The sequence below is a fragment of the Phasianus colchicus genome, chromosome 3, assembly GCF_987193195.1.
Source record: "Phasianus colchicus chromosome 3, bPhaCol1.hap1.1, whole genome shotgun sequence".
Taxonomy (NCBI): domain Eukaryota; kingdom Metazoa; phylum Chordata; class Aves; order Galliformes; family Phasianidae; genus Phasianus; species Phasianus colchicus.
The window spans coordinates 59,165,989-59,421,155 of NC_143438.1; the positions used below are offsets into that span (position 1 = coordinate 59,165,989).

The 255,167-nt window shown below is 38.1% G+C and overlaps 2 protein-coding genes and 1 long non-coding RNA gene across 9 annotated transcripts; 1 reads left to right on the forward strand and 2 right to left on the reverse strand.

Moving 5' to 3' along the window:
• The first annotated feature begins 38,569 nt into the window (after positions 1–38,569).
• Positions 38,570–131,152, forward strand: CLVS1 (clavesin 1). Its single transcript, XM_031612861.2, has 6 exons — positions 38,570–38,760; positions 48,042–48,663; positions 72,855–73,029; positions 117,077–117,187; positions 118,219–118,454; positions 130,029–131,152. The coding sequence occupies exons 2-6, from the start codon at positions 48,275–48,277 to the stop codon at positions 130,114–130,116; spliced, it is 999 nt and encodes a 332-aa protein (XP_031468721.1). The 5' UTR covers positions 38,570–38,760; positions 48,042–48,274; the 3' UTR covers positions 130,117–131,152.
• Positions 92,494–104,110, reverse strand: LOC116242208 (uncharacterized). The gene is made up of 3 exons (XR_004169688.2): positions 103,992–104,110; positions 93,485–93,518; positions 92,494–93,388 (listed from the first exon to the last, which is right to left on the reverse strand). It is a non-coding gene; the product is annotated as an uncharacterized LOC116242208 (long non-coding RNA).
• A 136-nt stretch (positions 131,153–131,288) lies between the features above and the next one.
• On the reverse strand, positions 131,289–234,790 carry ASPH (aspartate beta-hydroxylase). 7 transcript variants are annotated; one of them, XM_090137642.1, is made up of 29 exons: positions 234,609–234,790; positions 218,363–218,512; positions 217,477–217,521; positions 215,868–215,936; positions 203,401–203,445; positions 196,389–196,478; positions 195,091–195,165; positions 194,484–194,645; positions 193,291–193,350; positions 191,621–191,677; positions 189,393–189,437; positions 188,685–188,717; positions 187,660–187,698; positions 186,917–186,961; positions 186,733–186,780; positions 186,172–186,222; positions 185,216–185,260; positions 177,953–177,994; positions 166,000–166,088; positions 163,931–164,017; positions 161,129–161,279; positions 159,060–159,196; positions 153,178–153,276; positions 152,447–152,536; positions 151,627–151,764; positions 144,931–145,066; positions 143,960–144,051; positions 140,047–140,180; positions 131,289–134,958 (listed from the first exon to the last, which is right to left on the reverse strand). In XM_090137642.1, the coding sequence occupies exons 1-29, from the start codon at positions 234,667–234,669 to the stop codon at positions 134,808–134,810; spliced, it is 2,466 nt and encodes an 821-aa protein (XP_089993768.1). In that variant the 5' UTR covers positions 234,670–234,790; the 3' UTR covers positions 131,289–134,807. The 7 variants fall into 7 exon arrangements, with proteins under 7 accessions (XP_089993768.1, XP_089993766.1, XP_031468812.2 ...); XM_090137640.1 differs by lacking the exon at positions 203,401–203,445 and adding an exon at positions 229,391–229,454; XM_031612952.2 differs by lacking the exon at positions 203,401–203,445.
• Between the last annotated feature and the right edge of the window lie 20,377 nt (positions 234,791–255,167).

The following is a 255,167-nucleotide window of genomic DNA, read 5'->3' on the forward strand; positions in this document are numbered from 1 at the left end:
CAAATCAATACAAGCATTAACTGAAGACACACTTCAGCTCCTGAAGGGCAACTCAAATACTAGAATGACACTGGAGTGATGTCTTGCTGAATATTGAAATATTTACAAAAATCCAGGCTTGAGAGAATATTTGAGTTTTCAGTAGCGGTTGGTAGCAGCTGTTTGTTTTCATAAGGAACACAGCAGCAGAGATTAAAGATTTGACTGCGTCTTTTGGCTAGCTAGGCTGAACTATTTCAGGACATTGTATTCCAGAGAAGAACAAAAATGAATTTGGAATAAAGGTCTTCTAAATGAAAGAGTTTAATTTTGAACAATTTTAACTGTAGGAATGGATTAAGGTCATGTCTGAAGGATTAGATTTTACTGCCTCAGTTTTGGCTTTGTTTCAAATGACAAATCCAAGTGCAGATAACTTTTGGCTCTGTGGTCTTGTAGGAAAAACAAGTGTGAGTTCAGGGAGACTGATCATGGCACCTGCTGTAAACAGGTCTGGTTGGCGTATTTCTCGACCCAGAGAATAGTCCCTGAAGCCAATCAGTCCCTAATATAGGGATGAGACTAGGATTTTATTTTTTATTTTTATTTTTTTAAATCAGGATGTTTATAAAATATTAAAAACTCTCTAGGCACAACAAACACTGTCAAGTAAAGCACAAGATGAAATCAAGTTAAACAAGCCAAACCCACACATGCTTTGTTTATTTAAGAGAAAGCAGAGAACAGCCCATGTTCTTCTTCCCCCAGCTGAGTATTTCTCAAAGAGATGTCTGAAGGAAATTCACATTTACATACTAGCCTATGGGTCCAGGAGGTGAAGCATCAAACATTTTCTTTTCATCTTCTTCCATGAATTTACTGGTATTTGCTGATGTCAGGAATAACACATCAACATTTATGCTACAGCTAGTGCCACAAACTCATTCTTCATGGATTATTTTTTTATAATTGAAGAAGCTGATTTTTAGTCTGTGTCCTGGCCATTTTTAGCTCCTACTTCACCACTTTAGTGCCTAATTTACTGCTTTGGATTTGCCCTTCTGTGAAGAACTAACTTGGCTTATGAAATTTCTGGCTGTTACTCATGTGAAGCAACTGGTTTTAGGTATGAGTGGCTGTTGTGGTTCAAAATGTTTTGCCACACCATGGCACACCTTGCCTGGGTTAATTGATTTTGTCCTGAAATATGATAACCCTTGCAGATAAACAGTTTTATGTGAACCATTTTAAAAAAAAAAAGGGGGGGGGGGGGGAGCATGGGTCATTTTCAGCTACTTTGTTTATGTGAACTGATGATTTTGATACCAGGAGTGGATTTTAGATGTTGAGAATTTACATAGTGTACTGATTCAAAAAGAAGCCACATAAAGTATTGTTCTGGGGAGCGCAGATGTAGCCATTTCTTAAAGTCTCCTGGAAAGACTGTGGAAGAAAGAACCTATCTGAAAGAGACAGCAAAGTTCCTTTCAAGGCCTTATAAAGTTTTAAAGCAATTTAAGAAAAACGATGTAATCCTAAACACATACAAAGAAGCTCCAAATGCCAATTGAGAGTGTGTTCATGGGTTAGATGTGTTTCTCCCCTTACCTTTGTTGTCACTGCAGAATAGGGTAAGAAAGGAGCGTTGTTGTTTGGGAGGAGGAGGAAATGAGGAAACAGTTTTCTTCTCAAGGAAGAAGTAAAAAAAGGATGTCTTGAAAGTCTCGTTGCCAGGACAATATGAGCTGAGTGTGGGATCACATCATCATTTCTCTTTCTGGACTGTTCAGCTGAAATCCTCTGTGTTTGTACTGACCTAAATATAAGAGAGCCTTGAGTCTAAGGCAACCATTTATTTTCAAGAAACAGGAGAGAAACAGAGAAAAAATTGTGTGGAAGAAAAGCAAATTCCCAGCCACTCTAAACTGCTGCTTTGACCTCTGGCACTCTTTTGCAGTCCATCCAATCTCAGTTCTTCTTGTGCTTTGTTGACCCACAAAGTACCTTGGTGTCCTTCCAACAGTATTCTCCTTTATGCTTCATTTGCTGAAGATGCTGATGCAATGCTGCAGACATCAGCATGGGTATTGCTGTGCCCACCTCAGGATTTAAGAGGCAATAATAAGGATATACAGGTCCCCTAGAATCCTTGATCAAGCAAAGATTTAACTGAAAGGTAAGCCAATTGTAGTGCTGTCTATTCACACGGGAGGCAATACCCGTGCAGCCAAGTGACCTCTGCAGCGCAGGCAGACTCCTGAGCATCATGCTGAGCTAGCTGCCTCTTACCTGGCCTTGTCAGAGAAGGGCAGAGCAAACTTTGTTATATAATCATTGAATTGCTCACAATTTGGATTTCTGCTGCAGGCCATGGAGCTCCTGTTCCAGCACATGTTGTTTTTGTGGGACCAGTCATTCTGTTTGTGGAATTCTGTAATTCATGAATATATGGTGTATTTTCTAATATCATAACTTCTCAAAAACAAATACCATATGCTGTATTCAAATCAAATGCTACTTCTGATAGACATGGCTAGTCCCATGGGCTCCTTCTTTTTGTGGTTGATAATGTGCAACTTCTATCAGCTTTAGAAACTAGGATGATATTCCTAGTGCAGCATCTCTCAGGACATATGAGTGAATGTAATATCATTGAGCAAATTCAATAAAATTCAAGTGATGAAATAATATTGAAAGAAATATTGAATCTAGTTCCTAAGTACTCTATGGGGTTATGTCTTACAAGAATCAATATCAAAACAGATACACTGGACTTCAGTGATGTGAATTGATTTCTTTCTTATAAATAACGAGTACATTTACTTGCATCTTTACATAGTTGGAAAATCAAACAATATTTAATGGCTGATACTATACATACACACGATTTTTTTTGCATCTGAGTGTGTTAGAGTAAATGTTATACCAGAGTAAATACATATATTTATGTTTGGTGTTAGGCAGTGTCTCCACATAAGAAACTCTGAGGTGTTACAAATGTAAGAATGACTGAAACATTAACTGTGTGTAATCATTCATGTTCACCCAGTGGGCTAAATGCTGTCAATTACTGCTAACTGTAGGACATAGCTAAAACCACATATATGAAGGCCAGGCATAACTATCAGAGTGTCTGCACTGTTTTTATAGAAGGAAGAGAATGCAAACCATAAAGTGACTTTCTATGATCCTTCATGACCTGTATCCTCAAGCAGTTTGGGAAACAAAGCAAGGTGAATTTTTTCCCTACAAAATAAAAAACATTAAAAAAAAAAAAAAAAAAAAAAAAGCAAGATGTACGTACACTAACAGGCTGAGTTTTAAGGAAAATTCCAACAAATGCACAAACTATCCCTACTAAAAGAATGCAAGCAGTAGCTTAAACCCAGCAACTTTGCTCAATCTAGGCTGAAGAAGCTGAAGCCAGACTGACAGTGCAGGCTGTTTCCCTTTTTCTCCAGTCTAGGAGAAGAGTGATATCATCAACAGCAGGTCCAAAACTTTGTGTTCCTGACAGCCATAATATATTTTTTTTCCATATCTTTATGATTCTCTGAAATATTTAAATTAACACCACAAATGATGATGGCCCAAAGCTTCTTTAAGCAAATGAAAAAAAAAACACAAACTTTTGATTCTACGGATCAGGATAAGGATGTAACACATCCAGGATCCTTGCAGATTCTTCTGAGGATGTAGTCCTCATAGATATTTCCTTGGTAGCATCCAGGCTTTCCCTGATGGATACATGATACCATGCTAGATGGACCATGCACCTTGTCCACTTCAACACAGCACTTCCTATATTGTTGTCTCCAGGGATGCACTTGTACACTGTGTCAAGAATCTGGGGCCACATGTGATATTCAACAAATCCTAAAAAAAACCCTGTTCTGCATAGATACACTTCACTACAGAACTTGCCTCTGTCCAGCAACACCAAACATTTTTATTAACACACACACACACACACACAAACACACAAAGAAAAAAAAGAATATCTAAATGCTGGAAGTGTATCAGAGCAAAAGCTGAAAAAGCTTGCAGAGGAAACATCCTGAATAGAAGCGGCATGTGTGACAACAAAAGCGAATTAGAAAAGGAGAATAAGTCTAAAAATCTGAGTTAGTAAAGGCAGAAGTTAAAATCTCTATTAAAAAAAAAAGTTGTTAGAATGTCTGAGTGCTTCATGCATTTCAGATCTCTTTGATCTGTTTTCCTTAGTTGGGTTTGCATATATTTTAGGTAAGTTATGCTGGTAACAGAAGTTTCCAACCATGTTCCTCTGTTGGTCAGTAGATGGTGAAGTCCTATGTACAAATAGAAATTTAAATGATTTCTCAACCAATAGCTGGCTTCAAAAATAGATCTTGCTTTCACTTTGTGTGAATAGAAATCAATGGTGTTTAATAGAATCATAAAATTATTAAAGGTTTGGAAAAGACCTCTAAGATCATCTAGTCCATCAACCCATCACCACCATTCCAACTGAACCATGTGCCAGATCTGTACGTTTCTTGAACATCTCCAGAGATAGTGACTTCAGCTATTCCCTGAGCCTACATGACAATCATGCAAAATATTTTTTATTTTTATTTTTATTTTATTTTACTGAGTAACAAAGGAGTACCACAGCAAACGCACACCTCAGTTATAGCTGTTGGCAGTGAATCCAGTTGCAGAAATACATAATAATGAATACACAATATCCTGAAGTTGATTAGAGGAATGTGTTGTCTGTCCCCCTTCCCCCAGCCCCCCTTTTTTTTGTTTGTTTTTCAACAGTTATTTTACTATTTCTATGATCTGTTGGTAACCCATCTCAGTCATCTGGGATTCTCTCCTCATGTGTGATGAGGTGGCACCATGCCCAGAAAGGCAATAGACCTTCCTTAGTGTTCTTTTCTTGCATGTTTGGAATCAAACCATTAAAAAACTTGCTAATTTGCATTTTCATATCTTCTCCTTCCCTCATCCTTTTTCTTCCCCTCTACTCCCCTTCTACTTTTCTTCCTCAGTCCGAGAATTTCAAGATAGTTTTTCAGGGGGGATTGTTTTCCATGCTTTCATCTCTACCTCCCTCAGCTACACTATTGTAAGTGGCTTTGTTTTTCTTTAATGGATTTTCTTGTAGTGGTGAATAATTGCTTGGTTCACTGCTTTGTTTTTCATGCTTCATTTGCCTCATGTTCAAACTTTTGCTCTCCCTTGAGCAATTCACTTTTGTTGCTTCAGCTTTGCTCTGCAGCCTGTGGCTGAGGCCTCAGCTTGGAGTTCAGTCTGGGGTTTATCAAGGCAGCAGCTGTGCCTTGCTTTACTTCTGGTTTGCTGGTTTCTCTAGCATGAAATCATCATTTTCCCAGCGGTACTTTGTACAGCTAGCTGGTGAGAAGGAATATGAAGCAGGTGGATTAGCCTCTACTAGCTCCAGGGATTGGTGGCTGATGGTAGTAGTAGAGGCAGAAATTTTGTTTTCTGAGATGGTTTATGGTAAAAGCCAGAGCATGGAACCAGAAGATAGGTAAGACCTGTCTTCTGACAGGATCTCTCTTAAACTTGACTCAAGAACCTTCTTTTTTTTTTTTTTTTGGTATGCTACTGAATACTTGCAAGTTCTTTTTCACGTAAATGACTTTCACGTAAACACGAAGGTACATATAACAATATATATAACCTTTTCTACTTTAATATATGCTGGAACAGAAAAGAATCTAGAATCATGCAGTGACAGGGGGATTCTAACTGGATGAACTGACTCAATAAAGGTTGCATCTAGTCTTGCAGATGGGTATCCGTGATGAGTCTGGCCTCTTTAAACTGAACAGACCAAGGTCCTGGATGGAGCTTGCACCTCTATTCTTTTACAAACTGTGATTTCATTTTGCATGAAAAACAGTATGGGATAGTGGAAGGGTCTGCCACGTAACTGAGGTGGGGCTAGACCTTTGCAATTAGAGTAATCTGGACCTGGGAATGTGGAATATTTTTCTCCCCCAAAATCAGTGTAGTCAAATAATTCATGCTGATTGATTTGACAGTTTTGGAAAATAAGTTCTTGTTTTAGACATGATTAAATCCAGACCGATTGTCCTGATTTTGCTTTGGATGGAGTTTATTTTCTTCACAGAAGCTTGTATGATGCCATGCTTTGGACCATTGTGGAAAATAGTAGCAATAATACACAGATATTTTAGTGGTTGCAGAGCAGTGCTTCCACTAAGTCAAGGCTTGTTCTGCTCCTCATGTTGACTGTTAGTGAGCAGGTTGGTTGTGCACAAGTAGCTGGGAGGGGAAAAGCCTGGACATACTGACTTAGGTAACTAAAGGAATATCCTATACGATCATCATGTGGCACAAGCAAAGCTGAGAGGACAGATGGAGTGATATAATTTATCTTCCCAATAAACCATTACCTGTGATGGACCCTGCTTTCCTGGAAATGGTTGAACATCTCCCTGTCAATAGGAAGCAGCAAAGAAATTCCCTGTTTTGTTTCGCTTGTGCAAATGGCTTTTGCTTTACCTAGTAAACTGCCTTTATCTTAATCCATGAATTCTCATACTTTTACCTTTCTAATTTTTTTTCTGCCACACCGTAGCAGAGAGAGAGCAAGTGGCTGAGCTGCTTCCTGAGAGCTGCTGACAAATTGGGAGGCTGTGCTGCCATTCAGCAAGACCTGGACAGACTGGAGAGCTGGGCAGCAATAAGACAGATGAGGTTTAACAAAAGAAAGTGTAGAGTCTTGCACCTGGGAAGGAATAATAACAAATATCAGTACAGACTGGGACACGACCTGCTGGAGAGGAAATCTGTGGAGAAGGACCTGGGAGTCCTGTGGACAGCAGGTTGGCCATGAGCCAGCAGTGTGCCCTGGTGGCCAAGATGGCCAATGGGAGCCTGGGGTGCATTAAAAGGAGTGTGGCCAGCAGGCCAAGGGAGGTGATCCTCCCCCTCTACTCTGCCCTGGTCAGGCCTCACCTGGAGTACTCCATCCAGTTCTGAGCTCCCCAGTAGAAAAAAAACAGGAATCTCTTGGAGAGATGCCAGTGGTGGGCCACAAAGATGATAAAGGTCCTGGAGCATCTCTCCTGTGAGGAAAGGCTGAATGAACAGGGTCTGTACAGGCTTAAGAAAAGAAGACTCAGAGGGGGTCTTATTAATGTTTATAAATATCTTAAGTGTGGGAGTCAAAGAGACATGGTCAACCTCTTCTCAGCAGTCTGTGGGGGCAGGACAAGGGAAAATGGCCATAAACTGTGGCATGGGAAGTTCTGCACCAACATGCAAAGGAACTTCTTCATAGTAAGGGTGACTGAGCACTGGAACAGGCTGCCCAGGGAGGTTGTGGATTCTCCTCTGGAGATATTCAAGACCCTCCTGGATGCCTCCTTATGCAGCCTGCTGTAGGCAGTATGCTTTGTAGGGGGGTCAGACTTGATGATCTCTAGAGGTCCCTTCCAACCTCTACAATTCTGTAATTCTGTGATTCATTTCACTAAGGGTAATCAGAGTTGACTAAGGTAGTAAGTAATACCTTCTCCAAAGTACACTCTTTTTTCCATGAAGTCTTTCTACCAAGAGAATTTTGTCTGGTTCTACAAAAATAGTAACAAAATAATGACATCTGACCACATCCATTTGCCCTTTTCTTCAACAGTACTTCTTAAAGCAGGTGCTATTTCCAAGTGGACAACATGGATGTCAAAACTGCAAAAAAGTTGTATGTCCATTTCTTTCTTGGGTACCATAGTCCAAATCAGGCACTTTTTCATTCTGACTGAAAATGAAATAAGGGCAATAAGATTTCAGATTTATTTAGGCAAAAAGAACCACTTACCTGATTATAACAAAGTATATAATGGGCTTTATTTCCCCCTGCATTAGTAGCATAATGGTGACAACGTTGGTTATTATATTCTTGTATCATTTCACTGTGCAGCGCAGAGATCCATATTTTCATTTTCTGATAAATAGTTTTATATGAGTATTTGAATCCAGGAATAGTATGCATATAAATGAAACAAACAATATAGTGATGTTTGGAAAAAGAAAAAAAAACTCTTATCAATCAAACAATTATTTTGATTTAGACTTGCTTGTGATAATTTCTACATTGTAAAGTGATGCTGTGATTGTGCATACTTTTTCAGATAAAATATCAAAACTCTCTCTCTGATAATGCAGTCCCCAGCAAAATATAATGCTTTTAATCTTTCTGGAAAAAAAAGAAAAAGAAAAAGAAAAAAACGATGATGGCCAGGAGCTGGTAGGAACAGCAGCTGGGCTCCACTGATCTGGTAAAGACAGCACAATAAATGCAGATGGTGGTAATATCTCTGTGTATGCTAACGGACTGTAAGCCGAATGTGACTTCAAGGTGCTAGAAAGTGGTTGGAAAGAAGAAAGGCTAAATAATTCTGTAGCCTTGTGAATTACACAGTTGACCAAAGAACAGTCTGTTCAGTGTATTCATTCTTGTCCCCAGATAAAGTCTGTATTAAACTGAATATGACCAAAAGTCATTTTCTGAGCCTCAAAACAAGTAATCACCCTTGAATCTAAGAGCAAAGTCAAGACTATGTAGCTTGCCTTCCTTCTTCCACTCCAAAACCAAAACAAGGTAAGTGCAGGGAATCTTCATCCCTAGGTAAATATGGGATACCCCATCATCTGTGTCACCCTGAAAAGCATTTGAGTGCTGTATGGAGACTGCAGCTCTCATGGGCTAGAAACATACGAGTCAGGGGGTTGATATGAAATAGTACAGGTTTTCATGGCCATAAGTTGAGCCTGTGCCTTGGCTCTTCTTGATTTCACAGTGTGCACAAACCTATGTTCACTTGGTCAGTTTAAGATGGTACTTCCAGTCAGGACTGAGACAATTCTACAAGCACCAGACCTGCCAGTACATTGTGCCTAGTAGGAGCTGGGTGAGGGATGTGACCTTCAGGACAGCTGAGAGTGAGACAAAGGCTCTTTAGGATGCTTTGCATGGAGATGAAGGGAATCTGATTGAAGAAAGGATGTCTTTGTTTCGAGGCCACTATTTAGGCCATTATATGATTCAAAAACTATGAAGAGTGAAGAAATGAGATAGTTAAACATAATGACTACATTCTTCAAAATGCTCAGAATGCTTCATTTTTCATATAATATTGGTTATTTATTTCTAATTAAGGGCATCTGAGGAAAAGGGATACAGATTTGTGGAGTATTTCATATTATGGGAAGTTATCAGTTTACAGAGGAGCCAGCCAAAACATTATTATCCTTCTGGTAATAATAGTTTTGTCTGGTTTATTAGAATTTTTTCATTAAGAACTCAGTCAAGACATTAACAATAGGTAACCTTTTATCACAGAAAAATAGGACTACTGATAGAAAAGCTTATTTTCTTCCATAAAAAATTAGAGAGAAGGAGGCTGAGGGAAAAGATAAGGAATAAGCAAATCTGTATGGAAAAACAACTGCAACAAAAAAGCAGGTAAATACATTATATGTCCATTGTTCTGGAGAACTCCTAGGTAATACTGAAAATATCATGTTAAGCTAGAAAATAAGGAAATGCAGTATTCCTTATAGTGTCACACTAGCGGAGTGTTCCTGTGTTTGCAAGGGAAGTACAGACATATTGTCATAGATTTTATCTCTTTCAGCAAACTGACTGATTTAATTTCAGGCAAGACCGCACATCAATTCATTTAAACCAGAGCTAAGATTTGTATAAGCACCCTTTGTTCTGCTTATCACGAGGTTTTGTAGACATAGCCTAAATTGATACACCAACCTTTTGTACTAAAATAAAAAAAATAATAATAAAATAAAAAAAAGAAAAAGAAAAAAGAAAGGGAAAGCTGATGTTGAAACAAATACCCAGGCAAGATTTAAATATTGCATAAAAATAGGATTTAGACATATGACTGACAATGGTATAGTAACTTACTGTCTGTCACGTCTGAGCCACAAGAACAGTCTCCAGGTGGGTCTTAGCCATTTGCTACAGCAGCCCACCTCAACAGCCGCTATGGCTGTGCTGGTGCAAGTCCCTTCTGTAACTCAGTAAGAGGATGAACTCTGAAACTGAGCTAGCAGAAACAAGCACTCACAGTATAAGACCACGTACCTTCAGAGTTGCAGCTATTTTGCCTGAGCTTTATTTCCCCCAGGGGCATAATGTATTGTAGTTAAATCTATTGAAAGAGTTCCTTTCCAAATTTCCTCTCCTGCCTTTTTTTTCTTTTTTTTTTTTTTTCTTGTCTTACTGTTGAAAATGGAAAATGAAGGGAAAAAGGAGGACAGAAGCAGGAATAGGGAACGAAACCACGCTAGTATTTTGCAGAGCTAAGCAGCTGCAAGTGTTCTTGACCTTCATGTACAAATGAAAGACAAAATTACCCCCTCTATGCCCTTGCCATATTGTCAAGATGGCAGTCCAATTAGTGTTGTATGCTGGGCATTCAGAATGGCAGGGTTTTATTTAGTCACACACATCTTCATCTCTGCTGAATGAAAAGCAACTAATTCAGACTTCCTCAGACCGCGCAACCAGCCTCTATTAACAGTAATTAGAGTGAAGTATGTGCATTGAAGGATAGCAGCTGTAAATGATGAAGAAATTGCAAGTCTGCTTTCAATTCCTCTTAAATACTAATCCTCACCTTGTAGATTTAAGTATCTACCCTCAAAATGTCTTTAAGATAGTTTGGAACTTACCTTTGAGAAAGAAAGATATGGAAGAATTGATTCATATGCTGTTGTCCTTTGTTACACAGGACTTTTGGCCAGACCAGCTATACTAGATCTTATAGAATCTTCAGAATATTTCATCATGAACAACCAACAACAAAAAGTAAAAAACTGCTAAGCAGCAGAAATCCAATTTGGGAAACCTGCAAGTAGAATCAAAAAGTTGATTTAAGTACTGAGACTGACTGAAATGGCAGTCAGGAACAGAATGGTGACTTAACAATGCAAAACACTTTTAGAAATGACACTAAATAGATGTATCTCAGCTGCCTGGTCACCTCTGTAAATGCAGTGCAAACACTCAGAGGTTACATATTTTTCTGAAGATCAGTAAAGATTTGTTTCCTTGGAAATATCTGAAATGTGGGGCACATCTGAAATTTTTCTTAGGAAATTTGATTCTGACTTGATAATTGCTCAGTGATGTTTATTGATTGTAAATTCAAAATTACGTCCTCTAGAGGGAATACTTTTCTCATTTCTCGATTGGGATAAGCCCAAGCTCACACAATTTGACAAGGAAATATGAGAAAAATAACAAAATACATTTCATTTTTTGGCCATTGTAATTTCAGAGTAAGTTCTCAATGAGTAATTATTTTTAGGACAATTCCTGTAAAACCTTATCAACATTTTTATTGTTGTCATTAGAACTAAACTGTGTCAGATATAATGAAAAGGCTTAGTTGCCTTTACTAACTTTTTATAAGAATTTTGACCCATGGTATGACAGACAAAATAATATTTTCCTTTTTATATTTTCAGTGCACAAGAAACATGGCTTATTCCATTACTCCAAATCTAAGCAAAAATTTCTACTCAAGGGCAATGTGTAGTGTGGAAAAAATGGCTTGAAACAGGGAAGATGCTGTTGGCGCCATAGAAGTCTTTTCATGATGTCTTCTTGTGCTTTTCAAAGTCTCATCCTCTTCTCAGACCTCAGCTCTTCTCAACTTATAATAAAATAATTAGAAAAGAGAGGATCTACATGATTGAGAATACTTAGTGTGCTGATAACAAAATTCTTTTGCAGTGTAACTTCATATGCTGTTGACTCTATGACAGATGTCTTATGTCTTAAAGTATGGGAAAAATATTCTTTTTCAGTAAATCCATAATACCTGCAGCCCCACCTACTAAAATACAAATTTTAAAGATATTATCAAATATTTTCATTGGGTTTGTTTTTCCTAATTAGTGCTTCTGTTAACAAACTGTTTCTTTTTGAAAATAGTAGCATAAGAAAAACAACTTTCTACAGCAGAAATAATTTATTTCACAATGTCTCTCTAAAAAGCTAAAGTTAATTCAGAAGTCAGTTTAATGTTAATCATCTAAAAAAAAAAATCACAGGTTTTATTCCAACTTAAGTTATGATAAGGATGGGCTAAGGATAAGGATGAAAGGATAAGGATAAGGGTAAAGATAGGGATAAGGATAATTCGGTATCTAAAATAAGGAAGTAAGAATGAATCACTCTTTGGACACGTTAGTTCAGAATTCATTCTTACGGTTTAGATGGTACCATTCTTCAAATGAATCTCAGCCAGAATCCTTGGATGTCTGTATCAAATGCTGCACAGACCTTTGATTTTACCCTTGAAGTACATTTCACTTTCATCTTGGTTAGCCTTTTCATGCAGTCTTTGAAGAAAGATCCTCCATGTGCTCCCTCACCTTGGATTCCACGAAGTTTGGAGTCTATCTGACTTAAACTGTAGCTGCATTATTACCAGTGAGATCCTAGTCCTGTGGAAGTAAATGGTGATGTCCAGTACCATGAACAAGGACTAGATCTGTGCAGTACTGTGCAGCACATTTTCAGGGTTAGCTCCTGCTTGAAACAAAGAGAAGTCACCTGGTTCAGAGCCCATTTCTTCTGTACCCCGAATAGAAGAGAACAACCGTGCATAGCAACTGCAGCAAAAAGCATGTGAACAGGTTTGAAAGGCACCTTGTTGCCTTGAGTAATCATGTAAAGTGCTAGGATGCCCTGTAATAAGCTAACAATAAAGCCTTTTATTGACATCCATTTTTACACCAGTAATGGAGGAGGTAATTTATTGACAAAATTCACATTCACCTTACACCTGAGGCATAGCATAATGTTATATAACAGAATGAGACTTGGGCCTGTTTTTTTGAAAAAAAAAACCACAAAACACTGGGCTTGTTCTTTGCTATTGCTTTCCTCTCCTGAGTACTGTAGTTGAACAATCTTTATTTGCACAAAAGTGCTGTTTCATACAAGCTCTTAGTACTCCAGGATCAATGAGAGATGCTGGAAGTTGAAATTTAGACTGACAGTGGAAAAGGCTTTTGCAGCACATTCCATTATTTTTAAATAAATGACCTTAATGCATGCGTTAAGTAGGAGCTGGCCTTGAAGAATGGCAGTGGTAAAAGCACTGCCAGCTGGACTGGAACATAGGTCCTTTGTTCCAAATATTACGTATTTATTCTGGATCTAAATGAATATAGGATTTTTTCCACGCTTCTAATAATGAAGTGAATGCTTGCCCTCCCCCAGGGAACTGACACTGACCAAGAGGCAAGCGGTTGTCAGACACTGCCTGCAGCAAAGCTTACAGCTGCTCCAGATCAAGCCACACTGAAGAAAAGACTATTAGGTCTCTAGGGACGCAGATAATAGACAAAAATGATAATGTATGTGGACAAAAGTAGAGGACAGTAGTGCTTTCTGGGATTAAGAAGCAGGCAAAAAAATGGTTTTGTTGTACCCCGCAAAATGATTGCTGACTCTCATTTTAGGATGACCCCTGACCTGAAGGAAAATAATGGATGGCCCATCTGCTTGGTACACAGGAATCCTGAGGCACCATTTTGTCCTATTATGTCAAGACTGGTGCTAGAATTATGAATGTGTTACCATTTGTTTTTCCTTTGTTATATGAAACAAAGGTACCAGATACTTAACAAAACTCCCCCTCTCCCTGTAGTATCATCCCCCCTGCATAGGAGTGAAATGGAAACAAGTCTTCCTCATGCTGCCTTCCTTCTCACTCTGTTCTCATTACAGAAGAAGCCATCCATCTCAGCTCAGAAAGACATTTCTTCAGTGAACTATGGCTGGCCTGAGATTGTCTAATGGGATATGGAGACTTTCATTACTGTGTTGGTCATCTGAACCCGGGCCAGCTGAGAAGAGGCTGAAGTGCATTAGTGTTTGCCAGCTGTATGAAATAGATGAGGGAATCTATTCTGTCCTCCCCTTCATAACACCAACAGTACTTCCAGCTCTCTCATCATCTGAGCAAACACTTTATGAGAATCTGAGGTATTTTGCCCCCATAGCAGCGCTGTTCAGGCTGAGGCTGAAGCATGTTAAATAGGGAGGTTGTGTTGGGATTCCTTTGTTATGACACTGTTGTACAGGGCACAATATATGTGACTTCATGGCCATCAAACATGGAGCTTGTAGGTGAGGCTGGAGCCAGAATTTCATAACTGATGCTTACGTCACAAGATAAGACATCTACAATTCACACTAACTGCACCAATAGTTATGATGATTCTTTAATTTATTTTTATAGAAATGAAAACAGGAACCTAGAAAACAGAAAACAGTATTTCGAGATCATAATGTTCACCACAAGCAGGAGGCATGTCTTGTATTGAGGTTGTTTTCGGCACATTTTGTTATTTCTTTAATCTACTGTGGAAGAGATGGGTCTGGTCCAAGGCACAAGGGGGTGGCATTGCTCAAAGAGAAAAGCACAGTGCTCTGCAGTTGCAGGCATAACGTCACAGCACACACTGCCTGAAGTGTCCCTGTGTTTGTGCTTTATACACAATCTGTTCCCAGTGGTACTGTTGCTGGGAGCATTTATTCCAATTATCTCTTGAACAGAACCTTCATCCAAGCTTTTCCCCTGGAGCAAGCCTAGGTGGACAGAAGTAAGTTGGCTCCCAGACACAATGCCATGTCTTTGAACCTCCTCTTGTTTGTCCAAATGCCCCCCCCAGCAAAATCCAGAGCCTGCCAAATGGCAGAGTTCTCTTCAAGGAGAAAAAAGAAACATTATGGACTCTGAAGGCACAGCAACAAGGTATAACCAGATCTGCCGAGGAACATGGAGAGTTATTATTTTAATTCCCTTTTCTATAAGTGAGAATAGACAAGTTGCAAAACACATTAACTTGATGTGTGCTGCTAAAATCTTCAGTGTAACACCTCTCACTATGAAGGAGCTGTGTTTGCAGTTGGTAGGACGGGGAAGACAGGGCGAAATGCAGCTCCTGAGCTGAGCTCAGCCAACATCCATGGTGCTACCTTGAGCAGTGTGAGAATAACACCTCACAACTGGCTCAGTGATTCTTAAGAACTGCTGGTAGATGATCTGAGAGACAGAGAATAAGAGAGAGCAAAAGCAAAGTGTGCACAAAACTCAAACAGGCCTGGAATTTCAAGGAGCAGTCCACCATAATTCCAGCTATAAAGCTGGCTAAATGTGCCAGAATATCTGGGGATCCAGGCAACAACTCTCTAAAGGAATTTCATTCAGATAAGTGTTCCTAGCTATGATGTTATGATATAATAGCATTTATTTGATGCAAGGTGACGGCTAGAGAAATCTGACTTGTTCGTAGGAGCTTTGGAACAAAGCTCAGTAATAGCACTCTGCATTTAGATAACATTCTTTCATGTCTGGAACACAGAATACACTTAATGATTTAATGTCACAGCATCTTCATTAGACAGATCCATTCTGCAGGTGTGGAGAAGTTCAGATGCATAGAAATTACATCACTTCTCTGAGTTCAAACAGGAGTTCTGATTCAGAGCAGAGAATGTAATTCAGGCTACCCAAGGCCTCATCTTCTTTTTAACCACCACTCTACATTGCTTTAAAATATTTCTTGCATCTAGATTAAAAGATACAAACTCAGTGTAACTTATGATACGCAACTAACTTTTTTTTTAATGCAAAATCTTCAATTGTTCTACTGCCTGAGATAAATAAAAAGCTAAAAACATTCCTATCTTTCTGGTGATTTATAGGAATATGAATCACACAAGTGCTAAACAGGCATAACATGCATACGGACGTTTTAGGACAATGTCTCCCAGAAAAAAATTAAATCACATCCTCTAGATCTGTAAAACCCAAGACAAAAACCATTATGTTATTACAAAGCAGCAGTTCTCTTGGTGCAGCATTGGCCTTTCGACCATAGCTTTCCCCTAGTGCTCTGCATTTTGCTACAAAAGGAGAACTTATCCCTGAGACCCAGCTGGTCCTGGCTTATACCCTGAAGCCCAAGGATTGATAGTCCTTATCAAGTTGTCATCTTAGGCTGCTCCCTATCCTGGAATTTACTGGGCTGCTTCCTTCAGCAGTAGCCTGTGGCAAAGAATGTCGCAGGTTAATTGTAGATGGTATAAAACAGAGCATTTATGCATTATATGTCTGCTGCCTTTCACTGTGGATAAGTTACTTCTTGTCTTTGTGGTAATCTAAATGACAGACTGATATAAAAATTCTGTCTTTCATTCTATATTTTGTTATTTTACATACTTACCATATTACCTCTTCTAGTTGTTGCTTTTCCTTTTGAAACGTGTTTAGCTTTCCTCAAGGCTTATCCTACCATGGATCCTTTCAGCATTTTCTAAGTTCTTTCTGAGGCAAAATTGATCAATAGAGATTATTATATTTACTACAGAGCTCTGTTTATGAAATAAGGTTTTAAAATTCACATTGACTTCAACAGGCCTTTGACATAGTGTTGTGGGACAGCTCAGCTCCACACAGCAGAATGGGGGAAGAGAACAAGAAAGGTAAAACTGAGAAAATTTGTGAGTTGAGATAAAGGCAGTGTAATAAGTAGAGCAAAAGTTGTGCATGCAAACAAAGCAAAGCAGCTATTGTACAATCCTCTGTACTGTCTTTTCTAATTTAAATAATGGCTGATACTTGTTAAATTTCTCTTTCTGCATTCATTGATCCCCACTCTTCAGATGTTTAGTAATGCACTCTCAGAACAAATCTACAAAGCATTACAGATAATCTCTGGATCAAAACTTGTTATTGATTCTTACTCAAATGCTTTACATCCTTTAAGCAAATATGTATCAGTTTTTCCAAAATGGTGCAAATCTTTGTACTTGACACATAGGTGCCTTAAATGTCATTGGTATGCAGCCTGCTCTATCCAGCAGTACATAAACGCAAAATCAACAAGAATTGCTAGTGTCATTATGTGAGATCATGCATCTATTCTTCAGTGTGTTCAGGATGCAAGACTTACTTAAACCAAAAGTGGAAACTGTTCTCATGTCTTTTAAAATTTGATGATTATATTAGCAGTCTCAGCACTGGGTACTTCCTGGGGATTAGTGACTGTCTGGGATAAGTGACCTTTGCCTCAAGTATCAGTTCTTCCCACTTATGCAGTAATTCACTGAACTTGTATTGCACCTCTTCTGCTATTGCTAAGTACTAAAGATTATTTTAAAGGTTAATATATATAACAAGTCATTCTCAGTATACTAAATTTATGCCATGAAGCATGCTCCAATTACTCCTTCTGATAACCTCCCCATAAAAGTGATATTTCCATAATAATTAATGACTGAATAATTTCTCTAATGAGAGATAAATGATGATGTGGTAACATAAAGTAATATGACTCTCTTTCTCCTGTAACATATAGACACTGCAAATAACCAGTATGAAAATATGTATCTCATCTATGTGTTACAAATCAGTCCAAATTTGTGACCAAATCAATCAACCCTAAATGTCAAACAGGAATAGTATAAAAACAATTAAAAAATTCAAGACTCTCTTCTTTTTTTCTCCCCCACATTATTCTAATCAGCATGCATAATGAAATTAAACTGATTTAGTGCTATCAAGATATCAAAGTGTAATAAGCCGTTTAAACTAAGAAGAAAACAAACTCATCTCAATGTAAGCAGTTTAATATGTTAATGAATACAAATAAATACTGTCTTGTAAACCTCACTTGTCCATATGGTCCTTCTTTACCTTTGATACAAGGTGCTGTGACCTAAGAGCTTGTGCCCTGTGAAGGTCTTACTGTTTACAGCAGCCACTCTGAGACCCAGGGAGCAGCATTTTCATCACCTCTACAAGCAGTCAGGCAGTTCTTTGGAGCAGCCTATGATGAATCATTTCCTTTCCCACCTGCCCCTGGCTGTGAAGCTACCAGTAATAACACACTCTGTTGAAAACACAAGGATATTTTAGCATAACATGTCAGAATGTCCCTTACTGCAGATGTTGAAAGAATGATAGTAACTTTTCTTCATTTTTCATTCATGGTGACTGAGGACACGATAAGCAACATTCAGAGCATCGCAATTTATCTCAGCTTAAGTGTGTATGTAATTTTAAGTGTCTCAACTGACACATGGGTTTTCACGCAGTGCTATGCACATCTGTGTTCTGTGTTTTTCTGGGCATCGTGCAGATTTACACCGTAGTGAATGAGCTGCACTATTGTGTAATACATAGCATACTGTCTGGTTTTTTCTGGCTACAGTGAAATAGTTACAGGTATATAGTGATATAGTTACGACAACTTCTTACAGTCACTTTGGTGTTAACCTGATGTAGCAGCAAGCTGCTCACACTGGGATTTACTGACAGTGTTTAATGTAGAAGAAAACTGATAATAGTAGGCCTGAAGCTGTTAGCAGCTTGTATGTTTAGTGTAAGATAGAGATTTCTAGTCTGCTTCCAAAAAGCTGTCTACTTCTAAAAGCTGTCACTGATTAAGTTAGGTTTTGCTGTATTCATGTATTCAAGAGGTAGAGACACACAGACTTTCATAAATGCGTTTCGTCCTTGCCCAAAGAAGCTGTGGATGCCCCATTCTTGGAGGCATCAAGGCAAAGCTGGATGTGGCTTTGGGTAGCCTGGTCTAGTGGTAGCCTGGTAGCCGGTGACAGGGGGGTTGAACTAGATGATCTTTGAGGTCCCTTTTAACCCAGGCCATTCTATGATTCTATGATTCTATGATCTAAACATTTAATCCAATTACTTCTTTATCTAATGTATATTCCTTAACTTCACAGCTTTTGCTACAGTGTGTATGCTTGAATGTTTTGAATTACACATCAGTTATTACCTTTTGCTGACTGGTCAATCCAGTATTTCCAAACACGTCCATGTGAAATCTGTTTAACAAAGATACACTGCAGATACAGGCAGGTACAGCTGCCCTTTCGCTGCAGTGAATGAGACTATTGGACAGACATTGGATTGAGAATGGCACACTAACACATGATGTGTTCTGTCTTTAACAACATAAAGCCTTTTGTGGCAGACAGGAAAAGCAAAATACTTCTTTGTCCAATCCATTTACATGTTCTGCATGACAGTGTCAGGAAAGTAGTGCGATATAACATATTTTTGTAACAGAGAGAAGTAGTCCTGAACTGGTTGGTTATCTGATCCAATTTTTTGCAGTGTTCATTTCATGCAGTTCATTTGATCAGGTGACATTGCACTAACTGGTGCTGAAGAGTTTTTTAATGGTATCTCACAGGAAATTTTTGGTTTTCTGAGTTGAAACCTAGTTTAAGCTAAGAACCTGCTGTTTCCCTTTTGTGAATACACTGTCAATTTCTACTCACATATTTTTCCATGTTCTTAAGAAAAATGTATATGGAGTTTTGTTCTTCCAAGAATAGATCTAGAGGTTGTATCAACACATCTCTGTTATATCAACACTGGATTTTAACAGAATGTATAAAGGGTAAGTCTTAGTCAAATAGTTCCCCAGACATTTGAGAAATGTGGATATTAGGCACTATTTTAAAGTGAGTTGTGTTTTTGAATTTTGGGGTTTGCTGCTTAAAGCACATTGTTGAAGCAGCCTTTGTTTGAGGTTGAACTCTAACTGTACTTCCATTCGGAATTTAAAACTATGGCAGTGTCTCCAGAGTGGCCTCTCACCTTCCAAAAATATCACAGGCTCTTAGGGACCTCAGAAATCTATAGCTGACTTCTGGTCTACACTTAGAAAGTTTTCTGCCTGAGTAAGCTGCACTGTTTGCACGACTTTGTCATTTATAAGAATCTTGCATTTCTGCCATGTCTAAATGTGCTGTCAACCTTGAACCACTGCCTACCATATATCTATTTTGAAGATTTCTCTGTTCCACTGAAAATTGTCCTGGAGTTCAGCAGCTGGTCTGTTAAGAAAAACAGTTCAAACAAGAGGATCTGAATCTGATCTAAGAGTTATGCACTTGTAGAAACTGCCACAAGTAAAAGTAAAATAAAATAATCCTGAAGTAAGATTCCAGCTCTAATGACACTTGGACAAGAGCCTTGTTTGATAAATCAAGGTAGGCGATTCAAATAAATAGACATGCAAGCAAAGAGACACTGCTGAGCTGAGCCACAGCCTTTTCTAATCACCTGCATAGCTCTTCTCTATTTTTTCATCTCCTTTCCCATATAGACATTTGTTATTATTAGTAGTATTTTTATTGTTCACTATGCTCACCCCAAGACCAGACAGAAAGTTCAGGTCTATTCAAAGAGATGTCTCCCTGAGACATGGACAGGTAATAAAGCATTGCATCATAACATTGCTCTGTAACTGGGGGGGCCTCATGTGCAAAGTTTTTGTCAAGATGTGGCATGGCATTATTTTGTGATACTCAGCATGAGGCCTTCATCAACAAATCAACCTCTTAATTTTTGACAAAGAGAAAAAAAGGAAAAAAAAGAGAAATGTCTCATCTTGTTGTTTTTGTTTTAATGTGGTCTGTTTAAATACTTGGTTTTCTTCAACAAGTTTTTCTTTAAAACTTACTGATATGTCATGTGTATTGGTTTGAATGAACTTCATTGCTTTGCATGGTGGTAATACTCTAACCAGACTGCAGATCATAGAGTCACCGAATCATTGAATGGCCTGGTAGGAAGGGACAAGAATCAAGTTCCAACCCCCTGCCACAGGCAGGGTTGCCAACTACTAGATTGAGTGCTAGATCAGATTGCCCAGATGCTGAAGTCTTCAGTCCCCTTTGAAATATGAAGATTGGACCAATAATTCTTCAATCTTTGTTAATGCTGCATTCTTCCAATTGTATACCCGTTACTATGCTGAGGATGTTCCTTACCTACTCCCTCTTCAATTTACATTATCTGAATTTCTTTAGCAGATTTCTTATTTCTATATGTCACAGACATGTCCTTTTCCCAGCTTGTCTTGTGGGATGGAAAAATGCTTCTGCTTAATTCCAAATGCAGAAGAGAAACAACTATTATGCATTTCTCATCTCTCTGAATCAGTACATATGGTTCACTGAATGCAAAAAATAAGATAGAAACTGAATGTGCTTGACTGAAAAGAACACAACCTAAGTTTGGGAAATCCAGTGATAGTATTAATTGTATAAGTCTATTATACAATATTTTTAGCAATTTCTCACTCCTAGAAGTAGACTCACTGTCATAGTCTGAAGCATCCAATAAGAAAGCGTGCTTTTGCAGTAACACTTTTTCTTCTCTTCTGCTTCCACAGCTGCATCACTTATTGTTTGGTATTTGGTGTTGGTTTGATATTTAGTGTTACCAGAACCCAGAATTTGAAGATTATCACGAGCCTCTCAGAGTGACTTCTCCAAAGCAATGCTATTTCTTCCTGAAAGATCAATTACAGACTTGACTGCTGACTTGAAATCAAGAGCCAGGAGGAGCCAGGTTCACCAGCTATGTTGATGAGGTCCTATAGCTTCAGTAAAAGCCATCTTTGCATTAATAAAAACTGTCACAACGTTTTCAGAAGGAAAATGGCATGGAGAGCTCTACTCAAGAGTTTTCTCATGAGAAACACCGTCCAGGAACGCTTCCACTTTTTTCCTTTTACAATTTTCCTTTACAATTAGTAAGTCCAAAGCTCAGCAATACCGGCATGCAATGAGTCCTCATCAAGAGTAAACTCTGCAGTTCTCTGACTCCATTTGACCCCAGAAGAATTAACAGTGCTATGTTATTACTTATTTCCATCACTTAATGGAGGCCTGGAGCAAAATACGGCAAAGTATGCCTTCAGTGTCCAATGACAGAAATACAAATGACACTTGGCCAATGCACTCTTTTCTCTTTACTCACTAAGAGATGTCAATCAAGAGGTCTTGCTCCCCAATAGACCGACCATCCACTGGAAATACTTAAGAAGCTTTGAATCACTCTTTTCTCTGTATTAACAGCATCAACAATGAGCTCTTTATCTAAGGGTCAGCAGGTCACTAGCCCGTCAGCTTGGATTACTCATTGTTTCAGTCCAGGATCCCATTTCCCTGACCGACAGCACAGCATGCAAGCTAGATTTTTCCTGGGATGTGTTCTGGAGAGAAACAGGGCATCTCTCAGGCAAAACCCATGATTTTTTGATGCTTAGATTTATCAAAGACTGCTCCAGTATGGACTGGACTGTGATTCAGCTCAGTCCTTCAGCATGTACCTAGTATGATGAGCCTTTTCATGTGTTGTAGAATTTAACCCACTTTATGCAACAAATGCTCTCAGCAGTCTACTGGAGTATAAATGTGCTGCAGGCATATCATTTTCCAAGCGTGTTGAAAAAGAAATGACAAATCTTAAACTTAAAAAAAAAAAACACCCAAAAAAGTAACAGTAAAGAGTCTCAGGACAAATCTGAAGCAGAACTCAGAGTTTCATAACACAGTCCCAGAAGTAAGAGACAGGAAGAATTTCCCAGTTTACCATGGAGAACAACAGTGTGGGTTCATATTAAAGTGTTTAAGTTTCAAACCAGGCTCTGTAGATCAAAATTTGAAAGACTAAAAGTTGCTCATGGTGAAAACAAATTCAAAGCAGATTAGCAGTCTGCATTTTAGAGAAGTTGTGGCTGATCAGTCTCAAATGAGTGAGCATAAATACATACCTGTGAGACAGTAACAAGTCAGGGCACTGTGGAGAAGAGGGCAAACATATAAGTGAGCAACTCTATGACAGATCACTAGGAGAATAAAATAACTCTCTGGAATTTATCATTTGGCTGGCATAGTATATACCCTTGCTATGTAGATGAGTGAAGACCAAAGAATGTGACATATTCTGAATTCTTTAAGGCTTTTGGGACCACATCCACCATTGTACTTCGAAAGTTGAATCAGTATGGACTGGAAAAAAGGGATTGTTAGTTGTACTGTTAGATGGATTAAAATTGGATGAATCACCAGGTTCAAAGGCTAATCAAAAGCTCAGTTTCAAGCTGAAGATCTGAAAATTAGCACAGTATCCCAGGAGGTGATCCTGAGGCCCATATGATGGTCTGCATCAAAGACTTAGATGATATGAAATGTACTCTCAGCCAATCTGTGGATGCCAGTGGCTGAAATGACAGATGACACTTTAGTCCAGAAAGACCTGAGAAGTTTGAGTATTGCATCAATAACAACAGTAAATGATCAGAAGTTATAGCTTGAGAGATTACAGTTAGAGGAGAAAGCCGCTAGAAAAGTAAACACACAGTTGAAAAGGGTTGTATAGAAACTCCTAATTCTTTAAGGTTTTCAAAACAGAGATTGACAAAATCCGAGAGGACCTGATCTGATCTTAGAAATAGTTCCACTTTGAACAAGAGTCTGGACTAGATATCTCTAGAAGTCCTTCCCAAAAACATTCTGTGAGTTTGTGATATTCTTCAGCATTATTGTTCTCATGAATCAGCCAAAATATTAGTGATATATATATATTAATGATAAGAGATAGTGATATCTAGGATACTTCGGGATTGGCTTATACCCAAGATGAATCTTTTAGCCACCTATTCACTGCAAAAATGAATGTGAGTTTGCATTTTCCAGATGTCAGGGAGCAATGAGGGCAAGCTGCTTCACAAGAGAAGGGGAACTGGGAGTAGAGGTTTACAATAAAATAGGCAGGCTCTGTGACCTCTGCCTCAAGAAGTCAGGAAATTTAGACAGCCTGGGTCAAGATCAGGTCCAGGTACAGTGGTCAGGGTCAGCTTTAGTGTAGTGAACACTCTACAAATCCATTCTTATTAGATTGGTCCAGGGTCAAGCCAGGAATTCAAGTCAGTTGGTCAGAATCAGGATCAGGATCATGAATGTATTGGACTTAGCTGATGATTACAGGTCTGTAGTGAAGCTGTGCAGTGAGAAAATCAGAAAAGCCAAAGCCCAGCTAGAACTGAACTTGACTAAGGTAAAGGAAAGCAATAATATTTCTATATATACATCAATAGCAAGAGGAGGGCTAGGGATAATCTTCATCCCTTGTTGGATGCCAAGGGCAACTTGGTGATCAAGGATCAGGATAAGGATGAGGCTGAGGTACTTAATGCCTTCTTTGACTCAGTCTTTAATAATAAGACTTGTTATTCCCTGGGAACACAGCCCCTTGCACTGGTAGATAGGGATGGGGAACAGAATAAGCCCTGCATAATCCACAATGAGATGGTTTTGGACCTGCTCCGAAAGCTGGATGCTCACAAGTTCTGATGGACTTGTGGCCAGATGGATTGCACCCTAAAGCACTGAGGAACTTGGTGGATGTGGTTGCCAAGCCACTCTCCACCATTCTTTGGCAGTCCTGGCTAACTAGGGATGTCCTAGCAGACTGGAAATTGGCAAATGTGACGCCCTTCTTCAAAAAGGGCCAGAAAGATGATCCTGGTAGCCACAGACCTATCAGTCTCACCTCGGTGCCAGGGAAGATTATGGAACAGACAATCCTGGGAGCCATCAGGGGCCAGTTAAAGGTCAACTAGGGGATCAGGCCCAGTTAGCACAGGTTCATGAATGGTAGATCCTGTTTGACAAACCTTATTTCGTTCTATGACAAGGTGACCCTCTTAGTGGATGAAAGTAAGGCTGTTGATCTGGTCTACCTGGACTTCAGTAGAGCCTTTGACACTGTCCCCCACAACATCCTCATGGAGAAGCTGGCTGCCCACAATTTGCATGGGCGTATGCTCTGCTGGGTGAAACATTGGCTGGATGGCCAGGCCCAAAGAGTTGTGGTCAATGGAGTTAAATCCAGTTGGTGGCCGGTCACAAGCTGTGTCCCCCAGGGCTTGGTACTAGGGCCGCTTCTATTTAGCATCTTTATCAATGATCTGGACAAGGGGATTGAGTGCACCCTCATTAAGTGTGCAGACGACACCAAGTTGGGAGGGAGTGTTTGTTGATCTACCAGAGTGTAGAAAGGCACTGCAGAGGGACCTGGATAGACTGGGTGGATGTGCCAATGTAAACTGATTGAGTTTCAATAGGGCAAGTGTTGGGTCCTGCATTTTGGTTGCAACAGCCCCAGGCAACCCTATAGGTTTGGGGAGGAGTGGCTGGAAAGCTGCCTGATGGAAAGGGACCTTGGTGTACTGATGGACAGTCAGCTGAATATGAGCCAGCAGTGTGCCCAGGTGGCCAAGAAGGTCAATGGCATCCTGGCTTGTATCAGGAATGGTGTGGCGAGCAGGACTAGGGAAGTCATCCTGCCCCTGTACTCGGCACTGGTGAGCCCTCATCTCGAGTACTGTGTTCAGTTTTGGGCACCTCAGTACAGAAAGGACATGGAGGTGCTGGAGCAGGTCCAAAGAAGGGCAACAAGGCTGGTGAAGGGCTTGGAGAATATGGCCTACAAGGAGAGACTGAAGGAACTGGGGCAGTTTAATATGGGGAAAAGCAGGCTGAGGGGAGACCTTATTGCTCTCTTCCAATACCTGAAAGGTGCTTACAGAGGGAGCAGGGTTGGTCTCTTCTCACTGGTGACAGGTGACAGGACAAGGGGAAATGGCCTTGAGTTGAGCCAGGGTAAGTTTAGGTTGGATATCAGGAAAAACTGCCTGACAGAAAGGGCTGTTAAGCACTGGAATAGGCTCCCTGGGGAGGTGATTGAGTCACCATTCCTGGATGTGTTTAAAAACCATTTGGATGTGGTGCTCAGAGACATGCTTTAGCAGAGGGTTGTTAGAGGGTAGTATGGGTAGGTTGTGGTTGGATTCAGTGATCTTTAAGGTATTTTCCAACAAGAGTGATTCTATAATTCTATGAGTCTGTAACTGGTTAAAAAGCAGTAATGTAGCACAGGCAAAGCCAGAACAAAGAGCCTCAGCTTGAAAGCACCTTGGAGGGTGGGACCTCGCTTCTAGCTTTTGTTATAACAGTACTTATTAGGAATGGAGCCAGCTTTGGTTTCAACCAATTAGATTCTTTAATTCAGACACATAGTCTTCTATAAGAGGGAGAATGTACTCAGGACACCTGGGGGCTCTTGTCCAAAGTTTGACAACCCAGAGTCTAAATCTGAAAAGGACACCCCTGGCCTGTATGTCCCTAATCTCATCTTGCTTATAAGTCAAATACTGATTCAAGTTAACTGGCATATGCCTTTTCAACAGATGTTTTAGCAAATTTTAGTAGCTAAAATCTGTTAGGCATATCGCACACTAGAAAAGTGGAAGATTCAGCCCACGCAGACAGACTCTGTCATCTGTGGCTGTTTCATTTTTCTGACAAATCTGCTAGATTGACTTCCTTCTTATTCCATAATAAATGTAACAGTATTTGAGGCTTAGCAAAAGGGTAGCTATTTCTAATATTTGAAGCATTTCCTGAATTTAAGCTTTCTTTTTTTTTCTCACTTTTGCAGGAAGAAGTTTTTCATTGTGTCTAGCTAACTTCCTTTAGCTCACACAGGAAGCTTTCTACTAGTTTTGCAATGACTCATGAGTTATTATTGAAAATGTTTTGTAACTTAATACATACTTATCTTCCTATAGATACTTAAGATAAATAACAGTGATAAATTGGGTGTCAGCCTGCTTTAACACAACACACACACCCTCCTGTTTTATTTTTTTAAGGCGTCCTGTGTCCTGTCCTGCCAGTGTTACCATTCATCAGGCATTTTATAGGAGTGCAATCCCAGATCTCCAGGTAGGTGAAGTCAGAAAGGAAGGAGATGAAACACAATGACAAATAGCCAGTGGAGGCATATGAGAGCTGTTGTGTCCTGTAGCACATGAAGTGTGAGCAATACCTAAAACTGGAAGTAGGGAACAAAATCCTGTATCCTATATGCATCCACAACAAAAAGACAACCGCAACAAAGATGCAATCTATAATCCAACCCAGCGACTATCTAAGGAGCCAGTGCAGTTGGTTGTTTTAGAACATTCTGACTTCCAATTAACACATGTTCAGTCAGGCAATGATTTCTGCATTTACACTCATGGATAATTGCACCATGTTTTGAACTAAATATTCACATGGAGTACAATAGTATTGATCTACAACTCACTTCTAAACATCACGAAAATATCTTCCAAGGGGTATCAATGAGCAGCCTTTCTCTGAAGGAAATTGGACTTGATTTGGCATCATTGGAAGAGTTTAAAAATCACTTACTGAGCTATTACAGTGTCCGCTGTGCTTGTCTTGTTGAGACAAAGCTTCTTCATCAAAGGAATGATACTCTGAGCCTGCATACATGTCTGAAGATCAGATACTAGAATAGTTAATGGGGCATAAGGATATATCTGTCAAAGGATTATTGGTTTTGTGCATAATTATTATTTTCTCAGGACCCTATTCCTCCTACAAGAGTTATGACACTATCTATTGGTGCCAGTAATTCAAGGAGACAAGCTACTTATGGGTATGTAGGCGTGTGCAAAAGAGCTGATTTAGGAAAGATCACCTAGAAACAACTTCATTTTGACTACATAAAGAATAAACTACATAAAGAATTAGACAATACGTAATGGAGTCTTTCATTTCAGTTTATAATTCCTACTGCTTCTTATTTCTGTGCTTTATCCAGTGCTCACCAAACACTAGCTCAATAGACTCAAGCTAGTGTTCATCACTGTCCTCTTAGTGTAGCTTCAGTTTGACAGCCCTGATGTGAGATACCTTGTCTGTTCTGCCAGGTGAGCTGGGATGATACGAAGCAGCAGAGAGTTGTCGGATCTCATAGCCAAGTACAACTCAGATTTCAAAGCTGGAAATAATAAACTCTTGAATGGCCGTCTTGCTTCAAGGCTGAGCAATTCTTATTCCAGTTTCAAGTATTAGAAAAGATCTTGGCTGTATCTCAAATCCTTTTTTCATGGTGTCACTTAAGACACAACATGTGATTTAGACAAATGATTCTCCAGCAATTAAAACACTGGCTTTCAAAAAGGTTTTGTGTAATTGAGTTCTCAAAGAATTGTAACCAATTTGTCCTAGCAATATTCTCCTCTTCTTTTACAACTTCTTTTGATGATTCCGAAGTCATATTGCCCGTATTAGTGAATTAGGACCTATAAGATTTCTGTGCTCTATTCTAATATTACTGTCCTCAGGCTGAGAAGCAAGAAATTTAAGGCAATAAAAGCAGTGATTTTTTTCACTAAGCACGTATGTGAGATAAATGGGAATAAGCTAGAGACATTCTCTGTGCCAGGACTATGGTGTAAGTGTTGAAGGATTCTCCAGCTATTATCAGCAGTAGTAACAATAGGCATTACTACGTAAGATAACAACATTAATAGTTACTATACCAAGGACTCATGCACTGCATCAGGCTGTAGCAGGTAACAGGATATGGGAATAGCCAGCCATTTTTGTTTTCCCAGAGCCTTTCATCTGTGGCACTGCTCCTTCATTGAGCTTTAAAGTCAGAGGGAGCAAGCTAAATTAGTAGCAAGGATGTTCATGTCCTGTATGTTAGGATTTCTCTGCTGAGAGGTGGCAACTTCATATGTTCATAGCATATGTTCAGTCATCCCTCTGGGCCTTGAATATAAACTGGGGATTTAATTTTATTGCTTCAAATGTATCACACCACTGGGTTCCCCCTGCATTTTCTAGATGCAAATGTTGCAATATTTGTAGAAGAGATGTTCTCATGCACTGCAGTGATAGTCCTGCTGACACATTCTAACACCAAAACCAGCAAAGTGAAAAATGTTGGCTCTGGGGTAGATGTTACAAACCTCAGATGTAGCAGTGCACATTACAAAAGGTTGTTGAATGATGTTGCTGAGCACTTTGGTGGCATCCCATCCTGATCCAGAAATGCTTGCTTGCTCTGCCCCCCTCCAGAGACCGTGGGCTGACACATGAAGAACTGGGGAATCTGTCCTAACCTGCTCTCTGCTGTGACAATGGTCCTACAGTTGTTTCTGAGAAAAGGCAGGTTATAATATGCGTTTGTAGTTCATACTGCATGAAAAAGTCAGTACAAACCATTGATCCCACTGACAATTGTTAAAAAAAAACACATGCTGGAGAAAGTGCACAAGAAGTAACAGTGGATGGAAGCGTTGTGTACCATCTGGAGCTGGCAAAATACTGTAAACCATGGTTTTTATAAAATATATCGCACAGGGTGTATGAGTTGACAAAAGGAAATCAAAATTAAACCTTGCAAAGAAAATTAAAACAAATGGTGGAAATTTCTTGTCATACAAATAAGTAGGGAAATGAGTCCACTGTACTGTGTACTGAGATGGGCTAAATGTGAAATATTAGAATGGTATGGCTCCAAATTCAAACTAATATTTTGTCTTATTTTTCAGCAAGAAAGATGATGTTGATGGGATGGAAGTAGTCTCAATGGCTAATGGAAGTGGATGAATGCCTAGAGACAGAAATAACCACATCTAGGGTGTAAGAATACTTAGTGTGCTCTTTCAGAAACAAGGTAATTTACAAACTGTGATATGAAAAACGTTCTGAATTTTAATGAAATGTGAAGAGGTACCATCTGACTAGAGAACAGCAAATGCAATAGCCATGTATATATTAGAAAGGGGGGGGGGGAGGGGGAATAAAACAAAATCAAGATTTTAATCTGGATAAAAAGTAAGTTGAACACAGATTTTGAAGAAGGGAATATTTTAATGTAGAAAATAAAGTAGAAACCAGTATAAAACCCAGTATGCATTTAGAAATGGTAGATTTGTCAGATGACTTTGATATCAAATACAGATACGCAAACACTGCCAAGCACAAAACCAAATCTTATCTATCTGTATTGTAGCTAACTACTGACTGTTCAGGAAATTATTGTTTTTGGAGACCATATTAAGATAATTACAAGATATATGAGTTCAGAATCAGCAAAAGAAAAGAAACGATAATTGATCTAGAAATAACTATCAGTGGAAATCCTTAAACTTTTGGGATTAATTTTATAACATCTTCATTAATGACTCTGGGATAAAAAGTTTGAATGTACTAATGAAGTTTGGTGATGACACAAAGCTCAACAGAGAGGCAGACTATAATACTGTACAGGAAAACCTAAATGACCTTGAGAGTAGAGTATTAGGAATGGGATAAAATTTAATTGCATAATGTGCAAAGTCATGCACTTAACGAGCTTGTAACACGAACTTCTGCAAATTGGGAGTTCCACTTGAAAATGACAGAGATAGAAGAAGACCTCAGGGCACTTGCTGATTACAGGAGGATTGTGAGCCACCAATGAAGAGCGGCCATGAAAACAGCAAATGCAACAACTGGAAAATATCTTTCCTAGTCTATACAGTAGAGCCAGGGTTGCATTTGTGCCCCTGTGTAAGACACTCATCAGAAATCCTGTGAACTATCATTCATCTCTTATTTCTGAAAAAGACAGTTTTGGATGGGAACAGATGTCAAATCAGCTACTGGGATTTTCATGAAGCTGGAGACTTGAATTTTCTTCTGTGTGAATGCAAAGGCCATGCAACTTTGTTACCCTGCCCATGGGCCTAGACTGGCTCCTAACACAGTGCTAGGCCATGCCTTGTGTATTAATTGGCATGCAGACATGAATCCCCAGGGTCTTTTGGCATAAAAATAATAAAATTATCTAGAAATTTGATCACTGTTTATAAATAAACAGTGCGTTTTGTAGGACCATAGAATGGCAAAGTTAAGATTAAAAAAAAGAAAAAGAAAAAAAAAGATTTTTTTTTTTTTTCTGGAGATTAAAAAAAGCTTTATCTGAAAAGATTTAGTTGCAAAATTCTAGAGGAAAACAGTCTTGCTGTAAGATGGAGCTCAAATTCTTTAGAATCCTGTATGTACATTCTTTCACAAATGGACTCACAGAAAGTCCTCAGCCCCTGATTTGTTCTGTAACAGCCAGACAAAGAGTTCTTGGTGTAAATCAATTGCTCACTAGGGAACGTGCTATTTTTAACAAGTTTCAATTCTATATAGAAAAATACCTATTCAGTTCAAGTTATGGGTGTCAGTGGCTTCTTTTTTTAAAGAAAATCTGGCACAGAACTGTGCAACTGTAGAAAATAAAATGAAATACTGAAGGATGCTTCTTTTTTCTTTTGTAGTTTCTGCATCCTTTACAGTAGTCTGCCATTGTATTTTGAGATTTGTCTGATCTCAGACCTGGGTATGCCAGGAAAATAGTCATCAAAATGAGCAGGTCATTCACAAATACTTTCTCCAAATATGGACAAATCTTTTCACACCAAAGACGGTGCAAAAGAAGCAAAATAATTTTTCCACTAAATGCTGTCTACTATTCATGCTTTCATCACTTGGATACCAATTACGCTGACAATTGTTCTTCTTGAGGACTCCTCTACACACATATATCTTACCTGTTGTCTCCCTCTCTGTGCTTTAGAGTGGAGCCCTTTTTTGGAGCTAAAGTATTTGTCTGCCTTTTGAGTCTGCTAGAGACAAATTAGAGTCTGCTAGAGACAAATTATCAGCTGGCAATTTGTAACTCTTTGCTAGCTAGCTTTATCTGAACTCCCTGAGTAGTTCTTTTTGAAGATAAAGAATTTCTTTTTAAATTTTTAATGTTTTCCAGCTCTCAGAGCCATACATAATTATGGAAATTAGTTTGGATTTCAAGGAGAGATTTGTTTTTAAATATATTTTGAGTCCTACATGCCCAGCTATTGCTCCTCATGTTCTGTATTTGTTTGTAGCTTTTCAGAGATGCTGAGAAACACACTGTTTCCACTAAAATCTAGGACATGTAAATACTTGCCATCTCTTCATATTATACTGCAGTTCCATAGGAAAAAAAAATCCAGGAAGAGCAAGAGAGACAGCAACTCTGTGCCACAGAAGTGCCTATGTAGAGCTACTCCGTCATCTGGTTATTCACCCGTGCAGAGCTTTTGACATTTCCTGAAGGGTGATGCAGGTTGGTGGCTCATAGCGTTCAGTGGCAGGACTCAGCAAGACTACTCTGCTATGAGATATCAATGGATGGAGAGGGCCAATTCAATTTAATGGCTATTTCTAAAATCTCAAATTATAATCTTTCTCTAAGGAGGAAGCAAGGCAGGGTCTACCCAGTTAGCTAAGCAATAACTGAATTTGGACACCTAGTTAGAGTTTCTCAGACTTAGTGCCTCTCCAGAGGTGATGTGGCAGCTGTGGCAGAGACGCCAACAATATCTGACAGAAAGGCTTGCTGCCAGAATCCATCCTCCTTTTTAACACTTATGCAAACAATTACTGAAGCCACCTTTTATGTGTACACATATGGAAACGTAGATATTTGCAATAGTATATGTGAGACATGGAAGAGTGACATTTTCACACACACACACACACGCACACACATCCCAAAGCCATTAAAATCTCAGCCAAAGGGGAAGGATTTCTCAAGACGTGTGAAGCGACAGCTCTTGGCACTTCTCCAGCCAGCCCTCCTGCAGGTTCATGCTGCATGAGAACAAGCTGATTAACTGTTTTCCCTGCCCTGAAGCTAGGGGCACTTAAGGGAAGGGGTTGTTCCTTTTATCCTACAGCAGAGAGGCTATAGGCTCAGAGGAGGTAATGAGAATTTCCCACTGGTTTCACCTTCTCCTTCCCAACTGTTTTTCTCCCTTTCCCTTGCCCATCCTCCATCCAGCTTCAATGTATTTGCTCATTAATGATTACAAAAAAAAAAAAAAAAAAAAAAAAAAAAGCTAGCTGGTACACACAGAAGTGCAAAGCTGCTGCTGAACAGACTCCATTTGCCTTAGGATCAGTTCCTGCATCTGCTTGTGAGGCTGCCAGTCAGGGCTACAGATGATTTAAGAGGCTTTTTTATTGGCAATTTAGTTAAACCTGCTGTGCACAGCTAGGTCTTGGGAGAAGGAAGATGAATGCACATTTTAATGACTGAATCAGCATATATTGGGAATCAGGATGGCAGCAGCCTCACCTCCCTAGTGGCTCACCGGCTATGACAACCGAAAAGCCTCCCACCAGTTAAAAAGTACATGATTGCTGTATTCCCCTCAGCTTGATATATATTCCAGGTGGATTGTGCTGGGGCTCCCCGATGACATTAAAGCAAACCCTGTGTTTGCAAGATGATGTTGATGTTGTTTAGACCCTGATTCCAGTGCTGCATCCCAGGAGGGATAAAACTGAACTGTGGAGCAGTTTTAGCAGATTGTTACATCCCTTACTTTCTCGTATGAATTGGTAATGTACAATGTCTGACAGCTGACAGGTGTAATAGCTGTTTTACATACACACACTTACCCCGTACTGGCTGGTGTAACTAGTACACCTTCCCCAAAGTCATTGGAGTTGCTGATTTATAGTTGTGGAAGATTATAGCCTTGGTGCATGTCTCTATTTTTGTATATATATGCATATACATTCACATATTTCAGTTTTCAACAGATAGACCTCAGCTACCCAGAACAAGATCATGTCCTCCATCTGTTTTTATTTCCAACCATCTCTGCAGTCATACAGAGTCACAAATGTGAAATTCTTCCATATCCTCAGTGACATTCAGATAATTGAATTTATATTGCACATATGCTTGTTTACACATACAACAGCTCACAGTCATTATTACTGTTTCTGATTTATGTTATTCCCATCCAAAGCTGCTTGTGTTTATGTACATCATTCATTCCAGAAATAAATCATCACATAACAAACTAAGTAATCAGATGATAGTTTGTATTAAACACACCCCTCATCTCTATGTATGCCAGTCAAACTCCCATCCTTTAAATCCTTTTTTTTTTTTTTTAAATCACTTCAGAGCAGATATTGTCTTGCACTTTGAGCTCAACAGTTAAAGTCATTTTGGACGAATGCATAGAAACGTTGCAGTTTGAGGAAAACACACAACAGAACTTGTGAAGTTACAGAACCCTGCATTTAGCATGGGGGAGAATTAACAATAAACAGCATAGATAAATCAAGGATTTAGAAAATCATATGTGAGACCAGTCTGTTAGGATTGAAACTGAAGTGTTTATCTGCAAAATGATCACAGCATAGAAAAGCACCAGGAAGCAGCCAGGCACTTCACACGATTTTTTTCTGGATTAATTCCATATCAGACCACCAAAAATGTTCTTGCTGAGCTCATCTTCTTCATGGATCTTTTGCTTCCCTATGAGCTTTTTTATCACATGTGACAACCCCTAAGTCATCTTACTCCTGGACCAGGAATAAATCAGCTCTGATCTTCAGTTTCTTATTCAGTAAGACTGTTCTGCTGTACTATTCCTTAAAGGTTGTATTATATTATATAGGTACAATCTATGAAAAATATGACTTCTCATAATTTATTTCCTTCTGCAAAATGATATGTAATGGTTTCGACACACAATGCCATTATTGTTTAGATAGAGTAGTACTGACTTTGTGAGTAACTAAAGTCAATTAGAAGTAGGTCCCCAGGTGATTTAAGTTATAGGAATTCCACTAAAGTCAGCAGTCAGTGCTGCCAAGTTAAGCCAACTATAGACATGAGGCCAAATCTGTACCTGACTTAAATAGCAAATCTGGGCCTGAAGTCATCATGCCCAACACTCAAGGGCCTTCAGAGAGACACTTGTAATTTTATGAATGCTGTTTGATCTTTACTACCAAGCTGTTCAGCCTGGACCTACACCACGAACTTTACAACCCAAAAATAAGCCTGCTATGGGATTTAGACCATAGGTGATAGCTGGTGGGTGTAAATTCAGGGTTGCAGTTTTGAGATCTTGGCTCTACTTGACTTCTGCTGGCCTCCATGTGCTGGATCTATTGGTCAGCTCCCAGAATTCCGTGAAGTTGGGAACATTTCTGCTTCCCCCCTCCATACACTGAAGGCCATGTTCCTACGCTATCTAGGTAGGGCAATTGAATGTGAACTGCAAAAGAGTGAATTTTCTCCATCAAATGTAAAAAAGGCAAAACCTGGACCCTTCTTATTAAATAAATCATAGTAACAATCCATTTGCATATGTTCTGCATTTCCGGGTATGCATTTTTAAATATTTTAAAGGTTCAGGAAATCTGGGAGGACTTATGAATCCTTCTGAACTGTGATATAAGAATTACTTCTCCCCTAAGAATAATGATTTATTGGGTCTAAGCAGTTTTAGCATTATTATTTTTTAACCTACTGGGGCCTTCAGTGCAGTTACTTTCAAAGGAAATAAAACCAGATGGTAATTGTAGATTAGGGAAAAAGAATGAGCTCCTAATTAATTATTAAAATTGACTTAATTTTAGAAACTTGCAGCAAATTCTTTATAGAAGAAAATTTAAAGATACAGGGACATTGTTTATTGCATTACTTCTTAAACTCCTCATTCATGTGATTGGAGGAATATTTTAAATACTGGAGAAATAATATTGGAAGTATAAATTATACTAGATATATTAGATATACTAGATACTGAATTATACTTAATTATATAGAAGATTACTTCCCCTTCCCCACTATTCACAAGCACTAACCCTATAAAATTCTGAATATCTTAATTTTTTAATTTAATATAGAAATACAAAACATTTTGCTGTAAGCAGAGTAGATCCAGTAGAAACTATCTAACTCACCTAGAGCATGGAGCAACTCTAACTCTACCATGGTTTCCCTTTCAGTTAATGTTCACAGATACTTTTCAGTAGTGCTGAAAACATACATTTCCTTTCAAAGTTTGTTATTCCACTGCTCTTCATTAAAACAGAGAATCGATATCTGTGATGACAGGAAAGACCAGGCTAGAATAAATTTAATATCAAAGTACTGTTTCACTCTCTGAAGAGGCTGCATAAAATATCCTCCCCTGTGTAAATTGATCTATTTCCTCTGGGTATTCAGTCACTTCTAATGCCTTCAGTGCCAAACTATGATTATTGGTGCATTTTTCTTTCCTTTACTCTGCATATTCAACTCTGAAAATGAGGGAAGATGCAGGTCCAATCTATGCATTTCAGAAATGGAGATCCTTATGTCTAAGAAAACTTCATGAAACTGAATACTTTCTACCTTCAACACACTTGTTCAAGAGGATGTAATTTCAGTTGAAGTTCAATGATGGAGATGGTGCAAAGAACTGAGATCTTAAGCATTCTCTCAAGTACAGAGTAGCCTTTGCAGAATGAAGGTAACGAGAAAGCGATGAAGCAGTGATGAAAAAGGAATCTGAGAATATTTGCTGTGGGATTGATACGAGGCCCTGCAGTAATACGTTTAGAGACTTGCTTCTACCATAGCTTTCTGCTACATGTCAGTCATCCAGTGGATCGGCAGAATCTGGCCACTTAACATCAATACTAAGAGAGAAAAAATAAACCTTCAACTAACAAACCAAATGAAAACATTAAATCCCCAAATATTATACAGACATCAAATTTGACACTTAAGAGCCAACACATTTGACTGCCTAAGTCAGCTGGTTTATAGAGTCATGCTCATTCCACTTAATATTATTAACAATTCCCAGGGAAGTACTCCATAGTTACAGTAGCTAGTACACTAATCTTTATTGTATGTTCAAAGGTGGAATCTTGCAACAGGACTATGGAAACTAAGCAAATTCTTTTGTTTCCAAACTGATATCTATGCAGAAAATAATGATCTAATGAGACTATTTACTAACTGACTACTAACTTCCCTGGGGTTAGAAATGGTCTCTCCTCAAGTGCCGGGACAAATGCTATTGTGAGAGTTTTGAGCTCTCTGCCTTTGAGTTGCTGCTTCACCTCTTGCAGTCAATGTGATTGAGTCACAGGATGCAAATGCTTCGTACGCCAGTTTTAAACATGCTCAGGATTAAATCAATGATTGGGCACACAGTTCATTTTAAAGGCAAGAGAGATATTCCCAACAAATTATTTTTGCCTTTGGTCATTAATATTGTGGATTTTCCCTGAAAAAAGCAAGTAATTTTGACTGGAAGCACACTCTTTCAAATAGAACAAAACCACAGGCTTTTCTTCTTTCAAGGCAACACAAAGCTGACAATGCTCCTGCCACTTTCACAGTCTCAAAGCCTCCTTTGTCCATCAGAATCCAAGACAAGCCGCTACAGGGGCAGATCAAAGGTCCATCTAGACTAGTGCCAGCAGTGATCAGCAGGGGAAGACTAAGTCAAGGAATAAGAGCAGAGCAAGGATATAAGCATTTTTTCTGAATGCTAGTCCAGCTTCCAAATATTTGTGTAGCAGGGACTTACTGAGATAGAAGTTCATGTTAAACAACCTGTAATGGATTTTTCTTCCAAGGATATGTTCAGCACTTTTTTGAAGCCTGAATTTCTGTGGAAATGAGTTCTACAAATTCACTAAATATTTTGTGAAAATCATGTCCTTCAGTTGGATTCAAAGCTAGATATAGTTTCCTTTTTCCTATTCTTTGAATAGGAAAATTTATCTTCCTCATGCTGTTCACCCTTATTAAATAATGAAAACAACATTATTACAACATTACTCGTTGTCTCTTTTTTCCATACTGAAGAATTCTACTCAGTCATTTCTTATGAAGAGGTTTGATCCATGTATTTTTTCACTGCTCTTTATCACCCAGTTTTTCACAAGGTGGGATCCTTCAGTAACTCACACAGGAGATTTGTCCAAAGCAAAGAGACCAAGAGTGAGCTGTCTTAAGTCACTGCTTTCCATGAATTGTATACAGAAGAAGCAGAGGAAGAAATGCATTTCATAGTTACCTTTGATTGGTCTAACTGTGTAGCAGTTAGCAGTGGAATGTGAATTTCATTTACTAAGGGCATTAAAGTCTTTCGAGTACAAATTCCTAGCATAGCTCTTAAGAGGCTGATACAGAAATAAATTTTCAGAACCAACTGAAAGAAGTTATCCTTTGTAATTACTCTAGGACTAGCCAAAGCTTACAGATCCCTGTAACAAAAAGGCTGACTGCTTTAACAGTAAACAGAAGACCTGTCTAGCTCCTTGTCAATAGATATATTGGAAAAGTGGTTTAGAAATGTGTAGCTGTTTTAGGAGAAACTGAGAGAGCTCAAAGATAAGAAAATTGTCCTAAAAACACAGACACAGAATTGAGGGGGGAAGTCCTTGAGCTTAAAAGTGTTTGGGAGAGAGGTTGGGAGAGCTCTTATCCTGTTTTTATATTCTTCACTAGACATTCTCTGTGGCCACTATTATTGCCCTGTGCTAGGTGTACCTGTAGTCTGAACCAGACGAACTTCTCTTACAAATCCAGGCTGCCATGTTCGTTAAGACAGCCCATCTATAATGCATGAAGGTTACCCTTTCTGTGGCTGCTGTAAATGCCGCAGGAGGTTGTGCTATCCCAGAGTTTCTCTCGAAAGAGGCGATGCACGAAATAACGTCAGTGAACACCATGCCACCAGGTGAAAGCCTGCACTAAGCTTTCGGTGACGGGCTGTACTGTTGTTTCTCCGACTGCCAGCAGCCCGTGGCTCCTTTGTCACCACTCCCCCGGCGGTTGCGGTGCGCCGAGCCCGCAGCCTGGGAACGCCAGGAGCGCCGGGAGGCAGCCGGGCGGGCGGCAGGAGGGCTTAGGACCCAGGGGGACGGCAGCCTCCGAGTGGAAGGACCCAGGCTTTGGTGCACACGCCTCCAAAAAAAAAAAAAAAAAAAAAAAAGCATAGCCCCGTGGAGCTGGCGCTCTCTCATTCACAGTTTTCTAGAGAGATCTGAGCCTGAACCTGGGAGCCGGGAGATCTTTCTCACCCACCCAGCTCAACGGCAAGGACACCTACAGGGGGAAAAAAAAAACAAACATCCCACGCAGCCCCCCGCCGCCCCGAGGCAGGCTGCCTGGCTCTGTGCAGGTATTTGGATTTGTCTTTTCTCGGGTTGCGGCAGGGCGGCTCTCCGCGCTCCCGTCCCTCCCCCGCGCCGCCGGGCCCGGGCTGCGGCTTTTCAGCACCGCTGGGCGGACAGCTCCGGCCGTAGCCCCGCCGTGCTGCGGGCAGGAGCCTCTTCTGCCTGCTCCCTGCCCGGCCCTGCCCCGCTCCTGCCTGCTGCCTACCTGCCCTGCTTCCTGCCTGCCCTCCTCCCTATCTGCCCTTCTCTTTGCCTGCCCTGCCTCCTGCTTCCTGCCTCTCCTCCCTTTCCTGCCCGTTTTTCCTCTGCCTGCCAGCCTCATTCCACTGCTCACTATCGTCTCCTCGTCTCTTGCCTCCACTGCTTGTCTCTCTTGCTTGCCTTGACTCCCTGTTCCCTGCCTCCTCCATCTCCCTCAGCTGTCTGTCCTGCCTCTCTTCCTCCCTCTCTTGCTCCCTATCTACCCTGCATCTCCTCCCCTCCTGATGCCTGCCTGCCCTGCCTGCCCTACTTCCCTTACCTCCCTTTCCTCTCCTGACTCTCATCCCTTCCCTGCTTCCTGACTCCCATCTACATTGTCTCTTTTGCCTCCTGTCCTTCTTGCCCTGCCTCTCTGCTTTCTGCTTTCTTGCTTTTTGCCTCTCCGATCTACTCTCCTTCCTGCTCTGCTTCCTTGCCTCCTTTCCTCCCTGCCCATATTTATCTTTCCTTTCTTTCGTACTTCCCCTCTTGCCCTGCTTCTTCATCAGCAACCCTGGAGGAGGGTATGAGAGCTAGAAAAAAAATGAACTTAACTCCGCAGGAACTGATCAAGCAGGGGAAAGAGTATAAGTTGGAAGGGAAAGACTAGATCCAATTTCAGAGCAGACGAGAGGTGAGAGGAATGGAGAGGGAAGGGTTAAAACTGAATTAAGTGGCTGAGACCCTAACTAAGTACAGAGGGATAGAGGCACAAGCAGAGACTATTGCTTCTCAACAAATTGATGCCTGTTTTGACCAAGTATATTCAAACCAAAGGGGGATGAGAGATTAAAGAAAGGGAAGAATGTTCAGGGTCAGTCAAATGTTCAGCTTTTCCAAAGGCAAACAGTGATAAATAATGATGTGTGCAGTGAAAAAGTAGGGTGAATCATGCTTACTCCATGGACCTTTTGCTGGAGGAAGTCAAGAATTAAGTTTTGGTTTTGCAAGCAGCAAGTGTTTTCAGGGAGGGTTTAATGCAGAAAATAAACACAAAGCAAGTAACTGCTGGAGAATCCCCATGCATGCTACTGATTTGATTTTAATTCTGTCTGCAATGGTTTAATCCTGGTGAGGGTGAAGGGGGGTTGAAGAAGGTCATAGGATGAAGGGAGTTTTCAGTTTAAAAATGCTGATTCCTAAATCTAAAAAAGCTCCAGGAATAATGAAGTTAAGGGGCAGATGGCTAGTTTTTGTCCATCACTAAACAGTGACTGGATTGCATTTGGAAAGAAAAATTAAATTACAGAAAGGCTGCTTTCATGTGCTTTCTGAGTAATCAGATGGTAACGCGGATTTTCCCCAGTAAGAAAAGTTAATTCAATGCCAACATTTAAGTGACAGATTACGTAACAGTATTATGTCAAGTATTGCATAGCAGAGGTAAGGATTTTCTTTTTTTATGTAGTAATAAATTAAGTAACCACACAGCTCTTTCCCTGCTCTGCAGTCTGTACCATTGAAGTTTGCGTGGACACCTCATGTTGTCAGCATAATCAGCTCTGTTAAGTATCTGCTATAGGATGTCGCTGATTATCTTAAGAATTTTGTTGACTCATCCAGCTTTGAAAGCTGTAGAGTATTTTCTAAAGGTTAGACTCCTGTAAGATATATGCAAAGCTATAACTTGTTCTAAAAACCTTACCATGCTTACCTTACTGCTTCATCATTTCTGACTGAATCTGGTGCAGAGACCAGATTCTTTTATACTGAGTAGCACAGAGAGCTACAGAGTAGGAGTAAGCAGTGCAGTTGGCAATAGGACTGCAGAATCAGCCCCATCACAATGAGCCATAATTCCATAAACTCTGTGCTTTGAACACGGAAAGTGTCGCAACAAAATACGTAACACCCTCCTTGTCTTTCTAAAGAGGGCCCTGTCAGTGAGAATACAAATTATCAGCCTCATAAAAAGATGGAGAGTATTTTTTTTCAAACTAAGGAGCATAAGCACAGTTTTTAATTTAAGTGAGGAGTTACTGAAATACTTCTGCTATTGTTTGGCAAATTTGTATTATTTTCCCTCCTAGCCCACAGATATGGTGTACGGCACATACACAAACAATATGGGACAACCAGATTCCACTAATAAGAAAAAAAAAAATAGGAATATCAGTCTTTTATGGAAGAGAAAGTTCAATGAGCAGTATTTCACATAATTTTAGGCAGATATGTATAAATCCTTTGCATGTTGATATTATTACAACTCTTAGGATTTTGTCTAAGAATTTCTGAAAGCTCTTTATTATTATCATTATTATTAATAGGTTTTGTAGAAATAAACTTCTTACGTTTAGTATGCTTGAATGCACAAGGTAATGTCAAATTACATTAAAATTCATTTTGACAGTGTTAGAAGAAATGTGCAGATCCATTTGTTTTTACTCCTTGAGTAGGTGTGGAAGAAAGAAGCACAGTAAAACTGTATGAATTCTTGGTGCAGAAGTCATCCTTTGTCTCCTCCCTCCCTGCCCCCTCAGTTCACTTTCCTTCCCTCCATTCTTTTGTTCTTACTATGCTTTCTTCCTTCCTTCTATTCATCTTCCCACATTCTTTTCTTTTCTTTCCTCCTCTCTTCCTTTCCTCCTTCTGCCACCTTACAGAATGGCAGATGCCTTTCTCATTCATAGTGTGTAAAGAACTAAGTTTGCTACTGACAGGGCAATACACAACTGAGGCATTTCACATTTTTAAAGGAACATAACTTTTATGATGTATAGCAAAACTCTCATGCCATTTGATAAACTTCACATTATTACAATTGTAGAACTAAATGTCCTGGCTACTTATTTCATTCCTTCTTCTGTATATCTTTATACAGATATCATAATACTATTTCTACAGTGCATTAAGGAGTTTTCAAGCACCAGGATTATCATTCCATGCTATCATTTCTCCTCATATCCTAATTATCATGCTTGGGGATTAGATTTCATGTTTTACACACTGCTGATAATTTCTGCTGAAAGAAGATTCTATACAATTGGACAAAGTGATTTCTTTATTCAGTAGTGGCCTGATGATGCTTTTTTTCATGGTGACACTTCCAGTTCATGACTAACATGGAATTCCCATGCAGCCTGATGCTTTCTGACATGCCATAGGTCAGATGTCACATTCCCATAGGGATTAGCAGTTTATCTGTACTGGGTGAAAATATAAAACTTTAAAATTATGTTCTGGAAATAGATTAAAACAATCTTATTTAGTTCACCACTAATTTGTTTATCTTTTTTTTTTTATTTATCATTTACAAGTTCTCTGAGTTTCCCTCCTCAGCACGTTGACAACAAATTTTCAAATTTTGTGTCAGAAAATAGTGAGGCAATCTATTTCACATCTATCAGACAACCTTGTCTGTCCCTCCTGATGCCCAACAGATGTAGCAACAGCAGGACAGCTGCAGTGTTGCAGGCATGCCTGCCCTATAGGCAAACAGAGCTACAAGGATCAGCTGAGTTCATGCCACGTTTTGTGCTGAGCCATGGCTAAATTGCCACTCTTGGTCAGATAGATGTGGCCCAAGAGTAACCTGTAACTGACTCAAGCTGACAAGGAGTCTGTAATCTGCAATATGAGGGAAATAGGGATGTATGATATATTGTTTTTACTGAACTAAAGGAAATGTTGGGTTTTGCAAGGAGATCGTAACCCAGGAAAGAGTGAGCACCATCAAATTCCCCACAGCTATTAGAGACACAAACATTTCCTATTTTCATATTGAAGAGAAGCAACAGTTCCCTAGCCAAAGGATACAGGAGAAGCAGGCCTTCAAGGAGGAAGGTCTGCAACATTTAATCCATTCATATTCACTGGGAGAATCCCATAGGGAAGCAAGAGGTGTAAATAATTTGATCAGCAGTCAGGCTATGAGTTTGGGAAGCAGTTGCTGCTCTTGGAAAAACCAAAAGAGATGATATTCATTTTGAGTTCAAATTGTGCTACTAAAGTTTTGCCTTACACTAGGGAAACAGGGAGCATTGCAGTCTACCTCCTCATTTCCTAGTGTGCAAAAGGGTTTCACATTTTAGTTATGGTGCAGAGCATTATTCATAGAGTGGAAAGATTACCCAGATGTTAACATGTATGCTTGCAGCTCAAGAGACATATGCACTATTCCCAGCTCTGTGAAGTGTGTCCGTTGTGACTTCAGGCAAATCACTCAGGGCATTACTTTTCCCCACTAGCTGTGGCAGATGCCAAGATCCTGCAGCCAAGGACAAGAGGGAGTCATATTTTTTCATTCCTTTTTTGAAATTAATTCTTGGAGCCAGGGTACAGCCCTTTTTACATCTGAGCACTCAATCTGCAGTTTGGATTCCTACTAAGATACCCAAGACCTTAAAGTGCCAAAGAACCTGCTTCTGTGAGCTCAGTTATGGGTCCATCCTGCCCTGTGGAGTAATACCTGCTGAGCAGAACATAGCCCAAAGGTGTTTTCCATAGCTTAACATCAAAATATTTTTTTTTAAAGCAATTCAATGAGATGACACCCACACACTGAAATGAAATCATTCTATCTTAGCATTTTCCAGCCCTCTCAGCCCACACTCTTCTGGCATGATTTTAGCATCTAATATGTGTATGAATGTTAGGAATTAGGAATTGCATAAGGATACAAATCATAACTGTGGTGACTATTAACACCGGGTGAAGATCAAAGGTCAGTACCTTCCCCATTTGAAAGCAATGGAAATGAAATTTCACCTGGTGCATATCTTTGGATGGAATGAAATTTCTTATTAGACAGAGGTTTCTAAAAGTGGATGATTGAAGTGGATGAAGAAGGGCCAAATGTGTATAAGGACAATATTTCAAGAGGCAAATGGTTTGTAAAGACAGCAAAGTGGGCAAGAACAAATGTTTCAGACAAGTATCACCACCACTGAGTACGGTTTTGGTCAATTATCCAAGTGATACGGGGCAAATTAGGGTTGAATACTGATCCAGAAGAGAGTACTGGAGCATGTTAAGATCTTTGAATGGATAGTGCTATGTAGATACATCCTTAATATATCACCTTAATTTTAGTTAATAATTATTATTTTTTTTAATTAAGTAAGACTTATTTCCAAGAGTCAGGCAAAAAATATAAACTGTTTATGTTAAAACCATAACAAATTTATAATATTTTTTCAACCTAAGGCCTCTTTTTGTCCCTTGTCATTCTCTTGAAGCGAAAACAAATACACTGAAATGGTATGTGACACCACAATTTTGGTGAAATTTTCCCTTGTTTTTACTGTATTAATAATCTGTGTTTCAAATTCTGTTAAATATCTTTCCTTGTTTAAAGCTGAGTTTTGTTCCATTGGAGGAATGATTTATTGTAAGTGGCTGCTAAAAGGCATTCGGAGAGCAAATAGTACTTTGGGAACTAAGAGTAACAACACAGAAAAACAGCTGTTGAGACTATAACAAAGAAACTGAGATTCCAACACATGGCAATAGTATTCAAGATAGGAAAAAAAAGGCCAGCATCATGGAGCTGTTGTATTGTGTCTGGAGAAGGGCCACTAAGATGATCAAAGGACTGGAACACCTCTCCTATGAAAAAGGTTGAGGGAACTGGGCTTGTTTAGCTTGCAGAAGAGAAGGCTCCAGGGAGACTTCATTGTGACCTTCCAGTACTTGAGAAGAGCTTATACTTGGGATGGGAACTGACTTTATCAGTGTCTGATAGTGAAACAACAAGGGAAATGGCTTTAAACTAAAAGAGGGGAGATTTAGATTAGATGTTATGTGGAAAGTCTTTACTCAGAGGGTGGTGAGACACAGCTTACCCATGAAAGCTCTGGGTACCCTATCCCTGGAGGTGTTCAAGGACAGGTTAGATAGAGCCCTGGGAAGCCTGATCTAGCCTGATCTAGTATTTGGCAACCCTGATCACAGCAGGGGCTTAGAAATGGATGATTTTTAATGTCCCTTCCAATCCAAACCATTCTATGATTCTACGATTCGTTTGGGGAAAAAATAAAGTATCATAAATCATAAATAAATAAATAAACAAAAGTAGAACAAAGATGCAAACACCTGAAAAACTGGCAGATGAATAGGAGTATACAGAACACCAGAAGAGAAGAAGATCTGCCGTGTGTGTGGCAGGGGATGAAAATGGAGAAGACACCTCTGCTATACCTTTGGGAATCAGGATAAATCAGTACCATTTGAGAGTAACAATTAAACTGGGTAGCTACAGAACATTAAATTTATTGTCAAGGTAAGCAGAGGGAGAACCAAGTCACTCACTGATATAAATCAAGAACCTTGAAGTCAGTGGTGCTAGACAGAACTACTAACCCATGAGTTGTGCTGCCATTCAGACAGAAATAACGATGTTCAAATACATTTTGAATTATTTTGAAATACATAACATTATCCCAGTAAAGCATTTTAGTGCAAAGGTTGTTCCAGCTGTTAATGAGGATATTCTGTAGATGCTGTAGCTCAACTCACTACCTGAAATCCCTGAAATGCATTTAAAAATATTTGTTTAGTTGGACTGAAGGCTTGTAAATTTTTTTTTTTTTTGGCAACAAAGATTGACAGGAAAGGACCATAACTCTTTCACCCAGGGTTCATCTTGAGGATGAAGGATGATGATCCATTTAAGTGAAGTAAAAACAGTAGAAAATTTGTTGAAGATAACATCATTTTTGACACCAACTGCCCAGAAACCCTATGAGAAAATCTGAAGGGCTGAACTTTCCCTCCTTGGTCTATCTCCATTTTTCCTTCTGCAGCAGACTGCAGTTAACCTTTCAGGAATTTTCCTCATTTCCAAAGAAGAGTCTTGGTGGAGGTGAGAGTCTGAAAAGGAGCTCAGCAAGGCATGATTTTCCTCCCATATACTCTCACAAAAACTGTGAAACCACTGAGGTCACATTTATCTGCCACAAGTCACAGTGGTTCCAAATTCACATTCAAATTCATACTGACTGAGCCTGAGATGACACAGCCCTGACATCATCTCCCTGCTTCCACCTCTCCTCTGCCAAGCACCCTCGAGCACAGTCAGGTGCCTTTGGGCACTGCACTACCCCAGTGACAGCGTCTCACTTAAGTACACCTAACTAGCTCCGTGGAGATGATTCTAACTCAAAGCATGATTTATGCAGTAAAATGCTAATGCCACCATTAATTTGAGATCTAGAGCACAGAAAATTGGCCCGATCTTCTCATGCTCTACATCAATTCTACATCAGCAGAGTTCTGTTAATACCAGCAGAGTTATCCTAATTTGTGCTCATAAAGGCAAAAGGAAAGCATCCTTTTTCGTGTGTGTATGCAACCCAGCAATCCATGTTTTTTAACCGTTAAGTAACCTGCACGCATAGATTAGCCTCTCAGGACTTCAGGGCATGTTTCTCCGGAGTCTTTCACACTTTGCAAAGGCTTGTAAAAGGCAGGCAGCCTTCTTTTCTCCTATCTCTGCTTCTCCTACTTTTTCCCAGGCTGATAATGAATCACTGGACGCCCTATTCTGCAAGTAGCTCTGTGCATCTTCAGCTCCATAGCAGATACAGAAAGGAGATGCTTAACTAACTCCCTTTTGTATCACACATTGATAAGTTGCATGTCTGTTGCTGTAGAATGAAAATATTTGGGGGGATTTTTCTTATCCTTCGCCACACATGGCATGTAAGTAAATATGCAGAAACACTCTCTATTCAAATTTAAGGATTCTGGGGCTGCAGCTATGGTATCTAAAATGCAGTTTGTTTCCATGACAGGCAAGCTCAAAAAACAGGGGACTTGGGTTTCCCCTGTGCTGATTAACTTCAAGGACCTGCAATGTAACCTTGAGCACCTCTGACTAAGAAGTGCCCTGGCTGCTGCTGTCCCCTTGGTTTGATATGAGAGTGCTGAACCCAGGAGAGCAGTGGAATGGAACAGTGTTTGCATTATAAATAATTCATGATTTTCCAAACAGCTTTCTTCAGATATAATAAAGCATATCTTTCACTCAAGAGTTCCCTTTTAATTTTTAAATCAATTTTTTTTTCGTCAGAAATTAGCCAGAGAGATAAATCAGTTAGGCAGTGGCATTTTTTTTGTTTGTTTGTTTGCTTGTCTGTTTTTGTGATGTCTAAAGTATTGGATGGATCTTGATCTTCCTTCATGCACATTTCACAGAGGAACAGACCTTGATCTTATTTCACACAAGTGTAACTACACAGACTTTGATGACAGCCTCTTGCTAATTATGTCACTGAAATGTAAGGGACTCGCTGCATCGTTTTGCTCATACATAACAGCTTAAGCAGCTCTTCTTCTAACACTCGTAATAACAAATTCAAGGTAAAGTACAAGAATAAAAATGAAATTCAGAACTAGGTGTTTGAGAAAGCTACAAGGTTCTGAAGACAAGAGTTTGGCATCAAATGCAACTAGAACACCAACCCTGTCAGATTAGATTCATCAAACACTTTATTCATGGGAAGTTTCCCATGAAGATATTCTAAGTCTCAGTGGGAAATATTTTGGTGTTTTTACCAAGCAGAAAACACCCCTGATTCTGGTGGAGTTCTGTTTTATTTTTTAGCAGTTTTATGAGTAACTCAGGGGCTAGTTCAAGGAAAGCTACAGGCTGACAGTACAGGTGATAAAAACAAGCAAAGCAATTTTTCATATTTTGCAGGTATGCAAATGTGCAAATTTACAAGCCGAAATGTTGCTTCTCTTAATGGTTGAAAGAAATTATTATTAATTTTACTGTGGTCATTCTAGGCTTGAAGTTATGGAAAGCTGGAACTCCTACACTTTTATATGACAATTTTGCAAATAGTATTTTAATGCTAAAACGATATGGCATATAATTGTCAATCAATAAGAGTGCCTTACTGAAAGATTAAATATATACATTCAAGATATCAGTGACTGTCTTATAATAACTCTACTCATTCTGAAATTATTTTGTTGCTATCCTCTTACATATGAAGTCTACAAAACAATTTCATTGCTATATAAATTTCAAAAATGTGTTTATGTAAGCTGTATATACACATTTAATCTTTTTTAAAAATCTATTTGCTTTTTCTTTTAGAAAGTGATGGAATAAACAACAGATTCCTTTGGATGAATTATACAACACATGAACTGCCAATTATTCTTTGTGCAGGATTAAGAAAAACCCTTCACTTTCATTTATTAGGTATCAGCTTGATAACAAAAAACTTTTGAATGGCTCATGGTCACAGCAGACCATTAATTGAATGGGATCAGCACTTCTACTAAATTATCTGAAGTCAAGGATTTGGAAAAGAGATTTTTGCAGCGATGACCCATTTACAAGCTGGACTTAGTCCAGAGACTATAGAGAAAGCCCGCCTGGAACTGAATGAAAACCCAGACATTTTGCACCAGGATATCCAGCAAGTCAGGGACATGATCATCACAAGGCCTGACATTGGGTTTTTACGTACAGATGATGCCTTCATCTTGAGATTTCTCCGAGCCAGGAAGTTTCACCAAATGGAGGCCTTCAGACTGTTGGCTCAGTACTTCCAGTACCGCCAATTAAATTTGGATATGTTCAAAAATTTCAAGGCTGATGATCCAGGAATCAAACGGGCTCTGACTGATGGGTTCCCAGGAGTACTGGAAAATCGTGACCATTGTGGCAGGAAGATTCTTCTGCTTTTTGCAGCCAACTGGGATCAGAGTAGGTAAATGTAGATAGTGTCCTTATCTTTTTGCATACATTTACACTCAACTCATAAATGAATATTTGTGATCATATTTAAAGAAAGGTCATTTTTTTGTAAAATATTTTGTAACCATGAGTCCATTCCACTACAACTTGTGTCCAATCTGATCACCTCTCATTCTTCAGATTTAACACCATTAAGAACAAGGGTATCAGATAAATAGCTTGTGGAGTTTGTTGTTGTTGTTGTTGTTCTGTTTGTTTTTTCCACAAATATTTCCAGGTTTTAATCAGATAGTGTTGGCTTGCTATAAATACATTAATGCCTATTATATAATTGCTTCAGTAATATCATAGATGAGCTTAACAAATTGTCAGAAAGCAAGACATACTCATAGCTGTTCTGACCATATTTATCCTATCTCCAGACTTATTCACAGATGATTTTTTGGTTTTAATCATGTCAGGAATTACAGCCTCTTTTATATCTCCAAACTGCATCATCATATCTACACACTCCAGCTAGTTTATACTTGTTAATCTGATAAATAGAAGATTCATTCAAAGCGTATTTTCTGTTCAGGTCATTTCTTTACAGAGTACAAGCAAAGGTATCTACCAGCCATTATTATAAAATGATGTTCTTAAATGTTGACATGATTAGTCATTTTTCATCACCTATTTGGAGTATATAAAGAAAAGGTGATATTCTCCAAATATCATATTTGCATTGTCCTCTTTGTCAGAAGTTATTTCATTCATTTTTCCATGCCATCAGGGTGAAATGGAGAAGTTTAATCAGCCAATATGATTTCTACATTTAGTGCTACATCTACTGATTTTTGTTAAAAATCACACCAAGTAACTAAATTCAATTAAAGATTTGAGCATCAAAAATTCTGAAGAATTCCAGGCAAGAGTTTGTCTTGGCAGAGTCCTAAGCTGTCGACAAAAGTGTCTTTCAACCTTAGAAGTCAATAGATTAAAGCTTTGCATTTATGTTACAGAAACTATTAGAGATCAGTACGTGTCTGCATTCCTTGTTTTCTGAGAAAATCTTTCATCTCCTTGCGAAGTGTTCAGAAGTGCTGCTAATTTTCTTTTCATGTACAGATACAGTAAATAGATGTACAGAAATGCAGTCTTGCATGGAGAAAAATATTTGGTGAAATCCAGATTTGAAGCTGGGAATAGATAAGAGTCTTACTAAGTACAATGGGGCCAGAGCTTATCTCCTGACTTTCTGAACCGTGAACTTCCTTCCAACCATAGGACCCTTCCTTTAGCAATTGGACTAGAAAGCAATATGAATAAGTAGGTATCTTGAAGTAATAGAAGGCAACATTTTTACTGGACAGTATTCGTGGCTCAGCTGGTTGCATTAAGGGATTTAGGTATAGGGCTGGGTTCAGATTTGTGATCCCTCAACAGAATGAATCCATATGATTACTCTCATCCACCAGAACCTGTCCTGGGAAAGTTGAGAATGCTGTTGTCAAAAGCTTCAGCACAGGGATGTTTTTCCAACTTCAGCTTCCAGCTACTGTACTGTTTTTAAAAGACCACCATGTTTTCAAGTTAATGTCCTAAATATGTCATCTCTTAAGCTACTTTTGAATTCACTGAGAATACTGCTGCATTTTTGGGAAGTTGCTCTCAGGCAACAAGATAGTACTTAGTTGCTCTACAGTAATGGTCCTTGTGTGCACTTCTGATCATGGTGTAAGTATAACAGCTAAGCTCTTTTTCCTTGAGGGCGACCTTTGTACTGTTCACAGGATAAGAAAATACTTGTGGGAAGTCAACACAACAAAGATAATGTTCTGTAAAGTACCACACTAGTTTAACGATTTGCAGTACATTCGTGCTGCCAAAGGTTAAACAGATAGAATTTATGTTCTCACAGAATTAGAAATATTTTCCAGGTTGTTTATATTCTGCATCATTCTTCTGTACACATCCTCTCATCTTAGCACTGTTGCTTATGTGCAGATGGACGAAGTGATTACAACCTTTTGTTAAGAATACATCATGTGGTAACACAGTGTCACATTTCTCTTTGGTAGTTCTCTCCTTTTAGATACAAAATCACCAGTTTTCTTAGCTACTCAGTCACATCATGAGCTCATGTTCAGCTCAAATTTGCTCCCGAGTCACTGTTTCCCAAAATAAAATAGAAAAGACTGGTAAATGTGTCATACATTCTCATCTACAATGGGGGCACAGTCTAGCATGTGATTCACACTCTTCTGCAGAGCTAAACTTGTTCTCCTCCTTGATTATTGTTGCATGTTTTTTGTGACATCCACAAAGTTCACTAGCAAGAATTTTATTTTCGCTTCTACATCATTGAAAAAGAATAGTGATTATTGTTCTGTCTATAACCTCCTCTATGGCTAGGAAAAAAAACACTAGGATTGATAATTCTTATCCACAGATCACAACCTGCAACCTACCATTATGCCAGGCTTTCTTTCCTTTAGCATGTGCTGCACTGATTTGGTTTTGCTCCTTTTTTTTTTTTTTTTTTTTAAAGAAAGATTTCTCAAAGTCAATGTCTTTACTTTCTTTCTAAAAGACCCACGTAGTAACTTCTGCATCTGTTCTTTAATGTTAAAATATGATACAGAATGAATGACTTCAGTGATATTGAATAAACGAAAATGATCAGATGGAAAGAAATGAAAGATCAGATTAATTTCATTTTGAGGGAGAGGAAAAATGTTGAGATGTGTTACTGTATGTGAATCAATCCTTGCAGGGGAGGACCGTCATTCACTTTGTTCAGAGGTGCAAAATAATCTAACTTCAAGGTGTGAACTCACCCAGAACTCATTTACACTTCACATATACCAGGTCTTACAGAGAAAGCTATTTGTTAATAGAAATAACGGAGTATTAAAGATAGGTAAGTATGTCAAACCAGAAACTTGTTTGATGGACTAGCTTGCAATATGAAAATTCAGTTTGTAAAACAAATACATATGTACATGCATGTAGGTTTGATGGGACTTGAACAAGAATTTCTCATAAATGCATGTGCCACATTCTAGATTACAAGTGTTCCTCCTCACAGCTTCTCATTTCCTCAGTCTCACCAAAACTAAGTCCTCACCCCTGTGATGCACCTTGTGTAAAACTGAACCTTTTAAAGAAGCCAAATAAAAGCATGTTTTCAGCTGTTAGATTGAGGAAATGCTTCTCTAGCAACCACAACTGTTCCTAGGTTAGCTGCTGCCATTTGGTATACCTTGCTCATATACCTGAGAAATGGTGGCTTTGGGTGAATAATTCAGTGGCATGCATTCATTGATATTCCAAGTAAAGATATTTCCTTCAAGGTTTTTCAGACAGAGCAAAATTTAGTTTTGTGTAAAGAGCCAGCATGACAGCTATCTCTATTCATGATATGAGTTACATATTGACCCTTTGCAAGTAGAGCCTTGGGGCAAATGGCCGGAAGAGTGCCCACTGTCTTTTACAGCAAAATGGTAATTAATTTTTTATTTTTATTTTTATTTTTATTTTTATTTTTTTCATAGCTGGACTGTCAAATAGATGCTGTCAAATAGCTTCAAATATTCTGCACGGAAGCCAGAAGGGAAAACTGCTTTGTTTACAGCATACGTTCCCAAGTCAGCTGCTAGCCATAAATTCTCTTTTATTAACCAAGCAGTCCCAAATGCAAGATACCTACCATTCTGTAGAAAAGTGTATTGAGATAGGCTGAAGGGCAAGGAAATACTCTGACATAGTGGTAAACCAACAGCTATAAATATTTTAAAGGATCATGACAGAAAAGATGACATCCTTGTTGAGAATGTTCATAAATGGTGTAGCTGCAAGGATGTTATCATCAGCAGATCCTGTTTGAATGAATGAATGTCTCTGAGGCCGATTATTCCAATATATTTCAAGGATTATCTCAGGTACTTACTAGAATATGATGGAATAAACATATTTTGAGACTGATTTATGGTCACAGACAAACTGTGGCAATAACTCAGCCTCATAGCTGTTTATTATGAGAGATTGCTGCTGAAATATGATCAGCCCTAACACCAGAATAATTTTTACATAGCATGTCTTTGTGTTTGGTTAGGGGATGCTGATTTTTTGTTGGGAGATGCTTACATTAATGCAATCTGAGGTCATCATTCAAATGTCACAGTGACCAACAAATTGCCTGGAAATGCAATATATTAAAAATAATTCATGTTGCATTATTACATTCTAAGCTTGTCTGAAATGGTAGCAGAATTTGGGGTAACAGAGAAAGGAGTTATAACATAAGCAGAATACTAATTTCAAGGAGCAACGAATTTAGCAAATTTAGCGCTGGACAAAGTAGAGCACGACAAGCTCTGCCATGAAATGCTTTGATTTACTCAAAGTCAGCAACTTAATTCCGTTAGTACAGTTTATTGTAGAAGCTGAGTTTGGGAAAGCAGTTTGTAGCCTGTGTGAGCAACAGAAGGATGACATACAAAAATGACAATCCTGGATAGGGCTAAGAAGAAAATCAAAGAAGAGAGAGAAAATGTCTTAAAAAAGGAAGAAAAACAACAGCTGGGAAAGTTACAAGACATATGCTGAAGAACAAGACAAGCCTGACTGAAAGGAATAAAACCAGTGGAATGAGTTAGGGCAATCTGACACAAACTGAGAGGAGAGAAATGTGAATGATTGGTATGGGGATGAGGACTGATTGAAGAGCACTGGTTCCAGCGAGTGAGACAGACAATTGTAGATGGTCTAAGGGATAACAGAAGGAAATGAAGCACCAACTGGAAGATTGCTCTGTGACACTTATTTCTATGAAGAAAACCAAACCTAATCCCCCAACTTTATGAGCCACAGAAGCCAGATGATTAAGAAATAATACACAGAAATACACATACAACAAAAATGTGCACATAAACAATCATCCCTTCCCTGGCTGTCTGAGAAGAATAAAATTTTGTGTGAGCGTTTATGCCTGGGTGGCAGAAAAGAGAAACTTCAGGCAGTTGTCATAGGGAGGATTCTGGATACCTTGTCTCTAGAAAATGACTCATGTTGCTGTGTGAGCCATATGTGTCATCCATACATCTTTCTCCAGATAATGATTTATTTTAGGTTCTTTCCTCTGAACTCAGAGCCCCTGTATCAATTGCATTTTATATTAAAATAATCACTTTTTTCACCACAACCTGGTAGGTGTCAAGCAAGCAGCTTCAAAGCAGGCCTGATGTTAGTCTGTGCAATTCTAGAGGAATTACAGTGGATAACATGAATTCAATCAGGATATGCATGGGGGTATGCAGGTGTAGGGAATGCTGAGCAGTGCGTGAGGGTAAATCTTGCCCCACCACCTCATTTGCCATGTTTAAGGTGTTTGTCTGACTTGGTGAGGCTGGAGGATGTGGAAGATGTCAGATCCTGAAGTGCATTGGTATGAGTGCCCTGCCCATGCATAGTTGGGATGCTCTTGGTTATTTCGTGAAATAAGTGCCTGCCACAGGCATCTAAAAATCTAACAGACTGAAGAAAGGTGGAGGCTGAGATGAAAGATGGCGGATATTGAATCATAGAATCATAGAACTATATAAACAAAGAATATCCTGAGTTGGAAAATTCCCACAATGATCACTGAGTCCAACTCAGGGCTCCAAACAGAACCACCCAAAATTCAAGCCCTTTGTCTGAGAGCATTATTCAAACACTCCTTGAACTCTGGCAGCTTGCAATAATGACCACTGTCCTGGAGCTTATTGCAGTGCCCAGCCACACTCTGGTGAAGAACCTTTTCTCGATATCCAACCTGGCCCTCTCCTGACTCAGCTCTATGTCATTGTCTCAAGTTAAATGGATTAAAGCCATTCCGATAAATCAGCTTAAAACTCTAATTGCTAAAAATCTTCAGTGCAAGATATTTTGCTTCTTTTGACATGGTTAAGCCAATAAAACAGGTGGAGCGGTATAATTAATATGCCAGGACAAGAGGCATGACGGCTAAAGAGAAAAAAATGGAATCATTCCATGAGGAAGATGAAAGTCTTGTCTTCAGTTTTGCTTGAACTCACTCACACAGCTGCTGATTTTAATAAGTGCAACAACTATAAAGAAAATAAAAAGCCGCTATAACTGGCTCCCAGGCCATGATACTTACAGCTCTGGAAACATCTTGAAGTTTCCATTTGTAGTGGGGGACAGAGGGCAGAAGAAGCTAGTTAGCCTCCTGCTGGAACTATTTTCTCTGTAACTGCCTATTTTTCTGTTCATGCTGAGCAAACTTGCATCAACAAAAACTCATTTTTAAGAGAAAGGCAAAATGTAAGTATCTTTTTCAGAACTTTTTCTCAAAAGATGAAATTACTTTTTCACTGCAAACATGCAGTGGACAACAGGTCTGTGTGCACATTAACATACAGGGTGCCAGTTATCTTGCATTCGTGTGGTTTAAATCACAGCATCAAGTAGTGTTAGGTTGCTACAGAGATCAATAACAATCTATTTGAAAAATGGATGTGGGTAAAGTGCATAATATTCAATGACAAATCTTCAGAGAACTGAAATTCAGGATTTGATTGAAACTAGAAAATTCTATAATATTGATTTATATGTCATCCTAAGTAAAACTGTTTATTTAAAATGTTTTTTCTTTGAATTTAACATTAACTTGATTTTGTGAAATATCAAGATGTAATGAAAAATAATTCCTTGATGTCCATGGCAGAAGTTCAATAGTGGCAAGTGAAAGAGCTGCCATGTTTTTGAAGCAACAAGTGAAGAGATGCCAGAGTAATTCAGAAGTGCAGAAGAACATGGAGCAGGAGCAGTCAGGCTGACTGAACAGCACACACTTTGGGGTCTACACCTCTCTATGCATACTGCTCTCTCTTTGTAGAGGTTTTATCTGAGCATGATGGAGATGTTCTCTAATTTATGGAGGTTCTTGGACACCCAGCCTGGACCACTGTCAGCTTGGCCAAAAATCCCAGTCTTATATGTTAAATACGCACAGATCAATCTACAGGGTATATGTGGCACCTATACTCTGCGTGCTGGGATGTGTATTAACACACTGCATTGCTTATGTATAAGTTCTGGCCAGGAAATTCCACATCTGAACCTTACCTTACCTAAAGAATCTCCATCTTTCCCTATTATCTTGGACCTGTGATCCTCTAAGCTGTTGAAGCTTTGTGAGGTTCTGAACAAGAATGTATTGCCTTGTTTTCACAGGGATAATCCTACCCTCTGTTGTGCAAGTACAAAAATAGAAGTATATAGAAAGAGAAAAGACTGCTAAAAAATTCTGCTTTCAAATGCACTACAAAATTCATTTGAAAACTGCAATAATAAAAGAGGAGGAATAAACTCTCACCTAGGGAGAGACAGTAGAAAATCTTTCCACTTGTTCAGTATTCATTTATATGTAAGCCACTTTTAGTTGGCTACTGCAATGTAAAAATTCAGTTTCACTCTGATAAAGCTTTAAATTCTGTTTTAATAAAAGAGAACTTTGCAAGTCTGTCTGGGAAAAGGAGCAACTTCTATATAGTGCAGCTGCTTTTTTTTTTTTCTTCTTTTTTTTCTTTTTTTTTTTTTCCCCAGCATCTTATTATTCTCTGTTAAAATACATGCACAGGTACACATGGACTAGAGGAATGGTCTGCAATTGCACCTGGGGAGATTCAGGTTGGACGTTAAGAAATACTACTTTTCCTAAAGAGTGGTCAGACACTGGAAAGGGCTGTCCAGGGAGACGGTGAAGTCACCACACTTGGAGGTGTTCAAGGAACATTTAGACGTTGTGTTGAGGGACAAGGTTTAAAGAGAACTATTGGTGATTGGTGGATGGTTGGACTGGATGATCTTGTAGATCTTTTCCAACCTTGGTGATTCTATGATTCTATGTGCATTCACTTCCTTTCAGGGAATGTTTTATACAACTCTTTTTTTTTAAAAAAAAAAAAGTTCATCATAACATGGAGGATTTACTTAAAAAAAAAAAAAAAAAGAAGAAAGCATGTCAGATGTAGACTGTGTTAAAAGCCAGCAAGCCTTCTAAGACATCAGACATACCTGTTGTTACTGGTTTAATTGTGGCTCTACTGAGATCTCTCACCTCTTGGTTTATAAAAAAAGGTGTCCATGGTCAATTAATGCAGATAATATTGACTACACAGGAAAAGATTTTGTGGGAAATTTTGGACTACAAATGGAACAGTTCAGCAAGGTAATGCCACTAAGAAAGCATTACATTACATTATTAGCTGGAAAGCTGTCTGCAGGACACCAACAACCATTCAACATTACTCCCCTCAACAGAACTGTAATCAAAGTACTAGCACAACATGCAATAAGAGCTAAACCAGGAAATGAATAATACAACAAGAAATCTGGAAAATAGAACAATGTAGGAACAGCTAAAAGCAGTGAGAAGAAATGGGATGAAATCTTCCCTTTATAAATAAATGTTTACCTTAGTGAAAGGTGGTAGTGGCAAGCTATTGACCATCTCATTGGGGATGGGAATGCAGAACAAAAGGAAATTAAGTAATCTTCAGAAAACCAGAACAAGATCTCTGAAGATTAGCAAACATTGTGCAGTGATTAAAATGCTTCAGGACTTGAATAAGTAATTGAGGCAGTCTGTAAACTTTTTATTACTGGATTTTTTACTGAAGAAGTCAGACAAATCAGGACTACTTCTGATGACACATTGCAGCACACATATGAGATGCTGTCAGGTCACTTTTTATCCCTTATTTCTAGGATTAATTTGCCTTTGGAAAAAGCCTCTGAAGAGGATAAACTCTGAAGATGCTTTGAGCTATCTTGCAGTTTAAGAACATAAAGATTATATCAGTAAGCTGTAGTATATAAAGTACAATGGTCTATCTTATATATAAAAGATGTTGTGTAAAAGCAGTTTTTCCCTTCTGGGATTCTGAGTACGTGCTGGGTGTTTTATGCCTCTATTATACTTGAAAATGGATGCTTTTGGTGTTTAATGATGTTCCAATGTCAACGTTTCTTATGATGGAGCTGTGCCTCCCATTCTTGTTACACTAAAGGAAACATAATGGCTGCAAAGTTCCAGTTGTGTATGGTGGAATCTTCTTACTGGATTAGAAACTGTTTGAAATCACTAAGTAATGTGAGTATTCTACTTCTGTGTAAAGGTTGCTGTGCCTATATCTTTGGGTATACAGACCATCTAGAAATAGTCATCCAGTAGGGGTTTTCTGTCATGACTGCAGTGACAGAAGGTCTAAGAATTAAGGAATCTATCAGTGAGCAAGTAGTCTGCCAGGAAGAGTATGCAGATGAGGTTGGGGAGAATGGGACTTTCATATGACTGTTTTACTTTTGAAGGTATTGGGATTTTCCATGGGCATTTCTGAAGAACTGAGTTTGGCTACTGCATGAAACATTTCATGCAGCCATGGTGCTGGCTACACGTTCATGTATAGCATGCTCCGGCCAACATAAGAACCCCACGGCCTGTTCTGTTGGCTGCCACTGAGGAGAACAGCACAAAGAGAATTTTCAGAGCTTTTTTCTGGACGTACTGCATTCCTACAGCCAAACATACTTAATTACTGCAGAGCTACCTTCATCTTAACTGTGAACTACACTGGGGAATGTTTCTGGCATAGATGAGTATGTAGTCTCTGAGATCTTAAATATGCCTCTTGAATACTTCTGGACCTACCACATCAGAAATGCTTTCCTAATGGAATGGGTTTGAACTTTAAGGAATTTAATATGCTGTCTCATTCAACTATATCAGAACCAGTGAGAGACTAGCTTTGAATAGCAAAGGTTAAATTAACATATAAAGCAGGAAGGTAACCTACAGACAATTGTCAAATGTGATAAAATACAAGCAGTTACATGCACAGACTTTTAATATAGCTGCACCAAAGCTCTTGTTTGGTCAACATGCACCATGGCTGTTGAGCTGGGTGAGTGCTTATGGCATGAAGTATTTAAAAAGAAATTGAATTACTACAGGTCAATTTGTGCTCACTTGCAACCAAATCAGTCTTGCATGTGAATTTGTGCATTTTTTTTGCTGTCAGGTCTCTAGAAAATCAACATGGAGAAGAGAAAAGCAGCACTGACTTCTTTCCCTAAATGAAGAAGGGATCTCCCCGAGGGTTAGAAGCAGGGGAAGCACAGGAACTCAAGTCAGGGCCTGGCTGCTCATCCTGTCCCACTGCCCCACCCAGGAGCTGGGCATTAGGAATCTCACTGGGGACAGGACAAGGCTGGACGTAGCTCTGTGGGTGGGGATCTGGGTTGGGGCTAGTGAGGGAAACTGGGGTCAAATATGTCTTAGAAGGGCTGGGCAGGGCTATAGGGATTGGTCAAAGCCAAGATCAGGTGGGAGGATAATCCCCAGGTGAGGGTATGGACAATCAGAGTCCATGGCCAGGCATGGTATGTGACACAGCTCAGGTGGGACCAAGGGCAAGAGGCTGAATTTAAAGCAGCATTTCTAAGGCCTCTTCCAAATCCCTCTCTGTCAAAGCTCTATCCCATCAGACAGCCTGCATCTGGCTGCATCCCAGTCAAGGAATGCATTCTGGGCCTGATGGAGAGGTTTCCAGGGAGGGAAGGTCAAACACTGAATTGGTGACATGGAACAAATAACCTTTCCAATGGGTCACAGCACTTCCTTAATCATGATTCCAGAAAGATACAGAGGGAAACTGGAACTAGCTCCAAACTGCAGACAGACTTCAGGTCTGACCCAGCTCTTACACCATGGAGAATAGGACAAACCATCTGGCTGCTTTTTCTCACTGAAGAAACTCCCCTTCTCCCAATGACATGGTGGAAAATAAATCTTATGGCTACTGCCTAAACTTGGCCAAAGCTGCGTATAAATGTCTACAGTTGCTTCCTTGTGAGCAAGACAGGATAACAGGAGAAAAAACAAACAAACAAAAAAAACCAAACATCGGGAGAAATGGAAATAATCATGCTAGAAGTTAGTCAAGGCTTCAGGACCAAATCTGCAGTCACTGGTGCTCATTTTTACTAGTCCTACCCTTTCTTTGGTCACTCTCTTCTTTGAAGTGCTTAGACAAAACAGGACTTGCTGCAGTCACAAGTAAGTGAACTGAATGAATCAGAGCAATTTCAGATGAATTACCTCTTAAATCACCTCCATTACCACAAAGCAGGTATGATTTATAGCCTTGTCCTCCAAGGAAATGGGGGAGTGGGACAGAACAGAAATGAAGGGCTGTGGCCAGGCAGAGGGGAGGAAGGCTTTCATCAATGCCCTTCTTACACAAGGGCCCATCTTGCCTTGTTCTTCTAGCAGTGTATTGTGTCATAAAGTTTTTTTTTTTTCCTGAATGTAAAATAGCCTAATTCATGCCTTTAATCCTACTAGGGCCGTCAGAAAAACTTATGCTTACGACTAGGTCAGAATAGGTGAACTTAAATACTGATTTCTGACTTCAACTTTCATGTAAATGAGTTAGAAGAATGCATGGTTGACCTATTTTTTTTCCCCCAAAACGTGTATATTAAAGGTTTCATGCATTTCCAGACAGTGAGAAGACAAACAATTTTTATAATACCTGATTCAGCAACAGATATACAAACATATATGTGACCAACTCCAATGAATTCAACTATGGAAACAAAATGCAGCACTGAGATTATTCATGTTCTTAATATTAGATATTTGCTCGCATACCTTATGGGTTAATATAGTCCTCTTGAGGAAAAGAAAGCTGAGCATTTACTTGACTGTTCAGCAATGTTAGCTAATACTAACATTGCTGGATGTGGCTCTGGGCAGCTTGGTCTAGTGGTTGGTAATCCTGCCCATAGCAGGGGGGTTGAAACTAGGTAATAATTGTGGTCCTTTTCAACCCAGGCCATTCAATGATTCTATGATTCTATGACTGCAAAATATTGGCCAAAGCTGAATAAGCTGAATGAAACATAATGGAAGAATGTTGATTTCTGACAGATTAGGGAAAAAAAAAAACCAAAAACACAGAGTGGCTGGAAGCACTCTACTTTGTGTACCTCGAGTACTGTGTTCAGTTTTGGGCACCTCAGTACAGAAAGGACATGGAGGTGCTGGAACAGGTCCAAAGAAGGGCAACAAGGCTGGTGAAGGGCTTGGAGAATATGGCCTACCAGGAGAGACTGAAAGAACTGGGGTTGTTTAATATGGGTAAAGGAGGCTGAGGGGAGACCTTATTGCTCTCTTCCAATACCTGAAAGGTGCTTACAGAGGGAGCAGGGTTGGTCTCTTCTCACTGGTGACAGGTGACAGGACAAGGGGAAATGGCCTCAAGTTGAGCCAGGGTAAGTTTAGGTTGGATATCAGGAAAAACGGCCTGACAGAAAGGGTGGTTAAGCTCTGGAATAGGCTCCCTGGGGAGGTGATTGAGTCACCATCCCTGGATGTGTTTAAAAACCGTTTGGATGTGGTGCTCATAGGCATGATTTAGCAGAGGGTTGTTAGAGTTAGGGTAGTATGTAAAGTTGTGGTTGGACTCAATGATCTTTAAGGTATTTTCCAACCCAAGCAATTCTATGATTCTATGACTATGGTTTTATAATAACAGAGGGAAAAAAAGGCACCTGATGTAGATGTAGTTCATTAACAAACCCTGCAATTTTTTTATAATATGAAATTGCAGCTCCAATATATTAAATTTTCCAATTATCAGTGATGGTACAAACTTGTACAGTGCTATATCCCGAAAAGTAGGCTTTGCTCATTTAAAAATAGACTTCAAGTTGCATTTCTTCCAGTGAAACAGAGTATGTTAATGGCAACACCCACTCCCTGACTTTCTTAACATTGAAATGACAACCCATTAGATCTCTAGGAAGACTAATGCTGACTTTCTATTTTTATAAAGTTTTGTTTGCATGCTATCATTAATGGGAAGGAATAGATGAAAAAATATAATGTGTTTCTTTGGAAACAAGCTTGTTCTGTATGCAACTGTTTTTCAGAAAAGAAGTAGAGACTAAGGGATGATTTCTTTGTTCAAGATTTTCACACATACCTTTAGTACTGAAATTTTCCTTCTATATTTTTCTCAAGGCCATGTTACTAGACTTGCTGTGATGATATCTACTGATTCTTTTCCTGTTGTCTATGATTGTTATTCTTCATGTTTTTAGTAGAGATCCGGGTTGCTTTAGCCATACGGCTCCGGAGATGGCCTCCTTCCAAAGAGAAGTGAGGCAGGACATCAGTGTGAATTGAATCAAAACCACAAAAAAGCTATCTATTATTTTCTGTATTTGTTACACACTTTGCTGTGTGTGTAATTATTTATAATGGAACAGTGTAGAGAAGCGCCTTAATCAAATTTCTTTATCCACATGTATTGTATGCTCTATTGTACAGAAGTTGAACAATTTAGGAGATCGCTGATGCCTTCTGTAGCAAGAAATTAATGAAACTTTTCTTTCAGAATCCCCAGTGTTGAAATTAGCAAGTGATTCTGTTTCAGTTCAACTGAATTTTAATAGTTTGTAAACAATATTCTTTTCCTCACTGGCAATTCTAGAGAAAATCTGATAGTCTGCCAAAATAACATCACATTACTTTTCCAAGGAAAAACCACACAGTACCTGCAGCACCAATCTGTACCGTACAGGGAGGTGCTGGCATGTACTGAAAAAACATGCTGGCGTCATGCATAGGAAACATCATAAGACATAAGAAACTCGAGCTGGCCTTCCTTTCACCATACCTATGCAAAGCTTCATAATCTCATTTCTAATTTCTTTGAGTTCTCAAATTAAACAACTACTGTACACTGCAGCTATCAATAGACAACACAAAGACACATTCCATCCCATCCAGGACAATTGTCTCTTGCTACTAGATGGTGGAATAAGTTAAATCCTGGTAAAATATGCAGGTAAAACTATTGAGTAAATGTTCCAGGTAGATTGTCTTTTTTTAATTTTTTAATTTTTTATTTGCACAGCATTCTGAGAAAACTAAGTACTAAGAAACTACAGAGAACTGATATGAGTTTTAAAATGTGTTTTATTTTTCCTTTTGTGATTATGATATTTGAACTCAGACTTAAAAATTGATTACAGCCCATTTTTGTCTGCTGATCTTCTACAGTGGTCATTTTGAGAAAAGATAAAAGGAACTGTGACTGTTTCTCATTTTTCTCTGCAAGCTGAAATTGCATGTTTTTGTTCCACAACTACTTCATCTGTTTTAAGAAAGCCAATCTGAACATAGTTGTATTTCTAAATGAACTGAGTCAGTCTCATTAATTTGCTCACGTTGATTTGGAAAAATGTCCACTAGGATTGTAGACATTGCATGGTAGAGAGGCCTTCTAAGCTCAACATTTTTGTTTTAATTTCTCTTTCTTGAAATTCTCTCGGAAAGCCATATTTTGCACCTAATGAGGTGTCAAAGAAATCCCATATACCCAAAGACAGCTCACTTCCTCACTTGTAAAGCAGGATGTGGTTGTGCCTCTTTCTGGATTAGAATAGTTTTTGTTACACATATCACTATTACTTTATATAGTGGTAGTAAAATCCACTGGAAAAGATCTTTATCTTCCTTTAGGCTGAACTCTTTTGCTCTATTGCTGTCATTCATACAAAATAACACTTAGTAAAAGACCATTAAAGAGCTGAATATAGTTGATTTCAGTATTTCCTCTTCAAAAGGAGACATGCCTCACTCACTGGTGTTCTTACAGTAGCAGTTGTCACTCATACCTTTCATGCTGTCTGTATAATTGAATTCAACACTAGCTCCTAAGAATTCTCCTACAATGTGCTATGATCCAGACTGATGTTTTCCACAACCTTTGATTTCTACTTATTAGTCATAAGATTCATTGGGTTATGTCATCTATTTTCTTGGTTGTCAAACTGAAGAGTTTGTGTCAGTGGATTTCAGTTCACCCAGAGCAACCACTATCAGCTGCTTTTGTCACAGGAGGTCTGAGTGCCCAGTGAAGTCTGCGAGAAATCTGGAGAATGTTAGTAAGAAGACACACCTTTTTTTCTAATTGCACTGGTAACTTTAAATTTGACTCATCATTCTTGGGATTGCATCAGATTTCATACCTTGTTAAAGATTTGATGAAGACTGGAGTTTTCTACAGCTATGTCTTGTTTATATTTTCAGTGGATTTCTGGAAAAAAAAAAAAAATCTGTGCTCTTAGGGGGAAATGAAGATTACTATTAATTTCTTCACTTCCTCCAGTGATTTTGCATGAAGTATGATCCATTCAAAAGTGGCTAGCATGAAAACTACCTGTTTTTCTTGATCTTCATGGGACTCTGTATAATATTCAGCATAACTGCAATTTCCTTGTGTCTGGCAGTGTCACAATCCCAAGCACTTTTAACCACCTCACTACTTCATTTTTTTCCTAGTCCTTCTCTCCTCAGTTGAGTCATTATTGCAATTTTTTTTCAATTTTTCCCTTTACTTTTGAGGAGATCTGCAAATAACTTTTTTTTCTGGACTGTCGTCTTATGAATCTTTATAGCATCTGTTTCGAGTTCCCCAATGATCATTTCTACATCAATAATATCAAGTTCCTTCGTCTTGTCAGCAGTATCAAAGTTGTCTATTGTTCCAGTGGGAAACCTCTTTGATATGTAGCTCTTGACACATCTTTTCATTTGCTTATAAGAAAATCTTAGAATATTTTCACGTCTGTCTTTTACTGGCCCTCAGGAGCTTCAACTAAAATAATTTATAGCTTTTTGTGATTGACATCTCTTTTGTACATATTTTTAAAGTCTGCTACTTTCTCTGCCTAGATTTAGGTACAGCATGAGCATAGGCATATCGTTTTTCCTGGTTTAATAACCATTTGAAGAGTTTACCAAGACATGCTTGTGTTTCTATTTTTTGCAACTTTTTCTTCTCATTCCTTGACATTTCTCTTAACCAATAACTCTGAAGAGACTCAGCTTTGATTATTTTCATTTGATGATGATGTCCCACATGGCTTCCTCAGACTTTTCTTGCTGTTCTAGAGACGATGGAGCTCCAAGTTTTTTTAGTAACATGATTCTTTTACATCATCCTCTATATTATGACACATAAAATGTCATTTTTTCTGGAGAAAGATAGTTAAGTCTGGAAACGTTAATGTTCCTGATTGTTTTGTTCACAAATTTCTTCCAATGTGTTTTGTCCTGTAGTCAATTCTATTTTCAAAAAGGGACCCACCAACAGAATATTTTTCAAAATATGAGCAGTTCTCCCAGGCAAGTTTTGATTCTCACTTGTCAAGCACTCCAAATTTATACTACCTGTAACTTTAATGATAGGAAATAGAGGTGGACCATCCTTAGACTTTAGGCTTCATGGTGACTTCAGGTTAGGCACTAGAAAGAAAGAGGTGACTTGGTGCATACCTTTTGCATTCATTAGCTTGTGGTGATCAGCTGAACCTTAATTACCTGCAAATTCAAGCACAGAGAAGGAGTCTGCTTCTCAGCTGAATAACTAAGCTTTTCAATACAGAGAAGGAAGCAAGTTTCTGAATGAACTTTCAGGCATTCTGCTACATTATTCAGAGGTCTCTGGTTTGATGAATACTCCACAGGTACTCAGTGTTCGAATATGCATAAGCAATAATATAACCTTTGAAATTCTGAACTCAACACTTTCAGAATATGTATGCATTGGTGAGCAGCATTATTTGATTTTAACTCTACTGTTTGATCTAGTCTTCATTGAGGTCTGCTGTGACGGTTTGCAAACCAAAGGGCCAATTAAATAATTTTGTTGGAATTGTCTGAGGTAAAGTATGTAAACATGCCATTTAGTTAGCTTATCAAAATTCTTTTGGAGAATTGTAGTATAAAAATATTTTTGGGAATACTAACAGATATTCCAGTGAATTCTTGCCTTGCATGTGAAAGCGGCCCTGAAATTTCACGTAGATAACAGGATTTGTAAGTGGCAAAAAGGCATCCTGCAATAGTATTTTTTCCATATATAGAATGGTGAAATGACAAAAAACAAAAACAAAAACAAAAACAACAACAACAACAACAACAAAACAGAAAGAAAATGTTGTAGGCTAGTAAAAATTAGCAAAAATTGTGGAAAACAATGGGAATAAACTAGAAAAGCAAAATTCATTATGGAGAAAGATAAAACCCAATGAAGCCTAAGTCAGTGCAAGAGCATTGTATTTAATATGTGACCACATCTTGTATGCAGATCCTTCATTCTGTCTTATCTATATGCAGTTTCTTCTGGGTTTTCAATTACTGTTAACCTTTTAAGAAAAAACATCAAGTCATTATGGACAGCACAATTAAGAAGTGTACTTACTGTGCAATGGTGGTCAGAAAAGTTAATAAGATGTTAGGCTGAATTAAGAATGAGAGAGAGAATAAATAGGAAAAGATAACATTCTTTTATGTATGATATTCCAAACTCACCTTGGATGCTGAATTCAATTTACATTGTATTATCTCAAAACAAGGGAATAAAAAAAATGCACCAACCCCCAAAAAAGAGCAGTAGAAGGAATTCATTAGAGTTATGAATGAGTGAGGTAATCATATCAGGACAGAACAAAAAGTCCAGGACTATTTAAAATGGGAAGATGTTAAAGAAGTAGTGGAAATACAGGTAGAATTATATATAGAAAAAATGATTCAATAGACACTTAATCAGTAATGTCATTTGTACCTTCTTATAATAATAGAACAAAGGAGCTGTATAATTGCTTTCTGCAGTTAGACAGTACCTTCATAATGTTCAAAAGAAAGTGCTTTCCTTTTCTGTAATGAAAAATTAATTTGTGGAACACAACGATGCAAGAAATTGAGCAAATAATGTAGTGTAATTCAAGAATGGATTGTAGTGCTGGGAGGCAATAAGAAAAGGCTATGCAATCACACAGAATAAAGTAAACAACTCAGGTCATCAATCCTAATGCTTCTAACCATAAGCTATTCATGTGACAGCATTTTTGTTGTTTCATCATTACTTCAATTATGCTTTGAAGAAACAGTGTCCTCACAACACTGGTAAAATCAGAATGATCTGAGACAATATCCTAAGCTGTAACCATCGTTTTATTCCCATGTGTTATCTCCTAAATCCCCAGCAGTGGATATCACTAACCTGAAATCACCACAAATGCATTCTTCTCATGGTCACTCCAGGGGAAATTGTATTTGAGACTATCCATTCACATTACTTCAGTTGCTCTGTAATATTGTTTTTGTGGATGTGTTTAAACGTGGTAGTGCAGGACTTCTAATAATTTGCAGAGGATTGCAATACAGTGCCAGTTTTATACCTAATAAGCAAAGGGAACAGTGGATGTCATTTCTCATTTTCCTCATGTAGGTCCCTTTGGTAGAAGCTGGTCATGCCAGGGGTCTGAAGAGTTCCATCCTCTGCACTCCCAGCCACGAAGTACAGAGGCTATGGAGGTCCCTGTTTCTTAGCTGAGATGCACATAAGAAAGGGTCGTTGTACAGTCACATTAACATCAGGAACAAAGTACTCATCTGCAAGCGAGCCCACAATATGAATGAGTGTAGGTATGTAGGAGGAGATTTGTAAGACAGGCTTGGATGCAAAGCATGCATTTCAGGATTTATTGGTTGCTATGGAATTCAATTGAAGTAGAAGGTGTAGGCAAAACACCTCATAGTACTTGTATATAAAAGAACCTCATGCAGAAACGTAACATGGTGAATATTTCTGTATCTTTAAGAAAGCCACTAACAGGCAATTTTTGGATGATAAAAGAATAGACTAATGCAGTTTTTTTTTTTCCTGAAAGCTTGTCCATTTCTCCTTCATTGGCAATGGCAAAGGCATCCAGCTCACTCCAAGGGTGAATTCAAAGCCAGCCAGATTTCTGTGGGTGTCTGGCCTCCATTCAGTTATACATTAAGCAGTGGATTTCTAATGCTGTTAAACATAGTACAGGTCTCATCTTAGTCTGTTCCATTCTTTGCAGACAGTACATTGCTGGACTAAGCGCTTCCACAGAAAAAAAAACATCATTACACTTCTCTATCCAGCCTCTTATCCTGGATATAAAATTATTTGGGAATTTTATTTATCAGCTCAAACTGATGCTATCTGTTCACTAAAAAGCAGGAGTTTCACTCAGTAGAAACTTCACATTCACATTTCTACTTCTACAAAAAGATAAAAAATCTGTTATTTGGTATGACAAAGAAAGGGGTTGTGTCCTACAGTATAAGAAAAAATTCTCATGTTGTTGTGTATAGAATTTCTCCTGTTGGGAACCGGGGAATTATTCACATTTTTTGCAGCTAATGTTTTCAAATAGCTTTGAATTGTTCTACAGAGAAAGTTACCCATGGCTGGTAAAAATATTTGTTATGAACATTTGCTGTGAATGTAATCCATTTGCTTTGTAAATCTTTGACAAGTCTTGCTAATTTCTGTGCTTGTATATGTTATTCACATCTCACACAGATGAGACAAGTGCTTTTCAGCGCATGAGACAGCTGTGAGCTCCTTTGCTCAGCTGTTCATCTTCTCTGGTGCATGATTAGCCAAGTGAGTCACCAAGTTTATTCACGATTCTTCATTTTGCAGTTATTCTTCCTAGTTATTCTCCAGTCAGTATCTGTTCTGAGTCCTGTACAGCTCATACATGGTTTTTTTTTTTCTCATCTAAAGGCCATCACATGTAATGATCTAGTCCCATGGTGATTGGACTGACTGCCATCTCTTTTCACTGGTGGAAAGGTAGGGTAGCTGGTCACGATGTGCAAGGACTTGTTATGAATCAATGCATAAATTGACTTCAAAAGCCAACACTGACTAGATTCTAATGATTCTTCCATGCATACCATATTTTGGCTGTGTGTGGGAACAATTCAAATTCTTTCTTTACTTCTCTACCACCACTGATTCAAGGTCAGGCTGGAACAGGCTCTGAGCACCTGAGCTAGCTGCAGGTGCCCCTGTTCACTGCAGGGGAATTGGACAAGATGATATTTAAGGGTCCTTTCCATTTCAAATGATTCTATGATTCTATGATATTTAGTGTTGTTCACATCTCCCTTTCTAAATCTTTCCTTCAGTTTTGGTTAGCTCAGTAATTCGAGGTAACCTGACTGTATTCTTCCGTTCCTTCTTTCCAATTCCTCTTATGCTTTTCAATCCCAATAGAAATACTCCTGGCAGCACAGCAACAACTTCTCCCCCAGCTAGAAGCTTGTCAATGTTTTATGGGCTGGTTCAGCCCAGTTCCACAACTTGCGGGGTGGAGGGATTTTGTGAATCTGCATCTCTGGAAAAGGGAAACAGGGGACCCCAAAATAGTTAAAAACAGTGGCAATGATCTGAGGAGAAACAAACTAATTTACTAAATATGGTATTGGAATGCAAGATAACACACTATAATACAATAAAATTAGAATTGAAGCTAATAAATCAAATATAATGAGAGAGAGCATCCAAAAGGTGGATAGGCCTCACCATAACACAGAGATGAGATGTGCAATCTGATTGAGCAACAGAGAGGAGAGCCTGAGGAAGAAAAGAGAGCGGTCAGATGACCTACCAAGGCATTATATCTGTTCCCCCTGACAGAAATGATAACAACACAACGAACAGTCTTCTGGGGTATGTAGTTCTTCTCCTCTGGGACCCAAAACTGGAGCATTAACATTTTAACTCCCAATACACTACATGATGTGATGATGTGGAGTACCGATAACCAAAAATCATAAAACAAAGCTAAAGAAGCATTTCTGCTCTCCACATGTGATTTGTTGTGGAGAGAGAACAAAGCAAGTCATAGTCTTTTACCTGACTTGTTCCATGTCATTTCTGCAACATATTAAGTGTTATTCTGTCTTGGCCATGGACTTTTTGTGAGGTACACTATACTGTCTTCTCCTCTTAGTTGTTCAAATAGACTCATGACATCAATTTTCTATTCCTTTGTCTTTCGTCTGCTTATGCTATGCTATGTTTTTGTAAGTTCACTTCTTTTTTCAACTGAAAAGGTGATACATTCTTTCATTTGGTATCCCAAGTCAGTCTCATGAAATTCCCTTTATCTGTATTTGCATTTAACTAAGCCACCTTTTAAATATTTTGAGTTAAGTATTACAGGAAAGAGGCTCATACAACATACTCACTTTGAGACCTAAAACTGAGTTTTCTGCAACTGCCAAAAAAAATGACATTTACCCAAACTTTGTTAGCTTGCTGCCTTGTGGGACAGTCAGGATTTTTAGTGACAGTTTGTTTTGCTGTACGTATATGTATGTATATGTATGTATATGTATGCATATATGTATATGCAATTTGTATACAGATATGTATACAAATTGAGAGTAGCCTGGCTGAGAAGGACTTACCAGTTCTGGGTGATGAAAAACTTAACATAAGCCAGTGCTATGCACTTGTAGTCTGGAAGGCTAAAGATATCCATCAGAAGAGGAATGGTCAGCAGAGCAAGGGAGGTGACTGTTCCTCTCTATTCAGATCTTGTGGGTCTCCATCTGGGCCAAGTCTTGGGCTCCCAGCACAAAAAAGACACAGAGCTCTTGGAAAGGGTCCAGAGGAGGGTAATGAAGATGATCCAAGGGCTGGAGCACCTCTTCTATGAAGATAGACTGAAGGAACTGGGCTTGCTCATCCTGGAGAAGAGCAGGCTGTGAAGGGACCTCACTGTAGACTTCTAGTGTTTGAAGGGAGCTTATAAATGAGGCAAATCAACTTTTTTACACAGGTGGATAGTGATCGGATGAGGGGGAATAGTTTTAAAATAAAGGAAGAGAGATTTAGATTAGATGTCAGGGGAAGTTTTTTACTGAGGGAATGGTGAGGTGCTGACACAGGTTGCTCAGAGAGGTTGTGGGTGCTTTGTCCCCAGAGATGTTTAAGGCCAGGCTGGATGGGGTCCTAGGCAATCTGATCTAGCACTTGATCTAGCAGTTGGCAACACTGTCTGTGGCAGGGGGTTGGAGCTTGATGATCCCTGAGGTCCCTTCCAACCCAGGCCATTCTGTGATACTATGATTCAGGCAATCTTAATGGTTTCAACACCCAGTATTTCTGCATGTTTATACTTTCAGCCACCTGAGCAATCCAATTAATTTAAGTACTATATTTGAAACACATCTTGTGCTGTTTAGAGCAAGTTATATCAAAAACCTTTACTGATGTTATCTTCTCAGAGATTCTTGCAGTGTGTCTTATTTGACCTCTTATTTACCAACAGTCCCTCACCTTTATTTTCCAGGTAGCTCTTCAAAATGGCTGCTGGCAGAGACATGCATATAGATCATTTAATTTCCCTGCAATGTCTTTATCCCCTTTAATTGTTCCCATTGCACGCTGGTACTCCACCGAGCCTTTTGATTCTCTCACAGCCTGCTTACACCTTTTATAATTAAGTAATTTCTTTTTATTTATTTTCATGTTATGCCTTTGGCTAATCTCCCCACCAAATCCCTCTGCTAAACCATTCTCAGTTTTGTTTTACATTATTGTGCCATACCATTAGCTTCTGTTGGGCTAACTTTCCATTTTCCACAGGATATTCGAAGAGCCTCTTTTGTGGTACCTTCCCATTCAGCCAAAGCAGATAGGCACTTTCCCTTCTTTCTCCCTTTTGTAATTCAGGGGCATGTGCAAATCTTTTGTAACTCATTAATGGTTCACTTCAGCAGGCTTCATGCTGAATCTTTAAAGCACCTTATACATTTCCTTTTGTGTAATAGTAATTTATTTAACCTTTTTTTTTTTTTTTTTAACTCTTTTCTTTTCTGGGAGTTAAACTGGAAGGGGGTGGGGAAGGAGATGGAAAAGGGAAGGGAACATTAAGCAATGAACAAAAGAGATGGACTAATAGAAAGTGGTTCTGTGCTCATGCATAGAAAATGATTTGGATGCAAATCAGTCACACAGCTGAATGATCTGTCTCAAAGCCTTAAGATTAAGGAGCAGAGGGCTTCAGCCTCGAGTGGCATTCTGTCTGATGTCTATCCAGTCCCTGCATTCAGCAACCAGCAGGCCTGAAAACTGCCCACCTGGAGGACTTCTGTGCCGTTTTCATGTCTCCTTGAACTTAGCTGAAAAAAGAGTCTTTGTGTTGACTTTATGTCATTCACGGTGTCTTAAAGCTGCAAATATGGGGAAGTGGAAGGGATCGCAGGGGACAACCAGATTAGTGACATGTTGAGGAAACTGGATAAAGTATTTCCCAGGCAAGTAATTTCCACTAAAAGTATGGGGAAGTACAGGTGGTTAATTTTTTTATAACCCAATAATTTATGTAGACAACTAAATAAAGATTTGAATTCCTAAGCATAGGATCTGAAAGGAAGATTTTTCTCAGTCAAATATTTCACTTTGATTTTAAATGGATTATAAAAAATGCCTTGCATGCACTGTTTCCATGAAGCGTTACTGAAATAATTATCCAGATTTTAGAAGCGTTAGAGGTAGCAGAATCATGAATCACAGAATCATAGAATGGTTTGAGTTGGAAGGGACCATTAAGGACACCTAGTTTCAACTCCCTGCTATAGGCAGGGACACTTCCCTCTAAACCAGGCTGCTCAAAGCCCCATCCAACCTGGCCTTCAATGCCTCAGGCAGGGGCACTCACAACCTCACTTGGCAACCTGTTCTGGATAGGCCTTGTTGTGCAAAGACTGGGTTCATTCCTTCTACATGAGTAGGAAACTAGGCAGTCTATTTGTAACCACACTATTTATATTAATATTGTACGGACTTATTTTCTGTTTTAGATATTCCTCTTTGAAGTGAAAGAGTAAAAACTAACAAAAAACTGGTGGAGTATATCCAAAGGAGCAGGGATTTAAATTGATAGCCTGAATCTCTTTCACTTCACCACAGATAAATATTTTCCCAAAGTAGCTTAACTAAAATCTATTGTGAGGTATGCCAGAAGAATAAAAAAGATTTAATTCATGGTTTATTTCGTCCACCGGTGAACAAAACTTATCACATCAAGCAGAGGAATGTGAGCTTTAGATCTGGAGCACGTTAGTAACACCTCTGAAATAACTTTCTTTTCAAAAAGAATTCCAACAGAAAAAGATTGATTTTTCATCCTTCACACATACCCCATCTGCAGCAAAGCTGACTATCTGGAGGTTTGAAGATAACTGCCACCATTGATTTGTTTTTTTGTTTTTGTTTTTTAATGCTGTGTCTTTAGGAACTCCTTCATAGATATCCTTCGGGCTATCCTACTGTCCTTGGAAGTGCTCATCGAAGATCAGGAGCTTCAGATAAATGGCTTCATTCTAATTATAGACTGGAGCAACTTCTCCTTCAAGCAAGCCTCCAAGCTTACACCATCTATCCTCAAATTGGCCATTGAAGGCTTGCAGGTAGGTGCAGGGCACCATGTGCCTGCATTTTTTGTTACTGAAGCCAGAGGCACATGCCCCAGCACTGGGCAGGGTGCAGAGGTTGTGGGGGATTCAGAATGCTTGTATCCAATTCACTTGCAGCATAGATTGATTTTCAGATGCTTCATTTTCACTGTCTTTTGCTTTTTTTTTTTTCTTTCTTTCTAGTTGTAAATCACTGTAACCAATATATATGTGTTACTTACTGCAGCATTAAGAAGGATGTTTAGAGATTTGAGGTTTAATCCATTGGAGAAATCAAGGAGATTAAAATTCATCAACATCTGCTTTCTGCAGTGTGCATCTGACATGCAAGCAAAACCGCATTCAGAGGGAGGGTGAGGGAGAGGAAGAGAGCAGTTCCCTCAGCAGCTGGAAGTGTGTTGTCTATTGCTTGCGTGGATGTGTTTGAGTCAGAGAGAAATGAGGAAGAGGGAGGACAGGCTCCCTGTTGTGCTCTCACTCTGACTGCCTTAATTTACCATACAGGATCCTTCCACATTACAGTTTGGACTGTTCAGGGGCTGCACATTCACTTGGTGCTTGCAAATAAACTGGAGAAAATTAAAACCATGTGTTGTTTCAGAGTTAGGGAGAAAGTGAGGGCAAAATAACTGGAACCTGATGGAACAACCAGAAGATAGGCATGGGCTGTTGTGCTCACGGTGAACTTCAGCCATTTCCACTTGATTCCAAGTCCATTTCCTCTGTTAGACCTGAGTAGGATTTTTAGACTTGAAGTAGTCTGACATCACCTTATTAATTGTGGACATCTGATACAACCTCAGAGCTACTCAGGTTGGAAGGACTTCTGAAGAACATTTCTTCCAACCCCCTTGCTTGAAGCAGGGCTGACTCCAACTTAGACCAGGCTTAAGGACTGCATTTCACATAGCTGCATATCTAAAAGGCAAGATTTTATAAATGATTGTGTTTCCATTTTATTTTTAGTACTTTTAAGGTATCCTGCAGTGATAATACCTCAGCAATAATCTTTCCTCGTGTGTGTATTTTAGATTTAACAAATACACTAGAAAGAACAATTTGTTCAACTATTTTTTGACTAACAAATTGCCTATAATTAGATCATGATTTTCTTTACTTTGTGCTATTATTCAGAAATAAGGCAGAAAAATCTGCCAGTAATTTCTATCCTGTGTTCTCCTTTGTAGGGAATTTTCAGCAATTCTAGCAAATTAGAAAGTCAAGCTGTGCAATTAGTCCCTGAAAAACAAGGACAGTACCTTATCTCCTCCTGATGCTGCTATCACTTCATTCTGCATTCCTTTTTAAACCACATTTTGTGGTTTAAAAAAACCTCGACTTAGAAGAAAGAGAAAGCCATGTGAAATTCAGAAGGAAATCAAATGTCAGCAAGATGCTCTTGCATTCATCCAATCTGTTGTACTGCCAGCTCTCTAGCAAGAGGCCAGTCCAGTGTTTACCACACCTGATTTCTGCCCAAGGCACTACAGGCTGTCTCTCTATCACGTGGGAATGAGGGGACATGTCCACCTCATGCCAGCTTCAGGTTTGAGCAGTGGAAAAGCAAGCTGTTCCTTTCAGGCCCACTTTCCTCTACTATGCTTGTTCACAGGTGTTTCTTCATCATTCCCAGACAGAGAAGCCCCCAGATTATTTTCAGTTGTTGGCAACAGTACATTTCTGGAAGCATCAAGGCCTGAAAACATCAATGCTGACCTTATATCATTAGCCTAACAACCTGTGCTGGGCAATTTAACAAAGCTGACTTTCTTCTTCTGATGGTTGTGTATTTCATTTCTCATTTGAAGTCATGTTACTGCCTTCTGCAAGTTAAACAGACATACAACTTTCTATGAAATGCACAAGTGTCTCTTTCTCTAACAACTAGTGGGCTTTGCTAGTTGTAGGAGTTGTGAATGTTGCACTCCAGTTGATAAGGTCTGGGAGGATGTCATTCATGCTTCGTTTTCCTGCACAAGTTGATCCTCATGGGTTCCTTTCAGCTCAGGATATTCTTTGACTCTATGACAAATATAGCAAGTGATGGGATTCTTTTTTTTTTTTTTTTTTTTTAAATTTAGCTCTTATGTTTGTTGTTGAAGTAGTTTCAGTAACACTTTGTTTCATTATTATTTGAAAATGAGCTGACATTAAACTAATGTAAAATTTATTTAAAATGCAGTTGAAATGCAGACAAGACCTAGATATAGAAAAAGAAGAGTCACAAAAGGAGTTCCATTGAAGTTCATTGAAAGTAAAATGGTCAAGTTCTGCTCCCATGAGTTTTAATCACATCTGAAACAGATCAAGGTTGTTTCAGTTCCTTGTTGTCTCACAACGATGGCACTGTGCACATACAGATGCTCAGACAGGCAGATTAAATGGATATCCAAATCCTCCTTCTTATGAAGAGATTTTGAGCCATATTATATCCTACATACATTTAGTAGATAGAAGGAAAATATATCTTATAATTTTGTGTGGGGCTGAGCCTGTATGTCCACATGTTGTTATCTAAGTCAGGAAATTCTAGCCTGTCTGTAATTTTAATGCCATAATTGAACCATTTTCCCATAGTGTTGTGAAGCTCCCACTCGATTCAATATCTCAGTCCACTCTTTTGTGAAATACAGAACCATTAAGAGTACGTAGTTTGTATTTTTTTCTTACTTTCAAATTGTTTTGTACCATTGACTGTATTGACAATTCTTTCTTCTTTCCTTTTTTTTTTTTTTTTTTTTTTTGTGTGTGTGTGTGTGTGTGTGTTCATTTTTATTTTTTTTCCCTTGAATTACTGCTGGAGTGTGCCATCACTAAGTGAAAGAAACAAACCTTACATAGGTGTGTGTGATAATGAATCCTGTATTGCAAGACCACTGCTGGTCAGACCTCAAAGTCTGGCCTGCACAGATTAATACATCGCTATTTTATAGGGTGCTCAGTTCCAAACACTGCGTAAGTCTGTAAATACTCAGAGATTAAAGATTAGTTACATAATCACTAGGTCTTTCTCATTACACTATTTGAATTTCTGCTTGCTCTATATAAATTTCTATGTTTGCTACTGACCACTGGCTTGAAAACCTCTGATAAATACGAGAATTAGGACAGAACTTGATGTGGCAAACCCTTATGATCATAGGACTGTAGAATCATAGAATCATTTCGGTTGGAAAAGACCTCTAAGATTATCTAGTCTACCCATCAGCCCATCACTACCACTCCCACTAATCCATGTCTCTCAGTGCCACATGTACACATTTCTTGAACACCTGCAGGGATTGCACACCTGCCCAGGCAGCCTCTTCTAATGTTTCACTACACTTTCTGAGAAGAAATATTTCCTAATATCCAATCCTGAATCTCCTCGGTGCAACTTCAGGCCATATTCTCTTGCCCTGTCACCAGTTACATAGGAGAAGAGTTCAACCTCCATCTCACCACAATCTCTTTTCAAGCAGATGTAGAGACCAGTAAGGTCTCCTCTGATCCCCTTCTCCTCCAGACTGAACAATCCAGTTCCCTCAGCCACTCCCTGTAAGACTCGTGCTTTGGACCCTTCACAGCTTCAGATCCCTTCTCTGGACACTTTTCAGGACCTCAGTATCTTTTGTTGTACTGAAGAGCTCAAAATTGCAATCATTTCATTTAATATAGCCTGGGTGTGAAGTCCAGATTTAAAAAAACATATAAAAAATTTTCTTATGTTTTGCGTGGAGTATGTAGTTACTTTGCCTGCAGACAGGACTTTTGATTTTAGAGTGGATAGACAAACATTGTTTCTTCTGCCTTATCCAACAGCACAGCTACATCCTGAAGCTTGTGTACCCGTTCACACGTATTCAGACAGAACCCCCCAGCTAATCTTCTGAGTTGAAAGGCAGCAAGTTCTCCACCAGTGTCCAGAAATACCCTCAAACTTTCAAAATATCCATTACAAGCTATGATCTCACCTTTGATGAAAACAAAGCCAGAAGGCTACCAGGACCCAGCTGAGTAGTTTACAGCACAAATCAGCTGCCTAACAAAAAGGCTGACTTGCCCCAAGCCTGTCAAGATACTGAATCTACTAGGATGAATGATTATATCCACAGTTGTATCCTAGACATCTTAGGTGTTTGTTGTTATTGTTTTTCTCTGGTAATTCTGTATCATACAATTACAATACTGCATGTCAAGACAGTCACTTTTTTAAAAAAAGTCCTACCTCTACTCAGTGACATTGATGAATCACTGCAGGAGTGATCTTTATTTTCATATTCAATAGCGCTTCGATTCATATTTCATAATCAGATCCACTTATAACAGTATCAACAGCAAACAGGGATCTGACCCCAGATATTCATTGGTAACAGCCTGACAGAAGCTGTGACCAACAACACCCACCAGAAGATTAATTAAAGTTCTATTATTATTATTATTATTATTATTATTATTATTACTTTAGATTATCTTCAGTTTATCATCATGCAGTGAAAACTAAATACTCTTGTTTATGGAAATGGAGGGAAATGAAAGAAAATAAGATGATGCTGATTTAAGAACACTTTAATTAGATATTGGTATTGATAAGATCCTGAAACAAAAAGAAGAAATGAAAAAAATAAGGGAAAACTTTCTAAACTTCTCTTAGAAAATTAACATTTAAGTTCTATTTGTCTAGAATAGCACTGATGTGGAAATCAAGTCAGATAGTCAAGCTAATGGGTTTGTTTGGGCATTACTGGATATTATCTCACTTTGAAATCTGGAATGAGATGACAGATTAGGGACAATGCAGAATGCTTAAAATTGTGTGGAGCTTTTCAATCTTTAATATAAGGTGTAATTTTTTTTTTTTTTTTTAATGTAAAGTGGTTTCCCTCCCACTGTAAGCATGTGGGATTATGGAGAAACTTAATGTCAGATAACTCAGAGATTACTTGTCTCTCAACAAGTTTTGTACAACCAAATATTTTTCATGTTGTTCTTCAGAAGGAATTAAATACAAAATAAGCTGAATTGCAGGCTTTAATGCAGAACTTACTGGAAAAAAGTGTAGTCCAATATCATGGCAAAAGTGTATTTTGCTTGTTTTTCTAAATGCTAGAGCTGATAAAAGTTTTCCAGAGACATTTTTTCCCCTAAACGATGTTATTTTGTCAAAATAGAGGTATTATGTTAAAATACATTTGTTTCAATATATGGGGTTATGCAAAATAAATTGTAAATATGCTTGGTTTGGTTTTTTTTGTTTTTGTTTTTGTTTTTAATTTCCAACTGAAAAGTCAAAGTCCTTAATATTCCATTTCATTATGAGTGGCAAGAAGTGCTTAAATTCTTTCTAATTTGTTACCAGTTCTTGTTTATTCAAAGTTGAAACCATGCTGAGATTATGGAATAGCATTTCAGATCAGCATGTCATGGTTAACAACCATGACCAAGTCTTTGATGTGTTCTAACCTGGGAATCTAAACAGAGCCCAAACAATGACCATATACTTGGATACTTTGCCAGACCCTCTGCTCTGCAGGCTTGAACTTTCCTTCACCAGCCCTGGAGCAACACATTTACACATGCAAAGCTGAAGGAGGTGCGGTCTCAGAGATGGCCTTAGTACTGCCAGTTGAATTCTTTATGAATTGAATGAAGGAAGCAAGCTCTGAGTGACCTTACAGAGGAAGTGTAAGACAGCCAGCGTTCCGTAGAGTTTCTAACTGTAGCACTGCTGTTACATGATAGTTTAGAGTGAGAATCTACATTAGAACAAACTGAAGAACACCCTAAAAATGTTTATTCTAGTTTTGTCTTTCTATAGAAACCTGTAGTGTAGGGAGAAATCCATCTATGCTATAAACCTACAGTGCTGTTATGTCTTGTCAGGCATTTCTAACAGCTTATATTAAGGGAAAGATGCAGAGCTCTCTGTCGATGCCTGCTAAAGATAGAGCAACTCAAATCCTCAGTAATTGATGCTGGGCAAGTAAAATCACATGTAGAGGTGTGTACACTTGCCTAGACAAGTACAAGTAAATAAACTTAATATCTAGTGTAAAAATCAAGGTAAGACTGTGAAGTAGTATTTCTGAGACACTGCAGACTCAGACATCACTCATTCATTAGTTCATCTTCTCAGTCTTTCAGGCTGAAAATCTGAAAGACAAAAATTGACAGATAGCTGAGGCCAGTTTCTTGTGTGGGATTACTAGACTGGGCCCTTACACAGAGTGACCAGAGAACAAACACTTCCTTCCAAATATAAAAGCAGGGTTTTCCTGTAAGCTAATCAGCACCAACATCTAATGATGTTCACCATCTGGAAAATGGCTACAGATTAGAATTCAGCAGATGCTATAAGATTCTCAGCTTCCCAAACATTTTACCAAAAAGCTTGATGAAATCCACTACTTGTATGAGATATGTGTACATATTTACACAAGTAGTTGGATTAAACCATTTGCAATACAAGCACATTAAAAGCATACAATTTTTTTTCCATTAAATGCTTTCTCAAAAGTTTCAAAATCTATATTTTTTTCCTTAAATATTGAAGACCTTCATGCTAAAGACCTTTGCTGGACCGCTGAGCATGAAGTCACAGCTAATGAAGAGCACTTAGTATCCACTGAAACAAGGTCAGCTTGAGTCATTCCAGAAATGCTCATGTTATCTGTCTCCAACAGCTGTTGCGATATGCAGAGTGAGTACTCTCTGAGCTGTCAGTGAGAGTGCCTTTGAAATTTTAGGAGATGAGAAAAGGGATTGACTCATTATACATAAAATAAAGGTAGATAAACAGACTTTACTCTCTGCAAGAGAAGGCCTGTGCTCTTTGTGTGGCTATCGTCTCTAGGGAGTTGACAGGAACAAGGAAGAAGTAGAGTACAGTGGGCAGTAGATGCCTTTTTGTCACATGAAAATTGGAATTAACTACTTAGTAAAATTGATCAGCACAGCTATGTTTGCCAGCTGGAGGCTTTTGGGCTTTTGGCTCTGAGTGACGATAAGCTGCAATTGGGACAGCTCCAGAGGCCAGTGAGTTAATCGTAAAGACTTTTTTTTACATAAGTTATTACATTTTAGTAAAGGTCTCATGGAGTTTGTATTAAGAGTGAGACAGGAGGCAAATATTCCAAAGTCCTGGAAAGCAGACAGAAAAGTTTGCAATATTACGTATTGCAATAAGTCTGCTAGAAAAAAACATGTTTCTTACTGGTAGCCAGGAAACACACAACCAGAGTTGATCTGGACATATCTCAAAACTTTGCATGAAATTGTGCAAAAGTTGTTTATATTTGATCTTGTGTCTTGGTCATATGTATTTCTGGAATCTTTTTTCCTCATATAAAACATTGAAACAGGCAAATTCACATGTATTAATTTATATTATACCTCTCCTCATTATTTTCATAGAAATTCAGGAGTGATGCTGCTGTAACAACAGTTTCCTTTACTTCTTTTATAATACCAAAAGCTGTTTCTAAGTGAAAGCATCCTGAAAAGAGTGCTTACTACAGATACCTTCTTATGAGAAATTATGCTAGGTGTTGTTGTTGCTGTCATTTTATATGTAAAAAGTGTTGCATACACAAAACTAGATCAGAAACAATCATAAAATAGAACATTTCAAGTTGGACACATGAGGATGATTGAGTCCAATTCCTAAGACACAGTAGTAACATTTCACTGAAAGCTAAATGTAAAGAGGTGGAATGGGTACTATTTTATACTAGATGTGGAGTGGTGATGGAGGGACATGTGGGTAGGGAAACAGAAGCCAGAACAAGAAGTGAAGTGACAGTATGACTGAAACTGTGATATGCGTCATAAATTATGCCCTGAGCTCAGGTAGATCAGGACTTTGCTTTCTTGGAGAGGATTTGTGCTGATTCTCACTAGCAACTACTGGACTAAAATCCAAGCTTCCTGGGAATGCAGCTGCAGCAGTGTGAGATCATTTGTGCTCTTAGATCCCTGGCTTTTGATCCCTTTTTTAACACATCCTTTCAGAGATGCTGCATCAGTGGGAATGGCCACGGGTCTCTGGCTGCTGCTGTGCAGCTCAATGAGACACAGAACTTTGTGTTTCCATTCTGCCACCCTAGGGAACATAATAATTTCTAGTGCAAGTTTGGCAGCAGAGAGTGTAGGCAGGAACGTTTTAAACTTCTATAACTTTTTAGTAAGTTTAGAAAGAGAGTGGTTCTGGGCAACATTTGTGTGCTTGCTTTTTCCAGTTACATGAAGAGAAAGGACGTTTCTACCACACATAGAAATTCCATTTAAAGCCAAGCCTATTATTTGTATCTCCACCTATACAAAAGAACTTATAAAATCCTCAGTATTGGTTATGCAGTATGGCTAGAAGAGACCACAGCATTTTCAGAAAGCTTGAGTTGAAATTGCAACAGATGTCAATGGGACTTTTGCTGTTACCTGGGTGGAGACTATAATTCCAGCCCAGTTGCAGGAAGTAATTTCCCATTTGATAAATTTTGCACTCTTGGGGGGTATGCTCCTCAACATCTGAATATTTTTTGGAAATTTTGTACATCAAATAGAACTTTTTGTCTAGAAATCCCAAATCTAGTTTGTTGTCAAATATTTTTATTTCTCTTCTTAACCGTGTAGAGCTTCACACTTGAAACAAGCAGTCCTGAATAGCAGGGGTTCCTTGATTCAAACGTCAAACTGAGACACCTCAAATGCTATAGTCTTCCATGGAAAAGATGAAAACAGACTGAAAAATTCAGTGGGACTCCCAACTTCCTTCTCCCCTCCTCTCTACCCTTTGCCCTCTACCAAGCTTTGATGTTGACAAATCGGTATTTTCTGAGGGAAAAAAGCATTTCAGGGCAAATCCCTCCAGCAGCTGTACTGCACTGTAATTCAAATCTTCCAAAACTCTCTCAGGATATTTTTCTTGCATCTTTCTGCTAGACACATCCTAGATCATCTGAATGTGCATTCTGCTTTTCTCTCTGAGCACACTCCTACAATTTAGAACTGTTTGTGGTAGAATCAGTTTAAAGCATGGCTGAAGTGCAATAAAAATCATTTCCATTTCAAAGGAGGATTTCTGATCAACTCTAATATACATGCAATGAAAATATGGCTGAGAAAAAGCATAGCTAGCAGAATTATAATTACAATGCAAATATTGTTCAAATAGCAGAAACATTTAGAATGTCATCAAATTGGCAGTTTTTTCAGAAGTGAGGCAGAAGCATGAATATATATTTGATGAGCAAAATACTTTATCACTGTTTAAGAATTATGGAGGATAACAGCAAAACTTTCAATAAACTTAATTTAAAAAAAAAAAAAAAAAAGCAGAAACTTGCCAAAGGCTTATAAGGTAATACATATAATATTGTTCTATTTTCCAAGAGAATTTAAAGGCAGCTTTGCATAGAAGTCTGCACATGCTCAATGCTCTGAAGAGATTGTTTCTTTTGAGTCAGTTGGAATGCTGACATGCACAGACACATCTTCACCAGTGACAGTCTGACTCTTAACATCTGGGAGAAGTTTTATGAAGAATGCAACTGACAATCCTAACTTTATTTGACTTCATTAACAAAGAGAGAGAACCTGAATGAAAGAATTTCTCAGGAAGTAACGTCTCAGTACAGTGCAGACAGAACTTATCTCCTTGTGATGCTCTTTTCCATCATTTGGTATTTAGCAAACTTAGTGCTAAGTGTGAGGAAATCTGTGAGGTTGAAGTCCTAAAGAGATAAGGATTCCTGAATATGTACTGTTGCTGAAATTAATGAATTGGTACAGATAATACCTTGGACTTAATTAATCAATGTGTGTGCTCCCTCTTAACTTTGGAGAGAATATTTCCTATCCTTCCCTCTCTCTCTCTGAAAAAAATGCAATCATTTTAATATGCAAAAAATTAAACCTTCACTATTCGAAGGCAAATTCTGATCAATTTCAATTGAAAAGAGAAAGCTTTTTTCTCCAACCAATCAAGAAATGCCTAAAAATCGTTTCCTTCTGCTTGTTTCCTTTCCTTCTATTCTCTTGCTTAAGATGAGTCAATAGTCACTGCAGCAAGGAGACTGTGGCCATTTGGCATCATGTATGAAAAAGCTGTGTGAACAACAGGACTGACAAATGACAAACGCAGGCAGAACAGTCAAACTGTGGTTCTATCGAGATTCTGAATTTCTTCAATTAAGTTTTTCTATGAAATGTAAACATTTTTTAGGAGAAGCCCACAACTTTTCACACAGAATTAAATAAATAGCTAGGCAAGAAGTGCTGCCCCTTGTTGAAAATGGAAGAAAATCAGTTCCTCTGAATAATTCTAGCTTAAGCTTATAGTGTTATAATCCAAATATTCCTACCCCGATCCTACCACGGATATGTGGGTTTGAAGGGTCTTCTGATCATTGAACAGAGATTTCTGCTGAAAGAAGAGGTACTGCAAGATCATCCTTGGCCATCAAACCAGCTATCCCTTATCTAGCTTTTCTCCACTTCCTTCCTCCCTGTCCCTTCTCCACCTTTGATATTGCTTTCTCCTCCAAGTACTGAAAGATAAATTAAGCCATGAGGAAAACCAGGTGTGCAAGGTGTGCATTTCTGACACTTAGCCCACATGGCTAGCAGCGATAGGTATTCAAACACACAAAATATAATTAACTGTTCGAGAAACTTCACCCCTCCAATTTGCTATACATGCCTGAGTGAATGTTAATGGGGTCACAGAGCTCTTTGAACTGCTGCTGACAGAACAATAAAGAGTTCCTGCGGTTTTCAAGAAACAGCACAGTATAATTTTGCTTGCTTTGCAAGGGCATTTCTTAATGATATCATTATACCCTCTAAACTCCTGGTCCATTTTCAGAAACTCACAACACTTCAAATGACAAGTTACCTTCCCTTCTCCCTGGGAGAATTGAATCTCAATTATAATTTATAATGTGTTACTTACTCAGTGAATATTCTTTTCCTGTGCCTCTGAGAGGTGCAAGCTATGGTATTTTAATGAAGCACCCCCATTTTATAGTCCCTCTCCTCTAAAACTGGAACAACAGCACTTAAAGGGCTAGGCCTCCTGTTTGTGGAGTAAGGAAGGCAAATAAATTCCATTTGAACTGCTTTAATAGGCCATAGAAATAACTTAGATTTATCTTTGATTAGATGAAGCTCATGTTTGAGTATTGCTGGAGAGGGAACAAATAACCCTAATAACAAATTCCTGCCATCTCTGATAAAATTTATTCAAATGTTTGAAGCATATTACTTTGCTTACACCATTTTGAGATTGTCGGTTTCAAAGATATTCTAAGGAGTATTCAATTCCGTTTGTTAAACTAGTGAATTAATGAATGTTGTCATTAGCTTAGGAATCTGATTCAAAGGATTGCTCAGTCTTGAGTGGATATAGGGGAAAATAATGAAAAAGACCATTTGCATTGGGGTAGTATATTCCTTTCCTTAAAGCAAATGCAGAAGCAGATCTGGAAGATTTCAGGTTGAGACTAGAAGAAAAAGAAAAGGAAGAAAATAAAGGATATTTTACAAATTAGTTTTCTGATGATTTTGTAATTGGAAATTTTACATGGCACAAATTCTGTAGTCACTTCAGAACACGATTCTCAGAAAACTGCTTTTATTGCTGAATGCTTGGTTGAGCACGAGCATTGATCAAAATAAATACCTGATATAAATGTACTTGCATGTAGTTACTTGTCTAGCTGCGATTTTCCTTCAGCATCAGTATCTCAGATACAGGCTCTCCACAGATTGCCTTGAATGAGTCAGAAAATACAATAACAAAAATGCAGCACTGGCATGAAAAGCGACAATTGATCAAGAATTTCAGCTCAGTGAATCTGCAGATACCTCACTAGCAGTGCTAACATGATCACAGTAACAGAAAAATCATTGCCTCCCTCATTTTGTATACTTGGGTGCTTGTCCAAGCACAGACAACAGCCTCACACCACCTCTCCGCAGACTCTGAAGGCTGTGTTTTCAAGTCCAAACTCTTTGAATCTATGCTGGTTGGCACTCTAAAAGAAAATGCGGAATAACTTGGCAGGAACATTTCATTGAATATGAAACATCTTTTGATTTTGTGTGCACGGCATCCTTTTGCACAGAATCCTGTCAACCTCAAGAGAGACAGCCTTGGAAGATACGCTACAGGTGAAGACTTTGAACTCTTCTGATTCCTTTGCCATTCAACTGTTGTTGCACGTGAACCAGATCTTGTACCCTTCAAACATTTCAAAATATTGTTTGTGTATGTTAAATGCTGCAAACTAGCAAATTTAAAATGATTCATCTTTTTTTCTTTTCATCTCTCTTTCTGTCCCCTCAGCCATGAGCTCACAGATTCCCCTGCATTTCTCCAATTGTGAATGCACAGCAGAGCTTTACAAGCTGAAAGTATTGGTATACTGCCATGACATAAGGCTTTATGAAGCAGAACAGCGCCATATATTTTTTCAAACATTCATCAGTTTCCTGTCAGTAGATAGTTCTGGAAGAATATTTCCAGTATTTTGCTTTACTAAAGCAAACATGCAATTTCATTACCTCTTTTCTCCTTTTTGGGAGGAGGGAGGGGAAGCTTTATATTTTATTTGCCACATATACCATGTTCTCGGTGTTCTGCCACTTCTCATGAATATCTCCACAGAAAAAGACTCCACAACCTCTCTGGGCAACATGTTTCAGTGCTGTCACCCTTACCATAAAGAAGTTCTGCATGTTAGTACCGAACTGCCTATGTTCAAGTTTTAAGCCAGTGCTCCTTGTCCTATAACTACACACCACTGAGGTATACACCTGGCCTCATCCATTTGTGTCTCAGTTCCCTTTAGATTAATTTATAGACATTAGTCAAAGTGAATCTTCTCACTTTGCTGAAACTGCAGCCTCTCCAAATTGAGTGTGAATCCCATACAAGTGCAAGTGTTGATGGTATTCAAAACCTAGGTCTCACAAAAGCAAACTTTCAACCTCCTCGCTGTAGTCTTGATGTTAACAGCAGAGTTTGAATAACTGAAATCTGGAAACTGGACTGATATTTTGCCCTCTAGAGATGTCTTCAAACAGATTTACAAAGCAAATCTTTATCTGTCTCAGGATGCCCAAGAGCCTATTTGGCAACAATATTAGTGTTGCTGTTGGTCTCAGTGCTGTCCTTCCAGTAGAAGTACAAATCTCTGCTGCACAGTCTCCCTGTAGTATGATAGTGATTCTCTACAAATGCTTTGCAAGATGATGTTTTGTGTATATGTTCCAAATCTGCACAAGCTTACATTTCTGTGTAAGATGTGCCTGTTTAGCATGTGGAGGTAGGTAGATACTACCACGATAAGTACTGATGAATGACTCTATGGAAACGCCCCTTGTTCCCAGGCTTTAAGATAGCAGAGACCAAATCAAGCTTCTAGATTTTCCACGCACTTGTGATGCCAAGAAAAACAGACATTCCTTGTGGGTTGATGGTGTCCAAGAGTTCTACCAGTGACAGAGCGGAGGTGAGATGTGAACCAGCTCTTCACTCACACACATGTGCCTTCCCCACATAACTTCCTTTGCAATGTCAAAACTGGTGAAGAACATGAAAGACAAAACATCAAGCTCTATTAAAGATCTGACAGTGAAGGAAATACGTGAATGCAAACCTAGAGTAAGAAGTCCTCACAGTCTCTTCTCACTAGCACAGGGACTAGGAGGTATCAAATGAAGGTGTAAGAAACCAGGTTTGGAACAAATGCAAAAAGGCAGCTCTTCCTGCTGTAGATTTGAAAACTTCTTGTCTTGAAGGGTATGTGTACACCAAATGACATCCACTGGACAAGTTAATCAGAGAGAAATCTGGAGAAATTGACTAAGGAGAGAAATCACATCCAACTCTAAAGGTTGAGAATAACAGAAGGCTAAGAGCAGTGGGTGAAGAGACACCTGTTCCTCCTTCCCTGGTCACCTGGTCTAGAGAGAGGGTATTCTCCAGCTGGCACTTTGGTAGGGACTGCATGATCTTTTTCTGTATTAGAAGCAACAACATTTCCATCTGTCCCGAGTGTACTTCAAGTACTGTCATGGTAACAGTTATAAGACATTTGTTTTCAAGCATCCAAAGACTCTAAGAAGTGCTCCTAAATTTTCTCTTTGGATACAGCGAATGTCAGAATGGTGGACTCTGGTGATGGCTCGTGAGCAGTCCTTTGTACTGTAGGACTTGGCTTTCCTCTTGTCAGTACAACTCAGTAACATCAGGATATGCATTACAGGCTTACACTGAAACACATGACAACAGATTAGTATTGACCCCTGTGAATATTGATCTAGTCTATCATATAAAAACTGCAATTTGCTCAGTCAGTGGCACCACAGTGATGTTATTGGCACTACAGTGTATACTATTTTCCTCCAAACCCCAGCTAATTTTCAATTCTTAGTATGAGAGAGGGATTTACAATTATCATTTTCTGGGCTTACTAAATAAGTAAAGAATGGATTCTGCCCAATATGTTCAAAAGGAGTAAATAAACAGCCACCATCACACCCTGACCTCCCCAAAAAGGGGGGAAAAGCACAAACGCGAATTAAATTAAAATGTCTGACCCAGTGCTGTATAAGCTAACAGGAAATCATTGGATATACAACCCACCTACTTCAAGATACATGTTTCATTTTGAAACAAATCTGTACTTGGAGACATCAGTAATTATTTCCATTTATTTTCTGCTTCAGTGATATGTAAAGCTGCAGTTTTGATGTGGCTTGCCAAATGCCTCCATTGATTTACATAAAAGTTCACAGGAGGCAGAAATATTTACCTAAAGGATAAAAGTAAACATATTCAAGCAAACAGGTAAAAAGTTAGTAAGTTCTGAAATTTAATGAAAAGCTCATTGTATTTCTGTGTTTATCTAACCATGATTATGAGTTGGAGACTGGAGTGTGGCACTACTGTTTCAGCGTCCAGGGGAGTGTCTACAGGAAACAGAGGGAAAAGATCCTTGGAATCCCCAGCAATGCTCTGGCAGAAAATCATGCTGCCTTTCCCACCTCTTTCAGCGTCTTCTCAGGAGAACTGCACAAACCACAGGACTCAAAGAGAGGGAGTTCCATCCATAAAAACTGCTGCTGCTGCTGTGTGCCACCTGCCTCTCCTTAGGCAGCATATGGAAACCACACAGCAGGTCCTCTGTTCTGGGTAGGGGAGAGCTGTCAGTCAGGGCAGCTGCTTCCTGGCACTGCCACAGCCTTCCTCTGAAAACATCCCCAAAGCACACATTCCTGCTCTCTTCTATCTTACTAGTAGCAAAATACTGCATTTTTTTTTCTTTTCTAAAACATTTAAGTAGAAAAAGAAAATTTAAATCTCTTTCTCTGCATTTGCATTGTAGGTTTTGAATCCCTAAGGTGCATTCAGTGTCTTTAAATTTTTTTCCACAGCCATGAGGGCTGGATTTTCTTTCCTGTTTTAATGAAAGTCAGCATTTTAATCTAGTATCACAGGAATAGGAGCTTGAGCTTTAAGGATATCTTTGAAAATCATAATAATCAGTGCTGCTTCTGTAGCTGCATGGAATGGGAGGTCATCATGTACTTTTGCACCCTTGCAAGTCTTACTTATGACCTGGCTTGACAGAAGAGAAAGCTGCAGTACATAGGGCTGTGATGGCAAAAAGATGGCTGCATTTGAGGCAGAAGGAGGGGAGGTGATGGATGAGGAAGTACAACCTCTCTTAGCCAAATAGTGCTTAGCATCAGTTGTGCTAGGCAAGGTTTTGTGAGCAAAACCCTTCCCTTCTCTATAAGTCCATATACAGTGCTGTTTATTTTCGGCTAAAATAGTTATTTCTGAAGACCACCTCCCTCTTCCTGTGGATGCTGTCTGAAAAATTCTCTGCATTGTACAAGAGGCACAGAGATTCCTGTTACATGTTTTTGCACAGTGAATATGGAGGTTTGATTTTCCATTTTTGTTTTGGTTTGTTTGGGGGTGGGGGCAGATGAGGTCAAAAGTATGAGGGACTAATAAATAAGAAATCTTACTCTCTTAATCTGAATCAAAGAAACAAATCTTACCCTGGGAATGAGGTTCTCTGTTATTATTTTCTCTTCCTAGCACTGGAGAATCAAGCCAGCAAGGAGGTGGCTAGTTTGATTTTGCTTCCACTTGCGCACTCCCTGAACACACATGAAGTGGTGATGAGTGAGAAGGAAAGAGTCTGGTGTCATTGGTCCTTCCAGACTTTTGCAGGAAAAAAACCACCTCATCTTATCCCTTTCAAAATGTGCACAGTTTGATTTGAAGAACTTAAATTCAGAAAACTCTTACCTTGATATTAGAAAGCCCTTAATCTAGTTGTTAAAAGAGTCTTCAGACCAGGAAATAGGTCTCTTCTTTGTGATGTGTGCTATCAACTACTTCAGCATCTTATCCAGGAGCTCAGTAATCTGTCACCATCCGAGCTAGTAAAGGCTTGAAGGCTTTTGAGAAGATGTGTGCTCCCCCTTTGTGATTTACTGGATTTACTGGACAGTTTGCAGCAACCACCTAGTCAAAATTTAGTAACTTTTGCTAAACAATAGTTTAGCAGACCAGATTTTTACCATGTTCAATTCTTTTATTTTTTCCTTTAAAAAAAAAAAAAAAAAAGATTTTAAAAAGATTTTTATGGCTGAAAAACAAGGTCTTCTACTTGCCTGGTTTCACTTTTCAAATTCACAATGTGCTTGTACTGCTGAATGTTCCCCTGTGCCATGGTTTTTGTTCACCTTTTTATCACTGACAGCAGTGCAAGGCTGGGATACAAATGTACTAGGAAAGTACAAGTTGCAAGGAAACAGATATGTTCCTGTACTGGAACAAGGTTTTCAATAAGAAAAGGTCTAACTGAGGCACCTTGCAGAATTTTGTTATGCAGGTTGTCTTTGTGTCTCCTTGTTCAGTTATTTTATTATTAAAAAAAAAGATTAATAAGGAGTGTTGACCCATTGCTATCTTTTCACAGCATCTTGTAGGAATTTAGTACACTATAAATGGAGAAGAATTAAGAGTCTTTTTCAAAGGTGAAAACAGGGCTAATAAAGTGATTAATGAAGTAACCTCCTGCATTTGGATTGCACTGAGAAGTCTCAATGGGGAAAAAATACTACAGAGAAAATGAAGCAACCAACACTCTGCTGTGTGTTAGAGAAAGAACTGATAAGGTCATGGAGGTAATGCTCCTGATGGGAATGAAAAGGAAAAAGATATCTGAATGTGGGACAAAGTAACTCTGTGTCATCAAGAATTGGCAGTGAGTTTGTTTTGTACTCTGCCTTATATTCAACTTGTCATGATTTTAAAGTCTCCTTCCACCAGGCAATAGAAATTTTGCTGATGCAAAAATCTGTCAGCAGGAAATTTGGCTTTGGGGCACTCAGTCAATGGTACTGTAATTATTTACAGAGATGATCAAGTAACCTCCAACTCTGTCCTTTGAATCTTAGTCTCCTTTCACTTCCCCCCACTTTCTTTTAAAATGCGGCACTAGAGTGAGAGAGAAGAGAGGTAGAAACAGAGATAAGCTATTTTCTCAGGCTTTATTTTGCAAATCCTATAAAAAAGTAAATCCCAGCCCTACTTGCAGAATAAGATTAAGGAAATAAAGGGTAAGTATATTTGTGCTTTCTGAAATAGATGTTTTGTTTTCTTCCGCACTTTGTGTCATATGAACTGTGGCCTGTATCTAGGCTTTAGAAATTCCAATAAGAAGCAGGAAGTCTTTCCTTCTACGTGGGGATTAAAGAGGAGATAGTCTGACAGAGGAGAGATGGGCTCAGCCAGTCATGGTAGCAGGTGTGAATGTCAATAGATGGTGCAAGAAAAGATGATGGGCCCAGAGGTGTAGAACAGAGCATCCTTCACCGTCAGGAGATTAGAATTCGGGAATCCTATAAATAGAGCAGCGAGGAGTAGCAGCAGATCCTGCAGCAGAGGTGAAGGGACATTGCAAGGTTTGGAAGGATATTTTGGACAGGAGATTGAAGTAATTGAGCAGATTCGGAGTTATAAGGTGTACTGAAGGGACTCTGAAAGGACCTAAAGCTACAGTTTCAATGGGCAGTGCATACAGTACATTAAATATGAGTGTTTTCATCACTGAAGTTTCATTCTTTTACTTTTCACTGACAGTAAGGAAGACATTTTTTCTCTGTTGGATAATTCCGGTCTTTCTAGCAAGGAATTACAGGTACTTGCAAATGAGCAATTTAAAATGTTTTACTGGGGAATTGACTCCAAACAAAGGCAGATAATCTGCTTCTGTGGAACACCATAACTTTTGGGCAGCTCTCTGCACTTAGGACTAGAAGTAAGGTCCAGGGGAAGATCAGCAGCACTTTGCTAGGAGCAGAGGTATTGTCATTACTGTAGTGGGCAATAGAAGCACTCTTTCAGGGAAGGGTCAGTGGGGCTTCTTGAGAAACCTATATTCACTGTTTCTCTTAATGACACAACAACCACTTACCCCCTTTGTCATTGCACTTGATAGGATATTTATCTCTCCTCAGAGATCTGGAGGACATGATTAAAAACATAGCTCCTGATAATGCAGATGTTTTGCTTTCAGCATCTACTTGCTGGTATTTCCACCAAATGCTCTGTCATTTCCCGGGCACATCTCAAGAGAGCTGATTTCTGCTCAGATAGCCAGATTTGTGTACAATAATGCTCCACTTCAGCTGGACAAAATCCCTCATTTCTGCCTGAGGCTCATTAACCTGGGTTAATAAACTCTCATTATCCAAGGTTTCCTCAATCAACTGCTGAACTGATGATGAGCCTTCCAATACATGGATACATCAGAGAGAGACATTTAACATCATGTAATTAAAATCCCCATTATTTCTAGCATGAAGGTGACTGAACAGACACAGAGCAAACTCTGCCTAATTCAGAAAGTAACAATGCAGAGTGAAAGAACTCAGCACTTCTTTAATCTAAAGGTCTTCCCATGCATGCACAGGACACAGCAAAAGCAACCTCTGATGTTGAGAGGAATGAACATGTCACTTGAAATCAGAGAGAAAAATCAGAGGAGTTATGTGGTATAACTAGTCATTATGAGCAAAAGGACACAAGATATCTTAAATAACCTAATAACAAGAAGGGGGTTGGGACAGCTGTGAATCAAGGTAGAAATATTACTTTGGGTATGGTATAACATATTGACAACACAAGTAGGTATACTAAGTTAGGTCATGCATTGTCAAGGGATAAACTTTGTGATGAGGCAATAGGCACGACTTCTGTACCTCTAGACTTATCTTCTTGACTCATTTCCTTTCCTTTTACAAGTCAGATTACTTTTTAAAATATAAATAATTATACTCTCCTGGGGCATGAGTTTTCCTTTTCCTAGTGAAACTTAATGAAAAAGAACTCTTATTTAAAAAAAAAATTTCTTACTGTCTTTGAGAATGCTGACTTAGAACATACACAATCAAATAACTGGTTTAACTACTTAGCTCTGATTTTTCTTAGAGTTTTTATATCTTTTTTGCCTTAGTGAAAATACAGACTGGAAAATTATTATGTGTATATGAAGACTTTCAGGCAAAATATTCTCAAAAAGCAAAACAGCCATGATGTGAAGGAAAATGAAGATGTTTAAGTACGTGTTTACTACACTAGAAATTTAACTCATCAGGAGATTTTTTAATTTTCAAGTGATTATAACCATCCTAATTCATGCAAAGTCTTACGATAATCTTATTACAAAAGTAAAATTTTACCCTATTTCTGCATATGTTTTAACAAGTGATTTTGGACAGATACTTAAAAATAAGTTTATGTTTATTCCCAGTCAAGATTATTTGCCAATGGAATTATGAGATGCTTGAGCAACTCTAAAACAACAATTTCAAAATTTAGAGCCATTTAAGAATGCCAGTTCATTTCAACATTAATCTCTGTTCATATAACACAGAAAAGCTTTGTTGCTTTTGCATACAGGACTACTGCTGAACCAACCAGTACAATTGAACCAACCAGTTTCACCCAGAACAATGCCATGCTCCTCTGAGAAAGGAGGGGAACAGGGATAAAAATATTCCAACAATTTCTTCTCTGATGTTCTAATTCCCTGCATCCTGACATCTTCCTCTCCCCTTGCGTGACTGAATGTATCTCATGAGTCACATGAGCAAGATGAAGTTTCCGAATGAGAAGGAGCTGCGCTGTTTTGTCATATATCTGCACTTTCAGACATAGAAGAAGGATGGGTCCTCAGAACTCTTCCCGTCTCTATAGACAGATAGTTGCATAAAGAAATTACACGTGATAGTTTTGAAGCTGCTCTAAATTCTGTGGAATTCCAGAAGTTCCACAAACTACCTAGAAGGATATAAGTGACAGCAGAATCTGATTTAGAAACTAACAAGAACTTCAACATGTTTCTGTTTGAAGAGATCCAAAATTAAAATTACTTACATCTTTTGCAAAAGTTTCTGTGGTGAGGAAGCATCTTCCGTGACAGCCAAAAAAAAAAACAAAAAACTTAGTCAGAAACAAATACTAGTTATATCTTTCTGTCCTCCAGATGTGTTTACAGATGGGCTAGAAGGACTTCAGAATTGGGATGGGAAATATTTTGGAAAGATTATTTCAACCCTCAGCCAAGTTATTTGGGTCAACAACTAATAGATCCTGGCAGAACCTGGCTCTGCTCTCTGTCACACTCAGCCTGCATATTCACCTGTTTTCAGATTGGCTTTCAAACTAGAAAAGTGTTTTCAATTTCTACGCACACTCACTCTTATCTAAAAGGAAGAATGGAATTGCTTTCCTGTTTCAGAAGTGTTTGGTGAGGTATGTCTGCTTAGCACTAGTAATTCACAGCCCATAGCTCCTCTGTGTTAAGTGGCAGGAACAGTACTTGTACTCAGACATACATTCAAGTCAAATGCCCGAACTGTGTTAAGAGTTTCTGGAGAGTCTGTGCATTTATATCACCTATATAGGTATGAATAATAACTGAACTTTTTGTAGCATTACTAAATCAGTAATTGAGAGAGCTTATCACAGAATACCAAACAAAATACACCAATCTAAGTCCCTCTATGCTATTCTCATAAAGGTGATCTGGAAATTGAATGATAATTTTATGCAGCATGTAGCACCATTTTCATGTAAAATATACGCTCGTGAGTTTAATTATTAACATATTATTCTATAGTGAGTCTAATTAAAATTCTAACTAAGGATGATAATAGGACATCCACAACTTTTTAATATAGGAGACATCTACATAATGCAGCAAAATCACACAATTTGCAGTGTGACACCCTCCTGGTACACTTCTTTTTTTTCCACTAGTGTAATGAGGAGCACAGTTCAACAAAAAGACACATAGATCAGACCACTTTGTCCAGATTATTTTGATAAGATTTTGTCATTAAGAAGCATTTAAGGCAGTAAATAATGTTGACCGTGTTGAATTCTGACATTTGTGAAATACTGATTTATGAAACATCTGACGATGTTTCACCTGCACTGTACAATGTGCAGTGTTACTGGGTGTCCATGAGTCCATTGGCTGAAGATGTTAATAAGGGAGGATAGCTTGTTTGTTCACTGTGGCCATGAATGCCTCATTAGCCACTTAATGACTTGAGATGAACAAATTGATTTTCTAAGTTGTTGCCCCAGTATTGAACTTGGAATAGCAATTGTGGGTCAAACAAAAAACAAAAACATCCAGGTTGTTTTTCATTTACAAAAAAGCTGAGTTTCATTTTGGAATGCTTCTCTCTCCCTTTTTGTCATGTTGAAGCTACACACAAAAACAAAAGCACAGTTCAAAATATAAAGTGAAAATATTTGTTGGCACATTTGCTTGTTAGAATTTTTTTTTTGGTTGTTTGTTTTTGGCATTGTTTGTTACTCGTTCTTTTCATCAGATAAATACAAGTAGTCCCTGTCAATTTTTTGTTTACATTGTGAATAAATAGCTTTCCTAATAAGTGTTGGCTACATGGGCTTTGTCTTCATAGTTGAGACAGACAGACACTGTGTCTCACAGGCTTGCTAGTTCTAGCTTGAAAAAAATGAGTGGCTGCTCTGATTGCTAGAACCAGAACTAAGATGCCCTGATGCGAGTATATATACTACTTTGGCTTTTTCATCATGTCAATGTGCATCTTTCCTGAACAACTTCTGATTCAATGAGTAAAGGCTGAAAATTGCCAGAAATCATTCTTTAATAGAAATACATCTTTTCTTGTTGTGGTTCAACTATTACTACTTGAAACAAATTGGATACTCAATGAAATCACTTGGCATGGTTAAAAACTGGATAGCACTGAATGGAAAAGTGAACATACTTCACTGAAGGAGGATTAATGGGTGAAAAAGAAGGGTTTTGATTTGGTCATCTTGTTAGCAAGGTCATCTCTTACTTACTCACTTAGGATTAAATCATAATTGAATCATAGAATGACTGAGGCTGGAAGGGATCACTGAATCACAGTCACAGAATTGTAGGGAATGGAAGGGACCTCTGGAGATCATTGAGTCCAAATGTTCCTAAAGATTCCATTCTCCTGCACGAGCCTGATGGCAATTAAATGGTCATATAAGAATAGTTAAGTATTTATTAAGATGTTTCTTGTGGTTTCCCAGTCTGAAGTCTGTTTACTTCACAGAACAGACCACGTTCCCTGGATGGGGAGAGGAGTATGTGGATGCTCCTTAGGGGTCAGGTGACAGAAAGAGAAATCACAGGACAGGTTTGGCCAATGGTAAGGATATTCACACTCTAATTGTTGCAGAAGGCTGCCTAGATCCAAATGCTACATGAAAACAGAAGAGACTACAACTCTTCACTGCTATTACCCATGCACTGCAACCAGCCAGGATCCTGGAGAGCTGCACTGAGCTGTTTTCACTAAGATGTTAAATTAGATTTTATAAATTTAGTATGTTGCTGTTATTGTTTGTCCCTGTTTTGTTTTCCTAAAACAAAAAGGGCCTTACTGACAAGGCACACTATTTACAAGAGGTGATGCTTTTTCATGTCTACCAGTTTCTATATTCACCCCTTACAGTAAAACACAAAAGATAGTTTGAGTAGCTGTAGGCAGTGTAACAGAGCATTTACTACAGTCTGACAACCTGAAGCTATTGGAAAATAAACCTTGCCATCCCCCTGGGAAAAAGACAACTACAGAAATAAAGACCACCATAATAAGGACCGTGCTATACATTTTAAGAGACACTGTAGTCCAGATGACCTCTTCAGTCAGCATTTCACCCTTAACAGCTAGACAAACGTATGAGAAATTGTAAAGGATTCAATATGTCTTGTTTTGGTGAACTGAATTAGCTTTTTTTTTTTTTAATCACTTTTATGGTACTCTAAGCCCTACTAAATGCTAGATAAAAATTAGGAGATCCTGAAGTACTGCTGGAGAATGTGATAGAACAGAAGTGCTGAGCACTCAAAAGACAAGCACTGAGTGAAGTGCTGTTGTTTTCACTTTCCTTGCAATTTGTTTCCCTTCAATCAATCATCACTTTTTATGCAGCCCTCTTTAACCTCAAAAAGCCCATGTATTGCATGGACTGAAGTTTAAAAAAACAACAACAACAAAAAAAAAACAAACAAGCAAGCATATTGAGAAGTCCTGAGTAAATGATCAACACCAAAGTGCTGAGACTGGTCAAGTCCAAGGAGATGTGCTCCCATGTGGGTGTAGAGATCACACCGCAAAATGTGCTCAGCTGCCCTCAGCTCCAAGAATGATTTGCAAAGTCATCTATTACACAAAGCAATATAACTAACACGGTCATAAAATATCACACTTTTTAAAATAAGTTTTCAAAACTTAATGCTTTCTGCATTGTCAGTGTATTGCAGGTGAATCCAGTGAGACCTCTGTAGTCTCAAGTATCTGAGAAGTGCATGTAAAATTACCTGTCTAGCACTGAAGTGTTCCTGGAGAACACACAGAGTTATAATTAGAACAGCACATAGGAAAGACATTGTCCTACAAAATCTGGGATTCTGATTCATGCTCTCAGGATAAGAAAAAACTTGACTACCTCACAGAAATTTCAGTAAATCTTGTAATTTTTTCAGTACAGAATTATTCTATAAGACTCAGAGAGTCCCAAAAAACAGTCTTCCAGTGAAACAAGTAGTTAGCTATTGACTGCAGTAATACTGAATTCTGCCAAAGAAGCAAAAAAAAAAAACCCACAAAAAACACACAACAGAAATCATATTCTCTTCCCCTTCTCATAACAAACACTGACTTCCAGGGACAGTGTGGTAGCTGGTAGGCCATCTCCAGTCTTATTAAGGAATTCTTACATAGAAAAAAAAAAAGAAGCTAAATCTTGCAATCTATTCCCTAGCAGGTAAGCTGGACTGCCAAAGGATCAATAGTCTTTGTAATTTCAGTCATTTTAGTTCATTCTCCCCCTCCCCCCCCATGCCAAATCAATAAATTAGTAGTGTGAAGAATCATGAATTATCATTAGAGAACAGATGTCCTTAGAGATGGAAAAATCTTTAAGGAAAAAAACAGATATGGGAAGCCATTAATTGAAGACAGAGTATTCTGGGAACACAGCAATTTTTTTCTCCCCTTGTTTTTAAGACACATTCCTGACTGCCTGTATTTGACCACTGTCAGAAACAGAATATTGGGCTAGCTGGATTTAGCTCAAGAAGAATCTTCTCAGGCACTTATGAAAGGATTTAAAAAAAATAATAACAAGTTTGAGCAAATAAGTGCTGAGCTCCTGGCTATTTGCCTTGGTGATCTTGTTGTTAATTACTGTGAGGAAAAGAAAAGGCAATCAGATTGCATTGGTGTCAGCAGCCAGCCATTAACACCAAAAAGTAAGGTCAAACAAAGGATAGATGAGAAGGAAGCAGAGATCAAATCTAGTATTAGGATGTGGGGAATTTCCTAAGCTTGTATTTTCTCCCTTCCTTTGATACTAAATATACCATGGACTATTTATCTGCCAAATGTAAGGGTACCAGGGTCATGAGACGTGGAAGTTCACCTTAAGTAGTTCCCAGAGCAAGATCAAAAAAGGGAGTATGATGAGAGAAGAAAAAGCTAGTAGATAACCTCAAAGAGGAAGATACCTTGAGAAGTCCTCCAAAACATGGCCTCACATGAGAGTGCCAGCTGCAGTGGGAAGAGACTGAAATTGCAAAGACATCAAGGTAGATTTCTGATGTAAGGTATTATTCAGTGAAAAGTAAAGCAAAGGATGAGCAGATTATCATGCAAATATCCAAACTGTCAAGCCACTGTGGGACTTATCTGTCAGGCATGTTCTATTCCCTTTCATGTTTTCCAAAGAATATTCTCCCCTCAGCAGTTTCATATCAAGACAAACTGCCAACATTTCATTTTGGACATCTACTGATAAATGAAGTCCTTCACTATAAAATACAATCAGCATTTCATATTATTTTCATTAATATGTCAGGTCATTCCATCTTCCCAAAGCAGTGAAGCAACCTAGAGTTTAATACCACAAAGTATGAGAAGAAACAGCAGATTCTTTAAGGATACATGCAAAGCTTTGAAACTCTTATAGACACAACCATTGCAGTCTTTTTCAAATATGAAGTAATACCTGCCTTCACTCCTTGCTCACCACTGCAAACCAATTTACTTGATCAATGCTTATGCCAGCATGTCTGCAGTCAAGGCATGCAATCTTGCACGACACAGCGAAAGTGCATGGTTGATATATTCCCTCTTGCTATGCAACCCATTCCACTGAAGACACACTTTCAACCTCTATGATTCTGTGGGTTCACAAGGGATGGAAAGCAGAAGCTGCAAGGAAGTTAGCAGAAGCAATGAGCTCATAACCTCTCTTGCCATTTCAGAAGTTCAGCTCTGTTTTCACACATTGAGTTTCACTTCATAATATTTTTTTTTTCCCCTTATTTTTCAGCAGAGACAAGGCTTCGCATTTTGTCTGTAAGTCTTTAGAATCACACAGAATTATTGCATGCAAGAAGGTGCTGTTTTCTTCAGCTTCCAGCTGGCACTGCTGCCTTTATGTTTTGCTAGGACGAACAGATAATTCTGCATTAGGCACTGTTTATTTAGAAGAATACTTTACAAAGCAGTGGGGAGAAATGAAACTTTTAACCTAGAGCTCTAAAAACACATAGAAAGTCAATCAAAATTGAAGACAAAACTAACACTGAAAGCTATTGCCCAGGATTTCTCTTCAACAAAGTTAGCTGAGACAAGACAGGAGTATGGATGATATGAAGAGTGAAGGAAGGCAGTAATGGGGAAAAAGCACCCAAGTTGAAAGTCAGAGAAAAGCTGTAGGATAGCAGGACATACATGTGTGCATCCCTGAGTGCAGGGCAGTCCTGCAACAGAGGGTAGGGTTGGCCTCATGAGGTTACTTGATACAGGGGCATGACCAGTGATATGATTTGGAGGGAAATTGGATCTGCCATGGGGAGCTGAGTTCTGCACACCTACCATAAACACCAGGGTGGTACTTATCCTTGGCTGTCACTGCTGTTGAGCATGGCTGATACACTTACAGTGAAAGAGAAGCAACTGCATGACTTCTTTAAATTTTCCTGTAGAGAGTCCAATTCCAAGACATTTTAATTGCAGCTGTGCTTTGTTACTGCAATTGATGGTATGACCGGCTTTACTTTTGTGCAGGTTGCTTGATTTTTCTGATGTAATTTTTTTTTTTTTTTAAGAAGAATAGATGGACTAAACTTACAAAAGACTGCAAAACTTTCTTTGAGGAGTGGAGAAACATGATTAAAAAAATAACACCCTGCTTACTGAAGTAAGAGAAACTCTATGGAACTTTGATATGACAACATAAGCCACCTATTTTTGAAGTGAACTCTTTCCACGACCAAATGGTTTACTATTATGGCCTCCTGGATATCTGAACCCAGATAAGTGTTCAAATTGTGACAGTGCAAACAGGAAGAATATTTGTTTTCTTCCTTCTTTCTTTCTTCTATCCCTTGCAACTTTTTCTTACTAAACTGGTCTATGTAAGCAGTGTAGGAGACCTTATTATAGACCCTTCAAGGGGAACAGTGGCTATTCCTGCTACTTTTAACAGAGCTGGAATGAAACTGGCAATTCACATTTCCGTTGAAGTACAACAACACTGGTGGTGATAAACTGATTACAGTTAGATCAATGGAATAGGGAAAGGCATCATTAATTATTTATAACCAAGAGGCTATTTTAACATCCTCCTACAAGCTTTCTATTTTCCCACCACTTCCCTTCCTAGGCACATCCTCACTGACTCATTACAGTTCAGGATCTCAAAGCACTCCTGAGGTGCTCCATGTTGTCACATTGGCTTTCAGAACTAAGTAATATCCATACTACCAGTTCTGCCATAGCAGCATCCTCCTATCACATCCTGCCTCAGCCAGCACCCTCTGCATCTTCATCCACCTAACAGACAGCACTTTGGTTCTTCCATCCGGTCACTGGAGAAAGCCTTTGCCACCTGTTCTTTTGCTTGTGTCCAATAGTGCAGAGCCTCAATTATACCTGTGATGAGTCCACTGCACACTGACATGACTACTGCCCACCATTATCACTCCTAGTATCATGTCACAACCCATATCCAACTTGCTACTTTCCTCTGTTTTAAGACACCTCTGAGTTCAAAGTGACTATGACAACTGGCTGACAAGCACAGGTGTCTTGTCTGCAAAGGTTGTTTGACCTGCCATGCATCATTGGTGCCACTGCAATTTCACAGTGTAAGTATACAGCCCTGTTTATGACTTACCCTTCCTGCATGTCTTTCCTCAGGAGGCTTGCAAGATGCTGATCCAGGCAGCTTTGTTAAGTGCAAATTTCTTTATAGGTCCCTATCTGAGGGATTTGCTAGGGGAAGAATTTCTGAAACATTCTCTGTAATCTTGTTAGATCATAGAACAACCTGGGTTGAAAAGGATCTCAAAGATTATCTAGTTTCAGCCACCTCTGTGGGGGCAGGATTGTCAACCACTAGACCAGACAGCACAGAGCCACATCCAGCCTGGCCTTGAATGCCTCCAGGGATGGGGCATCCACAACCTCCTTAGCAACCTGTTCCAGTGTGTCACCACCCTCTGGGTGAAAAACTTCCTCTTAATATCTAACCTAAACCTCCCCCATCTCAGTTTAAGACCATCCCCCCTTTTTCTATCAATGTCAACCCATGTAAACAGTGATTAAGTTGATATTTCTCTAAGACTTACATCTTTGTTTAGCTTATTGAGAAAGGATAACAAATTCCGGTATTAGTTGAAGGCTCCAGACAGAGTTTTTCTACACTTGCCCTTCTGGATCTAACATAATTTACGTATAATTTTTCATTATTTATACTGTCAAATATATGTTATATTTCCATGTCAAAAACCTCTGACTTCAAGTGCAACCCCATGGCTTTCTGAGTAAATGATTTCCTAAAGAGATAACGATCATGTACAAATGGATACTCCAGTTTCATAAGGTCACCTCCCAGAGCGTTAATGCCCTTTCAGCTTCCCATTAGAGACATCACAAAAGATGCAGCTCATTCACATGCAAATGAAATGTTTCAACACTTCTGCTTGCTTTTTACATGATCTGTAAAAGCACTACCTTCACATTCTTTAAATTCCTCTTTCTAGAACATTAAACTCTGCTTACTGTAGCCAGTACTGTGGCAAGAGAATCTTTGTAGATGAACATTGGGCCATATCAACTTTTGTCTCTATTCCACACTCTGTTGAGAGTGCCTGCATTTCCTCAAAACATCTTCTGTTTCCTCTTCAGTTGCTGTCAATGCTCACCCATCCAGTGATTGGATGTCATCTCTGAGATTCAACAACTAGGACATTTCTCGCTTCATAATAAATTTTTTTAACCCCTTATGGTACTGTTGTAAATTATATTTTTTCCCCACATTTTTCTTCTTTTGACACATTTTCATACAGTTCTATAATGAAATATAATTTACTTCTGTACAATCAGAGCTTCACTGACTTATATCATCAGTGACTTTTCTTTGCTGATACTGTTTTCACCAGTGCACCTAAGCCTCAAGAAAAAAAAAAAAAACAACAATCCAGTCCATATTCCATTATTCCATGGGTCTTCAGATGGACAGAGTGTTCTGTTTATGCTTGCTCCCATGAAGATGTATTCCTCCTTCCTTTACATATCCCTGCTGATGCTTGCAAGAATTGTTGTAGTGATGTAATCTTCTTCAAGTGACAGATATTCTTGTGTGTGAGTTGTTTGTTCACCCTGAATTTCCCCAGGGACTTGGGCTCTGTACACCCCCATGCTGACTGCTTTATGCTTTTCTTCCTCAATGTCAACTGAGAATTTATTATAGGTTTCTTTTAATATCCACAGCATCAAGGCAACAGTCAACTTCCTCAAGCTTCCAGCAAGTCCTTCTTTGCTTTATAAATGCTAACTGCTTTTCTATAAGTAGATTCTAGGCATTTCTGTAGATGCTTACTTGAATGATTTCCCACAGGATCTGTGATCTTACTAGAAACTGAATTTGGCTCCCAAAGTTTCAAAACAGTTTTTCAACTTTCTATCAGTCAGAAACACTGCTTTATTTTTTTTGTAATGTCTGTTTAAAAACACACACCAGACATGTTTCACTTTACCTTGAGAGTAGCACTCAACTTGCTATAATAATCTTTTATAATTAGCCTTCTCTGCCTATTTTTTTTTTTTTTAAAAAAACAACTGAAGCGCTTCAGAGTTTGTCTGAAAGAAATTGTCACATTTTCAGAGGTACTTGTGGCTTATGGGTATATGTTGAAGTACAAAGCAAAATGATTCCAATTATCTCCTTTAGTTTGAAAGAATCCCAGTATTGATAAGTTGTTCAATGCTTCCAATCTTCTATTTTGGACCTTAGAATGGTTTGAGCTGGAAGAGTCCTTTACAGGCCATCTAGTCCAACTCCACTGCGCTGAACAGGGACATCTAAAGCTACATCATATTGCTTGGAGCCACACACAGCTGATCTTAAGTGTTTCCAAGGATGGGCATCTACCACCTCCCTGAGCAGCCTGTTTCAGAGCCTCACCATCCTTATTGGAAAAAGCTTCTTGCTTATACCCAGTTGGAATTTCTCTTCTTTTAGTTCAAAGCCATTTCCCCTTGTCCTATCACAACAGACTTTGCTAAAGGGTCTGTCCCCTTCTTTCTTATAGCTCCCATTTAGGTACTGAAAACAGCCTTCTCTTCTCCAGGTTGAACAGCTCCTTCTGCCTCAACCTGTCCTGGCAGGGGAGGTGTTCCATCCCTTGGATCATTTCTGTGACTCTCCTCTGGACATACTCCAACAGGTCCACATCTCTCCTGCACTGATGACTCCACATCTGGATGTAGTACTCCAGGTCAGACCTCACCAGCACAGAGGAGAGGGACAGGATCACCTCCCTCAACCATACTTGTTTGGATGCAGCCCAGGACCTGGTGTCAACACCTGGTTGGCTTTCTGGTCTACAAGAACACACTGCTAGTTCATGTCCAGCTTGTCTTCCACCAGTACACACTGGCAAGGCTGTGCTCTATCCTTACAACCCCAGTTCGTACTGATAGTGGGACTTATCAGAACACAAGGGTCAGACTTCTTACTTGAGTTTCTTGATCCTCATGAAGTTCACATATGCCCACTGCTCAAGCCTTTCTAGGTCTGCCTGGGTAACACCCCATCCCTCAGGTAAGTCAATTGCAGTACACAGCTTAGTGTTGCCTGCAAAGTTGTTGAGGGTGCATTCAATCCCATTGTCAGTATAATTGTTGTAGATATATAAAAATAAAAATTTAAAACAAACAAAATCCATGTATAAGGACAGAAAGCAGTAGATATAGTTGCCTTTAACCAGTTTTGAGTCACCCAACAAAGGTAGTGGTTACAACTCAGTAATAAAAAAGGAACAGCTTACCTGTTTCCCATAGATCAAGTCTCACTAGAAAACACTCAAAGGAAGCAAACTCCAAGCATAGATGCTTCCCCTCTGACTGCCAGCTCTTAAAATGAGGTTAGGGAGGGGCAGATCCTGGGTCCACTCCTTCTGTCACATAGGTGAATTGCTTGCACCTGTGCTCCCAGGGCTGTCCACACCCCTTCACCAGTGCTCAATCACTGGTTCAGGCTGTGACCTAACTGTTTCCATACAGGATCTGTCCCAGTACAGACTCTTGAGGGATAACTGAAGTCTAGACAGATGACATTGGTGGCTCGTCTCTTGTCTACTAACACAGTTACACTGTCATAAAAAGTGACAAGCTGATCAGGCAAGATTTGCCCTTGCTGAAGCCATTCTGGTTCCCTGGGTTTCCCTTTATACTCCTAAAAACGGGTGTGGCTCTGCCTTATTTCCAGTGACCAGGGGCTCCACCTGACCACCATGGCTTTTCAAATATCTTTCAGAGTGCCTTGTCAACCACATCAGCCAATATTTCCTTACTGTTTATTCTTGGGAGAGTTATTTGTTCAACAATCACTTTTGGCAAAGAATGGAATGTGTTCAGTGATAGATTTCTTATTGAGCAGGCTTTCATAAACTGAGCTCCTTCACAACTCAACCAGTAGATGTGTTCTCTTGAATTTTTGTGCAAAAATATAATGTACAAAAACACTATTGCACCTATTTGTTAAAAGTGTGTTATTGTTAAAACAAAAGAAAATTATCAAAAGAACCAGAGGTCAAGCATCTGCAATGTTTTCCGAAGTATTATTAATTTCTCAATAACGCTTTCAAAAAGATGTTGGCTTTGGTTTCAATTTCCAAATTCTTTCCAAATTGCAGGATTTCCAGCAGAAATTGGTTAGATTAGGTAAGAAATAACCTAACACTCCTGGAAAGCTCTCCAGTGAATAGCATAAATTAACACTCTTTCCTAAGCTCCAATACTTTTCTGAGACAGCTATTGGTTTCAATAATAGAGAGATTTTAATTAAGTCGATGAACATAAGTGGAATGGATATGCACTGATGCATGTGTGAAATACTATAGCATTTAAGAGGGAATGCAGGTTTTCTGATGACTTGTCTTCACCCAGCATATTGCTGATAACAAGGAAATAATTTTTAGAACAATTGTTCAGTGCAGGGAGTTAGTGGTACAGATTCGTGCTTCTAATATGGGTTTTGTGGCTAAGCATGTCTTAAATAAGCCTTACTTTCCTGCCCACTAGCCTGTAGTAAATTGTGGCTTATTTTAAAGAGGAAAAACTTTTCAGCTTTCAATAGAAACTGCAGTCTGAATTGCTGAGTAACCACAGCAGTCAGTGACGTCTGAGTAATCACAGATCAGTCAGTGACGTGAGAAATATGACTAAGTAAATTTCAGAGCAGGAACAGTTTACAAACTTTGGATGCAAGCATACCCACTCATATAAAAAAACACAGAATCATAGGAAGATGCCTCTGAAGGTCATTCAATCCCATTCATGGCTTAAAGCAGGGCACACTTCAAAGTTAGATCCAGCTTTGAGTTTAGATCATTTTGCTTAGGGCATTGTCCAGCTGAGACAGAAACATCTCTGCAGACTGGGATCCCCCAGCCTCTCCAGCTATCACATTCCAGTGTTTGACTGCCTCAGTATGAAATATTTTTCTAATATTTGGCTTTCCACCACTGCCACCCATATCCATTGCCTCTTGTATGTCAGCCTATGCTTAAGTAGGGAGCCAAAATGGGCTCAATGTTCTCACTAATGCAGAGCAGAGGGGAAGGATCACCACCCTGACCTGGTGGTTATACCCTTGCCATTGCAACCCAGGGTGGTTCTTTGCCACAAGAACACACTGGCTTTCAACTTGACCACCAGGATGTCCAAGTCCTCTTTTACAAAGATACTTTCTAGTTGCTCTGTATTGTTGCATGGGATTATTCTGGCTAAGAGAAAATACTTTGTGTTTTTTAATATGGGTCCCAGAAGCCCATTTTTTCAGCTTACCAGGATCCCCGTGGATAGATAATCCTTAACCCCCGTATCTGTTGCACCCCACAGACTGTCACCATCATCAAAGTTCTTGAAACTTAGCCACTCCTTAGCATCACCCAGCTAATTTATAAATAAATTTCTGCCCACAGTATGAACCCCAGAGAAAAAACATTATGGAATGACCGCAATGCAGACTTCGTACCTCTGAACTCAACTCTTTAATATGAACAATCTGGCTAGTGTTTCACATGTACTGTGAAAAACTCTCCAACTCTACAAACAAAATCACTCTGAGGGAAAAATATGAGAAGTTATGCTTAAATCCTTGCTGAAGTAAAGGTAAATGGCATTCACTGTTCTGAAAATTCCGTGATATTCAAGCAGGGAACAATAATAAAACACTTAGACTTTAACCAGGAGGATACACTTCAGCTTGCCTTCAGGTGGAAAGACTTCTCAGCAGAAATTCTTCATAGGAAAACATGCAGGTTGACTGTCCTATAGCTACCCAGAAAATTTAATGAACTTTGGAGATATGACGCAGCATATTCTCAGACATTGGGTGAAAAAAAGCCTAATTTGTTGAAAGTGTCATGTAGCAATACTTAATGCATAACTTCAATCCAATCTAAGAAGAAAGAGTGGAAAATTTATTTTTTTTTAAATCAGAGGTAGATGTGAAATAGGATTGTATCTTTCTGCTAACCGTAATTACAGGAAATTCAGTGAAGTACTTTTTTCCCCGGCTACTGACGAGTGAAAAAGTAATTAAAACATTTTTTCAAGGAGTACAATATCAGAATGGCATAATTGCCATTGCAATTGTCTTGGAAAACTGGCATTGTACTGCCTAAAACACGACTGAGAGTAACTGGGGAGCACCCAGTGCAAATGCTAAGGTAGTGAACTGCTGTCCCCCAGACTCCTCTCTTTCAGGGACTCTGTTGGAGCAGGTGATAACAAAGAAAGGCCAAAGGACTGAAATTATGAGATGAAAATTAAAAGGCTGAGAAGTTACACTGATGAGTGTCTTGCTTGTCTTGTGCCTGAACAGACAGTAGAAATCATTTTCCTAGTGCTACCCTTTAAAGTTGCTTTCAAGTCAGAGTTAAGGTTGCAGCAAAGCAGGGCAGTGAGGGATAAAAGCTATGAAATGAAGGGAGGTTATACAGTGGAAACAAGAGAGATGTTGCAGAATATAAGCACATATTTTGTTTAGCAAAGAATGAAAAGTTTACGCAGCATTTAACACTGCCAGACCAATAAGAGCCTCAGTTCTGAGTGCTGATGTGATGAGCAGCACTGGCTGTCACTTAGCACTGCTTTATGTGCAAACAACACAAAAAGAACATTAAAATGACAAAGTCACACACCCAGAATTGAAATGAAAAAAAAAAATCCCTTTTTTTTTGCAGTATCCCACATAGCTCTGTGGGGCCTTGGCTCCACCTGGGATTTCCCAGACCTCTGGGAGCAATGACTGCAGGCAGAGCTCTGCCTCTCACCACCAACCAGGGCTGGGGGAGATCTCCTGGGAGGAAGCAGACAGTGAACTCTAGGGATTGTAACTGATCTCAGCTTTTAAGAAAAGAGGTTATCACTGCAATTATACAAACCTATTAGGCATTTCAGCCTCTGAATGAGTTCTGGCATATGCATGCACACAGCTGCGAATTCTCACTGGGGCAGTGAAACCACCTGCACTAGGAAAGCCTAATGTGAAGTCAGGTCCATGCCCAAAGATTTTGTACTTTCAATCTCCATCTTCGGCAATCACAGAAATATTACTGAAGTGCAGAAAAAATACATTTTCCCACAAGCCCTTTGAGAAATCACTTCTCCATGCTCCATCTCCCCTAATTGTTCCCATAAAGATCTGTCTGAGCTTGCTGTTGAAACATTTGAGCCCAAAACATAAAACACTGGCAAGGTTATAACAGTTGCAAATGGCACATCAGACAGTCTTGGCTGTTGGTGATGCTGCTAGCAATGCCTACTCTCAGGACCACAGGGGAAAATATCAGCGTGTTCTTTGCACTGCACAGTACAAAGCTCTTTCCTGCAAAATGGCCTTCATGCTTGTTTCTTAAAGGCAGGGTGGAAAAACATCAGGGAACTTAAAATGCTGCTTGTCACTGTAAAAGCAGCTTTTCTAAACAACATCTTTTCCACAATGGAAAAACATACATTTTTAGTATTAATCATGACTCTTTTGGTCTCAAAACATATTTCAAGGACATTCAACTATGGTTAGGTTTTCTATTACCAAGACACAGCTGAACTATTTAAAATAATAATAATAATAAAATAATAGATCACAAAAGGGCAGAAAAAGGAGATTATATTTGATTGCAGAGCTGACACATTGGTCTGCTCCTGTCAGTTCAGCCCTGTGACTATCTAGGACTTCGTGAAACAAAAACACATGAAACAAGTTTCCCTTCAGAAACAGAAGCTGAGCAATCTTACTAACTAGAACAAGGACAGAGATTAAATTATGCAAATAATAAGAAGTGATTTTTATTTTTTCCCCTGGCCTTCTGTTGTTTGGAAGAACAAGAGGCTGCATATGAATCAAAGATGCTGCTGCCAGGTACTTATCTAATGAAACATGAATTGCCTTGTGTTGAATCTCCCCAGAGTTGAGTTTCCACATTGCACAGATCTTTAGCATTATGTCTCCATTTAAAAACAAAGTAGGTCACTGAGTCTTCCTCACCCACCCTCTCACACAAGTATTCTTGCTCCAAGAGAGAAAAGGATTGCAAAATGTCTTCACCAAGAGTACACTCAACAGAGCTCATTCATCAAGGACAACAGAGACCATAGAAATTATTTTTAAAAGGGTTTGTGCTTAGAGCTTGGTGAAGGGAAATTATCCATTTCAAAATGAGGTTCCAACCTCAAAGAAAACAGTAAGATCTCAAATACTGAGTGAAATAAGTTGGAAACCCAGTTTCTGTTTAGCAGACAACCTTGAGAAAACTAGTGCTAGAAGTTTATGATATCCCTTCAAGTAGAGAAAAGCCAACACAAAGGATTTTAATTTCTTTCTAGATGCAGAGAAATTTACTGGAAAAGAAATAACCTATTTCAAACATTGTCTGAGTCAGACAACTAATGCCAACAAAAAACTGCTTCATCAGTTTTTTTCCTGTCCTGTGCTAGGTTATAATACCATCACAATAACAGTTTATAATCTCCTTTGCATGTCTCTGAGTGAATGCACATGCAGAAGCTTTGAGATGATTCCAGGTTTTGTTTAAGCCAAGATACAGCAGACTTCTGTTCAACACCAAATAGGTTGCCCAGCACTATAAATAACAAAGTCTCCTTTTCTCCATCATCAGGTTTCAATCACAACACAAATATAATATGATTATAATTTTTGTGGCACTTCCATAAGCAAGATAAAGAGCTTTTTCTGCAAAGTCAGTAGGTCTCCTGAGAAGAAAGGACGAGACCTTTTTTAATTGCTTTTCTTTGTCTGACTTTAACTAATGTTGTGGGCATTTGTCTTCACTGTGATGGTTTGGCCCTTATGGCCTCTTTGTTCTGGCACAGGGCTATCTTGTTGGAGAGCGTGTATAGAAAGAGGTGATGTGTATAAAGTAAATCTTTTACATACATGGTGTAGAATCTCCAGTGATGCGTCTCAGTGTAACAGTGCATATCTAAAGAGACAGACTCTGTACAGTGCTTTGTTTAAAATCCCAGCAGTGTTGAACAAGAAATAAGTTGCTGTACGTTGTTCTTTTCAGGTCTGGCTTTCTGCATGCACTTGACTCACTCCCTTCAACAGTCTTTCAAATCCTTGTGGATTTGCCTCAGTGTCATCTCCTCTGCCTTCACTCCCATGCTCTAAACTGTGGTGACCCACAGATCCACTGCTCTTCAGGATGGGTGCATGGCTTTTCTATGGAAATAGAAATAGCCAGAGGGAGAAAGGTCAAGTCAGCTAAGGAAAACTTCAGATTTCTGCTACAGTGGTTAATCACAGAACTATAGAATCATAGAATGGCTTGGGTTGAAAAGAACCTCAAAGATCACCTAGTTCCAACCCCCTTCTGTGGGCAGTGTAGCCAACCAGTAAATCAGGCACAAGTTCAGGCTGCCCAGGGCCTCATTCAACCTGGCCTCGAGTGCCTGCAGGGATGGGGCACCCACAACATCTCTGGGCAGCCTGTGCCAGTGCCTCACCACCCTCTCAGTGAAAAATTTTCCCCAGATCTAATCTAACTCTCCCCTTTTTTAGATTCCGTATGTTATTCCTTGACCTATCACCATTTATCCATGTAAAAAATTGATATCCCTCCTGTTTATAAGATCCACCTAAGGATTGAAAGGTCTCCCCTGAAAGGAATGAGGTCTCCCCTGAGTCCTCATCTTCAGGCATTAATACGTTTTCTTTAGAGATTAACTTTTTAAAATTACTCTCAATTTTAAAGACTTGACATTTCTACAGGAACTTTGTTCTCCTGATGCTTCCAATCCACTGAAGCTGCTAGGTCACCTGCAGCCACAGGCTGGAGGCGCAGTGATTGCTGAGAGCCACAGCAAACTCTGGTTGCATGCCCCAGTGAGCAGCACGTGCATTGGCCCTGCAGGCCTGGAGACCAGGCTCGCACTGTGCCCAGTGTGTTTTGCAGTTTCTAATTAAGCCCTAAACTACTTTCAGCTTTGATGATCTTCCCACTGTTTTTCCCTTCCCCCACAACTAATTTCAGACTGACATGTTCAGTGAGACACAGGAATAGAAGCAATGCAGCTTGTAGTTGCTGATGAAAGCTGGATGTGGAAGTGTTTGTGAGCTGGAATTTACTAAAAATCAGAACAATGGGGACAATTTAGCCTAGTTTGCTTGAGTTGGCTTCAATGATCACAGCAAGTTCCTAAAGTAACTATGATAAACAGCCTCCAGAAACGTTGTGACCCTCCTGTGTGTGCCCTAACTTGCCCCACCTCTGCCCAGCGTATGGCTGCTCAGCCACGAACTCCCTGTTCTTCCAACCTAGTCCAGAACTCACTGTCATGAGTTTGGTGATACTTGAGCTACACATGCATGGGTTACTTCCAAAACGTTGTTCCAGTGCACTATCTCCTTATACATACATTTTTTGCATCACATTTTGAGTTCCTCTCTGAGTACCACCTCAAACAAGACCCTGAATGAATCTGCTTTATTTTGCAGCATAGTGCACTCACCTTTTTTCCTGAAAGAAGCAACAGTCCATGACTTGTGTGTGAAGTGCTAAACTCAACAGCGGCAGATTCCAAGCAAAGAAGCAACACCAGGATAAGTTGTCAGTCCAGAGCTGTCACTGCTCCTCGGACATTTTCTGTACTTCAATTATTTCAAGCTGGTTCTGTTCAGCAAAGAGTTTCTTGTAAAGAAGTAGTGAGAAAATCTTCCTTTTGCCCCAAGGTTACAGGTTATTTTGTTAGACCAGATGATATGACAGCATGATTCTATCAGGACAAATCAAAGTTTACTGAGCAAATCTGTGCTCTGTAACCTGATTTATTGGTGCCATCTGCCAACACCCATGAACAGATGCTCTGTAGGACCTCACCAACATGCAATGATGACTGGGAGAAACCCACTGCAAATGAACGAATTTTAAAAGTTGTGGAGTGTAGTGGAGAGATAACGAACGTGGAAAATGTCTGGGAGAATGCATCCTAGTATTCATTTTTCAATTCCATTTCCTTGACTGCAGTGCTTCAGAGCATACTAATCTACATAAGTGGGCATGTGGCGTAAAAATAAACTGAATACTCATGCTTTTCTGTGATTTTGCTCCAGTCTTTTGCTACTGTATGCTTCAAAGGAAAGAGAACATTTTGCTGTGAGCAGTTACAGTCAGTGAGTTCTTCCTAATTGCTGAAAGTCCTTTTGCAGTTGTAGTTTAAGCAGGTCAAGACTGCCATATTGTTAACACTGTTAGACTTCTTCAATAGTTTTCCTCTCCTCTGCAGATTTAAAAAAAAAAAAAAAAAAAAGGCAGATCAAATTCTCTGGACAGAGGTGTGAGCTGTTCCTGGTCCCCAAGCAGAGCCAGGCTAACTCTGGGGATGCTGGAGGGAGACAGGAGCACCTCAGGTCTCTGCAGTCACCAGCTCCTTCTGCTCACTGGGTTCCCCAGCTAAACACTTGGATCCTGGGGGCTGCATCAAAATTAAGAACAGTGACTGGAGGATGAGGGTGGCACTCTGCCTTTCTTCCTAATCCATATTGTAAGACAGCCTGCTCTGGCTGCACCAAGGGCGTTACGCCACATTCATTCAAACATGCTCTCAAGTGTTTTCAGTAGAGGCAGCCTATCCAGTACTTGGCACTCATAAAATCAGAGAACAACAACTTTCAATCACTGCACCCATTTCCAAGGCTGGATTTGGATCCAGAGTTAGAGAGCTGAAAGCATCCTCCCCTCATTGTGCCAGTCCATTAAAATCACCCACACACGGAAATTCTCCAGGGAGAAACTATTACTGAGCTATTAATAAAATCTCCCAGAACTATTAATACGGTTTGTGGGAGCTTTAATCTGCCACAGGGACTGATTATGTAAGCACACAGGCATGAGGATGCTGTTTTTATCCTCAATTTGAATGACCTTTTGGTTTAAACAGTTTTGTTTATGATTGAAATCTGCCTGAATCTAAGGGACATTATTTTCATTCAAAGGGGATTATATTACGCTTTGCATTAAACTGGCCAGTGTGGTCTAGAATAAAGACAGGCATTTGGATAGCAAGATGTGTGTTTACTTTTCTAATAGCTAAGGGTTGAAGCTATGAACTGGTTTAAAAAATGCTTGTGTCACAAAATTCAGATGTTCCAAAGCTGGAAATATGCTACAGCGTGTTTTTTCGAGCTTAGGTCATTGGTATATGAAGCCAATTCATGCGGTTTGAAAAGATCAACTAGATTTGTATCAGGTTGGATTTGTTCCTAATTTTGATATTCTGGAGATTGTATTGCATTTCTGCCACGCTGATATGAGGAGATGTTGGAAGATCATCTTGATTTGCAGCTTTCAGAGCCAAGCAGTTCAGAACAACAAAACAGTTAAAGGTTTCTTATGTATATTTCTGTCAAAAGAAATAGATGTCATGAAGGCAAGAACAGGCAGAAATAGAGAAAAAAAAAGGTCTCTCAACTCCCTCACAGTTATCTCTCCTGAGCTATTTAGCAGAACATTTTATATAGAAAAATTCCAGTCCCAGGCTCATTTTCAATTCAGAAATTTCCAAGCACAGGAGTCAGAGGAGAAGACAATCAATGCTCTCCACATTTTCTTCTGATCTGCATCTGGGAGATACTTTTCCAACCTGAAATAAAAAATACACTGAGGCCTGTATGGATTTGGGGGTATCCGTGGCAGCTTTATTGTGACACTCAAGTGTTCATTTCTTTCTTTTCTTCGGGGATGATGTTTAGGGAAACTACCAAAAGACATAAACCAACAAATTGACAAAGCCTAATAAAAGCAAAAAAGACAAATGTTATGTCCCATCTACAGCACCAGATTCACTCAGTCAACGGCAGCTATTAAAACCTCTGGGTTGGGACAATTTTGTCTTTGTGGGTTTGTCTGTGCTATTTAGGAAAGGTATCACTGCTACAAGGTTAGATGTATTCTTTACTTTAATCAACAGGTCCCAGTGAAAGAAGACCTTATCTGGCCCTGAGGTGAGCTAGCTGCTTAAATAGATACTGGGAAACCTTTCACTGGTTCTTCCCTGCTATCACTGAGTAGTAAGCTAGCTGGTTTAATGCTGGCTTGAATGTGTTTATACACACTGAAATTGCTGCTCTGAGTGACAGGAAGTTACGTCCAGCCTGATTTTCAAAAGAAACAACAAGAGTGTACACAAATAAGTAGACCATTTCCTATGTGTCATATTTTATTTATGTCACTGGAATAAAATGTAAATATATCCTTACTATTTAATAAGGAATCAGGTTAAGAAAAGGCTCCACGATCCCAGGGTCCTTTCCACAGTAGGCTCCAAAAAATACACCTCATTATAAAATACACCTTCTCACAGAATCACGAGACATGAGAAATCAAAAGAGAATTCCTAACAGCACAAGCTTTCCAGCAGAAAATCAATTTCAGCTACTTTCACCTAGCCCCAGGGAAAGCAGCAGAGACACTAAGTGGGGTGTGGGAAAGGTCTCATACATCTTCCTAGAGCTGAGCAAGGCAGACCTCCAGACGAGAGTTTTTCTTTCCAAGACAGCTCTGCTCTAATTAGGGACTTCTGCAAAATTGGTATGTTGCAATTCCAAATTGTCTGGATGATTCCCATATCAAATTTCTTTGGTTTAAAAAAAAATTATGTTTTCATCCTTGTCCTAATTGACAGTCCTACAAATGCGGGTGGACTGAAGGATGAAAGTCAAACTGAGATTAATGTGCTTAGCAGAGCAAGAAACAAAGATAACAGAAAGTTAAACGCAAAAAAAAAGGGTTTTTTTAATCATTATTTCTTGATCATCATACTGCCTTTACAAAATTATTTGTGCACCTTCTGGTGTATCTTCAGAATGAAAGGATCACAGCTGCCTTTAAATAACGCTGTTATATGAGAAGCTTTCCTACAACACTTTATCAACCGATGTACTAGAGAGAATCTAGTTAATGGATGCAAAAGGCTATGATGGGTTGATATAAATGTCATTTTTAATATATAAAGTACATCTTCCTCTTGTGACAACCTTTTCCAGAGGCAGTCTGCCAATTCAAACCTCCAGCTAGTTCTCTTAATTCTCAACATTCAGGCCTTTTTTGGGTAAGGTGGTATCATTATGGCTGGTACATATACTTGTAAGAAAAAGAATTTCCCCTTGAAAATTAAGCCTGACTGGCATTTCTCACTGAAGATACTGATTAATATCATCTGTATATCCTAGGAAGAAACAAAAAAAATATATTTTTTGGGTTGATAGAAATCTCTGTGTCTTATAGTCATTCCCATACTTTCAATCTCTTCTTTACTGTGCTTTGCTTCACATCCAGACTGCATCTACTGCACTGACCTGTGCTGTTATATTGCAAGTTAGTACTGCTATGGCAGTTCAGTCCCAAAGAGCAAACAAATCCAGAACTTCTTTCTTAGAGCTACAGCTTATGAGATATCAATTACTTTGATAAATATAGAACAATATTATTAAGGAAGAGCACCCCAATCTCTTTATTCCTTTTTTTAATGTTAAAAATATTCTGTGAAAGATTTCACATCTTCAAATTTTCATTCTCGTGGAAGGAAAGCAAATGAATATATACGAGCTTTGCATGAGATGGGAATTTTTGGCTTTAGTCTTGTCTAAAACACACTTTAGGTTTATCACGCAATAGGAAGCCACTTTTGGCTTCACTTCATGGCCACATTGGCAGTTAAACACTAGGTGGGCTCAGAATAAAGGCCAGACTCTCCATTACTGTTTCTCAAGACAGCACAATTGGAGTCATGGGAATCTGCAGCAGTCCAGTAGTTTAAATTAATTAGAGTAGTGTTGCAAAATTTTAACTAATATCCCAGCAACAGTGGAAGTGCAGTTATCTTCACAGTGGATTAACACCTCTACAGATCATCTGTCCTCCTTGGAAGGGCTCCTGCCTGTGGATCTGGCTACCCGCTGGCACATGGATTTCATATTGAGATTTGTAATTATTTCAGCTAAACCGACACATTTGAGATGTAAGAGGCTTATACTTCTGTAATGCTAAAGAAAAGAGTATCGCTTATGACTTTAGCCCCTCACACGCATTAACTGGGTGCATTCTGTATGACTGCTAGGGCAATGCACAGCCAGTGGAAGAGTATAAATGGTCCCTCATATCTACAAAGGGCAAGGGTGGAGGCAGGAGGTGGTCGGGTATCTACATAGTGCTAAATCTGTGAAATAATTTGAGCTTGAAACAACTGAGCAGGTGTATAAGGGGATTTTCCATATCATCTCACAGATTCTCCCCACACCCTCACCAGCTGTGCTCAGACTGTGATGCTCCAGAAAAAGCTGAGAAAAAGCCCTAGCATACCCCATGCTAACTGTGGGGGATGAACCCGCCTGAGTGCGAAAGCCGGAGCCGTGCAGGAAGAGATGTGGTTGTATTCACTGAGCTGCAGGGTGCACAGGAAAGATGAAGAAAGCTCCGTCGGGATCTCCCTTTGCCAAGCAGAGACACTTTGGAAGTGTTCTTGCATGCAGGAGCAGCAGTCATCCCGCTATTAACGAAAGCCAAAGACCCCGGGGTCTTCCCTGAGTGCCTGACATTTGTTAGAGGAGAGCAGCAGTACAAAATGCCCGTCACAATACACGGTAACCTTTCAAGACTCACCAGCAACCTCCTCTCCTATTAAGCGTGCCAGGCCGCCCGAGCGGGTGGGCTGCTGCTGCACACACCTCCCCGGAGGACGCTACCTGCATGTTAATGCAGAGGCTGTTTGTGCAGAGCCTCGCTGCCAGCACTTGGCTCGGCCAGTTTCCATGGAGCCGTCATGGTGTGCTCCCGCTACACCTTCACTTATCAGCTTTTCCCACCCATCCTCCTCTCCAGAATATGCTGCTCGCTCACCCTGAAAGGTCAGCCATTGTAATGATGATTTTAGCAGGAGGGAGGCAGGGAGGCAGAAGGGTGAAAAGGTGAGTGGCGTGCGGCAGAGTGCGTGGGAACCGGGGCCTCGCCGTGCGCTGCACAATGAGAAACGAGAAAGCTGCTCCTCGAGGGAGACGTGCTCAGCCCTGCCTCCTTCCCAGTCCAGCAGTCAGGTGCCTTGATGGAGTTGAAAGCATTCGGGCAAACCGTCTGGTGTAGCCCACTTCTTACATCATCAGCAATTGAGGCGGAGGGGAGAAGGGACTGTCTGCTAAGAGAAGAGACTGATGAAACACTTCTGGGCTTCTCCTTCTCCCCACCTCCTTCCACCCCTTTCCAGAAAGCTCGGTCTTCAGCTGCTTTTGCAGATGGAAAGAGGCAGACTTCTTTCTCTGGCTTTCATCTTATTGACTGCCTGGCTAAAGCAATGCATTTATTAACTGCCTTCCATTTCTTTCTTTCTGTAGGACAGCTTTCCTGCCCGCTTTGGAGGAGTCCATTTTGTCAACCAGCCCTGGTACATCCATGCCCTGTACACGCTAATCAAACCATTCCTCAAAGACAAGACAAGGAAAAGGGTAATCACTAGGGGCTGGGGAAGGTGGGAGCTGGAGATATGAAGTAGCAGAGCAGACCCCTGCTTTCTTTGCTTCCTCCTTCTCTCTCCATTTCTCATAGGGCCACAGAGAACTGCAGCTGTTATTAAAACATACTGTTTGCAATGGTCTGGGTTGAAGCAGTAATTCAACCAGGGACAGCGAGTTACCACTATAAGTGTAGAACCTTTTTAATGGGCTCTGCTTAGGGACAGAGAGAAGTGGCGATGTGGAGGGATTACCTGGTCTGGCTGAAGCCATCTGCAGAAGGAAACTTCAGCTCAACTCCTTTGTGGGAATAAACTTAAACATTTTTCACACGGTGCTAACTCACTTATTTCCACACAAGACGTCAGTGCCTGAAGCCTGTTTGCTCACACAACCCAAACCAATGTGACATATTGTCCTGCAGTCACCTCAGCTATTTGTCCACTGAAGATCCTAAAGCCATCATTGGATCATCTCTCAGAAGGCCCATACCTTACCTGAGGTTTCCTTGACAGGTGGGATATGGGTGTTGTCACAATGGCATTTAGCGAGCCTGATGTGGCTGCAGCTGCACAAAATGGCTGCAGAGAGCAATGCATGCTGTGCAGCACCAGTCCTTGGGCTCAGGGTTGGGTGATCCTCTCTAAAGCTGAAGGCCTGTTCCTCACATTTTGTCAGTCAGCTTCACTAGCTCCCTACTAGCTGTAGCCTCTTCCAGTGGCAGTAGTCAGTCATTTCTGATCTGCACTTCACTTTTCCCAATATGCTACTTAAGAAATTGACAGTGTCACATGCCAAAAGTAAGTGAATTTGGCTTTTCTGAAGTGCTTATGCCTTCAACATAACTCTGGCCCCACACACCAAAGCTGATCCTTGCCTTCCCACCCTCCTCAAGGTGCTTCAGAAACCCTCACTGAAACTGCAGTGGGAACTGATGGCACCCCACGTTTCATTAGTGCTGCTATTACTGTACTTAATGAAGCAAGGAAGCAATGCTAACTTCGACCTTTCTCTATTTTTTAAAGATCTTTCTTCATGGCAACAACCTGAACAGCCTTCACCAGCTAATACACCCGGAATGCCTGCCCTCAGAGTTCGGGGGGACTCTTCCCCCATACGACATGGGGACATGGGCTCGAACGTTGCTCGGTCCTGACTACAGTGATGAGAATGAGTACACTCACACCTCATACAACGCCATGCACGTGAAGCACGCATCCTCCAGCCTGGAGCAGGAGGACTCTCCCAAGCCCATGAAAAGGTTGGTGCTGCTTTGGGAACTGCCTCTAGGTGGTCTTGCTGGGGGTAGGCCAGGCAGGGAGGGCTGTGAGAGGGGCTGTGGCAGAGCTGGCAAACGTTGATGGTCAGGGGTGGTTCACCCTGGGCTGTGATCAGGAGAAAAGGAAGACTCTCGGTGGAATCATAATTACTTGTCTGAATGATGATTACTGGGAACAAAAACAAGGGGAAATTAATGAGCCCCTGCACAGAGCAGCGCACAGAGTCTGTGAAATGCTCTCCTCTATGGCACAGCACGCCCAGCAGCACCACTGCGGTACTATTTTCTAAGTGTTGCTGTTCCTTTCGTGCCCTCTGACCCCAGCTGATAGCATTTTACCTCCTTCGCAGTGCAGCTCCCGTATAATGAGCACCACTGCCCTCTAAAGGAGAGCTGGCCACAGCTCACGCTCCTGCTGCTGCTCCTGCTCCTGTTCTCACCTTCCTTTCCAGCCCCGTCATCACAGGAACACCGCTCTTCCAGCAACCCTGCTTTTAGGTCTGGTGGTTGGGCATGCTTAAAATGGCAGCTTTCGAAAACATTGCCCTTCGGTAATTTGCACTAACTGGGGGGATGGGGTGAGGAGGGCTGATGCCCAGCACTGATCACTGGGGCTTGTAGATTTGGCAGTGTCACAGCAAGTCACCACCAGCTGCCCCCAGAAAGCCACGAAGCAGTGACCGGCTGGCTCTTTGCGTCAGGGCAACGTGCGGCTCATCTCTCCCTCCCTGCACTCCACTGAACTGCTTTCAGTGCAGATCACAGCCAGGCTTTAACTCGCTGCTGCCACTTGATGAGCACAGCACTCACACATGGGGCGTCACTCCATGTGACAGGCAGCGGCCATCATTTTGTCACAGCAAAATCAAAGCTGACAACACAGACAAGCCAGAATGTCATGCAATTAATTTTAAAAGTCTTTCATTGTCAGAGGAAAAAGAAATGCTGCAATGCAAAGCCTCGTACAGAAAGCACTCACACTTGCGACAGACGTGGAGTGCTGTGGGTCCCACTGCTCACAGGGACATACAACCACAGGGTTCTCACTGCAGACTCCCAGTCAGCCAGTGTGAGTGTACAGAGCCTATTGCAGAGAACTCTCTCTCTTTTTTTTATAATATTAGCATATATATATATATACTTAATATTAGCAATGGAACTAACTAAATGATTTTTGGAAGATGCTAAGTATTATGCTACTATTAAAATATATTGTGAGGTTTTAAAGTATAACCTTACAGAAAGAAAAGCTCTGAAGTGTTAAGAGCTGTTTGCAGAATAAAGGCAAATCTTTGCTGAGCATCACATCCTAGGCTGCAAAGAAGTGAGGGTCTCATAGTGCCCCTGGGGAGATCCTCAGCTTGAAAATGAGTTCAGTGCCAGAAAACCCTGCCTTGGGGCAAAGTCTTCCCTTATAATCTGCTCACTAATACAAAAGTGCATTAATACAAATATGGCAAGTGGATGAATCTAATTTGTCATGTTGCCTCTGGGCAGACTAGATCTAACTTTTAGCCTAATTTTGTTACTCAACGGGTAAGTGAACCATCTGATCTTCTACCCCATGGTCATTTCTAACTGTTATAGGTGAAAAGTTCACTGCTTCTCCAGATTTCCTCTTATGAGTATTTGCTTTGATTTTTCCTCCCCTGAAATTACTTTTTAGCCTAACTGAAGGTAAAAACTTACACTTAAGAAGCAAACTGTGTGACTAGACTTAGTAGATCAGATAATTTATATCAAAGGCCTGGTAACAGGTCTGCAGACTTCAACATTACCTTTCTATAAACATCCCTCCCTGCCACTTAGGATTGCACAGCTCTAATGCAATGAGAGAGGAGGCTCAAGCTGGATATTAGGAGAAGTTTCTTCACAAAGAGGGTGGTTGTGCACTGGAACAGGTTCCCAGGGCAGTAGTCATGGCCTCAAACCTGCTGAAGTTCAGGGAGCATTGGACAATGCTCTCAGTCAATGTGGTCTGGTTTTTGGGTGGTCTCGTTGGAGCCAGGAGTTGGACTTGATGATCCTGTGGGTCTCTTCCAACTCTGGATATTCTACAGTTCTGTGATTCTACGAGAGTCCCAGGCCATGGCTGGGAATACTGTGAGGTTTACACAAGGCATAAACAATTTTCTAGCATTAGTCTTCTCCTCAAACATGATTCCCTCACAATTGCTCTATCACTTTTTCCCTTATGAAAGAAATATTGCACTTCCATTAAAAATCTTTCCACCACATGCACCACACAAGTCTTCAAACTCTTGGGTAAAGGTGGTAATTCTGCAAGTGTTTCTATGCTGAAATGTTGGGTTCTTTGGTAAAGAAATGTTCCTCCAAAAGGATATATATATGTATCTATATAGGATATCCAAAAGACTAAGCCTTCTTGAGTTTCTGTAATTGCAGAGTGAAAGCCTTAGCTGAACAACTAAGGATCTTCTATTTGATGTCCCAGATATCAGTAGAGATGTTTCCTCTGAGGAACAGAGGAGCATGTCCAGGAGCCCAGTAGATAGTGATGCAGAAAACTGGGTCCTGCTGAGCAGTAAGGTGCTTGAGTGGCACCATCTGTCCCACCTGGTGGCACCTGCTAGGTCTGGAGTCTCTTGCTGGAAGGTGATACAAGCACATCTGAGATAGAGGTGTTACCGAGCCATTGCTGTGTTAAAGCATTCATAGTCTCAGGACCGCAATACTACCAGCAGAGCTTGGAGTTTTGCACTGTGACCACAGAGAAATGCCTCTTTGAAGTTTAGTTCAAATAACAGGAATTTCAAATCAGAATATTGCTAACTAACTGTGAAAACCTGGTAAAACTGGAAAAACATCCCTTTCTGTGAGACTGCCAAAGGGGTTCTGCACCTGGAGAGATGCTCACCCTACTCCACAGCCCAGAGAACATCCCTCAATTACAGTGGTAATTGACACTCAATTACAGTGTCTAACAATTTTAGTGTCAGAGATGCTGAAAAATCAAGATAGGAATTACTGGAAGAAGAATACAAGGAAATGAAAGCAGAAAATTAACTAATTGTGATACTTACTACCCACTTAATTTATTTTAGAAAATGAATCCATAGGGGGGAAAAAGGGCACATTTTAAGATGGAAGTGACCTGAATTTGTCACCTGAAAACTGACAAAGTAAGTTTGTCAACCTGCAGATGAGGAAAATCATAAAAGCATGGAATGGCTTAGGTTGGAAGAACCTTAAAAATCATCTAGTTCCAACCCACCTGCCATGGGCAGGGTAACATGTGAAAAAGCACGTGACACCAAGCATCAGTAAGGGGGAAATAGTATTAGAACAGATATGTGCTCATGCTTTGGCTTCAGGACTGGCAGCACAGCTTTGCCTCTGGTCACCAAGGCAGATGAACATAAATTTCACCTGAGAGGTGTGAGGAAGGTTAGGAGAGTAGAGATAATGTTTTTATGGTGAGAAACTATAGAAAACAGTGACATGTTTGTCCTTCCAGAAGAAAAGTTGAAATGGAAACACCGGAGGAAACGAAAAACAGGGACTGAGAACAGCTATTGAAGGAGAAGTATGACTTTAGCATGAGATCAAGTGGGAATAGCCTGACAGAAGTGCACTTTGGCTAGAAATTAGAGGAGGAGGTTTGCTTGACTTCAGAGGAGTGAGCTACTGAAGCTGTGAGTTTTGGATATGACAACCTCGCTGATGCACAAGTTGAAGTTCTGATGTGAGGTGGTTACCACAGGTCACACAAGACTAGACCTGCCCCTCAAAGTCTCATTAGTTTCCAGTTTCTGTTTCTGTTAACAGCAGTGACATGCAGTTGTTATTTCTCACCAACCACAAACAAGTGCATTTTCTCCCTGTGATACGAAATTGTACAAGATTTGTTTTCAAAAAAGAGTCCTTCCTTGCTTTGGAGAATGGAGTCTTTGTAGATAGGGGAGGCACTGAAAATCCTCTTTGAAGAAAAATGCCACTGACTCTAGCTAGCAGCTAAAAATGGTGAGATTTAACAAGTTTCTGTAATAAGGAAAATCTTTAATCAAAACCATTACAATTGTCATTTTTCCACCAGTGGCCACATGAAACCCCATTGGGGAAAAATAAAAACAGTGGAAATTGCACTCCCATCTGCAGAAATTATCTCACACCCTGGGAAGAGTCCCAAAATCCAAGTACTGCATGAACAGATGGGAAACAAAGGAAAACAGCTGATGACTCCAGATAATGAGTCTTAATGGCCAGGGAGAGAAAAAAAAAACAACCAACAATGACAAAATCCATCCGGAATATATCCGTTTAATTAAAATTCAGCTCAGTAAAGATTGAAATGGGTAGTGTAATAAATGCAAAAACTAGTATTAATACAATAGTAGCAATATCAGTTCAATCTGAAAGCTCAGCCATATCCCTTTTACAATTGTATGAGCAGCAATAGCAAAAGACTTTTCTCCTGTCTTGGACCATCTCTTCTGCATCCATGCAGGGCACCTGCCACTTGTGAGCCATGAGATTTGAGAGCAATGCAAATGGTGTGAAAATTCAGAGCACGGGGAAAGAAATCACCTCCCTTTCAGCTGCAGCCAAGCCTCCTGCGAGACCTGATGGTCAGCCTTGAGCTGGTGCAGCCAAGAGGGAGATCACACAAAAGCAAAGCATTTGTCTGTAGTGTGCGTGCTGGCTTTTGTTGATGAGCTGTTGTTTTTGGGAACAGCTGGAGGCTTTATCTGGGTGTGCAGCCTAATGGATAGTTATAGAGTGTGGCTGAGCCCAGCAGTTAGGGACTTGAGGCTGCTCGCAACCTATCACTGTGCCAACAGGGCATTTCATCTTGACCAGCTGAGTGGGAATAGCAAGCCAATATCTATTTGGGCACCTAACCGTCATGAGCACACGTGCCATTGGAGAGATCAATTTAGTGAGTGGGGATGATGCTAAGAAACTCAATTCTTGAATAGTTTCCTACTGTTATCACAAGTAAAGCATGCTAGAGACTCAGGAAATCCAGAATAAAACTTTTTGAGGTTCAAGCCAAACACAATAGTGTGAAATACACGATTCATGCATCAAGACACCATTAACTTTTCCAGCTGTGAAGTACTTTTGAGCACCTAAAGATGCAATGACCTGTCCTATGGTACATCAAAAACCCCCATACCAGGCACTTTGGAAACACAGCTAAAAAATCACTTGGGTTGTTGCTTTACCACATATTGTTGAAATCAGAATATGTAGAATTTTATGTCCTAGATTATAAGTAAAGAATTTCAAAGTACAGATTAAAGTTTGCCATTATTGCTGCCTGGTGTGGGGGTTATCAAACAGACTGATTTTCAAACAAACTTTTTGCTGAAACACAGTGTTCATTCTCAGAAACAGGATCCTGCTCCCAGATAGAGGGGTCCTACTGCTGGTACACACCAATGCCGGGTGGAACATTTTCAGACCCAAAAAGGGCTATTGGTGGGGGTGACTTAAGTTAAGGCTTTTATTTATTCAGATGGGTTCCTCCATATGCCCAGCTGGGCTGTGCAAGGCAGACCTTTCTAGCTGTTATCCTTGGTGTGACCTTAATGTGCCTTCACCATATGTTTCTGCTTTTATGGGTCATGCTTTATGCTGGTTCACAGTCAGCACCAATTTACTGCAGAAGCAGTAAAATACCAGCAAATAAAAATCCATATGAAAATGTGTGAAAGCTTCTCACTGCCCATGGATGGCACCTGGGTGCTCTGTTTGTAGCTGAGACAGACTGTTCCACATTTGTTGGAGGAAAAGGGAAACACTCCGTGTAAGATTTCTGTTCTATTGCTCAGTACAGAAGACTTATGGCATGAGATTTGTACTCACTGTTGTATTAAGCACATTCCTTGGGAGGTGGACAGGCACGTGGATGTGACCCCTGTCCCTGGGACAGGACAGGCAGTAGGCTGCTTCCCAGGGGTATCTGCAGCATGGTTTCCATCTGTTAGCAGCCCTTGGTTGCTAGTGTTCAGTGCAAGGGCTCACAAACACAGGCTGGAGTTGGGAACTGATGCCATTCAAGCTGCCTAAAATATTGCATTGTAAATTATTTCTTCAGCTAGCTATAAATTTGCCTAAAGTTTAGTAGTTTAGATTAGAGACATGACACTTAATAAAACAAATGGTTTTACACTGCTTATGTCTTTTGCTGCCTTGTGGAAATCCATCTACATCTGGCTGAGTTACAAGCCTTTGAAAAAGCAATTCACACGTGCTCTGTAGAAACATATTGAATTTTGGCATTTAACGACCCCAAGGATTGCCTCATGCTTTAGCTTGGCCTCTCAGCACAAATAAACCTGTTCAGCTCCAGCTGATGGTTCAGAGCCCACGGTGTGCAGCTCCTGTCCAGGCCACGGGGTGCAAAGGGTTCTTGTAATTGTACCCTTTACTTGTGATCTCAGCTTGTCCTGCTCTAGGCCAGGCTGCAACAGGATCCACAGTTGGGAGTAGGCAGACTGCACCCGTGTTCCCAGGCTGCATCCTCCCTGCTGCAGGCAGAACTGGAGACAAAGACTCAGCAGTGAGCCTAGCTGGAAACTGGAGTGACTGGGGTGAGAGCCACAGGGCAGATGGAAAGGGTCGGAGGCAGCTGGGCCAGGAAGCACTCCTAGCTGGCAAGGAAACGGGGTTGCCTATGGGGAGGACTGTGGGACCAGGAGCAGTCCTTTGGCACAGCCCTGGAGAAGCGGGTGCTGCTTGCCCTTCATGTAGTCTTGGCAAATTTCTTGAATCAAACCTCACACAGATGGTGAGATTGCACGCTGCTGCTTCTCAGCCTGCCAAAATTTAGACTTTGGGTCTAATTTCCATAAGTACTCAGTGCTCACCTGCAGCTGCCATCAGTGGGAGGTGTGATTTGGTTACAAGAACTGCTGCATAATGCTGGGAACCCTGCAAATTCAGAGCCCAGCACTGGGAAAGGGGCACACCTGGACCCTCATCTCACTCACTTCTGTCCTTCACGCACAAAATGGAAATTAAAAAAAAAATCCTCACAGCAGTGCTATAGTAGCAAATGAATTAGCAGTTAAGAGGCACACAAGTGCTGTGCAGATGAACTCCCCGGAAAAGCTCAGGAGGGAATTAACAAAGGCTGTCTTCAGAGGAGGGCTTGAATAATAGGCAGGAAACGTGTCACACTGAACTTCTAGAAGAAAGCACAATAAATCAGCACTTACCAGCTTGGCAATGTCTGCCCTGAGCACTGAGTGAGGAAGGGGCCCTCTGGGTCAGCACAGTGTATGCTACTGGGGCAGGGCCACAGTAAGAGGTTGCATCGTCCCCATACATGCGGCTGAACGTCTGCTGCTCCCACCTTCTGGATTTTTCTCTTGTAGCACTGCTTGAGTTTCCAGCCTAAAAATGCCTCAGCAAGGCTGCTGTCATTTTGCAGGGACACAAAACTTGTGATGTAGGATCTGGGAGCTGCTTTTGCTGTATGACATGGGGCTGGAAGGTAGGATGAGTGGCAGTGGCCTGAAGTTGCACCAGGTTGGATATTAGGAAAAAAATCTTTGAGAATTGGAACAGACTGCCCAGGAAAGTGGTGAAGACTCCGTCCTTGGAGGTGTTCAGGATTGGTATAGATGTGGTACTGAGGGACATGGGTTAGTGTACTTGGTGGGAATGGGTTGGCCTTTGAACTAGATGATCTTAGAGGTCTTTTCCAACCTTAATGATTATGTTTCTATGAGAGCAAAATTAGGCCAGGAGATTTGTACTGATTTGCCCCTTGACCCATTGTGTTGGCAGATTGCTTTGGGCCAGCTCAGCTCTGCCCCACCAGCCAAAAAAGGACTTTCTATCACTCTTAATTCATGTCAACACATCTGCATTGTTTCTGTAACAGCAAGAAAAAATAATTTTTCCCCCTAATGAAGGCAAGCCCTTGGGGTGTGTTACAAAGCATGCCCTGGGGTGCTGGGCCCTGCACCAAAAGGAGGGAGGAAGGCAGAGAGAAGTGCTTGACAATATGAAAACCCATAGGTGTGATTTTTAAAAAAGTGTTTTCTCTGCTTTTCATGTTCCGTAAAGAGAATGAATAATTGGGAGATGAGCAGCCCTGAGGTGCTGCTGAAATGGAAAGGGAATTAGTGGGAAATGAGCAGATGGGAGGTGAGAGGTAGATGAATAGAGTCGCACAATGGGATCTGATTGATCGGCTGCAGCATGTCATGCTGAGAGCTGGAAGCTTCCTGCACTTGGGGAAAAAATAGCCACCCTCCTTCCCTCTCTGCAAAAGCCTCCAAAGGAAGCACAGAACACACGGAGGGTGTCCTTGCTCCTGTGGGCTGTGGCACATCCACCTCGCTGTGATGGAAGGCACGAAATGAGGGATCAGAGAACTGAGGGTTCTCTGTCTTTAAAAGCAATCATGTGCCAATGTGCTGGCAATTATTATTAGCTCAGAGTAGGGGTTCAGTGTTTTATTTCTTATGGGAAACAAAAGCGATACCCAGCAGATGTCTGTCCCTGTGAGGTGATTCACTTCATCTGTACTCTGACAAGAGCTGTCTGAAATCAATGCATCTCAAAAACCTGCATTTGAGTTTTATTAAGGTTTTATTTTGACTGAATTTGAGCGAGTAGCATTAAAATGACCACACACACACAAAGCCATCTGCTCTCAAAGATATGGATGTACATACCAACGTGCGGTGCTGTCATTTGAAATATATGGTTGGCCTGCTGGAGAAACAGCTGGATAGTGTTGATTTTCCAGTATTCCAAATATTCTTGCTGAACAGTAAAAACACCATGAGGGCTTTGATTGACGCATTAAATGGAGCACACTCAAATGATACTTATGTCTCAGAAGTGAGACTGAGAATTCATTTCTTTTTCCATTTTCTCCATTTTGCTCTCCCAAGCAAGGCTAACTAGACTGGGAAACTAGGCTGGGAAAGTTTATGGGCATTGACTCATCTGTTCATTCCTTCAGACTTGGCTTCCAGCCCACAGTGATCTCGTATTTTTGCAGGAGCCAGGTCTCCTGCTTGTATTGTGTTAAAGATAGGCAGAGCAGAGAGTCTGCCAGCCCAGGGACCTCATCTGTGTGATACAAGCAGTTGCCTACTTGTATTAAATTTTAACTCAACCAAATCCTCTGCACCCAAACATCTTCCAGACTGGATGTTAGGAAGATTTAGTGGAGAAAGGAGGAAAGCCAGAAGGTTTTGAATTCAGATATTTCATTTATAGGGCCAAAGCTGTGGCATGTGAGTACTGAAAGTAATACAGTGTGCGACAGTTGTGGCTATGATACATAGCAAACATTGTCTAAGAAATCATGAAAACTGTTGTACCTGATGTCAACAGATAAAAATTCATCAGAAGAGAGTGGAGATTTAGACTAGATACAAGTTTTCTACAATAGGAGTAGCGAAGCACTGGAACAGGTTGCCCAGAGAGGTGGTAGATGCTTCATCCCTGGAGATATCCAAGGTCAGGCTGGACAGGACTCTGAGCAACCTGATCTATCTGTAGGTGTCACCTAGTTCAAACCAGATAGCTTGTAAGTTTTAACATGATCTCAGCTCCAGGTGTAAAAAATGCAGTGTCCACTGGCATGAAAGGTGCAGAATAGGGAACCTTGTGCAAGGCCAGACTTGAGCCAGGCAGCCCCAGTGTGGCTGAGGACATGCAGCGGTCACAACTTAGGAGGGTTCCTCCAGCTTTCAAGTGTGAGAATCACAGGGAACTTTCATTTGCAGGGTTCAGTAATACACAAGGACATGGAGGATTTATTTCCCTGAATTTCTTTATTGCAGGATAATACACCAGTGAAGGAAAAAAATGGCAATGCAGTTAAAATGGTCAGCATTACTATTAAAATAGAAACCTAGCTTGAGTACTAGCTTTAATAATACAGCCAACATAGAAAGATACTAATATTGTGTAAACTTGCCCATGCACAATGGTGCTGCTTTCTTCTGACTAAATGTGTGTTAGATACATATAGGGAGCCTGTTTTCAAAAAGTATTTGTCATGGTCTCCACAGCAAAATGTAATTCCTGGTCAGACTGGAATGCTTTATGTAACACTGGCCTATTGCAAATTATCTTTTCTCTTGGAGACCGCTTTCATAGAAGCTTCAGGCGTAAGAAAAATAATTATACAAGTTATTCACAGTCACAGTATTCATTGGTGATCAAGTGCTATAGAATGACAGGACGCAATTTATTAATGATGCTTATCAAAAGAGAAGCGATCTCTAATCTCATAAAATAGCTGATGCTTAAAGCGAGGTTACCATAATGATCAAACGGGAACTACAGGCACATCCCAAAAGTAATAAGTTATCCCTAGTTCTAAAAGCTATCCATGACAAAACTGGCTCTTTAAAATGATATTATGCCACAAGCAAATGCTCGCTCCTGCTGCCTTTGGAAAAGTTCCCGATCCAGAGAGTGATTTTGCTCTAAAACTCATTGCTGACTACAAACTGGGAGGCAGTTCTCAGCCTGAAGCAGAGAAAATGGAGGATAATGAATCTCTGCCGCATACCATCAGTTCCTCCTTCCATAGCTCAGTGGGCAAACTCAGGAACACACAGGCCACAGAAAATGAAATCCTCTTGAATTTTCCCATTAGGTTAAACCCATTCAGCTTTTGTCACTGCCAGAAATCTCCACGCTCCACTTTCTTACTCATTTGTTCTGTTTTTTTTTTTTCTTTTTTTTTTTCCCCCTCATTAGAAGCAATGGATAAACGGTTTCCCACCTTGAATACAGAAATGAATTTAAAATTAACTGCCCCTGAACAAGATTCTCCTTCAAGGGTGTAGATGAGGAGATAAATGGCAGGAGTGGGCACACCAGAATCTCCCTTGTTGTCACATTAGTGCTGGTTTCTTCATTGAGCTGGGCAGCTCAGGGAAGTTGTGCCCCTTAGACCTCCTCATCAGTAAAATGAGATTTATATACTTGCTGGTCTCAAGATTTGTAACGAGCATGAGCTGAGACTTACTCCAGTGAGCATGTGTGTTATTTTATTTTATTTAGTGGTGAGGTGCCGGAACAGGCTGCCCAGAGAGGTTGTGGATCCCCTATCCCTGGATGTGTTCAAGACCAGGTTGGATGGGGCCCTGGGCAGCCTGGTCTAGCATTAAATGGGGAGGTTGGTGGCCCTGCATGTGGCAGGAGGGTTGGAGATTCATGATCCTTGAGGTCCCTTCCAACCCTGGCCATTCTGTGTTTTGTGCAAAGCAAGCAGGAGCAGAGCAATGTTGTCCAGGAGGATAAGCAGCGCCAAAAGATCCCATGGCACCTCAGACCTTCACTTTGCTGTGTGCATTCAGCATTATAGAGAGTAGCTGAGCACAAATTCTTTGACAGCATTTGAAATAATTAAGGAGTCACTTTTTATTCACACTTAAAGGATCGTGTCTCCAATTTCTTGCATAGTCTGGAGTAAACAAATTCAAAGCTATGGAAGTGAAAATGGCCAAAAGCAAAAATGATGAACCGAAGCACAGCAAAGGGATTGCAGGACAGGGAGTGTTTCTGCAGCAGCCCTTGCTGGCACGTCCCTGTTCTTCTTTTCAGGTCCCAGTCGGTGGTGGAAGCTGGCACGCTGAAGCATGAAGACTTGGGGGAAAGCGAGAACACCCAGCCACTGCTGGCTCTGGACTAAACCCTACATGCTAACCGCAGACATCCAGACCCCACCCACCCAGAAACCACCGAGCACACGATACGCATTCACACACGTTTCGCTTGAGAACAAGTCCTTCATCTTTCTTGAGCGAGTAACAAGAGCCACCAGCCATCTGCCCATGCAGCCAACGCTGAACAGCTTTTCTATTGACACAGGGTGTGAAGGAAGACATAGTGGGGGTCTGTCCATATGTAAAGAATTTCGTCTTCTTTCCTTTTTGGACTTCTGGCATCAAAGAATTGGAAATGATGGGACTGCCCTCTCCTTTTAAAGAAACCAGTGTGTGTCAGTAGAAGTTTTCCTGAAGCCTCCGGTAGGGATGCTCAATTTTATAGAAGCTAAGGTTAAATGCGTATTAAAGCAAAGCATCTTTAAAGTCTGCACTGTTCAGTGTGGCTCAGAGGGCAGAAACAGCATTATATACAGTGTGTTTGAGATCTGCAGAAGGATTTTGTATTAAAAAAGTAAAAATCAGTGCCAGCATAATGCCATACAACGTGACACTTTGTGATTGCCTCATCCACATTGCTTTTAGGGGGGGTCAGTTATTTCAGTATCTAGCAAAAAGGATTCTCAACTTTTGAAACCCTTACAAAACTGTCAGCTAAGTGGAATGAGCTGCACGGGCAGCAGATACAGACAATTTGGAATGCAATTATTTAATTCTAATGATGTGTTTTTCCACAGGCGACTCGGGAACCCATTAGACGTGTGCACGTGTATGCGAGGGGGTGCCAGGGAGACCCACCGGACACATTCAGCAGTGATTAATGGTTCATTCAGATTTTTCATTTAGGTCCCAACCTCAAATAAAAGCTCTGCAGAACCATTTATCCCCCTCCCCTCCTGCAGTCAGTGTAAGGTGTAGCCAGAAGGGAATGCTGACTGCAGATGCAGGCCACGGTTAAAACAAGAAAGGAAAACTTAGAATTAATTATTCAGTATAGGCTTCTGCTAGAAGGAAATGTGGACAAACAGAAGAACTGAAATGCCAAAGATCAGTTTGTTATCTCTCTCTTTGCTCTATTCGCAAGAAGAGTCCCATCCCTTCACTGAAATGGAAATCAGATTAAAGAAATAAAAGAAAAATTGTTATCAAATTGCATGAGCAGTGACTTTATTTCCTAAAACAGTTACAACCACCATACATGCTTTTTGTCTTCAATTTAATTGCCATGCATTGACAGTTACTAGAACACGTGGTTGGCACCAACATATCAAAGATAATCACACAAACAGTACAAATATAAAATGAGATGATAACTCACGGGCTGCACAAGAGTTTTTCATACAGCTCTGGAACATCCACCGGATTCATAAGCAATGCTCTGAAAGTGGTGGCCTGGGTCAGCTGGAAATGGTCATCCCTAACAAATGGAGTAACAAAACACTGCCTTCATTCACAGCCTGTTATGCTTGCACAAGGCAGAAAAGACACCCTACAGATCCCATTAACACAACTGGGTTGTATCTGCTTGTACGTGTACAGGACAGTCTCATTCACAATAACCTTCCTCTGTAGCAGTGTGTTACTGGGGCAAGGCCTGGCCTCCACAGTGAGAGTCTTTAGGGCAGTGAATGTTCCCAGCAAAGGATTCAGAAAAAGCAGCAAACACTCTGAGGCTTGCAGGGACGTTAAACAAATGACTGAGCCCATTTACTTTTGGCTTTTTTTCCATTCCTCTATCCTATGGCATTATAACACACTACAGAAAGTTGTGACTGGACACAGCTCCCCCTTTCCCCAAAGCTCATGAAAACTCTCAGACATTTGGATTGGTCACAGCAAGCTTGCTTAAAGCATAATATAAATCAAACATACATTAAAACAACAACAACAAACCAAGGCAGACACCTACTACACTGCAGCATTAGTGAAGAAATACTTTGGTTTGCAATTTTTCTCTGTTAATACACTTATCTCCACTGCCATTGAATCTTTGTGATGGCCTACACTGCTCATTCAAGTATGTACTTACTACCTTACAAATGCCCTGTGCTGCTATTTCCCTCTGGAAGCACAGCTGAAGAATGAAACGTTTAAATTGCAATAGTGTTCAATCTGAAAAGCATTTCCATTCACTTCATCTGTCGGTATTTCCAATGTGTAAAAAGCTTTTTCAACATGAAATACTGGATGGCAAAGAGGAGTAACTAAAATAACATATTATTTATTCACTGCCTAATTTCTGTGTTTTACTATATATATATATATATATTCACCATTTATGTATCTAATCCAATAAATGAATCTAACAAAAAGAGATGCTCTCAGCTCCTTGACAGGTTGGCAGAGAGCAGAATCACTTCAGTGCTGCAGCAGCTATTCACAAGAAACCTTGTCACGTTCAAGGCACTTAAGATATCAAATGGTCAATATGTCACTACACAGTTTAATGAACAGTGCCACTCAGGCACACACACATTCTAGGTAGATAACTTTGATCTATTTGCCAATTGCAATCGGTATATATAAAGCATGTGACTTCAAAGGAACAATCAGGACAGCATGTCTGCTTATAAATAGAGCTCCAAAGTTTTTACCACTTCTTTAGTGTTCACTCTGTGCTATAGAAACTAAAATGCAATAATAATAAAAGCATTCCTAAGCCACTAATTTTGGTTTAAACAGTTCTTCATTACTTCAGTACAAACTATGTCTTTATTTTACAGAATAGCAAAATAGTTTATAATTTCTACTGCTTGATAAGTGTATGGAGATACAAAGCACAGCCTGACTCAACAACTACCAGGATTACTTTTTTTCTTATTGTACTACGACTTCTTAATATAAAAAGTACATTCTTTCCAGTTTTATATAATTCTTGTAAAGCCTCCAAAAGTATTTTCTAAAGTGTGAAACTTATAAATCTTTCTCAGTTTCCATGATTATTCACAGAGAACTGTCACCTTACAGCAGATGGTACTCTGTGTTATTGCTGATATGGACAACAAATTAAAGTCTAATCACCACTACTACCTAAAGCTGACTCTTGATCAGAGAGGGCTTATCAGTGTGTGTTCTATTTATTTTTTAATAGTCAGAAAGGAAATTAAAGTGCACACCTCCAGAAATGGGTTACAACAGCTTATGGTGCAATTGTCATGCGATACATGATATTACAAGATTACTTAAGAAAATACAAAGTCTGAAAAATGTTCAATTTATGGGAATACAAGGCTGCTGCCTATATTTTTTGCCTAGCAAATATGGCAGTCATGCAGCATGTGCTATTTATACCTACAGTACTTAGGCAACATGGTGTAGTCTCTGCAGTACAAAATCATGGAACATTAAGCAAATAAGACAACTGTTCAGTGTCCTTTAAACCATGAGGCCAAAGCTCTGAAGACTCAGTAACCCTAATGTCTCCTTGCTTAGTACCTGTCTCTCACAACCCTCAGTAGTGATGCCACGATTCCTGATGAGCTTGAGCAGACCCGAGCATCCTAGCACACCTATCCACTCCCCGCCGGCTTTGCAGGTGAGTAGATCACAGTTGGTTTCAAACATTAGCTGTGCAAACTCTGGTTTATTTTGTTAGTGTTCTTAGAAATTAACAGTGGAGGCTTCTGCACCTTCCATCTCCCATCAAACAGGGAGGAACCAAAAACCAGCCAACTGCTTAACATACAGGATTTCTCTCTTAAAAATAAGGCTTTTTTTAACATACAGTAAACTCTGGGTAGCAAATACAGAGTATACTGTAAATTATGCTGTGATAACACTGCTTCCGGATTGTACCATACATTTCAAGAAAAGGAAAACACCACTAGGTCAATTCAACATCTTCCAAAGTCACCTTACAAAATTGAAGTTTACCTGCTAAGAGAACTATTTTGTTTTAGAAGGACAACGATCTACTAAGCAGCAGAGTATGCAAGTTTCTGTTTGCATTTCTAGGAAGGCAAGAGAAGGCCGCAGGTGGAAATAAGAAATCTGTTCATATACTACCTTTGTTGTGCTACAGCACAATGTACAGTATATGCTTATAGCTAGAGATGTACTTTGTATATACATTATTTTTAAAAATAGTGGTTGACTGAAGAAGATCTGTTCATAATTATACTAAAAAAATAGTTATTCAGGTAGAAAAAACAACAAAACACACAACCCATTCACATTATCTAGAGTTGATAACATAGGGATATGTTTTATACCTAAAGCAGTTAACATTACAACTGCGCAATGATTATCAAAGCTGATTAGATGCATGTGTCTATAAATACCATACCTGCTGCTTCCCAGAAAGAAGCCTGGGAAGTATTTCCCAGATGTATTATTGCAAATCTTGTGCCTGAATGTGGCCAGGCAGGTAGAACACATCATACAGGCATAGTAAAAACATCTGCACATTCCTCAGCTTGAAAATCCAGACCTGTATTGCTCCTTGACAGACAAGACTTGTATTCTCAGACTTGCAGCCAGAAAAACAATATGTATCAGTGCTATATCAGTATGAAACAAACATGGCTTTTCTTTTTTTTTCTTTTTTTTTCTTTGTTTCTTAAACTCAAGTCCTCTGTGATTGTAGAATGTCATTATCTCTTTTAACCCTTACAATACTAGCATTCTTCATATGCTGTATAAATTAATCCTGCATGTTTCTATTTGCATACTCTGTCAGGTTAAAGCTCCTCTGGCTCTTCACATCAGATACAATCCCTTAAATAGCAGGAAGGGTCCGTCTCTGTTGTGCTGTTAACTCAGGGTGCCACACATCAACAATGAATATCAGACGATAACTTTCAGCATCCTGCCACACTTCGTGTTCGAAAGAGTCATCAAAAATAAGAACTTTCCCTTCTTCCCAGGTTCTGCAACACAAAAAGAACATGCTTTAGTGCAGTATTTGAAGTGCCATGATGCATGCAAGCTATACATCAGCTCTGAAGATGTTCTCCTACATATGAGAACCATTTAAACATATATTGCACAGACAGGAATTCAGTACCTAATATTAATATACTGGAGTATCAGAAATTTAACTGAAATAAACTACAGGAAGATCAGTCTAATGAAGCTTTGTTTTATTGAAAGATTGTTTTCTCTCCCTCTGCCTAGTTATGGCCACATGTGCCCACATACACGTTCAGACATTTGCAATATTTGTTATTTATTTAATTTTTATGAGTTTAGTCCAATAAGCTAGGAGTGTTCATCAAACTCGGCGGCATAATACCAATATAGTAATCTTCTCCCTCTTTTCTAATCAGATATACACTGAATGAGTAATGGAAACTGATGGAACGACGAGCAATATGGCTTGAAAATAAATTACTTTAAATCTGTTCTTTTTTTTTTTTTCCTGAAAACCAGAACAACACAATTAGGTCCTGATTCTGCTTTATCATTTCAGTGAACATAAGTCATATCCCATAAATCCATTTAAAGCACAGAGTCTAAAGATTTTTCTTCATAGGAATGTCACAGTGATATAGCATACACTGATTCAGGTTATACTGTTAATGTTGAAACTGAAAGCATGAGGCCACATAATAAATCCCTTCTGCTTCCAAAGTACCACTAGGGCAGAGATCACTGAAGTGGACCTAAGTACTCTGGCTTACTGTTCACCACATGTAAAACCAAGTTGTAATAATGGAATCCTTCCAAGATCTGTACCTCTGTTAAGGCTCAAAAAGGGAAACATGACTTACACAAACCAGCTTATTTTTAAGCACCTCCATTGTTTGAGAAATTAAGAAAATGGCCACATTTAAAAGCCACATCAAAAGCAAATAGAGATGGGAATAAACAGTGGCTTATATCCGCATTTCTTTCTGTTTTATAAGTATAGAATCACAGAACAATTTAGGCCAGAAGAAACTTTAGAAAGTCATCTGTTCCAAGCCTCTGCTGAGAGCAAGACTTACTGCAAAGTTGGATGCAGCGCTGAGGCCAGAGATATCTCAGGTTCTCATCTAGTGGAGTTTTTAACATCTACAATGATAGGCATCACCTCTCTGAACATCTTCTCAAGCGTCACATGCTCCAACTTTTTCTTGTTCATTCTCCACGGAAGTCACTTCAACTTATCAATGACTTTCTTGCACAGAAGTGTCCCAAACCAGACACAGTACTACAGATGCAGTATTTGGAGTGCAAAAGAGGGAAAAAATTGCTCCCCTCAAACTGATTCAAATGCACTTATTAATACAGTTCAGTGTGAGGTTAGCCTTCCAGCACAAGAGCACATGTTCAACATGCCTACTAGGACTCTTTGCCCTTTTCAGTAAAGCTGCTTTCTATCCAGTACCCACCCAGCCTATACTGTTATCTGTTATCAAATTGCAGGGCTTTGCCTTTGTTGAACTTCATGAAGCTTCATTTCCCCCACTTCTCCAGCCTGATGAGATCTGAATTCATAATTCTGAAGATATTTAATGCCTGGTTACCTGCAGCCTTAATATTGTAAAAATCAGCATATGAGCAGAGAACATTAGAGATAATGTCATCACACTGTCACTGCCCTTCAGATCACAGTCTTACCTACTCCACTTGGATACAAGTAGGCAGTTGTGTATTACATGGTTTACCCATCAAAAAGTTAGGCAGTGGTACAAGCAAAGCAAATTTATTTTACATTGCAGCAAGACAGAAGCATTTGTTTGACTGTTCATTGAGTCTCATCTGAAGGGATATAACAGTCAGTCAACTCAGTAACAACCAATGTTACCTCTTAAAGCCATCCTACTATGAATGCATAATCAAGTATTTCAACAAGAGAAGCAGTTTATGAACACTGATGCCCTTAAAGGAAATTAGAAACTGTGAACAGTAGTGATAAAGAAGCAAAGATCTTGTCATCAAAGATGGAAATAAATTGCTTAGCTCATTCAAATGTGCTCATTCAAATGGAAAACAATTTTCTATTAAAAAAAAAAAAAATCAGTGAAAAATGAGGTCTGGATTCCTAAGTCATCTAGGTATTTTTGAGCATTTAAGTCAACAAAAGCAAAACTTAGCTATCAACGTTTATGGGGATGTTCTGTAATGCTCCGAAGGAAAGTGGAAATTGAAATAGGATCATTTCAGTTGAAACAATAACCTAAACATATTTTAAGCAACAGTGGGCAACCAGCATAACCACTGAAAAAATCATACTGCCTTGCACACGAACACTGAAGGCCCACATAATTACCTTTTGCAGGTTTAAAGTATGATCACGTATTTTTTTCTGCTACTGAGTCAGCTATCCAATACGAAAAATGTTTTATGTCATATGGGCCTCGAGTCTCTGATTCTCTGCTACTGCACTAGAATTACATTGGTATGACTCAACTCAGTGCTGTAACGTGGTAAAGAATTGTGGGTTTTCTGTTGTTGTTTTGATTTTATGTTTATTTTTGATTAAACAAAGCCCAAACTGCGCTAAATATTCTGAAAGTGTAAGCCTAGTTAAAGACAGTAGAAACTCCAAGTACAGATGAAATAACTTCAGAGGTTACAAGCTGATCTATCATTTGCATCAATCATACTGGGATGGGCTGTTTTGCATAACAAAGAAGTCATAAAGTTGAGCTATTAGCTGTTTTTACATAGATTACAAAACCCACCACTAGTATGCAAATAAGTATTTTCCAGATGTCTTCATGGTATCAGAAACACTTCACAGTGGGACCACGGGGACAATATTACTCTGGCATGGTGCTAAGCCACTTTGGAGTAGTTTTATATCACCTGTTCAGGTCTTACGTCACCCGTTACAGGTGAGATTTTGGACTGACTTCTGCTTAAGGCTGTAATTCTGCATCTTTGTTTCAAAACACGATTACCACATCTGGCAGATGTTTGATTTCTGATAACTAGATATTATTTACCTACCATTTCTGTACACTGTACCCTAGGCTTTCCTCAAGACTTCAAAACGCCCCAGTGACCTCAAATTACTATAGCTGTGCTGAATAACAATGAGGTGCACAAGCTCCTGGTAGCAATCAAAAGATTCTCCTGCAGGTAACAGAGTAAATCACAGTGCTAGATAGAGCTGAGTTGCCTGTCCATCAAAGAATGAGCTGCATAGTAGCACTGTCCCACTAAACACACACTGGATGACATAGAGCTAATGGGTACAAAATCTTCTACATTGTGCATGTAGCAGTGGGACAGGAAGCCAAAGAAGAATGGCATCAAAGCCCTGTCAAACCTTCATACTTGTGCCAGCTCTCCTGTTTGAAACCATGGCTTCCTAATGTTCTGACCCACTAGGAGAGGAGAAAATGAAAATGCTAAAGATACGATTTCTTCCTGACGTAATTTCTTTCCACAGCATTTCACCTCTATCAGCTTCTGTGGAGAAGGGGATGTAAAAGCACTTTTTCATTGCCATTACTGGGCATACTTTAAATGAAAACCCTCTCTTCGAATGTATAGCTCTTGCCAAAATCAACTACAGTTAAGACATTCCAGCACAGACTGTGGTCACCTCTTGAATGTGAGTTTTACATTTCAAATGAGTGAGTCGGATGCATAAAAATGAGCCTAGCTCAGAAGCTTAGATAGTGAGTGGAATGCTCTGACCGCAGCACACCAGCAACAACAGACATTTCTCCACTCTGCTCTGACACATCCTGATGTTGAGGAACCAAGGGAGGTAGTTAAGTTCATTTTCCACATCACTATCCCTTCTGTTCAGATTAAGGCAAAGAAGAGTGGTCAGCTACAATAACGGGAGGTGAGTTGTGGACACCTGCTACCTTGGAAGGGAATCAAAACCACCACTTTGTTTACACAGGCACAGAATAGCCACCTGTGATAATGCCTTTCAGTCACCGTAGATCCGAATTCACAATAATGTCCCACAGTTAAAAGAATTCATGTTTTCCTATTAATCTATCAGCCCATTAGGTATCTCTACCTTCATCCCAATATCTATCTTAAACTTGTTTTGGATACTGGATTGAAATGATGGAAACAAGCATATTTGTCACTACCTAGGCAGTATAGGTTTTATAGTTTAACAGTCTGACACAGTCAGCGTTATGTTGGCAGGAACCCTAACACATCTATAGTAACATTTTTAACAGTTGCATAATTGCATCTACAAAAATTATAAAAAATTCTTGTTGTAGTTATTTTCAGATGTTCTGGAAAAAATCTTTGCCACATATTGCAGTCATGCAAACAGGAGCGGCGCTTCATTTCATCATATCAAATATTACTGTACAGTGGTACCACAAAAAGAATTCAAAGTCAACACTTTGACAAAATACTCACTATTCCAAATAAATATATCGAGATACCAAGGGTTATTAGAAGTCCACCTAATTCTGCAAGTTAAGTCTGTGAAAAGTTAATATTTTTAAACACAGGAAAATATAATGTCACATAAAAATTCAACTGGAATATTTTTTTAACTGAATTATCTTGAATTAGAATGAATGCTAGGAATAAGGTTTCTGCAGACATACAATAATATTTGGTTACAGTGGTGAAAACAGGGCAATAGCTGTTGCTCTGTAAGTAAAGAGCATAGAATTCAAAGTCAAAATTTAAGAAAATCAAACAAAAACAAAATAACAAAAACACAAATCAAACAAAAAATAGATCAGATAGAAAATTCTTTTGGCAAGTATATGAGATTGGCATTGTAAAGGTAAACACAGATTTCATGGACAAAAAAACATTTTTTCCCACACTAACCCAAAAAGAGCAGCTATGTCTCTAAAGATTCTTCTGGCATTGTTTGTTTGACAACTGACATGGATATGTTTATACCAAGAGCAAGGGTGCAAGTTGCCTGCTTAAAGAAATACACAGCACCTCCTGATCAGTAAAACATCCTTTTTTTTTTTTTTTCTTTTCATTAGACACATTACCACATATCTTTTCAGGGCTGAGGATGGTAGAGGAAAATTAATAACAACAAAAACAACCAACGAACCAAAAATCCCAGACAATACCTGTTTTCCTGGGCACATCGAATTCTGCAGCCTTCTTTAGGTATCACTAAGCCCAAATGCATCCTTAGCCGACAATTGGTGGGCCCTGTGTGAGGCCAAACATGAGTTCCTGGAAGCATGACAGAATATTTGATCTGCAAGAAGAGAGAGAAGTCTTCAGCAAGGCCATTTTCACAACTATACTGCTTTGAGTTCAGGACTTCATTGCATCTCTTCCACGATGATATCACCTTCTGTTACTCTCAGCAATAATTGTGTATTCTCACATCCTGAAGGTGTTCAGTACTGTGGATGTGCATGTATATTTTTCATTTTGTTTTGGGCTGAAATGAATTATCTCCTATGTGCCAGTGGAAAAACATCCCATATCCAATGTAAGACCTGCAGACACACTTAACATCTAAAAGGATGGTCTACAGGAGGCACAAGACATGCATTGGCCAGAGCGACTGGCTGGTAGTCACTCTCAGATAACAATGAGATTGTGAAGGCTACTGAAAGTCTTAGCTGAAGCAACTATGTGATGATGGAGTTCAGGATCATAGGAATAGGAAGACAGGCAAAAAGCTGGAGTACTACCCACAGCTTTGAGAGAGCAGACTGGTTTATTCAGGGATCTGCTAGGAAAAATATCAAAAGACGCAGTGCTGCATAGAAGAGCAGTCTAGGTAATTTGGTTTATTTTTAAGGATCATGTCCTCCAAGCTCAAGAACAGTCTATCCCCACAGTTAAGAAGTACGAGATACTGAAAAGCTGAAATAAAGAGAGGAAGCATACAAGAGAAAAAAGCAGGGTGAGGTTACCCCAGATGAACATACTCAGAGTGTGCAGGGATGAAAGAAAGTCAAGGCTCATCTGGTGAGATCTAGAAATTAAATTGAAGGGCATAATTAAAGATTTCAACAGGTTCATCAGCAATAAAAGGAAGTATGGGAAAAGCACAGGCCCACGGCTGAACATGGCAGGAGATCTGATGACAAAGCCCATGGAAAAGGCTAAGGCACTAGATGCCTTTTTTGCCTCAGTCTTTAATGGTAAGATTGACCTACAGGAATCCCAGGCACCTAAGAACAGTGGAGAAGACTGGTGCAAAGACTTACACTCGTGTTAAGGAACATTGAACAAACTCAAAAAATCATTTCATAGACCCTAGCAGGTTTTAATCAGGAGTACTGAAGGAGCTGACTGATAATGTCAAAAGGCCAGCCTTAATCTCTGAAAGGCTACAGCAGGGGAGGTTCCCAGGGACCGTAAGAAAGCAAATGTTCATGTCATTAGTATGGGCAACAAGGAGGATCTGAGGAACTACAGGCCAGTCAGTTTTATCTTACAGATGGAGCAAGTAATCCTGGAAGCCATTTTCAAACACATGAAGGAAAAGGTGGTTGGGAGCAGTCAGCATGGATTTACGAAGGGGAAATCATGCTTAACCAGCTTTCTACAGTGAGATGTCTAGCTTGATGGATGAGGGGAAATTGGTAGGTATTGTTTAGCTCAACTTTTGTAAGGCTTTTGACACTGTCTGCCAATAACATCCTCATTGACAAACTGATGAAGTGGAAAATAGGTAAACTGACAGTGAAGGAGGCTGAAAACTGGCAGTTCAGACAGACTCAAGGAGCTGTGATCAAAGCACAATACCCACAGCTCACCAGAGGTAAACCCCAGGGTTCAGTATTGGGTCCAATACTGTTTATGCTTCACTGATGTCCTGGATGAAGGGAAAGAGTACATCTCTTGTCAAGGATAAAATATCAAGGAGAAAAGGCTTATACACCAGTTTTTTTCTTGCTGTCGTTCATAAGGGTTTTGACAAGTTGAGGATTGGAAGAAACACAAACCTCACGAAGTTCAACAAAGAAATGAAAAGTTCTGCACTGGAGGAAACTAACTGTATGCATCACTACAAGCTATAGAACAACTGTCTGGAAAACAACTTCACAGAAAAAAAGAACTCAGGGTACTTGTAAACAACAGCTTAAAACAACATGTTCTTGCAGCAGAGAAGGCCAAGAGCCTCCTGGGCTGCCTTTGGCATAACCTTGCAAGCAGGTTGAGGTAGGCGATCCTTACTCTCAAGCACTCTCAGCGATGGGTCCAGTTCTGGGCTACTCACTCCAAGATAAACATAAACACATCGAGCAAGTCTAGTGAAGGGTCACAAAGATAAGCAATGGCCTCAGAAATGGAAGGGAAGGCTGAGACAGATGGAAATGCTCAGTCTGGAGAAAGGAAGGCTCAGCAGGGATATTATCATTGTGATTCTACAAGGGCCCAATGAAAAGAATGAATATTACGTGACAGTGGTGAGGAGCACCTTTTCAGTGTAGCTTTGTTAAATCCTGTTATTTTTAAGACATTCCCAACCTTCCAATTACAACAAAATGAGCATAAAGGAATGTACGCCTAATGCCTAAGCTGTTCCCAACATCTGAGGTTTGATCTTACTGGAGATATCTTACAACAGCAAGCAATAAGCTCCAGTAGATGGAGTGGCTGTGGCACACACAGATGCTCCATTACACTGCCTCTGCTACAGTGAGATACATTAGCTTGTTTACCCTGTCAGATCTGAAGAAACTCGAATAACTCCACTACTGGCTATGGAGGGAAATTACTAATATCCCACAGAAATACTTCTCTAATGCTAGAAATACTTGCATTGTGGGAATTATTACTGTCATGTATGTAATTTGCCTCCACATATCTGTTTAGGTATGTCTGTGACATATATATACATAAACACACACATGTGCTGCACTCAAGAATTACATGTATATCATCAAATATTCCTGAACTACAGACAGGTTATACTGTGGTTGAAAACTAAAACTCTGAGGAGTTTTACTGGGGTACACTGGGGTGCCAAAAACGATGAACATAGAAGTAGCTTTTTGCACTCTGGGATAGATTTGTTTTCAGTTGTGGATGCCACAGAAAGCAGTTTTCTTGGGATTTGCCACACTGATTGTAATGATTTCTTTCATCAGTTACATTCACTTCAACCAGCTTCTGTAACAAACTAATGAAACAACAGCCTTATTCACTGTCATAACACTGGCCATTCAGTGTTCTTCTGCACAAAAGCAAGTCTAATGAAGGAACTGGACACTTACACAAAAGAATCAGGATTATGCACTGTGGTTTTCAACTTCAGTATCCTTTGTTTTGCTTGCTAAAGCTTACAGGTTTAATAATTTCTTTGGAAAAAAAAATTCTGATCTACAGAATCAGTTGTTATCACTGTTGGGCCATTCAGTGGCATATGTATATTTTATCCCTAGTATAGAAATCTTCTGCATGATTTAATGAGGTTAATTTGTAGCAGCGTAATCAGCAGAGATCGAGTGCATGAAACTAATTTTGTTGACACCCAAGGACACAGCCCATGGATGCAAAGTTTCCTTCCTTTATGTGACAGTGGCACTGTTTGGCTTCTGTGAGGTGATTCTCATTCCACCTAACACAGTCAGACTGGGGTAAGTTGTGAAGGTTATCATAGCAAGAGTCTGGCTCCCTGATTTAGTTTTGTACATTCAGCTGAGAATAAGCACTGGCAAACTTGGGTTAGAAAGGATCTAGCCTGACCACCTCAAAGCAGGGTTAGCTGTGTATCACAATACATAATTAAGACTAAGTTTAGTAATTTATTGACCCACAGTAAACAACTACTTACCCAGCATGAGCTCCTTATGATCACAAGAAAAACTGGTTCAACTAAAAATTCCATGAGCAACCTTTAGCTAATATATTTTACCTTTTATTTGCTCAAGGCTTTTACAGTATTAACTTTGTTGAGTGTCTGTGGCATTGCTAAATACACCAAGTTCATGTGTCCTTCTATACACATTCCTCAGCATCACCTGCTCCCAGCCTTAGGGATCTGCAAAAATGAAGAAGTCTGCCAGGTACCTGTCCTCTTCGGCAGCCCGTAGCTTCTGGGAATCTTTCCAATAAAGCACACGTTTTTGGAACACCTTTACAAGCATTCTCATTTTTTCTTCCTAGTGAAAATAAGTGATGTAGCACTAATAAATGCAATGAACAAACAGTCCCTTGTTTTCTACTTTGCAGAACAGCAACAAAGCTGCCAGAGGGCTGACACCAAAATCAGTAAGTATTCATAATCACATTTCTCAAATTACAAAACAGAAATGCCAGCTTACATGTTGTAACGTCAGAGCAACCTGCCATTTCTTTGCTTTTAAATTATTTGAAAAGAGTAGGCTTTCTACCTATTCAAACGTGACTCTAAAAGTATGGTTATATTTTTATTAGCGATTAAGTTCATCATTGAAGTATAATTGTTAAAAAGACAAATAATGCCAACAATATTGTATCATTTCACCACCTATTTTGGTAGACCCTTGCCGTTAATATTTTATCTTACAGGACTCTTTCACATGCAGAGTCTTTTAAGAAATTCAGGTCATCCCTGTAATTAAGCTTTCCACTGCACAGTGACAAGCAGGCTTTTTAGAGCTCAGATTCTTTTGCCCATACCATTTCTGAACAACGGACCTCACCTAGTGGGCAATAAGACATTGAGGATATGTCTTCTGCTTTCCTGTCTTCCTTCAGGATGATCTCTACTATGCATTACCATGCAAAATTTTGGCAGCCCTGCCACAAGGTGAGTGTTACCCTGAATGGATTGTTACAGGAGCTTGTGGGCAATAAGAATTCATGTTCACTGTCAATGGGGTCTCAGACAGTATTCTATTAGCTCCCTTCCCCCACAGACTTAAAGAACAGGTTCAGGGATTTGAAAAAAAAAAAACAAAAACAAACAAACAAACAAAAACATTCAGGAAAAACTCCTTTTTACACTACATTAATCTGAGAAAGTGAAACTGGGGAAAGAGAAATACGAAATGTTTTACCTTGTTGCCATAAAGTAAACTGACTCCAGTCTCCTTTTTCTCGTAGATTCTCATCTTCAGGCAAGAAGAGGCTTCTTTTTTTATCCATCACTTCAAGCCCCTCATCACGAATGAGCTTCCAGTTTTTTTCTAAGGACTGTTATGAAAGCCATGTTACTGCACTGAGAACTTACTGCATTTCACTTTTTTATTTTTTTGGCTTCCATTATTAACTTTCTAATTAAAAAAGCACACACATGCACACACAAATATTCATCATTATTATCAAGTTTCCTTATACGTACCTATTTTCTTCTGTCACGCTAAGGCAGGAACAATTTTCACAGCATTCTTATTCAGATTGAATTATACTAGTATTAACAACTTCAATGCAATTTCAATTGCAGAGAAGGCCTGACTTTACCTGCTCTGGTTAGCCGAAGGGCACTTTAACAGATGACTTTATTTTGCAAGCTAAAAAGAGTACTGGTCTTCTCAAACATAGCACATGTTACCTAGAAGCACTCTTGCAACTGGAAAACCACTGTGTAAACTGAAACTGCAGGCGTTGACAGAACATCTCAGTTCAAAGAGGACAAATGCAAACAAGCTACTTCAGTTGACAGCTGTGATTTAAACCTTCAAAAAGGTCTGCAAAGATGCACTTACACATTGTGATGCTGTTGAAAATGATCAAATACAACTTGAAGTGTCAGGTGACAATTTATGGATACAACCATTAACAACGTGTAAACTACTTCATACACACCAAACCCAAAAGACTGTAGGAATTAACATGTCTGCTCTTCTCTGCTGCCTTAGGATATTCTATTTGTAAAAATCAGGCAGATTAGAAAACCTTGCATTCTGCCAGTAATAAGTCCATTTAATGTTACAGTAATAGAATTGAGAAACTCACAGCTCGACAATAGATCTAGATAATAATGACACGACTTTCATTTCCCAGCTACTTACTTTACTTGCTAAACCTTATTTTGGGTGAACAGTTTTCATTTTGTCTTTGTGCTCCCGAACAAAGCACTTCTGTAAGACATTTTCAATCGATTTCATACAGCAAACAGGTTAAGATGTGTTCCCACAACATATCTGTACAGTGTGTAAAGTCAAAACTCCAATGTCTCTGTAACAGAGGTCAGACAAGGTGATATAATTGACCCTTTTCAGCCATAAATTTTAGGTTTTAGCCTTTCCCATTTAAACTGAACAGTTGCATCCTGCAAAACAGATCATACACTGAAATACCATAAAAGGCTCAGGAAACAAAGTTATGGCTGGAACATGCTGTCTGTAATACACAGACTACCTCTCACTACAGTCTTTCTATACGTGTTAAGGTCTATGAAAATTAGGACTGCACTTGTTACTGTATTCTCTCTCTCTTTTTTTTTTTCCCTCTAGCAAACTGCATTCTCTCATCCATCAATAAAAGTGAAAACCATTAATTTTCCTGCTGCAGTCATTCTATTCTCTCCCACTGATGGATTTCCATAACTCTCCTTCAGTGGCTAACATTAAGAAGAAATGTTTTCAAGAATATCTTTGTATAACTGATTTTTCTGAAATATAGGATATAAAATAGATGAAAAAATTCCAGGTAATCAATGATTCAGTGCTACCATTTCCATAGGAGGAAATGCTAGCTTGAATACTTGATTTTTTTACAGGCTGGAGAAAAAGAAACAAATGAAAAGCTTACATTTATATAGGTCTCATTTAACAGCAATACAGATAAACAAAACTGGAAAACTTTGAAAGATAATACAAACAACACATCCCTGTTTCCTCAGACACCTAATTCTTTGCCTGGAAAAACGTAAGGAGTTTTCACCCATGCAGATTAAAAGGTGCATGAAGAGTACTGGTAGTTCAAGTTGTCGTCCTTAATGGCAGCTTTGTCACTGCTAACTGTTCACAAGTGACCAGCTGAAAGTCAGCTTGCAAAGTTCTGTGACTGTCCTTGTCTTTAAAACTCCTTCCCTAGCACTTTTGCATCCAAGTGATCTGAATACATATTATTGATTTTGAGCCAACTCCTCAATGGTTTTAGATGTAACTGCCACTGAAATCAATAGTCTTTCTGTATTCTTGAGAAACTGGACCATCATCTATAAAACAAACTGATAATGCTTTAGTATGAGTAATTCACAAGTCCTAGGTAGAAGGGAAGGTTACAGGAGTCCGAACGCAGCTCAGCCCTGATCTCCCTGATGTTACAGACTTTTAGGCATACACTGAATGACAGGAAGAAATGGATGAGGCTAGGCTCTTCTCGGTTGTGCGCAGTGATAGGACAAGGAGCAACGGCCTAAAACTTCAACATATGAAGTTTCATATTAACATGCAGAAGAACTTCTTTGCAGTAAGGGTGACAGCTGCTCAGAGATATTGTGGAGTCTCCTTCTTTGGAGATATTCAAGACCTGTCTAGATGCCTATCCATGTGACCTATTGTAGGGAACCTGCTTTAGCAGGGGGTTGGACTCAACAGTCTCTTGAGATCTCTTCCAAATCCTGCAACTCTGTGATTCTGCAAATGCATAAAACCATTAAAACACAGTAGCTAAGTTGAGGACTCGGATTTCAGGCTACTGATCCAAGAGCTAGTATCTACAGAAAAAAATATGTTCATGCTCTATAATATGTAAGGACACAAGCCTCAGGTTGCAACAGATTCATATCATATTTGGCGCAATATTTTCCTTTCAAGTGAAGAATCAGGTGGTGAACAGCATTTGGAGCATATGTACTTGTTTCTTACCAGCTGATTCCCATAAACCTCCATATGGCTTTTTAAATACAGTTCCTAACAATAATGGACCTTTACAGTTGCTTTACATCTGGCAATAGCATAGATTTTATTGGCAAAGAAATTACAAAATTTAAACAGGGATTTCTTAATATTGTTTTATTTTTATGTGTGACTATATTAAAAATGTTTATTCTGTGCTATCAAGCACTTTTCAAGGCATAGTCATAAATGCCACAGACAGAGATTAAGAGTTTAGTACCCCCCATGTGAGGCATAACCACTGACCACATGTGCATTATAATCCATGGAGCTATAAAGTAAAATAATGGTAAGTCTCCAATCCCTTTCACTTTGTTACTGAAACAGAGTAAGAAAGCATTCACAGTAATCACAGTTTGGAGAATTCTGATGACCTCCAGGCAAGGGCCAGTTTTTAAAGCTATCTAAAATAATTCCTTGCACTCATTCAGTTGCTTGCAGTGCTTAAACATCAGCATGCGTAAGCATCATCTTGCTCTTTTCAACACAAAGCTCTCTTAAGCATCCACCCACACTTTAAATGCATGTTTCAGTTAATTTTCATCATGAAATATGAGTGTCCAGATTGTATTAGCCAGACTTCCTAGTCCTAGATGTCTCTCTACCAAAAACATTATGGATACGTGCTGTTGCCAGTACTTTCATTCTTTCTGTATTTTTCTTGCTGCACTTGAGACTTTTAACTAATAAAGTCTAAACAATCAGTGAAAATTGTCTATACAAGATCCACTCTAATCAATAAGCTGTAGTACACTGTTCACTGTAGTACATTGTTGGCAAAGCATCCGTGTAGTCCTTTACAAAATCATAAGACTCAAAATGAGGAAAGGGCAAAGTTACCTAGATCATTTCCCATGTGTTAGTTTCAACCTGGTGAAAAGTGTCTGAGATATAATAGCACTGCAATTCTTTACTTATTATTCTAACCGATTACCAGAACAGAAAAATAATGCTATACTGAGATTCTACAAAGGACAACAGAGAATGCAAAAAACTAAGTAAGACCTGGAAAGGAAAACTAACTGCCTCAGGGTAGGAGAGTAAGTTTTTGAATATAAAAACAAAATTACTTCTTAGCTGAACTCAAACAATAAATGTATTGAATCTCCAGATCCAAAGCCCTGAACTATTGTGGATCAGAAACATTTCTGCCTAAGTTCCTTGACACACTTCCTAACTTAAAGATTTACAGTTTCTGCTCTCTGAAAATCAGGTCCTCCTTCCTACTCTTTCAAAGAAATTACAAATAACATAACAAAGGAAAAGTAAGCATTAATGGGCAGCAGCTAGAGAGATGCAAAGATCCTCTTTGAACCAGCATGGTACCACTAATTAGGATTTACCACCATTGCACACCTCCTTCTTTATTGAAGTAACTTCTAAGTAACTAAACAAAACATTTCTTCCTTAGACATCCTGGCTAGCAGTTCATAGAGAATTAAATAAAAATGAGATTGTCTTCTTCAACCTTGCTCATCAGAAGGTTAAATATCAAGTCTAGTTATCTAGGCTTTTACTTTATCTTTTTTTTTTCCCCAAGTAAAGCAGCAGGGAAGTTAACACGAGAAATGAAGAGATGTCATCCTAAGAAAGTAATTTAACATAGTGGCAATGAACTGCCCTTTGGAAATGTTTTTTCTTCTTTTACTTCTAAACTAGATCCACACTAGACTAGACTAGCACAGATAATTTACCTCATGTCCTTATATAGCTATGTGAACAGTATGCCACTCAGTAGATTTATTAAACTGGGAGTATTGAAAAAGACAACTTTCCTCTACAGTTTTTCCATGGAAAAAGTAAGTCACCATCAAAAAACATCTCCATCTATAATCCCAAGGAACCTTGTGACCCTTTATAACAAAATCAAGCAAGGTCTGTGCTCTAACATGTTACTGACTATAGCTGTGTTGGTTAACGGAATGAACAAAGACAGAGCTGTCAGAATATGTCAGAGAAGCTGGCTTTAGCACTGCCTCAGCTAGTCATGAATAAATCCTCCATTAGGACAGTTAAGCTACCAGAATACCGAAAATATTCTGTTTGCATGTAACAACAAATGGCAAAATACAGGGAGAGTACATCCACACCTCCGGTGCTTCATCCTCCATAAAACAATTCTCAATACTGACTACTATTGTTTGGATTTGAAAGCATTTCCCATGCATTCTGCACAAGTGACACAGGAATGTACAGAGATGAAGCAATAAGTAATAACTGCTGACTGGATTTAGCTGCATGGAATGGGGAAATAAGCCTTTTTTTTTCCCTCCTTTTTTTTCTCCATTAACTAAGACATGTACAGAAGCTTGAATATTTCAGAAACTCATAAAAGAAATGTCTTTAAAAGAGTTTGCTGCTACCTTCTGGAGAGCACTGCTTCAAATTTTACTTGAAGTATTGATTGTTATTGGAATCAAGACTGCTCTTTTTCACAAATTCAAGAACTTTTTGAGTTATGGGGCAAATATGACAATGCAATTTTCTTTTTTACTTATACGTTTTGGATTTATGCTTTCAACTTGCAAGGTTATCTTGAACATATTGCTAATGAAAGACCTAAAAGAATGACAAAAACTTCTAGCGCTATGGAGTACTCTCTTAACTGGAGATATCCTTAAAACATTTCATATTACTAATGTGAAATATACTTTCCTTATTTTTGTCAAGAGGACAATAATAGATTTCTAGTTCCTCTATCACCTCTATATACGAAGTATCTATTTTTGCTTGTACCTCAAGAATGACTCCAATAGGTGCACAACTCTAAATGAATTTTCCATATGCTAGTCCACAAAGCTAATTGTTTTCTATGTTACAGCTTTTCTATGTTTTCTATGTTGTTACAGCTGACAACCACTTTTCAACGTAAGTTTCCCAGCATCATCCATACTGTCATCAGAACCACAAAAAGGAGTGATCTCTCTTTTTTAATTTCCTCTTTCATTAATACAATAATTATTTCATGGCAAGTTTCTAACTCATTATGTAATTGAGCATAAGAAAACAAAGACTCTAAACAAAACTGTCTCTTCAAACAAGCACTTTAACTAGTTGTGCAGAAGAATTCATAAAATTAGTGTAAAATTCTCCTGCATAAATAATGGCTATGCCATCCCTAGAGGTCAGGTTGGATGGGGCCCTGAACAGCCTGATCGAGTGAGTGCCAACCCTGCCCATGGAAGGGGGGTCAGAGCTACATGATCTTTATGGTCCCTTCCAACCCTTTCAATGATTCTAAGACTGAAACCACACACTAATAATCAAAACATACACAAAAGGGGTGCTTCCTTCCTAATTTTTTTAAACTATTACTACTGATATTTTGGAGTTACAGAAGACCTGCTTAGCGATCTTTAATGTCAAAAATAGACAAAATTTCAAAAATATAAACTATTATTATGAATAATAAACAAACCATACACTTCATACTGAATAAAAAAACACTTTTAAGAACTAAAATTCTGTCATTATCTCTTGCTAAATCCATTCCTGCAAATTTACACTTGTTTCTCTTATGCAATTAAAAATCTGCCAAAGACCACACCAAGTACTATAAAAGGGAGAAGGAACAGAGCTTTTTCTGAGTAAGCAAAAAATTTCATGATGTGTATCCCAGCCACTGCCAAAATTTGCTGTTATTGAGATATTATAGTTGCCTACCATGCAAATTTTGGATTTAGTAATGATTTCAGTCATCCTATCCCCATTCTCAATTTTTAAAACACCTGAGCTCAATTTACCATATCTTAGTGAAATCTTCCACTCCGTCTGAGATTGGTGTCTGGCATTCACAGGCGGTAATCCAGAGCTCAGGGCCAAGCATTTTCTCTGCTTCACTCCTTAGATTACAGTCGTTATTTAAAAAAAAATAAAAAATAAAAAAAAATCAGAGACAAACTTCCTTACCTTTACCAATTCTGTATAACCTGTTTCCCTTGCTGTCCACCATGGCTGAGCTTTCAGTCCCTTGACATTGTAGAGAGAGCGCTGCCAGACTGATGCAAAGTGACCTCTTTGGTATCCAAGTTCATACCACTTGTATGCCTAGAATATGACACTTGTTAGCAATTAAACACATATTAACCAAAATTCTATAGAAAAAAGCTTAGGATCCATTTGATTCTGGGGATATTTGTCTACTACACAGAAGGTATAAACACTTTGAGAAGAAAAAAGTGAAAAATCATCAATCCCAGACATGTCAGTCAGCCACGGTTTTCCAGTCCAGCATTAGCAAAACAGGATCCTCCTCACAATCACTGATATCAGTAATTAATCTCATGGTAACTTTGGGAAAGAGGTAAAGTTTATAGAATACTGTTATCAGTGCTATGAGAGAACTTGCATGAAATGATATACTTAGGTCACTATATTTTGACTCCGGTGGAAAAAATCACAAGTTGTAGGAGCAGAAAACAGGCAAAAAAACACATTCAATTCATTTCTGATTTTTTTTTTTTTTTCTTTTTGGAAGCTCCACATAAATGTCAAACGTTTTGGTCAATTCTGTGGCAAAAGAAGGAATGCTAACACGTACAATCATCATGCAAATTGCTCTTTGGTTTTTTGTTTTTTTTTTTTTTTGCTATTGCTTATCTTGACTTCTACACAAGTATGCTGCACTGTTACTTAAAATGGACTACTCAAGTTTTTGACTATGAGCCCATGCTCAGAAGTTTATTCTGGATTTGCCAGATGTTAAAGCAAGGCCATGTTAAATATGTACCTCTTTGTCTCCTATTCTCTGCAAGGCGTCACCCAAATGAAAGTAAAATCGTCCATCATCTGTGCCAGGGTCACCAGACTCTAGTCCTTCCTAAAAAAAACAACAATAGAAATAGAACAGTAGAAAAGAAACTTCAGTGGGACTTCTAAGAGGTTATTGTTGTATATAGCCTGTCAATTCTATGCAAGAGAAAACCTATGAAATTGGCCATAAAATGTAACTACCATGATAACTATGAATTTAGGTTGAATGAATACATTATTCAGTGAAAAGCCCTTAAAAAATGTTATCAGTTTGCAAAATCCCATGGCTTCTTACCCCAGTCCAAGATAGAGCTGTATTCAAAGACAAACACTTTACTATAAACGTACACAACCATTTTAGAAAGCTGGTTATTGTAAATTAAGATTTTGTTTCATAGTATTTCTTCCAAATGCTCAGACATATGCAATTTTTCTCTTTTGATCTCTCAAGAACCTTTAGTTTGCAGCATACGGCAAGCCTCAAAACAATTAGAGACACTCAGCTGTGTACTAATAGAACCAATATTTGATGTTTAAGAATTGATGCATCTTAGTGTATAAGCTTGTTCCCTTTATTGGCAGTGATATAGCAATACAATTCTGATGCACAGCTTTAATTGTGATGTGCAATTAGATTGCTTCTAGCTTGACAGATTATGTATATTATGATTTTCCTTTTTTTTTTTTTCATATTGGTAAAATATTTACCTTTAGATAAGGTATGCTCTCTGCTATTTTGTTTTCGGCCTTCAGGATGAAGCCATAATGTACTTTGGCAAAGCCATCATCTGGAGCCAGACGTAGAACCTGTTTGAGGGCAAAGGAATTAAATAGTCACATATGAATCTATACAAATTAACAAGTCTGTGTACAAATTACTATTTAGTAATGCAATTAGATTTTCTTTCATCTCTGGGACAGATAAATTCTTGCTTTTCCTGTACTTTTATACTTTTACATTTATCTTTCTCCCAAATAACTTATTATAAACCAAACTTCGAATTTTCATATGTAGAATTATTCCAGTTGGCTTCTCTGAATTGCATTATTTCCTTCTTGTGCCTCCTCTTCCACCTTCTGTCTTGAGTTATGACATGCTAAATTACAGGACTAATGTAAAGGAAGGCAGCTTCTCTTTGAACAAGTCTACAGAAGATCACGAGAAGAATAGTGTGGTAATATGCCTGGAATAGCTTAAAATGTGTTAGGTTTACACTGGCAAACTAGTCTTGAAAAGAGAGAACATACTATGCTGTGAAGCACAGTGACTGCTATTTAGAAACATGCTGTGAAATAATGCTTGTATCACGAGATGGGGCTGTACAAACCAGGCAAAGCAAAAACCATTCTCAACGCAACAGTAAGAACTCTCTTTGAAGAGCTTACACTTTCCTGTCCAAGAGAAAGCAATCAGAAAGTCATGCAAAGACTAGTAGGGTACCTCAAGTGATTCAGCATGCTTTCATACCAGATGATGGATAAATCATTCCTTGACAGTTGTGTGCTGCACTCAAAGACCTAGTGTGCTTAATTAAGCTAAAAGAGTTTGTACCCTGAAGAAAATTTAGACATATTTGAGTTAGAACATAACATTGTTAACTTTGCAGAAAAGGAGAACCCATGTGCAAGTAAGAAATCTGATCCTCATTAGGCACAGATGGATATTTCCAGTGCAAGAGAAAAAATTTGTGAGCACAGGGAAAGCTATAAGAGAGGATCGCTGTACGGGGGAGTGTTTCAAGGGAAGGAAGTGTGAAGCTGACTAGCCTGAGTTCTAAAACGTACTCCCAACAATACTGGATAATTTAAGTGCATTTAGTCTGTGGCTCAGCCATGGGAAAAAAAAAATAAAAATTACAGAATGCTTGATCTACTTTCCAGCTCCATGTTTTTATCATACTATAAATATAAAACATATGTAGGTTGCTCTGAAACTAATACCTCCTGTTTATTTCCACGGAAACTACAAGAAATACAAAGAGCACAGTAACACTGGTTGATAGAACAAATTCTCAGGACAAAGCACTGTTATTCAACATAGGCCATGCACTTCCACCAGCGATGACCAAGAGCCTACATGCTGCACTCACAATAAACCTGCACCATCCACCACCTCAGCATGCTCTGGCATCCACTGTTTTGCTCTCCATAAACATTCAGTAAGCTCAGATGAATATCAGTAGGTGGCATTTTTTCCCCTCAGAGAAGAATTTCACTCCTTTGCTTCCTACACACTTCCTACACATTTCCACCATTGTATCCGACTGCCCCCATGATGCCATCTGTCACATGGCAACAGAATGTAACAAAATGGTGGTGGTAAGGTTCGACCTCTATGACCATACCAACAAGCATCCACCTCTGATGCTGTGGGCCAACATAGAAAAACAGAAGGCATTATTTTTCAGAGCAGCAGCCCTTGTGTGTATATATTCAGTATCATATGAAGCTTCATGTGATATCGATTACATGGTCAAGATAAATCTGTTGGTAAATAAATAAGGGTGAAAAGTCCAATCGGGACAAATCCTCAGTTTGTGAAGACCAGCACAAGTGCCTAGAAGTCAGCAGAAGGAAAGAGACTGATACAGATGCAGACACATAGTCTCTCTTCTCTAAATCCATTTTTGAAACTAGTAAGCTCATGCCACGCATAAAATATCTGCATACATTATAGCCATTTCCCTACCCTTTTTTCCAGCCACTGTCTAGCCTAATTCTTCAATCAAAACAATCAGAAGTAAACCTATAACAAGTCCTTTGGGTCAATTTCTTTACTTTCTCTAACATTATTACACAAAAAATACATCCAAGCAAAAACAAAATCAGCGCTACATGGGTATAAATGCTATGGCTTAAAAATAGGAGTATTTCATATAGTTTTACAGAAAAAAACCACTATGAAGAAATTTTGAGAATCTATTTGAAGTCTGTAATATGGTATTAGCAAAAATGAACTTTGTAATTCATAATATGGATCAGGTTGACCACTAAGTTGGCACCACCAAATGAGTTTTATACTTTATGCATACAGCATTCTGCATAGAAGCATTCTGTTCCAGGACCTGTACCTGCTTGGTGAAATAAAAATGACTGACAGAAATATTTATTAGTCATATAATTTTGTTACAGTTCCTTTAACTATAGGATAAAGCTATCTGATTAATTAAGACAGAAGAGAATTTTCTATATTACAGTTCATTTAAACTCTGCCGGGTTGCATTAAGGCATGATCTACATTCAGAGCCCCTAAAGAGAAGTGAAGAGATACAATCAGCAGAAATTACACTGGAAGTATTTAATGTAAATTGTATTACTCTGTTGCTGTTGCTGCATGCAATATTAATTATGTTTAAAAATAAGTTTTACTAAACCGCACATTGCCCATTAAATATTAATCATGAATATAGAAATTAACCTCTGGGGCTATCAGTGGCTAATTAGCCAGGGCAGAGTAGTGTGTTAATGTGGGTATTCTGCTTTTGGTACCTGAAATAGTTCAATCAGAGCTGGTTTGTATGCATCTGTATATGACTGCATTGAGGCCATGCAGACATAACTCAGAATGGCAGGCAGAAAAATTGCTATAAGTTCACTCACTCTGCTACGGAAATTCTCCCCATTGTGTTTTATCTACCTGTAGATACTTGAAAACAAAAATAGCTTTAATTTCTGTGAGAACTACTGTCAATGTTATGTTTCAATGTAGCTGGGTATAATGTTCAGAAGAAAATATATTAACATTTGGCAAAATTGAAATCCTCTCCAGTTGGACACCATTTTTCATTTGTAGTTCAGCAGAAAATCTGCTAAATGCAACTAAAAAGTGTATTTTGTATCATCATCTTAAATCACACTACTCTACAGCTCAAAGTACACAGCTGTCTTGATCTGAAGTTTAGCATTTTATATACACATCACTTCTACTGTAAAAAGAACACATTTAAGATTATTGAAAAAAAAAATTGATCGTAACACTTTAACAAAGTGTTTTACAAAGACAAAATTAGTTTCTCCACTTTTTTTAGAAACAATTTTGATTAGTTTCCAATGTTTAAATCTGGTTATAAAAAAGGGGTGAAGTTGATGGGAAAATAAGCAAGCTGGCCATTAAATGTGAAGCAGAAAGCTTTCATTCACTAGGATTTCTTGGGCACTGATTCAGTTTTTTAGAGATGATGTCAGCTGTTTAATGTGGTTTGAAATGGTGCACGATGCAATCCCAACGTAGTCCTGAGTGCCTGTGTAGAGTGGGTAATGCCTGCTCAGCCCATGCCTAACATACAGTCAACACTGAGTTTGGACTATAACATTACAACAGGAAGCAAACAAGATCACTGTTCTCTCTTCCAAAGCATCCAGTACATTTGCTGTAAATGGGACACTTGGAGTCTAGATTCTCCTCCAGCCCAACTTTTTCTCCTCAGGCAAGTTCCAAAGTACACCATTCCCATGTTAGACAACTACACAGAAAGTAATGGAAATTAGCAAGAAGCAGACTCTAAAGTCAAACCCAAGGTATGCTCCCTTAAGAATGAGCTGAGCTCTGCTCTCTTTTCCTACACATATATGCCCTCTGCATTAAAAAAATACTTCATTCATCATGGTAACTGAAACAGAGGATTCATAAATACTAGAGGCATCTACTCTGCAGCACTGAATTTAGGCTCTTGTTTGGGATGCCTTGTTTCCTAGCAGATGACTAATTTGTCCTAGTTTTTTTGTTTGTTTGTTTTTTTTAACTCACAGGAAGAAGATTTTTCTTGGAGGTCACCAGAACAACTTACCATAGTTTGCCTCACTTGTGTTGACTACGCATAGAGCCTCAGCACCTATGGCAGAGCTTTAAACCATATGTCAGTCACTTCCTAATTATGCATTGCAACAGCTGAGTGGAGCACTCAAGAGCAGACCATATGGCCCCAGAGCAATCCGCCCAAAAACATTAAAGAAGCTTTTGGTATAACCAAGAATAAAAGCATGTGCACATAAGCTTCTGCCTGTGTCTTTGACTATGTCTTCTTTCATAAAATTCTTCATGTAAATTTATACTTTATTACAACAAAGGAAAAAAAAAATTGCATTACAACAGTAGAATTCAGCCTGAGGAAAAGTCAGAAAATGGACAAAATCTGCATGATTAAAAAAAAAAAATCCAAATCCTTTTAAAAGACACTTATTTGTTGATCTTTTACAAGGACAGAACATCACTATGATCTGTTCTATTTCACTGACTAGTGAACTGTAAAACAGAGTAATTATACTGGATGAAGACTATGGAAGCATGGAAAACAATATACTGAAACCAGACCAGTTCTTATTTTGCATATCTACCCTTAATAAAAGTAGTAAAAGCTTCTTCTGAAGTCTATCAAATGCAATCTCACAGTAGCTGCATAACAAACTCATTACCATCTTCCAATTATAAATAAATCCTATGATTATTGCTACTGAGAAATTCTAACATCTACATTGCTTGCAACTGAAAAGTTGTGAAGGAAAATCGTGCCATAAATGAGAAGCATGTTCGATTAATAACGGTCAAAAAACACCTTCTTCTAGCTTTTTTCTAGCTTTAGCTAACTTTTGATAGCAGGCCAAAAATTACTGAACAGAAGCGTACTAAGGAGAGACCTACAGAGCAGCAAGAGTAGCAAAGCAAACAGTAGTTTGGCAACTACTGCGGCTGTCAGAAGAGCTTCAGACAGAAAAGGATTATCAAGGTTTGGCTCCTGCTTCCAAGCATGGGGATAAATGCCCTCAACCCCTCTGAGAAACCATCTGAGACAAGAATCCCTCAGACATCCAGATGTGGAGACTGAAAACTGTGCCTCTGCTCTCAGGAGGAGGTATCAATCATGCTGGCTTGTCCTCAGTCTGTGTAACCAGTAAATCATCATACTACTCATGCACCAAACAAGACCTGGAACAAGCGTGCCAACACCAACAATATCATCTCTGATCAGGATCTGATAGCTCTTGCTATACCAGTTACATCAAGCTCCACATCTATTATAGAGCTTCCAGATGTGAATGGGGTTCTTGCATCACAGGAGTGGACTGACCCTTCCCCCAGCCTGCAATTGCTAGACAGCAATAAAAATCCAGTAAACAGGGCACACTACAAGGATCATGGGATCATGAAAGAAAAACAGCATTTAGGCTGCCTTTGAAAATCTGGAAAAAGGCTACAGATAAATAGATTTGCAGGTACTCAACTATGTATTCACATGGAAAAAGACACCATTCCTGTAAAGAAACAAGCTTATTTCTGCTTTCCATGCCTTCCAGATATAAGTAACATCTACATATGTTGTCAATATATTCCAAACCTGCCTATCAGAAAGCATAAGAAACCAAGGATTATTAAGTATGTTTCTCTGTGAGGAAAAAACATTTAGTATGATGGTATCAGGAAGTCTGAATGCAATCCAGAGAACAAGAAATGGATGGTAAAATAAATAAATCTCATCAATGTTAATCCTTCAAAAACAGACATGCAAAATGTTTCGCCACTAAAGAAGTTAAACACAGGCAATCTTAAAAATGGACATATGAATGTGTTTTCCTCAGCTAGAATGGATGCTCACCTCTTCATACACTTGCTTGGCATTGCTGTTATCTCCTATCAAGAGGTAACCGACGCCAAGGTCATTCTTGAATGACGTATCACTGGGAAACAGATGAACTAATTTCTGTAGCGTAATCAGGGAACTTCTCATGCGACCTAATTTGATTGAACAAGGCTTCATTACAACAGTGGATACAAGTAATAGTATTAAGATGCATAACATCTAAGAAAACACAAATCAGATCCAGATGTTCCATTTTCACTAAAGATCACAAGGTAGAACTTCAGAAAAGGCTCATGCAGACAGGAGTATATTCAGCTGCTTGGTTGCCACAGCAAGCGTAGTTGTACAAGGAATATTTTAGGAAATCACTCAGAACGCATATCATACAGTGTTATGGTAGCCTCTAGTGGAGAACAGTTCACAGTGTAGCTCTAACATTAAGCTCTGTTTGCTCTTTCACACATAGATATCAAAGCACTTAATAAAACCCGGTAAACATATCAAAATAAACTTTGTCTTAATTAACTGAAGTAATTAAACACATTTTGAAATGCTCAGCTGTTACACTGAAAGCAATCATGCTTCACACGTATAAAATTAAATATATAATTCATCGACTTCCTAAATGAGGTCTTACTGAAGAATAGTAAGATCAAAACAAGCTGAAGCTAAAACCCAGTCCACAGGAACAGATCTCTTCTCCCACTGAAGTCTGTTGTGCTTCATGCTCTGATCAAAAATTCTTGTACATCACAGAACTGAGATCTGAACTTTCAGATGGATTAATTGTTTTCATTCATTGTTTTAGGACTTCATTCTTAGCATTCCAGCTTCAGATTTTCACTCTCTGATAAACACAAAAACAAATCTGGCTCATTTTAATAGACATTCTTGTATTAGAGTATTCTTAACAGGCAGCTTTTTGATCTGCATCTGGACATCCAAAACTGACACATTGAAAACTATAAAGAGGTCACATTGGACATCCCTTTGCCTCTGACACAGAATCACTGAAAGATTCATGGTTTAGAAATTTTGTTGATGATATTGTGATCATCAGGATCAAGTCCACCTACTTTTTCTTAAGAAAAAACAGCACTGCAAACTAAATATGTGAAAAAGATATGAAATTCAAGTATCAGTAGGCAAAGTCTAATCTACTAAAAGTAAGAAAGGGATGCATAATCATCCTGCATAAGCCACCCACTTAAGACAATCTAGTGCCTTAAAAGGTTGCTGTAAGTCATCTCCAGAAGTAATGAATATAATCCTGCTCTACTTGAGCAACTCTATTGAGTTGTTACTGTTAAATAGTAAAAATGGTTTTCTTGTTCAATCTATTAGCTAGTTATTTCACTATTTACATTTTTTAAAGTGGGATTAAGAGCATCAGGTATGGAGATTCATGATGCCTCACAATTTTTGGCCTAAGAGTCATTGCCACTCATAATTCAGTCGGAGAATTAATAATGAGCTAACTCAAGTAATGTTAGCATAACATAATGTGAAATTTTGTGATGGCAATGGATAGATATACAATTACAATTTTCTGACAGCATGTAAACAGTTTCCATAGACTTCTTTTTATTTTATAAAACTGCATAAGTACACTTTTATACTTTTATTATATCTGCTTTAGGTTATACAATACACTATCAATATACCTTCATTGGAAAACAGGACTTTCCAAACCGTCAAAAGAAGGAATACTTTATTAAAACATTATCCTTCAGTTCAATTCTGTTCTTCTCTATGTTTACTTTACGTTTATTTGGGAGTATGTTTACTTCATGTATGCCATTTATTTCCCCAAGGTTTCCATCAGCCTCAGTAGAAAATGAATTTTTTTTCTTTTACTCAAAATTTTTTTTTATTTTTTATTTTTAAACTATCTCCTTTCTCCTTGCTTGGCATTTTGTCAGAAAAACGACAGACACTTAGGTCAGTAGCAAAATTTTTAAGACTTTTTAAAAATCTTTCATTTATTCCAATGAAAATTCAATTGAATTTTTGCTGTTAAATCCTTAGTGATCTTCTTAAAGTCACACAACATTCAGAATTTTTACACCGTCCACAAAACTTACCAAGGAACTGCTGCCTGTCAGCTTCTCGTTTCAAGCTCAGTTTTATCAGATCTGAAGGGACATTTGGCAGACTAACCACCTCATCATAGGTGTTGATAGCTTTTTGCAGCATCTCATTACTTCTCATTTTCTCAGCTAAGTCATCTTCAGACTAGAGAGAATTACAAAACTATTATTAGAACACATAATAATACGTTATTTCTCAAAACAATTTTGTTTTCTTTAAAGGCAGCCTATGCAATTTTTAGATTATGGGAATAATTTTTGAATTATATTTAATTCATATAATTTTAACATAACAGTGAAAAACTTATTAGGTTGAGTTTTGTGATAAGGTAGATTAGAAGTACTACTAATTCTTCCTTCATGCAAACTGTTTGAAAGCATAAGAACGTTTGTACCTAAAACATACAACTGACACTGTATACGACTATATACATTAACACTCTTTTTTGTTTAATATTTGCAGAAGACACAATTCCTGCTTTTAAAAGCAAAACAAAAAAGTTTGTTTTAACAGTGTGGAAGAAATGTAAACTGTTGCCAGATTAGTTTCATATTACGTCTCATGCTAACAGTAACACGCAGATCAAAACACACCAACAAATATTTCTTTCATATATTCTGACAAATTTCCTTACAGTCTTTCTTAGAAAAAATAATTTAGAAAAGAATTTACTTTACTCTTGCATATTTTGAAATAATGCCTATCACATAACTCTTACTTAAATTACTTCATTAAGTTCAGGAGCAGGCTGAAGGATATATGAGATTTCTACTGTGAAAGTACAGCTTCAGTAAAGCCAGTGGGAACTACTACTGATGTCACCTGTGGAATGTTATTTTTATAATTTGTTTCCACAGCTGTATCTCAGTCATGAATTTTTAATGAATTATTTTGCATTATTTATTCAAAAGCATGCATTTTCATGTGATTAAATCATTCTTCCTAAATGCTTCTATTTTTATTGGCTGAAGTCAATTAGCAGAGCAAGGTGTAGATGCATCACAAGCACTGATGAAACTGAAGCTCTTATTGCTCAATCCATTGTTGTATCGATCACACATTAATTTAAACAACTTCAACTATGTTAGTTGTAGTAAGTAGTTAATATCTGGAATCTTTGCACTTCTGTCCATTACTTTCTTTCCTCAGGCTCTTTTGAAATTGAGTATGCAGAATACCATAAAACACAGTTCCTCGTCCAATATCTGTTCAGTTACTTTCAAATAACGCTCACAAATAAATTATGAGATTATTTATTTTTCTGATATACGTTCACTAGCACATTTGTTTTTCCTTTTTTGAGGTAATTGCAGGGTAAAAAATAGTAAAAAATAAATAAGGAAAAAAAATTTCAATGTAACATCTGATTAAATTCACCAATATATATGCTGTAAGTCATTATAAAGAGGTTTAAGATCTGTCTACTCTTCAGCCCTAAATATTTCAACTATTTCTTTAGAATATTTTTCATCTGGTCTAAGTGTAGTTCAGGAATGAAGGCAAGGATTACTCAAATTTCTAAAATCACTAACTTGAGGGAAAAACAGTTGACATTTAAAGCTACTAAAAGATGGAGAAAAGTGAATCTTCATGCTTTAATACATCTAGAATCTTCAAAATGAGCATATAATTCTGGTTCATGGTTCATAGACAAGGCAAAGTGCTCCTGTAGCAAACTTCAGGGCCTTACATTTATCCTCCTCTGAGATGTTACTTTTAGTTAGAGCTGAGAAATAGCAAATTCAAATTCATTTTGTTGGCATTAATATCCATTCTGAAGTTGTTACAAGGTAAGTCCTCAGAATACTCTGTCAGCAAAGCCCATGATTTTCTTGCTCTTTTCAAACAGTTGCACCTTACACATATTTGATTCAATAAAATTATCATTGGTCACATCAATGCAAGTGCTCAGTAAAAAGACTTGTATGAGTCTACAAATGATACTGAAAATGGAAATGAATTTATAGTTGCCTTTATACATTCCCCAAAAATGCCTGCTCATTATGACTTCAGATCTCTGTCTCATCTTTATTAAAGTGGTAGATGGTGACTACAAATTGGTGTAAAAGAATGATTGCAGTTGTGTCATTGGGGAGAACTCTCTAAAATCTGGCTTATATGATCTGTCCTCCTCCCTAAAAACAGTGAACTTATGATGACAGGAACTATATTTTCTTAGATGTAATGACCAGATTCATTAATTAGGTAAGTCTTAAAAGCATAACTCTTTTTAGTTCATTACTTGTGTTATGTCTATGTGGCAAGGTTGACTGCAGAGTGGTCACAGAGCAGCTGCCTCAAGTCAGCATTTTTTCTTCCGAGACAACTCAACATAGCTCAAAAACAGCATTATAAAGGCAGAGCTTATCTTCTAATGTGTGTGGTTGGTTTTTTTTTTTTCCCTTCTGTGTGTGAGTAGGGTGGAGAGAAGAATATCTAAAACACAGCAACTTCCTCCACAAGATAAAGCTAATTAAGCCTCCTTGTCTGGATTTTTGTTGTTGTTCTTTATCCTTTATATGTTCTTTACCACTCTACAGAAACTTCACATCTTATTTTTGTGTTATTGACAATACTTCCCACTAGACTAAAGTTAAACAAAAGCTTATGAAGTAACTGGGAAAGGACAGAATACTGGAACAGGCCCAGTTTGACAGATCATGTAATGTTTTTCCTTAGGAAAAATCTACAAAATTATAAATGAAATGTGAATGGAATCTAGAGTTCTAGCATTAGAAAATATTTATGGATCACCTATAAAACATTTATGACTTTTAATTCATATATTTATGTACCTGTGCTTTTCCATATCTTGCTCGTGGACTTTCTGGATATTGATTTACCAATGCTTCAAAGGCTCTTAGAGCTTCTTCAACTTTTCCCTGGAAGGCAAAGGATTTTATCAGCATTTACATCTAAGAAAGATGCTGAAGGATGCATGGCCTAATAGCAAATGAGTTTCCCCAAGTTGAAACAAAAATTATACAAAATTCAGACTGTGAATCTGGGAAAAACAATTTTCACTCATATTTTTGTTGGGATTACTTTGTTGTTTAAGAGAAATCACTGTCATTACTTACAAAGTGGTAACATTCACATTCACTTCCCATGCTTAAAGGTAATAATGTTTTTACTGTATTTTGCTTTTGTTGACTGGAAAAAACGTTCAGAAGTCAACCAACCCATCTATATTAAAATATAAAAATTCTATGGATAATAACAAATTCCAAAGTGAGTGCAACATACAGAAAAAAGTTTTATACACAGATAGAAATTTCTTCTCTGGATGTCTCATATGACCAGCCATACCACAATTGTGGTTCTCTGGAAAATAGGACAGAGTCATCAGTATATGGATGTTTCCTTTGAATGTTTTGAACAAGTCCCTTAGCACTCCACATGAGCTCTGCATCTCCTTCCTGTGCCATACAAAGTTTGCATACAACCATAATAATTTCATGGCTGATGCTGACTAGCAAACTAGGGTGGAAGTTGAGAAGAACAAATGGCACTTCTAAACAGAAACTAAGCACTGTTGGCAAAATCTGACATCAGATCTTGCTGCCACATGCAAATCTTACAGCTTTACAAATGAGTGATTATTATACATCACTGCACTGCCCTCAAATATTATGTACATCTGAGTTTTAGGAGGAAGTTTTTCACTCAGAGGGTGGTGACACAGTGGAACAGGTTGCCCAAGGAGGTTGTGGATGCCCCATTCCTGGAGGCATTCAAGACCAGGCTGTATGTGGCTCTGGGCAGCCTGCTCTAGTGGTTGGTGACCCTGCATGTGGCAGGGGAGTTGAAACTAGATGATCATTGTGGTCCTTTTCAACCCAAGCCTTTCTATGATTCTATGAGTTGTCACTATATTTACCCTGTTTCCTACAAAACAAGCAGGATTGTTTGCAACTCACCATGAGACAAATACAGAAAAACAGTCAGCAAACTGATACCATAGGCTCATCAGAATAATCAAAATAAGCATGTAAATGTTTTGAATTTTTGTATTTCAACACATAAACAAGGTTCCCAGTGAAGAGCAGCAGTAGAAGCAGCATGATGCTAGTGCTCTTTGTACAATAGTCCTGCCACAGTTTTGCATGGATGGCAAAGTAAATCAAAATCTGCAGCCAGTCTTCTGAAAAAATCAAGACTCATCTATACTTGCAATGATTAAAGTGTTTTTTTTTTTTTTTTTTTTTTACTGCACTGTGCTGACAGTGGCATATTTCCTCATTGTTCTGTCCCCTGAAATGACCAAAAAGGGCAGAACAAAGACCTGCAGTTGTTCTCCACACTCTTTGTTCAAGTTTTTGAACTACTGAAATTGATTGACTGATGTTGCTAGTGTGAAGCAGATGTTTCTGCCTCAACGCTCTAAGCTGTATGGCAACAGAGACATTCCTATGATGCATGCAAAAGTCCATCAAAAACAACACCTCTGACAAGGTTTTTCACCTAATGCTCATGAAGTACATGAACCCATACCAAGAGAGTCATATTAACATGCTTCCATTATCTAAGTTCACTGATATCAGCTGACCACAGTGATAGGATAGATGTAACCCACGTACATGTGGTTAATTTAAACACTTACTTACTGATAATATGAATTCAACAGTTAAGCTACATGTTTTCATGGTTAAAAGTGAGCAAACACATGACTGGTCATATACATCATTTGGAAAATATAAACTATCTGACAGAAATTAGACTTGAGGTACCAACGGTCACCAAATATTTAAGTTTAAAGGAAGTTACACAAAATGTAATCTAGAAGTAATTCTCCATTCTTTTTTCTTAAGTTAGCTGTTATTCATGCCCACAATTTAGACTGAGTGAAACATTCAAAACTTACTTTCTTACGTAATTTTTCTGCAGCATCTAATTCAGCTTTAATGGTTTTATCAAACTTGTTTAAGAGCTTCGGCTTCTTCTTTTTTTTAACTGGAAAGAAATTAAAAAGATACAGTTTGTTACTTCTTTCATACTTCACAGCAATTGTACTGATTAGCTTTAACTAGAAACTAACACTGTATGTTAAAGCACATATCTTCAAATAAGGTGGCTTCAAAATACACTGAGAAGGAATCGATTATTAAAATCACAAAATCCTGTATGAAAAGTAACTGTCAGTCATTCAGACTGAATAACCCTCTGCTCAAGTCTTTGATAAAAGCATTTTTCATCTTATGCAGCTGAGTGTTTTTCCAAAGGAAGAACAGAACAAACTATGTAGTTTCTTCACTTTTCTATGGTATTTTGAAAAATACATTTAAAAATGATTAGCATGTCCTGATAAAGTTGTGTCACTATGTATCTATTTATTTACCTAAAGCAATTAGGGGAATTGACAGAAATCACAGAATTACTCGGGACAGTGAATAAAAAAAAAAAAATCACATGGTCCAAATCCCTTTAAACAGCGAATGTCATAACTGGTGCATGTAAAGCTAAAACCAAACACCATACAGATTAACATCACAACACCGCTGCAATCCTGTAGCAAATACTTTGGATACACACTACAGAGTATTTTGACAAGTTATATTTTATTCTGCTTCTTAAGCCTTCATGTGCAGTGTGTGGGGATGGCAAGAACAGCCCCATGCTCCGTTAGCTGTGCTCGTGATTCAGTTAATGACACCTTCTCTATAAAACTCTGATCTTACAGTGAGCTTTAAGGAGACAAATCATTTCATCTACAGGAAAAAAAAAACGTCAGAGAAAGGTCAACACCTTTGTTAATGCTAAGCCAATTCTAACTCAGCACTAAAGAGATCCATGAGTCTGAACTGTTTCTGTGTGAGGAAAAAATTGATGACCGCCTTTGGTTCTTTCTGTGTAAGACTTACTGTCATGCTCAATCCTGAACTCAGATAATTAGCACGTAAATAACAGTCCCACATAGAAAGAGTTTTTCTTACATTACCTTTATAAACGATTCTGCAGCATTAGTATGCACAATTAACTAGATGCTATTGCCACTAGGAGGCAGGGGAAGATATCAATTCAAGCAAGGTTGAAGCTGTCCTACTAAATTTCATTTGCTTATTCACAAAGATTGTACAAAGCTTTAAATATAAAAATGTTTCAGGTTCTATAAAGTAAAAATAATAAAGAAGAGATACATTATAGTATAGTTATATTCCCATTGATCCCTGCAATAATAGAAGACATTGCAATTTTCCAATGGATTAGCAACCAGGAAAATAAGAAAAGAAATGATATACAAGAGTTTATTCTTTTTTCAGAGTAAACCATCACATAGTTCACTTTAAAGTACTGAGTTTGCTCCACTAAACACTTAAAAGTTTCACTGTACCTTACAACTTGAAATCAAGCATTTCTAGCCAGGCACAGAATAATGTACTTAAGGAATGTAGTTATCATGGAATCAAGCTGATAGAAGAGAAACTTTTTCTTGAATGCTGCACAGTTCACAAGAACCAGCTCTCATAGTGCGAACAAGGATTCCTCCACTCCAGGACCCAAAGAGACTAACAGTTATGGGCAGAAGCTTCTGACATAACATCATTAGGACAGAAAATAACTTTTTTTTTTTTCCTAAAAATATTCCACCTCAGAAATAGCAATGATATCTCGAAACGAAGATCTGACTTTCTCAAAAGTAATTGTGAATGAACTTAGGAGTACTGGCCCTAAAAGCTATTAAAGTCAAGACTCCCTAAGGGCTTTTTAGGTTGGTTGAGCTCATACAAAACATGATTTGCTGTTAGCAAGAAAACCGAGACATTTCAGTTCCACTGACTGCAGAATCTAGGAGACATTCAGCTGGACATCACCACCAAGCATCTCTAATATGAGGCTGTGCATACAAGAAACTATGTGAAGGAACAGACAAAAAAAAAGTAAATTCTCAGTTCCTGCAGTATGAATAAAAACCTTTATCTAAAAGTGGCCAGCTGTTCAGAAATCTTGTATTTAATAAGAAAGAACAGCTGTTGGTCACCTCTCTAACTTTCAGCGTTGACAGAAAGATGATCCTTCTCAAGCTTAAGCATGGCAGCAGCAGGGTTTCTGTGAGGCAATGGAAAGAAGCTCTCCCCTCCCCCCCCACCCCCCCAGGAGAAACTTACTGACTGTAGAATTGTGTTTTCCGCTTTGAGTTTAAAGAATATGAGACAAACAGCTCAGAAGAAAGAGCAAATGCAAACTCTTAGAAATCTTTTGCCAAAGAAATGACATCTTTTCTCTCATGTCCAGTTTTGGTGACACATGGGAAGAATCTTTTAGTCAGCCCCCATTACCAAGAAGCTTTATTTTCCCATCTTCACTACAGTTTTATATCAGCTTTAGACCAGCAGGAGACCAATATGAAAAGCCGGAAAAGAGCTGCTAACGTAAATATTATTCAGCTGCTAGGCACTAATACAACACAGTAAACATTATATAATGAGCAATTATTTTCATCTACTCGTTCCACTCCTACGTTAAAGCATTCACCTGGGAGCTTTCAGTATAACCATCAAGCATTCCTCTCTATTAAGCAGATAGCCTGCTATCTCCCTGCAGGGGTATTTTAATAAATTATACATTGCCTCCTTCTAGTGTAATAATCCTTTAGCAGATGTGATCCAGTATATTAAACTCAGCATTACAAAGAAATGAACTTAAATGCTTTCAGAGGAAAAAAAAAGAACATGCAGTTTTTCTTCAGTAATTTTCAGATTTCACCATATATATGAAGAAATGCACAATCATACAACTGCTAGGCTGATCCAAATCTGGTTAAGCACTGAAATGGGGATAATTCTTTCATATTTATCATACTATGGTCTTGCGAGAATACTGAGCGTTTCCAGTAATGGCCTTGGATGTAAGCATAAACTTGCTACCTAAGATTGCTGTCATACAACTGCTGAAGATTCCCTCAGAAAAAAAAATGTTTCCACTTTAACAACAGTAATCTAGGAAGAAGACTCATCATGTGCTACTTCTTTCCACTGGAGAATAAACAATAGGCAGTGCTGACAAGCAATCCCATTATCTCTCTACTGTATTAAGATCCAGGGAAGAAAAAAGCAAAGAGAAAACTACAACAGCTGGAAAATATTTTCTAAGTGATAAATTAATAGTCTGCAATGTTATCAAATGAAGGATGATGAAATGTTACATTCTCTATAATGGTTTCCATATAGGAAGACTAAAAACAAAACATGCCAGTTGTTTTAAATTGAAAGGCATTTTCATCAACAAAAACAATTATTTTCTATAAAGGATAGATAAATATCATTTGAAAAATAACGAATGCACTTCAGATACTCTAAGGCACCAAGAGAAAAATTAGCAAAAGTAACTAAGTGATTAAAAATGAATCAACCACTAATTTTTGAAGAATTGCTTAAAAATATTTTCTGTTTAGTTTCATAGGTGGGGAGAAAATTTTACATCTGTACAGGCAAAAACAAGGTGGGGGAAAAACTAGGAGTGGTTTGCCTCACTGGAAGAAGGGTACATATCATGCATAAAAAGTAGCTATGTAATTTATTATTTTCATCTATCATCACAATGAGCCAAGGAATAAAAGGCTTGACATTGGTACAACAGAAAACTGGATTTTAAAGTCTGGAAGTAGTATCTGTAAGTGCACTGGAACAGATTTCTGAGGGTAGGTGTGGAATTTTCATAACTGGAAATTTGTAAGAAAAGACTGCATAAGCATCTGCCAGAATAATGCATACGGTTGAGAAGGCCACTAGGCAGCAAGAGACAAAATAAGCTTCAAGGTCCCACCTGATCTCATTTTATTATAGAATCATAGAATGGTTTGGGTTGGAAAGGATCTTTAAGATCACCTAGTTCCAGCCCCCTGCTATAGGCAGGGACACCTCCCTCTAGACCAGGTTGCTCAATGCCCCATCCAGCCTGGCCTTAAATGCTACCAGGGAGGGGGTATCCACAACCTCGCTGGACAACCTGTTCCAAAGTCTCATCAGCCTTACAGTAAAGAATTTCTTCCTAATATATAGTCTGAATCTACCCTCTTCCAGTTTAAAGCCATTTTCTACAGTTTCTGTTATACGCAGCAATACATCAATGCACTTTGGTGCTGAGACTATAATTACAGAGGCAACATCCATTCTCTCATTTCTTATTGAAGAATTCCTACAGAAACTGCCTGTGCCAGTCATCACAATGACTGACATTCCTCACAGCCCTACACCAGCAGCAGAATACAAAAATTCAAAAATAAATGAATCGATTGCAGATTATTTCTTTTTTATTTCTCTAACAATCACAAATTTATGTTCTGCAGCTTCTATTCCCCTCTATCTTCTTTCATTTTCCTGTCATCTTTTGCTATACCAAATTTCTTCTTTCCTTCCTACACTTACTGATAAGCTGTGTCTTGGTCTAGTTCTTCCTAATCATCCCCAACATCCCCTTAATGTTCTTGTTGATGGTAATAGGTCAAAGGGGTATCATCTTAAAAAACTAAAGGAGGGTAGATATAGATTAGATGTCAGGGGGAAATTTTTCACAGAGGTGGTGGTGAGGTGCTGGCACAGGCTGCTCAGATCAGTTGTGGGTGTCCTGTCTTTGGAGGTGTTCATGGCCAGGTTGGATGGTGCCCTGTGAAACCTGATCTAGTGGTTGGTAACCTTGTTGTAGCAGAGGTGTTGGAACTCGATCTTCAAGGTCCCTTCGAACCCAAGACATTCTACGATTCATTTCAGTACCTGAACTTACAGAAAGTTTCTTTCATTGCAGAGAAGAAACTGCATCAGAGGAAATCCTGCTGAGGTCTGAAGATCTAAAATGGATTATGCAATTCACTTCATTCATGTTCTGTAAATCTCCATCTGAAGCAAATCTGTCTTTTGCTCTTAAGTAGTTATCCAAATAAGTAGCATATCACAGAATCACAGAATCACTAAGGTTGGAAAAGACCTATAAGATCATCCAGTCCAACCATCCACCTGTCACCAATGGTTCTCATTAAACCATATCCCTCAACACAACATCCAAACGTTCTTTGAACACCTCCAGGGTCGGTGACTCCACCACCTCCCTGGGCAGCCCATTCCAGTGCCTGACCACCCTTTCAGAGAAGTAGTATTTCCTAATGTCCAGCCTGAATCTTCCCTGGCGAAGCTTGAAACCATTCCCTCTAGTCCTATCACCAGTTACACGAGAGAAGAGGCCGACCCCCAGCTCGTTACAACCTCCCTTCAGGTAGTTATAGAGAGCAATAAGGTCTCCCCTGAGCCTCCTCTTCTCCAGACTGAACAATCCCAGCTCCCTCAGCCGCTCCTCATAAGGCCTGTGCTCCAGACCCCTCACCAGCTTTGTTGCCCTTCTTTGAACACGCTCCAGGGCCTCAATGTCTTTCTTGCAGTGAGGGGCCCAGAACTGGACACAATACTCAAGGTGCGGCCTCACCAGAGCTGAGTACAGGGGAACAATTACTTCCCTACTCCTGCTGGTCACACTGCTTCTGATACAAGCCAGAATGCCATTGGCCTTCTTGGCCACCCGGGCACACTGCTGGCTCATGTTTAGCCGAGCGTCAACCAACACCCCCAGGTCCATTTCCTCTACACAGTCTTCAAGCCATTCCACCCCAAGCCTGTAGCGTTGCTTGGGGTTGCTGTGGCCAAAGTGTAGAACCCGGCATTTGGTCTTATTAAACCTCATCCCATTGGCTTCAGCCCAGCTCTCCAGCCTGTCCAGATCTCTCTGTAGGGCCTCGCTACCCCCAGGCAGATCGACACTTCCAGCCAACTTGGTGTCATCTGCAAACTTACTGAGGGTGCACTCAATGCCCTCATCCAGGTCATCAATAAAAATATTGAAAAGGACAGGCCCCAGCACCGACCCCTGGGGAACACCACTCGTGACCGGTCGCCAGCTGGATTTAGCTCCATTGACCACCACTCTCTGGGCTCGACCCTCCAGCCAGTTCCTTACCCAGCCAAGAGTGTACCTGTCCAAGCCACGGGCTGCCAGCTTCTGCAGGAGATATCAAGCAAATATTTTTGCAACTTTGATGTTGATTTTATTCAAATATTACAATGGAACTATAATTTCATAATCCTTTCAAATATTAAATCCAAAAATCAAGACATGAAACTTTTTGAGAATTTCTAGACGAATGTCTTAAAAGCATCCAAGGACTGCATGTTCCTATATAACTGAGCACAACATAAGGTTTGAAATTGGTGTAAAATTCCAGGTAATTGAATTACTCTAGTGTGGTAAATACATTCAAAGCAATATAATTACATGGGTATAAGAGAGAAAAAGAGTGATGATGATTACTACACAGCAAAAAATTGATTACATCTAGCTCTAAGTTTACAGAAACTCATAGAAATATTACATCAGCAATTATTGACAATAATACTTCTGAAATGGATTACACGAATCCTCTTCCAGTCTCTCCACAGAAGGGAAAAAAAGTCAGATCTCTATTTCACACGTTCACCTGAATCACTAAATAATTAGTCAGGGTAAGAAAAACCTTGTTATCCAGGAGTGAACACAGCTGAACTTAGGGATCAGCCTGACATCTCAAAACAGTTAGTACATTATTAGCCAGAATGGGATAAAAAGGTTGAATATTATCATGATTATCTTTCATGTTTAACATACCATATGTCATGCATGCAGCATTTTAACAGAGAGCAAGTAGTAAAGGCTACTCTTGCCAATTCACCATCTTAATTTGTCAAAAACTAAAAAAGCCATTTGCAAAGGTTTTCTTTTCTAAACATCTACTCCTGCTGTGATATAATATCAGCAATACCTCTCTTAGTAATGTGTAGATAGGAACTTAAAAGAAAATATTACAGATTAGGCCTAGCAGAAGTTTTTCAATAGATTTTGTGACCTCCTGTTTTAGTAATTCTTCTGCTCTCTCTTCCCAGCCACTCCTACCTTCCTAGTCCAAGGTTCAAAGTTTCAGTTATGATCTGAAAGACATACAATTCTACCTAAAATTAAAAGTCTGCATATGCATCTGTCTGTCTTCCTCATGCTTAGCCCTGGTCATTAGCCAAATTAGCTTTTGCAGTTGTGCTGTCCCTCACAGAGACAGGGAGTGAAAGGATAAATCTGATGGCATGACAATTTCTTGCCATTATTCTGGTGTCTCTGAAGCTCATTAGGTGGGTTATAGATAGCGTAAGTGATCCACTTATTTTATGGGTCTCTACAACTGAAAACTTCAAAGGTATAAAATCCAATAAGTGCATCTAGACAGCTTAAAGCCAGCAGCACTACAATAATTAAAAGATCTTTCTAAACTGTGCTAGCAGAACAGGCAAAATGTCTGTAATCAACTTATCTGGGAAAGCAATCAGACAATAAAAAACTGATGCATTTTAGAGACTAATAAAGCTGTGGAATGACTATAATAAATCTTCAACTGCAGTTATTCCAGAACAATTTTGCTTGCAGTAAAAAGTATTCTACAGGGTTTTCAGTCTGAAATTACCGCTGGTTACATAATGTCTATCATAAGAAACAATTGCAGAACGTGAATTTTATTTTTGGCATGTATTGCCACCATTCACTGCTCCCTTTAACCATGAAGCCATTTGGCTTCATTCAAAGATGATCAAGCAACCATTTGACTAGATCAGGAACAGTACTTAGTTACTTCCTATACAAGACCACGCACTAATGTCCTATACATGTATAGTGTTCTATACATTTAACTTAGCATAGTGTTATGCAGCTCTTTGGACTTTGAAAAGTGCACTTCTATGCAAGTGAAACATTGATCATTCTGCGAACAGCTCATATTTGATGCAAGCTATAATTAAATATCTAAGTAAATAGAAAGTATACACACCCTTAATGACGGGGCTTACATCTAACTTGAGCTGACAATGCCGGAGGTCAGTTAAATGTACAGGCCCTGCTAAAGGTTGTTAATGGAGTTTAGGGTTTACTTCATCTAACCCAGCAGCAAAAGTTTAGTGAGAAGCCTAGCACCCTATACTCCACAAGTCACACAGGTTAGAACTCTACTGGCATCAGTGGAATCCTACATATCCTGCTGAAAAGGTAGATTAAAAAAAAAAAAAAAGGAATATCAGGTGACACTTGCAGGGCCGCTTGTGGAACGACATTTTCCATAGCCTGGCTTAAGTGTACCTCTGTACACTAACATAGCTTAGTGTTCCAATCAGATGGCATTCCTTTGCACCTCTATGTTTTATCAATTTTGGAAACTGAAAATTATTTTGTAATTATGTATACTGATGTTAAGTGTATGAAAGAAACAGATTCATTGCTTAAAACTCAGTTTTTATCCAAATCTCAGTTTGGATATCCAGTTTTGATCAGTATCAATAAATATTCATTGTGTGCCAATGTAAGCTTAAGCAGAAAACTGAAACTCCTTACTTAAATTTGGGTTTTGCTAGCCATATGATAAAATGCAAAAAAAAAAAAACAAAAAAAAACAAAAAACAAACCCTAGACCATATGGAGATCGGTATAGTACATTTGTGATATAGTTCAATTCAGGATGTATATCTTTGAAATATTTTAAGGAATTATTTTTTCAGGTACATCTGAAACATCCAAGCCTTTCAATTCCTTAATATAAAAATATGATGACATTTTCATGGAGAAGACAAACAATCCTTCTCAATGTAATTGAACAGAGATAACTTGTAGTAGTAGTACACTACAAATGCATTTATTAATTTCTTTAGAGAAGTTTTGAGAGGAGTTTTGACTAGCACAGAAATAGAAGGCAAAATTGATTTCTGCTGGCAGAAAGCCTAGAAAAAAATATTTATTTCATTCTTTAAGATAGCAACAAATAAGTACTGATTTCTCATTCTGGATAATGGATTTTTCTTCCTTGTCAGAGATAGGTACGTACCTAAAATAACCAGCTCCCTTGCAATGTACATTTTCATAATATTGTTTATATTAACTGTTTATGTAAACACACAGCCTTTATATGAGGGCAAAGGAGCTGAAGGACATGATTAGCACAGTCTCTAAATATGGATCTTAATCCAAATTTATGACTAATAAGAATCAATGTAGGGAAGATAGCAAGGAGCAAGTAGAACAAGTAGGGGATGATAAAGTCTTTTTAATTCTTCTATATGTTTAAATCCTGACAAACACCACTTAAAAGGGTTTGCAAGACAACCTTACTTTTTTTCCATGTCTTCTGTATCAGTGAAAATAATAAAAAAAGAAATCAATATAGTATGTCATGGAACAAGTTCTCCTATAATAAACATTCAACATCATCAAGCCTTCTGAAAGCCCAGCTTGATGTTTTCTTAGGTAGATTTATATAGTAGAAACTTATTGTGAAAGTTCATCTCTTTTTCAATATCAGGAAGATGAAATTTAGAAATTCAATAAATTTGATGAAGTAACTAAACATTTAAATTTACAGAAACTAAAACATTTCACTAGCAAAGGTCTGAAAAATATTTAAGACAAGCATATATGTATATATGTGTTATATACATAAAATGAACTATTAATCATCTAAGATCTACTCAAATTTATAACTAGCTTTTGTCACTGAAGGTTTCTGGAGTTTGTATGTACAAACATTAAAATACAAATGCAAACCTGTATATAAATCTCTGAGCTCTGTCAGAATCACTAAAACGATCTCCCAAAATAAGCCAAGTATGATTTTGTAAGTTCCTGACTCCACAGGTTTTCTACATATATCAGGCATCCACAGCACAATATTTATAAATGCATCTCTTACAAACTTACTGTTTCATCTTATCAGGGAAGTATAAAATAAACCAATCCAATTTTAGGTTTTTAAAACTTTTTTTTTTTGTCTGAGTTACCTATAGCTTGACACTTTTTATTAAACAATTAACCAACATTATATTTGCGAAAATTAACACAACCAGTTTATCTATAAATAAATTTCATTTAAGATTTGGTTGCTTCTGTGATTTTCCTCTAGGATGCATAATTTAGTCAATTCAGACACAAAACAAAACTGTCTTTCTTTCCCACTTATTTTTATTTGCAATAGCAAGGTTCAAAAGAAGCATTTATTTAGTGGTGAAGTATTTACAAAGAAACAAAAAAAACCGCAACAGAGTTCAGGAGGGAAGCAGCTTTGTTTTGTCATACTTTCAAGTAATAATGGTGTCTCATTAATTCTGACTAATAATGTTGGATAATAGCAATTCTGCATATTGTCATTTTCTTAAACAAGGTAATATTTTTCCCCGTGAATGCTTTTTCACCTGTATTAGACAACTATTACATGCCTTCTTGGTCTACAGGTCTAATAGGTCAATAAAGCTATCCCAATGTTTTCTCCTATTGTCAAGGGGGAAAAGATGTGCCTCTGCCAAATCTATTATTCTGTGATTGGAAATGCTGATATCACAGCACTGTTTCCCAAATAAACCTGCTAACTGTAAGCTTCTGTTTTAACATAATGCTTGTATTTGTCATATTTAATATTCCAATGAAACATTAAAATGGTTTACCAGAAGTGTGTATTTAAAATACAAGCACACAACCCCCCAAAAAACCTTATCAAAAGATCAGAGAAGCTCAATTTCTAAGTAGTCACATAGAAATAAAATGAGAAAGGAATGAAAAAGAAGCAGCAGGCATCAGCAGAGTCCCTTTACCTTCATTTAGAAGGAACTACCTGAGCATCATTCTGAGGGCATTACCTGAGTGAGAAGGATGCCTGCACAGTCCTTAAGGTTTTTGTGGTCAGTTGGTATAACTAGGGAGAGATGCAAACCTCGATCTGAAGGACAGAGATTGTGCAAAGAAATGTGGGAAGAAAAAACTTGCAGTGCTCTCAGCATTACTCACTTTTCCACAAAAACTGCCTCTGTATATTCTTACCAGGCCAGACAAAAACCCTTATTGTATAACACAGACCTGAAACTGATTTCAGTGCTACCTTCTCTTTATAAAGCATCTACAGTTTCTCCTCCACTGAGTTTGTTTTGCACAGAAAGAAAGATACAACTGCCCTACATAACTGCTACATTGGTTTAAATCTGTAATCCATCAGCCATTAATGCAGATAAAACTACAATAATTCAGGTTATGTGACAGTATATCCCATCTGTGCTGTCACTCATAGGTTGCTCCTATTTACCTCAGACAAGTGGCACAACAGACTGAATGGGTCTTGCAGGCTCTGACAGCCCCTCACCTCTCATTCAAGATATCTGAGCTGCATGGTGTCACACTGGGATTAGGACATTGCAGCTTTCCAGTTCTGAGACAGCAGTTGTTTTTAATAGCAGTCTATGACTTTGTAAGAGGGGAACAACACGACTGTAAGTTCAAGATGACTGTGTGTTTACTTACAAACAGGTGCACACTGTATACTTAAAACCAATTTATGTACATAAGGTGGGCATGTCTGTTCCACAGCCTGGCACAACTCTCCATGCCAGCACCAACTGTCCCGTGTTATTAAGGCAGCAGCTCCACCCCTCCAAGCAGCCCAGCCCCCAGACTGTGCTTATTGCTCAGCAATAACCAAACCAACACTGTGCTACTAACGTTGTCTGAACTGAAACCAGAACACTGGGAAGGCACAGTGCAATACCAGCTCTTTACATCCCTTGTAGTTTCCATGAAAATAAATAGATCACATTACTCTCAGAGCAGTTGATACATACAAGACAATTCCTCTTCACTCAATGTGGCCCAGGCAAGCCAGAAGGTCAGACACTCCAGACATAAGATATCTAGAAGCATCACTATCATATAATCTAATTTAAATCAGTTATCTCAGAAAGCAGAGATTTCAAGTAAGAAGAATCCAGAAGAGTAGAATGTTTTAGACTCACCTTTTTCCATTTTGTCTTGCTCAATCTCTGTTTCACCTTTTCCTAGAATATTAAAAATATAATTCCATTTAAGTAAATTTATTTTAACAGTTTACAATAAGAAAGAGTTAAAACATAATTACAGTTTAGACCCAAAATAAGATTGGGCCAACCAGACTAATTTATTTTAAAGAAATAATAAAAGTAAGCATACTATACTGACTGAACTGTGGTTACAGTGAAGATCTTTCTGTGCAGATGCTTCAGTTATTGCTTAATTCCTTCTGTCACAGGATATTTTATGAACATTCCCCTAAAGATATTTGGCAGATTTAAATGCTACACACACAAACTATTTTGCAAGAGGTATTTTGTTTATTAATTAAAAAGTCTTGGGAATACTGGCTTCATACATATTTGATTTAAAAGTGAAAAACATTCATATAAATTGGAAACCTAAGTCTCATATTCAGAAATAACCAAGGCACTTGGAAGCTTTTGTCATACTTCTAAAAAAAACTAAGCCCACGTTTTATAAACAACTGAATTAATGACCAGATGTTAACACAACTATAGCACAAAAGCATGCTTGTAACAAAATCACGTCTGTGTATCATGAACAAAGTTTGTGCAGAGATAGGCTTGTCTTCTCTTTCTCTGACCTTTTAGCATCTTTTGTTCTTTGTCTTACTCTTTTAAGTGTCTTGCCTTATAATTCTAACATTATCATTGTTTTCAACTTATACCCAATAAACATCACAAAAAATATTACAAAGTACTGATGGCTTTTTCTTTAATTATTTTCCTGTCTCAGAAGAAATTCCTGTGCACCTTAGTGAAGAGTGAGACAACTGTTACCAACTACTACTACAACATGCAGACAGTATATCTGATTTTAACAATCAATACAAGGCACAATGAGGATTAACTTCGCTGTGATATGAGAAATGAAAGAGAAAAAGAAAAAAAAAAACTTACAGTCAATTACATACTAGAAAATAGCTTGGAAGATATTATTACTCAAACAGCACGTTAATGACAGCTCTATTTGGGATGTGCTAAAATACAGGTTTCTTGTACATGTGATAGTAAATAAAAAGGTGTGTCTGCCTGTCAATATGACATCAGAAACACTGTATTTTTAAAAGAGTAATAACAGCTCCAGATACAATAGTTGATATACTTGTATTTCTATTTTTCTACTAACTCAAAGCAAATGAAGAAATCATTACAGGACAATAAACCATGATAGATTATGTGACCTAACCACTCACTTTCCCTGTGTACTTTCACTTAATATTCATTAAGTGAATTCTCATATTCTCAGTGGAACTCTTTTGATTCTCTCTAGAACACTTAGTGACCCATTTGCCCTGGTATCTGACATTTTTGTGAGTTCTGCCAGTCCTTTTTCATCACTGCAAGAACAAGATATGAGCTTATTACTCTAAAACATGCCCGTCTCCCACTTCTTGGTCAGCTTCACAATTTAGTGAGCCTCATACAATATACACAGAATCACAGAATGGTTTGGGTTGGAAGGGACCTTTAAGATCATCAAGATCCAAACCCCTTGTATGTATAGTTGTCTGCATCTATTTATGCATCAGAACAGCTTCTCTTAGTTCTCTTAGATTTCCTTCAATCTCCATTCTGTTAAATGAGCTGTCATCAATTTTGATAAAGTTTCTCAGATGATCTTAATTTACTCTAGATTCTTCTTCTAGGTTACTGCTTTTGAAAATAAAGAAAAATTTCATCTTGTTGGCTCTCACCATACTGAACTAAGACATTTCATCAGTTACATCTGCACAAATTGCCTTCTTCCCTCCACAGTGATCTTTACCTTACTTTGATGGTAAAAAAGGCTTAAAATAATATTGTAGTATACTGCTTTTACTTGAAATTTTCCTTCCTTTTTGGTGCTCTTGTGATTTCCAAAAAAAAGTAACTGAATCCAAGGTTTTATAGATTGAGATATAGCAAGAAATAATACAGTAATGTGAAAATATGAAGATATTATCTTCTTTATTTACTCCAATTTCAACATTAAAATATCAAACTGTTTGAAGCCAAAAATAAATGCAAGCTTCTTTTGAAGCACATGCATTGCATAGACAACGCCACTGTTATGAGTTTTAATTTAGACTACGGACTAAAATATGGAATATTTTGGGTGAAGAGTAGATACATTAACAAAGATAAATGTGTGGAGCAAGTATAAAGAGTAATTTCTCACCCATTTTAAGTTATAAATAGAAATTATATACAATGGGCATAATTCAAGTCAAATTAGTTGCCTAATAGTGAATAGTACAAAACAAGAAATATAACAATCGTAAAAGAGTCATGCCCAGTCCTATCACATACAACCACCTAAAAATAAAAATTATTTCTGCTCACGATATATTTTCTCTTTGTAAATTTTACTTATAAGTGCATTTAAAAAAGAATAATCAAATTATTAACTTGTAGAATGATATTTGTTGCTAGCTGAGACAAATATTTATCCTCGTAAATGCGTTACACTTTGGAAAAAAAAATGACACTAGAAAGACAAAGATAATCTTCTGTGTTTTATTGAAAGCCAAACATTAAAACAGATGACAAACGTTTTCCTTAATAGTTCTCTTGACCTTGCCCAGCTTGGCATATCTTTGTAAACATGAAGCACATAAAAAACACATACCCAGTTACAAAATACTTAAAATTTGATCACAGCATAATATACTCTCACAGTCCCATAATGCTAGAAATAGGCTTCCACTGTTATACAAAAAGTCCTCCATCCACCATTCTAAAATTACTCCCAAACTTCATCGCAAAATATGGCTTTGTAAAAATTATTGCTATGCAATTCACAATCACAGGTAATTTTATGAGTACATTCCACCCTAAACCACATCACAGTCTAAGAGTATTATTGCTTTCTTGAAAAGTCTAGAAGAAATCACTTTGGAACATCTTCTGTGCCTATTAATCAGATGCAACACTCACCTACATGAAATCTTACTGAAGTCCAGAACAAAATAAGCCAGCATAATGATGTCCCTTTAACTATAAGTTATTGAAATTGGAAATCGAAAAGGTAATTGAAAACCTGACTTCAAAACAGTGTTACAGAAATTTAAAATCTCCCTGCCAACCAAAAGGCAACTGCTGTTAGGGTTACAAAATTTAACCTTTTTTTTTTTTTGTCTAAGCTGTTTTATTAGACTTGGTAGTTTTTTAAAATCACAGCAATATTCCTGAGCCAAAAAGGAACACATGCAAATTGCCAAAGAATAAAATATGTCTTTGTAATTGTGGAACAGCAGCACAGCACAGGTAAAGAGTACTCCTGCAATATTAAAATTCTAAATCACTCAAAGCCTACAGTTTAGCTGTGTACCGTTTACAAGAACATTCATAATTGCAGGCCTTAAATTTTGATATTATATTTTTCCTGAAGTTGAATTTCCACAGTTTCCATAATTCACTGAATGTAAAGTTTCTTAAATCCATCTTTGAAATCACGTATTAAAAAAAAAAAAAAATAGGAGAAATTTCCTGAATTCGACTCAATTCTGGTCATTCAGGTTTGTTTCAATTCACACTGACTCCCTGCTGAGTTGTTATACAGTTTTCCATCAAAATCAAATGCATATAAAGTTCTGATTCACATATAAAAGGTTTCCAAGAAAAAGGTATTTAGTAATCTTTTTAATACAATTTAAACATACACAATTTGAGTACTAGACTTTTTTTAAAAATCACCTGAACATTATGTATTGTGTCTGTTGACTTAATGTCAGTGCAAAGAGATACAAGTCAAAAAATTCACAGCTTAGTGTGTGCCTGATTAGTGTTATAAAATGTGTTTAGGCTGTATGCTATATCAGCAGTTATAAAGCATTTAAAAATTCATAATATTTTAAGTTTCCTTTCACCAAAATGCACTGTACACACTGTATGAATCCACAACAAAAGATATATATTAAAATCTGAAAAAATGTACTTGCTGCTATATTATAAATAGAATATTAACAATTGTTTGAACAGCACACATGAAATGTAGTTCAAAAGTTGCAAATCTGTCATGAACACAGAAGAAAAATAAAACTAATTAATTCACTAAACTTGAACCCTTTCCCCCGTTCCCCCCCCCCCCCAAAAAAAAAATACAGGAATGTAAATTAAACAACCGAGTGTTAAAAAAAAAAAAAACTAACAAAAAGCTTACTAAGATGACAGTTGGCTACAACCCATTTACAGTATCTTAGTGTTTGCTCCCAAACCCTGAACTGCTCTGTAATTACATCGTAAGATCTATGACAACCATCTGCTCCCCTTTGTAGCGTATGGTTAGGGCTGGTCCTCCTGATGTAGGGACTTTTCTTTTGAAGCTTTAAGTATCTGAAAAAATAAGGGGAAATCTATATTAAAGGACCAACCAAAACACAGCTTACTATAAAACAAAAAATTCAAATAAATCTTTAAAAAAAAAAAAAAGCAACTTTGAGACTTTAAGAAAGCTATCATTTCTAGGTGTTACCATAATGAATATGCACAAAGTTGCTGTCAAAGGTGGGAAATGTACACTTTCAAATATTTATCTGAGCAGTACATTTTTTTCTGATCATATGGCACTCCATTAACCTCGTAAAGGAAAATCTGGGCCATGTCACATTTATGTATTTATTTATTTATTTTGGCTATCATTTAGGACAGGTCCTGTGGAAAAAGGAGCCAAGGAATGAGGAAGGGTCAATGTTTTGAAATGGAAACTTCTGAACACAAGGGATTTCAGTAGCTGGTAAAAGTAAATGAAAAGTATACAATTGAAAGGGAGAAAAAACCTTACATATTTTGAAATCTGAACTACATATGTGAGGGATAAAAACTCAAATACAAAGAGTAATAGTATCCCCTCAAAATGGAAAATGCTTCCCTTCAAACATATCCCATTAAATCCCAAATATATCCCAAATACCATTCTAACACAATCACTGTAATTTACATACAAATGAAAACAATTAAACAAAAATCCTAAATTATTTATATCAAAAGCTGCCAAAGTAGAAAAGAATTCTGACAACAAAATATTCATAGTGAAACCTCTGTCCAAAAAGAAAATATTTTTTTGACTCCCTACTACATGTGAATTTCATCATGTAAGAGGAAAAGGTTGTGAGAATAATGTCTTCCTGCAAGCTTTCACATCTGAAACCTTTAGTAGCAGGAAAATTCAGTAATTGTAAATTATTTAAGTTGTGTACCCTGTTTTTCTCAATTTTCAGAGATGTTATATAAATTGACTTCTGCACTGTATTGACAAGCTTTTTACAAAATACATCAATTGGTTGATGATTCTTCTGCCTCTGAAGTGGCTACCAAACAACTACTGAAAGATTGTAAGTAATTTGTGTATGTTAGCATGCTGTAGTAAATTTTGTGCTACAGATTATTTTCATTTTCTACTTCATAAGGGAAGACTCAGGAGCATGATACTGCATATAACAGTTAGTCTTATTTAGTAACTGAATAAATAGGTTTTGATTTTGACAAAAATATGGCCCATAGAAACAAAATTCAAAGATTTCAAGCTGATAATGAATTTGAACTTGGTTTTGAAATAGCGTATACAAGACAAATTCATCTACATATCCTCATATCAACATAACTGACACTATGCAGTAGAAGTTTCTACTGTTAAAAGTTTCCAGTAGTCTCATAAAGACCTACTTATTATTTTAACTGTAGGCAGCCACATTTTCTGCAGGAAAACAGATGCATCTTTTCTTGTTCTGCAGTCCCACAGCAAACTAATGGAACATTCACTGACCTTATTGCCAATCCTGTCAAAGACAACTATTACTTGTACTTAACACTGTTCACAAGCCTTGTTTAAAATATTTGACATTCATTACGAAAATAAATATTTATTATTAGCTATCTATCAGTGAACACTTAAGGCTTTAAACACTTCAACATAACGAGTAGCAATTATGATAAACAGGTTAGAAAGACAAATCAGTGACATGTATTACAACAAGCATTTCAGACCACCTCAGCCAATGTTCAGCATGTAAATTAAAACATGAACTCATGCTTCCGATCAGTACTACGAGAACACAAAGACCTCCTGCACTTTCAGTTATCTAGGTACTTTTGGCATGTCTAAGTATCGAATACAAGTTTCCTTCCCTGCTAGGAAAGAAAAGTCTCACAGAATCATATCACACCACTTCAGAGCTCCTGCATACTGCAAAGATTAACCAATGCAAAAAGGTAGTCAAAAACTCCTTTGCCCAACAACCACATCATAGTTACAGAATGGTTTGGGTTGGAAGGGACCTTTAAGATCATCTAGTTCCAACCTCCTGTTACAGGCAGGGACACCTCCCTCTAGACCAGATTGCCCAAAGCCTCATCCAGCCTGGCCTTGAATGCTTCCAGGGAGGGGCATCCACAACCTCTCTGGCTAACCTGTTCCAGTGTCTCACCACCCACATGTGGTCTGAGGCTAACTAGAACTAAAACAGCTCTCGGGACTCCTGGATTACGATCCCTGTGGTTTCTCACTGAGACACACAGCGCAGTGCTGCCCTCAACACTGCCACAGTTACAAAAGAACCAACTACTGACTTGTGATACTTAATACTGTGACTCTGTTAACTCAGAAAAGTGGACCAAATGTAACAACACACAAGCTTCCAATGAAGCAACTCTCCGCTGTCAGATAGGTTCCCAAGGTAGTTAACTCTAAAAATGGTTTTGGTAATTACTATTGTCCTGATGAAAGAGCTGGAAGTGCTCATTTTGTTCATAAAACTGGTTATGTCAAGAAAAATGTGAAAGTATGACAAAGCCAGCTTCGTTCACAGACCAGTGCCTGAAGAAAGAGCCATTGCCAAACTCCAATAGATCTGACATACAGAGAAGTAATACCATCACCCATGACAAGCTACTCTGGAAAGAAAGTAAGTACATATTTTGAAGTCTGATATTTTTATTTTTACCTTTACAGCAAAAGTATACAGCTCTGAAATCACTTAAAATAAGTTTTATTTTAAAACTACTCAGAGTTTTACTTGAAATACTTCTGTATAGCTCAATTTGCCACCACTCACATTTATCCAGTACAAGATAAAAATTATTGCTTCATAACCACGAAAAGCTTAAAATGAGAGTAATGATTACCCTGCAGTACTTTCCAAAAATTATTTGCAAAACTTACCATGCAGATATATATATATATATTTTTGTGGAAAAAAAATATAAGGAAAACATTTAAACACTTACCCACTAGATTATCGTTTGAATAATCCTCAGCTTGAACAGGGACTTCTGTAAACAAAAAGTGTGCAAACTGAAACTGGATAGTTCTCTAAATGTTTACAGAAAGTCTAAACTGATTACAGAAAACTTTTCCTCTTATGCTCAAAACAGTGGCTTATTAAGACTGCTCTGTAATAATACTTTTTCTGAAGTGGGATACAAATTTTCTTCAGCTTTAAGTTTTTCTAGGAAAAAAATTAAAATCAAATTTAAAAACAAAATTCTGAAATTGTACTATCAGAAGCACAAATCTCCCAGTTTAATATGCTATTTGAGTATGGATTTTACTCGCAAATTCAGTTGTTTTTAATTCAGGATGTAAGTTTAAATTAGACATGTCACCAATTGCTGCTATTGCTAATAGGCTCAAGGTTACACATAGCTCCCTATTCATGCATAGAGGGAGTCAAATTTACCAAAAAAGAATTTGTAATAGTTATAATACTGACTATAGGCAATACAAGAAACTGAAAAGAGGGAAATATATGCTCTGACTCACGAATTCTGTAGTGGTGCCACTCAAAGCTGGGGTAATATTCTCCTTTTCTTCTTACATTTATGCTCTTTTTCCAGAGTATGCACTACTGATTGCCAGGTGGCAGACAGAGCATAGCAAGAAAATCTTCAAATTCCTATCACCAACTATGATCATTTTTATTGTTATAAGTCATTCTGAGCTAGAGCACTCTGGACTTCTAAAACTGAGATTTCCTAACTAAGTGTTTAAAATACTAACGTTAGAAAGCGAAGTAAAATAAAAAAAGGAACATGTTAGCTTCTAATAACACAGTTACACTCATCTTTAAAGGAAAAGTAGTTCTGCAGCAAGAGAAATTATGAATATATTTTTACAGTAGAATTCTATTCTATGGTATTTATCTAATTTTTATCAAGTAGCATGTGAAACATAATATACAAACCTGATTCCTCTGGTCCAGTGGCCACATTATCTTCTCTTTGCTTACTTTCTACTGTTATAAATAAATTTAAATATGAAAGTTACAGAAAACGCTTAAAATTTTGCTTCTGTTCCTCACCAACCACCCAGTCCCATTAGTATCAAACAAGTACAAGTTAAACTGAAGGACAAACAAATTAAAATATCAGTAGCACAAAAGCACCCAAACACATTTCACATAAAATAAGTTTAAACTCTCCTAGTCAATGTCTCCTATCATTCTGCCCCCTCCTCCCAAAAAGGGATTTCAATTATGATTGTCATTACAACATTTATGAAATGGAAAACTTGAATAAAAAACTTGAATAAACTATAGCAGCAAATCCCTAGCTATGCTAAGACTAAAGACAATCACTTTCCTCTAGCTGACTGAATTAAGGTCATGTTTGAAAAACCATCATATTTAATGATGCTTTTGACATTAAGCACTTTATAGAGAACATTTTCTTGTCTTTAAGAAACATATTAAGAGATATAAATGGAATGAAAATGCTTGATTTCTTAATATATAAAAATTTCATACCTGGTAGTTTTTCCTCCATTTCTAAATCTTCAACAATTTCATCTCTAACTATAAAAAGATAGAAGTACATAGTTAGCTCTCCTCTCTTTCTCAAAAAAACCCACCAAAAACAAACAAACAAACCACCAAAAAACAACAAGTGAATAGCGAGAATACTTTAAGACCACAATAACAATATATATACCTGGTTCTGTGTCTTCATGTACTTCCTCAGGAAGGTCTTCAACAGCTAAAAAACATTTAATTCAGAGCAACAATGAAGCCAAGCTCTAAACTGAAGAAACTTACATATAACACAAAAGAACATCTCTGGGTACAAGCTCTTTTCAACTGTGAACATAAAATTTCAAAACTTTTATCAATTTTGAGAAAACAAAGAAATCCCTTAAATTTTCTTTCCTGTTTTTCTATACAACTACTGTATTTATTAGGTGAATACTTAAAACCTACCTTCTAAACAATTAAGACATACTAACTTTAAAAGAAGACATTAAAAAAACAGTCTTTCTGAGCATGTCTTTCAGTTTCATTTTTTGCATCATTAACCACATCTGATGGATGTGTGAAAAACAAACCCACAGCCTTTTCAATTAAAAGACCCTGAAGGAACTGATGAGCAGGACAAGAAACAAGAACAAAGTAAGAACTTTAGAAATTTAGAAACATATTTATGAGTTAAAAAGGATCTTTTTGTAAGTGTCTTTACCCATACAAAGATTACTCATACCAACCGGTTTTAGTAATGAAGTATAGCATTATCAACAAGCTAAATGGCTAACACTTGTCACTGTCTACTTGTATTTCTCTTCTTACGTTTGTGGGCAGTTTAACTACATACAAAGATTTTTATTTTTGTTTTTTAAATATATGCCATTTGTAAATATACACATGCATACACACAGACATACATACACCAATAGACTATACCTGTATCTTGAGTCTCAGTCTCTTTCTCGTGTTCTGGTTCTTGAAGGGAAAGAAAAATATGTTGTTGATTCTGACTAAAGTAAAAATAATTTAGCTGTTAGGCATCTAATTCATTTCTTTATTACAAAGCTCTCAAAACCTCTCTCTACTCTTGAGGCCTGCATAGATAAATGAATTCTTAATGGAACCTACTGTGCGGAATTCTACATATAAAACAAATACCAAATGTGAACATAATGCTGAAATTCCTGCATTACTACACACAGAGATGAAATGTTTAAAACAATGACAACAATAAAGGCATCATTCTGTACAACTGTAATAATTCACCTACACTCCTATACTTTAAACAAAAAGCTAGTATAGTTTTCATAACTCTGAACAAAAAACAGGTTAAAAGACATTATTTTACTTCAAATAATGTCTTAAAATGGTAAAATGCTGACCATTTATTTTAAGTCTTCGATACATGATAGTGTATTTTAAAAATTAATAACTTCAACATGCATCTAGCACACTGAATAATTTCATTATCTTAGCAGGCACTAACCCTCCTAGCAATCATTAGCAAATCATTAACGAAATCAAACTAAATTGGAGTAAATCTCCACTGAGCTGTTAGTACAAAAGAAAAGAGTACAATATGGTAATACTGACCTACACAGATACAATGAACTACTGCTGACTTACCATGGTTTTATTTAAGAAAAAAGGGGAGAGGAGGGCTGGCATGAGATGTTCTCAATATTTTATGCCACACAGGCACAAAAGAGATCAGTTAGGGAACTTAACTAATATGTATACTCTACATTTGTTCCACTGTTACAGACCGACTGACTGGTCACATGGAGTTTCAGAGATCAAAAATACCTTATCAAAGAACTTACAAAATGAATATGACAACAGGAAAAAAATTAGGACAGAACAATTTCATTTTCTATCACAGAAAGGCTATTATAATAATTCAAAAGTAAACTAAGCTTTATGATTCAACGTATAGAAGTTAAATATAACAGTTGTCATACCATGTTCATTATAAACACCATGCACACTGTCCTCTGTTCAAAGAAGGGAAAAGAAGTCAATATTAAAATCCAATGAATTTTGAAGAAAATAAACAGTGCAGAATCAAGTTCATTCAGGAAAAAAAAAGATCAAATATATACTATTTTATACTGTGCTACAGTTCATAATACAAAAAGTTCTCTGCAACTGAAGACTTTACAGTTCTTATGGGAAAAAATAAGGAACTTCCTGGCATTACTAGGTAAGACTTCAAAACGATTCATCATATAATTAGGATTTTCTTGTACAAGTCATGAAATCAACTATAAATGACCTATAAATCGTAAAGGAAATAACCATCAGTCATTCTTATATACAGTAAAACTTTACAATATACTGTGGATTTATTTTTACTTTTTAAGAAAGATATCACTTTTTTCCCCAACAGTTAGATATACCACCTCCAAAAGTCTTTAGCAAATTCAAAATATTTTTTTTTTTTAATCTACAGAAATATTCCCATGCAATTTAAAAAAATAAATACCCTAAATATTTAACCCTCACAGTACTGTTCATTTTCCCAGACATCCATTTGTATTTTTTAGATCACACTAATAAACTGATGCTATATACCAGCTCCAATCTGGGAGGGAAGGAAAGGGGACAGCTTTTTTTGAGGATAATTTGAGGATAAAATTCACTGAAAAGAGTATGATTTTGGATTGTACCTGTGTGATGTTCAACAGCATCTTCTAATGTTAGTTCAGCATCACCTTAAATAAAAATATTCAATATTCAATATTTTATGTTTCCGTTAAGTTTTCATGCAACAGCTAAATAGCACAAGTCATATATTATTAGGCTGAAAAATAACAGAAATACACACGTAAGAATAAACATCACAATATTTATTTGATATTTACAGCTAGATGATAAAACACATCCAGCAGCTACACCACAACATAGTAAATTTAGACATATTTGTATTATTATTAGCAATGCATGTAGGTTGTTGATAATCACAGAATGGTTTGGGTTGAAAGGGACCTTTAAGATCACCTAGTTCCGACCCCCTGCTATAGGCAGGGACACCTCCCATTAGAACAGATTGCCCAAAGCCCCATTCAGCCTGGCCTTGAATGCTTCCAGAGAGGGGGCATCCACAACCTCTCTGGGCAACTTGTTCCAGTGTCTCACCACTCTCACAGTAAAGAATTTCTTCCTAATATCTAGTCTAAATCTACCCTCTTCCAGTTTAAAACCATTATTCCTTGTCTTGTCACTACCTGTCCTTATAAAAAGTCCCTCCCAGGCTTTCTTCTAGGCCTCCTTTTAGTACTGGAAGGATGCTATAAGGTCTCCTCTGAGCCTTCTTCAGGCTGAAAAGCCCCAACTCTCTCAGAGTGCCCTCATAGGGGAGGTGCTCCAGCCCTCTGATCATCTTCATAGCACTCCTCTAGACCTGCTCCAACAGCTTCATGTCCTTCTTGTGTTGAAAGCCTTTGAACTGAATGCAGTACTCCAGGTGGGGTCTCAAGAGAACAGAGTAGAGGGACAGAATCACCTCCCTTGACCTGTCGGTCACACTTCCCTTGATGCAATCCATGATATGGTTGGCCTTCTGGGCTGCAAGCACACAGTCTGCTCATGTTGAGTCTTTCATCAGCCAACACTCCCAAATCCTTCTCCGCAGGGGCCCATCCTGTATCTCTGCTTGAGATTGCCCCAGCCCAGGTGCAGGACCTTGCAATCAGTCTTGCTGGAAGTTCATGAAGCCAATGTTGGATGTTCATGGGCCCACCTCAAGCCTGTTCAGCTCCCTCTAGATAGCATCCCTTCCCTCTAAGCACTGCACCACTCAGCCTGATGTCACCTGGAAACTTGCTGAGGGTGCACTTGATCCCACTGTCCATGTCACCTACAAAGATGTTAAATAGCACCTGTCCTAGTAATGATCCATGAGGAATGCCACTCGTCAGCAGTCTCCACTTGGACATTCGGCCACTGACCACAACTCTGTGTGCAAGCATCCAGTCAATTCCTTTTTAAGGGAGTAATCCATCCATCAAATCCATTGTTCTCTAATCTTGTGACAGGATGTTGTGAAAGACAGTGTCAAACACTTTGCAGAAATCCAGGTAGATGTCAGTTGCTCTTCCTTTATCCACTCTTGCTGCAACACCATAAAAGGCCAACAAGTTTGTCAGGAATAAGTTGCTCTTGTTGAAGCCACATTATTTACCACCAATTACCTCATCTTTATTTTCCATGTGCTTTAATACGGCCTTCAGGAAGATCTGCTCCACGACCTTACCAGGCACAGAAGTAAGAATGATAGGCCTGTACTTCCCTGTATTTTCTTTTTCACCCTTCTTGAAAATGGGAGTTAACATTTGCCTTTTCCTGTCAGTGGAACTTCACCAGTCTGCCATCAATATGATTGATAGCAGCTTGGCAACTTCAATCCACCAGTTCCCTCAGAACCTGTGGATGGATCTTGTCAGGTCCCACAGACTTGTGAACCTTCAGGTTCTTTAGATTGTCTCAAATCTTATCTTCTCTCTGGGACCCAGTTCTTTGCTTTCTGCAGCTTGGGCGGTGCAGCTAAAGCTCTTGCCAGTGAAGACTGAGGCAAAGAAGTCATTGAACACCTCAGCTTTCTCCTTGTGACCAGGATCTCCAGTTTCCTTCTGGACAGACTCACATCTTCCCTAGCGTAGCCTGGCATAATAATCTATTGATTATTTACTCTAGCAAACACTTAAGCAGGTGTTTGTGGATTGGATTAATTGAATGCTTTGTATACAACTGTAATGGTAACATAGCTGCAAAAAACAATTTTATTTGATACTACTTGAAAAATAAAACTGTGACATAACAGTAAACGACGCATTACTTCAAAGCCTGCTTAAAGAAGTGATTATATTACAGTCTGAATTTATAAAAATATACAAACCTGGAGCTTCTGGATCACTTACTGTGTTTTCCAAATCCATATCATATTCATAAGAAACTGAAAATTAAATACGAAAAAATATATATTTTCAATACACACTGTTTTAACTTGCATCAATAATACATCTTTCAATAGCTCCATTTATCTATCTAGTAGAAAACTACTAAATCAAAATCTTACAAATTGATGTTTGACACTAGACAAATAACAATCTAATGGAAAGAGCTGGATCCTTCTGCTTTAACAGGCAAAACATTTTGTTGCTATCATATTTAGTATAAAAAAGAAATGTAAAATGCAGAACTAGCATTGGGACAAAGAAAATAAACCTAGTTTAAACTGAAATTCACTGAAACTTGATTTAAATGGAATAGAATGCTTATGCTATATAGAGGCATTATTAGCATTCAGAGGAAAACTCTTCTCAGCACGGAAATTTCAATATCCGGCTGATGAATCTCAATAGATGGACTAACAGGTAAGATTACCCACACCACACCCTTATCTCTAAACTGGAGAGATATGGATTTGAAGGCTAGACTATTTGGTGGATAAAGACTTTACTGGACAGTTACAGCCAAAGTACTGGTTAACTGTCTCTCTAGATAGAGGCTGGAGGCATGTGGTGCCCCCCCAGGGGTCTGTCTTAGAATTGGTGCTCTTTAACGTCTTTATGAATGACACAGACTGTGGGATCAAGAGCAGCCTCATCAAGTTTGCAGATGACACCGAGTAGTGCAGTTGATACAACAGAAGGAAGAGATGTCATAAAACAGACCTGAACAAGTTTGAGAAGTGGACCCACAAGAACCTAATGAGGTTCAACAAGGCAAAGTGCTAGATGTTACTCGTGGGTCAGAGCAATCCCAAACATATGTATAGACTGGGAGAAGAAACTGAGAGCAACCCTGTACAGGAGGATCTGTGGGTTCTCTGGGAGGATGAAAAGCTGGAAAAGAGACAGCAGTGTATGCTTGCAGTCCACAAGGCCAAATGTACCCTGGGCTGCATCAAGAGTGGCACCCAGCAGAGTCAGGTGATTGCCTGCTTGTGAGGCCCAATCTAGAGTACTGTATCCAGGCCTGAGGCCCTCAGCATAAGAAAGATGCAGACCTGATTAAACACAGTGTGATGAAGACTAGAAGCTAACTGGATTAGTATACGTAAAATTTAAGAATGCTTTAAAGATAAATTAGGGTGTACAGAATGACAGTGCAAAGATAGTTCCATATCAAGCTTGTGGAGGATGCTGGCTCTGACAGTATAATTGATTGCAACACTTCAAGTAGTTCTGAATGGAAGGTTATGAACTGAATACTTCTGAAACACGTGAGAGCACAAGTTCCTGACTAAAGACAAAAATAATAGGCCAGAAGAACCTCAGCAATGTAGAATGTTGCAAGACAGTAATACATAAAGTACTATTTTATGTATTATTTGTTATTTATTTATTTTATACTATATCTATTAAGAACCATTTATCATAGCAGATATGATACAGTCATTTCAGTGAAAATAAAAATATATAAGACAAGTCAAGAACAGTAGTTTGGAGAATAAGCATTTACAAAATTATGTTATTAAATCAATTTAGCATTTTGTATTTTGCTTTCTCTTAACATTTCTAACAAAAAGCTAATGTTACTGACTTTGGAAACATAAAATTATACCTGGAACTTCATATGTCTCAGGTTCTGTTGCTCCAGGATCATCTGCTACAAAATCAGCATCTAAGAAATAGACATATTTAAAAATTCCAGTTTTTGTTGAAACACTTTAACGGAATATTATGCATGAATAGTAACATTTCTAAGCAGAAATAGTAAGTAGATTTATTCTATTGCCAGAAAGATAATCAAATAGATTGAAATTATAATCATGTACGTTATACTGAGAATACACATACACTAAACACATTTGCTCTGGAAAAGATGGCTGTCTCTACAGAAATTTTCATCTCCCAAATTCAAGTCTGCTGTTGGAAAAATCAGACTCCACGAAAGATTCAACATAAAGAACAAAAGAACATATTTACATTGCCTTCTTAATAATCATTTCCAAGATTTAAAATAACTGGAATTTGAATATTCATTTTATTTCCCTACCGTAGCTTACACCATAAAGAACAGAAGAAAAAAACAAGGAGGACTAAAAGACTGAAAGGAATTACTTCAGCTGTGATGAAAGAATCTCAGCATACTTTCAGCAATCAGAACATGTAGACGGCAATCATTACATGAGTTTTTCAAAAAGAGGTCTTAAAATACATGCACAATTGTCAGTACTTCAGACAAAAGCATTAGGATGTACTTTTCCCTAAGTCTCAATTAAACCATATGATTCTGCTGTAATATTATAGTTTGTAACATCGTGTTGATATCTCAAGGCAGCGGTGTATGAATATCCTCTTTATATGATACCATGTTCTTGGCAAGATTTGGAATATTGCTCACATACAACATTTTCTTAAAGCATCACATTACAAGGGAAGTATATTGAGAACACCTATAAGAAATGCCTAAAATTTAGTATAGAAAAAAGCTTCTTGAGTATAGAATCTTCAGATATTCTTCACTGATAATATCACTTCAGATATTGTATAAGCACTTCTATTTGGGGTGAAATGTGTAGTTGGAACACAGATAAATTTTGTTGTCTGAAAGCCAACACAGCTGTAAGATTACTATAATTTATAGCTACCTGGATTCCAGAACATCTTTAAAGCATCCCAATATTTTCCAAGACTCTATAGCAAGTAGAAATTATTACTCATTAAATTAAAGACACTTGACTCTTATTTAAATTTGTCTGCTTGTATTTTTGTGGACATTTAATTTTTAAATATACTTAGTCATTCAAATACCTTTCTGAAATGAGTCTGGTATCTCATAATCCTCTGTCACTTCATTCTCTAATTCTCTAAGCATGTCATCTGCTGCAGGTGCTTCAAACATTTCTGTATGTATTTCTTCCTTCTCTTGCCACTGGTCAGTTACGCTTTCATCTACATCTTCATGTCCCTCTCCTAATCAAGAATATAATTTTTTAGATAACACATACTCACTGGCATACTCTACTACAATCAAAAAAATTCAGCTTTCAACACAACTATCATGTTTTTCTACTACTCCACAACAGAGGACACAACACTTGACTGCCTCTTACAGTGGTGTAAATCCAAAGCGTCGGCACTGATTGATCAGTGCCTTCATTGTTCATGAATAAAAACAATTCCTGTTTACCCATTCTTGCACTGTACAGAGTGTTTCTGTGAATTCTCTGAATTAAGAAGTTACCATTTCAGGATTTGTTGAATGAATTTTCAAGATATTCTTGGAAAATCACAAACTAATTGATTAGAATGTCTTGTGCAAGTAAAACTACCTTGACTGCATACAAAAAAAAAAAAAAAAAAAGAAAAGCAGCACAATTTATAATTTTTCAGTGATGTCTAAATGTTAATTCATTACCAGGCTGGGAATGGAGAGCATCATGAAGAACAGGCTGAATTTCCTCTTCCAATTCTACATCAACGTTCTTGTGCTCTAAGGGGATCATAAATTGCAGTGAAGGTAAGTACAAAATACAATTATTAACACCAGAGCAAGGTTTGCAGCTTTTAGTAGCCTCCATAAAGTTCTTACTCCTCTCCATCAATTTCCACAAATTAAGATAAACCTCTGCAACTCATGTAGATACAATCTGATTTTGTTTACTGTCCAACAGCAAATATTGCATTGATTACATCAATGAATTGAAAGAATTATTCTACAGTAGATTTCCTGCATATTTTTTTTTTCAGCAGCAATAACAGTCATAACTTGAGATACCCATAAAAACCATAAATTCGCTTCTATGAATTCATCTGTTATTTTCCTATGATTTAGGTAGCAGTACTAGCATACAGTTTTTGACAGCAGAATATCATTTTCACAAGTGGCATTTTGTTGGTTTTAGAAGTAGGGGAAATAAATATTAACAATAATATTACAATACCAAGGACTTTTCCCCTAAATTCCTCTTGAATCTAATAAATTTTATTAATATTTGAGAGGCTTTAAAATATTTGTGGCTTTTTTCTAATACTAAAAATTCTACTTACTCTAATTTTTATGTACTATTAGTTTTAGTAGGAGAGTGAATGTTTGATTAATCTTATCAAGCAATTCAATTTTTGATTTAAGTTTAAAACAACATAAAACACGAAGTTACTAGAATTAAACAATAGACCTTTCCATTCCCATCAGATTTGTTGAGAAACTATAAACAGTCTTACTATAAAAGTCATATTTAGAAAGAACAGCTGCTGTACTGCTACTTTTATATTTTTCTTTTTTCCTCTTCCCCAAATAGGAAAATGATTTCTACTAATTTTGATATCTAATTTTTATTTTTTGCTGGAGAATCTGCTGTTATTCTGACTGTGAATATGGTTGCATACATACAAAGACCATAACGATACACCAACAGAAAGTCACTTTGCTGTGATATGGTTTTAACAGTAACCACGAGAAGTGAGGAGAGTACCATCTATAATTTGTGTAAGCAATAAACTCTTTGTGGCTATTGATTTAAAAAAAGCTATTAACAGTCACTCCAGTTAAATGCTATAATGTATAAACAACACATAAAAGTGATTATAGATTTGATTTTCTACCCAAAGAAATACCACAGTGAGTTTGCATACTAAAGAGACAGAATACTAAATCAAGTGAAACACTGGGGTTTTTTTGCTTTTGCTTCATCTGTGGTTTATGAAAAATCTTACCTGATTTGATGAATGACTGCTCCGAAGGTTGAATGGTCTCTTCAGATACTGGTGATGCTGGCTGTTCTGGGACAGATCTTTCTTTTAGGCCTGCATTTTTCAGTTATAAAGTTATCTTTAGGCTTTTTCATTATTATTGTTTGATTGACTTATAAGTTGTTTCAACTACATCAGCAGCAACTAAAATTAAAATTAACTGACATTAATCACTTCAAAATTCATTTTAACTATCAATCATAACAGCAGGGCTGTCCTGATATTCAGTGTGTACACTAAGACCAAAGTGTACTGAGATAATAAACAAACACACATTTTAAAGATAGACATACAATGAGAAAAATATGGACAGAAATTTAAGCATCTGTCTTTAATTCAGGATAAGTAAACAAATTACTGCTCTATTCTCAAGATTTATTTAGTATCCGAAAGAGAAACAGGCATCAGGATTTTCCTCACAATCCTTGGAAAAAAGTGCTTTATATGATCACTTTTATATCTTATAAATAACTGATTTGAAATTTAGGATATGAAGCTCATACTGAGAATATGCTCTCATAACTTTGAAGATCTGATGAGGAGAATTATAGTTTCTTCAAAATATAGCAATGTCACTCTAATTTCTCCTGACACTTAAGTAATTGCACAGAAAGCATGACTGATGATGTTTCACCACAACATGGTTTACTATCCATACCACTGAATCTTTCCAGACCAAAACACCGTGGAAAAAAAGCAACGAATAACAGCAATGATCAGTACAAAGGTAAGAGATGGAAAGAAAGATAATCCATATCTTACTCAGACAAACACCTGCTCAAGAATGAGATGTTCATTTGTTACAACTTACAGTCCTAGTTACACGAAGTACAGTGACGTTGGAAAGATGACGCCACATCTTAAGACAACACATCCACAAGAAAGAATGTATTGGTATTAGCCTAATCCTCCTCTCCATCATTCCTCAGGAAAGATTCAAGCAAGACTGAAATAAGAGATGTGGATGCATGGATAAACTCCCCCCTCCCCGCTCCATGAGGACAGTCAACTCAGCAGAACAGACTATGCAGAAAGGTGCATTCACATCCTTTGATTTTTTCAAGACAGCACTGGGCAACGTTCAGAGTAAGCTGGTCTTACTCCAAGTTGACCCTGTTTCAAGCAGGATATTTGAATAAGGGCCTCCTAAGGACCCTTCAAAACTGAATTTTCCCATGATCCTATGACATCTTTTGCAGATTTACATTTGAGTTCTGAGTTCATAGGTTGGGTTGGAAGAGACCCCAAGGATCATCAAGCTTCAACCCCTGCCGCATGCAGGACCACCAACCTCCATACCTAATACTAGACCAGGCTGCCCAGGGTCCCATACAATCTAGCCTTGAACACCTCCACTTTCTTAAGTAGACACAAACACACACCCCTCCCTAAATGAATTAGTTTCAAAAGAGTTGTATTAAAAAAAAAGCTCTGAGTTCTGTATATACAAATTGTATAAAGCAGAAACCACACTACAGGAAGCATTGCTTCACTGCTAACACTGAAGTAAAAGTAACTTTAGATGCAATAAAAGTAGTATATTTCAAGTCAGTTTGGCTTTAGAAATATTATCATGTCTCTATCAGAGCCAAACATATCTCAGCTAGGACTTACATGCCTCTACACAGTTTTGTCTACTCTAGAGAGATTTCATTATTTTGCACCATGAGAAGCATGTGTACTTATTCCATTATCCCATATATACAGAATGGAATTGGGAAAAAAAAAGAAGACTTAATTTTACTTTTTTTTTGTTAAATATAATCTGCATTACATCAGGCAACTAAGTTTTATATAGAAGCACTGTAATTAAGAATCCACCTCTATGAAGTCAAGACCAGAATTTACACTTCACTGTTAGTTCACTTTTTCCTATGTCATAGAAAAGACTAGAGTATTATGGCAGTACATTCATGGCTACAAGAGTAAGATGCTAATTCTTTCTATAATCGTGACTAATTATGAAATACGAAGAAAAAAAACAGTTATTTATATTCACCACCATTTCAGACTTTAGGATGTTGGAAGAGCCGAAGCTGCAACCCTACTTACACAAATGCAGTTCGCTTCCTATATATATATATATATATATATATATATATATATATATATATATAGGAATACACACACACACACACACGCACAGTTATTGAAGTAAGTCTCCATAGCTTCTAATAACACACATGCCCAACACCATACAACCATTTATTCTGCTCCATCAATGATAAAGCATATGCAAAGTATTTTTAAAACACGCTCAGTACTTCAGTCAGAACACATTTAGGATAGGCAAAATTAAAGAAATGATGAGGAAGAATATTTCTTTGTTTTTGCTTGCACATCTCTCAGCTTTGCTTTCAAGCTTCACGTATATCTGTTGTGTGTGTCTATCACCAATTCCTGTTCAATCCTGTTGTGTATATAACACTGTCATTTACTTTTTGTAACATACTATTCGCTCTTTTTCTAATCAAAACAAAGTTGCACTTAACTTGAACTTGTGGGGAATTTTTTCATCTTATGTTATAACTTGACACATTATATTGAATGACAACAATATTTCGTAGTGCTATATAACAGCAAAACATACCCATGGAAAAAAACCCTCATTTTACTGTATAGCCTTAAGTGCTGCTCAAACAGAATGTTCTTTGAAAAAGCAACTTATTTAGGATGAGATAAACACTGGGGGGCATAGATGTTAAGATACAGTAATCTTAAACACAACTCACTTTAAAATTTCATTCACAGTTATACCTCCTGCCACATTAGGGAGGAAAATAGAAGTAATGTGCATTTACCACCGTGCCATTATCCTTGAGAAGTGCCATTTGTGTATTCCACTATCAAATACATCTCTTACAACCTCATAAAGCAAGAATGAATAAACACATCTCTATCCTGACTGAAACCTGAAAAAGAATACTCATTATGCAAGTGCATTCAATAAAATCTTCCTTCAAGTCTTTTTGCATACACACCCACCTTTTCAAAAATGTTTTGTCTGAAAATCAATCAAATCAATCAAGTAAACTGTATCTTACCCTGTTACAGGAATAAAAAGTCTTACAGACATGTATGTGCTATATTAATTGTTTGACATACTGTATTGCCAACAATGACACAGAAAACTTAAGTAGAACCAAGTACACAGTATAGGAATCAGCCTCCAGGACTTTAATTTTACACCACACCAACACGTTCAAACATTTCACACCATATAACCATGTTCAACTTCACTCCTTAGCTTTTTTTTTTTCTTTTTCCTTTAGAAGGATACTGCAGTATTATAATAATAAGCCTTCAAATTCCTTTACAAGTTCTGTTTAAATTGTGCAATTTTATTGAAGAATTCTTATTTCAGCATGCTAGGCAACATTGTTTATCTAGTAAAATTAGGAAATATTCCTTTCCTAGTATAAGCTTGTAAGCAAGTACAGATTCAATAATATACTGAAATGTATGTCTGAAGAAACATTTTCTAACTTCATTTACTCAAAACAGACTGCTGGATAAATCATTTCTTGGCAATAAAAATACAGAAGCTATAACAGCAAACTAACACAGGAGATGGCTTCCAGAAGTATCGAGTACTTGTAAAGTTACTGGAAGAAAATAAGAATTGCAGAAGATACAAACCGTTCCCTATTTAAGCCAAAATACAGTAATAGCAACAAATCCCTACTCTTAAGATGTAATAGAAATCCATCAGTACCCATCAAAACTGAAATAAGGGGCTAATTTTTGAAGTATTCATTATCAGAACCTTGGAAAACTTGGGTCACCTGAAAAATGACAATGAAACAAGTTTTCAGATCTAAAAGAATCTGCAAAGAAAGAACAAACGAACAGAATATATTGTCACAGGACAATTTAAAAAACAGCTGTAGCAATTATACATAATAAATGGAGTTTGATTTTCATACTGTTTCTATCCCGATAATGCTCCTAATATTGTTTTAGACTTGTATTTGATTAACAGTTTCTGTCTCAAACCAGTAAAGCAACATGTTAATAAATGGATACAAAGAAAGAAAAATAAATCCAGTTTAGAATATGCTTGAAAACTGGCATAAATTGAATACATTCAACATACATTAATAGCCAGATATATTAACATATGTACACATTTGAGTTTCACAGCTGACATTTTTGCTTTGTGTTTACAAAAAAAAAAACACAACCACCTTCATTCACATTTATTTCCAGAAAGCATTAATTTCTCATTGCCATTTTTACCACACACTGGTAAATACACTGTATCTCTCATTCTCGAGTCTGTTCCAAATTAGCACAATCAGAACTTTGTTTACTTCTTTTCTTTCTTGTCTTCCTTTGCTGAGCTTTCAGAAATTTTAGATGGATTTTTAACCATCTTTTTTGATTCTTTTTCTTTTCCCACCTGAGCAGTACCAGCCTTTTCACCAGCTGCTTTTTTTGTTGTTTCCTTGGGTTTTACATTTTTCTCTAGAACTTTTTCCTTTTCCTTTCCTCTGTCTTTTTTAACCTTTTCAGACTCTTTCTTTAATTTATTTGTATCAACAGCTTTCTTCTCCTTTCGCTCAGCAGCATCTTTTCCTTTTCTGGCTTTCTTTTTGTCTTCCTCATCCTTTGTTTCCTCCTTCTTGGATTCCTGCTTTTCCTTTAATTTCTTGAGTGGTTCTGCAATTGTTTCTTTTGCTTTTTAGTTTTTCCATTAAAAAAGAGGAAATGTTCAATAAGAGAATCATTCTAAGATCAGAGAACATTTTATGCACAAGTCTAAATGCTTTGTGCATCTTCACACTTCATATTTGTTAGGTGTCATGTTAAACTTCTACATGTATTTAAAACTTTAATTTTAACAAATTAGTTTTGACTTTTAGCAATATCCCACACCATGCAGTCAGATAGTAATTTCAGCGTAATATAAGTGCATCCAAACAAAAAGCTGATCTAGAAAAAAAACATGCCTTCTATTATCTTGCTGCAGAATGCTAAAACCGTTTTGTCTGTGGGTTTGAAATGAACAATAAATTTTTAATCTTTGGCAATGTTACAGCTCCCATAAGGGTCTAGAAATGTAAAGAACATCAGTAATTCTGATGTTACAACAGAATTGCATACCATATCACATTCCTGACATTATCTCAGATTAAGCCGAGACTTAAAGTTTCCTAGGTATGTACTTCAGAAATATGGGAAATACGTACATAATAATTAAGAAGAAATAGTGGTCTGGTGGATTAAATCAGCCCCAAAAAAGACGCTTAACTTCATTTGAGCACAGTCAATGAAATCAAAGTAACAACAGCATATCAATTTGTACATCTTTTCCACACGTGGCTTTAAGAGTAATGGTTTGATCTAATTGATTTATTTGTGTGCTTTCTTGGAGTTCTCTCTCAAGTGATACAATTGAAATATAGAAAATGTGCACATGTAGCTGTGATATGGTATCTAGATAACGTGTCAGCTGAATAGTCAGAATAGCATTCTCAGAACTGAGACATTCGATGTTCATTTCTAGTTTGCTCAGTTTTGAAAATCATTGTCAGCATTCTCCAGAATAAATGTTTTTTTCATCTCTCAAAAGAATTCAGAAATCTCTGCATGCAATATTTGTATTTAATATAAGTACTAATACTCCCACATTATTGGAAAATAAAAGCAATAAAGATTTTGGACATAAAACACAATAATTCTATTTTTATTTAGATTTTTGAAAAAAATTAGGGTTTTCTGAACAGAGACCAGAGTCTCTTGTAACATTTCTCTCTGCTTCTATCACCTAAATGACTTTTCTGTGAAGTGAACAATTGAATCACACCGCTCAGTCTAGAAGGAAGAACATTCTATTTCCTTCCAGTACTTTTTTTGGCATAAAGCATTTAAAAATTATCACAGCATTTCTTCATTCTCATATCAAGCACCTTTGGAAAACAACCCAAAACACAGGAATACACTGTTAAATGACATTTATTAAGAATTTGGAAACACACAATTCACCATTAAGTCATAACAAGCATAATGTGGATCAAATGCAAAAAAAAAAAATTAACTTGCATGCAAAGACACTAGGACATACTCATGTAAGCATGAAAGCTTCCCCCACCAAATGCATTTTGTTTCTAATGAGACTTCATAGTACAAACAATGTGCATTTTTCATTTACAGATAGGGGAAAAAAAACAAAACAAACCACAACATACATGAAAGACAAGATGTCTTCAATGTAATAAAGAGACTTTATTTTTTGTATATCACCATGCTGCGTGGAGGTAACTGAGCATCTCCAAAAAGGTTCAATAACTAAAATGTATCTAGTATTTTGGATTTTTGTTTAGGTTAATTAGCTTGTTAAGTCTCTTTTATTGCACTGAACACCTCTGAATTATTATTTTTTGCTCATACAGCAATGTAATTGTAAATAAATATATATCATAAATCAGTTGTAAGCTATCCTACTTCAAGTTTTTGGAAAAGTTATGAAGACCATCACTGCAATTCATCCTGCAAACCTAAGAAAAGATACTGAACTTCAAATTTCTCCTCCCATAAGAAACAAAGAAATGAAATAACTAAACTATGATTAACTCCATACTTTAAAAGAAATCAAGTCCAACTGCAGTAAAGAAATAGTATCAAGAATTTGCAAAAAATAAAGATTTGACACTGACCAGACTTATACTGCATACATATCAGAATTTTTTAAAAACCACGTTGAATACAAACTTAACATAAACTACTTGTAATCCAAACAACAAAATTGCTGATAAAAATAAAGGAAAACAAATGTCTAGTTAGGAAAGCACTCACATTGCCATTAAGTGACAATAGGTGGTAAAAATGGGGGGTATAATAGCTTGCTGCTCCATTAGACAACACTTAGTCACAGCTAATATTAGTAAACATAACCTGCAATCTGTGTTTGCAACACACATGCATTTCAGACATCATCTGCATAAATTTCCACACACAAAAACATTTTAAATACCTTTTACTTTAGCTTTTTTCTTGGCTACCCCTCCTGGCTCCTCACCTGATTTATTGCAAAATGGAAATGAGTTATGAACATATCTGTAATATTCAACAAATGTTGAATCTGCCATGTAAAAAGTTACCTTTACATAGCACACTAATGCTACAGAGAAATACCAAGCATGAGCTCAATAAGACTAAATCATTTTCTGCAGCAAGAACAACACAGGTACTGAGATAAAAGGCTGATTGACCAAAACAAAGTACCACATCACCAGGTGCACACCACTTGAGCTGTTCTTAGCTTCCTTGACCTACCTCAGTTGAAAAATTGGTCATAATTACATGACAGTGCTTTCTGGGGAGAACTATGTATTAACTCAAGAGATCTACAAGCACCTATGTAATGTACATTATATAAACTATTTCTTTTCTCACAATGAATTACAATCTATGTTTTGCAAAACTGAATAGGATAAAATTCAAGAAACTTCAGAAAGTATAGAGGAGATTAAATTAGTCTCTTGATGCCACAAAAGTAACAATATACATTAAGTTTATTTTACTCTCATTTCTTCTTCTAGATGTTTGGATGCTACTATATCCAATGGAAATATGTCCACTGGCAAAATACGTATTTTGTAATACAGTGATATATTGCTCGTGTTTCAAAAAGCAGTTGCCATTTCAGTTCAGTCAAACTACTTGCTGCTTTACTTAAGATCATTTATAACTTAGGACTTAATAATAAAAAAACAAACTTACTTCTCAAGTTCAAGTCAAATACAAGATGCTGACTGCTCTCCTTCCCCAAAATCGATAACAGAAATTCAGATCTTTCAGCATCTTGTGAAACTTGGTAAAAAGCACACATAAATTGGGCAAAAGCCTCTCTAAAATATAAAACATACGTGGCTTTGGAGTCTTTACAATGTCACAAAAAGAGCTGGATTATCATGCTTCTCTGCACTAAGATCTAAACCCCATAAACACAACTATTTTAACAACAAAAATCACATAACCTACTAGCCAAATAAAATTTAATGTAAATACACTTAAAAATTATACACAGTTCTGTTAAACAAGTAAAAATATATTCATGTCTCAGCGTTGGGCTTCTTATTCGTATAAGAGGTCTACAGTGGACATCTGAATATTAATCTTAGGTCCCTAGACAACAATTCATAATTACCTGGACTACATCAATATCTCTCAACATTTAGTCTTAAAAAACAAGGAAAACGCTACACACTCAAGAAAGTTGCCCTTAATTTCTCTTATATGTTTTCAAAGCAGCGAGCACTTACACTACGCCAAAAATTCTTTTAAATTGAGCTAGTCAAATGAAATACTCTAATTAGTTTCCTCACAAATTCAACTTGAGATATGAAGGTCTTCCTGAGATCAGGCATTGCCATCATTGCTGAAGTACAGTGTTCTGACTCATGTTTGTTATTCAAATCTTATTAATTCTAAACTGTAAGCAAGATGTTCAGCAACAACAATTTCCTCATAGAGAAGGAAAAATAGACTCCAACTTAGTTACATTACAGCATCAGTTAATACATAAGCTGCATAAACTAGTATTTAAATCTAAGAACAACCTCTCATCTATGTACGCAGTATAATGAAGTGACTCTGGATATTTTGAAATAACATTCTTGCAAGCACATTACCACAGGGAGAAAATGGAAAATTTTGCAAAGGCTTGTACACTTAAAAATACTATACTTTCATTTAAAAATCTTTTCAAATATCTACATATCTGCTATCTTGAAAAGCTAATTACAAAACACCTTGTTCATTAATATCGCACTTGTAAAATACTCAAACAAGCTTTAATTCCTATAAATATGCTTTTAACAAAATGAATAGTCTCAGCAAATTACCAACGTCTGACATAATTATACAAATAAGCTATTTTAACATAATATGAATAGACCCACTTACAGAAAGATAATGTATAACAATACTGTTCAAAATCTTAATATTATCTAAAAATCACAAGACAGAAATCATGCTGCATATTCATTTCCACCTGGGCTGGATGACCATATATATTTATACTCATACATACAATGACTATAACACTGGAAAATCTCATTATGAAATCTAAGCAGTTGAAGCAAGAAATGAGTCAAAACACTTTACTTTTCCCAGACAGATAGCTGTTTCAAGGAGCATGTGATAAAACCTGGCACCGAAGTAAAATCATCAGGAAAGATGGAGGCTCTTACAGCATCGGGGCATACAAACCAACATGCAGAATTTTACAAATCAAGTAACTGAAGTAATGGATCTTTAACCTAAATCACATTTCAAGTATCTTCATGAGCTAGTTTTCAAATTCCTTTTGTTTTCCAAGTAATCCTACATTATAAAGATCCTGTGTTCCCAACATAGAAATAAATACGTTTATAAACACATATAAAAGAATGAAGAGATCACGTATTTGAAAGGGTTGCCATTGTCTTCTAAAGGTACGTTTTACTTAAAATTAAGTATTCTTGCCAATGCAGTTATTTGTTAATAGTTTATAATTGTTGATAAATTTATATCTTCATTTAAATGATTGCTTAAATCTTTAAATATTACAGTTATTACAAGTATGCAACAAAATCATGTTGAGGAAAAAAAACAAGACTTTCTTCCCTTCAAGAACAAATTTCACATGAGAGCTTCTTCCTGCATATGCAATTTTTATGTTAGCCATTTAGTAATACTGAAAATTTTAAGATAATTTGTTATGTAAAAAAGCATTGACATGGAAATTCCTATAAATTAATTTCATAACAAAATGTTATGAAAAAAAAAAACTTTTAACCTGCACTATCACGCAGCAACTGTAAATTGATTTAATGCAGATTCTCCATTTACATTTAAAAAGAAAATGTTATGTCACATTCATTACAAAGTTTATGGTCATACTTAGCGCTAAGCAGCTATGAAATAGGAACTTGCTACTCTACTGCCATTTCTGCAAAGCCTGGGTAGCAAAACAGAAAGTGTCAAGCTCTACCCATTAGGACTTGCATTCCAACTCTTCCCAAAACACTCACAGTCCCCATCAAATCTAAGAACATCACACGCACAAAAAAATAGTAATAAAAATAAAATCATGCTACTCCACTAACTAGCTTTTTGATTTTATATGTAAGGCCCACCTCACCATACAGAAGATTATCTAAAGATGCTAAAATCCTGAACTGAAAAAGTAAATACAAATCTGTAAGGCAAAAACTGATTCCTACCTTCTTTCTTCCCCCCACCCTCTCTTTTCCTTTTACAGAAGAAGTGAAAGTCAGAAAAAGATATCATTGTTCGAATAAGTATCTACATATAATAATTATTTTGTATATACTGCTTTGGATATATAAGGCCTTCTGCCCAACAAAATAGCTTGCTGACAGAAAGCTATTATACACCTATTCTTAAAATAAATTCTTTCTGCTCATTAACTGTGCGCAGACTCCAGACATCACAGAGCCTATAGCCCTCCCAAGAGCAAGACACCTTGTTAATTCAGATAACTAGCACAAAAAATTAAAAGGAACATTCAACATATTCTCACCAAGTTGCTTTAAAACCCCTTACTTATTTAACTACCTAATTTTAGAAGGAAAATCCAAGTCAGGAACAAAGGGCAGTTTCTTTTCTGAAGTTGCAGACATATCTTGCTGGTTTCTCATCTCTTACAGGAAATCAACAAGCCTTTTACATTGATTAGGCTCATCTGAAAGAATCCACCCATCTGAGCACGTGAAATAGAGCATTTAATGAATTTCATGCTGCTGTTCCACCATTACAGTAACTGCTTATCTGATGGCAATTTAATCAGGAAAATAGTAAGCATCTGTCCATAACAGCTGATCACAACAGCTTTCAAATCACAGAATCACCAGGTGTTGGAAGGGACCTCAAGAGATCATCAAGTCCAACCCCTGGCAAAAGCAGGTACCCTAAAATAGGTTGCACAGGTAGGTACCTGGACAAGTCTTGAATATCTCCATGGAAAGACTCCACAACCACCATGGGCAACACTCTATTAAATCATATTTACAACACAGGTGGTTTCTTTTCCCTCTGATCATTAACTACAATGAACTGACACGAAAATCCTACTAACATTTAAATACATTCTTCTATCTCTCCATACAACTGAATATCATATGAAAAACTTTCATAAAAAGTTAATTTCTTTTAAGGCCATTCACTGAAGACTCACTGGTAATGCAAGATTAATATACAATAAAATCTACAGGTAGTAAGCCTCATTCACTGGCCTTCGAACAACAGACTGAAAAAGCACTCAAAAAGCTCATATCGGGGGGGAAAAAACACCAAAATAGCACTGACAAAAGTTGTCAGAATTATTTTCATTATTTCAACAACTATGCCAACATTTTCCTGTTTATTCATTTCTGAGTTAATTTATATACTATGAGCATTATGTTTTTTCTTCCCCGTGTAAAATACCCTCCCTTCCTTTCCAGTTAAATATTGTTGAAGGTGGTCACAGAAATCCACAGTTCAAACGTCCCACATGTTCTCAGCCATAAATGTTCTCAGCCATACTTATTAAGGTGTCTTTTTTTCTCCTTACGATTTCTTCATACTACTTTATGCTACTAAAGTCAATAGAGTCTTTTGTTCAAAGCTTGTAAGCTTCTGCTGAGGACTGGCAGTTACAACATACTTTTACCAACACAAGGAAAAGGGTAACGCAAATCATCCTACAAAATTCTAAAAACAATGGCCAAACTGATAGATTACAGCTTTAGTCAAAGACATTTGTTTATGCAGCTCTTCACAATTTAATTTAATTGACCCATAAGAAAGATGAAAGTGGCTGATGAAAACTGTTGCTAATTTCACATAAATCGCCAACTTTCCATTCTTAGTTAGCTATGAAAATTGGAAAATTCCTTTCACTTACACATTATATTTTTGTCACTACATTAAAATAGGAGTGAAATAATGTAATAAAAGTTCTAGAAGCCAAAACTATAGGTAAAAAGCAGCAGCTTTGCTTTCTAAAATTATTTTAATTCCTTTTTTGGACTTTGGTTGGAAGATTAACTTACCAGCTGTGTTTTGCATAAATGACTATTAAAGAAAATAAAAGTTTAGCTTTCATTTTCCTCTTAATTTCAAACATGAATCATCTAAACTATTGCCACCTTTCCTGGCCAAGTCCTGCTTGCAATCACAATAATCTATGCAATTCATTAAAATCAATTTATCTTAAACTTCAAGAAAGCTCTGGCAGCATCGCACACCACTGATGATTTTTTAATTGTTAAATCAAAAGGAATAAGAGCAAACAAGTTCTAACACCTTATTACTGTTTAAAGTAATAGGAAATTAAATAGCTTTAAAATTGTGATGCCAAAGCAATTGAATACTAGTTTAATTGAAAAAGAGGTTGAAATTTCAGCTTACATCAATAGAGTTAAAATTTGAGTACAAACTTTATATGGCAAACAGATACAAACATAATCATAGCAAGAAACACTCTGAACAAGAAACAACTTCATGAATAAAGAATAATAATAATCTGATTAAGTACACTCTTCCTGTTTTTCCTCAGTTCCAGCTTTTAGGATTTGGTACAGATTGCAGAATACATTTATAAACTACCCCTTATATACCAGCAACTTTATGATAGCAGACAAAACTCTTTAATTTAACAAGGAATAGAAGACATTACATTCTAATTTCTAATTAATCTTTAATATATTCAGTATTACATAAGAAATATACAATCACAGCTTTCCACTTCCACAAAAGGTCCACCTTATTATTTTTTTATATTTTATTATTTATTTTAATTCAGAACAGCCCTTGCAGTGTGATCATTATACAAGAAGAAAAAGAACGCAAAAGGGAGAGGAAGGTGGCATAAGGATTGAAACCTTATTTGGAAAACAGATAGGAGGAATAGACCATAAAAATGACATATCAGTCTGAAAATGATGTTTGCTAAGGATTGAATCTCTTTGTAAAGCTACCAAGCACTTTTAAGCAAAGTGCTTTTAATTGATCAAGTAAAAAGTGTCTGGCTGAGAAATCAGTGAATCATAAAAGGAATTATTTATTATAATTAAATTTCTCAAGAGAATTATCATTGTTATGTCTACGTTAAGGATTAACATACAAATACGTATTTACATAATGCATTCATGCCAGAATACTTTACAATTAAAGCTGTTACAAAATGTTCCAGTTAATGTTTTGTAGAAAGACAAATGTTATAACATTAACAGTAGAGGTTATTACATTTAGTTTTGTAAGTTTTGTGCACAAAATGCACAAATTGAAGCACATACAGAAACCAACTACACAACTGCAGACAGATGTTTTATTCTACATATTTACACAGCTGTGTGTTATTAGTCTTCCTGCCACAAAAATGGAAAAGTCACTGAAAGGCTTTCAACTATCATAACTGTATTGCATGGCTGACTTTAGTACAATCATTAGAATGTCCATTTGGGAGTTTCCCCTCAATGCCTGAAATTCCTGTCATATTAAAACTGATGATTTCATGGACATTTCTGAAAGCCAATCAAATTAGTCTCTCAGTCATTGGTTCTGTAAATCCAAAATAACACAAGTCTTTTTTCCCTGAACCCCTTCATTCTGTGACGTACCATCAACATCATCTGCAGCTTCGCTCTCTTCTTCTTCTAGTATTTCAAAAGGAGTCAATACATCATAGAGAAATGAGAGAAAGCCATAAAACCAATCAGAGCTTTCCTCTGCTAAAATATTAAGGACTTCCTCAAGAGAATCAATATTTTCATTACTGCCATCTTTGGTCAGGCCTACACAAGAATAGAGGAAAGAGAGAAAAAAAAGGACAGCAGTTAGGTGGAAAGAGGAAACTGTCAACAGAGGATCTGTGATAGACAACTCATGTCACAGACTGCAGTCTTGACAGGAGAGCTATTTAGGAAATAGAAAGATGTTAGGAAAGTTCAGTTTTTCAAAGTATAGGCTAGAATTTGGACAATAAACATGCACAATATTATGCAAAAACCTTAAAACAGAAGGCAGCTTTGCTTTCTCATCTGTTCTTTCTAATCCTAAAATCAAATTCATCTATACTGTTTTCTTACTGTAGCACTTACTTTTAGAAAGTTTTTAAACAGTGAGGCTTATGAATCCTGCACGCAATTTCTCTTCTTTTTTTAAAACCATCATGTTGAAATTTGAGTGCTTTGCATTGTCAGACAGCTGAGAATAATATTTAAAATGAAACAGTATTTAAACAAAATTTGTCACAGCCACACTGTAATCATAACAGTTATTCTATCATGTATTACTTTAATTTTGCTTAGACTGATTGCTGAATTGCTGAGGGTTTTACAATTTTCCTGTTTGGCTATTTTGTGTGGGTTTTCTTTTTTTTTTTTTTTTTTTTTTTTTTGCTTTGTTTTGTTGTTTTTGTTTCTTTTTTTTTTTTTTAATTGCTTCTCAATCATTTTTTCTATGATATTTGTTCATCATCATATACTTGATCTCAGGAACTAACTCCAAATACGAAGGTATACAAAGACTGTATAAAAACAAAGATGTATCCAATATAAAGGGACACAGACTTGCTTATATATTTTTTTTAATCCTTATGAATTGCTGCATAGAAAGTCTAAAGCTGGCTCAAAATAGCTAAAGAAGAGACATACAGATGGCCAGAGCAGACAGAACTCATCACTTCTGACACCTTTTGACACCAGGACTTGTTATTTTAGGCCATTTGATAATTGATCTAATTAGTACTTCAAATACAAAGTCGTGGTTAAATTCAAGGTTAATTATTATTTTTTAAAATCTACTGTTTTAGAGTTACTAAATAATAACATTTCAACTTTTCCATTCTGGAAAAAACACAACAGAATGATCAAGCAATGATAAACATCAGTAATAGGTAAGCTTTAAAGAAGGAGAGGAAGGAATGCTCCTCTCCACTTCTAACCAGAACAAACCTTCGTTTGCATTGGAAAGAATAGCAGAAAAGTGGACTAAGACGACAGATTGTTGAGACAAAAAATTAAGTGAACGTCTTGCACATGCAAACTACAAAGCAATATTAGGTGCAGGTTAACGAGACATTCAAAATAAGAGAAGCTTATGGCAGAGATGTTTAATGTGCTGCAACATATTTTTCTTATGGCACACAGAGAAAATATCAATGATAATTCTGAGGAAACTTCTAAGTCCACGATGCCCCACATCCTTGTACCTGCATGTCCAGACCTTTACTTGAGTGACCAGCCATTCTCTTTAATTTTTCACTGGATAGCCCAAAAGGTTTTAAAATGATAGATTGAATCCAGGAAGGAACCAAGGTATTATAAATACCTCTCTCCAACTTCTTCCATGGCTTATTTCTATAAAAATTAAATTTTATAGACTTAACTTTATATACTGTAGTCAGTCATCATTCTAATTTGTTTTCAAACTTCGGACAAAAGGAGACAAAAGATATTTATCACAGTAAATTTATTTAGTGATGAATTAAACTTTAATTTAAGAGTGAAAACCCAAATTAAAAAAAAAGACAGTAAAATCAAAATTATAAACACAGAATTATAAAACAACTGTTTATTCTGTTGGAATCTGATTTTTAATTTTTTTTTTTTTTTTTTTTTTAAATCACAGGCTTTAGATGGTATTTCTGTAGACGCGTGAATAACCATACAGAAACTCCTACTGTTGTCCCAACTCAAGACAAAATGTCTTGGGCCTTCATGAAGCGTAACATGGACTATAGCAGTACATTCTCTTTGAAAATCTTCAGAACAGAAAAGGGATCAACAAACTAGGAGACATTTTACCAATTAAAACAAAAATGCTTGCCTCAGCAACAACAAAATAACAAAGCCCAAATCCTTTATCCATAATTCTTTACAAAACCTATCCAAGATTTTGTTTTAGATTTAAAGGCCATTGTATACAAAAATACTTCATCCTAAGCTATGGAAAAGAACATATTATTTTATATATTCTTCTTTTTTCTCTTTAGAACTACACAAACAAGGAAATATCACCACCACAAATTCATAGTTGGGTTAATTTTGTCTTCAATGAAGATAGCTAACTTCTAGCAGATATGTTAAGGATTGCCTATATTTTTCATCCACATAATTGGGAATAAGTGCTTTGCAAAGTGAAACTCATACACAAGCACAGTAAGAAGTAGCTGAAATTAGTGACTAAAAACAAACTGCCCCAACAGGCAGCTGAGTGATGCTAAATCAGTGACTTAAAGGAAACAACTGTTTTACTTTGGGAGAAGTCTAAACAACGCCACTTATCTAAAAGTTAAAATCTTTATCTATTCAACAGTGGTAATACAACTACTTATCAAAAGAATATGCCTTTCTTCGTGTGCAAACACCTCTTCTAAGAGAATGAGCATATGCCAGACTAACACTTAAAGCTTCTACAACAGAAGATGAAATAATAGAGAGAATATGAAAATTATCCTAAATTAAGTAAACCATACCTGAAAAAAAATAGATTAAAAAAACAACAACAAACAAATCTCAACTCCCACCAACTCATCACAGATTTTCTCAACATGAAATCTTTGTATAATTGTTTGCAAATACTTCATTCTACCATAGGTAAGATAAAGGAAAAAAAGTTCACTTGTGGAAGTTAGGATTCTACAGTTCACTTCCATCTGAATGGTCACAGATATACTAGGTTAATTTTTTTCCCCTATTTTCCTATTTTCTAGTAATCCAAGGACTAGAACAATATATTGATGACCTTCTGTATCTGCAGTTCCGAAATTCTACTAACTACTGTATTCAGACTAGAATTTCTCAAGAGATTGTTATTTATTAAAAATAAGTGAGCAATAAAAATTGTCTACAAGGGTTCAGACAGGCCCTGGTGATCCTTATACATGTTTTTTTGTTTTGTTTTGTTTTGCAATACTACTAAAGCCACTGTTTCTCTACAGAGATCAAAAGTGAGTACAGAGGTATAACATTCCTCCTGATTATTTGAACTTTGAAATACTATCCCGTCTTTCCTAGTTAAGAGGAACTTGCAAGGTGCATGGTTGTAAACTAGTTTCAGTATTTTTTTCCACATAATGCTTGTAGGTTCCTTGACACAAAGAAATCATAGGCATTTCAGTTTTGGGTATTAAAAAAAATAAAATAAAATACAAAACTAACTCAATAAACATTTGAGTTTGTTTGGCTGGGGAGGTTTGAGGTAGGCTTTTTTTTTCCCTCCTCTCTAACCTTTGGAGTGGGCTGGGGGAGGGAAGAGTAGACTTCCTACACACAGCTTTCAAAATCGCACAAATCCCTTAAACAGAACTTAATCATTAAAGCTCCTCCTTAAAAAAGCAAGCAAAAAAAACCCCACAACCCTAACACAACAAATAAAATAGTAAATGTTAATCCTACTCAGGTGTGCCCAAATCATATAGAAAATGTATTCAGTATTTTAGTATTCAGCTACTAAACCAATCTTTGAAACACAAATTGCAAATTAAATCTTTAAATTTATACTGAAATCTGAAGGAAATGGAAATATTAAATCACTGCAGATGCAAAGACCTTAGTATGCAGTAGTCTGGTAATAGCTAAAGAACAGAGAATAAAAAATAAGAATTCCTAACTTAAAAGAAATTGTTGTTTTGTTTAAGTCAATTTTAGCACAGAAATCATTTGTTGTGGTAGCCTGACAGACAAAAATCCATGAAAGTCACAAGTCTTCAAACACAGTATATGTACTAACAAAAGCCTCACAAATAAAATAAAGGAGCACTCATTATAAAGAAAGTTACCCTGATGCATTTGAACAGAAGCAGTTGAATATGTTTTTCTTTACTAACTTTGATTACTTAATTCCTCAAGAGGGCATCTAGTCTTTCAGATTTTGTATCAATTAAAAAAACAAAGGTATTCTACATAAATAATAGTGCTGTTCATTTTTAGTACATTTTTTAAATACTAACAAACACAGTAACTTACTGGGATCTTCAACTAACATTATGTTTTTCTAGTAGCTGATAAAATTATAAACAAATGTTTATGTCAACGTTCTGTAACATTTTAGAAATTACGAATTCCTTTGTACTGCTGAAAATACTCTTAAATTTAAATGAGATGAAATCTTACTTCTAAGCAAGAGTTCAAAAATAATGAAAATCAAATTTTGATCCGTGTGACCTTCTAGTGTCACATTTTAAGTATAAAGTTTAAATACATGATAAGGTAAGCTTGTAATAGAAACACTATCACGTATTGGCAGAATTCCCAGCTATATCACGTTGCGTAAAACAGATGTAACAAAGCAGAAGCACAGTTCTGGTAGCCTGAACAAAACTAATATGACTCACAAGAAATTAACATCCACCTTCCATAAATAATGAAGATTAGGATTACTTTATGTAAAATGTTATTTTATCTACTACTTATAATTAATAGCCAATTTGTATCTCTGAAGCGATTCACAACACCGCTCACATTCACAGCATTGCAAACAAGTTCAGTGACTTTTATTGCCCAAGTTCTTCAACTGTAATGAGATTAAACAGACATAATAAGCCCCTGAAAGACTTGCTTATTTCTCCAAACACAAATGAGGAAAAATAAACTGACAAGAAACTGGTTATTATGGAGTGCCAACTTCTAACTAGATGAGATAACATCCTAATACACTACTGATAACTTTGACCAGTTTGAGACATTTCAGATTGCATACTGCTCAAGCTATTATCAACTATGCTAGGGTTTGTTTTCTTCTTTTTACTTGTTTCTGTGATCAGAATAGGTTTACACTTGAAAGCAACCAATAAAAGAAAAATAAACTTTCTAAAATCACTTATATAAGAAGTACTTATCCCATGCTTGATTGTGAAGTGAAGATGGTGATAGTAGAAAAGAGGTAAAAGGGCACTATCACAAAAACATGCCTGTCAGTTAGAACTTATTTAAGATAATCAGTGATCAGAAAGATACATTCCTTAAAACTAGTGCTTAAGACTAGAGTTTTAAGTCATGTAGGATACTGAAAGTGAAAATAAAACAGACTCCTGGAGAACTCAAAACAGTGGTAAAACAGTACAAAAATATGCTAAACAGGTGCTCACAGTCACATACAAAGGCTTGTTATCACTCATTTTAAAATGGACTTGGCTTATCGGGTCTACAAGAACAGTGTTCTAACTCTTGAAGCATCTTAAGTCCTCTCCCCAGTTAATTTATTAACAAACAGAATGATCTTGTAACAGTGGATACAGCAGCATCAACCACTTAACTTCGAAACTGTCCTGCAAGTAAGTACATGATTTACACTAACAGTGATAAATAAGGAGAATACGTACTCCCTCAACTTGCATGAGGAAAAAAAACCACACAAATCTATTAAAATTATTCAATTAGGAAAAAACAACAAACATGAACATGACATATAAATTATATTGATTATTCCTCTCGATTTTGTACTTGCCTAGCAATACTTTAGCATCCTCCACATCAAAATCTCCATCTCCATCAGCATCGTATATTCCAAGTTTGTCTAAAAATGTGAAGAGAAGAACAAGACAGTATTAGGAATTCTGCAACTTGTTTCTGCAACAGTGTTTTCAATGCATGATGGTTAACTGACAATGCTAGGCTGTTACTGTATTGATTATTTAATGCTACTTTTTTTTAACCACCTTTTATTTTATATTGCAAATATTTTAAGCTCCTGTCTTCATTTCGTAGACTTTAGATTGAATGCAGGTTAGTTCTTTTCCCCACATATCTACTTTAGTGCTCATAGACTTAAAACAAGCATATCATAGAATGGTTTAGGTTGAAAGGACCTTAAAGGTCATCTAGTTCCAACCTCACCTACCACTACAGATTCACGCTGCCCAGAGCCCCATCCGTCTGGACTTGAACACGTCCAGAGACTGGGCATCCACAAATTCTCTGGGCATCTGTTCCAGTGCACCACTACCTTCATTGTAAAGAATTTATTCCTTATACCTAATCTAAATCTCCCCTCTTTTAGTTTAAAGCCATTACTCCTTGTCACATCATTACACTGGTCAATAAAAAGTGCCTCTTCAACTTCCCTGTTCATCCCGTTTAGATATTGGAATACTGAATGGAATGTGGTGATGAAGCATTTTCTCACAACAAGTTTTGTTCAGAATAAAATTTAACTTCACAAGAAATGCTCAACATTTTAAAGATGGAAAACAAATATTAAAGCAAAAAATAATAAAATAATTAACAATTTGTTTTCAAATCGTAAGTCATTCTACATTCTCAGAATATAGATATGTAGGTAATTTCATCTTCAGTGCTAAGTTAATAGAAGAAAAGCAGCCTACTTCCTAAATGAATAAACATTCATAGTTTTACGAACAACTATATAGCATCCAGGGTAAACAAAACTTTGTCTACCCTTTTGTAAGTGACATCAGACATCTCACTTTTAGTTTTCTAAGAACTCTGTCAGCATGAAATATAAGCAAAAGGAATATCTGGTTTCTATTTAAAAAAAAAACAAATAGTTTTTAGCATAGAAATACAGTGTCCGGGATTAGAAATGCCCCGAGATATTCAGGTAAATAGAGGATTTTCTAATTAATTTTCATAAATTCAAGCCAAACTTTTAATCAGATAGAAACTCCACACTGACTGCAGAAGGACTTTAACTCCTTATGGTTTGTCAGTTAGTTATTAAATTTTTTCCTCTCTAAATGGGGGCAGAACTTGATTGCTAGCAAAATGAATGAAATATAGTTCATCTATGATACTGAAAAATTTAAAGAAGTTCAGCTTTAGGTCTGGAATAGACAGAAGGTCATCATCACAGCACTGCATCTATCAGTTAGAAAGGATCTTAATTTATTTTTGGTTAAATACAATAGACTAGTGGAATAAATATGATGTTCCAAAAATAAGAATAATATCAAATTCAAAAACAGGTGGAATGAAAAAGATGAGAAATGACTGTTTTGTGTCATTACAGAAGAACAGTAACATATTAAAAGTTAAAGACAAAAATAAAGTTTCTAGCCAAGGGACAGTAAAACAACCTTACTTCTCTAGTATCCTACCTTGTAGTACCTCTGACAAGTTATAACGGAAATCCTTTGCTTTGGCTGCATGCATGGTAAAAATACAGAAACCATTATTTGCATCACTAGACCTAATTAGGTTTCAAGCCAGAAACTTCTCTTTACATATTTCTACATTAAAAAAAATAATAATAATAATTCTAAGAAGTGATTGTAAAGTTTTCAAAACCAGCAGCTGTAAAACTGCATATTGAAGCCTATAACAGAACGAATAATTCTACCTACATACATACATCCTGAAATTTGAGTCCTCAAATTTTCATCCTTAGATATTACATTAACAATACTGTCTTAACGCTTTCATACTGAGACAATTAACATCACTGTAGACTTAAAACTGAGGTCATAAAAATATTATTCATGAGACGAGAATTGTTTGTTCTGGTACTACTACTAACACAGTCCACCAAAGAACCAGTAATAAGATTAGCTACCTACTTCCAACAAAACACTTCTTCAAGTTTCTGAGAAAAACTGAAAACTCAACCAACAAATCTTAAACTGAAATTTCTAATGAGCTACTGTATACATGTTATCAAACCTTGGAGATTTCTTCAATTTTTAAATGCATACAGTACTTCAATAACCTTTTTCAGTTTTCTAAATTCTCATTTTAGCATCAGAATTGAGCTCAGCATTAAAATGTATTTTTTGAACTACACTGCATATTTTTACGTAGGACCTTTTTATACACTCCAATTGTCAATTCAGCTAACTAGCCATGCACTGCTTTGTTTCACCTATACTGAAGTTTAATATTTTGGTTTCCTTTCTGAAAGGTAAAATTGTACCCATACTACTAAAGTAAGTCATAGTCAATATTAGAAGGGTTTTATTACACTATATTAAGATTTAAAATTCTTACCTAGGACTTCTTCATAATCTACGAGTTCAAACCAGACAACTGCTACTGACGTCCAAACTCCCAGCAAAGCAATTACCATAAACCAGGTGAAAAATGAGCTTCCAGAGAGGCCTTCTTTCTTTCCATTCTTGTTTCCTCCATGCTTACTCTCTGTTAAAATAAGGCACACAAATAGAAAAAAATGGATTTATGCTAAAAAATTATGATTGAGCATATAATTATACATTTTGTGGGTTTCTCCTAAATTGGAGTTTTCATATCGCTATGAGTTACAATGGACATCTCAATCATCATCTGTGTGGTAAAGGCCAAACAAATCAAACACCAATCCATTCACCTTCCCCCCCCCCAAAAAAAAAAAAAAAATCTATAATAATAAAGCAACCACATGTAATACGCTTCAACAATTTAGATGGAAAACCCTCCTTTTTCTTCTTTGGTATGTATTTGCACAGAGCTTAACATTTTTGAGATGTTTGTCATTTGTGCCGTTACTCCTCAAGCTGCCACCAGAGGGCAATCCCACCAGCAGAAACACTTGAAGAAAAGCATTTCTTCTGAAGCAGTGAAAGCATTCAAAGCCAGTTGGTACTGCAAAGTTAAGTTACCTTATGAAATCAACATGGCAATTCAAATAGCCTACGGAGCAGCAAAAATCTCAACCTCATCATGTGTAAAATTTGAAGTTCGGTCACTGTACTAACTGACAACTCCTTCTGTTTCTTAGAACTGTGCAGAGGTTCACGTAAAACATAAACATTGCTTTGTCCAGTTTCAGATCGTTTTAGGTAAAGATGTAGTAAACGTGCACCTAAAAAGGTCATCTACAGCTTTTCACCAAAGCTCAAGGTCGGTTCCTCTGCTTCCTTAAATGTGGAGGTTGGTGGCCCTGCCTGTGGCAGGGGGGTTGGAGATTCATGATCCCTGAGGTCCCTTCCAACCCTGGCCATTCTGTGATTCTGATATTTACCACTGCAAGGCTGGCAGTTTCAGACTGACCAGCCCCAGTTTTGTTCCCTTCAAGCCCTGCCCTTTGCCCATCCAGCCATACTGTCGTGCTAGTCCAGCAATCCATCCCCAAGTTGCAAATGGTCAGCAGTTAGCATGTACAAGCTCCTTAAAGAAAGCAATGAAATCTCCCAGAATACTGCCAATACTCCACATTAAAAATATTTTTTTCACTCTTCAAATGATGGTGATCAAACAAATGCCCTCAAGTACACATATATGAAAATGTTCATGCTCAACTCTAGTTAACAACTCTAGACAACAACGATAATTCCAGTTTCAAGTACAGAGGCAGGGAATTCGCATTGCAATTAATCCAAAGCTCAAAATTCACTTTCTCTTAATTTTTTCAAGTTATTAAAACTCCATAAGTGAAATTTTACATTCAAGTAGAGTTATTTAAATAATGATCTTTTATTAAAAAAACTCTTAAAAAAACATTCAAATAACAGCCGTGACTGAAGTGAGAAAAAGCTCTGTATTTCCCTTCCTAATCTTCCTCAAATTACAGTATAACTAGAAGCAACTATTTTGATGTAGTCCACATACAGATAAATACAAAAATACCCTGAACACCTGAATATTACCATGATTCCTCATTAGAATAAAAAAGGAGTAGCTTTTTAGAGATGAGTAACGAAAGACTGGTGGCTTATTCCAGCTATCGGTATGATATAGAAGGACTTTCAGAGCCTGCTTTTCATCAGGTTCATAGCTGCAATGAACAAGCTTTTTATTATAGTCATAGTGTTATGTACCATGGTGAAAGCTATAAAAAACAACTGGCTCACTTCGGCGCATACTGAGCAGTACTTAAAGAATATATTTCTTTACTACTACTATTACAAAGATCAAATATGAGATATCTGGCTTACTTTGTACATTATACACATTGTCCTTGGTATAAGCTATCAATAATATTTAGAAACAGACAACTCACACCAGGCACGTTCCACTTCCTAATACATAGTAACCAAATTACACAGGCACAATTTTATGAGCTATGTGCATCTCCCTTATGGGAAGATGTATGGATACCTTGATAACGCAGACAGAGGCAAGCAGTATGTGGTAATACACTCAGAAATTTTATCAACTACGTATGAAAATTATCAAAGCCACACTTGAACTGGAAATTTTAACATTCCAAAATAAATTATGTAACTGCAGAATGTGGTTATGCCTTATTTGAGTGCTTTAAAACCTTTAAAAAATGAACCCTTGGGCTAAAAACATTTTAAATTATTCCAGGTTACTGTTTTGTTCTAGAGCAAACCGTGTACTAAAAGAGGAAAACAGAAAAGATTATCATGTTGTATCTCATACTAATTCAATTTACCTTATTGTTTAGTACTTTGTATTTATCTCTAATGAAAATGGTGGTAGTTAATAGAAGAAATGGAAAACAACAGAAAAAAAAAAGTAATAATAAAAAGGTAACTTTCCTTTTTCAATTTAGAAGTTGTTTCATGAAATTTCCTCAAAAACAGATTCTGATATAAAAATATCTTTCACAACAGTGAAAAAACACATTTTTGTGCTCTGGTTTCCCTCCTTCTGGGCACAATATTTCCAAAATCTGCTACAAATTCCACCACAGCAGCTTTATCAGGTAGCTCTGACATACATGGAAGTCAGGCGACATAAAAATTCGTGCATGCTCTCAACAGAACCAAACACACACAGAACAAAAAACTGCAAGCCATTACGGAAGACTGCCTCCAGCTTAGAACACATTCCAGACAGTTAATTCTACATTCAAGTCCTCTCCCTGTGCCCGCTGCCAGCCATGTCCAAAGTAGGTCATCTTCCATATCTGGCAAGCCTTTGCTTACACCACCAGATGGCTTTATGCAGACATCATAAAGTCTTAAATTGTGCTGTATGCCTCAGTGGCAAATTTTTAAAAGTCCTGTATATCACTCATCCAAATTAAGAGTCATGGTTAGATAACACATTAAAAAAAAATTTAAAAAAGCATTAAAAACATTTGCCTTTTACTTTAGTTAACTTTGAAGGTGCTCAGCAATTTTACATACTTCAAAAATAACTTTCAAGTGAGATATCTGCACACAGAATAACGTCTCTTGTGTTAACAATGTGTGCTTACTCAAAGAGAAATGAAGATACAATGAGGAGTTGGCATAAATCCGTGAGAATTCTCTACTTCGGGAAACACTGAATCAAAACCAGAGGCAGTCAGTAATGCAGACTAACAGTAAACCGACTAGAAAGTACCAACATGCCACAGTAAGCCAATTATTTTGCTGATTACAGAGTCAGTATTTGCAACCAGGCATTTTCAGTTTGCTGACAAAAACAGTTAGGACTGTACCTGTGTCGTTGGCCATAACACTGGTGTTCAATTTCCACCAAGTGAGCGCGTCCTTATCTCCACAGCTAACACTGAAGGCAGGGTAAGAAGCGATTTACCCTCACTGTAGTCTTGCAACAGGAGCTGATGAGTTTCGTAAAGCTAGCTCAGCTGGAACCCGAAACTGGACCAAAGTGAAAACTCTCCTCCAAAAAATCTATTTTTAGAGTGGTTATCTTCACGAGCCAAATGCTTTTCAGAACTCATATGGCAATCCCATTCTGACGACAATCAAATTCACTTGCGCCTCTTAACAGAGCACCCTGAGTAGCTGATCCTTTCCCCTCCCCTTAATCTCTCAACGTCACACATAGCAAATGAAATCAAGCACGCTGCACTGCATGCTGCTGCCATCCACAGTGCCTCACTGCCTGCGCTCTGAGGGCGTTACATCCACCAGCATAAGCTGGAGCACAAGTCCGGACACACAGCCTGCCTGCTTGCATTTGTCAGGCTGGCCCTCGCCCAAGGAACTTTCTCCACGCTGTCACTCCTCTAGCAGCTTCCCAAACTTCTGTGCAGACTGACTCTTTCCAGTTGGCTTATCACTCAAAAAGACAGCCAATTTCTGAAACGTAACATTGAGCCTAGGAGTCCCTTTGAATTGATTATATGTGTTGTTGCCAAAGAATTTTCAGATCAGAACAGTTCCTCCAGAACACTTCTTATTTGCTTCTAGCAGACTGAATGAAGGGGTTCTGACAATTTTGCCATAGCAAAGCCTGTCTGCTCATAATGCACCACATACCAGACAAGAATTCTACTGCACATTCATAGAATCATAGAATCACAGAATCACTCAGGCTGGAAAAGACATCAAAGATCAAGTCCAACCACAACCTAACTGTACTACCCTAACTAACAACCCTCTGCTAAATCACATCCCTGAGCACCACATCCAAACAATTTTTTAAACACATCCAGGGATGGTGACTCAGCCACCTCCCAGGGGAGCCTATTCCAGTGCTTAACAACCCTTCTGTCAAGAAGTGTTTCCTGATATCCAACTAAACTTACCCTGGCACAACTGGAGGCCATTTCCCCTCGTCCTGTCACCTGTCACCAGTGAGAAGAGACCAACCCCACTCTCGCTGTAAGTACCTTTCAGATATTGGAAGAGAGCAATAAGGTCTCCCCTCAGCCTCCTTTTCCCCAGACTAAACAGCCCCGGAAAAATTCACTGAAAGCACCAGAGGTGTTGATATTCCTTTCTTCCCCCTTTCTCTTTCAAAACTCATATCACACCTCCTTCAAATTCTGAAAACATGCATGCTACTTTTTCAGCAAGTGACCAGCATAGTGTCCTCCTTCTCAAGGACCAGAAAAAGAAGAAAAAGCAACAACACCATAATACAATTTACATCTGTTTTAGCAAACTGTCCTTTTCCAATTCAAACAAGAGGCAGCTCCCTTTTGGTGGAAGAGGGTGAAATCAACTCCTGTCCAATTGGCAGCAGCCTTGATGAAAGCTTTACTATTTAGCACTTTGTTCTTTCTCTTTCACCCTTCTTTAAAAATACAATAACAATAAAAAAGTGAAGCATTACAGTACAAGGTATTTGGAAAGCCATCATACATCTCCTTTGGTTTTTACAATCCAGTAACTAATCCCCAAACACAATTCCCAATAGCCACAGGCAGAACTCCAATGAGTTTAAGACTTTTCAAAGAGAGGTAAAGAAAGTGCAGGCAGATAATTCTATCAGCAATGTATCTTTCGACTACTTTAAAGCCATGTGAATACATCAAGGAGAACGGATGATTTAAGAAAGACCTCCTTGTTCCAGCAACACATATGATGTACAACAGATTTATAAACAAACAGAAGAAATTAAGCAAAGGTAAAAGCTCACTGTGTATGGAGAAATCGATAGCTTATTAAAGAGAATCAGTTTTAAGTGCAATGGTATGGAGTCTGTTGCATAAAAAAAAACATGTTGATAGGCATTAGATAAGGCAATTTATTGCCACTTCAACACAGCTGCATGATTTGCATATAGTGTATTTTACTACAAGTGGACTCACAGAGCATACAATTAATGCTGACAACCTGACGTCCACATCATACATAGATTGGAAGAGACTGCTTCAAAATTATTTATCAAGCTGAACGTGGGTAAGCAGTTGCAGTACATCATTCTATTTTGTTTACTTCAAAACAAAAGTTTGTTCTGGGACAAATGAACAGTGAATAGAATCAGAGAGAGTGAGGACAGTTGAAAAAATCATTTCAAATACACACTACTGATCTGAGCTACCAGACAAACATACACTGACCTTTAACCAAGTATCCACAGCTTTGCATTGTGCCATTCAAAGCAAACACACTATGAGAAATGATTCAAGAAATGGAAAACACATTCCTCCCTGACAGGGAAGCTGCAACTAAAATTGAGAAAATGATCATCAAAAAGAAGATGGACCAAAGGACTGCACAACCGAGCTACTGTAACTCATCATGAATAACATGATTAACACATACCCTCACACCTGTCTCTATGGATGCTATAGAACAAAACACTCAAGTTAATGTAATTTTGGTTAGCATTATTTAAGAAAAACCTTAACTAAACAGATAATTAAAAAATGAAGACTTGGATCAGTTAAGTCAGCGGTACAAACTTCTTGAATACACTCATTCTACAGTGTTGAAATGCTTTGTATTATTTAAGTGACACTCAAAAAACAGTATCTCTCACATCACTTGTATAAGTGTTAGTTTGAAAACTATTTGCAAGAGAAATTTGCTATAACTATGCAGTATAGTATAACCATGAACACTATTTTAGTTAATTTTAGGAAAGCATAACTGACCACTTAGGACACCACCTGATAGAGCTACCAAAGTGCAAGCAAGAGATTATAAGAGGGGAAAAAAAAATAAATATGAACATAGAAATAATGACTGTTTCAAAGCACCAACTGCAGCTGTTTTGATGCATGCAATTATTTCTCACAGAGGCAGGAAGAAGTACGGGAGCAGTTATGGATTATCACATGACGAGAAAGCTGCACACGAGAGCACAGTTACAAAAATAAGAAAAAAACAGTAAAATCAAAAACAGCAAAGCAGTTCAACAGAAAAATATCTATAAGTAGCAAATGGGAGATAAGTTGTCAGAGCAATATAAAAAAAGTGTAAATAAAGCGTGAATAAAAGTGACAAATAAACTAAGATATGTTACAATATAACTGTTCCACTACTAACAGAGATGTATCATTAGCAGAGGACAGCCACATGGCCAGTTACTGCTTGACAATTTGCCAAATCATCTTTTCAAATACAATTAACAACTTAAACTAAAAGAATTCTTGCAAACCATTTTCAACAATACAATTGCAATTAATTACTTTGCACAGCTGTTATTTTGAAAGTGATCAGTAGCAAGTATTTTGAGCAATAACTATTAAAGAGAAGCTTACAGCACTCTCTGTAGTTCTCATTATTCCTCCTCTTATTAAAATAGCTTTGTCAACTCAATACTGTGAGATAGATCAGCTATTTGTATATGTATATACACAAGCACATAATATAAACATACATATATATACACACACACACACACTTGCATGTTTTGCAACCCCACCTATAGCAGTAGAACTACATGAACCTTCCAACCCAAGCCATTCTATGATCCTATGATTTTTGGTGTGTACATATTTTAAAATCTAGATTCAATAAGCATACATATTGAACTGGTACACTCTGACAAATCTTCACATCATAACAACTACAGTACTCTACCAAGATTGAAACTGATTTCAATCTTCAGGCTTCACCCAGTATACCAAGGGTGTAACTACAGATATATCACGGACAAATTGGACCTTGGCCCAGGGCCTGATCCAGCCTCTCCCTGAAAGTCTCCAGGGACAGGGCATCAACACATCTCTGGGCAAACTGTACCAGTGTCTCACCACCTTCACTTTTAACAGACTTTTTTCTTATAACCAATTTCAATCTACCCTCTAGGAGCTTGAAGCCATTTCTCCTTGTTCTATCACCACAGACCCTGCTAAAGAGTCTGTCCCCTTCTTTCCTGTAGCTCCCCTTTAGATAATGACAGGCTGCTATCAGGGCATCTTGGAATCCTCTCTTCTCCATGCTGAACAGCCCCAGCTCTCAGCCAGTCCTCGTAGGAGAGGTGTTCTATTTCATGGATCATTCGTGCGGCCCTTCTCTGGACATGCTCTTACAGGTCTGTGTCTCTCCTGTACTGAGAATTCCACATCTGGATGCAGTACTCCAGGTAAGGCCTCACCAGCACAGAGCAGAGAGGCAGAATCACCTCCCTCGCCCTGCCAGCCGTACTTCTGATGCAGCCCAAGATACAGTTGGCTTTCTGGGCAGTGAGGGCACACTGCCGGCTCATGTCTAGCTTACCATCCACCAGTACCCCAGCTCTTTTTTTTCATCCCCCAGCTTGTATCAGTGAGGGTTGCCTTGATCCAGGTGCAAGACCTCACATTTGGATTTGTTCCAAGTGAGGTTCACCTGGGCCCAATGCTCTGGATGCCATCTTGTCCCTCTGGTGTGTCAACTGCACCCCACAGCTTGGTGTCATCGGCAAACTTACATTCCATTTAGGTATGAGTAGAGAATACACTCAGCATTGTTTAAACTAAAAGTTCTGTTGATGTGAAAAAGAAAATTTTAGGCAGGTAAACCATAAAATCTAATCAATCTCAGAATCAGATGACAGAGGATATCTTTTGAGATTCTAAGTATTTACACTTTTACTTCTCTGTGCATATGTGTAAGGTACTGCTATTCAAAAGCATTGAGACATTCATTCGTTATCTGTACACTCTGTATGAACTCTTTATACAAGTGCAGAAATGGACACAGCTGGAGAAAGGCAGGGCATCCAGACTAGCATGAACTGGAAGAATGCAATAAGAGAAATTAAAAAAGAAAGGAAAACACAGTTAAGCGTAAGCAGTAGGTGTGATTTGTTTTTACTGTAATAGCAACTACAAAATCTAACTCAGAGTGGACCACATGTTTTCCAAACCCTCAACTGAAGATCTTGACTGAAGAGCTGAGTCTAATTAAAAGAAATCAAATGCAACAGTAAAAAATAAAATAAGATAAATGCAGAAACAGTAGACTAGAAGATCAGATTTTAAATATGAGATGGTCAGTATTTCTTAAAGGTCAGCCTACTCCTGAATATAAAGCTGTTATTGTTTGCCTTTTTTATATTGTCAGCTACCTTTATGGTTCACAGGAAGTCCCACAATATTTAGAAGACTTATTTAGAAGAGTTGGAAGCTAAGACAATTTGTTATTAAGGAATAAGAATTAACTAATCTTCAGGGGAAAAAAAATCAAGTACAAAACAAGACTTTGACCATTAACTGCCTGATTAAAATCACACCTTGTTCCTAGTTTTTATTAATATCATTTAGTTATATTTATCTTGTGCTGAAGCACCTTCCCTATGGAGACAAGCTGAGTAAGTTGGAGCTCTTCAGCCTGGAGAACGGAAGGCTGTGGGGGAATCCTACAGTGGCCTTCCCAGACCTGAAGAGAGCCTACAGGAAAGCTGAGGAGGTACTTTTTATAAGGACACACAGCAACAGGACAAGGTTGGAAATAGCTTTAAACTGGAGGAAGGGTAGATTTAGATTAGAGTGGTGAGACACTGGAACAGGTTGCCCAGAGAGGTTGTGGATGCCCAACCACTCCATAATCTTTACCACAAACAGTGAACAAATCCCGACTGTTTTAAATTTAAGTAATTTCTTCTTAGGCATACACAAATCAAAAACCAGAAAATTTATTGAGAAAGAAATCTACTTCTTATTTCATATGTTTCTTCTACGAGGATTTATGTTTTTTGCTTGTTTGTTTTTTAAATAACTGCAGGTTTTCTTTCCAAGAAGAAAACAGTCACAAATTCAATACAGGAAGAAACTCTATACTATATACCATATACTAATTATGTCCTATGAGCTTGTACAATTTTGTTAAAACTTCTCAAAGGCACTTTTTGAAAATACAGCACAACAGTGAGTTCTACTTGCAGTACTAACCCTCTCCACTTTTCACTGACATTTGGGGAGCCCAGCTGTTTGCCACCATTGGAAGCTGCTGCAGTTAGCAATTTTTCTTGAGAGTTCTGTTTAAGCAAGAGTAAATGCTGAAGTAAGAGGAAGTAAAAATGAGTACAGAGATGTGCACTAGTAAGAAAAAATCCTGAAGCCATATCTGTTCTTCTGTAAAAGTTCTAGAAAGATGATCAATGTCAAAAGCTAGACAATTTTAGTCCATGTTTTCTTCTGGTTTTGGTTTTTTTTTTTTTTTTGATCAATTGGCTCTCTCCCCCACAGGAAATGTAGAGATAGCTAAATTAGCTCACTCAGCTACAAGCAACAAAGATTTACAAGTATACAATGTAGTCTATATTCATATATAATTACAAGGTTAATTACATATTTGGTTGTATTTAGAGCAGAGTTCAGGAAAGGTAACGTGAAGGAAGTGCAAGAAGTATTTAAGCCCAGTATGTACAAATTCTGCTAGTGGTGACCTTTATAAAAGGCTTCTATTACATAAAGTTTCTATTACATAAAGTTGAAACTTCTCAACTTTGCATACAGCATGCTGGTATTAATTTTAGTTTCTTTTTTTCCCTTGTTCCATTTTCCTGTTCTGTAATGTGGGTCATATCAGTTTGTTTTAGCAATGAGTCCCAGTTAAGACACAAAGGAAATAAACCAGATGATGTAGTTTTCTCTCAATTACTTTTTCCATAGTTTGAAGGAGTTTTAAAAATAACCCAATAAAACTCTAGTTGCCGGGCTATAGTCTACAATTCTGCTATGTACTGTATTCATGGAGAGGAAAAAACAAATAAAGCACATTTAAAAATCTTTTTTAATGCCTGAAACTTAGCAAAGTTTAAAGTCTGATTCAAAATAGACTTAATTAGGTATAGCTTCACAGAGGTGGAATGAAACTGCAATTCCTACAGAGTTCAAAAGAATGAATGTATGTACAGTATGAAACTGTAGGTTTCATACCTACAGTCATTATGGCATCTTGCTTAAGAAGATAGAACTGTTTCCTTCACTTATGGAAAGAATGTGTTTCACAGTTACAAACTATTAACTGAACTTCCTTTGATAAAAACAAAAGCCCCCCCTTACAAAAACAAAACAAAAAACCAAAAACCCATCACACACTACTGTAAAAAGAGATAAAGTGAGAAATTTTACATTAGTAGTTATTATAAACGAATCAGAACCTCAGGAATTAAAGTTACAAAATAAGGAAAGCACTACTCAATAGTTATAAAACTTATAGCTTTTGAAGTTTTTATACATGAAGTCTTCAAACAACTTGGTAGCATTTGTTATACTTGTTAAGCACATGCATAGTAATAGTGCAATCACATACGAAGGAGATAGAAAAGCTTGTTTCATTTAAGAAGTTCTAACAAAGCTGAACCACACGCACTCCAATCTGTTCAAACTTGGTATATAAATACCAGCATACTTCATTTACAGTTTGTGTAAAGACATAATGTTATGAGTTATGATCTGCACTTCAAAGCATATCTCAAAACCTTTCCATGCAAAGAGCTAGTCTGTAGAATGCGGTTAAAAAAAATATTGCTGCAGGCTGTCACACAGATTACCAGTTTGTGATCTTCAGCAGGAAAGAACCTCTCAGGTAAATCAGAAGTTCACTGCACAAGTTCTCTACAATGAAGAATTCAATGTAAGAATTAGCATAGGAACACTTCTTACATGTTATGAAAGTGATTCAAAATGGGTCCAGCTGAAAAGGAATGGTTCAGTTGTTTCTTTGTTGCTGTTTTATACAAGTTATCCATAAAGCATTTTCAGTTTCAAGAAACAGCAATATCGAAGTCCCACAGCTTCATGCACTTCATAATTAAAGATTATTTTAACGCACATGCCTTTTACTACTAGTAAATGTTGCTGTCTTTACATAAGTCCTTAATTATCCAGCCATCACTTCAGCATGTCAAGCCAGACTGTTCACCTTCCATGTTTAAGTCCAAATGCAAGGTGCTGCACCTGGGTTGAGGCAATTCCAGATATGAAAACAAACTGGAAGAATAATTCATTGAGAGCAGCCCTGCTGAGAAGGACTTGGGGGACCCAATGAACAAAAAGCTGGACATGAGCCAGCAGTGTGCTCTTGCAGCCCAGAAGGCCAGCAGAACCTTGGGCAGCATCAGAAGAGGTCTGGCCAACAGGGCAAGGGAGGCGACTGTCCTTCTCCACTCTACCCTCATGAAGCCCCAGCTGGAGAACTGTGCCCAAGCCTGGGGCCCCCAGTACAGGAGGGACATGGAGCTGTTGAAATGGCTTCAGAGGATGGCCAGATAACCACAGGGGTGGAGCACCTCTCCTAGAAAGACAGGCTGAGGGAAGGGAACTGGGCCTGTTCAGCCTGGAGAAGAGAAGGCTCTTGAGTGACTGCAGCATTCCAGTATTCAGAGATAGCTTCTAAACAAAAGGGAGGCCAACTTTTGACATTGTCTGACAGGAATAGGACAAGAGAGAATCAGAAGTGATAGAATAAGGAGCTTTAAACTGAAAGAGGGGGGATTTAGGTCAGATGTTAAGTAGGAATTTACTCAGAAGGTGGTGATGTACTGGAATGCATTGCCCAGAGAAGTTGCGGATTTCCCATCCCTGGAGAAGTTCAAAGTGCAGATTCAATCTCACCCTGGATTGTCAGTCTAGCCTCATTACCAGTGCTCATTAATCAGACAGGAAACTTGCAGGTGGATTCTCAAAGTGACTGTTGAAAACTGAGAAAGTACACTTCAGCCCTTCATGCCTCTGATATTGTTGGTGATACTTCAGTTCACAGAATCACAGAATAGTTCTCCACCCTTCATTTTAAAGAAGCTCTATCTCCAAACACTATTAAAAAAAAGTTACCTCTCCTATTATACCAAGTAAACTTTTAAGGAAAAATATATGAACACAGGCATCCTTATGGATGTAGAGCACTAAGCTCCTCCATGTTTGAAGCACAACAAATAACAGTTTTTGTCCCACACTGACTTACTGCATACAGCTAATATACGTCAGACAGCACAAAGCAAGTCTGAGATTTCTACCTACAGTAGATCAGAAGAAGCAAAACTTTTCTTAATGTCTTTATTACACATCAGCATCTCAGAAGGCAGGATGAGTTACTTCTCAAGGGAAAAAACACAGATATAGGGAAGGTAAAAGGCTGTGTTTGTTTTCATGTGAGTGCTGGTACACCTGGGTATCAATTTTAAAGCTCACAGTCATAACAGGACAAGAAATCCAAATATAAGCCAGTATGGAGAAACGACTCACATACTGTGTGCAAACTGATTATTTTTCATTGCAGAGTGATGTCCGTAGTCCATCACTGTACCTTTCCATAACGAACAGCATACTGAAAGTTTCATACAGATAGATCTAAAAGATGACATGGCTGAACTGAAAAATCCACTTGAAGTTTCAGAAGAAATGTTGTGAAGATAATGGTCAAAACACACATCAAAGCAACTTGAGCAGGAGAAAAAGAAGTGTGATCTGTTTAACTGATGAATTTTCTGTGCAAATTAGATAAATTAAAAAAAAAAAAAAAAAAAAAAGAGTCCCGCACAGAGAAAGTATACTATAATGCAGTCCTTGCAATAAAGATTAAATAAAATATGAAAGTTCATACAAATCAATAGGCACAGGCTGCTCTGGGCAGCCTAATCTAGTGTTTGGTAATCCTGCACATATCAGGGGGGGTTGAAACTAGGTGATCATTGTGGTCCTTTTCAACCACATTCAATGATTCTATGAAATACCTTCATAACAGCGATACTGTTAACTAAAAAAGGAATTAACATTAACACAGAATTGCATTTGGATAAGAACATCAGGTCAACTGAAAACAAACAAATAAAAGGTTAAAAAAGTACCCAGAAAACAATGGAAGGATGAGATTAATGGACTTCGGACTTTCAGAGGTCCAAAAGATGAATGAGAGGGAGTGAGATGCTTGGGAACAGATTTGCATTTGGAAATACAAGGACCCTATGTGGTTCAAAAAAGGAGAAGTAAAAAAATCAAACATCTTCTGGGACTCTGCAAGGAAAAGTAGGGTATATCAGAAGGTCATCTCGATTGCTGTTATAGAGATTAAGATGTTACAGCTTGGAGACGGAGAACTTACAGAAGCAGGAATTTGGTTTTAATGCATGAAGAAAATAATAATGCAATTACCTATAGAAGTAGGTAATGTTTTGTGCCAGAAATGTGTTTTTTGTTACAGTGTCTAACTTACTAGAGAACTAGCCTCCCACTCCAGCCCTGTTTCACTCACAAAGGTTACATTTCCTCTAGAGAATATGGACTTCTTACATTTTAGCTGCCAGCTGCCACAATTAGCAACATGAGCTAGAGGGATTTTTTTCATAGTTTTTATCACAACTGCACAGGGAATGTTTTCCCACCTTCTACCAGAGGCAATTCTAAGTAACCACTATAGAAGCTTGATACTAAATTACTGGTAAAGTAACTTAGGCTAGGAAACATCTGGATGATATATGAAAAGAAAATAAAGGATTTATTTATTTATTTTTTTAAGTGTGGATATATATAGGCCATGTTTCCATTCAAGCACTGTGCAAATTATTCTATTTAAACACATTTTACAAACAAAACAGGTACAGAGCATAAAATTCTTAATATGTCATCACATAAACTAGCATCACAGAAATGACACATTAGAAACTGCATTTTTAGTTCTGATGTCAAACCTCCCTCCATCCAAAACACAGAACTGTTAAGAAGACAGACACCAAGTACTGCATAACTATGGGACCAGTGAGATATAGATTTAAGCACTCCCTTAAGTACTATGGGAGAAAATATAGCAGCATATCACATGAAGTTAAATGTCTTAGCAGCACTACCCTTAATTCTACAAATAAATACAACCTATAACATTACTCAGACTTTTTCATCCATCTGTATTTTGAAAGCAGTTGTGTTGCTGATCCTCACTTTTACTGGAAGGCTTCTTCAAAGACACCTGCTAATGCCCCAGGTATTTCCAAATTTCCTGCCTTGTGAAATTTGAGTTAATTCAAGACCAAGTGATACTTTATTGCACTTCTGACATTTCAATGAAACTTAAGACAGTTACATGAACATTCCAGTTAGTACTATTTCAGACCTAATCTATCCATAACGTCAACATCTCCTAATGTGGAAACCTCGAAGCAAATTACTGCATTCAGATTGAGGCATTGCACAGATTTCAAGATGCACTGTAAACTTCGTGGTTTCAGAGCTGTGAGCAATGCTGTGGCAAAGAGCCTCATCCTCACCCACAAGTTGTTGTGAAAGTGAGTACCAGAGCCTCAAGGTTGAGGTTTCCATGTCTCACAGTGTCAATTACCAACTGTCCCAAAACTGCAGAATGCTCCGTGCCTGCTATAAAGATTCTGCTTCCCCCAGTGGTCTTTTATTCACCTGGGAGTTACCATCCATCACCTCTTTCTTCAGTTCCACCTATGAAAATGGCATCGGCCTCAATTTCTACACTTATCCAAAAGATTTTATCTAGTAGTAACTGAAACTAGCAAGAGATTTGTCTAAATTTAAGAGGTTACATCCTAGGAGCCTGCCTAACACATTACTCATAGTGCTACACCCCTCACTGACAACAGTAAATAAAGAATTCCCTGTGCAATTACACAAAACAGACAGCTCTTAATAATTTTTAAAAATATATGATTTTACTTAGTCTGAAAATAAAAATCTACAGAATGCTTTGATGCATTGAAAACATCATCCAATCTTTGAAGCAATATTTAAAATAACAACAGAACTGCTTGAGTATCTGTAGTATTCAAAATTGTACAAGAGATGCATGTTCATTACACATTATCATTGGAAATATGTTTTCGGCTTGCTTAATACTGCAGACGAACAACAAGTAGCCCCACTCCAAGGAAAAAATGTAATGCAGTGACTATTGCCCATGCCAGGAATTGAAAAAGGATGAAACGAAAAGCAACCGCCCACTTCAGTTATCACTGTATATCATCTCTTGCATGCCTAAACAGCACTTGAAATCTTTTTTCTCAATTCATCACGTGATAGATAAGCTAATCCTATGTAGTTCATCCCTTAACAAATACTGTTCTCTGTGTTATCGCTATACTCAAGGAGAAACAGCAGAGATTGCTTCAGCACCATCTTCATCACGCTCCATACATCAGCAAGGCTCAGACCCGAGTGACAGCTCTCAAACCCTCGGTAGGAGCAGCTCCTCTACCTGCTGCAGTGGAAGCAGACCTCCTTCTCCTCAGTCAGGCACGACCTGCTGTGCTGAAAGAACCTCGTGCACACGGGGCTTTCCCTGCCTACCCCACCAAGAGAATGCTGAGCAGTTTATTAACTCAGATTTGGTGCAGCACTGCCAGAAGGGCAGCTCTCTCCGAAACACCTTCTGCTTGCACGCTTCCAGGATGACTCCTGTATCCTCCTGCACTCTGTATAGCCATCAGGTCAGCTGATGCACCTGTAACAGATCCAGCACCCCCAGACCGCTGCTTCTGGGCACAGCAGTAGAAGATGATGTTCTAAACACACACAGACGAACGCACGCACCACAGCAATCCCCCACCGGGCGCTTCAACTCCACCCCAGGCCTCTGCAATAGGACCACCGACGCCTGAGACCCGCCCCGATCCATTCAGAGGACCTCTCCGGAGCCGCCTAGGCCACGTCTCGCCTCCGCCTGAACTCCAGAGCAGGTGAAGGCCGGGACGGAGCGCCGGACCCCCGCCCCCCACCCGCCGCTACCCGTCCAGAAAACGCAGCCCGACTCACCTCGCTTAGAGCCGGGGCCGGGAGTGCCGCCGGTGCCCTTGGAGCCCTTGCGGGAGGCCATGGCGCCTCCTGTCAGGTAACGCGGGGCGGGGCTAGACCGGGAATGAGTCAGGAGCCGCCGCCGCCCGAGCGCTGCGTGCGGGAGCGCCGGCAGCCACCGCGGCCAAGCGCCGGGCACGCCCCCTCCCCTCCCGCCCGCAGCCTCCAGCCAATGGCGGAGCGCACGGGGCGACGGGGCGTGACCTTTCTCTGCGCCGATTGGCTGCGAGGCGGAGGGGGCGGGAGGAGCGGCTGCGTGAGGGCTGCGCGTGTCCGCCACGCTCCCCGTCGCCGGCGGCTTTGAACGTGGCAACATGGAAGCGGGGCGGCCTCTCGCGAGGCTTCGCCGGGAGTGCGCGGAGCTGAGGGCGGGGTCTTACTCTGAGGGGTGGGGGAGCTGTGTTGGGCTGCGGCGTGGCTGTAGGGGGGAGCACCGTGCTCTGCATTTCTCGGGTGTTTGTATCCCAGCCTGATTGCCGCTAAATGCCCGAATTATGGGCAGTACCTTGTTAAAAGCATAAATTATTAAGTGGTTAAGCATGTAGGAAGCACCTCTTCCACTCACCTGGTAAAGCAGTTTGGCAAAATACATTGTTACATTACATCCACGAGTGAGTTCTCAAGCAGCCTTATGAGCGTTCGGAGTGTTTCAGTCTGTCGTAAACGAGCCTTTTTTTCCACAGAAATTCTGGTTGTTTCTTGTTACTCAGTGGTTTGGGTTGAGGCATACAGTGGTTTGGTGTGATGAGAAATTGCATCTGAAATGACAGCAAACTCACCTTTGAGACCTGAGTGTAAACATGGTGTTTTAGGTTAAAATAGGTGGTTTGGGAAATTAGAACCTTTGAAAACTGGGGTTTGGAGAGAGAATGTTATTCCTGAAGCAAAGGCTGGAGCTGGTCTTTGAAATGAGTGATGCAGTGGACCTAGCCTGAAACAATAAATTACTGAGCAGTTCCATGAGCATCGTTAATTGGTTATTCTCCATGAGATTGAATTTAGATGCTTCATCCCGAGGCAGGATGACAGCGTGGTCCTTTAGGAGTAAAGGTGGTTTCACAAGCATCAGTGTGAAGTCTGTTCCTTGGTGTCATTTTCTCATGTTACTCTACCAAAACCTTGTTTTTCACGCTGTGTGGAAGGAGCTGATGTTTTGGAGATGTGCTCCTTTCATCTGGCAAGGCTGGAACTGGCAAACAAATTCAGAATTTTCTGGAGAAGCAGACAGAACCCGTTAGCACATACAATTTGTCACAGAAATGCTGTTGAGGTCAATAGTTATCATTGCAACAGATGGCAACATACAATGCAAGGAAAAAAAATCATTCTAAAGATAGCAATTGGAAATTGATAATTTGTAATTGTGCTTATTTAAAAAGATAAAATTAATAGAAAAAAAAAAAACCAAAAACCTGTATGCATGACTGTATTCTCATATGTGGTGGAGACTACCAAATAAGAAGGCAGTTTCCTGTGATTAGTGTGGGATGCAGCTTCCTGGAGCTGTGCTATAGGAAGTGGCATTCTGTTAAGAGATATGAAGAACGTATAAGCAGTTGGGTGAGTTATTTACTGCAGAACAAACTTTTGACTGTAAATGGACTGTAAAATTGCTACCTCTGTGTTTCAGTGGTATGCAGATGCCAGCATTTAGGTCCTGGTGTAGTCAGTGTCCGCTTGTGCCCTCCTCCACCCAAGTAGGCTCTTGCAGAAGAATTAAAGCATACATACCGAGATTCAACTATTTAGAGCTGTGTTGTATCTTTGTTCTGATCTCCAGCATTCTGCATCACGTTGTGGTTCAAAGGTTTCTGGTAACTTCCTGTAGCATCAGAAAGCCGTTTTCTTTCCAATGCACAGACAACTCTAAACAAATGAAAAAGATATGAGGGGATGCTGTCTTGCTGAGATGAGAGAAACTTTCCTTGTATTCTTGCCTAATTCTGATCACATACGTTAAATCTGATGATGAAGCATGGCTGTAGAATAAACAGCCTTTCAGATCAAGTTAGTAGAAAACATTAGTGCTGGTTTCCCTGTTGTGGAAGCATGTGGTCCATATTTTGCTATTGGAGATGCTTGGGACAGCTTGGTATGGCTTATTCTTAAGACAGAAATGCTTGATTTAAATTTTTTGGGGTAACTGTTGAAAGAAATAATATGATAATCCCTCTGTTTCTACATTTCAGTTGAAATGTAACACATTAGATCAAGTTTTAAATGTCATTTTAGGAAAGATAATGGAGTGAAAAGCAAACTGAATGCAGGTATGTGAATGTGTGGGTCTGGCTTGTCTCAGTTTTCAATCTGCTTATTTCTTTTAAAGCTAAATGTTTGGTAGATGGTGATAAAGTACAGTAATCCCCAGGAAGATAAATATTGTATTTGTAGGAGACAGGAAACAAGACACTAAAACAATGAAACAATGAGGAAGTTTATAAAGCAAAGGTAAAGTGATCTACAAAAGAAAAGAAAAAGCCAGAGAAAAAAAAATTAGAATAAAACCAAAAGTTAAGTAATGAAGGCAGCTGCAGTGAGTTGGAGTCTCTCCAATTGGATCATTTAAAGCAAAAAATAAGAAACCTTCCCTGTTGACAAGAACTGCATTTACCTCAAATCCAAAATGTCTTAATTGGCTGCTGATTGAGACTACAGATAAAGTAAAATTATTCTGCATAACATAAATTATGGTATTGCTTTTACTTTGCATTTAGTTTCCATAAATCTGTATTAATGCTGTCACAGCTGTTTTGAGGCTGAATTCCTTTAACAGAACAGTGACTCTGCAGTTTGATGGAAAGAAGCACATCCAAGGTGATAAGTAGAAGCAGCAATGGAATAATGACATAAAAGGATGACTCTATCTCTAATTTCTAAATTTCTTAAAGAAGCAGAAATATACAACTGTCCTGCAGCAGGGAGAAGAGATGCTAAATGAGTGAGGCATGACGAATTTGGAAAAAAAAAACCCAAACAAACAAGTGTGACACCTGCTTAAAGCAAACGTTAATTAAGCCCAGTATTTTTCACTTCTCATAGATACAGAAAAAAAATTTTAATTGACCATCATCCATGCCAAACTTGCTGTAGTTTGCTGATTTTAACTCACATGCTCTATTGATAGTTTTATTTCCATTCATGATTTCTATCAAATTCCTATAAAAATCCCTGAACGTATCATAAAGGTATCTGTCATTCTTCTACAAGGCCATTATGTGTCATTATGAAAAAAAGTAAACAGACATTAATTGAAGGCTTAGATAATATGCCTTTACTCTGTTGGTGATTCTGAGCTATTTTATGTAAATGTTTTCCATTCAAACTGAGTTACAGTTGTCCAATGAACTGTGTACATTTCTCATAAATAGTCAAGTTTCAGTTAATCATTAAGGGAAAGGCAATTTTCCAACTAGAGGAAAAAAGTGTATTTATGACAGTGCATTGCAGTATGAAGAACTGGAGAATTCTCAAATAGGAAATTCTCAGGATGGATGTGTTAAAAATTAATATGTTAAAAATTCCCTGATACAGTCTAAGATTTTTGATAGTAGATGTTGGCATTTAGAATTTTAAGGTTTTTGATTGGCCAGATGGTAATTTTTTCCTAAGTGGTAAGTTAACTGAGCACCTTGCTAGTCAATTGATGCTTCTGCCAGCTGACTTTTAGATCAGAAGGTGATGCACAAGTTTTGGTGTTTGTTTTCTGGTTTATCAAGTGATCTGCTGATCATCTTTCTGGTTTTTAATGCTACAGGAAATGCAGAGAACCAACATCCACTTCTCTGTATTTGTCTGTCAGTATTCACTAACCTCTTATAGACAAACAGAGACAGAGGTTTTGGGAAGATGGGGAAAAAAGGAGCGATAGTGTCTCAGTTACTTGAGCATAAACAACTATGCTGACTGGAGTGATCTTCCACCAGGTAAGCCTGTAAGCAAAGGAGGGTATATTTGAGTTGGTAATTCTCAAGGAGGAATATTCCTTTTTTTTTTTTTTTTTTTTTTTTTTTTTTTTTTAATATTGCTTTTATTATAGAAGGCAACTACCTTGGAATATTTTCTAAATAGTGATAGTGAAAATGGAATGTAGCTCTTTGTTGAAGAGCAGTTCGGAAGGAATAACCATCCAAAATATAGGAAGTTGAGCCAGGTGAAACATGTCTAGCTCAAGCAAAGCTACAGTTGAAGCGAAGTTTATTTTAAACTTGGTAAGGTTAAATGCAGACCTTTTTAAAGTCTGGGTCAAAAAGCCTGTTTTTGCTCTCAGAAAAAAAGCATTGCCCTCACAATAACAAAAACAGAATTTGACTTTTGGGTTAGTGCTGTGGCTTGACAGTCTTGGAATTTATAACAATCTTGCTTGGCTTCTGAGAGTCTTCCTGCAGATTTTGTCAGGTCTAATTCATCTAAATTCCCTGTGAGTATAACTGTAACTGAGAATGCAGCAAATTTCTTAGAACAAGTTTTTGCATCTGTCGATTAGATTTGAGGTGAACTTGAAATTTAATCAAAGCCTTTTGTTATATCAATACGTAACAACATGTGGATTTTACTCCTGTAGCACTAGAGAAGAAAAGGGCAAAAGTTTCTTTGCGTGCCTGTAACAGTTACCTATGATATCTATTTTCAAAATTATCAGAAACTGGCCTTGAAAGAGCCTTAAGCTAGAAGTAGTGCTTTTCATGGATTGTGAGCAACTGATAAATCTAATAGTGCTAAACACACGTTGGCTGTGTGTAAATACTAAAACAAACCAGCATTAGTATTAGAGAATCTTGGATAACAAATAAAATCCCTATTACAATGGGAGCAGGAGAATGGAGCTTAGTTAATTATTACCAGCATGTGCTGTCATAGCTATTACTGAAAACAGTAGAAAAAAATAACAAACAGGAGAAGATACTTTACTGCCTGTATACTGTCTGCTTCTTTTTCCAGAGACTTAATATTTTTAGTAATGAGTACATCAAAACATCAAATTTGTTTCTAGCCTACAGTCATATTTACTAAAACTGCTAAAGTAGAGAAGCAGAGATACTGAAAGGATCATCTCAGTTGGGGGGAAAAAAAAAAGGAAAAAAAAGTTGATCTGAAGCTCTGGTGAGGTTTTGTGTGTGTGTGTGTGTGTTTCTGTCTTTTTAAAGAAAGAAAATAACTATTCTTCATAAATTAGGTCATCAGTCCTGGAGGATGTGCAGATAGGAGCAGAAGCAGCAGTGTGCTTATTAAATAGGTTATCCTCTGGATCATACCTTACTGTGAGTGACTGAGCAGCTTTCCAGAATTGATCCAGAATATTCTTATCAGTCACCATCCGTAGCTGCCAACCCCAAATGCCACTTTGCTTTGCTTACCTTCACATTTTCTAATATACTAATCTATTGAATTTGGCACGTTGGAAAACAAAACAGTATGTTCCGGTAGCAGTAGAATACAAGATGATACCTAATTTGCTGAAGATTTCTTTCCTTTGTCTCTCAATACCCTCTTCCACCTCAGCCTCAGTGGTTCCCAGCTTCTGCTGAGTGCTGTGATGATCCCCATGGGTTGTTCAGATAATGTGCTATCTGATTAGCACAGAGCTTTTTGGCTGGCATGTTCTGGCATAGCTGGCCAGTACATGCTTGCTGATCAGTCAACCTGCTGGTGAATTAAAGAGCTATGTCCTTTCTAATGAACTTGTATAAATAAATACCTCTCTGGTTTATTTAACATATAAAATGCACTGCAACCTTCAGAAGCTTTTACATACTTAATCTTTCCAGAAATAAAGCAGATAAGCTTAACTGTATTTAAAATAATTGAAAAATTGAAAGCACCTGCAGGAAATAGGTGAACAATAGCTACTGTTGGTAAAAACTGGAAAGAGTAGAGCTTTCCCTATGAGAGATCTTTTCAGCACAGAGCACTTGCTCACAGGTTCCTTGCAGGCAGTTTCAGTCTGGCTGTACGATCAGACTAAGGCAGTAAATAGGATGAGTAGTATTCCCTTCAGAATTACACTCTTTGCTATAGCAGAACTGATCAGAACTCACTCACACCCATGTCTTTGCAAGTCATTTCAGCAGCACATCCTACAGCACAGACACACATTGCCAAAGGAATTTTCCTGGCCTTTGGGGTGTACATGTGTCAAGGGCAAAAGTAAACACAAGAAAAGAAAGATGCAACCTCATCATGGTACCTCAAGGTAGTTGGATATATCAGATAGCGCTAGCCTTCCTGGGTCTTCTACCAGCTCCTTCAATTTGCAAGGTGAAAAAATAAAACTTAAGGTTGATATTTTCATTAAGTAATTTTTATTTTCATTTCTCTCTAAGCCTATTTCCTTCTCAGTGAAATGTATATGGCAGTTGAAGAACTGTAACTTAATCATAGGATCTTGACACACCCATGACCTTACATTCGTTACGCAAGTGAATTTCAGAGTTGAGTTATTCCTTGTGTTTCATCCATTAATCTTTGGAGCCCAATGATATGAATAGAACATGGACAGACCTGAGTGGAGTTGGCACTGTATGTTGATGCCTCCTTTGAGATAAATAATGATCTTTTTTTGGCATGTTTACTGTCTGGTTAGCTCTTTGTGCATATCTATAAATAAAGTATTTGAATACTTCTTTTTTTAAGCTGTAATTTTTTTAGATGTTCAGCAATAAACATTTTCTGCCAGCTGTATGCTTCCAGGAGCTTGGCTTCAATTTCCCACAGGTATCTCTTTTCCTCCTACTGGAGCATAACACTTTAAAGTGTGGCTTGTCTTACTGCTTGTTTAAGTACTCCCTAGATTTTTGAGGGTGTCTCTTTGTGTTTCTTGTTTGTGTTTTAATTTTTCTGTGTATTTCACTACAACAGTTTCAGAAATTTTCACGAAAAAAATTACAGTGGGCTGATACAATTTGTACATGGTTGCGCTTATTGACAAGTAAAACCCGATTTCTTGCTAAGCTTTTCAAACTGAAAGAGCAATTGCTTCATTTGTTTAAAGTAATAGGCGTGTTGTTTCTTGTTTGGGTGCAACCTAACTCAAGTAAACACTGAACTTTCAGCACAGCCATGGATTATACATAGGGTGTAATAATCTTGTCCCCCCTCATTGAGAGAGACAGGAAGATATATTTGGTAATCTGAAGAATAAATTCTGTGACATAGGAATGTCTGGTTACTTTTGCTTGATGTGACATAGCAAAAGCAGTTGAAGCAGACAACTATTTCCAATAAAAATGTTCTTTTGTGTAATAATATTTCCTAAGAGGACATTGATTTCCCCTGTCAAAAGCTGTGAATAAATGGGTTGCAATATCTTTGACGATATGTAAGTAATTAATATTTGCTGTGGTGAAATATAAGCAATGTTAAAGGTGTATGTATTATGCCATCTGAACAGGGAAGGAGCAAAGGCTGAGTCTGAAATACAACTGAGGTGGGGAATGAGAGCCAGAGACAGTGGGAACAGGAAATCTGATGGTGTTTGTTAGGGGCTATCTGGTCTTTGTGGGATGTTAAGTTGCCAGCTGTCAGTTCCACCTGGCAGATAGAAGTAAATGCCTTCTTCTAGGCAGCAGTAGCAATAACTCCCAACAAGTTGGGTATCTTGTAGGAGTGGTGGTCATAGCTGTGTTTCCTTCAGATAATGAAGAGAGACTTCAATTACACTGTCTTGTGAGATTTAAGATGTGCAGGAAGATGATAATATAAACCTACAACACCTATCACAAAACATCGACTGAACTAGTCAAGTGTTAAGTCTAATGTTGAAAAGAAGATATCTTATTTCAAGAACCTGTTTGTTTTACTCATGACTGGGTAATAAAATGACATGAATGGTAATTTAGAAAAACAGCCTGTGAACCTTTAATACTGTGTATGCTCATACAATTGGAGCGATATAATTTTTTAATGGAAACATATTTGGACTTTGGCATGGAGCAGGGGTGGATGAGGAAGCCATGAAGGAGTAGGTAAGGAAAGGCAACGAGAGCAGAATTAGGGAATTTTATTTGCTGCAGTTAAAGGGATGAATATGAACCAACTAGTTTAATTTGCTCAAACCCATATCAACTCCAAATATGTTTTGCTAAATTGTTTTAATAGTTCATAATTACATTTTTATAAAATTTGATATGTGGGTGGTAGATACCAGAAGAATACACAGTAGTAAACAGTTCTTAACTTACTTTGCACAGGAAGGACAGGTAGTAAAAACAAAGAAAAGATGTAAAACACACCTGGTTAGTGTGATGTCAGCTGACATGGTGTATCCACTGGCATCTTGTGGTGAGAGTTGATGGTTGTTTGAAAATGGAAAATATTGGGATATTCAAGGGAATATTGGGACCACTGAAAGTATTGGCATCTGACATGCTTATGGTCAGTGAAGCTGAGGAGATTGATTAGATTGATGGCACTGTACTTTATTAATCCAAAACTATTAAAATACAGTTAATGTTCTGTTTGACAAGTAGATCCATCAGACTTGTTGATATGGCTATAGGATATTGCTCTGACAAAAATTTAAGATAGCTATTTTTCTTCCACAAGTTCATGGTGGTTTTTTTTTTCGTAATTTCATTTCACAAACTAGAGCAGCCTACAGGTGATGGATAGCCCCGCAAACAGCTGAGTTCATGCAGGTGTTCCACCTGTAGCATCCAAATGTAGACCAGCTGGGGCTTCTTCATAGTAGGCTATCATTTCCTCTTGAGTTACCAAGAACAAAAGGATAGAGCGGCATGATCTTAATGCACTGGCAGAAATGTGCTGAGGGATTGCACGAGGGAAGAAGACTCGTGATCTCAGTCCCTGTGAAGGCAGATAAGTTTTTGAAATGTTATTTATAAGGGAAGGGAAATTGTTTGCATCTTATCTCCACCTGGAAGATCGTTGTCCAGACCCATGGGGAGAAACTGTGCAGTGGCCAAGTGAAACCACAGACTCCTTTGCTTGCCTCGAATGTCTTCTTGCAGACAGATCTGCCCACTTATAGCTTTGCATCATCTCAGGATCCTGTAGTCAAAGTGGGATCTCTTAAGCCATAGCAAACCTTAAACCTTGCCTTCAGTGATCAGGAACTTATTATGAAAGCAAGTCTCTCTCCTGCAACATCTGTGTTTTCCTTCGGTCCAACCCACTCCACACTCATGCTCCAATCTTCCCCAGCCCTCTAGCCTGAGTTTTAACAAAATTTTCTGTTAATATGGATCATGGTTACCCATCTGCTAAATACGCAGACTAAAGTTGGTTGATGGGACTTCAGCGAATCAGCCAACTTCACAGTAAACTTGGCTGGCTGATCCCTATCCAATACAATTTGATAAATTGTCCAAAAAATCAATCCTGATACCCCTAGCTGTATCAGCCACCCTTTATTTGCCCATTCAGTGTGCGAGAGCTTGCTGTTGCAGAAACATTGTATGGGTACTGGCAAGTAACAATGCATTTCCAACAACTTCTAGTTGTGTTACAGAAGCAGCAGTGTCTCTGTTTGGAGGACCCGGCGAATGTGCTGTGTTGGTTCTGGCACTCCTTCCTATTTCAGACTATTGATAAGCATTTCCTCTTAAATCTCGATAGGTTTTTAAATTAACGGTGAAGTATTTGTTTTGACCTATAGATAAATAAATGTCCCAAGGTTTGTCTGAGAACGTTTCCCAAGACTGAAATAAGAAAATAAAGTAGAAGGTGAACTGTTTTCCAAGATCTGTGAACTGTATGAGCAACTTGGTCTGACTGCAAGGCTGGCGTTTCTGCTCACCCCCATGACCATGAGAAATTGGATTTTTAGTGGGGTTTGCCAGTGGGAAAATGGAAACTGTGAGGAGTAGGAAAGTATATTTACTTTATATTCTTACTGAATTGTCTGATCTGGTCTAAGGAGGATTTATAATCTTGTTTATGTATTGTGTGTGGCTATTAAGAATTTTCTAGTTATTCATACAACATTGTAAGGTGGTTTTTAAGTCATGCTATCTAGTAAGTAAAATCCAATTAAATTACATAACAAAGGAATACACAGCAAATGATAGTTAAGAAAGTATTTTGTATTTATATACATACATATATCACAAGCTTTATTTATGATGCTAAGCTTATTTGCCCAAGTGTAAAGCTATGCATTTTTATTTGTATACTGTGCTCATTTACAGTGTCTGTGGGTGATGAAAGTAGAATACGTAATGTACAGAAAAAGACCCTGTAATACAGATGCATATTTAAGTGTGTAATAGAACTGGTTTCTTTCTCAAGCACAGCAGTGAAACTTCTGACAGTGAGATAAGATATTAGGATTTGGTATACCAAACCAGCTCTGTTGTCTACATAATCTAGAAGTGCTGATAAACTTCTGCTTAAAAAGAAGCCAAAACCAAACATCAGAACGGGTGACACACAGAGGCAGCTGCTGAAGTGTACACGTGGGGAACATTTCTTTCTAATCTTTGTAGGTGATCAGGTTGTGCCCTGACATGGGACCCCGGGGTGCTCATGTTACCCTAAGCTGGCTCAGCAGTGAGTGTTTTTGAGTTGCCAACTCATCATCCAGCTCCTCACTAAACCTTGAAGTCCATGTGTTGCATACTCATGCTGCAGGAAATGCAATGTTGCTATTATAAATTAAATCAAATCTCTCTGTGTTAAATTGAGTTTTTTAGTTTGAAAGGTGAATCATTGCTTCTAATTCCACAAAACGGAATCTTGCTTTCATTAGGAACTTCTTCATTTTCTGGAAGTGCAACTTTTTCTTTTTCCCCAGCCAGAGAATTCTAACCGTAATTATTCTGTACTGATGGAAAAACTTGGTATTACACTGGCTTTATTTTTGGCCTTTTCCCCTTCTGAACATTTAATAATTTTAAGCTGAAAGAGGACTTTAAGAAGCTTGTAATATTGATAGAGAAACGTCATCGTAGGGAGAGAGGATTAGCTGTTCAATACCAAAGACAAACATCCTCCTGTATCTAATATAATTTGCATACATTATTGTGTTACTTATTTTTAGTTCCACACAGTACTATTTTTTTCTGGTTTAGATGTGCTGTCTAGGTTACTATTTTATACTAATGAGAGACAAATAATAATGTTTTGCTTTGTTTTGGGATTAGGGAATGAACAGGCTGGGAATTCTGAATTGAGAATGGCATTGTAGACTGACAGGATGACCTCCAAAGGTTCCAGCTGAAATTTTTCTATCTGTGAAGAACAAACAAGATGAAACCAGTGGCAGCAGCCTTGGAGGACAAAGAAGATGAACAGTAGTTGCCCAATGATAATAGCAAGCTGATTTGCTGGAAGGGTAATTCTAAGTGTTGCTCTTTTACCCAGGGAGGCAATGCCTGCACACCAGGCAGCAGTGGCAGTTCATGTCTCAGATATTGCTTGTGTTACAGCATCCCGGAGCAGAACTGTGTGCTACACATGTAGATGGACTGAAAGATGTGAAGAAGGTCCAACTTGAGATAACACCTTCATGGACACATGGACACAATTTTTTTGTGTGACTAAAAGGTAGCCCAGTAAAGTATGAATGTTGCTACACCCATACTTCTGTTAAACAATATATTTTGCTCCTTTTATTAAGTGTATGGCTTATCAATGTGTACATATAATAGAAAGATGGTTTTGCACCTTTTTTCCTCATTTTCCCAAAGGCTGGCTAACACAGAAACATGGTAAATGTAAATAATAAACATGCTAACCTAGCAAACTAATGCAAGATGTTACTGGGGAGAGGAGGAAACTTCATTGGCCATGGAGTACAGAGATCCTCCAGGTGATCCAAACTGGCATGTTTTAAAGGTGTGGGAAAGTCAATCATGATCATTCTGCTTTTAGAACAGAGCCTGGCCCATTCAAGGCACTTCAGATGACTGTGTCCAACAGGGTGGCTGACCACAACCTAAATAAGGTGACCAGAGGCATTCTTAACATCGGGCTGCTAAGCAAATGTGTTGATCTGTGTTCCCAGAGATTCTCAGCATTTGTGACTAAGGGGGAACAGGCAGGTGGTTTAGTTTCTCAGTTCAGAAGCACAATTCTTGTGAGGATTTCAGCAGTTTTCTTTTAGGAGAGAACCCATAGCAGACTGCACCTCATCCCAACACTTACATTAGCTATGTTTGTATGCTGCATCTTTTATTTGCTTACTATCTTGTTTGCATTTTTAATTGCTGTTGTGCTTCTGGGTTAGAAGAAGGAATTTCTGGGAAAAGTTGTACAGTCAGTCTTGTACAGAGGTTGCAGTAATGTAATTGCTGATGCAATCATTTGGGCACAGACCTTTTCTGAGCCTCTTTAGTTTTTTTGCTATTGAAGGTATTGAATAGATTGCTATGTATGTTGTGACACAGTGGTGTTTAGGAGAATCTACAGTCCCCATATTATTGGATTAGGGTAGACTTTCTGAAGTGTTGTGTGGTTGCAACACCCATGCAAAGGAGTAGCGTCAGGAAGAGTGTTATTGCAGCAAGAGGGTGATTTGGGGCTGCTCAGACCTGTAACAGCAGTCTGTAGGCAGTGCTCAGAGGGCTGCTATAAATCATAATGGTTCCTAGCTGCCTGCCAGTGTAACCAGGCACCAGAGTGCCTGGTTATATCTGCAGAAATAAAGCAGATACACAAGGGAATGTGGGAAATCTGTAGAAGATGCTTGTCATAGAAGATCAGTGCATAGATACCTACACTTTCTCTCTCTGCACACTCAGCAACTGAATTTAAAATGCTTTTTTTTTTTTTTTTTTTTTTTTTTTTTTTTTTGTGAAACTATACCAATGATGGGCAGTATCATAGTTTAATGTTTTGAATGAATAGAAAGGTTTTAATCAGATCTGTTGCTTGCATAGGAATAAAGGCTTAAGTTCTTTTGAGTTGATGCTTTGCTTTGGGAGTCGTTTTGACTAGAAGGGTCTGGGGGTCTGGCACATGGGGAAATGGCATAAAGATGCAGCCACAAGTAGAGTTCAGCATTTCTCAGGCTTAGCAACTCAGCATTGATGACTGTGTGTGTATAAATGAGCTTAGCACAGTTCCCGAGGTAATGAGCTCTGACTCTTGCTGCCACACAATACCAAGGGTGCAGAGCAGCACTAATGCATTTTTGCTGTTCTGTGCCTGGGAACTGGCTCATCGATCTTGGGTTCCTATGCAGTGTTCTCTCTCCACATCGTGTTTAGCACAGTCAGAACCAGTTTAGGTCTGTCTGCACCCATCAGCACAGCATGGTCAAAGAGCTTGTCTTCAGAGTGCTTTGAGTGAGCCTAGATGAGCTGTGCTTGTTCTGTTCTTTTGAGCTCCTTCAGTAACCTTTGGACAATAAGTGGAGTGTTCTTCAGGCTTGTGATTTACTAGTGTGTAACGAAGAATAAAATTGCTTTGTTCTTTAAAATGTTGAAGAGACCTTACTGGATTCTGAAACTGTGACAAAAGCTGGTTTGATCCAGTTGGGTCTTTCTGTTGCTTTTCTTTTTCTTTTGTTTTTGTCTTTCAACTCTATTATCAGAAGTGCGAATGTGCTATTTTGGCAAGGTATCATTTTCCAGTTCATTGCTTTGGAATGCTATGTGAGAAATGTGCATTCACACTACAAGCACTTTAATGGGTAATTAGATAAGTGCAATTTAATGTGAGAAATGAAATTTTTAAAATCAATGTTTATGTAATTTGTCTGTCAAGAAATAACCTTTATGCTATAATATTACTTTGAGGGATGCAAAATAAAATAATTGGATGAATAAATTAACATGAACTGAACTTTTGTGTTAGATGTGTTTTCTTCTTTCCAGTTGTGTCTGTCAGTACTGCCTTTGCAAGGGAGGGAACTTGTGATGGGAACAAAGCTTGTTTTAATAGAGACAGTTCCATGTTTTATCAGGCCAGATTATTGGCTGCTTTGGTAGGAGTGGCCAAGCCATCTCCACGCTGTTATACAAAACTTCAGATGCCCATTTCCTGTTGTGCAAAACTTGACCCACAAGCAGACAGTCCTGAGGACTTCTGGGGCTGCTAAAGATGTTATACTGCCTAATTCCAATTTCTGCTTAAGAGTGATCTTCATAGTTCTCTTAAGAAACATGGGAAGTGCTCTTGGGCTTCCTGGAGGTTACAAAAACACTTGGCTTGCAGTCTTGGACTTATTTTCCCAAATGTTGGTGCTCTGGGCTGCTGGCTTTCAAAGATCGGAAGCAGACTCTTGTGAGAAAGCAGAGAGTTTTCTCTGAGATGAGGTTAAGTAGGTGGAGCTGCTTGCCTCCAGAGGCTGTCAATGGGAAGGCTTCAGTCAACCTTTATGATTAATTTTCATTTGATCCAAAGAGCTTTCTTGCACTAATGTTAACTAAAGATCAACTGCAATCCTTTTCTAAAGCAGTGTTTCCAGAATGATTTGTTTTGCCTAACAGCTGTCCTTTTGGCCAATATTTTGGGACTATCAAATGGAAGAATGTGAACCAAACAAACTTTACACCTGAGAAATGGAAACAGACTATTGCAGGCTGAAAGTGCACGGTTTCGCTGCTGCCTCTATAGAGTCTGATATGATACCCCACTGTAAAACTGTTGGTAAGTAGTCTGATGTTGAGTCATCTGCCCTCAGCATTTCACTGAGAGCTGATTCAGTGCCTAGGGAGTTAGTCCATCTTTTGATTCTATGGCAACAAGTAAGTCACGCTTCTTTCTGAGTATGTGTTTACATCTCAGGACACCTACATAACACTACTTACTTTTTAACAAGAGAAAGCTTGAAATGTTATTTATACTGCTTAAGGAAAAGTATCTTACTGAAGGTAAGGTAAAAAAAAAAAACCTTACAAGAGGGTTTTTTTTTTTTTTTTTTTTTTTCCAGTAAACTAGTACAGATGCCACTAGGACTAGTTAACATAAATACTTATTTTTCCTGCTGACAAAATGTGGAGCTTTGGAGAAATATATAAAGGCATTATATTGCTATTGAACAGTCTCTAAAAACAAAAGGGGAATTAATGGTTTTGTTTTTCATGTTCTATTTAAAAAAGTGTCAAAACACCTTAATGGGAGTTGCATCTTTCTCTGTACAGAGTGTTTGTAGTAAAGGCAGAACTGTGTTGTTATTTTCAAACATACATTAGAACTTATTTTCCCATTTGCATCTTTATTATTAGATATGTTGCACATATTAAACATTTGTGTTATGTTAATTTTTCAAACCTGAGATTAAATTGTTTGTAAGTAATTGTAATGATGCTAGCTTTCTGCGATGAATGTATTTTTGCCTCTAAGGTAGAGGCAAAAATCATTTTTTAAAGTTACAAGTCGTCAACTACAATTTCTTTAACTATCCTTTCTATAACTATAAAACAAATCTGTTGTTTTCTAGCCAAGCCACTCAAAGTAGGTGTTAGAAAGCTTCCTGAAGTTCATCCAAAGAGATTGTTGCCTCACATAATATTCAGTTTGAGGAGAAGAGAGTTGTGAGCCTCTTTTTGCCAGTTTCAACTCCTGTTGAGCACAGGCAGCTCTCAGATTTGGTGATTCCCAAAGGTGGCTTCAGGAGCATGTCCATGACTGTTCCTTCCCCGGGTTCAGTGGCTGAGTCAGAGCTTCCCACCATCTGGGGGTGTGTGAGGCTTTGGCGATGCAGTAAGTGTGAAGTAACACCACAGCTTTCTTTGGAAAGCAGTGATTTCAGTGATGGATTGGACAAAAATCTCTAAATCTCCCTGTCTCTTCCCAGCAGCAGCAAGGCAAGTGGATGCTCCATGTGGCTGAAATGCTTCCAGTGTCTGTCCTCGGTGCTGTGCTGGCAGAGCTTTTTGTCATGGTGTTTGTCCTTGTCCCAGTGCTGTGAGTTACAGACTGCTTCTCCCATGATCTTTACCCATCCTCAGTCTATGCATAAGTTTAAAACCACCTAAAGAAGACTCCGTGAGAACACTTCAGGTTAAAAATACATTCTCCGCTCAGTGCTCCGATACTTCAGGAAAGGGTGCCCAGAGTTGCTCTGCACTAGTTGTGAAATGGCTTTCAGCATAGCACCTGAATTTGGCCAGGCACTTTGTGCTGCTTACTCCCAGAGCCTCTGGCTGTACTCTTTTGGAGAGGTGCAGCTCCACCCTCATTTCATAATGCTTCCTTTGGAAGCTCATAGCATTCAGCAGAGCCTGTCCTTTCCTGGCGCTGGTGTTCCCAACCATCTTAAAAATGGTTTTTTGCTCTACTGTGTAGTGCCTGTATACTTGGGGAGATATTAAGTCCTCCATTGAATTTTTGATAGAAGTTGAAATGGTTAAGACTATCTCTATTCTTTTTTTTTTTTTTTTCCTAAGAATGTCATTATTGTCACAGATGAAGTCAGCGATTTAGGAAATAGCCTGTGGTAATTTTCAGCTATGATGTAGTTTTCCTGGGAATTGAATTGCTCGGTTGTGAAAAATAGACATTTTCTGTCAGACTGATTCTACAAGGTCTAGTGAAATTCTCCCAGCTCTCGGCACCTTGGGTGAAAGGATGTGGGAGCCCTGGGGAGATGCTCACAGTGTAATAAGATTGTTGGTTACTGAGTGTTGTTTGAACATGGAAACATTTCTGCTTTATTCTTAGCCTTATTTATCAATATTGTGAAATATTTGCATATTTGAAAAGCAGGGTACCCTTAACAGACTGCTTGAAGATGGAAGGCCTGCAATTATTAGAGCTGTTTACCTAAACACTGCTACAAGAATGCTAAATTACACAATAACAACTGTTACGAACTAGGGTAAGGGATAAACAGCTAAAAAATTAATACATGCATTTAAAATAATTGAATATTAAAGCTGAAAATGCATTAATCTTCTGAAATCTATTTAAAAAGTAATACTTTGAAAATGTAATACATTTTAATGTCATATTGCATACTGTGTCAAGCACATTTCAGGAGCAAAATTCCTGACCAGTCAAGCACATAGCAAGTGCTGTATGTCTGAGACTATTTCAATAGTGAGCTATTTTTGTATTGTACTACAAAGCTGCTTCTCCCAGACACCCTTGTTCCACTGTACTCCTATGAAGTTTGCACTCCCGTCTTGGAGTGTCATGTCCTACGTCTGCAAGTTTAACTTTAATCTGCTGGTATCACTGACATTTCATCAGTTCACAGTGATTAAAAAAATACCAGCTCCCAGCTGTATTATATGTTCCTTTCAAAAATAGTCTCTTAGGAAAAATGACCTAGGAATCCAGCACAGTGGCTCTTGCAAGCATTCCTGCTTGCTCTGAAATGATATTCCCACATGAGGAAAAAGATTTCTGTTAACATTACATTTCTCTATTAATATTATTCTATAAAGGGGTAGGGAATTCAGGCAATATGCTTACTGCTCATTAGAGGTCAGTAGTGGAGCATGACATGAAGGCAGAGCTGAGCATTCATTTAAAGAACCCAGTTCACTTCTGTTCAGAAGATTCCATTATTTTTGAGACCAAAAAGAAAAATCTAGTTTCTATAAGTGGAACCTCTTAAAAGAAGCTTTAGTTTCTGAACGTTGGTTTCAAAATTAAAGTCATTAATTCCTTGGTAATTTTTATTTTATAGTGTAATATAGTGTTTTTCATTTGAATGCGAACTAGATGATTTTGCAGGCAGTATAATACAATTAAAACCAACAGGTTTAAATTAAAAATTAAACTGTAATATGCCTACAAACAGATATACTGCACGTCAGGAAGTTGTATTACTGCATAAGTGACAAGGTGCTTGACTATCATCTTCAGTAATGACAAACCAGTGCTGCAGAGGTATGGTGAATAAAAGACTTTCTTAAAGTTTTAGATTTTATGAACCCTGTTGTATTTTAATGTGGATGCCAAATATTCTCAATATAATGCTCCCTTGGTCATCAGTGTCCTAAACTGCACATCTGATCTTTCAATTTCAACATGTATCACTAAGAGGTGTCTCCTTTAAGGCATGTTATGGCCCCGGTCCAAACCTTGCCGTCACTAAGGCTCCACTGACTCCTACTGGCTTCTTGTCAGGACCCTAAAATTATAGTCTGCAAGGGACAAACAGTTCATACCAGTGGAAATGCCGAAGCAGTTTACCAGTTTAAAAATAGTGCTTTTTAACATTTGTGAATAATTTACATAATCTGAATAAATGAATTCCTCCCTAGACATCTAATTCCAGAGTGAAGAATCACCATGGCTTTCATTTCCCATCTTGGGGATGGAATTATTAATGCACTAAATCAAGTAAATTAGATATCATGCAAAGCTGGGTTATTTTTCAGGATTTAATAATACAAAATCAATAGAAGCACATACAGTATTCAACATGTTGCTCTCTGAATCTGATCTGAGGTGGTTTTGAAAAAAACAATCATTCAGCACATGGCCACTGTGACCTGCTGCCAGAGGGCTCTGTGGTCAGGTATCCTCCATTCACACTGGTGCTGCCCAAGGCTCTAACTGAAGATTTCTGCCTTTACATGTGAGAATAAAAGTCACCATCAGTTAGCATAAACCTGTGCCTCTCTCTGATGAAAGTTCAGGATCTGATCTTATTTATGAAAAGTTTTGATTAGCTTTGAAGTGAAGATTAAAAGGGTCTTCTTAAGAATCCAGAACTCCAGTTATCTCCATCCCCTCCTCTCAGCTTGGCTTGGTTGAGATCAAACAAATCCTCTTGATGGCTTTTTCTGTATGTCAGAATAATAATATCTGAAAAGGGAATATCCTTTAAATCAGAATCAAGGACTAACACTCATATCCACTGTCCCTTCCAAACTGCCTGACTGCTATTGCATTGGTCTCAAGTGTAAAATTAATAGTATCTCATTGTCTTGTTTTGTTTTGTTTCAAGTGAAGTATGGCTTGTGTTAAATGTGGTACAAAAAGTACCTAAAGAAGACAGGCACTTGAAACTGAATCTTGTTTGGAAGGACAGATTCTTCATCCTGCAGCATGAGGAACGCTGTTAATATATTGTTTGCTATTCTGAAAGGAAACCATTTTGTTTACCAGTCCCAGGAATATCAGCATTTTCAAAGTGAGGTGGTAAGTATAAATGAGGTGAGTCCTTATCAGTTTGTTCTTGAAGGAATCTTGGAGAGTATCAGGGTGTGTTTTAGGTACTGGAGCTGGTTCTGTTCAGCAGAAGGCAGTTTGAGATGAAGGTTTGATGGTAGAAGCATCCTCACAGGTACGCAGCTAAATAAACACAGGAAAATGTTTTGGGCTTGACCCAAAAGATAGGCCTTAAAAGAGGAAAAATAACTGTCTATGATTTTAGTGAGGTACAGACATCAGCCACCCAAAAACTGCTAGAATTAAATTCTATAGTTTTCCTTTTTTTTTTTTTTTTTTTGAGAAAATATGGGGTAACTCTCTGGAGTTTTCTGCTTACTAGATATGACACTGAGTGGAAATTCAGAACAGTGAAATGCAGTAGATAGTTCTGATTCAAAATCCTGTGATAGAAGATGATCAGGAGCATAGTAGAAAAAAAAAATAACTGCGTTGTCATGTAATGGCTCTTCAGGTTTTATTTTGTAATGTTTACCTTGTTAGTAATTGCAAAGGGATTTTGGAAATAGTTCTTTGCCATTATCATGACACAACTTTTACGTTATGGCCTTTTTCTGAACGAGGTTTGATGTATCAGGCCTTTTTGAAAATGTTAAGTGTAAGTTTTTAGAAGTTTCAGAGTGATTACTTGATTTCTAAACAGACAAGGTGATTGTAATTGTACTTTAATGCCCTCGTAATGGCGTCTGCCAGTAGATTCAGAACTGTTCATAATTTTCCTTTGTTATTTAATTCAACATAAGTTAATTCCAGAAAGATTGGAGAAGATATTCTCAGCCACCTGACTGGTTTCTGCATAGCCAAAGCAGCTGGAGAGCTGTTGCCACCTAATTCATCAAAAGGACTCATTGCCATTAGTCACGCTAATGTCCGATCGCACCATTAGCTTAAGCGAATTCTCGATCAACATCCATTTAATTTTGCTTTCATGAGCAATTATTTCTGTAAAGGACAGGTCGCTGGCTCCAGACTTGACACAAGCTTGTGGAGGATTCTCCTTTCCCGTGCTTCTGATATAATATTAGGAGACATTATACATATTCTAATCTGTGATAGATGAAAGTGGGGCAGAAGTTGTATGTTCAATTAGAGCTTGAAAATCCCAAGTGACGACATTGGGCCGAACTGTGAGCAGTCCTTTCACAAACCCATGAGGTGTGGGAACAATCTCTCTCCCACTATGGCTGTTACATGACCTTCTCTGAAAGCCTCAAGTGACTCGTTCTTCCTTCCTGCAAAGTAAGAAGCTGTAGAAATGATGGAAGGGAAAATGTGCTGAGGAGCATTCATTGACAGACCACTCAGCAAAGACTGGAAGATGAGGTGAGCAGAGCAAACACAACTGCCTATAGAGTATTGCAGGAGCACAAGGCATGTTGTCTTGAAATTATTACTGGAGCAGGGCAGTGCTAACCCATACTGGGGGGGGAGTTGGGTAGTTTCATAGTTTCACTAATGCTAATAAAACCAGCATTTGACTTGTCAAGC

What these genes read in the sequence shown, in the direction of transcription:
- CLVS1 (XM_031612861.2), top strand. Translation starts at nt 48,275, where the DNA reads ATGACCCATTTACAAGCTGGACTTAGTCCAGAGACTATAGAGAAAGCC. An exon ending in TGGCCATTGAAGGCTTGCAG is followed by an intron (nt 73,030 to 117,076) that starts GTAGGTGCAGGG and finishes TTCTTTCTGTAG; the next exon opens with GACAGCTTTCCTGCCCGCTT. An exon ending in TCTCCCAAGCCCATGAAAAG is followed by an intron (nt 118,455 to 130,028) that starts GTTGGTGCTGCT and finishes TCTTCTTTTCAG; the next exon opens with GTCCCAGTCGGTGGTGGAAG.
- ASPH (XM_090137642.1), bottom strand. Translation starts at nt 234,669, where the DNA reads ATGGCCTCCCGCAAGGGCTCCAAGGGCACCGGCGGCACTCCCGGCCCC. An exon ending in ACCAGACTCATTTCAGAAAG is followed by an intron (nt 193,351 to 194,483) that starts GTATTTGAATGA and finishes TCTATTTCTTAG; the next exon opens with ATGCTGATTTTGTAGCAGAT. An exon ending in TGACAGGCAGCAGTTCCTTG is followed by an intron (nt 159,197 to 161,128) that starts GTAAGTTTTGTG and finishes CAATCAAATTAG; the next exon opens with GTCGCATGAGAAGTTCCCTG.